The 285,089-nt window shown below is 40.2% G+C and overlaps 2 protein-coding genes and 1 long non-coding RNA gene across 8 annotated transcripts; 2 read left to right on the top strand and 1 right to left on the bottom strand.

Moving 5' to 3' along the window:
- The first annotated feature begins 45,672 nt into the window (after nt 1-45,672).
- Nucleotides 45,673-64,000, top strand: LOC123000934 (uncharacterized). Of its 2 annotated transcripts, XR_008960611.1 has the most exons (4): nt 45,673-46,453; nt 46,621-46,729; nt 56,563-56,731; nt 57,763-64,000. It is a non-coding gene; the product is annotated as an uncharacterized LOC123000934 (long non-coding RNA). The 2 variants fall into 2 exon arrangements; XR_008960612.1 differs by lacking the exons at nt 56,563-56,731; nt 57,763-64,000 and adding an exon at nt 47,345-53,006 and having other exon boundaries at nt 45,827-46,453.
- On the bottom strand, nt 59,988-283,809 carry VEPH1 (ventricular zone expressed PH domain containing 1). Of its 5 annotated transcripts, none has more exons than XM_057315872.1 (14): nt 283,674-283,809; nt 275,229-275,523; nt 259,568-259,783; nt 248,537-248,711; nt 224,149-224,315; nt 211,151-211,360; nt 182,609-182,829; nt 158,870-159,079; nt 157,461-157,858; nt 113,157-113,296; nt 110,023-110,157; nt 85,923-86,040; nt 65,803-65,939; nt 59,988-61,538 (listed from the first exon to the last, which is right to left on the bottom strand). In XM_057315872.1, the coding sequence occupies exons 2-14, from the start codon at nt 275,424-275,426 to the stop codon at nt 61,302-61,304; spliced, it is 2,562 nt and encodes an 853-aa protein (XP_057171855.1). In that variant the 5' UTR covers nt 275,427-275,523; nt 283,674-283,809; the 3' UTR covers nt 59,988-61,301. The 5 variants fall into 5 exon arrangements, with proteins under 5 accessions (XP_057171855.1, XP_048072049.1, XP_026353138.1 ...); XM_048216092.2 differs by lacking the exon at nt 283,674-283,809 and adding an exon at nt 283,461-283,627; XM_026497353.4 differs by lacking the exon at nt 283,674-283,809 and adding an exon at nt 279,341-279,710.
- On the top strand, nt 232,702-239,024 carry PTX3 (pentraxin 3). Its single transcript, XM_026497364.4, has 3 exons — nt 232,702-233,014; nt 233,464-233,865; nt 237,800-239,024. The coding sequence occupies exons 1-3, from the start codon at nt 232,882-232,884 to the stop codon at nt 238,411-238,413; spliced, it is 1,149 nt and encodes a 382-aa protein (XP_026353149.2). The 5' UTR covers nt 232,702-232,881; the 3' UTR covers nt 238,414-239,024.
- Nucleotides 283,810-285,089: the final 1,280 nt, after the last annotated feature.

Raw genomic sequence — 285,089 nt, 5'->3', positions numbered from 1 at the left:
GGTTCTAAATAAATCAGATGTGAGCTGAAACGGGCTACAGAACTTACATGCTATCTAGTGGCCAAGTGTCATTTTTAGTTCTCAATCAAAACAGTTCTGGTGCCTTCTAATATTTTTCTTAGGGCGATTAAATAATTTTGAGTCAAAGATATGATCGCTGTTTCTGCTCTTGGAGTGAAATGGAACCGGAATATTTCCACATCACAAAAAAAAAAAAGGTGTAACAGCTTGAAATGTGCGTAAGTCCCAACTCTCAGGCCAGCTGCGTCCGTTTGTATGGCTGCAAAACAGAGTTGTGGCTTGGTTTGGCTACTGTGTCATTAAATAGCAACTGTAGTTATAATTTATTACTTTGTAATTGAAAAAGAAAAAAGTATGTCAGTAATGTCAGGTAACTAATATAAGAACAAAATTCTAAATGTTGATGGCCAAAGAATTTAAAAGATCAATCTTCAGTCTCAGAAACTTGAAGAGCTTTGAGAGAGACACATCCTTTATTAATGAATGACTGTCATGGACATGCAAATTAGTGTGATAATCACCACAGCGGTGGTAGTAACAGCAGCTAACATGTACTGAATTGAACCCTTGCCTGCTAGACACCGTTCTGAGGGCTGTGCTTGGATTAACTAATTTGAGCTTCCCAACAACCTAATGAAGTAGATAGTATTTTAATACTCATTTTAGAGGCGAAATTGGGGCACAGAGTGGTTAAATCGCATACCCAGTAGTGAGAGGCTGACTAGGAATCAGAATATTTAGTGTGTCCTTTGTTCTCTCAGGTGGGTTGGACTTTGGTTAGTACTCTTTTGGTTGAAGCGTCCTTGGAGAAACGTGCAAGTCCCTTTAATAAAACCAGAGCACAATTAGCCCTTGATCATCTTGGGCTAGGGGTCCAGGTGGAGTTCCCGCAAGGATGAGGCTGAGCTCTGGGTTCCTGACTGCATCATCTTTGGGTACACCCACCTGCTCTTTGGGCTATGTGGGAGTTAACTGTCCCAGGAGAATGGACAGCAGAATTCACTTTTGTGTAAGTGTGGTCTGGAGTTATTTGTCGCCTTGTCCTCCAGCTCTGTAAGCCAGAGAGGAGAGAGTTGATTTATTTGAGTGCCCCCAACTAGCTGTGGTTATGCAAGAAATGGGACCTCATTAAGCACTTTTCTTCCTGTTGATCACAAATCTGGTTTTATTCTTTCACTTCAGGCATGTGACCATTTAAAACCTTAAAGATAACAAATGAGTTTAATACCTCACACAGTGCTTCCTGGATTTCAGTGAGCCTCACATAGTGTTTTTGAGGTTGATAACAATGAGTTTATTATCCTCAGTACACAGATAAGGAAACTAGGACTCAGATTAAGTGGCAAAATTCACATGACTACTGACCATAGAATTAAGACTAGAACACTTAGGCATTTCATTGCATTCATTCACACCCACACATGCATGGGTGCGCACGCACGTGTGCGCACACACACACACACACACACACACACACCCCTCACACTGCCAAGCATACACACTTTTCCAAGTATGTAGTATGATTTGTGTGCATGAACAAATGACCGTGCCAGCTGAATGTTAGGTAAGGTAGCCTAATGTAAAAATGAAGATTAGGCTATTTGTAAGTTTTTTAAAAAAAGATTTTATTTATTTATTTGACAGAGACAGCCAGCAAGAGAGGGAACACAAGCAGGGGGAGTGGGAGAGGAAGAAGCAGGCTCATAGCAGAGGAGCCTGATGTGGGGCTCGATCCCATAATGCTGGGATCACGCCCTGAGCCGAAGGCAGACACTTAACGACTAAGCCACCCAGGTGACCCTAGGCTATTTGTAAGTTTATCATCTATTTTGTCCTTTCTCAGTTACTGTTCAGAGATCTTTAAAGGAAAGTCATAACCAAATGAGCTATATAGGATAAGTTGTTTAGGTGTCTTACAGTCCCAAAGGTAAAATCTAGGTAATCTTTCAAGGTCTACTTAAGTCTTCTAATTTTATTTTTTTATTTTAAAAAGTAGCATTTTAATTCTTTAAAAGAATTTTTGTTCGTAAAATGGCACACCTCTATTAACAGTTTTACAAGCTTATCATGCCTAATACAATTTATCCAGAAGGAGGCAGCATTTTACTATTAAATTGATGCTTCTGCAAAGATTCTAACAAGTTTTTTTTCCCCCCTTTAAAAATGTAGGCTAGCTAATCACACATCCGAAAACCTTTCAGGGCGAAGATTCCTCGATATCACTAGAGGTTTGCATATTGAAATACTTATAAAACCCAAATCCTACTCAGATCAAATGCATCTAAAATTACAACTAGCATATATGGGGGCCGAATTAATTGGCAGGAACTGTTTTTGCAGTAAAGACACTGATCAAAACACAGAGTTGAAGAAAAGATGGGAGTAGAAAGAGGGTGAAATGAATGATTCAATTATTGCTAACTTGTAGAATATAAATATTGGGCCAACAAGAGATCAACCCTTAAATTCACTCAGAAATAAGGATAATGAAATAGTTTTAATTATCTGCCTAACTTCATAAATGTAACTTGCTTCTTCTTTCCTAGTTTTCATAGAGTCACAGGGTCTTTAGAAGGGACCTTGAAATATCGTGTAGCACAGTTTAGTGATTGCGGATCAGAACCCACTTCGTCCATCTAGGGAATTGAGTCTGCTTTCAAAGAATTAGGAAGAAAGGGAACCCAACATGATAGGGGAACTTCAATTATAAGAATGATGGGATGATACGGGGCTTTTCTGTTGTCCTGTGTTTGACAGAAGGACCCAGAACTAAAAGCAGTAATCAAGGTCTGACACTTTCTCCAAATTTTCCAAAGAGGCTGAAGAACTGGGTGTCAGCCCCTGCCTACACCCCTGCCTCTTAATACCCAGTTACTGGTCTATAAAAGAAGCAGGGAAGGAGTAGAGTGGGCAAATCTTCCCCTTCCCATTGGCAAGGGTCTTCTGACTGGCGTTGCCAAGTGAAGAAAGAGGCTCCAAGACAATGGCTTTTAGGAACCGCCTCTGGTGAGTTCTGCTTAGGCAGCAGACTTGTGGGGCTGCCCATTGCTCCCAGAGCAGAGAAAATGGAAGCTGGGGAGAGCTGGCTGGCAAGGTGGAAGAGGCGACAGTAGAAGAGTCAGCTTGCCCACCCATTATGTGTCACGGCTCGACTGCGAGAAATTCCTTAAGACAAGAGGACATATGGAAGGTAGCTATTCTTTAATCACCTTACTGTACAATTCCCTTCCCTACCACCCCCCTGCAGGACTGTGCACCATGACTTGGGGTATATTACTGAGATAGTTGAGGGGGTAGGTAGACGAAGTCCAGTCAAAGCTGAATCTCTCCTATGGGGTACGGTGTTGTGGGAAGACCTCTATAACTAAATTGCACATGTGCAACTGACCTCAAATACTGGCATGAACCCTCGGATTCACTGGAGAAGCAGAGCAGCCAACAGACAGAAGGTTACAGCTCTCCCCTTCCTTCCACTTCTTCCTGATTCCCATACTTGAGAGCAGCCAGGCCTGGGACAGGGAAGAAGGGGTGTTTCAGAGCCAAGACTCCTTCCAACCCCATCTCACTTCAAACACACAAGGTCCCAACTCATGCCTTCTCTGGAGCGGGGGAATATGGAGGAGGTGGAATTTACATAGAGCTTGAAAATGAAGTTTTAGATGATCTGTTTTTTAATAACCAAAAGTTAATAGAAAGTGATGCAATCTGCCCAGGATGCGATGGAGTGACAGGGAAGGAAAATGTACAGGTGAAGGCAGGAACAATTCTTTTTTTTTTTTTTTTTTTTTTTTTTTATTTGACAGAGATAGAGACAGCCAGCGAGAGAGGGAACACAAGCAGGGGGAGTGGGAGAGGAAGAAGCAGGCTCCCAGCAGAGGAGCCTGACGTGGGGCTCGAACCCATAACGCTGGGATCATGCCCTGAGCCGAAGGCAGACGCTTAACCACTGTGTCACCCAGGCGCCCCGGCAGGAACAATTCTGGTCACCAATTCCAACGTGTGGGTTTTTCCTCACACGGCCAGGCAATGCTCTGGACAGCAATCGCATGTCCTACAATTCAACCCAATTTTAACACTATCTACACAGAGATAACATCAGATTCCACAGACTCATTCCTATGAGACTATCCCCACTTCAGATGCTAATCATAAGTCCAGATTGTTCTCTGTGCTTCTGACCAACTGGCTATAAATCAGAGTTCTTCACAACCCCCTCCTTGGGTTCTATTAATGTGCTAGAGTGGATCACAGACTCAGGAAACCTGTTTGCTCACTAGGTTATTGCTCTATTACAAAGGATAGTAAAGCATATGACTTAACAGCTAGATGAAGAGATATATAGGGTGAGGTCCGAGACAAAGGAGCTTCGGTCCCTGTAGACTCTGGAGCCTAGTACAGTGCATGGAAGCCTTCTGGTTCACCAACCTGGAAGCTCTCTGGACCCCATTCTTTTGAGTTTTTATGGAGGCTTCCTACATAGGCGTAATTGATAAATCATTGGCCTTTGGGGATAGATTCAACCTCCAGTCCCTCTCCCCTCTCCGGAAGTGGGTGGGGGGGGGTACTGGAAGTTCTAATTCTAATCATGTGGTTGGTTCCCTTGGCAACTAGCCCCATCCAAAGGTGCTTTCCCAAAGTCACCAGTAATGTAATAAAAACACCTTCATGGCTTCCATCACTTAGGAAACTCCAAGGGTTTTAGGAACTCTATGCCAGGAATTAGACAAGACCAAATTATATATTTCTTATTATAAATCACAATATCACAGTAGGGATTAGGAAAAAGATTATTTCATATTTATGCCCCACTGAGTAGAGATAAATTGACCTCATAAGTCTGTAATTAATGGGAATGTTATTTAAAAACTGATATAATTTTAATTTTTCTACACTTCAACATTAAGGCTTATTTCTCAGGGAAGGAAAGGACAATGTCAAAGAAGTTCTGAAGGAAATTGTGATACTGTTTCCCACCCAATGGGAAGAGAAAGTAGATAATACTTCTAATTTCTAGGAAGCTGTGTGTGGTGGGGGGAGGGTTTGGGGACAGACAGACATATACTCACACACCCAAGACAAAGAGAGAAAGGAGAGGACAGGAGGAAGAAGGGAGATAAATGGTCAAATAAGTGGACTCTGATTTTCTCCTCATACCTTCATGGCCAAGGGAGAGAGGGAGTTAGAAATAACCCTACCTCTTTTATTGGGGTGTGGGGGGTGCTATTCTCAGAGCAAAGAGTTTTGTTCCCAGTTTCCTTGGATACAGACTGGGAAAATTTCAAGCCTTCTAAAAGAATCATAATATCCGACATGGAACCATCCAGACAGCAAAGTAGAAATGAAGATGGAGTATGTGAGCATAGAGACGGTGAAATATAGAATCCCTAAAATCCCTTGGTTTGTGTGTGATATGGAAAGATCCAGAAGTTCTTACATGCCTCGATGCAGCAATTAAAACCAGAGTCCTGCACTTACACAATTTACTATAACAAAAAAACCCAATCCAGTTAAAAAATGGCCAGAGGATCTGAATAGACATTTTTCTAAAGAAGACATACAGATGGATAAGAGGTACATGAAAAGATGCTTGACATCACTAATCATCCAGGAAAAGGAGACCAAACCACAATAAGATATTTCTCACACCTGTCAGAATAACTATTATCAAAAAGACAAAAACCAGTTATAAGTATTGGTAAAGAAGATGTAGAGAAAAGCGATCCCTCCTACACTGTTAGTGGGAATGTCAGTTGGTGCAGCCACTATGGAAAACAGTATGGAGGTTCCTCAAAAAGTTAAAAATAGAACTACCATACAATCCAACAATTCCACTTCTGGGTATTTATCCAAAGAAAATGGAAACACCAATTGAAAGAAATATATACACCGTAATGTTCATTGCAGCATTGCTTACAATAGCCAAGATATGGAAGCAACTTACGTGTCCATTGATAGAGGAACGGTTAAAGAAGATGTGATACATATAATGGGATATTATTCAGCCACAAAAAAGAATGAAGTCTTGCCATTTACGACAATATGGATGGACCTAAAGGGTATTAAACTAAGTGAAATAAGTCCAACAAAGACTAATACCATGTAATTTTACTGATATGTGGAATCTAAGAAACAAAATAAACGAGCAAACAAAATGAAACAGATAGAAACAGACTCATAGATTCAGGAAATCAGGTTGGTTACCAGAGGGAGGAGGGGCTGGAGGGGCAGGCAAATAGTGAAGGGGATAAAGAGGTACAAACTTCCAGTTATAAAATAAATAAGTCACGAGGATATAAAGTACAGCACAGGGAATGCTGTCAATCATATTGGAATAATGTTGCATGGCAAGCGATGACTACTAGACTTATCATGGGGATCATTTAGTAATGTACAAAAATATTGAATCACTATGATGTACACCGGAAACGAATCGGATATTGTATGTCAATTATACTTCAATTAAAAAACAAAAAAATGAAAGACAAAACCCCATAGGCCTGCTAGGGCTGGGGTAGCAAGAAGCGGGAGGACCCCCAGCGCAGGCTTCTCTCAGGTGCTGCCGGATGAGCAGAGGGAGACAGACTCAAGAGGATTTACAGGGCAGCCCGAGCTGAGGTGGAGCCAGTTAGCAGAAGAAAAGACCTCTGAGGCCTCTGCTTTGCCAGAAGAACTGATCATGAATGTCTCCAGCAGGGTATGACCAGGGGTTGCAGGGGACATCTCTGAGGAAGCCAGCCTTGGGCACACCATTCCCTCTCACTGTCCCCAGATATATATATAATCTTTGCCCTACCCTCAAGTCCCCATCTTGGGAGGGAAGTGGGAGGAGCAAGAGAGGAGGGACCGATCTTAGAGGGAGTTTGAACTTCAAACTGGCTGCATATTTCTCTGGAAGGGGCTGTTTAAAGCCAAGGAGCTGACTGATTCTTAACTGACAAATTTGTACCTCCCCTTATCCCACCTCAGCCTACAATGTCAAGAAGTGGGAATGAGATGTGTTAGTCAGGTCTGGCTGCCATACAAAATACCATAGACTAAGTGGCTTAAACAACAGAAATCTATTTTCTCACAATTCTGGAGATGGGAATTCCAAGATCAAGGAGCCAGTGGGCTTGGTTCCTGATGGGAACCCTCCTCTTGGCTTTAGACTGCCTCCTTTGACTACGTCTTCATATGACACAGAGAGAGAACTCTGGTGTTAATAAGGATACTTATAAACAGAGGAAGAGGTTTAGATGAGGTCATGAGAGTGGAGCCCATCATCCAGCATGAGGGGGCTTCACCCTCATGACCTCATCTAAACCCGATTACCTCCCAAAGGTCTCACCTCCAGATAAGCGTCACGTAGAGTATTAGGGCTTCAACATATGAAATTTGGGTAGGGAAACACAAGTCCAAAGCAGGGGGCTTGTGGGGAAGTTTATATCATTTATAGAAAAGCACGATGCCACAATCTTTTGGTGCGCCTAAGTTATGGTGTGTCATGAGAAAACAAATCCGACTACACGTATTTTCAGCTCCCCACCTCTCTAGCCATGGGAACAATGTGAGTGGGCAGAGAGAGAAACTGAGAGGGTATAGGGAAAGGGGGGAAGGAGGAAGTAAAAAGAGGCTTGAAGGAGAAAAAGAGAAAGAGAAAAATGAAGAGGGAGAGAGAGAGTACCCTGGAGAGGGCAGAGAGAAGGGAAGGAGGGAGGCGACAGGGACTCAGAGCCACTGGGGCAGTGGGGTTTGCCAGAAGGACTGGAAATTGGGCGGGGGGGTGAGGATTGGAATCAAGAGAGGATTCTCAGGTCGTCTTGTTCTGCAATGTCTGATATGACACCTTCGTAATCTCCGCAAGATACCTTCTGTAAGAAAACATTCCTTTTGCTCCCTGGCAGTTGCTTTCCTGTGTTCATTCTGGTGTCTCTGTGTGTTGGGACCTGGGGGCCTTGACGTCACATACTTTTGACACAGTGTTGGCCCAGGCTACAGTTTAACAGGCTCCCGTTATGACCAAGTCTGTCTTGTGTCTAATCTCTCATGTTGGCATTTATGACACCCCTTTCTGTTTTGTCCCTTGGAGAGCAGTCTGTCCCTGACCTGCTTGCAGTCATCATCAACTGAAGTCTAGTAGGGAACCAGCCTCCAGGTTTCTCTGGCTGTACTACCCCAGCTACTTTATTTGTTTCTCCCAGGTTGCTGTAGGCTTTCCTTCCGAGGCTTTGAAGCATCTTTAGCCTACTCTGGATTTGGCACTGCCTCTTCAGCTAACTAGCCTGGAGAAGGACTAGCAAACGCCACACACAGTGCTTGGCTCGGATACTTGGGAATCATGCCCTATCTCTTTCGATGACTTCCCATTTATTTCTTCAGACAATCTGCTTGGTTAAATAAAAGGTCAAATTTTAGTTATAATGGTTCCAGGGATTTCAAACTATCTGCTGCATAGTTTTGACTCCTTTAGACTTAAATCTCACTGCCTTTGGCAACAGCATTGCCTAGAGGACATTGGTGTTAGATGATTTTTTCCCCCATAGTCTATTTTCAGTGTAAAACTCTCAGTGAATACTGAGAAGTTTGGCTTATTAGAGTTTAGAGTGTGGGTTTACTTAAAACAAGAGAACTTTAAATCTATCATAAATGTCTATTTTGGTTGATTACTTGCCCAATGAGGCATAATATACAAAAATGCTGAACATTCCGTTCAACCACGTGGGACAAATGGGGAATTCTGAAGGATTAAATGTCAGCACAAGAAAATGGGAAAATTCCATACGGTTGAAAGGAGATGGGAAGAAAGAAACGGTAAATTTGTAGTTTCTGGGGGAAAGAAATTAAAGACAATTTTTTTTTTATTCTGTGTAAAAAAGTAGGAGAAAGAGTTCCAGAACTTATAAAATATCCTCTGCTATAATATTTTACATTTGTGTAACAGTTTTGGTCTAAGTATCTTAGAAAATTTTCAAGAAATAGCATTGTTATTATAGTCCTGTTTTTAATGTAAGTAGAAATAGTGAATTATAGGAATTAGAGTAATTTTCAAGAGCACTGTTGAGTACTAAGTGAGACTAGTAGTTGGCAAGAAATATAGAAATTAATGAAAAATGTATGTAAATAAAAAGATATTAACCAAGATAAGTAAATCTGGAAATGTGACTCCAACAAGTCTTTACCTTATTTCATTTTAGCCTCTTTTCCCTTCCTACCCGTTCGAAAATTGTTATTTTTTTATTTTATTTTATTTTTTATTATGTTACGTTAGTTACCATATTGTACTTCATTAGTTTTTAATGTAGTGTTCCATGCTTCATTGTTTGCGTATAACACCCAGTGCTCACTGTAATACGTGCCCTCCTTAATACCCATCATCATGCTAACTCCCCCCCTCCCCCGCCCCGAAACCCTCAGTTTGTTTCCCGGAGTCCACAGTCTCTCATGGTTCATCTCCACCTCTGATTCCCCCTCTTCATTTTTCCCTTCCTTCTCCTGATGTCCTTCATGCTATTCCTTGTGTTCCATCTATAAGTGAAACCATATGATAATTGTCTTTCTCTACTTGACTTATTTCACTTAGCATAATCCCCTCCAGTTCCATCCATGTCGGTGCAAATGGTAGGTATTCATCCTTTCTGATGGCTGAATAATATTCCATTGTATATATGGACCACATCTTCTTTATCCATTTGTCTGTTGAAGGGCATCTCAGCTCCTTCCACAGTTTGGCTATTGTGAACATTGCTGCTATGAACATTGAGGTGCATGTGCCCCTTCTTTTCACATCTGTATCTTTGGGGTAAATACCCAGTAGTGCAATTGCTGGGTCATAGAGTAGCTCTATTTTTAACTTTTTGAGGAAGCTCCACACTGCTTTCCAAAATGGCTGCACCAACTTGCATTCCCAACAACAGTGTAAGAGGGTTCCCTTTTCTCCACATCTTCTCCAACATTTGTTGTTTCCTGCCTTATTAATTTTTGCTGCTCTAACTAGTGTAAGGTGGTACCTCATTGTGGTTTTGATTTGAATTTCCCTGATGGCTAATGATGTTGAACATTTTTTCATGTGTCTGGTAGCCATTCATATGTCTTCTTTGGAGAAGTGTCTGTTCATGTCTTCTGCCCATTTTTTTTATTGATTATTTGTTTTTTGGATGTTGAGTTTGAGAAGTTCTTTATAGATCTTGGATACAAGCCCTTTATCTGTAGTGTCATTTCCAAATATCTTCTCCCATTCCATGGGTTCCCTTTTTCTTTTGTTGACCATTTCCTTTGCTGTGCAGAAGTTTTTATCTTGACGAAGTCCCAAAAGTTCACTTTTGCTTTTGTTTCCCTTGCCTCTGGGGACGTGTCTTGAAAGAAGTTGCTGTGGCCAAGGTCAAACAAGTTGTTGTCTGTGTTCTCCTCTAGAATTTTGATGGATTCCTGTCTCACATTGAGGTCTTTCATCCATTTTGAGTTTATCTTTGTGTATGGTGTGAGAGAATGGTCGAGTTTCATTCTTCTGTATATAGCTGTCCAATTTTCCCAGCACCATTTATTGAGGAGACTGTCTTTTTTCCATTGAATATTTTTTCCTGCTTTGTCAAAGATTAGTTGACTGTAGAGTTGAGAATCCATATGTGGGATCTCCATTCTGTTCCATTGATCTATGTGTTTGTTTTTGTGCCAGTACCATGCTGTCTTGGTGATCACAGCTTTGTAATATAACTTGAAATCAGGCAACATGATGTCCCCTAGCTTTGTTTTTCTTTTTCAACATTTTCTTGGTGATTTGGGGTCTTTTCTGTTTCTGTACAAATTTAAGGATTGTCTGTTCCAGCTCTTTGAAAAATGCCATTGGTATTTTGATTGGGATGGTGTTGAAAGTATAGATTGCTCTGGGCAGCACAGACATTTTAACAATGTTTACTTTTCCAATTCATGAGCATGGAATGTTTTTCCATCTTTTTGTGTCTTCTTCAACTTCTTTCATAAGTGTTCTGTAGTTTCTAGAGTATAGATCCTTTTCTGTTTAGTTAGGTTTATTCCAAGGTATCTTACGGTTTTTGGTGCTATTGTAAATGGAATCGATTCCCTAATTTCTCTTTCTACAGTTATAACTGATTTCTGTGCATTGATTTTGTATCCTTCCACATTACTGAATTGCTGTAAAAGTTCTAGTAATTTGGGGGTGGAGTCTTTTTGGATTTTCCACATTCATGTCATCTGCGAAGAGAGAGAGTTTGACTTCTTTGCCAATCTGAATACCTTTTATTTCTTTTTGTTGACTGATTGTTGATGCTAGGACTTCTAGTACTATGTTGAACAACAATGGCAAGAGTGGGCATCCTTGTCATGTTCCTGATCTTAAGGGAAAAACTCTCAGCTTTTCCCCATTGAGAATGGTATTCGCTGTGGTCTTTTCATAGATGGTTTTTATGAAATTGAGGAACGTTTCCTCTATCCTTACACTCTGAAGAGTTTTAATTAGGAAAGAATGCAGTATTTTGTCAAATGCTTTTTCTGCATCAATTGAGAGGATCATATGGTTCTTGTCTCTTCTGTTATTAATGTGTTCTATCACATCGATTGATTTGCTAATGTTGACCCACACTTGCATCCCAGGAATAAATCCCATCTGGTAATGGTTGATAATCCTTTTAATGTACTGTTGGATCTTATTGGCCAGGTAGGATCTTGTTGAGAATTTTGACATCCATATTCATCAGGGACATTAGTCTGTAATTCTTCTTTTCGATGGGGTCTTTGTCTGGTTTTGGGATCAAGGTAATGTTGGCCTCATAGAATGAGTTTGTAAGTTTTCCTTCTGTTTCTGTTTTTTTGAAAGAGCTTCAGGAGAGTAGGTATTATTTCTTCTTTGAATGTTTGGTAGAATTCCACTGGGAATCCATCAGGCCCAAGACGCTTGTTTTTTGGGAGGTTTTTGATCACCGCTTCAATTTTGTTACTGGTTATTGGTCTATTCAGATTGTCAATTTCTTCCTGTTTTAGTCTTGGTAGTTTGTAGGTTTCCAGAAAGGCATCCATTTCTTCCAGGTTGCTTAATTTATTGGCATATAGTTGCTGATAATAATTTCTAATAATTGTTTCTATTTCCATAGTGTTAGTCAAGATCTCTCCCCTTTCATTCATAATTTTATTAATTTGGGTCCTTTTTCTTTTCTTTTGGATAAGTCTGGCCAGTGGTTTATTAATCTTATTCTTTCAAAGAACCAGCTTCTAGTTTCGCTGCTCTGCTCTACTGTATTTCTGGTTTCTAGTTCATTGATCTCTGCTCTAATCTTTATTATTTCTCTTCTTCAGGTTGGTTTAGGATTTATTTGTTGTTCTTTCTACAGTTCCTTAAGGTGTAAGGTTGTTAGCTTGTAGTATTCAGGATTTTTCTGTTTTTTTGAGTGAGGCTTGAATGGCTAGGTATTTCCCCCTTAGGACCCCCTTTGCAGTGTCCCATAGGTTTTGGATCTGTGTTTTCGTTCTCATTGGTTTCCATGAATTGTTTAAGGTCTTCTTTAATTTCCCCAAACATTCTTAAGCAGGATGGTCTTTAGCTTCCAAGTGTTTGAATTCCTTCCAGATTTTTTCTTGTGATTGAGTTCCAGTTTCAAAGCACTGTGGTCTGAAAATATGGAGGGAATAATCTCAATCTTTTGGTATCAGTTGAGACCTGATTTGTGACCTGGTATGTGGTCTATTCTGGAGAAAGTCCCATGTGCATTTGAGAAGAATGAGTATTCTGTTGTTTTAGGGTGGGGTGTTCTGTATATATCTATGAAGTCCTTCTGGTGCAGTGTGTCATTCAAAGCTCTTGTTTCTTTGTTGATCTGCTTAGATGATCTATCTATTCCTGAGAGTGGAGTGTTGAGGTCTCCTACTATTAAAGTATTATTATAAATATGTTTCTTTATTTTGGCTAACAATTTGCATATGTAGTTGGCTGCTCCCCTGTCAGGGGCATAGATATTTATAATTGTTAGATCCTCTTGTTGGATACACCTTTTAAGAATGATATAGTATCCTTCTGTATCTCTTACTATAGCCTTTGCTTAAAATCTAATTTTTCTGTTATGAGAATTGCTACCCCAGCTTTCCCTTGAGGTCCATTGGCATGAAAAATGGTTCTCCATCCCCTCACTTTCAGTCTGGATATAGCTTTAGGTTCAAAATGAGTCTCTTGTAGATGGCATATGGATGGGTCATGTCTTTTTAACCGATCTACAACCCTGTGCTGTTTCATGGGAGCATTTAGGCCGTTCATGTTGAGAGTGATTATTGAAATATATGATTTTATTGCCGTCATGTTGCCTGTGAAGTCCTTGTTTCTATAGATCGTCTCTGTAAATTTGTGGTCTATATTACTCTAGTGGTCTTTCTTCTTCTATAGAACCCCCCTTAATATTTCTTGCAGGGCCGGCTTGGTGGTCACATGTTCTTTCAGTTTCTGCCGTTCTTGGAAGCTCCTTGTCTCTCCATCCATTCTGAATGACAGCCTTGCTGGATAAAGGATCCTTGGCTGCATGTTCTTCTCATTTGGTACCCTGAATATGTCTTGCCAGCCCTTTCTGGCTTGCCAGGTCTCTGTCTGACATTATTCTGATGTTCCTCACTCTGTACGTAAGAAATCCCTTCCCCCAGCTGCTTTCAAGATTGTTTCTTTGGATCTAAAAATTGTGAATTGTACTATTATATGTTGGGGCATCAGTCTGATCTCATTGATCTTGGGAGGGGTCCTCTCTGCCTCTTGGACATGAATGCTTGTTTCCTTCCCCAGATTAGGGAAGTTCTCAGCTACGATTTGCTCAAATATATCTCCTAAACCTTTCTCTCTCTTCACCCCCTCAGGGATCCCAATAATTCTGACAGTGGAACGTTTCATGGCATCATTAAACTCTCTCAGTCTGATCTCTTGGGCTTTAATCTGTTTTTCCCAGGCCTCCTTGGTTTCCTTTTTTTCTATCATCTTATCTTCTAGCTCACTAATTCATTCTTCTGCCTTGTTTATTCTGGCAGTCAGAGTATCCAGTTTGACTGCATTTCATTCATAGCATTTTTAAGTTTGGTCTGATTAGATATCATTTCTGCTCTTAGAGATTCTATATTGTTGCTAATATTTTTCTCAAGCCTAGATATCAACTTCATAATTGCTACTCTGAAGTCTATCTCTGATATCTTGCTTACATCCATATCCATTAGTTCTTTGGCAGAGGCCACAGTCTCTGATTCTTTTCTTTGTTGGGGGTTCCTCCTCTTAGTCATTCTGTTGGGGGGTGGTGGAGGGAATGTACAGAGTCCAAAGCATTAACCATGACCCAAGCAAGATGTACCTGTTTTATACGGACTCTAGGGTTGTCATCCTCTTGTTCTTCCAGCCTGTCTTCTGGGGGAGGAGCCTGCTGCACTGTTACTCAGGCAACCCTGGTTGGGCAGAGTTGCCCTGCCCCCTGTCAGGGGTGGGATGGGCTTAGTGAAAACCGGTTTCTTGTGCTTTTGTACTCTGGCGGCTTTCCCTGGCGGCTTTCCGTGACTGTTCCGACAGTCAGAGCAGAAGTGACCATATCCAAACCTCTCTCTCAGAACAGAGAAATCAGAGTCTGCTCTTCACTGAGCTCTCCAGGACTACACAGTCTCCATTTCTGTCTGAGCTACTAAAAACTGCAGCCTCCCTGGTGTGCACCCCACAGCAACATACCCCGAGGTGGATCCCAGGGCCGGGCACGTCTCTGCCCTTTGTGCTTGTAAAACCACGAGCTGAGCCCAGTTTGTGCCCTTGCACCCGCAGCTCCTGGATCCTGTCTGGAGGCTGGACTAAAGTCCTTTCCCCACTGCTACTGGTCTGCATATCTGTGCCCCATCCCCAGCGTGGGATGCTTTTGCACTCCAGTGTTATTTTACTTTCCCAGTGCCAGCTTATGGTGGCTCCCTCCCCCTCTGTTTATCTTCTGATACCTGCCTGCAGAATCACAGCTCTTGGCTTCATACCTAGAGACCAACCACCGGCAATATTTTGTTTGTAGAGAGCCAGATATATATTCTTACATCTCAGGCTGATTTCATGGGTGTTCAGAATGGTTTGGTAGATACCCAGCTAAATTCAGGGGACTGGTTGAAACAGGGTCCCCTACTCCTCTACCATCTTTCCTCACCACCAAAAATTTCGCATTTCTTTAAACCCATTCTTAAGAATGTTCTAGAATAAAATTTGTAAATTTTAGCCAGTATATTACCTTTTCCAGAGGTATTTGTATTTTAAGCCTTCCCTTTCTTTCTGTCCTTGGTAAAAGGCATTTCAAAGTCAAAAGAGGGTAAAAAAGAATTTTTTTTTTTTGGGAAATAGAGTCCTTTCTAGTACAATTCTGTTTGCTTCATCTGTAAGTATTGATGGTTTTTGTCTGTAAATATATCTTTACATAAGTCAGGCACAAAAAAAGCAAAGAGTTTCAGTTGAACAAGTGGAAATTCTCCCATTAACTCTGAGATGGCCAACTATTAATAGAATTTTTATTTGTTCTATGACGTAAGCCAAGAAGTCTTCACTAGCATGTTTTCTGGTAATATTGCAGAGAATACATTGCTGAATTAGTACACAACTCTTCCTCAGTATCTCCACCTCAAAAATATTGGGAGAAGCAATTAATTTAGGAAAAAAGTAGCAAATTTGGAAAATAGAATATACTAAATATCTGGACTAGTTAAGAACATTGTTTTAAAAGAACGAATGGCTCTATTATATCTGTGAAACATCACCCATATTCTTTGGTAAAATTAAAAAGGAAATACTTGGTTGAAGACAATAGCAAAGTTTATGTTTTCACCATCACATATCTCAAAATCAAAATATCAATTCATTAAATTTGTTTCAAGGATTTGTCGGTTTCCATATGATTTATGCTTGTTGACAAGGGCAAATATATTGAGTTAAAGTTTTGTATCAAACCTATGTCCTATAGGATTTAAAACAAACCAGTCTGGATGACACATGGGTATGATGCAGAAAGTCACTAATGAAACTAAGGCTGGATTCCAAGCGTGTCAGATGTCCATGTTTGTGTATGTTATATGTTAAAAAATGGGTTTGTGATTTCATAAGTCTAAGGCCTTGGCTTGGGTTTAAGATTTTGATATTTTAATTACCATCCAGACCTTTTCTTCATCATCCTTTGACTATTCCAAAGCGTCTACTCCACTTCTTCCAACTCTTGGTATGTTCATACCCTAGACCTGTCATCACCTGGAAATACTTCACCTCTGCATTTTTTTTTTTCCTTTGGCCACACAATCTTTTCTCCTTCAACGTCCCCCCTCCCCATTTCTCAACCCCTCTGAAATGGTTCTTTTTTCCATTCCATCCCTGGCACTTCTCTGTGTGGCCTGAGGAAAGTCTGTTCCAGCTTCTTCTCTCTCTCTCTCTCTCTCTCTCTGCTCACTTGGGGTCTGGAATCTAGTCTGGGCCAGACTTGGTCCTTGAGAATGTGAATTTAGAAAAATGAACAGCCTGGATCTCACTGTGATGTCCTTTCCTAATACCTCCCTCTTCTTCTAGTATGTTGGCCCACCATTTCCTTTGCTTCCAGCTGCATGTTTGAGAAAGAGAGAGCATGGGGAAGTTACATCAACTACTTAACCACCTCTGCTCGAGTGATTCACAAAAATTGCTCACATTCTACCGTCCAGTAGAGCTTCTAGGGAGGCAGGAAAATATAGAGGTACACAGAGATTTGATAAGCATTAACAGTTTCTTCAATATCTACCTTGTGAGATTATTTTGAGAATTAAACACAATAAAATTCGTAAAGCTTGGTAGATAGTTTCCTCAGTAATTAATTTGTATTCCAATTTGATTAAAGTTGTTTTTCTCATGGTCAGTTGATGAATTAGCATTCCACTTGATATTTAGGTATTTCTGTGAGTTTGGTTAATGCCAGCCAAAGTCAGAGAGGTCACCTCATACTCAGAGTAGTAATAAAACCACATTTCTGGGTCTGTACAAAGACTATCTAGAAACCACCTGGAAACATCACCTTATGGTATCATATGTTGGGGGCAGTCAGCTCTGAGGTGAAATTGCTCAGTTACAGTTGGTACCTTTTTTTAGAATTGCACCAAGTTCTATAATGTAATTTTTCTTTCTAACCTTAGCCGGGTTTTCAATACTAAGAGCCAAGGGACAGAGTATCTATCTATCTATCTATCTATCTATCTATCTATCTATCTATCTATATTTATTTTTAACATGTAAATGATTTTTTAATTTTAATTTTATTTTTATTTTTAAATTTTATTTATTTTTTTAAATTTTCATTCATATGTGGAACATAAGGAATAGCACAGAGGACCACAGGGGAAGGGAGGGAAACTGAATGGGAAGAAATCAGAGAGGGAGACAAACCATGAGAGACTCCAGACTCCAGGAAACAAACCGAGGGTTACAGAAACGAGGTGGGTGGGGGGATGGAGTGACTGGGTGACGGGTGGTAAGGAGGGCACGTGCTGTGACAAGCACTGGTGTTATACACAACACATGAATCACTGAACTTTACAACAAAAGCTTATGATGTACTACATGCTGGCTAACAGAGTATCCATTTCTATGGATTTTTCAAGTCATCCTTATTTACCCCTAGCAGGCTCTTTTGTCCTTGCCCTGCAGCAGTTCCCGAGCTTCTTGGAGGATGCCTGCCACAGAGCTTCCTTCTGGTGTAGCCAGTGGCATTGGCCTGGAGGTCCTGTACTTACTCCTTAACCACAAAGAGTCCCGCTGGCTTACCCTCTAATACTGACTCCGAATGTATCACCCTTTCTAATGATTCCATACTGTTATATCTTCTCATCTTTCTGCCACATGCTTCTCGGATCAGGGCACATCTACCCTCAGGAGAGGCATGGCAGGTCTGCCTCAACATCAATTTTACTTACTAGTAAGAAATAAAATCTGGGGCGTCTGGGTGGCTCAGTCAGTTAAGTGTCTGCCTTCAGCTCAGGTCATGTTCCCAGGGTCCTGGGACCGAGCCCCACATTGGGCTTCTTGCTCAGTGGGAAGCCTGCTTCTCCCTCTCCCCCTGCCTGCTGCTCCTTCTGCGTGTGCTCTCTCTCTCACAAATAAATAAATTAAAAAAATAAATTTCTTTACTTAGTTATTTAACAAACATACGTAGCAGTTACCAAGGGCAAGGCAATCTTCTAAATGATGAGCATATTTTATTTAAAAATTTGGTGATTGTGGTATAGTTAACACACAGTGTTATATTTGTGCACAGTATAGAGATTCGACAATTCCATACATTACTCAGTGCTCGTCGTGATAAGTGTACTCTTAATCCCCTTCACCTATTTCACCCATCCCCCACCCACCTCCCCTCTGGTAACCCCATTTGTTCTCTATAGTTAAGAGTCTTTTATTTGGTCTTTTCCCCCCTTTGTTTGTTTTGTGTCTTAAATTTCCCATATGAGTGAAATCATATGGTATTTGTCTTTCTCCAACTGCTTTATTTCACTTAGCATTATACTATCTTGATTCATCCATGTTGCTGCTAATGGCAAGATTTCATTATTTTTTATGGCTGAATAATATTCCATTTTATACATTTTATTACATTCCATTAATATATATATAATATATTGCATTAAGCGATACACGTATCACTTCTTTATTCATCTATTGATGGATACTTGGGCTGTTTCTATAATTTGACTACTATAACTAACGCTGCAAGAAGCATAGGGGTGCATCTAACCCTTAGAATTAGTATTTTCATATTCTTTGGGTCAATATCCAGTAGTGAGATTACTGGATCATATGATAGTTTGATTTTCAGTGTTTTGAGGAACCTCCATACGGTTTCCCACAGCAGCTGCACCAGTTTGCATTCCCACCAACGGTGCACGAGAGTTCCTTTGACTCAGCATCCTCACCAACATTTATTTCTTGTTTTTGATTTTAGCCATTCTGACAGGTATGAGGTGATATTTCATTGTGGTTTTATTTGCATTTCCCTGAGGATGAGTGATGTTGAGCATTTTTTCATGTGTCTGTTGGCCATCTGTATGTCTTCTTCGGAGAAATGGCTATTCACATATTCTGCCCATTTTTTAATTGGATTATTTGCTTTTTTGGTGTTGAATTATATAAGTTCTTTATATGTTTTGGTTACTAACCCTTTATTAGATGTCATTTGCAAATATTGTCTTCCATTCAGTAGGTTGTCTCTTAGTTTTGTTGATTGCTTCAAGCAACGAACATATTTTATTCTTACAACCAGCATGGGAGGAAATTATTAATGTGTGTGTGTGTGTAGCTGAATGTATGTGTGTGTGTGTGTGTGTGTGTGTAAAACACTGAGGCGCAGAAGTTAAATAACTTTTTCAAAGTCACACAGTCAATATAAGCCGTAAACCGGAGTCAGGATTTGAACTTGGTTATCTGACTTCTACATCTATACTCTTAGTCACTATGTTTGTCGTCTCTTGAATTAATTATTGGTTAACTTGTCCTTTTGTCTCTAGACTCTGAGGGCCTTGAGGATAGAGTTTTATTTAGCTCTGTGTCCCTCAAGCCTAGACAAGGGCCAGACACACAGTCACCGCACAGCAGATGTTAGCTGACGGAGCGGGTGGAGGGGCCTAGGAGTGCGTGCGAGGCCAGGCGATGCCGCATCTGATCACCCCGTCACCTTCTCTACGTACGCAGCCTGTGGCCGCGCATGGCTACCGGAAATCTAAACTCGTTTCATTCTGTACATAGTGGAACAAGTTGTGAAATTTTTGTGTAAGCTGTCTTTAGACATTTTCCTGGAATATTTTTAACATTTTCTTTGAAAGAGTGGGGCTTCTAGGATTTCAGTTTCCCTCTGCACCCTGTTTTTATGATTCTAGGAAATACGATGTCGTTGTGCCTCTTCAAGGTCTGCCTACTCACGCTAAGCTCTGAGATTCCAGTTTGCGCTACCTGTCCTAGAGTCCTGACATCCAGGGCAGATGCCACCCAAACACCAAAACAGAACAGGACAGCTTTCGAGGCTTTGGAAGTAGAAGCAAATACCACTACCTGCAACGTCAGCAGTTTCTCTTGGAATCTTTCCTCAGCCCCATCTCAGGAAGGTGGTTTAAGATCACAATTTTATATTCCCTGTGAGCTGAAGCATTTCAAAAACATTCATTTTAAGCGAAGACTGGTTAGAAATAAATCTACAGAGTGTTAGCTCCATGGAGGAGTCATCATCGGAGCTTAAAAAATCAAAACCATATTTTTTTTGGAAAACATTTTCCTCATAATACCAAGCTGGGGATCTTCCTTATTTTGTTTATAATCAAAAAAGGGCTTTGTGTTACAACAAGGTTTGAGTGTCTTGTGGTCCTCGTTTCCCCTGGCTGGTCCTGCCTTATTACACACACACACACACACACACACACACATACACATGCACACGCACACACACTTTTGTGTTGTTTGTTTCTGTTTGGAATATTTCAAGAAAATTCCGGTCTCCTGCGGTCAGTCCCATGTCAACACTTACTGACTCACTAATATGGTAAACATGCTTTGTCATTTTACTGTTACCTAATTTGCATCTGATTTTTTCAAAAACTGAGATTAATTATACATGTCTTTCTATGATTAGATAGAATTATATCAAAATTACTCTCTCTCTCCCTGTTTCCCTCCTGAGCTTGCCCCCGCTTTTCCCTCACTTCCAACTTTGGAAACAAACCATCGATGTTTTTACAGTCAGGGAGTACCCTGAGGGAGGAAATAGTTCTATTTCCACTTGAGGGCAATCTAGTAAATTCTGCTAACACACTAAGAGGTGTGAATCAGTACGGCAAGGCCAAAGGGATTTTACGGTTGAATTCAGATCTTGAAGCAGTTACTCTGATTATAAATGATTTTGCCACTAATTGTTTATGACATATTAAGGGCTATGGGTTACAAAGGAGATAAATAACAAGAATTTAGGGTAGTATATTTGAATTACTTGTTGAATATTATCTATGGTAGGTAGACACGGTGCGAAACACATGACCGATGCAGCCAAAGGTCAATGATTCACATATTCATAATTAAAACATGAATTAGAACATGCGCGTATATTTATTTATGGCCTTTCTTTTCCCAGAAAGGATTTCAGTGTCTCCAAAATATACACAACACAGAGAGATTAAAAAACAAACAAACTCAACAACAAAAAAACCAAAACAAGAAATGAAGGTACCGAGCCCCAACTGAGGGTAGGAACGATGCAGATCAAGATGGCCGTGGTCGGCATACGCAACGTGAGCTGTAATGATGGGTGTCTGTTCCTGTGGGGCTACAATTTCTGCTCTAAACTTCTCAGCCGCGAATAGAGAGTCATAGGGCTCACGCTGATTTAGCAAGAGAAAAACCACTCTTAATTCTAGGAACAGTGAGGCATTTCTCTTAAACAGGGTGTTGTAAAATATTAACAAAGTCCTCCGGACTATCTCCTGTGAAAGCACGGTGAGGAGTTTCCTGCGGTGTCCCACAGTCACGCGTGCCCTTTGTGGAGCTGTTGTCCATTTGTGGAGCTGCTTATAGTTTACCATGACTAGGGAATCTTGGAGGGAGGGAGGATGGCAACATACTGGCATTCTAGATTAAAATAGGCAGTAATACTTTGCCAGCTGAGGTATATAGCCAATGGCTAACCAGAAGAATTGCGTATATATTTTTAATCCCAGAAATAGACTTTTTCTTCACTTTACTGAGTAGTTATTTTTACTTGTCACTTGATGTTATTTGAATCTTCTTCTTTTTTTTTTTTTTTTTTAAGATTTTATTTATTTATGTGACAGAGAGACAGCCAGCGAGAGAGGGAACACAAGCAGGGGGAGTGGGAGAGGAAGAAGCAGGCTCCAAGCGGAGCAGCCTGATGTGGGGCTCGATCCTGGAACACCGGGATCACACCCTGAGCCGAAGGCAGACACGCTTAACGACTGCGCTACCCAGGCGCCCCTTGAATATTCTTCTTATACCATCTAGTATGTGTATAAAGGAAAGAGGGCAGAGATTAAAGTTTTTTAAACAATTTCTTTCCTGTGTTTGCTTTAGAATCTTAAAAAATTTATGAAAATGATCCACATTCAGTGCAGAAGATATAGAAAAGTCAGACAAATGGCCTCAAATCACCTAGCAATAACTTTGAAGTGCATACGTATATAGTAGATGTCTTTATGCCGTGTATATATTGGCCCGGTTTCTTAATTTTATGAAGGTCACCTAACCACAGCCATAGAAAGTAGCACCACAGTTTCTCTTTTTATGATTAAGTAAAACTATTAACTTTCTCTGAAATTAATTTACTTTGAATAAACAGAACTCTCCTAGGATACTGTGGAATGGAAAGGAAAACACGGAAACAAAGCTTTGCCTGTGAGGCCAGAGACTTGACCTTTACAACCGGCACTTCCTCCTTCCCCCTCTTAAAAATTAAATCCTTTTAGGTTTCAGTTTCCACAAAGTACAAATAGTACCAGAGCAACGGTGCTTCAGAAAGAGGGGTGCACCGTACAGATGTGGGTGCTACTGTCCTTGTTTGCTAAAACTTGGACAAGAGCCCAATGACCAGGGTCTTGACCATATACTCTTGACCCTTTAACACTGAGGGAAAATAGAAGGAAAAAAAGAGGAAAAATTAGGAGGAATGCTCCAAATTGGCAACAAGATATAGACATTATGAAGTCAAATCCATACTCCTCCAAGTGAGTCTTCTTTTCTATCCTTATCAGCATGTCCCTCCTCTTTCCTCTCCTCCACCTCCACTTTTCCTTTTCTTCCCCTTTTCTGTCTTTTCCTCTTCCTCATCTCTCTCCTTTCTTTCTTCCTCCTCTTCTCCTTCCTCCCTCTGCTCCTTCTCCTCTACCTTTATGTGCCCTACATTCTAGACATGTTAAAATGGGGGAAACAAAGGTAGGATACAGCCCTCCCTTGGAGTAGACTTTGAGTTCGGAATCCCAGTGAAAGACTTAGAATCTATGACAATTTTGGTATTAATCAGGGCCACAGCTAAAATTAAAAAAAAAAAACGGTGGTCCTTTTTTCTGGACACTTGTCTGTGAGATTTATGGGTGGGTGGGTGGTCTATAATTCCGTGTCACTGCTGAGGGTGGGAGGGTGGCCACCTCCATGATTGCTCTCGACTGGCCCTTTGTCCCCAGGCCTTGGCTGCTAAAAATGCTAAAAATTGCAACCTTGGAAAGTTGTCTGAATTTTATGAGTGGATTTTTTTCTCTCACGAACCTATTTTTGTATATATAGTCTTCCTGAGAGCAGGAAAGAAAATGGACTATCAAACATCCGTTATAAGTCTAATTATACCAACTTAAACACAATCTTCAAAGATGTATTTCTAATATATCATATATGTGCTCATATTTTTTTTTAAAAGATTTTATTTATTTATTTGACAGAGAGAGAGACAGCCAGCGAGAGAGGGAACACAGGCAGGGGGAGTGGGAGAGGAAGAAGCAGGCTCATAGCGGAGGAGCCTGATGTGGGGCTCGATCCCAGAACGCCGGAATCACGCCCTTTGCCGAAGGCAGACCCTTAACGACTGCGCCACCCAGGCGCCCCTGCGCTCAAATTTTTATCTTGTTTTCCTCATATAATAAAACACGCTGTTACCTGGGTTAGGTCCAATGAGCATCTGAATAAGGTTGAAATCTACAGCTTTTGGCATGTCCACTGATTTCCATCTTTGTCTCAATAGTATTATTTTTATGAAACCTATATTTTTTACTAACATCAACCATTCCATTTTCTCATTTTCCACTACTTTTTATAAAATACTAATAGCAAAATATAATAAAACGGTCAAACTCTTTTGTCAGCACTATCCACGGACAAACGCTGGCCAAAGTGAGTGGCTGACTGGCCTCAGGCAGCTCCCCGTATTATGGTTCAAAATGTTTGTCTGGAAGCCAAGAAAAAAATTCAGAATGTGGCCAACAATACTTAGTTTGAGGGCCCTAATGTATAATGTGTGTTAAAAAAATGTGAGTTACATGGAAGTTGAATTTAAGAACGTAGAGGACCACATGTACACGAAGATGGATTAGGGAGAACCATAAAAGCCTAAAGGTGAAATCTAACCCACCACAACACAATGATTAAGTTGTGAGTATAATAAAGACTTTTATTGTTTAGGATATGGGCTGCTATTACCTAATTTAATTTTATTTGGTGTATGAGACATCTATTGAGACAATAGGAGAAACGTGAGAAATAGTTCTCGGAACGTTGCCATTTTAATATATTTTTCTTGCAGCATCATTAAAGTTAACAGGAAAAAGCAACAACAATTGAAAGCATAAATAAAAGTGGTCAGTAGAGAGCTCTTCACTCTCAGTCCAGGCAACGTTATTGAGTGTCTACTACGTTCCGGATGCTTTGGGGGTGACGTTGACTGAGATGCAGTCTTTACCATTAAGTTCCAGGTGCATTGCGCATAATACTGAGTACAAAAATAAAAAGTGGGAACAGTCCAAACTGAATAATGAGATGTATTTTTAAAATAAATTTTTGATAAAATTTTATACATATTTTATTTAAAAATTGGGAGCAGTAAGAAAGAAACTTTCAAAAAAGTTGCAAGTGCAGTACAGGACACAAAATTCTTTGTTTTCCTGAATAATCTGAGAGGAAATTGCTGACCTGATGTTTCATTATCCCTAAATACTTTAATGTACATTTCCCTACAAGCGCATTTTGCTACATAACCACAAAATAACCATCGAAATCACGAAATCAATGTTAAGTCATTGCTAACTGCTAATCCCCGGGCCCCATGTAAGGTTTACCAGTTGTCCTAATGCTGTACTTTAGAGCCAAGTGTCTGTTCAGAATCCCACATTGTATTTAGCTGTCACGTTAGTCTCCTTCAGTCTTGACAAAGCCCTCGGTCTTTCTGTGTCTTCTGTAACATTGACACTTCAGGATCACAGGCTAATTATTTTCTAAAATGTCCCTTAATTTCATCTGATGTTTCTTCATGATTACACTCTGGTTCTGCGTCGTTGGTAGGAATATCACAGTGTTCTCTTCGCACCTTATCGGGTGATGTACAATTTAGATTTGTCTCATTACTGACGAATTTCACTTCGATCACCTGATTAAGATGGCACCTGCTGGGCTTTTCTGTTGAAAGTCACTCTTACTCCCTTTGGCACTTTGAAACTATGCTTCTCATCAGACTTTCAATTCATTCATTATTTAAATCTGTTTGGAGTCATGGTTTCCTATTTTATTCAATAGGTTATGGTTTTTTTATTCTGATGCTCAGATCATCCCTAATTTGGGCAGTGGCACCTTCTCCAGGCTGGCTTCTGTATCCTTTTGTCATTTCCCCATCATTCTCTGCACACTTCTTTGCTTTCTGATATAGTAAGGTGCTACAGGCTCACCATGTATTCTCCCTGCTCCAGCTCTAGAATCATCCATATCCCCAAGAAATCTAGGTTGCTGTTACTGGAGAATCATATTTATAACCCAAGATCTGGTTGCTGGGTGTGCTCATTGCTATTAGAATTTGGCTATTTCCCAGGCCCTCTCAGTAGACAGAGCTGGGGTATGTACGTGTGTGTGCGTGTGTATACACACATTTGAGCACAGACATGATACATTAGAAATACATCTTTCAGGATTGTGTTTCAGTTGGTATAATTAGACTTACATGTTTGATAAAGTATATATATAAAGTATAAAGATGTATGTAGACTCATTTGTATCTTTACATAAAGACACATTTGCATGCATTTATACCCATTCTGTATCTCTATACCCATATAAATATTGAAAATTATGAGTTCACACTGATTTCCTCCAATTCCAATCCAACACCTCGGGTTTCATTCTAGTTTTCTCCCTTCTCTGACAATGAGGAAGCTGACTCTTAATATCCTTAATTTATTTAACTATTCCATCAATCTCCTCATATGCTACCCCACTCCACTGCCATACTCTTGCTCGCAAGCGTGCTCACCTCACCCTGTGCTGGGCTGTCACCACCTCACGGACACCTGTTGGCCCTGCTTGGGCTTCGGCACTCCGTGTTGGGCAGCCCTCATGCCTGGGTGCCTTCTTCACCCCACTTGTGCTCTGACAGCCTACACCAGCCTGCCCCTTTTCTGCAGACACCCTCTTTACCCAGCTCTGACTCTGACACCCACGTGGGGCAGCCATCTTGTGTGGTCAGTCTCTTGTTTGGTTTGAGCTCTGGCACGCTGCTCTGGGGCACTGGGGTTCTCCTCGTCAGGGGCAGATGCCTACTTGACTCGGCCCCACTTCAAGGCTTCAGGACTGAATTGTCACGCAAGGGAAGGGGGGGTGGGGCAAGGAGGAAAAGGAAGAGTAAGTTCTTTTTTAAACTCTAAAATGTGAAGGAAATAAAACAACGAACACTATTTATTTGTTTCCCATGCCAAAAAGAAGTGAGGTTTTCTCTAGGTCTTCTAAAAAGACTAAAAAGATTAAAATGTTTTTAAGCTTTACATTTATTTTTTTCTGGGGACTCATGTAATGCTGGATAATTAGACTCATATAAATAAGGTTCCTTACTTATATTTTTACATGGGGCCAGAAGGGAAGTCTCTTTCAATATACAACCTTTCCTTTTTTAATATGCCCAGAAGGATTGGAAAATATTGGGAATTAACAATTATTGGTGAAGAGACTAGATTGTAAAGCTATTAGAGTTTAAAATAAGGGTCAGCACTGCTCCCTTTAACCGCTCCAGCAGTTTGCCCCAAAGGCATTTATCCTTGTCTTTATCCATTGAAATGCATTGTAAACCCTATTGATTTAATCCAGATGAAGTCGAACTGTTATTTCTGACTCCATTTTGCCGTTCTATTGAGGTAATTACTACCAAGTGATCCGTGATTGAGTCTGAAAAACTTCATTTAGTAATTATTAATTGAATAACCACTGTCCTAGGATATTATACTGGATATTAATTGAATAGGATATAAATATCTACCTTCAAGAAATTATATCTGGAGGGAGATAATAGAGGAGGAATAATCCTTCCCACTTAAGTAAAAAGACACTTAATAAGTGTTCATTATATAAAACGTTTTTCTAATATTTGGGAGCTAGGGTGCCTTAGGGGAAATAAATAACAATTTTATTTATGCAAATTCTTAATATGGCCAACATCTCAAATAAATTTTTAGAAAGTTGAAAAATCCAATGCCTTGTCTAAGAATTTTAATATCCAGCTAATAAGCTGGATTTTAGAATATGTTTCTGTATACCCAAGGTCTATTTTCATAGATAAAAAGTAGTAACAAGGTCAGATTAAATTAAGTTGAATACCCTCAAGTCAAAAGGCTTAAAAATGGCCACAAGCCCATTACTTTCTTTTTCTTTTAAAACTCAAGAAGCCCAACAATTTCTTAAATAATAGCATGGCAGAAAATACAGGCTTTCTAGGGGCGCCTGGGTGGCACAGCGGTTAAGCGTCTGCCTTCGGCTCAGGGCGTGATCCCAGCGTTATGGGATCGAGCCCCACATCAGGCTCCTCCGCTGGGAGCCTGCTTCTTCCTCTCCCACTCCCCCTGCTTGTGTTCCCTCTCTCACTGGCTCTTTCTATCTCTGTCAAATAAATAAATAAAATCTTAAAAAAAAAAAAAAAAGAAAATACAGGCTTTCTGAGAAACAAACTGAGAGCTTTAGAGGGGAGGGGGGGTGGAATGGGATAGACCGGTGATAGGTAGTAAGGAGGGCACGTATTGCATGGTGCACTGGGTGTTATACGCAACTAATGAATCATCGAAGTTTACATCAAAAACCAGGGATGTACTGTATGGTGACTAACATAATATTATAAAAAATATTATTAAATCAATCAATCAATCAATCAATCACATTTAGGGCATTGAGAAAAAAAAAAGAAAATACAGGCTTTCTGTTTCTGACTGGCTTAATCTTATAATGTTTTAGGATTCTGGCTCAGGATTCTTACTAACCATCACATGGAAGAATTGCAGGGCCTTAATGCAAGACATGATTCTGGAATTGTCTCATAAATTCACAGACCAAAAAAGAAGTGAGATGGTTTGCATTTGGTAACGCGACGAGAGAGGTGGAGGGTGTGCTTCTGCAGAAAACACAGCGTCCAGGAAGCTAAGACTTCTCACTGAAAAGGAAAGTGACCAAAATCCTGACAGTATGTTTAGTGATTCATCATCAAAATACATTTCACTTTTCTTTATATGAATGTGTGCATTTAAAAACATTAAACAGAGTCGGAATATAGTTTCAAGGACCCAACAATCCCTAAAGAGCATCAAATAATAGAATCAAAGGAAATAAAATGAATGAAACTATGCACAAGGATGAAAAGATCACGGTCTCTGGAAATAGTCAAGAAAAAAGGTTACTACCCCCTGAATGAGACCCCCATTTGAGTGCTGGGGACACAGAAAAGCAATAAAGTGATGAATGGATAGGAAGAGTTCTTTGCTAAGAGATGAGAATAACACCTTGGCTTGCAGAAGCAAACACCCCTGAGACTTCAAAGAAAGAAATTTTTCCTTCTTCCTCTTTCATTTCTTTTTGTTTAAATCTTTAAGAACCTGGTGTCAGAGCTGTATCTGACGATGGCTTCGTGGACTTTTGGAGCCACTGCCTCATGCTCGGGATTGTAAGTTGGTCATTTGCAACATTCCCTGTAAGTCCCTGTTCCCCCCACCCACCCACCGCCCCCATCACCTCCCCCCTCACCTCCTGGACCATTTCCAGGCAGACCCCATTCTGAAACTGTGTCTGAATTAAATGGTTGCCTGAGGAAACGGAGTTCTTTAAAATTTATAGAGCTTAAGGATCTTAAACAGGGACTGTTTCCCAGCACGAAACCAGATTTGGGAGGTGCCTGGGTGGCTCAGATGGTTGAGCACCTGCCTTCAGCTCAGGTCATGATGTCTGAGTCCTGGGATTGAGCCCCACATCAGGCTCCCTGCTCAGCAGGGAGTCTGCTTCTCCCTCTCCTTTTGCCTCTCCCCCTGCTCATGTTCTCTTTCTCTCTGTATCTCTCTGTCTCACATGAATAAATAAAATCTTAAAAAAAAAAAACCCAATTAGGAAGGAAGAAAAGGTTGCCTTTGTGAGGGCCAACTTTTGTTCAATTCACAAATATAGAACCACTGGGGCCCATTTGATATCTATTCAATACCAGTTTAGGAGGCTGAGAAAGGGATAGATGGGGGTTCGGACCACTAATCCTTCCGAACTCAGAATGAGACTTCAGATAGACTGTATCACAGATAATATCTGTGATTTTACATTCTCATAATATGAAACCCAAGTCATGTGCCTATGAAGTTTGTGGTTCCCAATGACAAGAAGTCATCGTATAAGCACTAATCAGGATTATTGTTCTCAGTTCTGCACTCTCTCCTATAGTAATATCTGTTATCTGCCATTGACATTTGAAATGCTTTCCTCAGATTATATTTTCACACGCTGTTAATGTTGGGATTGGCCATGTGACTTCCTTTGGCTGACAGAATGTGGGAGAAGTGAATGGATAAAGAAGATGTGGGAGATATATATATATATATATATATATATATATATATATATATATATATAATGGAATATTACTTAGTCATCAAAAAGAATGAAATCTTGCCATTTGCAATGACATGGATGGAACTAGAGGGTATTATGCTAAGCAAAATAAGTCAGTCAGAGAAAGACAAATACCATAGGATTTCACTCATATGTGGAATTTAAGAAACAAAACAGATGAACATAGGGGAAGGGAAGGAAAAATAAGATGAAAACAGAGAGGGAGGCAAACCATAAGAGACTCTTAAATATAGGGAACGATTGCTGGAGGGGTGGTGGGTGGGAGGATGGGGTAACTGGGTGATGGGCATTACTTGATGTAAGAGCAGTGGGTGTTGTATACAACTGATGGATCACTGAATTCTACCTCAAAACTAATAATATACTATATGTTAATTAAATTGGATTTAAATAAAAAATAAAAAAAGAATGTGGGAGGAGGTGACAATGTGCCAGTGTTAAGCCAAAGCTTTGAGGGGTAGTGCATGCTTCTGCACCCACCTCTTGTATTCTTACATTGCCATGAGAAAAACATGCCACGCATGGCAGCAGCCCCTTCAGGCTGAGAAAAAAGACCTGAGGAGCACACCTGAACCAACTGAAAGACCCCATTTCAATCTGCCCCCCCCCACTGCCTCCAAGCTCAGCCACCTTATGGACCAATGTAGGGATATATATAAGGGTTTGTTGCTAAGCCACTGACTAATAAATTATTTCATAAGCTTGTTTTCAAAAGTTACTTTTTAGGGAACACTTATTTTGATGAGCACCGATGTATGTAATAAATGGAATTGTTGAATCACTTATACCGCACACCTGAAACAGGTATAACACTGTACGATAACTACGCTGGAATTTAAAGAAGTTTAAAAATTTAAAAATTTACTTCTTCATATAAATCTTAAAAATCAAATGACATAACAATGACATCATCAACCCCACATATTTTTAAAGTTCTTTCAAAATAAATTGGCTCAAAGCCTCCAAATATAAACTTATAATTGAGTTCTAGATTAAGTTATGCTTAACATCACTTAAACATTTCAGTTCGCTTTCTTATTATGATGGATAAATAAACCATAACTGGACTCCCGAAGTCAAAGCTTGAAATCATTTTACACAAGAAAGTAGACTTTCATGCAGCCATTATAAAGGGAAACTCAAAACCCTGGGGCAACTCATTTCTCTCCCTTGACCACACCTGCTCCTGAGCCGCTGAGCGTGGAGAGAGGGAACAAGTGGAGAACTTGCACTCTGCTGGCTGGCCTCGCTCAGGATTTATTGTTACCACAGTCAGACCGTCATACCACACTAGTCTGGTAAGTTATGTTTTCTTCTGTCCAGGAGGGACCATTTCACGTATTCTCCTCTCCTCTTAGACCTCCAACACCTTCTCCCCAGCCTCGTTCTCACCTGTTGATGTTCTTTCTTTCCTTTTTTTTTTTTATAATTTTTATTGTTATATTAGTCACCATACAGTACATCCCCAGTTTTTGATGCAATGTTCATGATTATTTGCATATAACACCCAGTGCACCATGCAATACGTGCCCTCCTTACTACCCATCACCGGCCTATCCCATCCCCCACCCCCTCCCCTCTGAAGCCCTCAGTTTGTTTCCCAGAGTCCACAGTCTCTCATGGTTCATTCCCCCTTCTGTTTCTTAGCATATTGAACAAGTAGAGGCAGACAGGAGAGATCCAACTTCTCTTCCCACCTCCAACTCTACCTACTTCTATGTCTATACCACCTTTCCTTTGTCCCATCTTTCCAGTAGGCTCTGTGCCTGTGTGGACAACCTTTCCACTGTGTAGAGAGTCACTGTCCTGCCCCCTTGACAACTTGGCCTCTGCACTCATGTCCTCTCCTTTCCACACTATCAATTTTCACCTCCTCAACAGATCATTCCCATCAGCATACAACTGTGTGATCTCTCATGCTAAGAAACCTTTTCTCCTTCCAAGTTCTCCTCCATTAGCGTTCTTCGTGGTAAAACTTCTTTAAAACAGTTGCCTGTAGCTGCTGTCCTCACCTCCTCACCTCCCAGTCTCCCTAGAACTCACTCCAATCTGGCTTTCATCCCCTCTGCTTCCATGAACATGTTCTCATCAGGGTCACTGGACCTCACCAGGTCACTTGTCCGCTGCTGACTACTCCTTTCTCCTTGAAATACTCTCTTCACTGGATTCCAGATCACTGTTCTCTTCCAGCTTCTTCCCACTTTACTGGACACTTCCCCATGTCTACTGGTTCCATCTGATCTCCTGGATTTTTTTCTAAACATTGGAGGACCCTAGGGACAGCATCCTTGATTTCTTTATCTGTCATACCTTTCTAAACAATCTTAACCAATCCCATGGTCATCTGTTTGCAGATTAATCCCAAGTTTATATATTTTCTAAGCTCTGAACTCCTACACCTATCTGCCTCTTAGCCATCTCCACTATACATCTAATAGGCATCTCAAATCAGACATGTCCAAAACCAAACTTTTAACTTCCATAATCTGCTTCTTCCCCAGCTCTTCTCATCTCAACAGTAGTATCTTATTCAATCAGTAGCTTGGGCCAAAAACCTTAGTGTCACCTCTAGTACTTTTATTTCCTCACTCCCCATATCCAACCAGCAAAGCCTATTGGCTCTACCTTCAAATTATCTGAAGTTGGATTACTGCTCAGCATTTCCCATGCTCTCTGGGTTCCTTCTGGGTTGGCAAATGGGTGGCCCCAGGAGGATGGCAGTGAATGGGAACAGAGAAAGGCCAGGGTATTTCTTCCCCACTCTCCCTTTGCTTCAGTCCTGTATCTCTAGCAGTAGCTGTATCCTCCCAACTCCAGAGGCCCCTCCTCCATGCCCCAGTTGCACTGGACTCTCCTGTGACTCTGTTCCTTCCTTTTCTTGTCCCTTAAGCTCTTGGGATAGTGTCATCTTCCCTCTTTTGTCTTGTATTCCTCTTCATGCCTCTGTACACAGCCCCTTTGTCAGTCAAAGTCTCTATTTGAACCATCTGAGGGTGAGATTCTTTTTCCTGCTGGCATGCTGATCAACACACTACCCTGTCTAAAACACCATTCGTCTCCACTTTTTATCCCTTTAACTATTTTTTAGTAATACATACTATTAACTGGAAGTTATTATTATTACTATTATTTTGCTTTAAATTTTCTGCCCCCTCCTCCAAAAACTATACTTTTCAATGGCTCTCCTTTTTACTTTCACTTTTATATCTCTAGTCCCTAGAAGAATGCCTGGTATAGAGTTTCATGTAAACATGTTTCTAGGGAAGATGTTCCTGACGTATTATTTTTTTTTAAAAGTAAGTTGAAGGAGACTATTTTGGTATGGTTCTCTTAAAAAAAATCTACCTATTCAAATATAATAATTGAGTAGTAAAAAGAAGATCTGGAGGCATATACACAAAAATATTAATAGGGGTTACTTCCTGGGGACTGGAGGATAGGATTTGGTTTTCTGCTTTATGTGTCTCTGTGTAGGTTGAATCTGTGGAAGAAGCAAGCCTTTATGGAGTTTTGTATAATTATAGTGCCTGTATAGTTTCAGGCACTTTGATAATAAGTATTAGTTAAATGAATTGAACGGAGAATGAATTTAACATTCAATCAACAAATGCCTATAATTGTGGGAGCGCATCAGCTATTTTAGCTCAGCTCAGCAAACATTTATTGACTGGGACTGTGATTTACATGGGGGATACAAAGATGAATCAGGCATACCTTCTAACCTGGAGGATTCCGTTGGAAGGCAAAACTGGAAAGGTTGATTATTGTTGCGTGTAGAGGACTTTGAATTAAAGACTAAAGAATTTTATTTCATCTTGTAGACAACGTTGTGGGGGGAAGAGTGTCAGTGGATTTTGAATAGGGGAGGATTATTATTAAATTGTCATTTCAGGAGAATTAATGTGTTGATGGTGGAAGCTGACCATCTGGAAGGCTAGCTCAGTAATCGGAGTGTGAGATTAGGCCCGAGTGCTGGTCACTGGCAAGAGAAGGCATAACCAGAAATAAGAGAGATTAGAAAATAAAAACAGGAGATTGTGTATGTGAAGGGCAGGGAGTTGGGGAAGAAGAATGATTTAAAAATGGCTCTGAGATCCCACATCTTGAGGCCCCTGGTGGAGGTCAGAGGAGGTGGAAGATAAGATCCTGTTGTCATGAGTTGAATTTGAGGGAGGACAGCTCATTCAGGGAGGAACGTGCTTAAGGGCAGTCTGTGACGTGGGATCGGGTGCAGCTTGGCAGAGAAGTCGTGTCCGCACTAGAAGGTTGTAGTGTAGCGCTCACACTGGAAACAGTGAGGAGATGGGGTATCCAAGGGAGAGCTTGTAGAGACGGCAGCACAAAGCTTTGGGAGAAATCCACATTTAGGGACAGAGAGATGAAGAGGAGGCAGCAAGGAAACTAGGGAGTCGTCAGAAAGATGGGGTAAAGTAGTAGAGGCAATTTTTATTGAGTGCTTCCTGTATACTGAAAATTTTACATGTATTTCTTTTTTTTAAAGATTTTATTTATTTATTTGAGAGACAGCCAGCAAGAGAGGGAACACAAGCAGGGGGAGTGGGAGAGGAAGAAGCAGGCTCCCAGCGGAGGAGCCCAATATGGGGCTCGATCCCAGAACTCCGGGATCACGCCCTGAGCTGAAGGCAGACGCTTAACTGCTGTGCCACCCAGGCACCCCTACATGTATTTTCTTATTTAATCCTCATACCTTACCTAGGACGATGAGTTATCTAATTTTACAGACGAACAAACTGAGACAGAGAAATTTAAGAATTTCCTCCAATGGTGAAAGAGCTACAAAATGGTGACGCTAGGTCTCCCTGACAACAGAATCTATGTTCTTAACCATTGCAAAAACTCACATGATCTGTTTTACAGCAATTTATGCATGGTAGTTTGTTACTGAGGAAGGGCTGGCCAGATGGTAAAGAGTTCAAGAGGAATGGTGTTTGAGAAAAGCCCATTGATCTGATGAACAGATTCGTGAGCACAATGGCGGACAGGAGCTTTGCAGCAGGAGGTAAGGGCCTGAGTGCATGGCACCGACAGGACAGGAACTGGTGGGACAGCCAATCAAGAAATGTTTGGTGAAAGGAACAAGAGAAAGGAATAGATCCCAGAGGGATCGCAAGGCCACATTAACAAGTGTATTTATTTCCAAGTCAGAAAGACCACTTACAGACAAAATTAAAGGATTCCGTAGAGCCGGAAAATGAAGGTGCCACAAAGAGGTGCCGATGGGGTTGGTAATGTTTTGAGGAGGATGGAAAGACTGGATCTAAACTCGGGGATCTGAAGGCCCAGCTCCAAAAGGGAGGACAACTGCTTACTTCCAGACCAGAAAGAGCAGCTGAGTTAAGGCATTATACAATGTATTTGAACTTACTGAAGTTTCCTTTATTATGTTGATACCAAATAAAGCCAATTCTAAATTAGATTAGCTCAGAAATTTTCTAGTTATTAAAATATCTGACAGTTTGTGAACATGTGAGGACTGCTCCTTATAAAATCGGATTTATAAAACAAAATTATAAAAGTTCTCCAAGTTATGCTCTCAAGTCCTTAGTACTTTATTTCAGGAAACAACTATTCCTTCACCTGCTGAGCCTGGTTTCACTTCTAGTGCCTGCTTTGCATTCTGACTTTAAAAACATACTATGTAATAAAATACCTATTTTGGATACATCTTATGCAGCTGTTTTTAAAAACATTCTTTATTAAAAACATCTTTGCATCTTAAGTTTGTTTTGGCAACTTTAAGTCACAATATACAGGTTTTAATTGTTTTTGTAATAACTCATTGGTTTCTTTTTTTTTTTTTTTTTAAGATTTTATTTATTTATTTGGCAGAGATAGAGACAGCCAGCGAGAGAGGGAACTCAAGCAGGGGGAGTGGGAGAGGAAGAAGCAGGCTCCCAGCAGAGGAGCCTGATGTGGGGCTTGATCCCAGATCGCCAGGATCACGCCCTGAGCCGAAGGCAGACGCTTAACCACTGTGCCACCCAGGCGCCCCAACTCATTGGTTTCTTATATAAATTCCAAGGCATGTCTACGAGTCTGTCATTGCAATCTAAATCATTTTTTTTTCTGAGCAAATAATCATAAGCGGCTTAGGATTAATTACATGCTTAAACATTTAGTAACACCTCCCCCCCCCCCAATCAGTGAAGTGAAATGTCTAGAAATCGTCCCCTAGGTGCTCTAACCAAAGCCAGCCTTGAGGAATGTCCTTGGCTTTGTCAGGTTTTAAGGAGCATAGAGATTGCTGGGAAATTCTTAGAAGATTTTAAAAAGAACAGGAACATTATGCTATAAAACCTGGGAAAGAAACTCAATATGTTTGTCAGAAGCAAGTTTTCTCATATGGAAAAAGAAATGTAATTCGATTTGCATGACTTTCTGTTGACTCTGGTGTATTTTGTTGCTTTTGTTTATTTGCTTGGAAGGGTTTGGCTGTTGGGGCCTTGGACAAAGGCCTGAAGAACTGTGAGCTCCACTGCCCTTGACTTGCCAAGGGGTGTAAGGAAATTGCATCTTTTTATATTTGTGAATCCTGGGACAAAGGGGATTACAACACTTGTTTTTTAGAAAATGAGAGTTTTTATATAAAAAGCTGAACAATACAGTAGTCCCCCTCATCTGCCTAGGAAACATTCCAAGACCCCCAGTGGAGGTCTTGGAAATTATAGACAGCACTGAACTTTGTATATACTATGTACTATGTCTTCTTCCTATGCACCCATGATAAAGTTTAATTTATAAATGAGGCACAATAAGATATTAACAACAATTAGTAATAAAATAGAACAATCACAACAACGTACTGTAATGAAAGTTACGTGGATGTGGTCTCTCTCTCTCTCAAAAGATCTTATTGTTCTGTACTCACCCCACTTCCTGTGATACGGAGAGATGACAAAATGCCCACGTGGCGAGAGGAAATGGGGTGAAGGACGGAGGCCGCGTCCTGCGGCATTAGAGGACACGTCAGAAGGAGGATTATCTGCTTCCAGACCTCAGAAAGCGAAACTGGATAAGCAGGGGCTGCTGTACTTTGAACTTCAGAGAGCAGCTGGAGAGAATCCGAGTGGGGCTGGGGGCAGCTGGCACAGCTGAACTTCTGGGGGGTTCTGCACGCAGCACCCTGCAGTTTGGCATTCATGGCTGCCTCGACCTGTGGCTTCCAGAGCACTACTTTTTCTCTAGGGACGCTGACCGTTCCTCCTCCAATCCCTTTGCTGACTCCCCTTCCTTGACCCAGCCCTGAAAGGCAGGTTTTCTCCAAAGTTCTACCTCCACTCTCTTCTCCTGTTGCTCGTGGAGCAGTCTCTCACTCAAGAGGTTCCAACCTTATTTTCCAAACATCACTCAGACTTCTGTACCTGGGCACCTCATAGATACGTCGAACTCAACACCTCCCAAATTTAGTGTGTTTTCCAGCCCTCAACCAAAATGCCTTCCTTCCCAGGCTCCTTTATGCTCTTTAACCAGATCGACTTTTCCTAATCTACGAAATTAGAAACGCTTTCACCTCCTTTGCCTCCCACCTCCAATCAACAACCAGGTTCTGTCAATGCTATCTCAATGACTTCACGGCCTCCACTTGCCACATCTGATAAGTAGCCATCTTGTGTCTATACCATCTCTAAATTGTTTCCAACCCTCTCAACCTTCTCCATTCTAACTGCTATTGACCTTGTTCTGACCTCATGACCTATTGCATCAACCGGCTAATTAGCTTCCTCGCCTCTTTCCCTCTTCATTCCACCCTGCATTTGGCTGCCAGAGTTGTTTTGCAAAAAACACAAATGTAATAATAACGATCTTTTGCTGATAGAGCTATGGCTCCTGCCGCACAGTCTGGCCGCAGGCTTATTTCTAACTATACTCCTCGTCTTCCCAAACTATAATTCAGATGACCCCATTTTGTCAAGCACATCATAAACTTCCATGGCCCCACGTTATTTTCCCCTTCTAGAATGACCTGCCTGTAGTTTTCTGCTTGTTCAGATTATACCAATCCCTCAAGCTCCAGATGGACATAATAAAATATATGTAGAACATAGTAGGACTCTAATAAATATTTTTAGGGCTGAATTAAGTAAAGAAGAAAACACAAAACCTCATGGTACAAATAAAAGATGGCGGATCATTCCATTAGCTGAGAAATAGAACTGACTTTGACTCTGATGTGAGTCAAGTTTACTGTCCCTGACCCCTCTCTCCCCACAAGACTCCTGCAATGGCATGGTCTGTCTTAAGCAATCCCTTCCCTAGATCCCCCCTTAAAGAGAATTTCCTTTCTGTTTTTTTTTTTTTAACTAAAAACAACACTGCAATGAACATATTTTGTGAATTTTTCAATGAACATATTTTGTGAATTTTTCAATTTCAAGAAATTTTTCAATTTTCTGTAGTATAATTTCCTAGAACTGAAATTGCTGAGTAAAAAGGAATGGGGATTAAGTTATTTGATACGTGTTGACAAATCATAGCATCTACTCTTATACCAAAGGTGTAGGAAGGTGTGTGGTGTCCATGGCCTTAGCAAAAGTATTATCAAGCTTGGATCTTTGCCAATTTCATAGATTAAAAAATGTTATTTTGGCTCACTAGAATTAAGGATTTTTTTCTGTATGTCTTTCAGAAGGAAATATCCATGACCTAGGAGCAAGACTCTGATAATTTGCATAGACACACAAAAGAGGTATTCCTGAAAGAACTGCTGATTTAGTGTTTGATCGCATCAAAATCAAAGAGCATTGCGTTGACTTCTTCTAATAACATTGTGCAATTCATAGTAAGCGGATTATTTTTAAATATGAATTCATTCATAATATGCTTTTTGAAAATGTAGTGTAACCCCATTTTGTCAAGAACTGTGAGAAATTGTCTTTAATTTGAAGATTTGTAAATCTTTTCTTAGTTTTTACAATCCTTTGCGTTTGTCCCCTTGCTTAGAGTGTTACAGTTATAAAAATTAGCAATAAAAACTTCTTTTTTTTTAAAGATTTTATTTATTTATTCGACAGAGATAGAGACAGCCAGCGAGAGAGGGAACACAAGCAGGGGGAGTGGGAGAGGAAGAAGCAGGCTCATAGCGGAAGAGCCTGATGTGGGGCTCGATCCCACAACGCCGGGATCACGCCCTGAGCCGAAGGCAGACGCCCAACCGCTGTGCCACCCAGGCGCCCCAAGCAATAAAAACTTCTGATGTCTCCATTTCCTCTCAAGTGTCATCATGTACACACGAATACTCATTTGTGCCTACAAATAATAAAATGATCACTGTTGGGGAAAACTGTTATTTTGGTTTACGTTTCCTTACTCATTAATGAAGAGGGGCATCTTCTCATCCATGCATGAGCCATTTGTAACTTTTTCTGTCTTCCTGTTCATGCCCTTTGTTTAATGCTCTGTTGCGTGGGTCATCTTTTTCTTAACTGATTATACCTGCTCTTTGTAAATTTAGGAAATTAGCCCTGCAATATGGGTTGTAAATATTATCCCACATTTACCAATTGTCTTTTGATTTTGTTCATTATTTTTCATTGTACAGAAATTAAAAAAATTTTTTGTAGTCAAATTTATCAATCTTCTTTATACTTCTAAGTTTTGTGTCATTCTCAGAAAAGTCTTCCCCATTCTAATATTATAAATAAATAAACCCAGTTTTCAAGTGTTACTATAGTTTTGTGTAGGTAATTCGTGTGTTTGTTTTTTGTTTGCAGAGTTTAAATCGTTGATCTTCATGAAATTTACTTTGGTATAAAGAACAAGATGGAGATTTTTCCTTAATTATTTTCCAAATGGTTTCTAGTTATGCCAATTCCACTTACTGAGTAATCTTTTCCTCACTGGTCTGAAGTGTAGCTTTTATGTGAAATTCTGGTGTGTGGTTAGGTGTATGTCCGACCTCTGTACGATTTCATTAGAGACAACGGGTAGCTCCCTAAACACCCGTTCAGGAGATCCAGCGTTAGATCCATGTTACTCTGGATCTGGATCTTGTAACAGGTATAAATACCACAGTCACAAAACTCAGGTGGGCAAAGATGTACTTTTATTTCTCTACAACTGAATCTAGGTTAGCCCTTGAGCGCCGTGTCCATCCTGTGGCAGAACACCGGACTCTGCCAATTCAAGCTCTCCCGCAGGCAATCTAAGCTCTGAGCGTTGGGGTGACGACAGCTTCTCTTTGACCCCAGCTCTGGTGAAGGGAGTGAATTTTCTGATAGCAGTCTTCTTCATCTGTCTTCTGCTGGCATCTACAAGATACAATTCAATCGGCCTGGTCCTTATTGGCAGCTGCTTATGATCTTGCCACGGGCCTTCATCTGCTCTGTGTCTCTGGGCTATTGCCTGCCAAGTGAGGCAGAAGCTTCTTGTGCTCTCAGGTCCTCCTAAAAACCCACCTGGGATTCGTCTTAGAGGTCCCGACTCCAGCACCATGGATTTGATCCTGGGATATGCAGGATATGGAGGCCCCTTTCTCAGGAATTCATATCTATTACTCATGTCTTGCTGTCTTTCTCCAAGTATCTTCTTTCCTCCAACCTGTGAGATTTTCCACTGGTCTTGGGGGTGGGGGCAATGGCTGCAGTGAGAGGAGGAAAATGGCTTACTCACCATCCTGCAATCTCTCCAGCTCTGTTGTTTATAGTACAAACTTTGACTATAGTATAAACTTTTTGTTCAGACCATTGGATCCTGATATTCAAAGCCACGCTTTTGGAACCAAAACAATCTTTTGTCTCTCAAAAGTCCAATACATACAAGTAAAAATATTTTGGCTTTTAATAAGATCATTTCTGCCATGAATTTTAAGAGCCTATTTTTTTAAAAGATTTTATTTATTTATTTATTTATTTATTTATTTGACAGAGAGAGAGAGAGAGCAAGTGAGCATGAGCCAGGGGGAGAGACAGAAGGAGAGGGAGAAGCAGACTCCTTGCTGAGCAGGGAGCCCTATGTGGGGCTTGATCCAGGAACCCTGTGATCAAAACCTGAGCTGAAGGCAGATGCTTAACCAACTGAGACACCCAGGCGTCCCTTAAGAGCCTATTTTGGAACTCACGGACAAGAATTTGATTCTTTGTTCTTGCTGAATCATAGAGAGTAATGGGCAGAAAGAAGCCCTGGGGAAGGGTGCTTGGGAGCCTTTGTCAATATCTCAAAGTTACATGCAACACTGAATCCTTGATCCGGCATCAAGACTGCTGTCTCCATCCTTGTATCACTCCACTGCTTAAGGGATCTATTTCAATTAACTGCCTTCTGGTCCTCCCAGTTCCTTTCCTCTGCTCTTGCTTCATCCCTACTGTTTTCTGAACTGGGGTTCTGCCAGGCTTCCCTCACCACCAGTCCTCCCAGGGAGCAGAGTCTCATATCTACTGTCTTTGGCTTTTTGATTGCAGAGCTGTCTACCTTTCACATGTTTGCCTACTCTCTGTTCTGGGAGCCTCCTGATAAAGTTCTCCATCTGCTTCCTGTTGGAGCTGCTGGATCTTCCCAGATTACCTCCACGCATCACCCAGCCCCTCTGCCCAGCAGGAGGGCAGACAGAGTGTTCTAGTGCAGGAGGCAGGCATGTGGGCTGGGATGGGTGGGTGGGGGCGGGAAGTAGTATGTGAGGAGGGCACCAAGGAGAATTACTGCAAGAAAGGCTGCATGGGCAGCGGTGATTACCAAGAACAAAGCATTGTAACGTTGCCCGGTTGAGCCCAGGGTAGTGTATGATTCCTTACGGACTATTGCTCTGATGTAGTCTGTAGTTAGGGGCTCTTTTTCAGGACATTACTCGATTTCCTCCTATTTCATCTCCTACGCCTGAATATTCTTCAGGTCTAACTTGGTATTTCGTCATCGTACGATCTTCCTTCTTGTGACAGTAAGTAGCCACTGTCACAGGTTTTTGTTGTTTTTGTGCCCTGAATAGCTTGATCTTCTTCTCTAGACCTGCGTAAATGAGACTTTTAAACACCATTCTTCTCTGACCACTTGTTTTTATGCTTGTTCTCTTATTTGCCATTTCATAAAAGGCCTTTAACACAGAAGTTTTGATTTTGAAACAATAATTAGGAAAGAAAACATGTCATGTGGGGGTGGGAGATTATAGGGAAATGGCACAGTCTCCCTCCTCAGAGCAATACATGTTGCAAACGATCGAGTCCAACAGGACACACTTTCTCCGAAATAACAACATTCTCTTTCCCAAATTCTGTCTCATGAGATCTACTAGGAAAATTCTGTCTTTTTTGGTAAGTCTAAGAGTTAATCTTTTCTCCTTTTTCTCTTTGGCTCAGCTGCTTCTTTGACCCAAAACAAAACAAACATGGAGTATAATCTTTAAGTGAGTTGTTCTTACATTGAAAGAACATGGAACTTGCTTGAGACCTGGGATCACTTCAAATGGCTCCATTTTTTGCTGTTCTCAATTAAACTTCCTGGAATGTTCCCACAGGATGCTTTCCATATTTAACAACTTTGTCAGTAATCCAGGAACCCTTCGAATATGATAAAATAAAGGAATTAGGCAGGAGCTTCTCAGATATGAGGAAGATGTATGTCCCTTTTATCTGGATAGTGTCCCTTTCCTAATCACAAAGCCGTTGATTTCTGACTTGGAGAAATAATGATGGTCATTACTCATTGCATTGATGACTTTGGTGGGAGGAAACAACAGCTTCTGGACTTCTGTTTCTGTCATCATAACAGACTAGGTACCCCGAAGAACCTCTCAATACAATATACCTAGAAATGACGGATCAAATGTAACAGATAATCTTTAAAATACCAAACTCTCAAATAATACACTATATGTTAACTAACTTAAATTTAAATAAAAACAATTATCAAGCTCTCAAGAAAACAGGAGAAACTTCCAGACACCAAAAGTGGTGAGGTGGTGCTAATTCTAGCCCCAACTCTGTTTGGGGGACATTTGGTGATCTTGGCAATCAAGAGGTTTGGGTTTCTGACATGTGGGGACAAAAGCCAAAGCCTTGAACCATGTTGGGGAGGTAGAAGTGAGGCTCTAAATAATTGGTAGGACACCCAAAGATCTATTGTACCGGAAAAAAAGATGTCCAGGCAAAATGAAATAACAAGAAAATGTGTCTGCTTCATCTGGGCTCTGGATTAAAAAAAAAAAATTCAGGTATGCCTATACATGGTTTTGAGATTTGAATTTATACACCCTGAGTGGTCAGAAATCCCGAGATAAGGTGTTAAAATGAAGTGGTTCTTGTTTGTTAGCTCCTCTGCCAATAGGTAGAACTTGAAAGTGAAAAAAATTTCTTCTGGCAGCCATTCATGCTCGCCAAGTGTTCCCTGCCCTGCTCGCCCCCAAAACTCCCCCATAAGGCTATTCTGGTTGCCTCTCACCCTGGGGCAGCCTCATGAAGGCTGGAGTGTGGTGAGCCCATGTTGTGGATAGAGAGGAAGGGGAGAAGGAGCGCACATGGACTTCTCATCCCCAAGCTCAAATCTAGGGGCACTTCCATCCTCAAAAAATGCCAGATCCCAGGCTTCCCTTCTCTCAGCAAAGAAATCTCTCAGGTCCTCAGGGAATCCAGGTTAGGGCAGATTCCCAGTGTTCAGAATGAGGGTCAGCTAGTAAGATGGTTACTAGCATTGTCAAAATGACAGTTTGGTTTCCCCACTGTCCCCCTTTCCCTGCCTACCAGGCACAAAGCTTCCAGGATGGAGGGAATCTAAGAAATCCTGCCTGTTGCTCAGATTGAGTCCTTCCTGTGGCAGGTGCCAGGCCTCACTCTGTATCTCCAGTTCCAGAATGGGGTGGGAAAACAGTAAATTTAAAAAAAAAATGTAGATAGATAGATACGTATACACATACACACACACACATGTGTATACATGACCACAATAACAGCATAAATCCCACAGATAAACTTTACTAACATGAACTTATAAACCATGAGGAAATAACCTACTAAGACTGAGAATTAATAGGAACAGTAACAACATGATGAGAGCTCCCCCAAATCAGAAAATGAAAATATTGAGTACGGATATTTTATGTTAGATAATTAAGGTAGTAAAATATGGACTAAACAGTAAGAGAACGGAATAAGATACTACCTAAAAATACCTACAGGTTTCAAAAAAGAAAGTGAAATCCTGGAAATGAAAATAAAATCATTGAAACGAAAACTTGGTATATGCAATAAGCAGCCAGGAGATAAATCTAAAGAGCGTATATATAACAGAACAAAGAGATGGAAAAAAAAAGAAAAATTAAAACATATGGAAGATAACATTTGTAGGTCAAACATACATTTAGAAGGTGTTTCATTCCATTCCTTGGTGTTTTACTGAAAAAGCATGAAAACATGTTACAAAAAAAACCTAAACCGAAATAAAACAAAATTGTACGAGAATGTTCATGGCAGATTTACTTGCAAAAGCCCAAGACGGGAAGCAACTCAAATGTGTATCTGCTGGATAATGGATGGACAAAGTTTGGTATGTTTATACAATAGAACTGTGTTCAGCAGTCGCAAGGAATGAACTACCGACACACATAAGCACATGGATGAGCGTCAGAACATGTTGAGCGAAAGAAGCCAGACACAAAGGAACACGTGCGGATATGATCCTATTTATTCGAAGTTAGAGAAAAGACTAAGCTAATCCATGGTTGCCTCTGCAGAGAAGCATGAGGAAGTTTCTGGAAAGAGAGTAATATTCTGTGTCTTATGTTGGGTGTTGATAACACGGGCTTACATAGTCGTCAAAGCTCATGAACTCAACTCTTACTACATTTGACTGCATGTAATTTATATCTCAATAAAAAATTAAAAACTTAAAGGTGAAAAAAGGAGAGAAACCAGCTAGGATACATGTCTGGAAAACGTGATTTTTTTTTCAAAAATTAAAGTGAAAAGACAATTCAATAGAGGAATGTACAAAAAAAAAATAAGCAGGATTTTCGAAGAAGAGAAAATCCGTAGAGACAATAAATACACAGAAAATGCATCATCTCACCAATAACTGGAGAAATACGAATTAAAACAACACTTTGACACCTATTAGGTATAAAAAGACTTAAGCCTGACCGAATTCCAAAATGCTGGTAAGGATGTAAACAACAGGTACCCCCATATAGTGCAAGTAGGAATTTAGATGCAATAATTTTGAAGAATAATTTGGAAATACTTAGCAGAGATAAATTACAACCCAGCAATTCCACTCTTCAGTATATCCTACATCATCAGTTCTTAAGCATTCTGGTCTCAGGACCCTTAAACCTTTAAGAATTATTGAGGATGCTGAAGAGCTTTCATTTATTTCAGTTGTATCTATCAATATTTACTATATTAGAAAATAAAATTGAAATTAAAAATATACTTATTAAATCATTTAAAAGCAATATAAGCCTATCACATGTTAACAGCAGTAACATACTTTTATAAAATAATTATATTTTCCCAAACAAAAATTTTAGTGAGAAAAGTGGCATTATTTTCTATTTCTGCAAATACCTTTATGGCTAGCTTAACAGAAGACAGCTAGAGTCTGTTTCTGCATTCAGTCTATTGTGGTGTATTGATTTGATTGAAGTGCGTGAAGGAAATAGACACGCAGATATGGAATCAAAGAAGGGAGTAGTATTTCAATAGCCTTTTCTAACTTTCTTTGATACTATACCCAAAACTCAACAAGTAGTAGTTTTGTTTTGTTTTAAAGATTTTCTTTATTTATTTGAGATAGAGATAGAGACAGCCAGCGAGAGAGGGAACACAAGCAAGGGGAGTGGGAGTGGAAGAAGCAGGCTCATAGCGGAGGAGCCTGATGTGGGGCTCGATCCCAGGAGCTTGAGATCACGCCCTGAGCCGAAGGCAGACGCTTAAGGACTGAGCCACCCAGGCGCCCCTTGTTTTGTTTTTTTAAGATTTATTTATTTCAGAGAGAGAGTGTGCGTGAGCAGGGAGGGGCAGAGGGAGAGGGAGAAGCTGACTCCCCGCTGAGCAGGGAGCCCTATGTGGGGCCTGATTCCAGGATGCTGAGATCATGACCTGAGCCAAAATCAAGAGTTGTAGGCTTAACTGACTGAGCCACCCAGGCGCCCTAACAAGTAGTAGTTTCGTAAAGGTTAGTTGAACTGGAATTTGAAATCACGTCAATGAACTTTTCATACTCTGTTAAAGTAAAATCTATCATCTATCTTGCACTTTGAATGGATCTTTGTACTCATGCATCATTTTGTAACATTTTGAAGTGGAAACTTAGAAAATATTGGTTTACTGAGTTATGCAGATTTTCTAAATGTTGGTATGTTTAACTACATTACACAACATCAGAAAATCACCACCATCTCTTTAGAGAAATTTTGAAATATTGAAAAGCTGTCAAGCTCACATTCGGATTCAAGTTTTCAAAAGACTCGAATTTTCGCTTCAAAGCTCATGTCATCAATTTTTTGAGAAAATGTCTGCCGGATACCCGAGGCTGAAAGAATCGTAGTTTGTCTGCCAGTCGTTCTTCCAAATGAAAATGCTGTTCCATGACAAAACGGTAGTTCTTCTTGCAACTCGAACAACAGCGGTGCTCTGTGAGCCACGAATGTGTGTCGGCACGCAACAGGAGGACTTTGTGCTTACTCCCCATTCTGACATACGGAATATTAAATAGAGGAGTATGGAAGCGTTGAATTTTAATAAAATTAATATTCTTAAGTGACTTATTAACCCCCCAGTGCTCAGTGGTAAAGAATACAACGACTACGAGCACGGCTTGCTGCAGTTGTCTGGACTCGTGTAAGGCGCCAGCAGCTCTGCTCACCGTTGCTTCGTTATCATCAGTGCGACTGACAACACAATGAAAGCGGTAAACATGTCTTTGTGTTGTTAGGAAAAGGGTTTTGACCTCATGGATTGCCTGGGGGGTAAGCGGTCTGGGCCCATCAGGGGTCTTTGGATCACACTTTGAGAATCACTGGCCAAAGAAATATTTGACTTTGCACACAAAGAACTGGTATTTTCATGTATTTTCAGTCGTTGCAAGGACCGGAGACAGCCACCACCCAGAAAATGAAACCGAAGTGGAATGGTATGCGGACTAAGGTACAGCACTGAAAAATCAGCTAGCGATATATCGGGAGAGGTATGTCTCACACACATGAGGCTTAAAAATAGAGCAAGTTTCGTGCAATATGACGCTATTTATATAAAGTCTAAATATGTATAAAACCACACCATGTATTTTTTAGAAATGTACATCTATGTAGTAAACTTGTATAGAAATGCACTGGAATGATAATTACCAAATTCAAGACAGTCCTTACAGGCGAGGTAGGGAAGGAATTGCATTTAGGGAGGAGGGACGCAGAGGGCTTCCAAAGCGTTTTCAGTGCTTTTTTTTTTCCCCTGAAGCTGAGTGGTGGTTATAAGGAATTTATTGTATAATTCTTTATAGCTCTTTCTATTTTGAAGAATTTCATAATAAATAACAGGCTGTTCTTTCTTGCTGTGGAGGTAAGTGACCACATGGGTCAATTACAACTGAAACGTCAGCAAGCAGATAGAAGTCGGGCGAACTCCACAGCAACAATGTAATTCTCTGTAACCGCACCTTCCCCCACAAAATACTCAACTATGTGGCTTTGCTTGTTGTCCTGAGATAATGACTAGCCAACCTCATTCTTTAGTTTAAGATTACCCTCAAGGCCTCCACTCTCATCCACAGAAAGCATCTCTTTACCTCTCGGTTTGGTTACAGGTATAAGCCTACTGGGTCTGCTCCCACCGTGTTCCAGAACACCAATTCATGCCCTTGAAGTTTTCAGCATTCTCAGCAGACAGCTCTGTGTACATCTGCTATTTTAATTCCATCTTCAGGGGGCCCCCTGCCCTCTTGAACTTCGCTCTGTTAACATCAGCATAACCTCGGCAGCTCTGGACTTTCACCCACCACGGCCCCGCCCCCCACAGCCTGTCCTCTCCCGTGGTTTGAAATGTAAAACAAACTGGCTGGGCTTAGTTAGTGGAGGCGGAGACCAAAATAAACAAACTTTTCATGCTGACTTTTTCATTTGGGGGGACAACCTCACGTTTCTCTCAGGGGTTTTTATTTAAAGCAACAAAGACAAACCTTTACAACTCCTCGCTGTTTTGAAGCAGATATCCTAAATATGGAAATATTGTATAAATAAATAATAGAGAATTCTCACTATGGATGGTCCTTGTGAAAGGTTGCTTGAAGTTGCACAGTCTGTCCATTCCTCTTTTCAAAAACGTATTTCTGCCTTAATTATGGCTTACAGATGCTGTCTGTCTGGGTCACATAGTGCTGAGCCCACACCCAAATTACTTTGATCTGTTCCATATACTAAGTGTGGTGCTATTGGTTTTCTCTGCAGAATGTTATTTGTTTTAAAATGGTAACAATCTATTAACTCATATGCTTTAAGAAATCCCTTGTTATCCATTTTGTCTCCTGTAGACCATTTTGTCGTGCTTTCTGTCACCCCTACCCCCTCATTCACACTAGACAGGAGGCATCCAGTGACTCAGAAGAGGGAAGCTGAAAACGAGTTAGAGAGAAGTAACAGTGAATTGTCAGCTTTTGAATTTCAGAATAGAATTCTGAGACTCACGAGCAAGGTAATACTTGGAGAAAACAGGATTTTGTCTCAGAAGGAAATATTTTGAGGTTAAAAAAATTCATGACCCTGAAGAACCAGGATATAAACCTTGTTGTGTAAATAATACATTTGGAGAATAATACATTCAGAGAAGGGAGATAAGGAAAAACCTGAATAAACAGAGAATCTTCCAAGTTGCCTGATTTCCCCCTGAACTGACGAAGATTACATTTTTGCCACCAGGTGAAATGGGATCCAGGGCTCAAGACAGGAAGTAAGTTCAAATACGAAGAAATAAGGACGGTTATGTAATTTACTGTTTAAATTGAAGTGCTGGTGTTTGTACCTTACACATCTTTATAGAACATGCTGTTGTCATTATCAGGGAGATATCAAGGCCATTGCTTTTTGGGGTTTTTAAAAAACATTTTATTTAAATTCAATTTAATCAACATACAGTGTATAATTAGTTTCAGGCGTAGAATTCAGGGATTCATCGGTTGCACAGAACACCCAGTGCTCATTACATCAAGTGCCCTCCTTAATGCCCATCACCTTATTACCCCATCCCCCCCCCAACCTCGCCCTCCAGCAGCCCTCAATCTGTTCCCTATAGTTAAGAGTGTCTTATGGTTTGCCTCCCTCTCTGTTTTCATCTTATTTTATTTTTCTTTCCCTTCCCCTATGTTCATCTATTTTGTTTCTTAAATTTCACATCTAAGTGAAATCATGGTATTTGTCTTTCTCAGACTGACTTCTGTCTCTTCGCATAATACCCTCTAGTTCCATCCCTGTTGTTGCAATGGTAAGATTTCATTCTTTTTGAGGCTGAGTAATATTCCATTGCATATATATATATACACCACTTCTTTATCCATTCATCTGTTGATGGGCATCCGGGCTCTTTCCACAGTTTGGCTATTGTGGACACTGCTGCTATAAACATTGGGGTGCAGGTGCCCCTTTGAACCACTATGTTTGTATCCCGTGGATAAATACCTCGTAGTGCAATTGTTGGGTCGTAGGGTAGTTCTATTTTAACTTTTTGAGGGACCTCCACACTGTTTTCCAGAGTGGCTGCACCGGTTTGCATTCCCACCAACAGTGTAGGAGGGCTCCCCGTTCTCTGCATCCTCGCCAACATCTGTTGTTTCCTGAGTTGTTCATTTTAGCCATTCTGACTGGCCTGAGGTGGTATTCCATTGTGATTCTGATTTTATTCCTCGATGATGAGTGATGTTGAACATGGTTTCATGTGTCTGTTAGCCATTCGTATGTCTTCTTTGGAGAAATGTCCGTTCATGTCTTCTGCCTGTTTCTTGACTGGTTTTTTTTGTTTTTTTGGGTGTTGAGTTTGATAAGTTCTTTATAGATTTTGGGTACTAGCCCTTTATCTGATATGTCAATTGCAAATATCTCCTCCCATTCTGTAGGTTCCCTTTTAGTTTTGTTGATTGTTTCCTTTGCTGTGCGTAAGCTTTGTATTCTGATGAGGTCCCAATAGTTCATTTTTGCTTTTGTTTCCCTTGCACTTGGAGACGCGTCTAGCAAGAAGTTGCTGTGGAGGCCATGGTTGATATATTAGAGTGTTCTCTTTGTGAGGCCCTATGGGAAAAATTTCTGGATATCAGTTTGGGGAGCATTTTCTTCCTCTGGGTAACTGGTTTATATTTAGTCTGGGAAACCACAACTCATGAATCTGTCTGAACATCTCTCTTAAATTTGCTTGCATGAAAGCTTGGAGTCAGCTTTGCACGTTACCTACCTTTTGCTAGTGAGTAGAACCGCATGGCGTGTATTTCACCTACTTCCCTCGTTCCGGTGACATTCTTCCTGTCTTGTTTTCCTTTTGCCCTATGCCTTTGCTTACTTTCCATATGGTTGGACTTTCTGGGAAGCAGACTCTGAGACAGAATTTAAGGTGCAGAACGTTTCTTAAGGAGTCCCTTTAAAATCAACACCTATGGAAGGGAGTGAAGAGGAATCAAGATTGGGGAGGGGAAGAAGTCGGACTTTGAAGCAGTTGAAGCCTTAGTTGACCTCAAAGGGAGCTCTGGAGCTAGAATGGCCCCTCAAGGTTGTCCTAAGTTGAGCATGAATAGCCAGGTGTTTATACTCCAGCAACCATTCATTAGATGTCAAATGCTCTGGGAAGAGTTGTGACATTGGCCATGCTGAGGCAATCCTTAAAGGGAATGACAGCGAAAGGGTATTTACCAAAAGTACTCCTTGCAGCTAGAACATCAAATTCTTCATTGGAGGGGGGCTTGATGATACGTCAGTGCTATAGACTGAATGTTTGTTTCTCCCAAAATTTACATGTTGAAACCCAGTCTCCAAAGTAATGGTATTTGGAGGTGAGGCCTTTGGGAGGTGATTAGGTCATGAGGGCAGAGCCTTCACGAATTGGATTAGTCTCTTCATATAAGAGACCCCAGAGAGCTTCATCCCTTCTGTCATGTGAGGACACAGCAAGAAGACAGCCATCTCTGAACCAGGAAGCAGGCTTTTACCAACACCAAATTTGCTGGCGCCTCGATTTTGGACTTGCTAGCCTCCAGGACTATGAGAAAGAAATGTCTGCCATTTACGAGCCACCCATTCTGGAGTAAGTTGTTATAGCAGCCTGCATGGATTAAGATACTTACTTATTTTTTAAATCTAGTATATATTTAAAAGAATGATAGATAATTTTTGAAACTGGGCACAAATAAAATAAATAGCTAAAAATGAGTGACCCTGGTTCTCATCCTCACCCATTTATGTTGTCTCTTATCTTAACTTCCATCCTGAATCTTTGCCTATGCTGTTCCCTAAGACTAGAATGCCCTTCCCCTTCTTTGAGAAAGTGTGAAAGCATGAAAGAAGAAAAGTGGATTTCTTCTTCAAGGCCCAGAATATCATCACCTCTTCAGTGGAGGGTTTGCTCACTCCCTCTGGGCAGGGTCATCTGCTTCCTGTTCTGTCTCTGCCGCGGCCCCACATCACAGTGCTGTGATGCCGTCTCCACTGACAAGCTTACCCCTCAAGCCTTACCCTCTTTGGTGTTCTCGTCATCATGAACAATGCCGCTACTGACCCACTGGTACAAGAACCCTGAGGATGAGTTCCCATCCATCACCAAGTCCTGCAATGTTTTTTTCCAAAATAGCTCTCTAGCCTTCCATTTCTGTCCAGGCCTGGTGCCACTCCCTCCGTTCAAGCTCTCAGTATATCTCTTGCTTTTTCTATCTTAATAGCCTCTTATTTTTTCTTAGTTTCTATTCTTGCTTTCCCAACAACCCATTTTCGACACAGCAGCTACAGTGCTCTTACTAAAATGAAATAAAGAGGATTAAGAGGTATAAATTCCCAGTTATAAAATAAACAAACCACAGAGATGAAAATTACAGCATAGAAAATTACACAGAGTTAATAATACTGTAGTAACATTGCACGGCGACAGATGGTGACTACACATACCATGGTGAACAATGAGGAATGTAAAGAATTGTTGAAATCACTATGTTATAAACTCAAAACTAATATAACATTGCACGTCAGTTATAGTCCAGTAATAATAATAATAATAATAATAATAATAATAATAATAAATACAATCGAATTTGTTTTAATTGTTTCAAATCTGTTTTAAGCCTGTCCATAGCTCTCCCTCTGGGCCTGCATGACTTACCCACTTTCCCAGCCTCACTACCCTCATCGGTTTTCCTCTCTCTGCTGCTGTCTTCTGGACACAGTGTCTGTTTTGATTTCTCTGATAGGCTGTGCATCTTTTCTCCCTGGGATCTTCTCTCATTGTGTTCTTTCTTGTCTGCTTTTCCTCCACCTCTCCCCCAGATCAGAAACTCCTATTCATCTTTCAGATCTCAGGTCAGCCATCCCTAACTTCCTGACTAGACCGCTTGTCTCATTTCACGGATCTCTATCCATTGTGCTTCTTCGTAGTACTGGTCACATGGCAGTTTCATAGTCGATTAAGAAAAGACTTTAGCGCCTTTTTCTTCTACTAGAATATAAATTCCTCAAAGGTAGGGACACCTGGTCACTTCAGCATTCCTAATCCCTAGTCCAGGACATAGGAGGTGCTTTATGTTTTGATTTACTTACTGCATAAATGTGTATTTATTTACTGAGTTTCTTAAAGGCATGGACAATTTATTAGTCATCTTTGAGCCCTGATGCCCTAGCATAGTATCTGGCGTATGTTGAATGTTCTAAGTATTTGTTAAATGAATGCCTGAATCTATCTAATTATTTGAAGGGTTGTCGGGGCGGGGGGAGATTTTGTGTGGCTGCAGGGGAAAGAACTAGGACTTAAGGTTAAAAATTAGAAAAGGCAGATTTTTTTCCAAAAACTAATAATAAAAAACTAATAAAAGTAACCTAATAGGAATCACATCTGAACACTTCTATTGAATGTGTTTGGGTTCTGGGATTATGGGTAATTATTACTATATTTGAGTAGTCTTTTGTGCTTTCTAAATTTTTCTACAATATTATATTGTTTTTCTATACAGTAAATAAGTAAATTCAATAACTAAATCAGACAAAAATTATTTTAAAAAGATATGAACAGGTGACAAGGTAATGGGCTTTCTGTCCCTAGGAGTAGTTTGAGTAGCCAGGAATGACACCTGCCAATGATGACAAGGAAGGGACTTCTCCATTGGGAAGGGGGAGATTGGAGCTCACCTGTTCTAAGATTCCTCTGACTCCAATAGCCCATGGTACTGTTTTGTCTTTTTTTCCCCCAAAGCTTTTATTTATTTGAGAGAGAGAGAGCGAGTGCAAGCAGGGGGAGGGGCAGAAGGGGAGGGAGAGGGTGAGAATCTCAAGCAGAATCGGAGCTGAGCATGGAGCCTGACTTGGGGCTCAATCTCAGGAGGCAGAAACCAAGAGTCACGGAAGCTTAACCAACTGAGCTACCCAGGTGTCCCTAGAGGCTGAGTCCCCTTCCTTGGAAGAACTTGGTCTAGTGTGCTTGGTGCCTTACATGCTTCCAGTGTCTTCCTTGCATTGGAATCTCACCGTGACAGGATTCGCTGCAGTGGAATTCAATTTGTATTCAGCTGAGGCTGCTATACAGCAGGATTTAGTGATGCCAAGAGCATGAAGGTGAGGGGTGTTTGTGTGGAGACACAGTAGGTATCTGTCTGAATTGTTTGAGCGAATCCTGATTAAAATGTTCTCGAATCAGCACTTGAATCACACATACCTGACGTATTTTATTTAAAGGTTAATTTTTTAAAAATAGACATTTCCAAACGGTGGTTTTGGTTAAATTAAAAAGATGGGCTCCACTCTGATTTTTGGGTTTATAGGCTAGTTTGGCAAACAGGACCATTGTTTTTCTCTCTCAAGAGAAAGGGCATTTAGACCATTTCCTCCATATTACAATAATTCAGAATTAAAAGGGAACAGAATACTCCCAGAGGAAATCTGGTGTGTAGAAGTGAATCTCTGTCCAGAAAACACATGAAGTTCTTCTAATTACATGAAATCCCAGCCGAGATAGACAAACAGAGAGACAGAAATTTGAGATAATGAAATGGTAAGATCGATTTCTATAACACATGTGTGAAAACCATTGTGCTATTGTCATCACACCTGTGTAAAAGAAATTGCGTGTGTCTGTGTGTATCAGTGTGTACCAGGGACATCACTGATGTGAGTGGACTGGCAGTCAAGGAATAAAACAAGGCAAAGAGGAATTCAGAGGGGAAAAATGAGAAGTCATTGTTATTACCGCCCCTCCCCCTCCCTAGTTTCCAGTGAGATCTTGAGGAGCACTGTTATTCCAATGAACAGAGGAGTCTGTCACTTGTGTGGGTGTTGTGTATTTTTACATTACTCGACTGCTTTATAACTCTTCCAGGTTCTCAGTACCAAAGTGAATTCTAATCGTTTTATTGATCGAAAGAGGAAATGCATTTTCTTTCTATTGGTTGCAAGCTTTTAAAAAGGTTAAAAAATCAAAAAAAGAAAAAGAAAAAAAGAAGGGGGAATGAAGCATGAGAGACTATGGACTCTGAGAAACAAACTGAGGACCTCAGAGGGGAGGGGGGTGGGGGAATGGGATAGGCCGGTGATGGGTAGTAAGGAGGGCACGTATTGCATGTTGCACTGGGTGTTATACACAACTAATGAATCATCGAGCCTTACATCGGAAACCAGGGATGTACTGTATGGTGACTAACATAGTATAATAAAAAAACATTAAAAAAAAAAAAGGTTTGCCCACAAAGCCATAAGGAACCATGTAAACACAATGTGTCTGATTATCATCTTACAGAAGAATGTACAAGAAAGTTTCAGGATTTCCAGCTCCCCCTCCTCATACCCTCAGAAAGTTTTTCTTTGAAGTAGACAAATTCAATATGTACTGGGTTGGGGGTATAGAATGAGAAGAATGTCCATATGGAAAGTTCTCTGCAAGGCTGGAATCTCATGGTGGGACCCACGCTCCCTAAGGCCTCTGGGGGAACTGGTCACCTGTTCTGCCAAGTACATGGCTATAGGGCCTTACATAACCTGGTAATAGAAAAACACCCATGAGGAGGTAGAGACCTGTCTCATCAAAGCACATTGAATAGAACCGTCCTCGCCGGGGCAAGTACCTGAGAACAGCCAGCCCTGGGAATTAGCGTGCTCCCTTAAAGGTCCTACAGATCTCATCGGTTCTACCTGCTCTGCCCTGTGCCTCCCTTTGCTCTTCCCTGGTTCCCCAGCTTCTTACTTGGCTTGAGACCCTGCCTCCCTCATTTTGTCTCTGGTACGGTTGACCTTGAGGACCTCTTCTGGAAATGCGCCTCCTACTTGGTCTGGAATTCCTCCTTAGACACCATGCTAATTTCACCTTCAGGCTCTCCAATCTGTGACTATGGGTAAAGGACATACCAGTGCCCCCCACCCTCACTCCTGCCACCTTGGCCCATTCCCTATTAGCTTCCCTGCCAAGAAAGAGAACTTGGATAGAGGAGAACACAGGAAGGCAGACAGAGAGACATCAGGAACATGGCTTGTGTACGGCTATTAACCACCTCTATTCTATCAAAAGAGAGGGTGTGATGGTTAATTTTATGTGTCAACTTGACTGGCCTAAGGGATGCCCAGATAGCTGGTAAAACATTATTTCTGGGTGTGTCTGTGAGGATGTTTCTGGAAGAGATTAGTATTTTGAATCATTGGACTGAGTAAAGAGATCCAGCCTCACCAATGTGGGTGGGCAACATCCAATCCACTGGGGGCCTGAATGGAGCAAAATGTCAAAGGAAGGGAAGATTCCTTCTCTCTTCTTGAGCTGGGATGTCCATCTTCTTCTGCCTTTGGACATCAGAACTCCTGGTTCTTGGGACTTCAGACTTTAGGACTACCACCAGTGGCTCCCTGGCTCCCAGGCTTTCAACTTGGACTGAATTACACCACTGGCTTTCCTGGGTCTCCAGCTTGCAGATGGCAGATTGTGGGCTTCTCACCCTCTGTAACCACATGAGACAATTCCTATAATCAATCTCCTCTTACATATCTATCTCTATATATCCTGCTGGTTCTGTTTCTCTGGAGAGCCCTGGTAATACAGAAGGTAAGCAATCACAGAAATGGTTGATCCTACACCTTTGAGAATGGATGCATTGGGCACATTTTAACCATTTTACAAGATTTAAAAATTTCTTACATTTGCAATATGCTTTATTGTTCACAAAAATGTTTACATATGGGTTTGATTACTACAAAACAAATCCATGTAGAACTCTTAAATTAATATTTACTTTTTCTCATTTACTTACATTTTTTTCTCCCATATTTTCAGTTCTGAAACTGGGAGGTGTCTTATAATCAGTGGTGTTTGGCAGTTGTCGTCTACCAGGAATGACTGTGACCAGGTGTCACTCAAACTTGGTCCCAGTTCTTCGTGTTATCAATTCAACTGAGTTAGCTGCATGGTTGATACTATATGTGTTAATTGCTGTTTAGCATATATTAAAAATTATAATATGATTTGACTTTGAGACAAAAAGTTATCATGTACACAGAGAGGCAGAGAAAGAGTGGGATGAAATGTGACATTCGGGAACCAAAGAACCATCCCTGGAGGAATGACTGCAGGTTCATATGTCTTGAAAAGTAGCCACCAAATGTTTAACCTAATGAAGGAAGATGTCAACCTGTAGAGAAAGCTGGGTTTCATTTTGTTGCTGAAATAGATACAAAAGGATTACCTATCACACATCACTCAAGGTACCCAAAGTCAGAAGAAACTGCCCAAACTCTCAGAATCAATAAAAGACATTTGGAAGTAAAACACCACTGATTAGACTATTATTAAGACATGGCATCATAATTTCATTTGTAGGAGTTCTTCCTCCCTCTGCGGTGTGTACGAAATGGCGTGCCATTAAGGACCTATTCAATTAAAGGTTCTCTGTGGGATGCTGTTACTTGACATTGAAGCCTCACACCAGTGCTGCTCCATCAACATCATTATCCCCAACCAAGATATGAGAGCTGAGTCACTTGCTCAGGTTGGTCATTTAGTTTTGGTTGAGCTAGGACTTGAATCCTCACGTGTCCATGACCAGAACTTGCACCGCCTTCTCCAGCCTTCACTGCCTTGGTAGAAAGCACCCTGATTTTCCAACTCCTCTGTCCTTCAGAAGTGCCTTTGTGAGGGGAATGGCCCCAAGAGGCCTATAAACGAGCTATTCCAGAACAAGATGACCTTTTGGGTTTTTCTTGGTTTTTCATCTAAAAATTTAGATTTTGGGACTGGAAATCCTGGCTTAGGCTTTTAAGCTTAGCATTTAAAGTCTTGACTAGGGTACTTCTGGCATTGACTTCTCTGCAATGCACCACAAATTCCCCTCACATATTCTCCTACTTCATCTTGCAGTAGTTTCCTAAAGGTAATTTGTAAATGTAAATTTACCTTTAAATTGAAAGATAAATCTCTCAAAGGTAATTTTTCAACTAGGTACTCTTTATTTATGCTGGAGAATGAAGTTACAATAATAGGCCCCAAAGTGCCTATAGAAAATAGGTGAATTGAAGATAACCCAGTAAATGTCTCTCAACATCACCAGCCAAGGATTTTCCAGAAAGCTCATGTTAGAAAAGTATTGAACATTTATTTTTACCAAATTCCATGTTCTCACGAAATAACCAGATGAGAGTCTCACATATAAACGTTTGTTTCTACAGCTATCTGAGAGGGAAAAGAGAACCAAAATAAAATAAAAATGAAAACCACTTGAATTTCTAACCATGATTATAATTGTATTCAATCAACATTTTTAAAGGTTTCAACATGTTTAGAAAAGTGGTTTCTTCTTAGATCAGGATCAGGAACCGCGGCCCTCTTGGGAAAGGCCAGTCTGTGGTAAGCTAGCTGGCAACAAGGGTGAAAGTGCCAGAAATATCAGTGGGAAGCGGACGAGTCTGAGATTCTTGTGTGATTCTAAGCCCAGGAGAATTTGCTTGCATTTGGAATCACTACTGCCTCGCGGAATGAAACCAGAAAGGTCGTTATTCACACTACACATTTATTTCTTTATAGATTCGGTTCAAAGGCTCTGAGAGTTGCGTTCTAAACTAGAGGCATCCAGTGAATGAAATCACGAAGACTTTGTAACAAGTACCAAAAATAATTCATTTCTTCCAAATTGAGCTGGTAAGGCCATTCTCTTCCTTCTTGGGACAAGCATTCGGTGAAAACAGAATCAGGATACAACCCCGCTGAGTTTTACTATAATCTCTCTGCTATGAAAGGTCTGAGCACATTGCTAGCATTTCCATTATTAATAACTAATGCAGTGTCACTTAATATTCTCTTTGTTACCAGTTTTTTCTAATTAACAGCTAGGGTTACCCAAGTGACTCTTAAGAATGGGCTGCTAGATTTCAAAATAATATTTAGAGACTCATTTACAACTGTACCTATTCTTGCCTTTTCCTGTCTGACTTCACAGGGGGCGATGTCTCTCTAGTCCAATATGAATCACCAATCTATACTCTAAATGTATACATTGAAATTGAATTTACCATTTGGCTCGCTTCTTAAACTGTTGCTTTGGAATTTTCTCTCTCAGTAAATGCTACCATCATGCATCCATTTTCCCAAGAAAGTACCCGGGGATCATCAGAGACACTTTCCTTCCCATTCTTATACCTAGGCTCCATCCAATCCACCAGTATCCAATCCAGTTTACTAATTCAATATTTTTCCTGCATTTCCATTCCCCTCTATCTCCTCTGCTACTAGTAGATCTCACCACTTCCAAGAAACACCCAAATGATCTCCGATACAATTTTTTGTTTCCCTACAATTCATTCTCTATACCACTATCAAAATTATTTCTCTAAATGCCAATCTGAAAATGTTTTAATGGTGCTTCATCATCTTAAGAAAAAATTTCAAGATCCTTAGCATGGAACCAAGCCCTTTATGCTATGGCCCCGTAAGCCTCTCCAGCATCATTCTGCACCATTCCTCAACAGTCCCCCTTATGTTCCAATCCTACATACGGACTTGCTGTTTTGCAAATGGACTATGTTTTGTTCCCTTTCCCTTCTGCGCTTTTGCAGCATGGTTCCCTCGACAGGCCATCTTCTCATCTGCCCACGACCCTCTTTGCTTAATTCTTTAGGACAAGTTCCTTCTCTAACAGCTCTGGGAAACAGTGAGGGAGGCCATGCTTTGAGTTCAAAGTCACTTATATTGGTGCCTTGTGCATTTCCACGGGACCCCGGGCGAACCTCTATCAAGGCACTTGCCCCTTAGCATTTCAGTTTTTATAGTACACGATCACCTCTTCCACCACACTGCAAACTCTTTGAAGGGAGGAGCCAGGTCTTTTATTTTTGTATCTCCAGGCCAAACATGGTACTTGTTGCTTATTAGCTGTTCCATAAATTGCTATGGCATGAATTTTAATCCTTTTCCATCACTTCTAGAAACTTTGCTCAAGCAAAGTTATTTTTCTTCTTTCTTTCTGTGTGTTAGACTCTTCCCCCTTAAGTCTAATACATCTTTAAAACAAACAACAAAACACTTCCTGTATCTCTGCCCCAATTTGTTGAAAATACTGTCCAATTATTGCTTTAAACTCCTAATCTCCTGCTGATCCTTCAACCCACTGAAATTTGACTTTTATTTCATCAGTCCGATGAAATTGTTCCTACCAATGATACAGATTGCTTCCTAACTGCAAAAGTCATTCTTTATCTTAAGTGATTACTGCAGGATTTTACATTGTTAATCTCTCCCTTCTTCCTGAAACCTTATTTTTGGTGTTTGTGACATTGTTTCCCCTGGTCTATAACATCCCTGAAACTGACCGGCCAATCCAGCGGCCCTTCGTTTAAATGTTGGGTATTCCAAGCAAGCCCTTGTTCTTTTGTCTTATTCTCCCTGAGTAACTTCAGTTAGTTCCACATCTTCAGTGACCATCCACATATCCAGTGAGGCAAAATCTTGCCGTGCAGAACGCTTTCCAACTTGTAATAACTTCTGTGACTCACAATACCCTCGAACGTCACATGTTAAAATTTAATTGTTTCTCTCCTCAAACTTGGCCTCTTATACATTTCCTATCCCAGTGAGTTGGCAGTAGAGTCAAGGTAGAAGTAAGAATATTGACTACTTAGATTTTTTTTTTCCAGGTTTCTATACTAGACTATATGGTCAAGAAAATTTAAAGAAAAAAATGACCCCTTATATGTAGTCCAAGTTAGTGTTTGTATTAATTATCTATCGCCATGGAACAAATTTTCACACACTTAGCGGCTTTGAACAGCATGTATTTATTATCTCAAAGTTCCCCTGGGTCAGATGTCCAAGCACAGCTCGGCCGGGTCCTCTGCCCAGGGTTTTGCAAAGCTTCAATCAAGGTGTCGGCTGGGGCTGGGATCTTCTTCCAAGCTCACTGGTTGTTGGAAAAATTCATTCCCTTGAAGCGCTAGAACTCGTGGCAGCTTGCTTATTCAAGGCCAGTGGAAGAGAGAGTCTCTGACTTGTTCGATCTTTTTTAAAGGGCTTATCTGATGAGGTCAGGCCCACCCAGGGCCATATATTTTTGACTTGCTCAAAGTCACCTGATTAAGAACCAAAAATCTCTTCACCTTTGCCATGTAATGTAACATAATCATGGGAGAGACTATCCTATTCCTTCTGCTATATTCTATTAGTTAGACCCACACTCAAGGGGAGGGTCAGGGTGCAGACCGTTGGGAATCATTCTGCAATTCTGCCCGTCACAGCTTATTTATTTATTTTTTTAATATGAGAGATGGGAAAAACCATTAAATGTAATTTTGAGATATTAGAAGATGGACTATAAAGAAGAAAGGTATAGAACGTTAACATCTCGACGTTTAATGGAAATGGCCCATATTTTGAGGGTGGTGAAAATGGTTTTCTATGCCTGTCCTAGCTTACGCTTACTGCCTTGGGCAGGAGATTTAACCAAGAACCTACACTTAAGATCATATTATATGAACCTAAACGGAATAATCATATAAGTTGTTCTGAAAAACAGACATCTAATTACAGAACTGTCTTCACTTGAGTACCATTTTACATGTGTTAGCCTCATTTGCATTAGAGAGAAAAAAACACAATTGTACGTCTATACGTAAGTTATATGTTTTCCCCTCGGGGTCCATTATTTTGACTTTTCCCAGTAGAGCTTTTTTTTCCTTCTGATTCTTTGGGCAGACTGCGGTTTTCATCAGAAGTGCTTAATCTTTCCTCAGGACAGGTATTTCAGGTATCTTGTGAAGTCGTGTTCTTACGACGCACCGTGGCATATCTACAGACGTTCCTAGATCCCCGACTGTCCCCTTTCCGCCCCACACCTTCTGCAGCTCCTTCTTCTGTACGCATCGCACAGGTGTTCTGGAGTTAACTCAGGCGCCGTTAGAACAGGAGATGCGTAAGAATCCTGCCACTTTTAGGTCCTGCTTCTTAGGGACAACAGTTCCACTGGTACTTAGAAAAACACAACGTGACTCGGTGAATTTATCTTTTTCTTGACATTGGCAACGATAATGCAGTGCCCAGTGTACACAGTCGGCGTGCGGTCGGCTTGCAGATCCCTACAGATATGTGGTTACTTCTCTACTTTCCCTCTCTTTTGCTTGGGCAACTGCCACATTGATGCACTGGAGCCACTCTTCTGCATTCTTCTCATCCTTGGCCTTGAAAACATAGGTTTTATTGTCTGTGAAGATCTCAAAAGCTCGAGGGAGGGAGCGGTCCCTGCGTTTCCTGGCCACAGCTTTCACACTCTGTACTTTGCTGAGTTCTATTGGGGAGCCGTCAGGATCCTCTTTCTGAAATGCATATGGGAAGGAGAGAACATGAGCTGGCTCCCAGAGTATGGAAAGATCTCTGGCAACTGGAGAATTCTCCAAGAGGATCAGAATCCTTTCATTGCATATGGTTCATAACCTTTGTTATTTTGAATGCTAAGGCCTCGGTGAGTCATTCATTAGAACAATGGAGGGAGTGAGCAATTGGCCCTGGGTTACTGTATATCAACTTGGCACAAGATGGCCAGTTTTTAAGAAACTATTATTCGGTGGGATTTGGGAAAATGTTGAATTCCTCTTTCTCTGATTTTATGTCATTGATTGAGATCAACACTGTATCAATAGAGCAAAATGCAATAGTACAACTGGAGTACTATTAACTCAGAATCTGAAATAATCTGGGAAGCATGAATTTGGATTTTCCTTTGTGTTATCTCTGGGAAAGTTGTATTGATTGAATAAACAGGGTCCTAATGGTTTTGAAACACACTGGAGCTTTGGAAGTATGATTTGTCTACCAACATTAAGTGAAAGAATACTTAACGATTTACATTTTTCTGGCATCAACACAGAGGCTTACAGATCACTGCTACAACCTGAGGGTCATCCCAATGGGCTAGTATGAACAGTTTTTATATGTCTTTACAGCAATTTCTTTAACAGCCCTGAATACATTTGTCAACCGGAGGATGTGCCTGAGCTTGAGATCTTGCCACCTCTCCTTCCCCCCCTCCCCTACACAACCCGCCCTTCTTTCACTCTGCAATGGAAAGGCACCCTTCTCTCTCATCCCAAAGTTACCATGGTATATCGTCCAACTTGGAAAAATCTCAGGAGGATCAAACAAATGAAAAAAGCAACTCAAAATATTGATGCTACGGAAGGTCCTTCAACAAAGCAACATAATCACTCCCCAGCGATTTCATTAAGAGATGCATTTCTAATAGCATTTCACTTCTTAATGCTTAGCAACTATTTACTACATTTGGTGTTCTACTTATGACTGGTCATTAATGATATAATTTTAAAAATATAATAATAAAAAATCTTAACATTTAGAGACTGATAGTCACAAGATATTTAAATAATTAAATTTCAGTTTATATACAAATTTTTTTGCAGTGAAAAATGATTAGGTGATCAGGATAAAATGCTGTGCGACCAGTAGAAAACAATATGATTTCAGAGAAAAATGATATCATGTAAACATTGCGATTAATGATGCTAATTTATGTATTTTTTTAATGGATGGCGTTAGGTGTCAAATTACTACGGTATCTTATTCCAATGGTTACGCTTAAAGGAGAGGTGTGAACTATTCATTTTAAAATGATAATATTTTCAATTCAATAGAAATTACAGTTTGTGCAACTGTTTAAACTTATGATAAACTTAAAATGCTGCAAAGTATTACACAGATTTTCAAAATTCTTTTAGGGAATGGACAGAATAAAGTCTGAAGATGCCTGCATTAGACAGTACTTTGTTAGCTTAATTTGGTTTATGGTAAATATCGGACAGTAATAAGACTGTATTTCTTTGAATTAGTCTATAGAATAGAAATTGATACATGGGGGAACTGATCAAGAAAACAAAAAGTTATCGTAGTTCTCTAAAGAGGGACTGTGAATTATCCAAGAGAAATGGGCGGGAAGTCAAAGGGCACCATTGCCTAGCTGGTTGGTGGAGATCAAGACCTTAAGAATGCAAAAGTAAAAAGTAACACTATAGTCTTTCAGTCTTTATTAAAAATGCACATTTTTCTCATTTACAAGAAAGGTCCTTTCTCGTGGGGCTGAAGCTTCAGCTGGCCTGGTGACCCCTGCTAGGGTACCGTGTCCCTGGGGATGAGAAGGACTCTGCTGTGGGCCTTATAGTCCATTATATGATTTCCCAATATTTGAGCCACATGTTCTGTCAGATTTCTGAAATGTCAAACCATTATTTCCCTATAAAGATGTCAAACAAGTTAGCCAATTATAAAATAGCTTATTCTCTAAGCTTTATTAAAAAGCTCTGAATCAAGAAGTATAAAGGTCATTATTTGAGTTTGGGAAAAATATTCTTATGCACTAACTCTGCTCTGTCTCAAGGGATCTGAGAAATCACTGCATCTTAACTTCTATTTCTGATTTCTTTAATAAAAACAGGAAATTCAGATGGTCACTTCAAACACTTTAAAAATACTTCAATGTGGAGTTATGCTAAGGAAATTTCTTTAAACCTCCAATAACCGTCTGAATTGAGCACACCATTATACTTCCCTTTCAAAAAGACCTTCAGCACAGAAAACTCCATCTGTATATTTAATAATACACACAGATGAAGAAAGTAACATGAGCTCAGGGTTTTTTTTTTTTTTTCATTCTAAAAGTTAACATGAAGTTTTATTTTAAAAGCGTTCATCAAAATTTGTCATAATTTGGATATACCATACTTTATTCCTGTTGAGTAAAAAGTTCAAATAAATTTTATAACGAGCACTCTAGAGTTATAGTGCATATGTTCTCAGTGAATCATAATTTTTAAATAATTTAAAATCTTTCATTAATTAATTCAAACACAGTTTGATTTCCACTGGCTCCGTATGTTAAGTGTTCACGGGAAGCAGGACAGTACACTCACTTAACAGCAAGCTTTGATGTCACACTGCCTGTGCCTGACTCCAGTTTTATCCCTTTTTACCTTACTGGCTCTATCTTTGGTCAAGCCAATCAGAGTCTGTGTCTCTCTGTCTCTGTCTCTCTCTCTCACAAGGGGAAGGCAGTGTGGCAGGGTCTGATGTTACATGAGGTCAAAGAACCATATGGTGGAACAAGTTTGAGATACACTAGTTAAACAAAATTAAGTGGGCTCTTTCCTGCAGGACTTGTCAGAGCCTTTAGCTCCTTTGTATTTCCCAGATATCTTTGATTAGGACCAAGGCCAACTCCTGGTAATGACTGACAGACCCTGGTAATGATTGACAGGTCCCAAAGTCCTTGAATGAGGCATGATGGGTATAGAGCTATCAGCAGGGTGTTGTATGCCTGTTCTCTGAGCATCTTTGTGCAGGAGTGGATGACCATGTGTACATATGCACGTTTTCCCCATCGCTCTGTTCTGAGGCCCGAATAATACCTGTAAGAGTGGGACAAGACAGAAATCCAAAGGCCAGGGTCTTGCCCTTTCTGGCTTGCCTGGCAGCAAGATAAAGACCAAAAGTGCCTCCAGTGCCCATTCAAGTCAGATTCCACAAGGCTTTCTTGGTGTCAGACCCAACCAGGTGCCTGCCCATCCTGGGAAAGACACAGGCTCTCAGGGCCTGTGCACTGTACAGAAGGCCACCGGGATCACCCAGCCCAGAGGAATATGCTTCCAGCTGCCGGCAGGGAGGGAGGGAGGGAGGGAAAGGCACCCCAGATTTACCCGTCTGTAACGTGGCAATAACAATAGTGCTGACCTCAGAGGACTGCTTTGAGGATTCTTTAAGGCAGTCCAGGGTGGCATGTGATAAGCTATTATTATTATATTCAAAATATCCAAGAAATAGGTCAAGATTTCTTTCTTCCTGATCCTGAATGAATAGAATTTAATGATAACTAAAACTGACTTGAAAAGAAGGGAATAACTTTGCATTGCTGATTGGAATAAAATGCTATTTCAGAAGTTTCCCACTGAAAATTCAGAGTACAGATATTTACTGAGCACCCTAGTTCAGACTGAAAATTATATTACATGAATATTTATTAATTCTTTTTAGAATCTTATTCTATTTATTAACTGAGTATTAAATAACTGCTAGATGATAATGGTTTTCCCAAACGAGAACTGAACTTAGTTGACAACAAAAAGTACTTTAAATGAATCAGCCTTTGTTTCTTCCCCCCAGCCTGCTGTCCCTCTTCCCTGGGTCCCTGCCTCCAAATATAACCTTCAGTTATAAAGGAAGTCAGGGTCAATATCATAAGCTATTAATTTATGTAGGTGATCTATAAGGAAACAAAAGGCACACTGTTCAAGTCAAGCTCACTGGGTAGTCCTTTGGCAATTCATCTTCTAAAACTTAAGTCAACCTTTAAAAAGATCTTCCATAATAAACCAAAGAGAGACAGTGAACCAACTAACGTAGGACTCAACAGAATAGACAGTCCAGGGGACATACGGGAAAAAACAAAAGGCACTGTATAATTATAAATGGAAAAGGACAAATTATTGGTGTTTTAACTCAGAACAAAGTGCCCAGCTGGTTGTTGGAGATCAAGGCCCTAAAAATACAAGCTTAAAAGACAAGGCGGGAACTTACAGACTTTCCTTTTTGAAACAGAAGTTGATTTCCAGCCAGCGTAAAGTAACGAGTTTTCCACCTTTTGATGAACTTCCATCTGACTTGCTTCTCTTTAAGTTTTCCTTCTATGAGAGGCTGGCCATCTTGATTTACAACTGTTGAAGGTAAGAGAATGATCAAGCCATTTATTTTCCATTATTTATTTGGCAAGTGATCAAAAGTCAGAATTGTACAACGAACCCGGACCCAGTAGGCATATTTGGAAAGTGTGCTAGTAAATTACGAATATGGTTAACCTTTCCCCCTTTGTCCCTAAAGGAATGCACAATTTAGATAAGATAATGGGAACCTGTTGAAAGCCCTCATTGAGATTTTCAAAAGGAATACAGTTCACAAAAAGAGCATCTGGTCAACAGTTTTTAAGGTGTATCCAGATATCTGGCTTTCTGTGCTTCTTAACTCTTTTGTTTCATGATATTCTGTTTGTATGAACTGCTTAGAAGTACAGCTTTATAACTAATCACAAACCAAGTATATTTTGCTATTTGGCAGCAAAAGCCAAAGCAGTGCCCCCAAAGATGCGTTTTTCCTGAAGACACCACATCGCAAAGGCAAGCCCAATTCTTTCGAACATGGTGTTTCCACTCTGGAACACACACACTCCCTCTCCATTCTGCATATGCCCATCTCTGCCCGATCAACAAGTAATCATTCCATGAGTCAATTCAAATGTTGCTTCTTTTGGGGGAACTTCCCCAAACTCAGACCAGAGTGGATTCACCTGCCATATGTTCTCATAGCACGTTTCTTTTACACCAAGCATCATTGGTGGATAGTTATTGGTGTTCATCTGATTCATGTCTGTCTTTCCCATTGAACTGGAAGCTCCATGAGGGCAGGGTATTTGCTCTGTTCACCGGTGTGTCACCAGGCATCTAATACGGTGCCTGGCAAATACAGGGAATCTGTAAGTATTTGTTGAGTGAGAAGGTTAATTTTACAGTGAGGTGGAGTGTGTATGATTACACATAATCATAGGGTTAGAAGATCTGCTACAATGTCAAAAGTCAGAAGTTACAATGTTGAACTGAAGAATTTCATTTATTTTGCCAACTACGTAGGTTTCACTCTCCAAATGCATAGGTAAGCATCTGATTTCTGGGGATTATGACAATATTTACTTACATAGATTATGTTCAAATTTTCATAGCACTTTGAAAGTAATGAAATGTGTTCCATCATTTGGAAATTTAGACAGTGCCTGTTTGACCATATAAACACAATCTTTTCTTCCTATCCTACCATTTCTTTTTTCTAATATAGGTCAAACAACTACTTTAGACAAGGAGGATTTGTCTGCCTTGACAGCATTTTCAGGATAAGAATGATGAAATGTATGAAATGTATAGTTCTCATAAACGAAGTTCTACTAAAGCTCGTTTGGCCTTTTCCCCACCAGTCTGATGACTATTCAATTGAATGTTCTATTGTCAATCCCAAATTAAAGCTAAAAACTGAAACCACTATCAAATACATCGTTAGATAGTGACGGGGCTATGATGAAAATGAAGTAGAGAGTGACCTGGGGGCTGGTGCACAGGCATGTAAGCGGTTAGGAAAGAACTTGGACACTTGAAGGGACCTTTGATCTGAGACTTCAGTGTTGAGAAGTGTCTCCCATCTGTGGAGAAGCGTCATGGTGGCTAGTATTGTGCATAGCAGAGCATAGGAAAACTAGGAACGCAAGAAGTATTGACTATCAATTTCAAGAAAATGATTTCGGTGCCCTGGTGTTACTAGGAATAATCTGATTTAGACTATTAAAGACTGTAATGCTCTTTGCAAATTTATTTGTCCCATAAGCATGGTACATGCTTCCTTTGAGCAGCCTCTGCCCTCCGCAGTTACCTCGGAGAAAGCACCTAGGACAGACGCTCTGTCTTTCCTGTGCTGTATGTCCTGGAGAGCCAGAACAGCCTCACAGTGTGGGTCTGGACCATGGCTTCAGTGTTTACTAACAGCGGGCTCTTAAGTCACGAAGGGGGCAGTGGCGTGTCTGAGAGGAGGAACAGAAAGTCCAAAAGGAGATCCAAATAGAAAATAAACTCTACACAAACAACGAAAGACCCAGGCTGAGATTTACATGAAAATCTTTCCTAAAACATACATTTCCTATGCTTTCAAATTAGAAAAAATTGCTAATTATGATGTTTGAGGATTTTTTTAATAAGAATTCAGAAGAGTTAGATTTGAATCCTTTCAACTTCGGTTTTCTTTCTTTCTTTTTTTTTTTTTTTTTAAAGATTTTATTTATTTATTTGACACAGAGACAGCCAGCGAGAGAGGGAACACAGGCAGGGGAGGGGGAGAGGAAGAAGCAGGCTCCCAGTGGAGGAGCCTGATGCGGGGCTCGATCCCAGAATGCCGGGATCACGCCCTGAGCCGAAGGCAGACGCTTAACGACTGAGCCACCCAGGCGCCCCAACAACGACGGTTTTCTGATCAGCAAGATCCCACCTGCTTTACAAAGATGATGAGATCAAGTGTTGTGATGAACACGGGGTGTTATGTGCAGCTAATGAATCATTGAACATGACATCAAAAATGAACGATGTACTATATGTTGGCTAACTGAACATAATAAAAAGATAATAAAAAAATAATAAAACCTAAACAACAACAAAAACCAAAGATGATGAGATCAAAAGTCAAAATTAAAAAACTTATGTGAGGACACTAGGTAAGTAAGCACTATGGCCCCCTCCATCTTCTACTTTTATTAGACTTTCCTTCATAGTTTGTAATCACATTGCTTTCTTGCCATGGTTTTAATGGTAAGGTGATTTAATGTAATGGCTTCATAACAGTACATTTTTCTAGTCTCGGTCTTCTATATTTACTCAAAGAACCATTTGAAATAGTCATGATACCTGAGCTGATTAGAAATCATGGTTGATTTAGGTAATATTTAAGCCCATGGATCCTTCTGAATCTGACATAGGGAATTAGCTTCAAGTATTTCTCCTCAGGGCAGATTCAAATGTTTCACTTGGGTGCCTGACTCAATTGGTTAAGCATCCAACTCTTGATTTTGGCTCAGGTCATGATCTCAGGGTCATGAGATCCAGCCCCGCATTGGGTGTCATGCACTGAGTGTGAAGCCTGCTTGAGAGTCTCCGTCTCCCTCTTCCTCTGCCCCTCCCGCAATCACCTGCATTCTCTCTCTCTCTCTCTCTCTCTCTCTCAAAAAAAAAAAAAGACCTTACGAACGTTGCACTTGAAGAATATGTGACAAAAGTTTGCAAGGAGCACTTGGCAAAATAGTTGAAGGAATTGTTTGAGACCCAGAGTGGATAAGATATCATACCCACAGACCTACATAATGACCATATGACCATAATGACCATGAAGACTCAAGACAAAATGACGGGCTTACTGGAGCACAAAAGATGAAGGACTGCCGAGAAATGCTGCTAAGCAGAGGCCTTTTCACTGTATGGCCCAGCCAAAATTACCCCAGGGAAAAAGTCCATGGAAAGAGTTGTAGGGAGGAAATATTAGCAGAACTTTATGAAGTAGCTGCGTGTAAGGGCCCTAATTTAGGCATCAGAGTCGAATTCCGATAATTTTGTAAAAGCCAGGCTATTTGTAGCTGCAGGATTAATTTAAAAATAATTTCAAAAGGCAAAAAAAAAAAAAAAAAAAAAAAGACTTAAAAATTTTCTACCTACTATCCCATGTCTTAATTTTTTCTCTGAGATTATATCTAGCACATGCACAAGAGACAATGTGTCATTTTAATAGGTCTATTGCCCATATCATGTCCTTGTAAGCAATAATTCTCATGGTAACACTGTCTTCTTGATCAAAACAGGGAACTAATTCTTTCTAAGAATGATCATATTCTGTTTGAAAAAATAACACGTGGAATGAGACTGAGAGAATGATCCTGTGTCTGAAACTATCTTGTTAGTACATAACACATGCAGGAAATCTGAATATTTTCTGACTTGCCAGTTCATGCATTAGGTCATTTAAAGTGCCACAATTTGGCTAAGACATTCTCTCAACCAACCTGGATCTGTCCTTCTCTTTGTCAGTTGGCTAAAAAGCTATGGAATATTAAACTGAATTCTCTCATGCAATTGGAGCCCAAACTGTTACTGTTTACCAACTTAACAGTCTTTCTGAGTGTCAATACAGATGTGTATACATTAATTGTATTTCTTTTGTGCACCAAGAGTTGAAGATATTTATGTTGATAAGAAATGAATTTTGAAGGTATTCATCTTTATCAGCATGAAGTTGATGAATAAGAGTGAAGTAATACCTTTTCATCTGTCAGCCATCTAGCCACTTCACATGTACTTTTGAGCGCAGGTAAGCTGTAAGGCACTGTGTTTGGATCTGAGGGGTTTATAATGCCCCGTTCAAAGGGAGCTTGGATTTATCATCTTGTAGGTGAGGTAAAGCATATTACAAATGATACAGTTCAATGTGGAGTTTGGCCAGCGCCACTGGAGAAGGAAAAGCCAAGCACTATGACACTCAAAGAAAGAAAATTCTACCTCTGGCTGGAAGGAGGTGACGGGGGACATGGGAGCTGGGCTTGTGCAAGACAAGGGCAATGGTATTTAAGAAGAGGGCAGAAAAGGGCAGAGGTAAAAGAGGGATGTGTAAGGGAGAGCACATGAAAAGAAAAGAACCTAAAGAATCTGGAAGGTTGGGGCGCCTGGGTGGCACAGCGGTTAAGCGTCTGCCTTCGGCTCAGGGCGTGATCCCGGTGTTATGGGATCGAGCCCCACATCAGGCTCCTCTGCTATGAGCCTGCTTCTTCCTCTCCCACTCCCCCTGCTTGTGTTCCCTCTCTCGCTGGCTGTCTCTATCTCTGTCGAATAAATAAATAAAATCTTTAAAAAAAAAAAAGAATCTGGAAGGATCCATGAACTCAAAAGCGGTTGCTCTGGGACAAAGCCATGGGGGGAGGCTGAGAGTGTGAAGGCAATGCAAGATTTTCTAGGTGTAAGATCCAGGAAAGAGACTGGGTAAAGTGAGGTCATGTTGGACTGTAACTGAAGGGTCTTTTGAAGACTCATTAGAAAGGACTTTGCTTTTCTTAAGGACTAAGCAGCAGCCTAGAGCCTGTGAAGGTCCAGTCTGTGCAGGCATGAAGCCCCCGAGCCCCAGATGGGATCAGTTATGTATCACAGAGAGTCTCCGCAGGAAACAGAGGACACCCCAAGCTGGGTAATTGAGGGGAGTTAATAAAGGGACTATTTACACAGATGTGAGCAAGGTGTAGGAAAATCACCATAGTACTCTGGGGCCAGGAACCATGGGGAGGCATAACATGCCTCTGTGTGAAGAGGAAAGGGGAGAGAACAGTTAGGACTCAGAGGGAAACCTGTATGGAGAACACTGACTGACAGGAGCTGTGGCCTTGGGCATAGGACACAGTCAACCTACAGTGACCAAGCAGAGGGGATGCTGGGAATAAATAACCCACCTCACTCTGCTCCCTCCCTCTGATCTTCTGCCTTTGTCCCTAGTGGTCACTTGTAACTGAAAGCCAGAGATAAGGGAGACTGGAACACACTGGAGAGGCACCTCTTCTTAAACGGGCAGAGGAAGCAAGAAAGCTTCCTGCAGCAAATGTGTCTGAGCTAAATTCTGAAGAACAAATAACAGTGATGAAGGTGAAGAGAGAAGAGGTATATTGAAAAAACAAAGACAAAAACAAACAAACAAACAAACAGGCAAAAGGCCAAGGCTTAGAGAAGGGTTGTGCAATGCCTTCTAGCAACTAACTCATTCTATGTGATGGGAGCCTGGTGGGACTTGGAGGGACAGAGATGGTGTGAAAATCAAGGAGAGACCAATCCGAAAGATCCTTGGACATTGTGCAAAGTAGAATCTAAGGCTTTGTAATGCACCATAATGAAAAATAATAATTTCTGTAGTCACACAACTCTTTTTTATCTCAAGAGCACTAGAGTTCAATGATTCAAGGTCTCCATCCTGTTTTAGGGTTTCTTGCAATTCTGAATGTGTCTTTAGCCATTTATAACTTATTTAAACAGTACGCTGAATGCCATGCTTACTCACCACTATAGTAGACCACCCAGGGCTATTCCAAAAACTTTCTCGGGGACACGCGTACAGTTTATGGGGTAAGGGCAGTGACTCCGGAGCCAGGGCTCAGCAGAAGTCCAGAATCTGCTACTAAACACCAGACTGGTCTAATGCAAGTTACTTCACTGAGCTTCAGCTTTATCCTCTCTAGAGTTGTCTTGCTTAACAACAGGGCCACCATGGATGGCTGTGCAGGTTGTTCACTGCACAGGAGCATGCAGCCAAGGTGGTGAGGAGAGGCTGAAATTCAGCTTTTCTTTTGCTCTTCAAGCCATACACCCCCAAGTGGATTTCATCCACCATAAATAAAGTGCCATTAAGGTTAACAGTGGCCTTGCTTAACCAAATGCCTGGTATATTGTAAGGGATCAATAAATAGTAGCTACTATCATCGTGGTCATGATATCATCATCATCAACAAAATAAAAGGATCATCATCATCCTTTTATTGTGATGATGAACAGATGGTTTTTATAAATACCATATCCTAATGGCTTCAGGATAAAACCTGCCTTCCTCCCTCAAATCAAGACTGAGTGAAATCTACAAGAAGGTGTTAGGAAAGGAGAGAATTCAAGTGAGACAGGAAACACTTTTAAGATTCAAGGTCTTCAGGCTTTGAAGTTAAGGTTTGATAGGCAATTCAAAGAGTCCTAAAAGGGAGGTGAATTCTTCTGCTTTTGTGTAACTAATTCATGTATTCACCAGGACTGCCATTTTCAAGCCAATCCAGTATGGACTGGGCTGCACTGGGAGTGTTTTCCACATCATCTGCAGTTGCTCCCTTTTCTTACAAACTTCCTGCTTGTTCTTATGACAGTGGATGGTAACCTCCATATAAACTACTATCCACATTGCATAGTGACTTCCATCTAGATTTGGAAATCCCTTAAACTGTGTGCTTTTTTGGTTTCTATAACTTTTGTCTTGAAAGCATTGCCCGGTGCATGAAAAAGCCATAATTGGACTGTCATGAATTTCATTTGCGATATTTGAATTCTTAGATATTATTTCCTGATCATTAATGATAAATACCTTCAAAAGAAGACATATTCTGGAAGAAAAAAATATAAATCTCAAATACTTAGTTTTTCAATACAAACAGAGAAAAAGTATTTTTTAAAAAATTTCCCTTGAAATTACTTCTTCTGGAAATTACAACTCCTATACAGTCTGTGGGGAATTTCTTTGTATGCATAGAAAGTCTCAGATTTACTTGAATTCCTTTCCATGGTTTTACTGATTTTTTGTATCGCATGCCAGTTCTAATAAAGCCAATTCTAATTATAGAGGAAATGCTTAAGGAGGGATAGAAGCATTACATGAGGAGGGCATAGAAGCCACATTTAGTAAACCGAGTGTCTGTGGTTTTAGAAATCACTAAGGATCATAACAAATGTCATGTTTCTAATGGGTATCTAGGCAGTGTTTTAAGGTGCCTTATTTCTGTATCAGTAGTGAATGAATGAGGACGCATAATCCAGCATAGATTTTGCAACATTCTACAAGATGCTGTGGGGTTCAGAATAGGACAGACAAACTCAATTTGACAGCAGCCCGCTGAGGACACTTTCACATGTAACTGAATGGCTTCCTTCCTCAATAACGTTATACCTATCAAAGTGTAGTATACCAAACAAACATGGCGTGCCTGGGTGGCTCAGTCTGTTGAGCATCTCCTTTCCGCTCGGGCTGCGATCCCAGAGTTCCGGGATCGGGCCCCACATTGGGCCCCACATTGGGCTTCCTGCTCAGTGGGGAGTCTGCTTCTCCGCCTGTCCCTCACCCACTCGTGCTCTCTCCCTCTCTCTCTCAAATAAATAAATAAAATCTTTTTAATAAAACAAAGCAAAACAAAAAACGTAGTATGCTTTTTAGGCTCTCCGTCTGTCACTGAAATGTTGATCTAAAGAAGCCTCAGAACTACTATTTTATAAGCTTATGGAGCAATGTCTTCCTCACTGTATTCTGAGGGCCACCTACTTTGGAGTTACTTGCTGGTTTGTTAAACTGCATATTCCAACGTACCGTCCAAACCTATTGAATCATAATTTTGGGGTGGGGTGAGGGACCTTACATTTTTTTTTTTTAAAGATTTTATTTATTTATTCGACAGAGATAGAGACAGCCAGCGAGAGAGGGAACACAAGCAGGGGGAGTGGGAGAGGAAGAAGCAGGCTCATAGCGGAGGAGCCTGATGTGGGGCTCGATCCCATAACGCCGGGATCACGCCCTGAGCCGAAGGCAGGCGCTTAACCGCTGTGCCACCCAGGCGCCCCAAGGGGGACCTTACATTTTTAACAAGATCCCTAGGTAATTCTCATGTAGCTGGAGAACTTCTAGGAAATGAAAGCAGCCTCATGGCAGATGAAAGTAATAGGTCACGTAATACACAAAATAGTTAAACTGCAAAACCAATAATGGGAAGAAAATTGTTATGACCTTTCCATGAAATTGAAAAACAGGATAGCGGTATAAGATAATACGCATGTCCTTGGCTTAAATCAGTAGAGTTACAGGAAAAATGCTCGGAATCAATTTTCATGGAATTTGGCTCATTGTATCATCAGTGAAACAAAAATTCTAAAGCCTCTTGCTAAGAAGGTAATCTGTTCAATAGTTCTGTGCAGCAGGCATGATCACCTTTGTGTCTTTATGGGCAGCTAACAGTGAAGGCTGGCCCAGCCGTAACCAGTATGACTGAGAGGGACCAATGGGAAAAGATCAGGGAGAGTGGAAGTGAATGAAGACAATGGCTCAATTTGAGGATGGAACTTTGAATGAGAAAGGGTTCCACACACATTTCTTATGTTGGGTCTACACTGCCATTCCATTAATTTAGATCTCATGGATAGGTCTTGTTGGGAAAACTGGCCATAGGATTTAGACAGTTGTAAATGTGGAGTGCTTTCCCACACTGCCTGTGTACCCTGCTCTCCTCGAGCAGGGAAAGAGAGAGCTGACATACTTACTTGTCAGCTTGTTTGGGTCGTGCAAGTCGAGCACATCCTAGCCATTGACCCAGCCCCCTGTACATTCATGGTATATTAGAACATCTTAAGGTGTTGTCTACCATGCTTCTGTAGAATGATTTAACACAGTTCCATCAGTTGTGGTTCAAACCTTTTGGCAATAAATAGAAATCTTACAATATCTGCATTGGAAGCTGTGTGTGAGATAGATATATATAAGTTTATATCTCACTTTCTGTTAAACAAAATAATTTCCCATATTACTTTTGAAAAGAACTTATTTAAGAAGATGCTATCTATTCAAAGAATACATTTGGCACAAAAATTACACTGGAAATGTTATCCTATGAATACCTTTGTCTCTTAAAATGAATCACTGTGAATTCATTAATTTGTTTTGTGTCACCATTTGCCTGAGAAAAATTTTACTAAAAATTTTCTGAGATGATACAAACTTCGGACGTTCACTTATTTGGTAAATATTTACTGAGCACTGTGTGCTAGGGGCTGACGATGGATGGATGAGGAGAGTTCCCTTCATAGAATTTACTGTTTACCGGAGGAAATAGACATTAATAAAATAACTACATATAAAAAACAAAACAAAACAAAACAAAACAAGACAGCAGGTGTAACAATTCTCATGAGAAGAAGTCTGAAGGGCTTTGAGGACCTGAGAGGCCACAGAAGGCTTCCCTGTGGCAGTGAATTTGAATTGTAATGGGAAGGCTAAGATCTCTATTAACCAGATGAGGAGGGGAGAAAGGGCACTCCATACAAAAGCCCAGAAGCAGGAAGAAGTATGGCGTGTATGAGAAACTGAAAGAAGATCCTTCTAGTCCGAGCAGAGAGAGAATAGATGACATAGGGGACAAGATGAGGCTGCAGAGGACGAGAGAGACCATTGCATGTGAGGCTGTGAGGGGCGTATTATAGAGTCTGGTCTTTAAGCTAAGAGCTGTGCGAAGCTGTTGTAAGGTTTCACGCAGCGGGGGTGGAACCATCAGAGTTGCGCTTTGATGAGACCATTCTGGCTGCAGCATGCGAGGCCAATGGAAGCGTCCAGAGTAGCTTAGTTAGGAGGCTATGTCCATTATTTTAGGTAAGAGGTGATAGTGTCTTTGTTCTATGTGATGGAGAGAAGCAGACAGAGTTGAGAGCCATTGAGAAGGTCAAACCCACAGTGCGGGGTGAGGGACAGGGTGGAGGTAGGGAGAGGGCAGCAGGTCTCTGACTGGTGCTGTGGAATGACCGTTGTTATACTTACTCACATAGAGAATGCTGGAAGAGAACAGCCTTTTTCAGGGGCAAAGGTGGGACCACCATGAGTTTAATTTAAATGAAACGAGTATGAGATGCATTTGAAGCAGCCCAGTAGGCGATGGAAGGTGTAAGTCCAGAGGCGGGAGGAGAGGCCAGCAGTGCAGACATACATGCGGAAGTGGTCTCAGAGAAGCGGCTGCCGAAGCTGCAGACCCCGGGAAGGCTCACCGTGGAGACAGTGTACGGTGAGGAGGACAGGGCTCTCCGCCATGAATATCTGGATGGGGGAAGGCGGCCCAGAAAGGGGGCTGAGAAGGAATATCTGGAGAGTAGGAGGGAAACCAGAGCGCTGCATCACACAGCTAAGGGGAGAGAATGTTGGAAGGAGGAGGAAGGGGTCAGCAGACCTGAGCGCTGCTCAAAGTCAGTAATGCAAGGACTGAGGCACACACAGTGCATGAGAGGGCGGCCTGAACCTGGCTGACTCCGAATCTGGCTAGATTAGAGAGGGTTGGGTCAGGAGGGGAAAGTGGCAAAGGAATGCAGAGAGAGCACTGACACCTCTTTAGTCTTAGAGGAGGTGAGCGGTGGGGAAATAGGTGGAGGGAAAGGAGAAGATAAGCCACAGTGCACGTATAAAAGTCGGTGGGCGTCATCTGGACCTGGACTCTTGTTTGTTGGGAGTTTTTTGATTCCTGCAATTCCCTTCCCAGGGGAATTCTACCAAACATTGAAAGAAGAATTAGTACCTATTCTTCTGAAGCTGTTTCAAAAAATAGAAACAGAAGGAAAACGTCCAAACTCCTTCTATGAGGCCAGCATTACCTTGATCCTAAAACCAGACAAAGACCTCATCAAAAGGGAGAATTACAGACCAATATCCCTGAGGAACATGGATGCAAAAATTCTCACCAAGATCCTGGCCAATAGGATCCGACAGTACATTAAAACGCTTGTTCGCCACAACCAAGTGGGATTTACTCCTGGGCTGCAAGGATGGTTCAACATCCACAAATCAATCAGTGTGATAAACCACATTAATAGAAGAAAGGACAAGAACCATATGATCCTCTCAATTAATACAGAAAAAGCACTTGACAAAACACAGCATCCTTCTTGGATTAAAACTCTCCACAGTGTAGGGAGAGAGGGTACATACCTCAATATCATAAAATTCATCTATGAAAAGCCCCCAGCGAATGTCGTTCTCAATGGGGAAAAACAGAGCTTTTCCCCTAAGGTCAGGAACACGACAGGATGCCTAATCTCACCATTATTGTTTAACATAGTACTAGAAGTCCTAGCCTCAACAATAAGACAACAAAAAGAAATAAAAGGCGTTCAAATTGGCAAAAAGGAAGTCAAACTCCCACGCTTCGCAGATGACATGGTATTTTATGTGGAAAAGCCAAAAGACTCCACCCAAAAATTGCTAGATCTCATACAGAAATTCAGCAGTGTGGTAGGATATAAACTCAATGCACAGAAATCAGGTTGCATTTCTACACACTAACAATGAGACAAAAGAAAGAGAAATTAAGGAATCAATCCCATTTAGTATTGCACCAAAAACCATAAGATACCTAGGAATAAGCCTAACCAAAGAGGTAAAGGATCTGTACTCTGAAAACTATAGAACACTTATGAAAGAAATTGAGGAAGACACAAAGAAATGGAAAAACATTCCATGCTCATGGGTTAGAAGAATAAATATTGTTAAAATGTCTATGCTGCCCAGAGCAATCTACATATTCAATGTAATCCCTATCAACATTTTTCACAGAGCTGGAACAAATAGTCCTAAAATTTGTATGCAACCAGAAAAGACCCCAAATAGCCATAGGAATGTTGAAAAAGAAAACCAAAGCTGGTAGCATCACAATTCCAGGCTTCAAGTTCTATTACAAAGCTATAATCATCAAGATAATATGTTACTAGCACAAAAACAGACACATAGATCTATGGAAACGAATAGAGAACCCAGAAATGGACGCTCAACTCTATGGTCAACTAATTTTCAACAAAGCAAGAAAGAATATCCAACGGGAAAAGGACAGTCTCTTCAACAAACGGTGTTGGGAAAATTGGACAGCCACATGTAGAAGAATAAAACTGGACCATTTCCTTATACCATACAAAGATAAACTCAAAATGGATGAAAGACCTAAATGTGAGGTAGGAATCCATCAAAACCCTAGAAGAGAACACAGGCAGCAACTTTTTGACCTCAGCTGCAGCAACTTCTTGCTGGACACATCTCCAAAGGCAAGGGAAACAAAAGAAAAAATGAACTCAAGACTTCATCAAGATAAAAAGCTTTTGCACAGCAAAGGAAACAGTTGACAAAACCAAAACACAACCTAAAGAATGGGAGAAGCTTTTTAGAAATGTCTTAGCAGATAAAGGGTTAGTACCCAAGATCTATAAAGAACTTATCAAACTCAACACCTAAAAAGCAAAAAATCCAGTCAAGAAATGGGCAGAAGACATGAACAGACATTTCTCCAAAGAAGACATACAAATGGCTGACAGACACATGAAAAAATACTCACCATCCCTCAGCATCGGGGAAATACAAATCAAAACCACAATGAGATACCACCTCACACCAGTCAGAATGACTAAAATTAAGCTAGAAAACAACAGATGTTGGTGAGGATGCAGAGAAAGGGGAGCCCTCCTACACTGTTGGTGGAAATGTAAGCTGGTATAGCCACTCTAGAAAACAGGATGGAGATTCCTCAAGAAGTAAAAAATAGAGCTCCCCTATGACTCAGCTATTGCACTATGAGGTATTTACCCAAAGGATACAAATGTGATTTGAAGGGTCACCTGCACCCCAATGTTTATAGCAGCAATGTCCACAATAGCCAAACTATGGAAAGAGCCCAGATGTCCATCGACAGATGAATAGATAAAGCAGTGGTGTACACACACACACACACACACACACACACACACACACACAGGAATATTACTCAGCCATCAGAAAGGATGAAATCTTACCATTTACAAAGAAGTGGATGGAACTGGAGGGTATTATGCTAAGCCAAATAAGCCAATCAGAGAAAGACAATATCATATAGTTTTACTCATATGTGGAATTTAAGAAACAAAACAGGATCGTACGGGAAGTGAGGGAAAAATGAAATAAGACAAAATCAGAGAGGGAGGCAAAGCATAAGAGACTCTTAACTCTAAGAAACAAATAGGGTTGCTTGAGGGGAGGTGGGTAGGGGGATGTGGTAACTGGGTGATGGGCATTAAGGAGGGCATGTGATGTAATGAACACTGGGTGTTACATGCAATGGATGAATAACTGAACTCTACATTTGAAACTAATGATACACTATACGGTAACTAATTGAGTTTAAATAAAACAAGTTTTTAAAAAAGCCAATGGGAGGATTCAGTTGGGAGGAAGAAACAGAATAGGTAAGAAAGTGTCATGTATAGGAGAAGGTGGGAAGGATGAGATCCTACACAGAATATTACCACCCTCTTGAGTATTTGATGACTTTATTTTCTGTGGCTGCTAAAAGCACCTGCATGTCATTTATAAAGGTGAGTTTGTGGCTGAAAAACAAATTTGTTTCCTAATGTGTTTATATAGGTAAATAAAAAGTTAGGGTTATTCTGAAAGGTGATGACTAGAGTTCTTTTGAAATATATTAAGTGCTTTGGGGTGTCTGGGTGGTTCAGTCAGTTAAGCGTCTGCCTTCGGCTCAGGTCACGATCCCCGGGTCCTGGGATCGAGCCCCGCATCGGTCTCCCTGCTCAGCGGGGAGTCTGCTCCTCCCTCTCCCTCTGCCTGCCTCTCCCCCTGCTTGTGCTCTTTCTCTCTATCAAATAAATAAATAAAATCTTAAAAAAAAAAGAAATATATTAAGTGCTTTATTTAGGAGCTACATAAAAATTCTTTAAATCAATGTTATCTTAAGCCGGTATAGTGATAAGAGATTAGTTTACTCACTCCAGTCTGCCTTTTGAAGGCATGCTTCTCCTCCCCCATAGATTGGCTGGACTCAAAGCATTCTCCAAGTGGAAAAGGACACATTTCCATGCACGATGATTTATTTGTGGAGAACCATGGGGTGACTAATGCTTGGCTGCCAGTATAAGCCTATCAGACAGTTTTATCCTATTTCAAGATAAGATTGTTGACCCCATATGAAAAGGCAGAAGGATTAGGAAAATGACAGGACACGAAGAATAGAAATTAGCCCCTGAAGGGCGCTAATCTTAGGTTATTTCCCATTGAGGCTCACGTGTTACTAGCAAGTTTACTATGGACTCTGTGTGTATTGAGACCTTTTAGTAAAATATTAGAATTGGGTAGGTTAAAATCCTGTGCACGGCAACATTTTCTTCTTATAAACATTAATTTTTCAAAAGTTGCTACTTTAAGGTTTCAGTTCAGTGTTTATTTAATCTTGAGAAAGTATTAGATTTTAAAGTTACATTTTAAAACAAAGCCTGTATTTTCCATAGTCATCCTATCACTTACATTATTATCTGCGAATTACTCAATAGTCCACCCATATGCCAAATACTTGTTGACCACTACTGTATGCTGGGTACTGGGTGAACAAACCATAGCTCCTCTCCTCTCGTTCAATGTCTAGTGGGGGAGATTGATAACGACATGCTGTGGCCATTGCAGAAGTGTGGGCCGAGAACAGAAAGAACAGAGGAGAGGACTTTATTATCTGGGGGGGGGGGGGATGGTGTGTCAGTGTATACCACTGTGTGTGCCCACATGCAAGCATGTGTGTGTTGTGAGAGAGAGGTGTGAGTGTGTGGGAAGGTTTAAAAAGGAGAGGCATGCCCATGCCAGAAAGGCATAAAACAGGAAAATGGGAAGAAGGGGATAAGGAAAATGACTTCAGGATAATGATTTATCTGAGTCAATATGAGGGTCTTCATTTTGTCATTAATAGAAAGTATCTTTGCACAACAAGCTGGGGTTCAATTTTACGTAGGGAAGGCATACTCAGTAGTCACTGACAGTATATAGACAAGAACACAGCACCACATCACTTTTAGAGCTCTACCAACACTGAGCACGTAAGACCATGTTCTCACACAGGTAGCAGGAGGGAAGGCCTCACCTGACAAACCTAGCCACCACGCAAATCCAACACGAGGTTTTCTTTTTGTCACCTCCAAAATACTGTGAAAGTCGACAATGAAATTCAATGGAAAAGGTTCATATTAATGGATTCACAAAGCTATTTGCGGCCTCTGGCTTGGGTCCTCGGAGGTCATTGAGCCCATTCTCACATTGGCATCTGGAGTGGAGAATTATCCAGCCCACGCTGAAGGTGTCCAGCAAAGGAAAGCCACAACTGCCATTACCAGTTAGCTAGCAGTGTGTGAAGAAAATCTTACAAGAGGCCTTTCTTTACTTGATATCATTTTGAAACCATCGCTATCTGCCCGTGTGATCAAACGGATAGCATGCATTTATAGCATAAATATTTGAAATCAAGTTCTAAAGAGGAATCCTGATAGAAGGTCTTCTGAAAAAAAAAGCTTTCATTTTCTTTCAGAGGCTAAGGAGACCTCCTACGGACCAGCACAGTCAACAATTAAATAGCTGGTGACTAAGAGCTTAATCACACGGGGGCGTGCTCCAATTTACAGAGGAGGACACCGGGGCCAAAACTGAGATGACTCTAAGTTATTTTTTGTAGGGTGTAAGAACAAAGGCGTCCCATGTGTCTCAAGAAAGAAGAAAGTCACGACCTAGTTCTTCCTCCTCCTTCTGACAAATGTGATGGAACAGAGAGCCAGATGTGTTCCAGGACAGTCAAGCTGACTCACTGTTACTGCTAACAGGCACTCGCAGTTCCAATGCATGAGGGCAACTGATAAAGGGGATTTGCTAGGTTTTCCAGAAGGAAGTTCTGTTCTGTTCTACTCACTTGCTCAATCTCTATTCTCTCATTCATGTGGAGTAATGGGATTGGCAATAAACACCACCAGGCAAATCTCAGAGGATTCTTGAGTTATTTCAGTGATTTGCTAATTCTCTACTCTGTACTTTTATAAAGTGATTATTGGAAACTGAATCAGCAGTTGGAGGGATTGGAAATAGCTTTCACTGCAACCATTTCCCTCACGTAATCATTTCCCACACACGATCATACCAAAGTCCCTGTTCTTCTTTAAGGGCAATAGGTCAGTAGGGAGGTAGATATTATAACATCGTGGAATAATTGGTCTTGGAATTTCAAATAGTCCATGTCCTTAACTTGGATTTGCCCAAGAGGTGGAAATTTCAGGTTCAGCAATTAATCTGCGTTAAATCTTGTTTCGACCCCTTGGTAGTTATGTGACCTTGGGAAAATTACTTAACCTCTTTGTGTTTCAGTTTCCTTCTCTGTAAAATGGAGTCAATAATAATGAGAAAAATGCTTAGCTTATAGTTAGCATGATAAATGACAGCAATTATAATACTTTTAGGACCCTTAGACTATTCTAGCATTCATTTTCCTCTGAGTTCATCTGTACCTAACTGGATTCAAAGTGTATTTTACTGACTACCAGATATTACATGCCTGTGAATTTCTGTATGTTGATAGGGGTGTTAGTGGGTGATAAGACTTTGATCTGAAGCAGGGAATGTACTTAAGTGACTGTGTAATGCTGTCAATTTCTGAACAAGTCCCATAGTTTAGGGTATACGCTGTTAAGAAAGATTTATATTTTAGGGTGTCTTTCCTGATGTCTAATTGAAATTTTCTAAAAGCCTCATGTTTTATTCCTCATTCATGGAGATGTCGAAGCATCTTTTATTTTACACTGGAACAATGAATACTTGACAGCAATTGTTGTATCATTTGTCAGTACTTAAAAAAAACCCATCCAAATCCATTTTTTTAAATTTCTTTTGTCTTAGACTTCAATCCTACTTCTTTAAACCCCTCCTCTCTGAGGCTAAACCCTGGGAGGGGCATCTGGATCCTGTGGGGGCACTGATTAAAACCCGGAACGGTAACAAGACTCAGGCACAGTATGTCAGGTGCTAAGTTAGGGAAGTCGGCCATTTGTTTTATATATAGTGACTTCTCTCAAGGTGGAAAGAAGCACCAACCTTCATTTACCAGATTCACGATGCACTGGGTTGGGTATAGTGATATATTTGATTCGATTAACACATAATCACAGTCTTGAAACATCTTACTTTAAGATTTGAGGCGTATTTGATTTTGCCATTCCCCAATATTATTCATTCATTCACTCACTCAGCAAGTATCCATTGCCTGCCATAAACATACAAGGGTGTGTGCTAGACTTTTCCATATATGCTGTCTGGCCCTAACTGGATTATGAATCCTTTCAGAGCAGAGATCTTGCACCTTACTCATATTTTATCCCAAGCCTCAGAAGACATTCAACCAATGCAACAAACGTACTTTACGTAAATGAACAGTGGGATGCAGGTACGACGCTTGCTGTGCAGAACCAAATAATAAAATAGTTATTCTTATTTATTTCTCAATCATATTTAAATTCAAAATTTAAGAACATGAATGCAGACATGGTCTCCATGAATAATATGTGTCAGCAGTATTATGTTAGACCTTTCACTTATATGAAATGTGTAATCTATATGCTTATATAAAAACAAGATGAGATCAACAACCTACATAAATTTTTCAGGGAGTCAAGAGTTTGTGGTGAAAAGAGTGGCGCCTGGGTGGCACAGCGGTTAAGCGTCTGCCTTCGGTCCAGGGCGTGATCCCAGCATTATGGGATCGAGCCCCACATCAGGCTCCTCCACTGTGAGCCTGCTTCTTCCTCTCCCACTCCCCCTGCTTGTGTTCCCTCTCTCGCTGGCTGTCTCTATCCTGTCGAATAAATAAATAAAATCTTTAAAAAAAAAAAAAGAGTTTGTGGTGAAAAGAATAGTTTAAAATAGGATTTCTTGCAGGCTTGCGTCCCCTTTCATGTAGCAAAAGGAAATGAGCAAAGAAATCTAAGCACACTGAAGGCTTCAGGGCCAAGCATTTTGATTCAATATGTTCTGCTATAAAATTGTTGGCCTTGTTTGAGTCTTTATTGCTGTATGTTCTCAGTCTATATTTAACTGTGAGAAACACAAGTAAGAAAGAGTAAATTGCAAAATGTTCTTTTCAAGTGTATGGCAGCGAATTTGCGAAAACATATATTAAAGGAACACTTTGTGTTTTTAACTCCCAGCCCTTTTTCTGAGGCCTCCATTGGCCAGAAACGATGAAATATTTATTGAACTAAGGACTCAGCTGACTTGGAATGAGAATTCCTAAGGGTCTCTCAGAGCCCCCTAAGATAAGTGCCTTACTTCTCCATGCTCTCCAATAAAGTTTCTTTCGCGCTCTGTCTTTTTCAACAGTGAAATAAGGTCTAATTAGACAGTTTTATAATGGAGACTTTCAACTCCCCAATTCCTTATTTGCTCAAATTAACTTTTTAAAATTGGGGTGTTCACTCTGGCATCCGCTCAACAAGGATTGTAATCAGCCAACAATCTGCCTCACATAGGCCGTCCTCCTTCGCTGCCAGTATCCTCCAGCCATACCTTTTCCGTGGGGGAATACATTTTTATTGGTGCCTCTCTGTGAGTCCCCCTCAGCTCCATCTGGCCAAATAAACACACTTTTTTTTTTGTTTCCATTCAGCCTTACCTTCTCGGCAGTTAGCAAGAGAATAGACTTGCCACAATGGGTAATCTTGAAGAGGCCCCCAAATCCTAACAGGAAAGGAACAGGTATGGGGGTGTCATCTGCGGCTCTCTAAAGAACAGCTCACCTACAAAGTGGCTTTGGGCTCAACAGGGTTTGAACACTGTTCTCTTGGTTGAAAGTGCAGTTCCTGAGCAGGGTCTGTGTTGAGAACTCTGGGTCCTCTCAGAAGGCAAATGAGTGATGAAATATTCCATTTCCAAAGACAGCATAACTTTCTGAAGACAGACTCATCAACCGAATTCCACTGGTCAGATTGGGACAAGTGTAACCAGGAGGCAGAGTGGTGGGATGGTTATGAGCATGGGCCCTGGAGTCAGTTGGGTTCAAATCCTGCTGCTCTTAATTTATTACCTGTGTGACCTCAGTTAATCAAATTGCTCTGTGCCTCAGTTTCCCCATCAGTAAAGTGGAGATAATATTAGTACCAACCTGATAAGATCATTGTAAGGGTTAATGAGCTATATCTCATATGTTTAGCATAGGGTGTGGCTCATATTCACTAATAATTATTATTTTTAGGCAAGGTCAGTAGACCAAATTCCTTGGGCAGCAGAAAGGGCGGGAGAGGGCGACTAACAGCTAGGAGGGAACTCTTCAAATAGTTCCTCACTCTTTAAATGTTTCACTTTTTACGTAGCGCCGCCATGGAGCAGGAGTGTGCGGGATGACCACGAGATGACAGGGCTCGCGCATGCGTTCACCCTTCAGTCCGGTCTCCTTCCTTTGGGGCTTTTGAGAGCATGCTTGTCTTTCTCTAAGCCTCAGGGTCATCTGGGGTAGGGAAGGTGTTGCTTCTCTGGCTCATTTCTGGTTTATGTTTCTCTCTCTCTCTCCACCTCTTCCCTTTCTCTCAGTCCCACTTTGGTGGGACACCTTTCTCAGCGTGAGGCAGAGGTGATCCGGCACCCCCCTGTGCATTACTACAACTCAGGAGGAAGGACGAAGGCCAGCCAGAATGGCAGGGCTCATAGGGCCCTGTGGATCCCAGGGGCGCGAGCGATTCTGGGCAGCAAGAGGAAGGGAGGGAGGGCTCTCTCACCGGTCGCTTTCTCAGGATTGTTGCACATGAAGCATTGCCACGCTCCTGCTGCTTCGCTGAAGCCAAAGACATCAAAGAATCTCACTTCTTCCAGATGGAGCTGTACCTGGTCCAGATCCTGTTCCGGGAACACAGAGCACAAAGAACTCATAAGCTGATGTGGGACTGAAAGAAGGGGTACAGGAGCAGGGTGGCCGGTGCTCTGACACAGAGCTAAGGACAAGGAGGGAGCGGTGAGAAGACCTCTCTTGGCCCATCCTGCACGACAGCAGCCACCTCAAACCCTTCCAAGGGAGTTCTCTTAAATATGGAAGGCAGTGAGCATGGGCCCCAGGGTTGGGCACCAACACCTGGGGTGAGGCCTGACGTGGCCTAGCATTTTCTTGCATCTAATGGCAGCTCTGGAATTTCTAAAAAGGAGGGGCAGCCACGTGGCAGTGTGGTTGAAAGGAATGTTGCAGGGGAGTTTGTCTTTTATTCACACTTGGCATAAAATTGAGAATCGACTATCCATATCAAAAACTTATTTTTGTTAGGTTGGTTTTGCAGGGGGCTGATGGGAAATATATGGGAGAGGGCTTAATCCCTCAGCTCTCGGCTCTGGCACTGTGTTAGCTCTACCTTTTATCTTAAAAGTATCTACAGATCTTGCCTTATATTCTATGATATGGCTGGATTGGTTTTAATGGAAAAAATGTCTTACATTACTTATCAGTAAATTAATTAATTTCCTCCCTCCCAATAGCTGAGTTGAATTGACGGACCAAGAAGACCATCTCTGTCTTGTGTGTCCTGTGGCATCGTGCCAATGTGTTCCTGTTTAGGAGGCAGTGGAGAGAGGCTCCATTACACTGGAAATGGATGGAAGACGATTAGCCTAACCAAATTAAACAGCTCTACCGTCCTCCTGAGGCTTTCCTATTATGTAAATGACTTGTAGCCTCTGCTACAGGGTGGTCAGAGCCGCACTCTTAAAAGCATGCTTTCCTAAGAGGGATTTAATGTCTTTGCCAGGTAGCCTTCCACGTGCCTGGCTGACTGACGTGTTTGTCCTCTGTTGAGTTGTGACTTTCTTCCCCTTCCTCTGGTCCACACACTCTGATCTTCTACGCAGAGTAACGGCACTTAGTAAGCCCAAGAGCCCAGGGATGCGGGCACTGCGTGTGTGCTGCTGACGGTGGATCCGAAGTAGAGAATGGGCAAGTGGCTCCCTAGTTCCTACTCCAAAGTTCCTGTTTCCCAGCTCTGCATTTCTTGACGGAGGTGAGAAACACGCCAAACTCTAAGCTCCTTGAGAGAATAAACATCTACGTTGTTCACAGTTGTAGCCCCAGAATCTAGTCCAACATCAGGAATGGATTAACGGCATCGGCTTGCAAGCCCAGTGCAAAGTTTTCCAATGAACTATATGAAAGTATTATGAACATTTAAAGGGGATTCTTTTAAGAGAACATTTACACTCACTGGAACATAAACACGATGAAGGCAGGGATTTTCTCTGTTAGATCGGCTGCTGTGATCTCAGCACTAAAAATGCCTCTCACATAAGCAAGCATTAAATAAATATTTGTGGAATAATGAAAGGCATAAACTTGGACTAGAAATACATACTTTTCAGCACTCTTTATTAAGACCATTACGGCTTGTGTTCTGGAATTGGACAGGCTCAACATGCTGAATACGACATTTTGAGTTGCTAACGTTTAATACCATTTTTTTTTTTAAAGCAAGTTCCCAAGATAAGACTGAAGAAGCACCTGGGAGTTTTGCAGGTTTCAAAGGATGAAATCTATATTAAAATGTGTGGGGAAAAAGCAGATGTTCATAAATACCGGTTTCAAAACTGCTATGTCTCTGAAGTCTATGCCTGGTCATTGGCATGCTCATCACTTCTCTATTTCTCACACAACTAAGGATCAATTTTTCATTCACCACAAACACTGCTGACAAACAAAGTACTTAAAATAATACGTAAGGGTTCCTTTATTTTTCCTGTTCTGAGACCAGAAATGTCCCAGGTTGTTGCCTATAATCCACATTTGTCTTGGCAAAAAGTTTCTTGAAAAGTTTAGGACAGATGGCAAGCTACATCCCGGTATTCAAGCTCTGAAGTCAAAAGCAGGCTTACTTCTTCAGAGGGTTTAGGTGTTGTGCAGAGGGAACTGACTGGAGAAGATGAACGGTAATTCTATAAACAGTTGAAATCAGCAATAACAGTCAAATTTGAATACAGACAGATGAAACACATGTAGCTCTAAATATTGTTGGAAGATCAAGACAAAATCAATCACAAGATAAGCAAACAAAACCCATCAACTAGTCACACCTAATTTTGGAATTTTGGTTTCCTGTTTGTGCTTGAGGTCATCATTTCTCTTTCCTACTTATCTTCTTTACCCTTCTGGGTCCTATAGCTTCCCAGGCCTTGCCCAAGATTGCTTATATGGCTTTTTTTTTCTTTAATGCAAGAGAACTAAAACTGATTTGTTTAGAGAATTACAAGCTTCTTTTAAAACAATAGACTCCAGGAGAATAACAAAAAGCATGCATATCTAAGTACAGTCCCTCTCTGAGTACTTTAGTTCAATGAGATTATGGCAGACAGACCCTAGGGTGACGCCCCAATAATTCCCATCTCCTGGTATTCCGTCTGCTCATGTAATCCCTTTCCCTTGAGTGTAGGAGAGACCCGTGACGTGCTTCTGAGAAAATGGCCAAAATGGTAAGATATCAATCCCATGTTTACGTTATTATGTATACACACACACACACACACACACACACACACACCACATACACACTACTCACATACACACACACACACACACACACACACACACACACAGACCTATCTTGTTAGCAGATGCACAGGGAGATTTTCCCGCTGGCCTTGAAGAAGCAAGCTGCCATGTTATGAAGTCCCCATGGAGAGTTACACATGGCAGGTAACTGTGGGTGGCCTCTAGGACCTAAGAGCAGCGTTCAACCAATACCCGGTACAAGTTCCAGGTCTTTAGTCCTACCACCTAAATCAATGATATCTGCCAACAACCTAAGCACTTTTGGAAGCAGACCCTTCCCATTCAAACATCCAAATGATACCACAGCCCAACCAATATCTTGATTTTGCAGCCTTGGGAGACCTTGAGCAGAAGACCCGGCTAAGTCGCAGACTCCTGACCCAAGGAAACTGTGAGATAACAGATGTTGTTTTAAGCTGCTAGGTTTTGGTAATTTGTTATGCAGCACTAAGACTCAATACTGACTTGTGCCATGAAGAAGGGAAGTGACAGATACCCTATTGGCCAATTCTCAATGAAAATGATGATTCTACTTAGAAGGGTCACATTCTTCTGAGAACACTCCAAATCGGGCCTCAATAAAACCAGAAGAACATAAAGAGAAAGATACATAAGCATAGTAAGAATATACTGAAAAAGATTTTCCGGATAAACACCATCTAATTTAAAAGGGATAGAAACCCCTGGAGGAAAAATGATTTTTTAAGCAGCTGATTAAATGAATGTTTCTCTAGTTTTGTTTTGTTTTGTTTTTAATCATTAATGGGAGTAGGAATTTGCAGAACTATATAAAAAGTCTCTTGCAAAGCCTCTTAGGGGAAAAATAAGCCAGATAGCATGGAAAGATGAGAGGATATTTACAACATTATTTTGATGACAGTGACAGCATGAGTCAATGCTATGGATTCCGTAAAAGAGCAAAGTGGCCTCTGGATCTTATAAAGTGGTTGATGTACTGTGAGAGGGTACGGGGAAGCAATTTTCCAGAAATCAGTGAAAGCATACATCTGGAAGAACTTTGGGTTCTGGTACATTTAAATTCTGTTTAAAGCTATTTTTGCACAGATACAAAACATAGGATTGCCTCATGTGCTCTGTTGCCTATGGTTAATAGGATCAACTCTAGGCACATACTTCAAGTATGTTTCAAGAAATGTAAACAAGAGGTTTTTTTTCCTTTTTTAACGATCTCCAATATTTTCACATAATAAGAGGGCTTTATGTCTTTATGGTTATTTCTAGTGCACAAATTCTAACTCTATGGAGTCCAGGGTGTGCAATAAACTTATCGAAGGAAAAAAATTAATGAAGCATCCTTATACCATTTATCTCTATATTATTTATAATGTCCTACATTGTGCAAGCATAGTGTCTTGTGAGAAACATACTCCATGCTGAATAAACTAGCAAAAGAAACTCTAAAGAATATTTATGCTATAATTTAATTTTTAAATTTATTTCAACTTCTGAAATTTGTAAGTTAATTTTTGTAAGTAAATCCTTGCAAGTAAATTCTTGAATTTAACTTCTAGCAATTAGTATTTATAGCACCTAGCGTCAGGAAGCAAGGCTAAATGGAGGGAGGAGACACCATCCTATATTCCAGGATGTGAGACACTAATGCACTGGGTCCATAGTACTCCTCACAGAGGAAAGCTGGAATACATCTTTGTGTTTAGTTGTGGTCTTCTGGTGTGACTCTTTTGGCTATCAACTGGATTAAAGCCCTTCGGCAAGAAGACTAATTTACTTATTATTTTGTAGCTTCTGAAAATACTAAGTATAGCACTTTGCCCATAAGAGATGTTCAATGAATCTTTTTAAATTTTTGCTAATTGAGACACACAGATTTAACTGTAATTTATATCAAGAGTAGCATTTAGGTTTGGTTTGGTTTGGTTTTGAAGTAGGCTCCATGCCCAGTGTAGAGCCCAATGTGGGGTTTGAACTCATGACTCCGAGATTAAGACCTGAGCTGAAATTAAGAATTGGATGCTAAACGGACTGAGCCACCTAGGCACGCTGGCATTTAGGTTTTTAGTTTTCACATCAATTATGCCCGCTAAGCCCATTCAGAACATTTTTATTTTTACAAAATACACCTACATTTCTATGTGTGTTATAGGAATTCATTTTATTTAATTTTATAAAACAAGTTTCTAGAATAAAATGTTAGAATTGAAGAATGCTTGTCTAAATCCTTTAAAATGGGTTGACTGCTTGTTCTCAGCTTTTCCAAATCACCAGTTCTCGGGAGGTGATGGCATCTGGAATCCCAGGGAAACTTGTTACAAACATCAAACACAGGTTCCATCCCTGGAAGCCTAACCCAATCAGTCTGTGTTTGTGCCCAGGAATTTGCATTTCTAAACAAATCCCCAGGTTATGCTGATGTGCAATGATTGGCAATTAATCCTACATCCTTGGAAACAGATAGGGTGACTGCTTGTTTCCATTAATTGGTATTTGAGGAATTTTTCAATTCTCATGTGCATATGTTCATACTTCTGCACAATAGCTTGGTTTCAAATGACAAAATATACAATCTGGTTGCAAGCACAAAAATTCCATTCTTGAAGATCAGAGACATTATTATTCTAAATTGTGCAACTTGGAAGGAAGAGAAGAGGTGTGAAAATTGAAGTTGTTGGAGCTCATTTGAAAGTTGGCAGAAGGCTGGGATGTGTGGGGAAGGGGTGGGCAACAGGTGGGAGACAGACTCTGAGCAGAGGCGGTGAGGGGTGCCGCCCCAGAGGCGCTCACAATGTGATCCAGTGTTCAGTGTGGATGTCGTGCATGAGCTCTGTTCCACTGTCTCTCCTTTTCCTATCCCAGATTAATAAGGGAACTCTAGGTACACACGAGTAGTTGAGGTCAGTGTGGCCAGCTTCTTACTGTCACTATAGATCACGAAATAAACCTGACTTTCTTCCTATCCTTTGAGTCCCATGTGTTGGGAAGAACTGAATTGCTTCTTGGCAAGTCATGGCGATTCTAACCATGGGTCCGGCTCCAAGTGTCTGGAAGAAAGCATGTTTGATTCATCTCACAGAGAAATTCTGACCTCTTTCATGTAAGAACCAACAAATATGATAGAATATTTGATTTGATTCAAAAAGTCAAGTTTTCACACTTGCCTAAGGATCATGAAAAAATAATGTGATTATAAAATGTTGGCAGTAAACATTACAAGTGTTTAAATAAAGCAGTTTATGCCACAGCTAATGTAAGTGCATGGGTTGAGTGGAAAATAAAGGTGGAAAATTGGGTGAAGCTTTATAAATGTTCGATAAACTCATAATGACTTTTTGTTTTTTTAAAAGATTTTAGGTATTTATTTGAGAGAGAGAGAGAGAGCACAAGCAGGCAGAGAGGCAGAGGGAGAGGGAGAAGCAGACTCCCCGCTGAGCAGGGAGCAGAACTCAGAGCTCAAACCCAGGAGCCTGAGATCATGACCTGAGCCGAAGGCAGACGCCTAACTGACTGTGCCACCCAGGCTTCCCTCGATGATTTTCTTTGTGAACCAAATTTCTTTTAAAATTGAGCCCACTAAAGCCAGCAAAGTAGGTTTTTTTTTTTTTAAAGATTTTATTTATTTATTTGACAGAGATAGAGACAGCCAGCGAGAGAGGGAACACAAGCAGGGGGAGTGGGAGAGGAAGAAGCAGGCTCATAGCGGAGGAGCCTGATGTGGGGCTCGATCCCATGACGCCAGGATCACGCCCTGAGCCGAAGGCAGACGCTTAACGACTGCGCCACCCAGGCGCCCCCAGCAAAGTAGTTTTAGTCAGAGCGGAAGTAAGGGTATAAGATCACCAGTGTTCAAAACGTCAAGAAAATTTGACACTTCTACAGTGGTGGCAGCAGTAAAATGTAGCCACTGGAACTGTTGGCGTGACAGCCAGCATTCACATGGGATCTCCTTTCATATTGGAAAGCAAAGAATTGCAGTGTTTTTTTTTTTCCCCTGACGGTTGTCACCTGCATACAACAACTATATATTGAGCACCTCGCACCACCATGTCCAGTAGTCCCCCCTTATCTGTGGTTCCACTCTCCACAGCCGCAGGTCCCCACCGTCAACCCCAGTCCGGAAGCTGACGATCCTCCTTCTGATGTATCATCAGAGGTCAGTCGTAGCCCGATGCTACTCCGTCACACCGCGTGTGCCCTTCACCTCCCTTCGTCTCATCACTAGGGGCTTCAGCATCTCACATTATCATCAGAAGAATTGTGAGTACAGTACGATAAGATATTCTGAGACTTCATGTAAGTTTTATCATAGTACATCATTATATTATTCTATTTCATGATTAGTTATTACTGTTAATCTCTTCCTGTGCCTAAAGGTATGTATGTATAGGGAAAAACCATAGTCTATATTTGGTTCAGTACTACCCATGGTTTCAGGCGTCCACTGGGGGTCTTGGAACGTGTCCCTGAGGATGCAGCGGGCTGGGGGACTGCTGTACTACTAGCTGGTACTAGACCACAGAGGGTGCTGATAGGAAACACGCTCAGCGAAGGGGCTTTCTTTTTCTCCTTTGGAAATCAATTAGTGAGATAACCATACTCTTCAGCCACGTAGGTTATTTTGTTGGGGGTCCTTCTCTTATTTTTCCGCAGTTATCCCTGATACCACTCATTCCCAGACACTCCTCCTACCTCCCCTTCATGTAAGTTCTCATTCTTTTGGGTCTGATCTATTTCTTTGAACGTGTCTGGATTTTTGAAAAATACGGAGCAAGGTTTAGTGTATTTTTCATTTGCATAAATGATGTTCTGCCATGGACCATGTTCTATTCCTTGCCTGTGTCTGAAGCTCCGCACGTGCAATTGTGCGTGCAGCGTGTGGCCATCTCTGCTACGAAGTGATTTCAGAGCGCACATCTGCCCCCCCCCTTTTACTCAGCCCCCCGAGCCCCCATCTGTGCACTCACGTGAACACGCAGCAATGAATATCTTCATACATGTCCCCTGCGGATGTGAGTAAGAATTTTTCTGGGATGATCATTCAGAAGTGGAATCGCTGGATCACAAAGTGTGTTTAAGACTGAAGAGAAAGTATTTTTTTATGTTTCTGCAAAGGCTTTCCGAACAAATTTTACTAAAACTTGGGACTTGGGCTAAAAGAACAAGCTTGAGAAGTTAATTTACGACTAATTAGAAAGTAAGAGACCATCTAGAGAGATTTATCTTCCCAGAAGTATGTGTTTACATCGCAAGGTGGGGATGAGACCCAGGATTTGGAGACATCTTTAAGCTGTCAGGCTGGAGACGCTAGTCTTATCCTTCCCTTGGAGAGATTTATTTATATCTCACAAGGTAGAAGAAATCAGAATCCTTCCCAAGGACCAAAAGTTTTTCTCCCCCTCTCTCAGATGAGTGGGGGTGCTGGCCCTCCTCTGTATAAATATCCAGATCCATATTCTCAGGGTTCCTTTACCTACAGTACAGACCCTAGTATGTGTAGGATGACACCGGTCTCTCATTGTATGTCCCGGGGTTAATAACTGAGGCAAAGGGGAGTTGGTGAGGTTATTTGCTGTAAGTCATCTGCTCTGCTCCAGAAATCTTGTTTGCACAAGGCATTAAAAATGTAACATTATGCATATCCCTACCTTCACTGAGTTCTATTAAATTGTTTCCTGAATGATCCAATTTACCTTCCCGCCAGCACAATATGAAGAATTCCTTTTCTGCATCGCAATGGGAGGCCTTTCTGGGCTCTGAAATTTCTGGAAGGATTACTAACAGTCCTTTCCTATATCTGAACTAGGCCATGTTTTTGGTGACCACAGTCATATTGGTCTGATTGCATTGGGGGTTGGCAGTAGTCTCCAGTGACTCCTTAAACCACTGCTTCTTAAACCGGGGGGTAGGGGAGGAATCAACCACATTTCTGTGGCAAGCATTGCATTTTTCTTCATCTTTATTGCCTTTTGTTATCATAAGAAGCATTCCAGGTTCTGGGAATCAGACCACCCTTTTTAGGTACAATTATTTTAATACACTAGTACATATCAACATTTGGCCAGGGTCTAGTTTTATTTAAGAACTATCATTTTGTTGGTGTGTTTACTACTTGGAGCGGTTACAAAGGGGCTAAAACTGACTCTGCCATGGATGTATGGAGAAGGCATTGCTTCCCGTGATGTGAGAATTTCAAACGTCTCCACTTAGTTATTCAAGGGGCAGAGCATAGCATTAAGCACTGATGACGTAATCAGAGATCAAGGCAGATGTGGTGTTGAACTATCCCTCACAGAGAAATGGATAAAGTAAACTTGGGTCTATTTACACAATGGAAAACGTTATAGATACTAAAATGAATGAGCTAGCTCCACATGTATGAACAGACAGATATATTTTTAAAGCATAACGGTACGCAGACAAAGGATATTGCAAAAGATATGCGCAATATGAAAACACATATAAAAGTTTAAAACAACAGTACAAAAATAGCCACGGAAATAATACACACCAACCTCAAGATCTTTCTTTTTGTCAAGGGGAATATTTGAAGTAAATATGGAAGAAATGTAAACATCTCTTCTTTTTTTTTTTTTTTTTAAGATTTTTATTTATTTATTTGATAGAGAAAGAGACAGCCAGCAAGAGAGGGAACACAAGCAGGGGGAGTGGGAGAGGAAGACGCAGGCTCCCAGCAGAGGAGCCTGATGTGGGGCTCGATCCGAGGACTCTGGGATCACACCCTGAGCTGAAGGCAGACCCTTAAGGACTGAGCCACCCAGGCACCCCACATCTCTTCTATCTTGTGGTGGGAATGCACTTTTCTGAATTTATGAGCTATTTCATAATTTAATAAAAATTAAAAGTGAGGCAGAGGACACAGTTTGATGAAGCAGAGATGGGCCAGGGTTAGGATCCGCGAGTAAGAAAGGTTCTGCATGGCAGGAAGGCTTCCTTGGTACCCCTCAGTTCCCTTGTGGGGAAGTCCCCTGATTTTGCCTGTGTGAGGCTGGCCTTGGTGGTGAAGGTCAGTAAAGGACCATCTCTTTCTCCTGATTTTTGCATTTTATTCTATGTGCATTTATTCTTGTTGGGGGAGAGGCTCCACATTAAAGCTTCTTTTAATCTAGCTCTTCGAACTCAGAGATAAAGAGATAAACAGTAAATGCAAAGAGCGACTTCAAAGTGTTGATATTACATTGCTTTGTTTTAGAAAACAAAGCAAAGCAAACCTAAAGCATGCTAACACCAACTTTTGTCATAGGGAAGTGTTATGGAATGGCTCAAATGACGCAAGTGATACGTAGAAATAAGGTTTGTTTCTTTTTTGTGTGTGTGTTTATTTTGTTTTGTTTTTTGTTTTTGTTTTTTTGGAGAGTGGTATGGCGGAAAGAAGGTAGGTTTTGGAACCAGAAAATGTGAGTTTGAGCCCTGCCACTGCCATTCACTAGCAGTTCTTGGGAAATAACTTAATTTCTTAGTGCTTTCAATGGAATTCTCAATCTGTGAAATAACTGTGATCCCTAAGCTTTCTCCTTCAGAGACTCACAGCCACAAATACATTCATGGATAATTGCACCGCTTTGTAAACTGTAGAGAAATAATACAAAGTAGTGATAATGATGATGATTTGAACAAAACAAGATAAGAAGCTCTTTTTTATGCATATAAAATATAGGGTTTTTCGTCTCTTAGCTAGATAAATATGTAAATCTTTCCAAAATGAATGACTTGTTTAAGAAACACTGATGTTAGGCGCCTGAGAAACATATCTTGTTTTCTAAAAGCAAGTAACATACTTATCTGTCTTTGTTAGTTTGTTGTCAAACCTCAGAATATTGGACGTAATGAGATGCAAACATAGAAGGATGTAATGCAACACGAACACTTGAAAGGGGAGTAATGCCATGTGCATGTTTGACGGGGCCATAATGAGATGTACAAAGAGAAATGCACATAGAAATGTGCATGGGCAACAGTGTAATGAGATGCGTAAATGGGTGGCCGTAATGATAAAAGCATTTAGGGGAGATGTAATGTGATTTATAAATGGAAGCATTAAATGGGAAGGGTGGAAAGGGCAGGTCGTGGTAAGAAGCAGAGAGAAAGAATGCAGCGCTATGCATGAATGGAGGAGCTAATAATATGTGCGCGATGAGGATGTAACGAGATAAAAATGGGATGGCATAATGAGGTTCACAGATGGAGGGATGTAATGAGCTGTGCAGAAAGGAAGGAATCGTGACACACATAAAAGGAAGGATTTACTACTACGAATAAAGAAATGGGCATAAGAAGATGTGAGCACTGAAAGGAAGAGCAAAAAAAAGGCTCATTGGTGTGGGGATGGGAAATAACAAGGTGGGCAAATGGAGCACGCTAACGAGATGCTGAAATTAAAGGGTGCAACGAGGTGTGCCCGTTTGGGGAATGATTAGACACATATATGGGCCTCTAATGAGGTACCTGGGCCCTGATCAGACACAGGCCACAGCATTCAGTTCTTACGACGTAGGTGAAAATGGAAAAAAGTCAGAGCAGGGCCATAAAGATATCTAAATTGTTACAAATCCCGAAAAAAGAAAACGAAACAGGTGATTTCACCACAGCCTCAAAGTTTATGAAGCAATGGTTTTATAGTTGCTGTTTATGGGGCACTCACTCTGTGCCAGCTGCTCTTCCGGGGGGTTAACGAAATGCATCATCTCATACTGCCTTCCTAGCAACTATCGGCCAGCTGGACCTGTTCCTAGCCTATAGGTGAGGAAGTTAAGTTTCAGTAAGGTTAACCAACTTGCGCGGGTTCCCGGACCGTGTCGCTGGTAGAGATGTGACTCAAGCCAAATGAGTTGGATTCCAGTTGCCTTTGCCCCTCTTTTGGTATTTCACAAGAGTAGTCAGTGGGACCTCCTGCCACACCACCTGGATCGTGTGTGTGTGTGTGTGTGTGTGTGTGTGTGTGTGTGCATGTGTCAGAGTCGCAGGCCCACCCCCAAGCTTACCATTTGCAAAATCCACAGAGGTCCCGGGACTTTGCATTTAAACAAGGTCTCCTGGGGCTCCCGCATGTGCTAAGGTCTACTCTGCAGCCCTAGAGTCAGGTTATAACGCTTCGCATCAGTTCTTGTAAAAGATCATGAAGAAAGGGGCTTTCGCTCAGCACAAGCAATTTGGGTTGGCTACAAGGGAGATTCCAGAAGGAATTATCGGACCCTGGAATGAGGCACCAAATGATTCTGTTGACTGTATTTAGCAAAAGATTTTTTAAAAAGGCCTCTTCTCCTAGGAATGGTCTTCAAAAGGAACCCCAAATTGTAGTGAAGATAGTAGAACAATGCAACAATGTATTGAAAATAAGTAGCCTTTAGGAAATATTTGTACACAGAATTTAAAAAAATAAAGGTTATTCTATAATCCCTAAAGGAGAGGGTAATGTGGTAATGTGTCCCCAGAACCAAAAGTTTGCTAATCTACATGCAACATACAGGATCTTTTAAAAAAAAGGCAAATAGTGCTACTGACTGTTCTCTTTCTTGATATGTCTAGTATCGAGAGATCTAAATTGCTATGATTTTTTAGATTAATACAACCAGAATCTGTATTTTGAAATGAGTGTTAAACCTGGGTGACTACTCACACTTTAGTGACACAGTCTCTGCTCAAAACATTTTTAGAAGTCCCTCCCAGAACTGTTCTGTAGAGTATATGCATTCGTGAGCCACTAACGAAAAACTTTCATTAATTTAGTGAAACCCAGCTTTTAACTATTATTCAGGTTGAGTCGTCTCCTTTTATAACAGACCTGGGCCGACATAAGTTTTTTGGCTATTGTGAAAATCGATCTCATTCTCAAAAGAGGAAACCTTTGTCATTCATTTTGTTGAAGGGGTCTTGCTGAGGAAGCACAATAAAATACTAGTTACCACTGACTGAGCTCTTAACTGTGTTCCAATCACTGGTTCAAGGATTTTCCATGCATTATGGCTTCTAAATCTCCCAGCATCCTTGTGAAGTGTTAACTGCACTTCACGGGTACGGAAGAGGAAGCACAGAGGACTGCAGTCAAAGAACCAGGAAGTGCTGGTCAGCATTCAAACCCAGAGCCCGCGCTTCTAACGACCACACTTCCACTTGGCTTGAAATAAAGTGCTGTTTATTCTAATAGTTTAGTGCCCAGGATTTGTAGGCATTCACACAATATCCCTGAAAGCACTGAGGGGGAAAAGTATACTATTTTACTCATGCACTGATTGTTTAAGAAAAGAACCCAAGCCACTATTGGATTGGAATAGACATTTCGGAGGAACGACGTACCTCTGTTCCCCCCGGAATAGAGTTATTTTGTTAACTATTTTCTAACGTGTGTGCTTTTTTTTTTTTTGTAATTTCCTTGACTGATGCAGAACGTCTGGCTGACTGTGAAGGAATGCTCACTACAGTAGTAAAACTGACGTGCTTCATTACAGGACAGTCTGGCTTGTGAAAAACGAAGGAAATACAATACATGTGATCAACCAGGTTTTAAGCTAAACCGAGAAAATATCTCTTCTGCCAATTTTAATTTCTTTAAAATAGCTATGTACAACATAAGTATAATGTATGTGGATGGTGGTTAGGGAGATACTAAGAGTGTGTATTAATTAGCCAAGGGTAAGGATAACAATTTTCTAGTTTTTAAAGGGTGACTCAAACAGTCACTTAGGTCAATGTGTTTGCGAAGTCATGTGCAATCACTTAGTATGAGCTGCGTGTATGGAATTGTTTAAATGAGGGGTCTTCTAGAATGTTATAATGTATAGCTGTTAAGGGAGAAAAAAAGAATCAGAGCAAAGGTAGAGACAGTATTTAGGGAGGCACACTTGAGAATCTGGCTGGACTTCCAAACTCTCTGGTCCTAACGCATCAATAAAAGTTCTGCTTGTACAAGTCTCCAGAGGATGTGTCTGTTCTCAAGGACTCGTCTCACCTTGGAGCCCATCCTCTTATGTTAAGCACGTTAATCCCTGATGAGCTATAATGTGGCTCTGGTGGAGGAGTGCGAGTCCACTGATAGCCCGTAAACTATCGTAAAAGTCATCTTGTGCTGAAGCTAGTACTCTCCCAGTGCTCCCTAGCATTGCAAGTCTCACACACGCAGCAGGGTACACCCTCGGCCCCAGTCACGGCTGGCCTCATCTTGCCTGGTGGCCACGGGCTGTCTGCTTAGCCTTGGTCAGCAGCGTGATGAAGGAGCTTGTACCCTTTGTCCAAGGTGAGTAGTAGAGCGGGGGTTGGGGCTGAGAGGAGAAGCCGAGGGTTCTTGTGTAGAAAAGCTCAACACAAACCCATCCTTTTCTTCATTCAGAAAATAACTGTTTTTTTGTTTTTGTTTTTGTTTTTCTGGGCTCTAAAGACCATCTTTCTGTTTCTCAAATTGGGTTTCCTGTGTTTTCTTTTGGTCTTTCGTGTCTTTTCTTTTAGTCTGCGCCTTACCCTCTACCTTCTTAAACACAGGTCTCCCCTACCTTGAAATTGTTCACCATTTAAATACCACCCTTTCACCACTTAATTTTTCACCATTTAATTACCAAAAGACAAAAGTTCAAGCTTGCATGCATTCCATTGTAGCGCCTAAAGCTCTGACCACTACTGGAGAAAAATCGTATTTCCATTTTACTTTAAGTCTGTTCTCTCGGATTCCAAATGGATGTTTCTCATTGCTCGAGAGTCCTGCTATATTCCTCTCGTAAGCACATAGTTCCTTTGTCTAAGAATTTCATGTTAGACTTTCTTTCCTCAAACCTCCTACATTCCGTCCTTCCTCCCCCATCACATTTTCAGCTGGTGGCCTCACCTCTTATTTCACTGAAAAAGATGAAAAGCCACGAAACAGAACTCATTCATCTTTCCCCCATCACCTCGACTTCTTGATATGGGTCTGTGTGCAATCGCTTGTTCTCATCTGCTCCCCACCCCCACCCTCTCTGTTGTGTCGTCCCCACACTTGCAAACATGCGCCGAGGGCTCCCATTCTAAAGCATCTCCGTACTTCCTCCGTTACGAACCCATTCAGCACCAGCCCCTGCAACGGCTCGCTCCAGATGCGGTCTCCTTCCTCATTCTCTCATTTCTTCGCCCACTCCATCTTGAACCTTGCCTTTAAAACGCCACTAAAACTGCCTTTTCCCAGTTGCCCAATCGGATGAGCACCTTTCTGTACTTTGCAGCCTTGACCAGGCTGCCAAATCCCATTCACTTCCGTTTGCTCTCTTTCTTGGACTGTCTTGAGACGTGTGACCTCTGTGCTTTCTGGGTTCCTTTTGTCTTTTGGCTGCTCTCTGGACTCAAGCCTGTACTGGGTCCTTTGGCTCTTTAGACTGTCTTCTCAGATTGCTTTCATCTTCCCTGGTTTTCGCCACCTCTGTGCCGAGAGTGCTCTCGTCTGTGGCCTAAACCACAAATTTGCCTACTAGACAATTACGCGGCGGCATCTCACGGACATTTTAAATTTAAGATATTCAAAATTCTCCCTCACCCTTACACGCTCCCATTAGCTTGCTATGTCCCTTTTACCTCCAAAATTTATATTGAATGTGTCATTCATTTTTATTCCTACCAGGACCATCCCAGCTCAGACTACCTTCTTCTCTCATCTGGGTGAGCAATAGTCTTCATGGTCTCTCTGATTCCACTTTTGCCCCTTTCTGATCTAGCCTCCACATAGCATACCGAGCAATCGTTTCAAAATTGGCTGGGTAATCATGTCTGCTGCTCAAAACTCTTCAGTGACCTTCCCATAGACTGCAAGAAAATCTAAGCTCCTTGCCATGGCTTACAAGGCAGAGGTAAATTACCCCAGACCGACTCTCCCTGTGGTTCACTGGGCTCCACCCTGATTCTGCCACTTCTTGGAACACTGTGGAAGGAGAGAGAGTTCATTCCTGGGGTGGGCATGACCATCCCCAGTGTCGTAGGAGGAAGAAAATAATAGAACTCTCACTTTTGTTTACTTTTCATCTCATCCTTCAAGATTTCTATTTTTGAATATTTTTATAATAAAAATGATGAGTGTAATAATACATGTATATTATTTATAAGTAAATAAATATATACGTGGAGGGTTTTTCAAAACTTTTTTTCCGATGGGATGTGTGATTTAAATTTGGAAGAGAATGCTCTAATGCACCAAGGTTTTGCCTTTCTCTTCTCATTGTTCTTTTTTTTTTTTAAATTATCTGTTACTTTTGTTTTTGTTATATGGTCTCAAGGCCTTTGTGCAAATTATTCTTTGCCAGGAAAACTCATCTGACACCAGGTCAGAGAAGGCCCTGACCACCCAACAAACACTGCTGTTCTTCATCGCTTCCTCCAGGCATTTTATTTTGTCACATGTCTTTCAGTGCGGCATTGCGCATCTCTGTACTTGTAGATTGCTTGTCTCCTTGGGGCACAGCGGGATTATTTACATCTGGTCTCTGCACAGAGCGTGGCATAGAGCAGGCATTCGCCGAAAGTATTTGTGACTTAATGAATGAACTTAGAGTTCCATTCACCAGGACTTCGCTGTGATTTTTTGTTGTTGTTTCCTCCATGTTACTGCTCATATCATCCTCCTTACATGAAGCCCTGTCCCTCTTTCATTTAAAAGCCCAGACTCTATTTTAATGTCCACCCTTCTCCCAGCCAGTTCTCTCTCTGAGCCAGGGTGTCCCAGACGCTTGCTTCTGCATCTACGTTCCACCCTCGGTCTGCCCTTTCCACCCCCTTGCCTTCAGCTTCCTATTATGGAAGATATTCTCATGGAGTTTACCTCTTAACCACTAGATTTTATTCAGACCTTCTTTTTATCTCTTGACCCCACCTTTCCTTTTTAGATAGCGCCGATCAGATTTTCCTGGTTCTCAGTTTACAGCCTAAAAGTCCTCCCTAATCTAGACTTTGGAAATCAACAGACCCAATTCCCATTTACCCCATTCTCATCTAGCTTGCTCTGAAAGGGGGGGGGGGGCTCAACAAAACTAATCTCTCTCTGACACCGTGATTCACGCCGCTCTCCCTGGATGCTGACCTACATCACTTGTCACTTACATCACACATGGAGACTTACATTTCTCTTAAGAATGTCAGTAGGTACAGCCTGTATATAATAAACCGATTCCTTCCTTATGCATTTATACACTCGAGCACGATATTAACACTGCAACTCATTACATCTAAGTCTTGGGGAACATCAGAAGGTCTCCTTTTTGTTATACCCAGAATTAATGCTTCAGTTTTATTTATGCTTTGACACCACAGCCAATTACCCTGGGAACTGACAAGTGTGTGTGTAGCAATGTGGACTGAAAACAAATCTCCAAATGTTAGCCAGATGGGGCACATTTTATTTCAGCAGTAAATTTAAATTTTTTTTTTTTGTTTCTATAATGGGCAGTTTTGAGACCTCATTTCTATGGCATATGGAATTTCTCCATGCTTTCGGAACTGGAACATGTGTGTCAATAAAGGAGATTTCTCTCTCAAATTCCAGTCCTTTAGCAATCCCCAATCAACTTTATCAACTGTCTGTTCCTCTGATAATCAGAGCGCCACTCCCTTTGAAGGGCTGGGCCGCACATGCACTGGAATGAAATTATTAATGGTATCTCTAGTTGCTCCCAGAGGCCATCCTCCTCATCTCCTAAGTAGATTAATGGATTTTCTGCCCTTTCTCTAAAATCTTTATTTTAGAATGAAAATCGATGAACTTAAAATGGATTTTTCTTTAAGTAAACTGCTCATTCACATTTACTTACGTAAAGCAATGTAATTGAAAGTAGTACTTCTGTAATAGCTGTTATTCCTTGATTATAAAAGAAACCATATTTCTAACAGAAAATTTCAAAAATGCTAATTCCATCAACCAGAGCTAACCATTGCTAACATTTCAGTATATTTCTGTTTGGTTGCTTTAATGGACTCGTCCAAATAATCCTCTTTATACAAATAATTTTGTATCTTGCAATGTGGCATTTGACATAGCATTGTTTCGTGTCACTAAACATTTCTTATAAACATGATTTTGCATGTTTTCTTAATAGTCTTCCATATGGATGGAAAGTATATATGTGTATACTTCCATTCTCCCATCTTGAGACATTTGGGCTAGTTATAAATAACACAATATTTTTTTGGTGTGCATATCTTAAGTTTTGTACACATTTCAAATTATTTCTTTAGAATAGATTCCTAGAAATGGAATCGCTGTGTTAAAGGTTGTGAACATTTTTAAGACTCTTGACCTGCATTGCTAAATTGTTTTTTAGAAGTGTTGAAATAATTTACACTTCAACTAAAAATGTGTGAGAGTATCTAAACTCCCTTGCTGTAGCCAGAACTGATTATTATCCTTCTAAAAATGGATTAAAAGGGATAATGGTAATGTTATTTTAATTTCAGTTTTTATATCTCTGACTATTAATGAAGCAGAATACTTTTTCTGAACTCAGTCTCCTTTATTTGCTCATGTCCTTGGCCCATTGATTATTGATTTAAATGAACTTATGGTATCTTAAGGATATTATATTAAGCTTTGTCTTTCATAATTGTTACACATATTTTCATTTTAAGTTATTGTGCATGACAGGTTTTATTTTTTTATAAGCTTTATATTTTTATATAGTCAAATCTATCAACACTCTACTCTTAGATATTAGTTATAGGTTTAATTTTTTAAAAAGAAAGAAAAGCATATACAAATGATAATGTAAGAAATACCCATATGCTCACCATATTAATAAATACTAATATTTTGCTTCTGATTTTTTTAAAAAGATTTATTTATTTTAGAGGGAGAGAGCACAACCATGGGGCAGAGGGAGAAGGAGAGGATCTCAAGCAGACTCCACGCTGAGTGCTGAGCCTGACATGAGGCTTGATTTTACCATCCTGGGATCACAGCCTGAGCCGAAACCAGGAGTGGGATGCTTAACTGACTGTGCCGCGAAGACACCCCTGATTCTGATTTTTTTTTTTTAAATTACAGATGAACTTGAGATCTCCTTAATTCTCTTTCCAGTAACATTTCCCTCTCTCCTTTACACTTGTTTGTTATCCAGAGGCAAGCCTATCAGGGATTTTGGTGTGATTCCAAATATGGTATTGTATTTTTACCACAGGTATATGTACCCATAAGCATTCACAATACTGCTTAGAGTGTTATAAAAACTTATGTAAGTTACCATACTCTATGTTATACTTTTGCAACTTGCTTATTAAAGCTTAATATCCTGGCGCGCCTGGGTGGCTCAGTCATTAAGCGTCTGCCTTCGGCTCAGGGCGTGATCCCGGTGTTCTGGGATCGAGCCCCACATCAGGCTCCTCCGCTGGGAGCCTGCTTCTTCCTCTCCCACTCCCCCTGCTTGTGTTCCCTCTCTCGCTGGCTCTCTCTCTCTCTCTGTCAAATAAATAAAATCTTAAAAAAAAAAAAATAAAGCTTAATATCCTGTTTTCAAGACTGACTCCATGTTATTACACATAGGGCTAATTAATTCACTTTCACTGTGTGCATAGCACGATTATACCACGACAATTTCTTCATTTCTCTACTGATGAACATTTGCATTGCTCCTGATGTTTTGGTGTAAATAATATTCAGCTGACATCTGTGCTTGTCTTCTGGTGCGGGTATGTGAGAGTTTCACTTAGAAATGGAAATGCGAGATAACAGGGTGTAGGAATTTATTATAACACCAGCTATTCCCAGATTGTTCTTTTTAAAATGTTATAAAGAAAAATTTGTCTTAAACTTTGTCTAGGACAGAAGATTTTTGTATGTTATAATACAAAACCTCTTTGTGGTAAAAAAAAAAAAATAAGCATTTGTGATAAAATGCTTAAGCATTTTTCTGATAAGCTTTAAGTGGAATTAAGATTCTGGAAAGCTAGTTACCCACCCACCTCAATTGTCAGCTAGCCATCATTTATGAATCTAATTAATGATTATATATTTTTTATTAAGTACTTTTTTCTTTTTTAAGTTAATCTTTTATATTCTTACGTGTAGTATATGAACACTCTCATTTTTTCCACATCTTTGCCAAGACTTGTATTGTCACAATTTTTTTATCCTTGCCAGTCTGATCATTGTAAAAAGATATATAATTTTTAAATATTTAAATCAATTATTTCACTGATTTTTAGTGAGACTAAACATCTTTTCTTATGTTTATTGGCCATTTGAGTTTCCTGTTCAGCGAATTTTCTGTTCACATTCTTTGCCCAGTTTTGTCTTGGGTTGTTTGTCTCTTCCTTGTTGATTTAGGAGATTTTTGTGTTAATTACACATATTTCAAATACCTTCTCACAACTTGTGCTTGTCTTTTAACTTTGTTGTAGTGTATTTTGCAATACAGAAATTTCAACATTTATGTAGTGAAAAATATTTATTTTTTTCATGATTTCTGCTTACATATATTAAGAAATTCTTTCTTGGGGTGCCTGGGTGGCTCAGTTGATTAAGCATCTGCCTTCAGCTCAGGTCATGATCCCAGGGTCCTGGGATCGAGCCCCACATCCAGCTCTCTGCTTGGTGGGGGGCTGCTTCTCCCTCTCCCTCTGCCTGCTGCTCTGCCTACTGGTGCTCTCTCTCTCTCTCTGTCAAATAAATAAATAAAATCTTTTTAAAAAATTAAAAAAATTATTATCCTGAGGTCATAAAGACAACTTTTCATATTTTCTTCTAATTATAAGCTTTCTTTGATGACATGTAGGCCTTTAATCCACCGGAGTTATGTTATCTATATAGTGTCTTTGTTATTCTTGAAAGAAAGTGAGAGCGAAATGTTGGCCAGAAATCGGAATATTAGCTAACCTTTATTGAGAAGTCACAATGGCAACCACTGTTCTGAGAACTATGTATTAACTTATTCAATCCTCAAACAGCTCTAGGAAGTAGGAACAGATATTATTGCCGTTGTATAGATAAAGAAACTGGAGCTCAGAGCCAAAGGCTTCAGAACTGGAAAATGCAATGCCTCACAGCCACGCTTATCTACTCTGGTAGGTGTATGAGTCAAGACAGGAAGGTTATGCTGCTGTAATACCAAAACCTTAGTTCTTAACAAAATAAAAGATTGTTTCTTCTTTGTGGGAAGTGTATAGTGGGCCTGGGTGGCTCTCCAGAGCAATCCTCTGTGTGGTGGCTCAGAATTCCGTTCTTATCTGCTGGCAACTTAATATCAACATTGGCTTCTACAGTCACTATGGTAGGTGAAGAGAGGGAACATGGAGAATTACAGTTGTTTTTAAAAGCTTCTGCTGGAGGGACACATATCCCTTCTCATGTTTCATTGGCTGAAGCAAGTCACATGGCCAAGCCTTACTTCAAGAGGCAGGGAATGCAATCTTCTTACGTGCCCAGAGTAGAGAGGAATGAGATACATCAGTGACAGCCGTGGTGTCACCATGGCATGTGCTTACGTTCTAGCACTGCCATTGACTAGCCATGGGACTTTCAACAGGTCCCTTTGTTTCTAATTTTAATATCTGGACAACAACAGGATTCACTTATTTATTCAGTTGGTACTCATTGTTTATTGAGAGTCCAGTGTATGCCAGCCACCGTGTGACCCTGCAAATGCAATGATAAATAGGGTGCGACATCTGCCCTCAAGCAGCTGGCAATTTCATAGCTATCTTACAGTTGATTTTCAGTTCTAAAATGCCAAGACTGTTAAAAGCAATCACAAGAATAAACCTTCCAGAACACTACATTCTAGAGACTCAGGCATTTTCTTAAGAGTTTCTTCCTTTTTGGAAAATAAAGCAGACTTTGGATTATTCTCACAGCTATTTTGAATTTGGTGGGCAGAACACTTCATTGAAAAAACAGAAGAAAATCAATTTGATTGAGAAATATCTGGGCAGATAACTTTGCTGCATAATGTACATTCCAGATATCAGAGTGTTTTTTTAATTACTTACACTTATGAATAAATAAAATTATAAAGCCAAAGATTTCAAAACCATCTGATGTCAGTTAATTTTTCCCGAAAGGAATATTTATTGGTATGGAATAGAAGAAATATGAAGAAGCATATTTGTGAGCATGCACAATACTGGTTTGCCAATTTTTAAATAAAAATGTCTCAGGACTTGAAGCAGCCTGCCAACTGTTAACTTACTAGTTGCTTGTAGTTAAAATACAGCTCACGTGAAAAATTTATAAGAATTTGAGTCATTGTCTTTAATCAGATACAACAGTTTAGAATTTGAATGAAATACGCAGAAAAAAATCCATTCTACTTAACATTGATGCAATTATGGCATTTCCTTTATTCATGATACGGCAAGTTTAATTCTTAAACCAAAGCCAACAAATAGTGATGCAATAATTGGATGCATCTTCAGACCACTCTAAATAAATTTCGGGTTAATCACACCCATTTGTCATCCTTCTTACAATCTTTTAGCGCTTAAGAGGTAGTGAGTTGTTTCACAATATAACAGTTTTTGATTAATTTGCTACTTGTTTGTACTTTGAATTTATTTAATATTGGTATGCTTGTTACCGTTCTAATAGTAAAACAGGGACAGAGACCATGATTGTATACTCTCAGAACCTTTGGTTTGCCCAGTAAGCATCCAGTACTTATTATTGGGCTTTCTTGAAGGCAAAATAAGAATAATCAGAATCTTTGAGTATGGGAAGGGCTTAGAGAAGTTGGTTATATTTACTAAGGAGAGATCAGTGACCATTCTCTATTCTCATTATACATATTCTCCCTGAGTGATCCGATCTGTTGCCATGACATCAAGTGCTACCTTATGCCTTCTAAATCCACGTCTCCAATAATGGCTTTCTTCCTGAGGTCCACACAGGCATTTCAACCACCATCACCACCTGGTTATCTCCACAGATAACTCAGATTCAAAATACATAAACAAGAATGCTTTATCTTCTTCCTCCACCTCAGCTCCCTTTGTGGTCTCTTTTTCTGAAGGGTGCCACCATCCACTCAGCCATGTGACGCCCGTGGAGTTATCCTTGGCTCTTCCATTTTCTTTATCAAGAACCAAGTCCTGTTGGTTCTACTTCTTTAATAGCTCTTGAATCCATCCTCTCCCTTCAACTTCCAACTTCAATTCCGACCTTCATTTCCTACCTGATTCTAGTAATAGCTTCCTAAGTAGCCTTCCTATCTCCAGCCAGGTTTACTTAGATTGTTTTCTCCATATCCAGGCCTCAGTTATGTCCTGAGAGTGTTGTCCCTGTTTCCACACTCCTAAAATGCTGTGTCTCAAGTCATATTTGCCTGTCTCAATAGAGCTCTTTCTCACCCCAGCCATGCTCCCTCTCTTCTGCTCACCTCATTTTCATTTTTTTTACTTTGTGGGAATTGCTAAGGACAAAGGGATGAAGGGAAGTATGGAGGGAAGAAATCACAAGGACCAAAGAACTGGAGCCCAATTTCCTGATGCTCTTTCCTTTTCAATCCTAGAGTCCATGGTCGGCTTTTGTAAAATGTTTTCTATTCTACACCATGTGTGTAGTTTTTGTGTGTCTCTGAGTGGGCTGTGTTATGTCAGTCTGCGAACCTCAGACAGCACTGTTGAGAATTTGGTTAAGCTACTCCATAGTATTGCTGCCTCAGGATCCATTGTGTTTGGCCAACTGGGCTGCAGAGGCCTTAAACTGACACTAATCCCTTCGTGCGCACTCATGCCCTAGATAGCAGCCTGCAGAGTCACAAGCAAATACACATTCCTAATATGACACCTCTAATGGCTCTTGTGACCAACAGTTTCCCCTGCTTCTGAGGGCCTTCTCCTGGTGTGCCCTTTAGCTAGACACTGCAGAGGCTTACAGAAAACTGCTCTTTTTGGTTTGAATTGACCGATCTGGCCTTAGCCTGGGAACTTCCCAAAGCCCTCCACCCGCAGCTGCATAAAGGCATGTGTCCCAGGTCCTCCCTCTCTCTCTCTGCCTGCACCTTGACTTGACCTTCCCCTCTGGTCCCTGGAGGTATGCTGTGTACTTCCTCCAGGACCTGAGAGTAATAAATTTCTCTATTTCAATTTCTCTTGTGGTGTTTGGTTGAACTGGGACTCACCATCTGGCACCCTGTGCTCCGTTCAACAAATATTAATTTAACAGTCATAACAGGCAATGACCCTATCTACCAATATCCCTCTGTCCTTTCAATGATTACCACATGAAAATCATTAATTAATCAGTGTGTTTGATAACGATGAAAGAAGGTAAAGGCAAGAAAAAAAACATTGAACCATTAAGAAAAAGGCAAACTGTTTCAAGGTAATCTTGAATATTGGTTTAAAATAGCATGTCCAAGGAAAGACACACTTACCTTCTGCTGTGGAAACATGGACTCCATCATGGCTGTTTCAAAGCTATGAGCGCCGTCTGCCTGGGTCTTCTCCCACAGAGCTCTGAGAAACTGTACAGAGTGACTCTGTATGGACAGGGGCTCGGGAAACAGGCTCTGAAAGGGCATTAATGAGAAAGTCATAACATTATCTCTTGTCCTGGCAATACTTTTTGATCCACTACAAGGTACTATTTGGGTTGAAATTCAACGTGGTTTAAATTTAAATAAAACAACAAAGAAATTTATCTTGAAGATCAAACATTATCTTGAAGATCAAACATATGATACATTTTAGGCTTTTCATTTTTTAATAGAAAAGTAAAATTATGGAATAGGATTTCAAGGCAGTTGATAGTGATCTCTAAATATGCCTAACCTTTGTAATTTAACATTTACCTTGATCATTTCCCAAGCATGATACTTAATTGGAAAATGGTTAATATAAATATTCATATTTATTTGTTCAAAGATCTGAGAATTATGGTATAAAATTAAAACTAGAGAACAAATATCAAGTCTGTTTATACAGAGTAGCTGATGAAGGCTAGAAATTAAAAAACTAAGAGTTCACTATGCAACAACTCAAATATGAACAGTGTGAATGGATGGTGGGAAAACAAAAACATTTTTAATCCTGAAATGTATAAATGATGATTCCCAGAGCTAATACTCAAGTTTTGGATAATAAGATTATTCATGTAAAGAAAATCACATTTACACATACTTCATTCAATTCAAAGACAATAAAATTTTCAAAGGAAGATTTTTTTTTTTTTAAAGATTTTATTTATTGGACAGAGAGAGACACAGCGAGAGAAGGAACGCCAGCAGGGGGAGTGGGAGAGGGAGACGTTGAGCAGGGAGCTGGATGCGGGGCTCAATCCCAGGACCCTGGGATCATGACCTGAGCCGAAGGCAGATGCTTAACAACTGAGCCACCCGGGTGCCCCTCAAAGGAAGATTTAAGTTGTGTTTCTGTATTTACTAATCAATCATGGGTTTAACAGTCAAACATTGTGATATGATATCTATAAAGTGAGAAGTATTTTAATTCAAGGGAACAATTTTATAAAAACATAGAACATAATATAGGACATAAAATATTATTTACATACATATAGTACCATACATATTATGCTTTATGTCTGAGGTATGATAAAATAATGATATTGGCTTGCAAAATTTTATTTTTTGTGTCAATGACTGTCAAAGCATTAGTTTATGAGAATTTAGGTGGTTTGTGCATATAAAGTATCTATTTAGCAAATGAAAACTAATAACTTTTTTCCAGAAAAATTTAATTATTATCATCATCAAGATAAACTGTTTCTTACACTGAGTGGAGAAATGTGGAGAATCTTATACCCCAAGTAAGTGGTCCACAGATTACAAAAGGCTAAGAGCCAGTACCAGATAGATTGATTTTACGACCCATAATGTGGACATATCTGGGAATTTCTTGATATTATTATCAGAAACTTATACAACATATGATTTTTCACTTAAAGAAGAACAGGACCTGATTTAACTAATCACCATTCCAAAGAGAACCAGTTAGACTGGAATCTGTGAATTTGAGAATTCCATGAATGTGTTAACTTGACAGAGAAAGCAAAGAGTCTGCCCCAGCATACAAGGCTAGTGCTGGGTTTGTAACGATCAAGTCAAAGATTTGATTTTTCTCCATCAGGACTCACCCAGACTACACTATATCGAGGGTGTAGAAAAAGGAAGGAAACATAGTAAAATGAACAAAGAAGAAAAGCATCATAAACAGATGCTTTCGGGTGATTTTACATAAAAAGAAAAACAAAGAATCAGACTAAGTCAATAAAATAAGACTGAAGGGACAAAAATAAATCAACTTTTTTGGTTTATTTTCAGAAAACTGACAAGTAGAGAACAAAGTCAATCATGAAAACAAATACAAACTCACTGATGGAAACTATTTGAAAAACAAGTAAAGTAGAAGAAAAATAAGGTCATTTTAAGAAAAGGAAAAAAATTAATGCTGGTTTTTATACTCACATACAATTTGATTCACATCAAAATGTGAGTTGTTCTCTATGAGATATTATTAAGCGTTCTTAAAAAGACTTCCTATGGGAAAAGATGGTTTTCTTAAGGCACATTTAAGCGGTCTCTTTTCTTAATTACTATAGTTCCATTTTATGATTATGATCTATTCAGCATTAAGATGCTTTTCTTAATAAGCTTACCTTTTCTTTATAATGAATGTAATTGTCTGGTGGTAGGTGCTCTTATAGAAATATTTCATTAATAGAAATAAACTGTACTATCACTTGTCCTAATTTTTATCTATTTTAGAACATTCATATTCTGTTTTTTCTGCCTCGGCCCTCTCTGCTTCTGCCTGAAACCCTTCATTTCATTTTTTAACACGTGTGTTACTAGGAAAAGATCACTAAATCAGGGGGCAGGTGGTCTGTGTTCTTCCTTTAATTTTCTTATCTGTAAAAATTATGTCCAATATTCCTTCTATTACTAACATTTTATAATCTGTATTCAACTTTTATGTGAAAGTTTAATGTATTCAAAATAAGCATTTCCAAATATTCAAGAATCTCTTCTGATGCTAAAATCTTTACATCAAGTTTTTCATTAAAATGGAAGTTCCTCTTTATGTATCTTTACCTATATACATAAATTCTATGGGAAAAAAATGGCATTCCAGTATCTTAATGATGTCAAAAAAGGATATGCTGACACTAAAATTAATTGGAGATCGTAAGGCTGTAGAGAAATAAAGACAAACCCTACATAAGGAGAGCTATTCCTCCAAATAAGCTGTTTTTGTTGTCATTTAATTAAAAAAAATGTTTTTTTTCTTAAAGAGAAGAACCTTCTCTTCTTTTTTAAAGCTAAGAACATTCAAGATATTACTAGGTCTGGCCTCCTTAATACTAATCAAAGGTCTTTTATAAAGAAACTACCGTAAAATATGGAAAACCCATGTTAAAAATTATTAATGAAATGTATATGTATTGCTGTTATTTACATAAGAACTCTAATCAAAGAATAATTTACAAATGATTATGAACTCATGCCCCACCAACTCACTGAGGAGCCATGACAAACAAGCATACACACACCTGCTGAAAAAGGAACATGATCTGGATCCATGGCTGAGGTTCTTGGCTGATGAGAATAAAACTGGATTTACTGTAGAGGCAGTAGTGACCCTTCAGGGAGCAGGTAAAGAACAACTTTGCTACACAACTTCTAACAGAATCTAGAAATGAATATACATATCATTAGACATAGATTCTTCCAGAGTTACACTCTATACTTCAACACAGAAACACCTTTAGAAATACATTCTTCAGTTTCAGTCTGCAAACCAGTAACTCCAAACAACTGTGTATTGGGAGTGGATCCATTTCATGGAATGTAGATTTATCTAAAGACGTCTTCAACGAGTTATATTCTTTCTATCCATCTTTCCCTTGTTTTCATTAATAATGCATTAGGAATCTCCAAGCAACTCACCTGGAAGAAAGAAAACCTCTCACCAATAAAAAGGGAGATGCAGTGTTATTACTATCTGATTGGACACTTTGAAATGATAACGTGGGAAGGATAAGCAAATGCATAGAGGAAAACCAGGCATTTTCTGGGCAGTGGATAGTATGTCATGAACCAGTAACACTGTTCTCTTGGTTGTGCAGGGGCCACAAAGACAGCCTCCAGAATAACTCCGCCAGCGGTGTGGCTTCCTGTGAGCTGGCCTGGTCTGGTTTGAAGAGCTTATCTCATATTGAAGAGGTTCAGCAGGGAAACTTAATGAGATCATTTTTTAAGAATAAGAAAGTTGGGGAGGGTGGTGGTGGTGGCATGGAGGCAGAGGTGGCAAGAAGCCGTAAGTAGGAGGAGTCATTTAATTTTTACACCCTACAAGATGGGTGTTATTACCTCTATCTTAAAAATGAGGAAACTTACCACGTTAGCGGGGCAGTTTAGTGAACCACTGTGAATGCCTTGTTCACCATCATGACTTTGGCATGGGGCACACAATAGATGCTCAAGAGAGCATGTGGACAGATGAATGATGCTCAGGGATCCAGAAAAACTCAAGTCTGCCCAATCTGTGGCAGAGCCAGGATTTGAACTCAGCCGAGTTGATGACTCATTAAGATGCTTTAGGCTCTACCATAGTGGGGATCTTTAGATCTGTCATATTGATAACGCATGGGGTATTTATTCTTTCAGAATTAAGCTGATATTGTAAATGAAAGATTTTGGAAATTAATAGATTTTAGTATGTACTACTTTTAAAAATGGAAATATGAGTTACAGTTTATTAAAAAGTTAATGGGGACCCTAATAAGTTAGCAGTCAGTCCACACCTTAGAGAGTGCCCTGGGCTCCCCAGAGAACTGGGGAGGCCTATCTGCGTACCATAAGGACTCAGGTGTGAAGGCATAACAGGCTTTTCAGGAAGAGCTTAGAAAAATCAAGGAAGAGTGACCAATGACACATTAGAGGAAAAGGCATTGGAAATAAAATAAAGCCATCCATCAATTTAGAAATATATACAGAAATCTTAACAATTAACAACTTTCTATGATTCTGAAACACTGGTATGGAAGAGGATGTTTTTGTGAAGTTAATTGTTTTGGGGAATGAAAAAAAATGGGGTTGAGCATTCAATATCCTTTTATAAAATCAGAAATCATTTCTGTATTCTATGGGTGAATGGATTATGAGATGTAAAGAGTGACTGAAAGTTCAGTGGAAAAGACCGGGAGTCCCTGCACTGAGAAAGACTACAATATTGGCTTAAAATTGCCCAATCAGAAATTATTTGAAATGGTAACTAAAAATACTTTTTTGGTATAGATGTTCTGAAAAATTGGTTTTAAATTAATCAATACTAGAGAAACAGGAAACCAAGTATTTCATAATGACACACACACAAAAATGGTATTTGAAATAAAGCTAGCTGTAATGTATACGCTGAGACAGCAGTATGTTTTGCTTTAATAGAAGGGTTCAAAAGAGAACAAGTTCTTTTCTAAGAACCTATGCAGTAGCTTGACAGTCACAAGGTGGACTTCAGACCTCCGCCATGAAAAAAATTTTTGTCTTTTTCCTTTCCTTATTCTCACTGCTCATTCATGTTTGCTTTTGCACAGTAACATTGATTAGATTTATTTTACTTACCCGAGTCTACCAGTTTTCTATACATAAATCACAGGGTCCCAGATCACACAAAATGGGCAAAGCACTAGAAGATAGAGGTCTTTAACTTAGAAGCATATATCCTGGCTATAAAAATAAGTCAGTTCTGTGACACCTTCTGTTAATGCTTTCCATAACCTGATCTGTAGTAATATTTTTTTCCTCATTTTTTTCAGAGCTTTCCTAACTTGGAAAAATTTCCCAACAACATTAACATTTAATTGCTGATTTTTCTCTGCAATTTTTTCCCCTCATGTTCAGTCTGTGGTACTGAATGGTAGGCATGCAGTAAATGGTTGTTGGATGAACGAATGAATGTCAAACACTATGTGGAGAGCAAGAAGGGCCAGGACATTGACCCTGCTGTTAAGAAGCTTATAGCCAAATGGGAAAAACATCTATAAACCAAACATAAATTGTTTTAAGTCCATGGGATAATGGAGGGACACACAATTCTGACTGCTCAGAGAAACGAGCAGCTATTTTAATAGGGGAACAAGGGGAATCTTCATGGAAGAGGAAATAATTGAGGTCACTTTGAAAGATAACCATGATCTTGAACTTAGAAAAAGTTGGGAGGAGAAAAGCATTTTAAGTGTATGGAATATCCAGAAAAAAATCATATAAGGCGTGAAGTTTAAGGTAACTCCAGGTAGTAAGGTTAGTGTATCTGAGCCAGTATGATATTTTTTGCTTATACAATTGATGTCGAAAGGGTTATTTATTTTTATCGAGTAAATGTTGAAGGTCATGCTTTGGTAAATACAGAATGCTTTGCATATTTCAACAAATCTGATTATTTCTTTCTTTTGGTATATAACAGCCTATCTTTGTAAAAATCATAGGATTTGTTGTGGTCTTTATAAATACTGAAGTTAACATGAACATCAATAATTGTATAATATAATGTATTATAAGTTGAAATATCCAAAATATATAATCACACATGGGTAGACTTAAAGGTGTGATATGTGATACAAGAATAGGTTCCAGTTCAAGAGGGCAACATAAGAAAGCCCTGAACTCACTGATAAGCACTATGCTTGATAAAGAATTTAAAGTAATGATCTCAAAAATATACATTGGGCCAGAGAAAAGAATGGAAGAACTCAAGTGAGACCTTCAATAAAGAGATAGAAAATATTTAAAAGAACCAATCAGAATTGACGAATACAATAACTGAAACAAAAAACACACTAAAGGGACTCAACAGTAGATTAGAAGATGCAGAAGAACGTATCAGCAATCTGGAAGACAGGGTAATAGCGCACAGGGTAATAGCACACAAGCTCAACAGCACAAAGAGAAAAGGATTTTTTAGAACTGAAGATTAAGGGATCTTTTGGACAATGTCAAGCCAACAAACATTCACATTGTAGGGGGTCCCTGAAGAAGAATGGAGAGAGAGGTGTAGGAAACTTATGTTAAGAAATAATAACTGAAAACTTCCTTAACTTAGGGAGGGAAATAGACATTTAAGTCCAAGAAGCACAGAGAGTTCCAAAGAAGAGGAACTCAAGGAATTCTACACCATGGTACATAATAATTAAAATGTCAAAGGTTAAAGATAAAGAAGGAATCATAAAAGCAGCAAGAGAGAAACAAGAAGTCACCTTATGGGAAAACCTATAAGACTATTATAAGATGATTTTTCAGCAGAAACTTTGCAACTCTCAGAAGAGAGTGGCATAATATATTCAAAGTGCTGAAAGTAAAAAACCTACAACTAGGAATACTCTACCTGGCAAGTTTAACATTCAGATTTGAAAGTGAGATAAAGACAAACAAAAGATAAAGAAATTTATCACCACTAAATCAGCCTTACAAGAAATGTTAAGGGGATTTCTTTAAGTGGAAAAGAATTGGCCATAATTAGACATAATAAAAAGATGTAAAATATGACAGCATATATACATAAAATGCGGAGAAGAGAGTAAAAAAGGAAGAGAAGGTAAAAAAAATAATTATTTTTTCTGTTTCCTTTTTTTTTTTCTTAAATGTCTTTGAACTTAAATGATCATTAAATGAATATGGACTGCTATTTAACTTAGAATGTTATATATGAACCTTATGGTAACCACAAACCCAAAACCTATGACAAATACATAAAAAATAAAGAAAAAGAAAGGCAAATAAAACAACTGTAGATATTCTGATCACAAAGAGAGAGAGCAAAATAAGAATATAGGAACAAAAAAGAACTATAAAAGTAACCAGAAGATAAAATTTTTAAAATGATAATAAGTACATACCTATCAATAATTACTTAAATGTAAATGGCCTAAATGCTCCAATCAAAAGACATACAGTGGTGGAATTGATATAATAAATAAATAAAAATAAGACCCATCTATATGCTGCCTACAAGAGACTAACCTCAGACCTAAAGATGTATACAGACTGAAAGTAAAGGGATGGAAGCACATTCAACTTGCAAATGAAAGCAAAAAATAATAATAATAAAAGCTGGGGTTGCAATACTTATATCATACAAAATATACTTTAAAACAAAGGATGTAACAAAAGATAAAGAAGGGCATCAATCCAATGAAAGAATATAACAATTATAAATATCTACACACCCAACACTGCAGCACCTACATATATAAGGCAAATATTAAGAGACATAAAGAGAGAAATTGATGGTAATACAATAACAGTAAGGGACATTAACAGTCCACTTATATCAATGGATAGATCATCCACACAGAAAATCCGTAAGGAAACCATGTCTTCGAATGGTACATTGGACCAGATAGACATAAAAGATATATGGAACATTCTATCCAAAAACAACAGAATACACACTGTTTTCAAGTTCACATGGAACATCCTTCAGAATAGATCACATATTAGGCCACAAAAAAACCTTGTAAATTGAAGAAGATTGATAAAACTGGAAAAGACATAAACACGTGTAGACTAAACAACGTGATAATAAACCAATGAGTCAATGAAGCAATCAAAGAAGAAATCGAAAAATGCATGGAGACAAATGAAAGTGAAAACACAAGGGTCCAAAATCTCTGGGACACGGTAAAAGCAGTTCTAAGTGGAAAGTATATAGCAATGCAGACCTACCTTGAGAAACAAGAAAAAAACTCAAATAAACAATCTAACCTTATGCCTAAGGGAACTAGAAAAAGAAAAACAAACAAAGCCCAAGGTGAGTAGAAGACAGGAAATAATAAATGATGTAAGAGTGGAAATAAATGATGTAGAAACTAAAAAAATAGTAGAAAATGTCAATGAAACTAAGAGCTGGTTCTTTGAAAATATAAACAAAATTGATAAACCCTTAAGCAGACTCATCAAGAAAAAAAGAGAAAGGACTCAAATAAATAAAACCAAAAATGAAAGGGGAGAAGTAACAACTGACACCACAGAAATACAAAGGATTACAAGAGAATATTACAAAAAGTTATATGCTAGCAACCTACAAGTGGATAAATTTCTAGGAACATACAATCTTCCAAAACTGAAGCAGGAAGAAATAGAAAATCTCACAGATGAATTAAAGTAATGAAATTTAACTGGTAATAAAAAAAAAAACTACCAAAAAATAAAAGTCCAGGACCAAATGGATTTACAGCTGAATTCTACCAGAGATCTAAAGAAGAGTTAATACCTATTGTCCTCAAACTATTCCAAAAAATAGAAGAGAAAGGGAAGCTTCCAATACATTCTGTAAGTCCAGCATTAATTACCCCGATACCAAAACCAGACAAAGACACCACACAAAAAAAGAGAAAACTACAGGCCAATATTCCTGATGAACATAAATGCAAAAATCCTCAACAAAATATTAGCAAGCTGCATACAATAATACATTAAAAAGATTATTCACCACAATTAGGTGGGATTTATTCCTGGGATGCAAGGATGGTTCAATAGTCAGAAAGCAATCAAAGTCATACACCACATCAACAAAACAGTGCTAAGGGGCACTGGGTGGCTCAGTCAGTTAAGCGTCTGGCTTTGGCTTGGGTAGTGATCCCAGGGTTCTGGGATCGAGCCCCTCATTGGGCTCCCTGCCCAGCAGGGGAGTCTGCTTCTCCCTCTCCTTCTGCCCCTCCCCCACTTATGTGTGCACGCTCTCCCTCTCTCAAATAAATAAATAAATAAATAAATAAAATCTTTAAAAAAAAACCAAAAACGAAGGATAAAAATCATATGGTCATTTTAACAGATGCAGAAAAAAGTATTTGACAACACGCAACATCCATTCGTGATGAAAACTCTCAACGAAATGAGGTTAGAGGAAACATACCTCAACATAGTAAAGGCATATATGGAAAATCCACTGCTAACATCATCCTTAATGGTGAAAACTGAGAGCTTTCCCTTAAGGTCAGGAACAAGACAAGGATGTCCACTTTCACCAATTTCATTCAACCTGTTACTAGAAGTCTTAGCCATAGCAATCAGACAAGAAAAAGAAATAAGAGGGGTGCCTGGGTGGCACAGCGGTTGAGCGTCTGCCTTCGGCTCAGGGCGTGATCCCGGCGTTACGGGATCAAGCCCCATATCAGGCTCCTCCACTATGAGCCTGATTCTTCCTCTCCCACTCCCCCTGCTTGTGTTCCCTCTCTCGCTGGCTGTCTCTCTCTGTCAAATAAATAAATAAAATCTTAAAAGAAAAAGAAAAAGAAATAAGAGGCATCCATTTTGGTATAGAAGAAGTAAAACTTTCACTATTTGCAGATGACATGATACTATATAGAGAAGATCCTAAAGATTCCACCAAAAAACTACTAGAAGTAATACATAAATTCACTGAAGTGGCAGAATACAAAATTAATACACAGAAATCAGTAGCGTTTCTATACACTAACAGCGAAGTCACAGAAAGGAAAATTTAAAAAGTAACACCATTTACAATTGTACCAAAAAGAATAAAGTACCTAGGAATAAACTTAAGCAAAGAACTGAAAGACCTGAACTCTGAAAACTATAAAACACTGATGAAAGAAATTGAAGATGACACAAACAAATGGAAAGATATTCCATGCTCATGAACCAGTTTTGATACACTGTTACAAACTTCAGTCCATAGTTTATTCAGATTTCCTTAGTTTATTCTTAGGGTCCTTTTTCTGTTCCAGGATCCCATTCAAGACACTGTGTGACATTTATTCAATATGCATCTTCAGGCTTTTCTTGGCTGTGGCAAGTTCTCAGACTTCTCTTGTTTTTGAACTTATTGACTGTTTTGAGGAGTGTTTTTGGTATGCATTTTGTGGGATGTCCCTCAGATGGCGTTTGTCTGTTTTTCTCTTACAATTAGACTGAGATTTTGAGTTCTGGGGAAGATAACCACAAACGTAAACTGCTATTTTCCTCATATCATATCAAGAGTACATTTGATCAGCATGACTTAATAAATATTGATGTTGACCTTGATCGCCTGGCTGAGGTAGGGTTTATCAGGTTTCTCTACCTTAAAGTTATTCTTTTTTTCCACTTTCCACATTATGCTCTTTGAAAGGAAGTCATTATGTGTAGCACACACTTAAGGAGTGGGGAGTCAACTCCACCTCCTTGTGGGCAGAATAGCTACATAATTTATGTAGGACTCTGCACAAATTTTTCTCTTCCTCCTTCAGTTACTTCATTCAAATGACTTAGTAAATTATTCTATCAGTATATACTCATGGATATTTATTTTCTGTTTCAGTACTATTTTATTTATTTTGTTGCTCTAATTGTTTCAGCCTTGGCCATTGGGAGCTCTTTCAGTTGGGTCCTGTGTTCATTTGATGTGCCCCCATCATTGTGTGTGTGGTTTTGTTTTGTTTTGTTTTTGAACACTTCCTTACTTTCTGGCATTAAAAGATGCTCCAGACTCATCATGATTGTTTTCTGCCCTGTTATAGAATCAGCTCTTTCTCTAAGGAGTTCTTTTAATTGGAGAATAGTGTTAGAAACCAAGATCTGGGTACTAGGACATTTGTTGCTACTGGGATGTCATTGCTCCTTTGCCCCCTCAGCTGACAAAACAAGGAAATTATGTGTGTACACTAACCTGGGTATGTATACATGTCTATAGTATTTCCATATATAGCCATCTGCATCTATGTTAAGCTAAACATGGGTTCATACCAATGACTTCAGACCATTACCATATGGATCATTTTTCCTCCTCCCCTTGCTTATCTGAAAATTCTCACTTCAACAGTGAGGAGCCTGGCTGTCACTCTGATAGTATTTTTATCTGTCTCCTATAGAAGGTAGAGTTCTTTCCGTCTCCCTTTCTCTCCCTCCCTTACCCTCCTCCTTTCTGGATATCTACTATAGCGCCTGATATAGACAGGTTTATCTCAAAACATAACAATGATAATTTATTACACTCTATCTATTCCTTCTGGAACAACAAAGATAAAACCAGTAGGATAACCCCATCAACATAATGAGACATTATAACAGTAATAATACAATATTAACTTCTATGTTGAAATTTTATTTCAATTTAAACAATCCACAATGTCATATCTAACATGAGAGATACATTTGTTAAGGTGAACATTCTACCTTAGTTTAGCTGCTTGTATTTTAGCTGTGTTCCAGATGCCAGTATCTTATGTTATGATCTTGCTAAATAAATACTTCTTTGATTCATGGTTGTAAAATGCTAAAAAAAAAAAAAATCTAAAAAGCATACCAATTAACATTTTGGAAAACATAAAATTGGAAGTGGTCCTAAATGACATCCTGAAATTTTGGAAAGGAGTCATAATTTTATAGTAATATTTTAAAAGTTTAGTGGAAATTCTAAATCAAGCAAAACTATAATCAAAAATAAAAATTAGATTTTAGTTTGCATGTATATGAGTGTATGGAATTACTTGAAATATTAGAGTAAGTTAATGTGTGAAATAACTAATATTAGTATTTACTCTTGTATCCAGTACTTTGTTAGATGTTTTATATAATTCAATCAACCATTCAATCCTTGTAATTATCTACGATTATCTCTTTTCACTTAAGAGATTAAAGGGTCAGAGAGTTAAGTGACTTAATCAAGTAAGATGTGGAACTATGATTTGGACCCAAATTTATTAAAATGCCAAATCCATGCTTTGTTCATAAAGACATACTACCTCCTTCGAAGTCACATTGTCTAAATACTTGAATCTGCCTCCCCAGTTGAGCTATCTATAATTTTTGCAGGGATGGGATGAAGAATCCAAAATAAATTGCCAGTATCTTTAACAAGACCATATAATTTGTCCAGTTCTAGAAGTGTAACCTAGGGCTTTAATTTTTATGCAATTACTATATAGTCAACATAGTTGTCTAACCTGGGAGTAGTACAAATCTTCATAAATCTAAAGAGCTGTGGCAAATCTATTAAGAGAAGTTCTTTGCAGGCCTGTGTAATATGGGGAATAATTGGTCTCTTTTATCTTCAAATGTGCTAAGAAGAGGTAGGAGATGTTCTAAACCCCACAGGAATCATCAAAATGACTATGCTTAGAGTTCCTTGAGGTGGGCAAAGCTGTGGAATCAGGTAAAGGAGGACTGTGATGGTAACTTTAATGCCCCATGACACTCTGCTAGCAGCTGACCAGTGTGACTTTTTTCTAAATATCTATATTGGATCTGAGAAACACATCATTCTTCTTGGGAGACTAGATACTTACAACGCATCACCCAGGGTGGTTCTTATATATAATCTATGCCATTATATACTTTTTATTTAGAGATAAATGCCTTTTAAGAATAAATAGAGAATACAGCTTTGACTTTTTTTTATATAGCTAGTAGAAATATCAAAGAGTTGGCTTTATTTTTCGGAAAAAAGAATAAGTTAGACCTTGTTTTGAATTCTTTTCTGAACTTACACTTTGAAACTTCTCTCCCAGCTAAATAAGGATCAAATCAATGTATCTGGCTCATTTCCCAGGTTTTAGTTGAGCCATTTGTCTCCATATCCAAACTATAGTTCTAGAACGACTTATAAAAACTCAAATACAGGAATATATTTGCTGAAATTGGTAGACTGAAAGTATTCACACATTGAGTATAACATACATGTGCAACAAATTCAGAGAAGGCATTTTGACAGATTAGCAGCAAGGGAGCTAATTTTCATTGACTCCTTACTTTGTACATAGGTGTAAATGTAACAAATCGAACCTTTATGAAGTAGATCTTGTTATCCCCATTTTACAGAGAAGGAAATTTCAAGCTCAAATTTCCAGGAAGTAACTGACCTGAAATTTGAACCCAGGTTCCAAAGCCTTTCTCTTTCCAGTGTATTATTGAATGGTTCAGATAAAAAAGGGGTAATAGAAGTACCTCCAAAAGAAGTATGGTTCAACAGAAAGATCATTGGCCCAGAAGACAGACCACTAGGGTCTTATTGGGTAGCCTCCTGTTATCATTTCTCTCTGTCCTCTGCCTTCTTATCTGTAAAATGGGGGCTAACCAAAAGCTGATCCAGAAAGTACTTTTAAAATTTTACATTTTTATTTGCTTATTATCTTTCTCTCTCCTAGACTGTAAACTCCATGAGGGTAAGGATTATTTTATTGTGGTAAAATATATATAACATGAAATGGACCATTTTAACCATTTTTTGGCATACAGTTGGTATACAGTTCAATGGCAGTAAGTACATTCATATTGTTGTACACTCATCGCCACTATCCAACTCCAGAGCTTTTCCACCTTCCCCAACTGACACTCTGTACCCCTTAAACTGTAACTCCCCATTTCCCTCTTCCCCTAGCCCCTGGCAACCACCATTCTACTTTATGTCTTTATGGATTTGACTACTCCAGGTATCTCGTGTGGAATCATACAATATTTATCCTTTTGTGCCTGGCTTATTTCATTTAGCATAATGTCTTCAAGGTTCATTTATGTTCTAGGATATATCAGAATTTCATTCCTCTTCAAGGCTGAATAATTTTCTTTGTGTGTATATACCACACTTTGTTTATCCATTCATCCACAATTGGATTGTTTCCACTTTTTGACTATTGTGAATAGCGCTGCTATGAACATGGGTGTACAAATATCTCTTTTAGACTTTGATTTCAATTCTTTTTGAGTACAAACCCAGAAGTGGGGTTGCCAGATCACATGGTAATTCTATGTTTAATTTTTGGGGAACTGCCATACTAGAATGTACCTTTTAGCTCTGAAATGCTATGATTCAGTGAAGGGCTACAGAAGCCCATGAAGGTATCTGTCATGACTTCCCAAATTAAGGCTGGATATTTGCTCACGGCTATCAGGACTTGTTCTCAGTATTCAATACAGGTCAGATGGCAACAGGGTGTCTGAGAGGTTTCCTCCTCCTACCTGATACTAGACAGACAGGAACCACTGATGCCATTTCTTCCATCTCCCCTATAATTCTCCTCTGATGTATTTCAAAGACATGAAATTCAAAATACTAAGTCCGAATTAATAAATAATGTTGTCATTTCACTGTTTAAATATCCTAAATCAGACAGAAAAAAAGTAGGAGGAAATGAAACTGGTAATTTGCCTCATGGGAGCTTTTCCAAAGCAGGCAAAATAAAGCATGTTTTTGAAGTTCACCATAAATTACAATTTAGGGGAAAATGTAGAACATGCTTATTACTTTAAATTACTTTTGCTTTTGAGGTACCTGGGTGGCTCAGTCGGTTAAAGGTCCGACTCTTGATTTCAGCTCAGGTCATGAGCTCAGGGTCAGGAAGCTGAGCCCTGTGTTGGGCTCCACACTCAGCAGGGAGTCTGCTTGAGAGTCTCTCCTTCTCCCTCTGACCCTCCCCCTGCTTGTACGTTCCCTCATTCTCTCTCTTTAAAATAAATAAAGAAAATCTTTAGAAAAAAAATACTTTTGCTTTTGCTTGAAAACGGTGGAAGAAGGCATCACAAGCCAGTATGGACCCCTTATTAAACTTTAATTCCATATGATTTGCAAATACATATATTTATTTTAATCTAAAATTATACTCTCTGTCACTCCCAAATGAAAATTTAGATGTTTTGGACAGAATAACCATTATGTTATAACTTTGATATAGGAAATAGAAGAAAAGATATTCCAAAGTCATAATAAATGATATTATTATATGTCATATCATATATATTTATTATATTTATATATAAATAATAAAAAATTAGACTGAAAACCAAAGATGAATTTCTGAAATGACTTTGAAATGATATCAAATAATACTTTAAGCGTAGACATTGCTTTAATCATTGTGGTATTTCCAGGGCTTGGTTCTTCCACAGGTGCTCAGAAGTGTGAGTTGTTGAACTGATGTGTGCTTAAGGAAAAATCCCCAAATTTCTCAGCTGATGGAGAATCTAGGGCAGGAAAGTGATGGGAAAGGAGACTGTGTCTCATTTTCACTAAGTTCTACTTACAACATTGTTGGTTGAGAAATACATAGTCTCTTCTCAGCAGCTAGCTGGCTGGCCACCAGCCATATCACATGCACATGCGTGTGACATCCCCACCCACAGCCAAAGTACAAGGCTCATTTTCCTGCTTATGGCAAAAATTCTAGCCAGTTGCCAAACAAGAATGACAGATGTTTTTATGTGGAATCTTCCAAAAAATGAAATAAAGTTATTTTGCAAGTGATTGCTTTATTAATACAAATAAAATTCAGAGCAGCACAGGGAAATTTGGCAATTGCACATTCAGAAATGTACAAGCCATGGGTGTACAAAGTCCTATTCTTTGACCCTGGTTTTGGAAAAAAAAGTTAAAATTATATATTCATATATGAACATATATATTTATATAAATGCATGGGAGAGAGATGTGTAAGGCTACAGATCAATCATCGATAGTGATTATTCTGGGTTGAGAAGTGGGATTGGGCATGGGGAGCATACACTTTTTATTCCATATACTTCTATTATTGTAATTGTCTCTTCATGGATTTATATTCATGTGTACCTACATAATTTAAAAAGAAAAAAAATACACAGTGAAAAAGTAGATATTGACTAAATAAGTTGATTTTAATAATATCTCACTAAATTACCATGCAATGGAGCCAATATTTGTAGTTTTAAAAATATTTTTCTCTTGGGGCGCCTGGGTGGCACAGCGGTTAAGCATCTGCCTTCGGCTCAGGGCGTGATCCCGGTGTTATGGGATCGAGCCCCACATCAGGCTCCTCTGCTATGAGCCTGCTTCTTCCTCTCCCACTCCCCCTGCTTGTGTTCCCTCTCTCGCTGGCTGTGTCTATCTCTGTCAGATAAATAAATAAAATCTTTAAAAAAATTTTTTTTTCTCTTATGCCGTCCTGAGTTCATCACCTTTGTCCTCATCCATGCGAACCTACAGGTACTTGTCAGTCAGATGGGGCGTGAGAACGGTGGTGGGGTAGACATTAGATAGCGATAGGAGTGAAAAGAGAAAGATCAAGGTAAAATAGAATTTGGTTGCCAAAACTGGATTATGTAGCATGACAATAGCCTTGCTAGCAAAACTTTTGTCTTGACGAAGGACTTGAATTTATTTATCTCCCTTTAGTCTATCAACCCCTGAGCCTGGAGGACTTGCATTATAGATTGGTGGTATGGAGCAAATGGCAGCTAGGTTAGTTTTATGGCTGGTAGGGAGAACATAACATAGAAGAAGTGAAAGAGAAGGCTTTTCAGTTCTGGAAGGGGAGATTGTGCAGAAAAGGAGAGAGATAAGTGTGAAACCTTCAGACGCAGGTCCTGACTTCCCAATCTTTGGGCTTCAGCCTGGGGAAAAGGGAATATATTAGATAAGTTATGGTAACACCGGGGGCAATGGTGACCTTTATCAAGGAAATCTATTCCCAGGTGTCACTCACCACCAATATAGGGCAGCCAACTTAGTTACAAGCACAGCTCACGGAGCTAAGCAAAGAAGGCCTGAGGTTCAGCTCTCATGGGCCACGCCTGCCTCTGTTATTGAGTGGACAGGAGGAAGAAGGAGCTGAGACTGTTACTGGACAGCTTTTCAGAGAAATCACTACAATGTGTGTGGGGGTGGAAAGCTCTGCATGATGGACTGCAGGGAGAACTGTCCAGGGCAGACCTTGGAGAGGCCACAGCATCAGGGAGTGCTGAGATGGGGTCAGAGAGGCTAGGCAGAGCTATGGGCCTGTCCTTGTGCAGTTTCTAGATGATGTTACACCACTCTAAACTTAAGCTGGGAGAGGGTGATCAGGCAAACAAAGGACACTATCCTTTAGGCAAGAAGACACTCTTTCTCCACCCCCCACTCCCAGGTCCAGTGCTTTCCCACCACCACACAGAAAGAGCATTCCCAGATGCCACTTTAGGGAAATAAGCATGGGAGGGGGTAAGAGAAAGAACATTTTCAACCAAATGAGAGATTGTTTCCTAAATGTTTTATTCAAATGATCCCAACAGGACTCGGTTAATTTCCCCCCTCACTAGCCAGTGGTTAGTTACTTCTTGTGAGTTCTGGGCAAAATGATAGTATATCTTCTCTGCAAGTATGAGTTATACTGTGAAATTCTGTAACATCACAATTGAAAAGTAATGATAGAGAATGAAAGTACACTGAATAAGAAAACTCAGGTGGTGAAAGAAATCTTGTCCTAATAGAAAGTCAGAAAGTCTTATTAAGAGTCCCACAGCAAAGGATAGAGGGTAGGGAGTCAGCTTAAGGAAGGATATTGGATATTTGGCACATGAGGGCTGAAATCCAGTCACGCTCAGTGGAATGCAGTTAATGTCTCTGCTGCATATATGCTTGCAAATTTCTTACGTGGAAACTGTTCAGAAATTATACCAGCTTACTATTTCATGTCACTATTAAAGAACAGAATGAGACCTGCCCATTAACTTTCAGGTGATAGAGAACCTTACATGCTCGCATACAACCAATCTTTCTGCCCTGACACAGGGAGGAAAAGCCCCTCTCAGAAGCCATTCTAGGGCCAATTTCTCCGACCCCTCATCCAAAGTCCAGTCCTTCTCCAGGGTGGTGGTTAAGAACAAAGATTCTGAGCTAGACTTTCCTACTTATGAGCTTTATGTCCTTGGGATAGTTACATAACCTCTCTGTGACTTAATTGGGAATATGAACACCTAATTCTAAGGGCTGTTTAGGGTGATCAACCCTCCTGGTTTGCCGGGAACTCGGGTGGCTGCTGGGACTTGAGACTTTCTATGCTAAAACTGGGAAAGTCCTGGACAAACGAAGAGGTGTTGGTCACCCTGGTTAATATGAGCACAAAAGGAGTTAAGCCACATGAAGTTCTCTGACAGAAGTGCACTTGGCACAGAGCAAGTGCTTAGTAATGGTAGTTATCATTATCATGATCACTATTACAACCAGTACTATTGAATATAATAAAAGGATTTCTCTGCCAAGTGGACTATTTCAATGTTGCCATAATGCTGTTGGGATTAAAGGGGCTGAATAATGACCCCTGGAATCTTCAGGTCTCTTAAGTGTCCTGAAATTTTTGCCTAATCGTTTATTTAAAAAGAACTTAATACAGAGCTAATACTGAAGTGAGTGCTGAAATAAAATTCTATGCAACTGAAATAAACTTCTCGGGAGACATGACAGATGAAGATCTAGCAAGAAGGAAGATCTAGCAAGAGTGCTTGAAGTCATCCCCTGGGGTCTCTCCGAAATCCTCCAAAGTTCTAGTACTCCAGACAGGAGCAAGTGAGGCTGTTATGCTAATGCTATTTTGAGGCTCAGAAGCACAGAAATGTGGCAAGAATGGCACCAGAAAGCTCTGAGAAAAGGTTTGATGTTTGCTGTATGCAAAGCAAAATGAGTAAGAGGAGGACTTTCTTGCAGCAGAATGAGGAAAAAATAGCTAACATTAATTAGTTGGTTTTTGTATGTTGGACACTGTTCTTATTTTTTTAAAGATTTTTTTATTCATTTATTTGAAAGAGAGAGAGCAGAGCAAGTGAGAACAGGAGTGTGGGGAGGAGGGGCAGAGGGAGGGGGAGAAGGAGGCTCCCCGCTGAGCAGGGAGGGTTGGGCACTGTTCTAAGAGCTTTATGTGTGTATTCCCACTTAACGTTCACAGCAATCCTGTCATTCCATTTTAGAGAAAGAAGCTGAGGCTCAAAGATACTAAGTAACTTATTATGTTTAGATTAAGCAGCAATTAACAACAGTTGAAGTCAAAGAGGGATTTAATTTATATCTAGACATTTTTAATTATGTAAATCCTATTATAAATTGTGTATCACTTTCATTTACACAGTATTTAGAGATTTGTTGATAGTCAGTTTTGGTTTTGACTGCAGTTTGGATCTTTGGAGTATAATTAGATGAGTTACGGGGTACCTTCCCATTCGTGCTCACACCCCTCTTGAAGGATGCACACGTGATTGACCCATGAAATCCCTGCTCAAGATATTACTGTTCCCCAATGGGAACCACCTGAACTGGAAGCATAACAATCAAAGAAATAAGTCAAGGAGATAAATTGCCTCTGTCAAGTTAGCTTTGGAAACTAGAAAGCTTACGGTAGAAACAAAAGTCATAATCATAAAATTATTTTTCTATAAATCAATGTTACACATGACAGAGGTCAATATATCTTTGAAAGCCTTAGTTTCCTCTATTGTTTCTTTCAAGTTGTATTTTAAGTGTAACTTGATCGATTCTTAGGTAACCTACAACCCAGGGATGATGACATTAATCATCATAATTAACATTAATGAGAGTCAACTTTTTTACTCTTTCTGGTAAATTATTTCTATCTTCATTTTCTTATTGCTGCCTAGAGAGAAAGTTATATCATAAAAGAAAGTAGCAATATTATTCAGCTTCCAGAAACTCAACCTTCTAGTTGTAAATGTGGAACAGCTGGTTATATATTTTGTTCCATAGAGGAAGACAGAAAGATCTATTGAAGAACTAAAGTGAAAGTGAATAGAGTTGAATTATCCCTGCCTCGACTGGCTAGTTTTCAGTGGTCCATGGGGTAGCATAAACTTTGAGGTGAGAGGACAACCAGCATGCACTCAACAGACTGCAGGAGTGGCCTATTGCCCCCAGAAACTATGGCATGTCAAATATTTGTCTTGTGTGGGAAATCTGATCAAGTCCCAGAGCTGTAGTTTTCTCTCTTACAAGATAGGATTGCAAAGGAACCAGCTCAGAAAACTATTCTTTTCTTTAAAATCTTGAGATTCAAACACACTTGAAAGCATGGCAAAGCTCACAATTCAATTTTCCCCATGCATTTAGATCATAATGGCTTAATTTTGAAATTAAATGTTTCTACATTGGCAAGGCCTCTATAGTCAAATTTTTTTTCTTCATTCAAAGCCCTGTGTTGTAAAGGGGAATCTGAGAATCAGAAAGCAAGATGGGAGGTATTTGAAAACAGTTGAGATATTTAAAACCTATCTATATTGTGTGATAGCATCTTTCTCCAATGAAATCTCTTAGTAGAGAACTATTGGGCTGGTGCCACCAAGAGAGGACTTTTCACATTCATGAATTCACAATCACCTGAGCAACCATACAGTGTCTGGTATTATTCTGTATGGAAAATTCCATAAGGAAACATTTCATTATTGTTGAGTGCTGGGCTGGTCTCCTGAATTGAGAGAAGCAGGACAAAAAGAGCAGGTGGGATAAATGACGAAGGGTCTTTTCCAGGATTTGGGTGGCAAGAAGGCAAGAAGTGGCAAATGTGCTGTTTCTGATTGCACTTACGAGGAGCCTGAAATGGCCACAGTGTACCAGTGTTCCTGGTACAAATATCACAGAACTTGCCCTTGCCTACGCCGGCCCTGGCCCACCTATCAAGAGCAACAGTCTCCAATGGCAGGCTTTGCCTAAGCCACTTTCAGAACCAAGGGAGGCAGACCTGGTGGTTAACTGGTAGGCTCTGTCACGACTAATGCTACTGGGCTGGGAAGAGTCTAGGTTGGGATGAACAAAGATAGGGAAACACGAACAGTAAGCCATGGGTCATCACTTTCTCCCCACTGCTGGGACCCATCTCATCTCCTCAATGAAATGGGAGGTGACCTTGAATCTTGCTTAACTACTGCTAGTGCCGTCCCACCCGGAGATTGGCCCTGTTCGTGGCTTTCCTTTGTCCACTTGAATAGACTATGCTGGAACCATGCCTTTGGCATTCATTTGTTGCCAAGAACTGCATCTGTCCAAGAGTTCTGATTGTCCTGCTAACTTCAGCCTTTTAGATATGACTCTAGGCCTTATCTGCAGGGCCACTGCTTATAGTCACACAGGCTTTCTCTACTGCCTGAGTCCAGGGGGTGTCATTCTCATAGGCTATGGTGTAAATGGTTCCTTTCTGGAGTTGGCCAATGCAGAGAACCTTCTGGAGTGAGCCACACTCCTTGGACAGCATCATTTGGGGTGGTCTGGAGATCCCTGGAGGAGGCCGACATTCTATTTTAAGTTTTTTCTCACTCATGTCTTCTGACTCCCATTCTTTGTGCTTACGATATTCTTTACTTCTTTCAACCTCCTGCATGCTTTGTGGCCAAACCCTTTTTTTTTTTTTTAATGATTCAATTAAACCTAACTTAACTTACTAAGGAATGAAAGACAGGAAGAGAGAAATATATTTGAAAAATTGTATATATCTCTTCTTCCAACAGAAGAAGACTGTGAAAGGCCATAGGATACCTCTGACCACAGCAAATCGCCTTACAGAGCATAGCGAATTTGCATTGAAAAGGAATTTTACTTATAGTTGTTTCATGGCATGTGTGTGTATGTCTAATGGTAATTAGGCAAGTAAATAGTAAAGCCAATAGAAATATCCTTGTAGTTCGCAGATTCAAATAAAAATAGTGTGTTTGCTAAGAACTGAAATTTCATGAGCATTGTTCTGAGAACCTGAGAACTTGCTGCCATAAGCACATTAGCTTTATTACCGCAGGACAAGATCAGCTCAGCCTAACAGCACAGCAGCTAACAGCACAGATTCTGCAGCGAGGCAACCTGGGATCAATCTCAGGTCTACCATCTATCTGCCAGTTATGCGATATGGGGCAAATTTTGTTTTCCCTTTTATATTTCAGTTTCTGCATTTTTAATTCAGGAATAATAATACTTTACTCAGCAATAAAACCATTATATTAATTGTGAAGGAGATGTAGCTGGATAGTGACATCTGCAGTCACTTTCCTGGTCCCCTGATTGAACAGACAAATGAGCAGCAACTCTTACAAATAGTCCTCAAATTGGGATTATTTCTGGTCAGGTGACTGAATGCTTATCATTACAGAAAAAGTTATTGTAGTAACATTACTCATATTTTTGTATTAATTTCAATATTGTTTCTAATATTTCCAGGAATTTAACCAATACTTCTCCCAAAATAGAAATAATGAAATTGAAAATTATGAAACTAATTTGAAATTGAGCTTACCTTTAAATGACTGTATTGATACTTTTATTACTTCTCCAATGAACTTTTGGTTGCCGCTAGAGAGAATGCACCCTCTAACGACAAGGATGAGTTTGACTCAGCTCTGGGAGAAGGAAACTGAGCACTTATACATCACAAACCCTCCAGGGGGAAGTTCATTAGGATGGGCTCAACTGCTTCCTACCACGCACCCTTGACAGTCGCCAAATACAATTTGCATGTCCAAACAGTTAAGAATACAAGATCTACAAAGAACTTCTCAAACTCAATACACAAGAAACGAATAAACAAATCATAAAATGGACGGAAGATATGAACAGACACTTTTCCATGTAGACATACAAATGGCTAACAGACACATGTAAAAGTGTTCAAAATCATTAGTCATCAGGGAAATTCAAATCAAAACCATATATACAATGGAATATTACTCAGCCATCAGAAAGAACGATTACACAACATTTGCAGCAACGTGGACGGGACTGGAGGAGATTATGCTAAGTGAAATAAGTCAAGCAGAGAAAGACAATTATATGGTTTCACTCATTTATGGAACATGAGAGATAGGAGAATCGGTGGGAGAGGGAGGGGAGGAATGAAGGGGGTGGTAAACAGAAGGGGGAATGAACCACGAGAGACTGTGGGCTCTGGGAAACAAACTGAGGGCTTCAGAGGGGAGGGGGGTGGGGGATTGGGATAGGCCGGTGATGGGTATCAAGGAGGGCACATATTGCATGGTGCACTGAGTGTTATATGCAAGTAATGAGTCATGGAACATTGCATCAAGAACTGGGGATGTACTGTATGGTGACTAATATAACAAAATAAATATTATTAAAAAAAACACACTGAGATACCACCTTACGCCAGTTAGAATGGCAAGAACTGACAAGGCAAGAAACAACAATTGTTGGAGAGGATGTGGAGAAAGGGGATCCCTCCTACATTGTTGGTGGGAATGCAAGTTGGTACAGCCACTCTGGAAAACAGTGTGGAGGTCCCTTAAAAAGTTAAAAATTTGAGCTACCCTATGATCCAGCCATTGCACTACTGGGTATTTACCCCAAAGATATAGACGTAGTGAAGAAAAGGGCCATATGCACCCCAATGTTCATAGTAGCAGGAGATGCCCTTCAACAGATGACTGGATTAAGAAGATGTGGTCCATATATACAATGGAATATTACTCAGCTATCAAAAAGAACGATTTCTTAACACTGGCTGCATCATGGACGGCACTGGAGGAGATAACGCTAAGTGAAACAAGTCAAGCAGAGAAAGACAATTATATGGTTTCTCTCATCTATGGAACATAAGAACTAGGAAGATCGGTAGAAGAAAGGGATAAAGAAAGGGGGGGTAATCAGAAGGGGGAATGAAGCATGAAAGACTATGGACTCTGAGTAACAAACTGAGGGCTTCAGAGGGGAGGGGTGGGGGAATGGGATAGGCTGGTGATGGATAGTAAGGAGGGCACGTATTGCATGGTGCATTGAATGTTACACGCAACTAATGAATCATCGAAATTTACATCAAAAACCAGGGATGTACTGTATGGTGACTAACATAATATAATAAAAAAAGTATTATTATAAAAAAAAGAATACAAAGTAGTCAACATCAATACGGTCAGAAATAAATCTGGGATAGTTCCATAGAAGCTAGAACAATTTGCAGAAGTGAAAGTAATTTTGGAATTTATATGAATTTTAAATCAAATACATACATATCTCTCTATTTTCTCATGATGCTGATGTAGTTGATTTCTGGCAATGATACAGAGTCACTTTGTGGTCACACTGAGTCGGTGGAAGCCCATGTGTTATAAATAAGCATTTGGCTCTACCAAGCAGAGATTTATCAAAAGTTGTGCAGAGGCAAACAAGGCAGGCAAGCCTTGATCCCCTGCAGGTACCACTCCATGTGCGACCAATTACTTTACGATTCCGCAAAATATATAACAGCAACCAGATTTAGGGCGCAGAAAATTTTAGGAAATTTTATTATTAAACTCCACTAAAATGAGTCTGTTTACATGTTTTCTCCCCGAGGAAAGGAGGACAAGCCTAAGATCGTCCACATGCGAGTCATCCGTCTTAACTGCTCTCCAGCTGGCAGCTCTGAGCTAGGACCTTCGGGCCTAGCCACCACCCATCTGCCTCATGACAACATCCTGGGAGAGTGATACGTATTTTCTAAGAGGTTTGATGATGTCGGATAGGTTAGTGCAAAAGCTGTATGGTACCTCTACAGAGTATGTATCGCCTGCCTCAGACTCTTCGAAGCTCTTGCAAGAAGAGGCCTTTAGCAACTCCTAGCCAAGCCTGGCTTTCCAAGGATGTCCACGGGGATTTATTCTAAGTTGACTTCATAATCATGTGTCTGACATGGGAAAATTACGGAGGATTTTGTTTCATTAACTGCTGCTAAATGAGGACTCACTAAATAGAAAGCAGCTAATTTGGGGCAACCAGTTCTGGGAATATACCATGAATTTGGAGGCTTATTTTATTTTATTATTATTATTTTTTTAAGATTTTATTTATTTATTTGACAGAGATAGAGACAGCCAGCGAGAGAGGGAACACAAGCAGGGGGAGTGGGAGAGGAAGAAGCAGGCTCATAGCGGAGGAGCCTGATGTGGGGCTCGATCCCATAACGCCGGGATCACGCCCTGAGCCAAAGGCAGATGCTTAACCGCTGTGCCACCCAGGCGCCCCATTGGAGGCTTATTTTAGAACATAATTCTAATCCTCAGGGAAACTCAATACTGCAGTCTATAAGTATGACTGAAAGCATTTGAGGAAGGCATCTTCATATGAACTATACTCCTAGAGCATAAATTCTGAAACATGTTACAGATTACCTTTCACTGGTGCAGTTGCTGTAACAATACAGATTCCTATTAAGGTTGAAGAAGGTTGATTTCATTTGTTATCCTGTACAAGGGAAATACCTAGCACCATCATCATCATTAACAAATATTTTGGCAATTTATCAAGTATGGAGCATTGATCTAGGTATTGAAAGTATAAAAAACTTGTTGACAATGGCTGTTTACTTCCCTCTAAACTTGCGGATGCAGCCTTTCCCCAAATACAAGTATCACTTAACATAAATCCAAAGGGAAACAACTACAGGTTGCCTGTGGATGTCCTTACGTAGGGTCCTGGCTATGTGGATGCCTCAGGTATCCACAATAATGGAAAATCCAGGAGGCTGGGGAACCAGATGCCACCATGAGCGCACAGAATCTGGCAGGAAGTGATGACAGACACAGTGCTCCACGATCAGGAAAGATACATGGTTCCTTGGATTTCATGACTTTCCTAATCTATGTGGGAATTGTAGAGCCGCTAAATTTTATTTGATTTTATTTTTGCCTCTATCAAAACTGAAAATCGTAAGCAGCCCACTCTCCTAATCACCTTCATCAATATTAGGGTGCTCTGTGCTCAGTGCAATGCTCTCTGAAAAGCTGCCATTGGAAAGCCTGAAGTTTGTGTGTATGGGGTATGAGGGATATTTTTTCTTTGACGTTCTCAAAGCGAGTAGACCAACCTAAAGAGTGAAAGGAATGAGCGTGGAATAAGGAAATGCAAAGACAATGAACTGAGATGGAGATGAGAACATCAAAGAGGGAGAAGACAGGAAGATTTATTATGAGGAAAGGAAATCAAAGGAAAGGAAAGACAATAACGTGATGGTGGCAGTAATAACCCAAGAAGTCCGATCTTTTCTCTCTGAATAGAGCAAACAAGACCTGAATATAACTAGTGTCTGCTTTGGGACAAAAGGGAGAACAGAACACAAAAAGTGTCTGTCTCAAAAAAACAAAACAAAACAAAACCCAAAAAACCCAATTCAGTCAGCTGTGCATGGCTTTTTTTCTCATCAATTCTCCAAATACACTGCTGGGAAAAGGAGATGGGAGCTATTGGCTCAGAGTTAGCGAGGCCTATTATATTTGACCCCAGTCACCCTTGAAGTTTGCATCTGTCACAACACAGCACACAGCTTCCTTGTACATGGCCTTTGTCTGCTGGGCTCATGCGGGGCTGTGGAGTGAGACACCCGAATAGCCCACCAGCACCATAGCTACCAGCCTGCTTCTGTCTGTGTTTCCTTCTGCAGACAGAGACCCAGACATGCAAATCAGCATCCCAAACCAGAAGCCTCCTCTCTGCACTCCTTATCTTCCAATTTTCTGTCCTATGCTTCCTCACATGATGGTATCTTGTCAATGGGTACTAGGAGTGACTCTGAAAATATAAGCAAATAGTGCCCTTGGGTCTTAGAAAGAAGGCTGGAGACAAAGGTTTCAAAATAGTTTCACAGCAGTACAAGCATGACTAGTCAAGCTGCTCGTTCTTGTTGCACCTTTCTTCTCATTCCAAAAGCCCACTGAATGCCAGAACGTTTACAGTTGAAGTCAAGACCTCCACTCTCACCCCACATCAGTTACTCTGTTTTACAAATACGCTAAGTGTGGCAGCTCGGACAGTGACTGCACCAGGGTAGGCCCAGTTTCCTGAGAAACGGTTTGCTGGACCTCCAACACTAGATCACCGGGAGATCTCAGCAGAACTGTACAAAATCCCCGTCATGTGGCGATTCTCCTGGACCTCTAGCCTACCACTGTTTAGGGACAACTTTGCATCTCCTTTACCCTGCCAGACACTTTGTTGACATGACATCCTTTGTCTGCTGTTTTCACCTCCATTTTCCTGAGCTTACACCTCTTAATTCCTTTAATGTTATTTAAGTGGCATTTTAGTGACAGTGGAGATAAACATGTGTTCAACCAGCTATGTTTACTGGAAGTCCTGTGTGCGTGTATGTATGTGTGGGGGGAGGTGTGGCTGGGGGGGGGGGGTCAGAAACCCTTAAACGCCATCTAATATAAATATCCAGGTGAATGCAGCAGCTAGTAAAAACCGACTCTCTAGAATCAGAATTGATAAAACTGTATCTGTGGGCCAAGTCTGCCTCTGCTTGTTTGCGTAAATAAAGTTTAATTGGAACACAGTCCTGCCCATCCATTTATGTATTGTTTACGGATGATTTTACACTACAATGGCAGAGTTGAATAGTTGCAGTGGAGACCAAATGGTTTGTCTCTGACCAAAAAAATTTACTTTCTGGCCATTTACAGAAAAAGTTCGCCAAGTTCTGGCCTATAATGCAGGCTGATAATAACGCTTAATATTGCTTAATTGCTTCATATTGCTTAATAAGGCGATGTAAACAGTTTTCTTTATTTCAAACTTGTTTGACGAATGTTAAAATTTTTGGAATTATTACATTTAATTTTAGTGTCAAAGTGAATGCCACAGGTGGGAAGGAGATGTTTTCTACTAAGGTATGGTGAAAGAATATCTTTTTAAAGAAAAGTACTAATCTAGGTTCAATATCTTGTATCTGCTATAGCTGTGAGATAATGTTACTTATAGAGGGAAACCTGGCAACTCTTTACATATTAAATTAAAGAAATGTTAGTTGACTAGCAGGCCTATTGTTTCTAGTCCTTCAAGGAAAAGTATTCCATTTAGAAGATCATCCTGCTAAAATTTTGTAACAAACGGTAGCTATAATTGCACATTGCTGGCTTAGATATTTAAATTGTACTTGTAAACTAGTCCACATTTTTCACATCCAAATTTTCACCATTATGATTAAAAAGTGAAGCATCTTCACTTTTAAAAAGTGATAGCCCTTTAAAAAATGATAGCCCTTCCCTGAAAGGTCGAAAGACTTCAACATAGTCCTGGAAGAAAATACATAACATTTCTAACAGTAGTAACAATGGTAAGATTAAGGATAATTTTCTTTGCCCCTTTCTCTGTTTTCCGAAGTTTTACAGTGGACATTACACTTTTATAATGAGAAAAAAAATTCACAAGGAGTTTTTTTCTACTAGGAAATGGATTAGAATTGGGTTGTGCTGTTAGTTGATAAATTCGATTTATCTGTCAGCTGTCACAAAGTTATTATCACAGGGGCTAGCCTTCTCAGGGATAAATGATGAACTAAGTCTGTTTTGTAGATAAAGCAATTTCAGGCAATACCAGTCTCAGAGGTGCAAAATACTCAGAGGCTAAGAATTGTGTATGAAAACCACTGGACACAAATGAACTGGCAGTTAGTTTTGTTTTTTCCAGCTCACATGTCCCAGTTTTAGTTTGGAGAATTGCATCATCCTCTCCACAGGTAACACAGCCTCAGGAACTGCTCTGGAGAATAAAAGTCTGCCTTATCCACTGCTCAGCCCATGCCTGTCCCGGATACGGGGGGGTGGGGGGAGGTTGCGGACAGGGGCACTGTGTCCTCATTCCCCACCCCATATTTCCCTACAGATAAAGTCCATATGTCATTACTGTCCATGATAGCTGGAGCCTGCAATGTGAATACTGACTGCTGTTCAGGTAAAAATACTAAGAGCTTTGAGCAGTAATGATTTTTGGATGCTTATCTCACTTAACCCTCAATACGTGACGCACCGGGCCATTACTGTAGAAGAGAGACTGAAGAAGAGATCCCGCTCTGGCTGCCGAAGCCCATGCTCCTCACCACTCCACCCAACTGCCTTACTCTTGAACTTCTCCTCTGAGCTTATAAATAACTAGAATGAAGCTCATTTATTAAAAGAACTAACAGTTATCAATTTCTACTAATTCGGCATTTTCCTCAATATATTGAGTTTTGAAAAATGTATGCACATAATCCCAGCAAACAACTAATCACTTTGCCTCTTTTTAAAAGCTGAGTTTGAGATATAATTTCTTTATTTGTGGAAGTCTCTGCTTTCAACCTTTTGTGTTGCACAGGACAATTAACTTTTCTTTTCCTAATTAAATAAAGGCTACCAACCCAACCAACCAGAAGTGGAAAGTCACGTGCAATGTTAAAATCCACTGGACAAAGAGACTGATTCAGTTGCACATTGATGGTACACGCACTGTCTACTAGGTCAGGTTCTGGGCAAGCCTATTCCCTGTCCTCCATTTGTTGGTTCATTTGTTCATTCCTTCATTCATTCAATTGTGTATGTTGAACACTTGTTCTGCACTATGCTAGGCACTGGGGATAGAGAAGGTCTAGAACCTGAAGGGATGTCACAGGGATATAGACTCAAACCCACAGTGCTGACAGCTTCTCATTCTAGTTGCTGAGTTTGAGGGCATCTCACTCTACCTCTCCATGTCAGGGACTCCAAACCCTGACACTCTCAGCAGGTATCTCACAACGTGTGCAAGTGTACAGAATCGTAGATAACTGGGTTATTTAAGCCAGAGCCCTAAAAGCCAAGTTATTAGAAACCTTAAACAAAAGGCACTCTGCATCCTACTCCAGGGCCCAGGGAATCTCTTCAGGTTCCGAGTACTACTCTTGTCCCACCTTGGGCCTGGCGGAGGGCCCGAGGGCCCGAGAAGACCATGTCTGGTGCCCTGGGCTTCTACTTGCTCGTGCAAGTGTAGTGAAAGACTCCAGCACACAAGCAAGTATTTTGGGAAGGTCATCTATCTGATAAAGGCAGTGATTTGTGACCTGAGAAGGCCTACAATGGCCACAAAGGCTGACTTTGGTGAGACTCATTTCTGTGTGGATTTCTCTGTCCTAGTAAGCTGCCCACCAAAGATGTCAACCCTGCTTTTCCTCCTGGGCTGGTGTGGTCAAGCACTGAGTGAGCAGATGCAAAGGCAACTGAGGGCTCCAACTGTTCTTATCATACTGGTCCATTCACTCAGGACACCTCACCCCCACATTCTCCCTTTTAGGTTCCTGCGTCTCCAGTCCCTCATCTGCCTGGAGAATGTGAGCTGACTTTGTCTGGAGGAAAGGGACAAAGGGCGATCACACAAAGAAATGCATCGCTAATAGAAATTATTTGAGGCATCTGCCTAAGAAAGTGGTGGTAGTATAGACATTGATTGAAAAAGAGAAGAGAAATTCTTCTCAGGCCCTCTAGCTGAAATACTGTATCTAACTTTCATCATTGCCTTACTGTAAGGGTAGTTCCAAGCTCAACCTTGCTTAACATGAATGGGCAAAGTAGCCCATCCATATTCTCCCTGTATAAACCCTGCCCACAACTAGTTGATTCCACAATTCCATGTTAAGATATGTGGATTTGTTTGAGTAAGAAGCGTGACCAAAACTAGAAAAAAAATTTTTTTTCAAAAGTCACTGGGGTCATTATTAAGGCAGTTTGTGTATAGGTCTCTTCCTAAAATGAGCAAAGGTCACTTTTTGATGATATTTTTATCAGTAAAACACCTTATAAGGATCAGAAGAGTTTACCAAACCATATCTTGATGGATAAAGTAAAAATAAATTTGAAACACATGGATTACATTTCCCTAAAATGTGCCTGAGTTCAAACGTTAACAATAATAGTGCTTGACTAAAAGCATTTGGAAATTTCTTAAGCCTCAAGAGTTTGAAAAATCAGTTTCTAGGTTGAACTTAGATGGGTCCCCTTACACATTAAGACACTATAATTTACATAAAGGTATTCACAGATAACACATCAACAAACCAAGGACGGCAATACGCTATTGTTTTATCTTTTGCTTTGGAAATTTCCTTATATTTCAGTACTTTAAAATAAACCCTTTAATTTATAAGTTACTGAATTACTTTATGAAAACAGAATTCTTCTTGCCACTGCACATATATTAAAAATACACAATAGTAAATGCAAAGTTAAACATAATAAAATTTCTGAAAACATTAAAAACATCTCAAATGTTCAGTGTACATTTGACACTGGAATTATGGAAAGATTATAAAATTTCAGTGTTAAAATATAACACTATAAGAATATAAAGATTTGTCTTAATTTTTTTTTTACTGTAGATTCAATTGTTTAGAAGAGTTCAAAGGGTTTGTTAAAAGAATAAACAAGCAAACAGAAAACACCTGGGTGTAACTGGCGTGACTGAAAAACAAAAATTCAGAAGACATGATAGGGATGTAGGAATGTCCTAACTGTCTATGTTTACTAGAAAAGATAGCTTTTTAAAAAAATATTTTCAAGATTCCTTTTAGAAGAAGTTAGAAAAAAGTCAGGTAGATTCCGTAGAGAAAAGATGGTCCAAAGTACAATTACATCATTTCCCATTACAAAGACTCAAGGCCAATGGGATTAATCTGTAAATATCAATGAAAGATAAGTTCACATGTAGATACTTGTCTCAACCCACTTTTCAATGTTTTGGGTTTAAGAAAGCATATTTTGCCTCTAGCACACTTTTGCTTAATTTAAATTCTCTCCATATTTTAAGGGAAACGATTCCATATGTTTCTAATTCATGTATACAACTCTACTAATCATCATTGAAGATATATCTGTTACCCAAGATATTTTGAAGCTATTAAAACTACCTTCCATGAGGAACTAAATTCCATGTTCATAAAAAGTCAGAAGGTCAAACACACTACAAATTCAAATACATAGCATGGAGTAGAGTTTCCTGGCTTACAAGCCTATTCATCTTTTCTTTAACCCTATACCCTGTGAGAAAGATGAAGGGACAACTGGAACCACAAATTCAATGAATAGTTCAGATATCTGAGCCCTGTAACCTTGAGTGTCCTTGAGAAGAACAGTGATCTCCTTAATTAAGAGGTGATTATTAAATGAAGTTAGTTAATTAAATCACAAATCCACTGTAAGGAATAAATTTATTTTCCCTACTATGGGATCCACTGGAATTTTTCATTCCTGCTGTAGCAGTGCTTCTTAAATTTTAATGTGCATATGAATCATTTGTGGGATTTTGTTAAACTATAGATACTGATTCAGCAGGTCTCGGATGGGCCTGAGAATCTGAATTTCTAACAAGTACCCAGGTAATGTCAATGTTGCTAGTCCGTGGACCACACTTTGAGAGGCAAGGGTCTGTTGCAGGGTTTCTTGATCACCACTGATATTTCAGGCTGGATAATTCTTTGTTTTGGCAGGGGGCTGTCCTGTCCAGTGTAGAATGGTTAACCTCATCCCTGGCCTCTGCCCACTAGATGACAATAGCACCTGCTTCCGCTCCTTCGGTCATGACAACCAAAAATGTCTCCAGACATTACCAAAAGTCCCAAAGCTGGGCATAAAATTGCTTCCAGTTGGGAACCAGTGCTCTATTTCTATGTTTAGTGGTTAAATGTTGTTGCATAATATAAACACCTCTTTTGATGAACTAGCTTCAGTGAATACAGCATCATTAACCAAATAAATAAACAGCTTTCCCCCCCTCTAAGCAATTATAATACTCCTATTTATGGACATTTTAGATTTTTCATTTATTTTATTTCCTTCCTTACTGGCCACCAGGGTGCTCAGAAGTAAATTTGCAAACCACATTTAGCAATTGTGAAAATTTACAGGGATAAATTTTTAAAAAATTACTCAACTGCTAGATTTATTTTATTTCTTCCCCCCCATATTGAGTAAATCACCTCTTTTATTTTATATTTTCATAGGTTCCTTCATATACAATTTGAAATAAGATTGGTTTCCTGTAAATAAGGCAAACCAAACAATTTCAATAAAAATAGACCAGCCAGGGGACTTCTGGGGAAGATGGCAGGGTAGGAGGACCCTAAACTCTCTTTGTCCCACAGATACAACTAGATAAAATTTTGCACCAGAGCAAACAATCCAGAAGAGTACCCAAAAACTGGCTCAACAAACTCCACAACTAAATGTACAGAAGAGGCCACATCGAAAAGGGTAGGAAGGACAAGGACTTGAGGACTTGGTAGGAACCTAAACCCTACAGGTCTGCTTCTGAAGGGAAAGAGCCACAGGCATGGAGAAGGGCAAGAAACAGACTAGCACACCAGCGATCCTAAAAGGGGAAGAGAAAACCTTATAGCTTTTGGCTTTGAAATTAGAGGAGCTGAATTTTGTGAGTGCTTACAACCAGTGGGACTTAAAGCCTGGAACTTTAAAATTCAGCAGGCTCAGCTCTGAGGGAGCCCAGAGGGTGATAGGAAACTGAGCTCCTGTCCTTACAAAGACAACACAGCAAACTGCCCATGGAGATACAGTTTGGAAGCAGCAGTTTGAAAGGCACCTGGGACTTACAGGAGGAAGAGTTAGTTACTAATCTCAGAGTTCACTAAGGGACTTCTCCAGGAATAAAGAAGCCGGCAGGTGCCATCTCCCCTCCCCACCCCTCGTCATAAACACAGGGCCACCTGTGGGAACCAGCATGGCACCTGTACTCACTACCTTACTCACTTATATCACACACCCCCTCCAGCCAGACCTGCCACAGTCCCAGTACCAGAGATCCCCTCCCCCAGAAGACCTGTATAAACCTTGCCAACACTGTCTCCTGACCTTCCACTGAGGATATGTGCACTTGTTAAAACTGCACCTCCCTCCCATGTTTTGCAGAGTAGTCCTGGCTGGCCTGGACTCCACTGTGGCTGCACATTCCCTGTGGAGGAGGACCAGTGCCACCTAGTTAAAGGTTCATGTCCTGCCCACTACTTTCAAGGACTTTCCTAACTTTCAGAGCAAGCCGACTTTCCTACACATAGAAACAGACACAGAGAGTTAGGCAAAATGAGGAGACAGAAGAATATGTCACAAATGAAAGAAGACAAAACCACAGGAAGAGACCTAAGCAAAATGGATATAAGTAACATGCCTGAGAGATCATTTAAAATAATGATCATAAAGATACTCACTGGACAAGAGTAAAGAGTGGAGGACATCAGTGAAGACGCTAAGACAGAGATAAAAAAGAACCCACAGAGATGAAGAACACAATAGATGAAATTAATAATACACTTGATGGAATAAACAGCAGGCTGGAAGAAGCAGAAGAACAAATTGATAACTAGAAGGCAGTAATTGAAAGTAATCAAGTTGAACAAATGAGAGAAAAAAGATTTATGTAAAATGAGAGTAAACTTAGGGAACTCAGTGACTCTATCAAGTGTAATAACATTTGCACATAGGGATCCCAGAAGGAGAAGAGAAAGAAAAGGGGCCAGAACATTTTTTTGAAGAAATAACAGCCGAGATTTTCACAAATTTGGGGACGGAAACAGGCATCCAAATCTAGGAGGCACTGAGAGCCCCCAACAAAATCAACCAAAGGAGGTTCACACCAACACACATAATAACCCAAACAGCCAAAAGTAATGATAAAGAAAAATTCCTAAAAACAGCAAGAGAAAAAAAGATAGTTACATAAAACAGAAACCTCATAGGGCTATTAGCAGATTTTTCAGCAGAAACTTTGTAAGCCAGTGGCACGATATATTCAAAGTGTTAAAAGGGAAAAATCTATAGCCAAGAATACTCTATCCACCGAAGCTGTCATTCAGAATAGAAGAAGAAGTAAACAGTTTCTCAGACTAACAAAAAATAAAGGAATTCATGGCCACTAAACCAGGCCTACAAGAAATATTAAAGGGGACTCTCAGTGGAAAGGAAAGACCATAAGTGAGAGAATGAAACTTAGGAACCACAAGAGAAGTAAAAATAAGTATTTCTGTAAAAAAAAAATCAGTCAAGGGATTCACAAAATAAAAGGATGTAAAATATGACACCATAAGCCTCAAACATGAGAGGGGGGAGGAGTAAAGGATGGTTTGGGGGGCACCTAGGTGGCAGTCGGTTAAGCAGCCGACGCTTGATTTTGTCTCAGGTCATGATCTCAGGGTCATGAGATAAAGTCTGGTGTCAGGCTTCACACTGGGTGTAGAACCTGCTTGGGATTCTCTCTCTCTCTCTCCCTCTGCCCTTCCCCATCCCCACTCACTTTCTCTTTCTCTCAAAAAAAAAAAAAAAAAAGAATGGGTTTGAACTTCAGCAATAATCAACTTAATATAGACTACTATATGCAGAAGATGCTATCTACAAACCTAACAGTAACCACAAATAAAAAAAATAACAGATATTCAAAGAATACAGAGAAAAGAATCCAAGTATCTCACTAAAAAACCCCCCAGCAAACCACAAAAGAGAGAAAGAGAAGAAAGGATCAGAGAACAACTACAAAAACAACCTTAAAGCAAATAACAAAATGGCAATAAGTATATTCCTATCAATAATTACTTTGAATGTAAAGGGACTAAGTCCAATAAAAAGCCAGGGTGATGGAGTGGATAAAAAAGCAAGACCTATCCACATGCCGACTCCAAGAGACTAATTTCAGACCGAAAAACACTTGCAGATTGAAAGTGAAGGGATAAAGAAATATTTATGTTGCAAATGGAAGTGAAAAGAGGGCCAGAGTAGCAATACGTATATCAGAAAAAATAAAAAGACTTTAAAACAAAGACTAGAATAAGAGACAAAGGAGCACACTATATAATCATAGGGAACAATCCAACAAGAAGATACAATAATTGTAAGTATTTATGCACCCAACATGGGAGCACCCAAATACAAAAAAGCAGCTAATAACAAACATAAAAGATATCATCAATAGTAATACAATAATAGTAGGGGACTTTAAGACTCCGTGTACATCAATGGACAGGTCATCCAACAGAAAATCTACAAGGAAACAGTGGCTTTGAATGACACGTTGCACCAGATGGATCTAGCAGAAATATTCAGAACATTGAATCCTGAACCACCAGAATACACATTCTTTTCAAGTGCACAGGGAACATTCTCCAGAACAGATCACATAGTAGGCCATAAAAGAAGCCTCAACAAATTCAAAAAGACTGAAGTCATACCGCATCTTTTCTGACCACAATGCTGTGAAACTAGAAATCGATGACAAGAAAAATCTGGAAAGAACACAAATACATGGAGGTTAAATAACATGTTCCTAAACAATGAATGGGTCAAACAAGAATTCAACAAGAAAATTTAAAAAAATATGTGGAGAGAGATGAAAATGAAAACACAACAGTCCAAAATCTTTGGGATTCAGCAAAAGCTGTTCCAAGAGGAAAGTTTATAGCAATACAGGCCCACCTCATGAAGCAAGAAAAATCTCAAATGAACAACCTAATCTTACACCTAAAGGAGCTAGAAAAAAAAGAACAAACAAAACCCAAAACCAGTAGAAGGAAGAAAATGATAAAGATTAGAGCAGAAATAAATGATGTAGAAACAAAAAAAATAATAGAACACATCAATGAAACAGGAGCTGGGTCTTTGAAAAGATCAACAGAATTGATAAACTTTTAGCCAGACTCATCTCACATACACACACACACACACACACACACACACACGGGGGGGGGGGGCAGAGGACTCAAAATCACAAATGAAAGAAGAGAAATAACAACCAACACACCTCAGAAATACAAATAACTGAAGAGAATATCATGAAAAACTATATGCCAACAAATTAGACAACCTAGAAGAAATTCCTAGATAAATTCCTAGAAACATAGAGCCTACCAAAATTAAAGCAGGAAGAAATAAAAAAACTTGAACAGACTGATTACCAGGAAGGAGATTGAAACAGTAATAATAATAATAAAAAAACCCAAAAAACAAAAAACCTCCCAAAAAACAAAAGCTTAGGACCAGACCACTTCACAGGTGAATTCTACCAAACATTTAAAGAAGAGTTAATATCTATTCTTCTCAAACTATTCCAAAAAATAGAAAGAGGAAATTTTCTAAATTCATTCCAGGAGGTCATCATCACCCTGTTTCCAAAACCAGATAAAGACACCACAAAAAAAGAGAACTGTAGGCAAATATCTCTCATAAATGTGGATGCAAAAATCCTCAACAAAATACTAGCAAACCGAATCCAACAATTCATTAAAAAAAATCATTCATCATGATCAAGTGGGATTATTCCCAGTATGAAAGGGTGGCTCCATATTTGCAAATCAATCAATGTGATATGTCAACATTAATAAGAGAATGGATAAAAACCATATGATCATTTCAATAGATTCAGAAAAAATATTTCACAAAGTATGATATTCATTCATGGTGATAGCTCTCAACAAAGTAGGTTTAGAGTGAACATATCTCAAAATAACAAAGGCTATCTATGAAAACCCCCCAGCAAATATCATATCCAATGGGAAAAAACCGAGAGCTTTTCCCCTAAGATCAGGAATAAGATGAGAATGTCCACTCTCACTACTTTTATTCAACATAGTACTGGAAGTCCTAGCCAGTCAGACAACAAAAAGAAGTAAAAGTCATCCAAATTGGTAAGAAAGAAATAAAACATGCAGTATTTGCAGATGAAATGATACTACATATTGAAAACCCAAAATATTCCACCAAAAAACTACTAGAACTGATAAATGAATTCAGTAAAGTTGTAGGATACAAAATCAATGGGCAGAAATCTATTGCATTTCTATACACTACTAATGCAGCAACAGAAAGAGAAATTAAGAAAACAATCCCATTTACAATTGCACCAAAAATAATAAGATACCTATGAATAAACCTAACCAAAGAGGTGAAAGACCTGTACTCTGAAAGCCACAAAACATTGATGAAAGAAATCAAAGATGACACAAAGAAATGGAAAGGCATTCTATGCTCATGGATTGGAAAAACAAATATTGTTTAAAAGTCTATACTACCCAAAATAATCTACACATTTAATGCAATCCCTACCAAAATACCAACAGCATTTTTCACAGAACTAGAACAAACAATCCTAAAATTGGTGTGGAACCGCAAAAGACCCTGAATAGCAAAAGCAAAATTTTGAAAAAGAAAAGCAAAACTGGGGTAACACAATTCCAGATTTCAAGTTATATTACAAAGCTGTAGTAATCAAAACAGTATGATAGTGGCACAAAAATAGACACATAGATCAACAGAACAGAATAGAAAACCCAGAAATAAACCTACAATTATATAATCAATTAATCTTTGACAAAGTAGAAAAGAATATCCAATGGGAAAAAGACAGTCTCTTCAACAAATGGTGTTGGGAAAACTGGACAGCTACCTGGAAAAGAAAGAAACTGGACCACTTTCTTCCACCATTCACAAAAATAAACTCAAAATGGATTAAAAACCTAAATGTGGGACCTGACGCCATAAAAATCCTAGAAGAGAATACAAGCAATAATATCTTTGACATTGGCTGTAGCAGCATTTTTTTAGATATGCCTCCTGAGGCAAGGGAAACGAAAGCAAAAATTAACTATTGGGACTACATCAAAATAAAAAGCTTCTTCACAGCAAAGGAAACAATCAACAAAGGTAAAAGACACCTTACTGAATGGGAGAAGATATTTGCAAATGACAAATCTGATAAAGGGTTAGTATCAAGAATATATACAACTCAATACTCCCAAAACAAATAATCCAATTAAAAAATGGACAGAATACATGAATAGACATTTTTCCAAAGAAGACATCCAGATGGCCAACAGACACAAGAAAAGATGCTCAACATCGCTCATCATCAGGGAAATGCAAATCAAAACTACAATGAGATATCACCTCACACCTGTCAGAATGGCTAAAATAAAAAACACTGGAAACAACAAATGTTGGCAAGGATGTGGAGAAAAAGGAACCCTCTTGCACTGTTGGTGGGAATGCAAACTGTGCAGCCACTGTGGAAAACAGTATGGAGGCTTCTCAAAACGTTAAAGACAGAACTACCCTATGATTCAGCAATGGCTACTGTGCATTTTCCCCCAAAATACAAAAATACTCATTAAAAGGGATAAATGCACCCCTATGACTATAGCAGCATTATTTACAATAGCCACATTATGGAAGCAACCCAAGTGTTCATCCACAGATGAATGGATAAAGAAGTGGTATGTGTGTGCATGTGTGTGTGTGTGTGTATGTGTGTGTATACTATTCAGCCATAAAAAGAATGAAATCTTACCATTTGCTACAACATGGATGGAGCTACAGAATATATTGCTAAGCAGATTAAGCCAGTCAGAGAAAGACAAATACCATATGATTTCACTCATATGTGGAATTTAAGAAACAAAACAAATGAGCAAAGGGAAAAAAGAAAGAGAGAGACAAGCCAAGGAACAGACTCTTAACTATGGAGAACAAACTGATGGTTACTAGAGGGGAGGTGGACAGGGAGATGGGTGAAATAGGTGATGGGAATTAAGGAGTGCAATTGTGATGAGCACAGGGTGATGTATGTAAGTACTGAATCAGTGTTGCACACCTGAAACTAATATAACACTATATGTTAACTATATTGGAATTAAAATAGAAAACAATATAGACTGGTTAGTATAGGCACAATGCATTAATTTGCTAATCGTAGTTTGCTCTTTGATAGATATCAATAAATCCAGGCAGACAGTGAGATAAACTTCAAATGTTTCGAACTATCTGGCCTATTTTCTCCCAACAAACTATTGTAAATTGATGAATGCAGATGTCTGGAGAAAGGACAGGAAATTAACATGAAAGAGAAGTATTTTTTTAAACTTTACATTAGTGATATAAAATTAGCAATAAAATTGAGGCTGATGAAAAACTTGGCCAAATAACAAACATATACATTTTTCCAGCTCTGACATAATACACTTAGAATTAATTTAGAGCCTAAAAGACTCTTTTAATGGACCTGAAAAATGATCCAGCTGAGTGCTTTTCAAGTTTCCTTAAACTGTGGAGTTCTTGGTTTAAATATCTATCAGGAAGGCCACTGAGTAACACCAGCTATATCACAGTTGCTCTGTTTGTAGGGTAAGGAAAGGAGGAAAGAGGGGGATCTGGGTCCCTTTGAAAGGGACCCCTGACGGTTTTTTAGTGAGCACAGGTTAAGAACCCATGACCCCGCAATATACTCTTGGAATAAGGGTGAGGAAGTGGTGGTACATGCAGATGATACACCCTGTTTGAGGAACTGAAACTGTCCAATAGCAGGGTTGGGACTGAAACTCAGTTCCATAAACTCTGGTTCAGCCAGATGCTGGGGATCTGGAATCATCACCCAGGTCCAAATCACCAGCATCTCTCTTTATTACTGAAATTAACCACTGTTGTTGCAAAATTCCAAGCCTTGCAGAAATGTGTAATTTAAAAATGTGCAAGTTTCACCTTCACCCTCCACTTCTCCTCCACCTCCATCCCCGATCTGACTCTTCAGAGAAAACTAGTGGTGATAGTTTGATATGAGTCCTTCTAGAACTACCCCCTTTTGTATATACATCAATCTTTTCTGTCCTGGTTCTTCTTAGCCGGCTCTATATTTTCTTTTCGTAGCACTTAACACTTTCTAACACCCTATTATTTATTTGTCATTTCTATTATTTATTGTATGTTTTTCACTACTAGAATCATTTCTGTGAATCCAAGGATATGTGCCTGTTTTGTTCACTGACATTTCTGAAGTTCCTAGAAGAATGCTGGCATGAGTGGGCACTCAGAAATACTCGTAGAATTAATGAAGAATTAATTCAGGATGAATATACAGAGCACAAAGGATTTTTAGGGCAGTGAAACTATTATCTGTGATTTTACAATGATAGATACATCCAAACAATGGAATATTATTTATGCAAAGAAGAAATGAGCTATCAAACCACAAAAAGATGTAAAGGAAGCTTAAATGCAAGAAGCCAATCTGAAAAGGCTACTTAGAAATCAGGAGGTTTGGGGCACCTAGGTGGCTCAGCCCATTACTCATCAGACTCTTGACTGTGGCTCAGGTCATGACCTCAGGGTCATGAGATCGAGCCCCATGACGAGCCTCACGATGAGCCCCATGCCAGCTCTGCTTGGGATTCTCTCTCTCCCTCTCCCTCTGCCACTCCCCCTCTTGTGCTCTCTCTATCTCTCTTTAAAATATATAAATAAAGCTTTAAAAAAATAAATTAGGATGCTTACTATGAGAAGCAGAATCATACTCAGATTTCTGAAATGGCATTATGTTTCTCACATTTGTGGCTTGTTTTAATGGTGACATAATATTTTAATGGCTGTTGGATAATTGACGTGAATATTTCATATGAAAAATGATGAGTTTCCCATAAAGCAACTTATTTTTAAAAGTCCACTGAATCTTTTTTTAAAAAAAGAAAAAATTTTCATTTTATAATTTCTTACTGGTCTCTAATATGGATAGGGCAAAAATACGAACAGAGGAAACACAGGAATTTGGTGTTCTTTAGTTGGCTCTTTTTCTCTCACTCCAAATGGATCTGCCAACTTATGACATGTGACTCTGGCTCCTTTAGACAGACTTTTTTTTTTTTTTTAAAGATTTTATTTATTTATTTGACAGAGATAGAGACAGCCAGCGAGAGAGGGAACACAAGCAGGGGGAGTGGGAGAGGAAGAAGCAGGCTCATAGCGGAGGAGCCTGATGTGGGGCTCGATCCCATAATGCCAGGATCACGCCCTGAGCTGAAGGCAGACGCTTAACCGCTGTGCCACCCAGGCGCCCCTAGACAGACTTCTCTGCTGTTTGCAAACATACAACTTTATGCAAATTGACTATAACACAAATAAATACCTTCCAAATTATCAATACCTGAACTCCTGTCAATTATGTAATTGCCTGTGTTTTTGGAAAAACACTTTAAAATCCTCCATCATCTCAGGGTCTGATGGTTGTTGTGGACCAAACAAAAGAAAATTACTTTTTTTTGCCTTTTCCTACATTATATCAAACTCTTCAGCAGCCATATAATTTCTTTTCAGTTTCCTTGGCTACTAGCTCTTCATCAGAAATATGGATTTGCTCAGTTTTTAAATGAGATTTGATGATATCCAAGGACCGTTTTGTTTCCCTACAGGGCATATACTGCCAGTTTCATAATGGAAGCAAATGGAAAAATAACATTCACTTCCTGAAATTTGGTTTGTGGCAAGCTGGATTGGAATATACTCTTGTGCTGGTGACCATCCATGGCCCAGGACCATCTCGTACAGCACTGCACGCTTTGGAGTAAAAACAAGCCCCAAACAAAAATAAGGGATGATGAATAATAATCTCCAAGTATGAGCTGCACTAAAAAAAGATTTAAAAAATACTAACTACAGATATAAGAACATAATGCCATATCTTTCTATTTTAAAAATAATACATTTAGAAGAATATATTTAAGAATATGAAATCTGCCACAGCAAACTACTTCTGCTTCTAAGTGTCTCCCCTCCTCCTTCTTTTCATGTGGCTGCCTTTGGGGCAGGGTACGCCAAAATGAACTCGTGCATATTTGCTCTACTGCGTACTTGCTTTTACTTTTCTTTATTAACAATGTCTCTTTAAGCCTATCCAAAGTGGGCACTGTATTAGGGGGACTGACCATTTCAAGGGTTTAGATGACTCATTTGATTTACAGGCAGATATCACACCTGGATTTCTATACAGAATGGCCTGCGTGTACATGTGCTCACCAATTTTACTTTGTATTGTTCCCTAGTTGGATGAATATACTTCTCATTCATAGATAGACATCAGATAAGCCAATATGCAGATAATCCAATATGATAAGCCAATCAGATAAGCCAATATGCAGATAATCAGCACACTCTTTTGCTCTTTTTTCAATAGCGCGGTTAGGGCATTTTTCCTTCTCTATTTGAATATTCAAAGAAAATCAACCTTTTTCTTTTCCTTCTTTTCTTTTGTTTTTTAGAAGTAGCTTTTGAGAATATAATTAATGAGAAATAAAGTTATCTGATGTCCTCCAGTGGAACTCTGCAAACAGTTAAGCTGTGTGTTTAAATGCATAACATCTTTACCAGTGATGTGGTTGCTCGCTGGGCCTGCACCTACTCTGCTGGGGATGAAATGGGCAGTGATCTGATGTTAACTCAACAGTAGAGTTTGGAAAGGATCTTTCCGAAAGGGTTCGCAGGTCTTCCTTTTACTTATTTAAATGTTTCATAATTAATTATTAGTTAAATGTTTCTCATGGGACACTGAGGATGACTGGAACCAGGATACGAGTGGCAGGATAAGGTTTAGGGGAGAAACTGGCCACCATTACATCTCTCTTCTTTTGACTAAAACCCACCCGGGAGAAATGGGAGCTGGCAGATAGGTAATCCATGATAAATTCTAAAGCACCAAGAAAAATTCTCTAGAAAAGTTTTCCCTAACAAGGGTTCTTCAGACAGGAGCCCAGGGGACCATATCAATGAAATGAGGCACCAAGGAATTTGTAATATCTTCCTATTTGCTGTTTTTCCTTCTGAAATTTTGGGGGAAAGCTTGAAGATTTGTCTCTGTCTCAAAATCTTACAATTCTCCTCAAGGATAAAAGATCCTAATCCAACAATTAAAACAATCTATTTTGAAAAAGGAGGACACTTCCTCCAGAAGCACTCAGTGACTGTTATCACCACTCTCCAGATTAGACCAACCGAGAAGACAGAGGTAAGGACTGTGCTGGCTTTGCCTCCTTGATCGTCCCAGCATGAGGCTGGACTTGACTGCATACAAAATTTCAACAAGAAAACTTTATTTGTAGTTAATTGTGAAACAGCACCTGCTTCTTGATACTTATAATGAACTTTTATGTTTGTATATTTTTATACGTGTTCAAGTTGAAAAATCACCACATGTCAGTCTATTACAGAAAGGACGACATTACTAGCTTTAAAATTAGCTTTCTCCAAGTCAGGCTTGCTGATGTGCTCTCCAGATGGGATGTATTTTCACCCAATCAGGGAATACTTCAAAGTGAACCAAAGCCGCATTGATGGGCTCTTGTAAGCTTTTATATCATGCTTTATAGAACACCAGTGATGGGCCAGATTTTCAAGGATTTATTTCAATATCATGCGTTTTTAGACTTTTTTTAACCTCTAGTTATTTTTGTTCACATAAAGAAATTCCAGTGTTTCGGGTATTTAAAATGCCCTTTAGCTGATGAACTAAATTCCTTCAGTCTTGTACGTAAATAAAATCAGGCAGTGATGTCAGAGCATCACTCTGAATATGAATACCTAACTTCCCACGGTTGGCTAACCTGCACCCACACCAGAGGCTTAGAAGGCTCAGGAGAGAATTACTGACTTGGGAATAACAGGCTCTTTCACACCCGAAATGACATTGCTGACCCAACCTCAATAAGACCTGGGGTTTGACAATTTTTCCAGACATGATGATAGATTTGGGCTGCTGTATTTATACTCCATTACCTGCCCCCTCTGTGATCAATATCACACAATCGTAAGATAGCTGACTGAGGATCAGAATCATATTTGTGACCTTGATTCACCTTTTACTGAATTCTGCTGGGCTATGACTCGTGAGGTTCCTGTTCTTTCAACATAGTTTATTACTGAAGTATTAGGTTGAACCCTATGAAAGTGATGTTTTTGTAGGTCAAAGTAAGGGAGTCAGACATCAGTTTTTTTCATACGATTCAAAATATTATCAAAAGAACTTCTTTAAAGGGTTGTTTTATCATTTTCCTATGGTATAGACATTCTGACATTAGTCTAAAACTATTCTTAACGCTTTGCTGCTGTTGTTCTTGTTTCCTGCTGGCTATTTGTCTTTGGAACTCTGACTGTTGTGGAAGTGGTTTTTATGCTTCTTCCCTTTGTTTCTTGATCACTTTGCATAATTCAGCAAGAAAGGCCAAATGTGCCTTTTTTTTTACACCAACAACACATTAAATATAACGCAGTTTCTAAGTTTAAATCTTTCTTCAATAAATTTTTAAGGAAAGAAATGTGATATTGTTGAGCTGAGTGATCTCGGGACAGCAAGCAAAACTGTGTCAGCCAGATGAATGCTGGCATTCTCCTGAATGGTTTCCACAATCTAGGGAATAATAACGACATGTCCCCTGCACTCAGCACAAGTACTTTCTCAGTGGATGTATTTACAATGAGTCATATAAATTTTCAATCCCTCACATATCTCTGTGCAAGGAATTTTCCAGGAACTTCCAGGAAATTACAAAAATGTGAATAAATTCCAAAATGTCAACTTATAAAAATATATACTCAGTTCTAGGCCACTCACGGTAGGAAACATCAAAAGAAAATACCTTTTGATTTTTGTTTGTTTTTAGCCAAGATGATGGATTCATTCAATATATTGGAGGAAAAAAACCCAAGTCACTCTCAAACTCCCCAAATAATTCAAGGCAATAAGAAATATCATGTGTTCTTGACAACTAGATACTTGAAGATAACTGCAGGACTTCCACACATTTTCGTAAGATTAAAAATCACTACATAGCACAGCTTCAATGCTTTAAGCTAAACTTAAAGAACAAAACTATTCTAGCAGATGGAAATATGTCTAACTTTATATTTGCTACAAATTTCCTCTCTTAAGTTGGGAAATTCACTTAACCTCTTTTTACATTAAGTTCTCCAACCTGTGCATTAAATACATAGAGGATTAGAGAAATGGGAAATTGTAAAGAGTTTGTGTTGAGTTTTATTGATTTTAGCTATTCCCAAGTCTTGCTATACTTAATTATCCAAAACTTATATTGAATATGAACAATATCACTTTTATTGTCACCATTAAAAAAGAGTGTTAAGAATCCTAATCAATAAATTAATGTAAACACCTCTGAAAATGTCAGATTCTACAGACATGCAGACAATGTTTGTCATTGCCAAATGCTTGAATTCCCCTTTCCCTTTGCTAGCATGAGAATACATTCTTTCCTCTGATTTGGAGTGGGAGAAAGGGTAGTAAGTGGAGTATGGAAAATGGACCTCCTAGCACCATCCACTAAGGGGGATGACAGTCAGTGCATGGGTGAATGTGAACTGGGTTCACTATCCTTCCGCTGTGTTACTTTCTGGAAGATGCGCTGTCTAGCTTTTTCTATGTGGGTGTAGCCTGTGAAAAGTTGTCAGGGCCAACACGAGGGCTAGGACCTTCATCTTAATCTCAAGGGAATAACATGGTTGCTCACTGAGAAAGACTGCAAGAAAAGCTAATTAGTCGACAGTGCCTTCGAAACATCCAAATCTGTTCAACCCACTACTAGAAGGATGAGCTTGCCCCGGGCACTCTTCCATTTAATATCTGTGCCTCAAACCTATCATCTTTTCCAGGAACAGGGCACAAAATTTAAGAAGCACGAGAAAATTTAGTAGTCGAAATAAATAATATTTTTAAAAAATCAAAATTAACACAAAAAGTTCATGATGAACCAAAGATCAAAATTATAAATGGAAACATGATCAATATTACCTCTTGGCTCCTTCTGCCTCTGCTCCAGTATGGCTTGGCAAGACATACGGGTCCTGTCTTTACTTAGAATTTTACTAAGGTTTTTTGGAGCCCCTTTAAATTGTGCACCGGAGGGAAGTCCTGGTTCCTGACATCTTTTCCTTTGTTCTCTGTTTTCTGACTAGCTCACGCTTTCACTGGTTCCTGACATAGATCACCTCCTGCCTATGGTTTCACTCTTTTCTTTCTCTAGTCTCCAAGAGGCCAGGGATTGTGTCTGTTTGGGTCATAGCTGAATCTCCACAAAGCTGAATTTTTAACACAGTGCCCAGCACACAGTAGTTGCTTCATACATGCTGTTGAATGATTGGGAGAAAAATCTCTTGGAGTTCAATGCTGTGCATGGCTTCCTTGCATGTTTATGTAGTTGGAAAGATGTCTCTCACTGAACCCCTACCCCAGATCCTGCTTTAGGGAACACAGACACCTTCCAGGATTTTCCTAAACAATGGGGACAGAGAACCAAGAACAATATATCTTGAAGTTTGGAAAAAATCAGTCGGTGAACTTAAGTGCACCTAAGTAGATTCAAATGGAAATCAAAAAGATGATTGACCTTATTAGGGAGGAAAAGAGCAATTAAAATACTGTGAGGGTGTTTTCAAACGATCTATTTTGCAAAAAAAAAAAAAAAAAAAAAATCTAGGGTATGGTCATTTTTATTCAAGCCCTTTCCCCCCCAACAATGTCTGAAATTTCTCAAATTTAGGTTGTTCAGAGCACATACCTTCAATGGTACACTGATCGGGGACTGGAATCTTCTTTCCGATTTCCGTAGCGTACGCTTTTACTTTGCTGAAATTTTCCTTTAAGTGCAAGTAGAGCTTATCTTGGTATTCTATAGGACTTGCCGTTGTTTCTGGAGTTTCTTCCTGGAAGTTTTCTTTAACTGTTTCTGGCAAATTCTCTGATTCTGTATGTATAATATTTGGGTGTGAAACTGAAGAATTTCCCAGCTGTGATCTGGCAGAGTTTGCCTTAAAGGGCAACTTGTCATTTCCTTGGCTAAGTGGGTCCGTTTCTGAAAGAAAGACACTGGCTGGCGTGTCTTCACTCTCGGCGACTTCCCCACCATCGGAGCTCATGCTCTTTGTTAGCACTGCGTGCAAAGCCAAACTCTTTGACCTGCAATACCAACAAAAAGCCGAGACAGGTAAAGAAGGTGAGCTAGCATCCACTGAGAAGGAAAAGAAAGAATAATAACAGTGGGGAAAAAGGACTTCCTCTAGAGTGTGAAACCGAAAATTGCTGCTATTAACAGATTTGATAAAAACATAAACCAGCAACAAGTTATGTAATAAGCAAATCTTTGAAGATCCAGGCCACTTCGAAACACAGAGATTTAAAAATCAATTTCATGGCAAAACTAACTGGAAAATAGTAGACTTATATACTTATATTCTTTTTCTTCTACTTTTGTTTCTGCTTTTTCATCAGAAAATGAGAGAGGCTTTTCACAGTCATTCTCAATACAGCACATCTATAGGGACTCCTGGGTGGCTCAGTAGGTTAAGCGTCTGCCTTTGGCTCAGGTCATGATCCCAGGGTGCTGGGATGGAGCCCCACATCAGGCTCCCTGCTCTGAGGGGAGCTTGCTTCTCCCTCTCCCTCTGCCTGCTGCTCTGCCTACCTGTGCTCTCTCTCTTTCTCTCTCAAATAAATACACAAATAAAATCTTTAAAAATATCTTTAAAAATATATATAACACATCTATATTTAAAGTATTTTTAAAAAATCAGCCATCGGTTTGTTTTCCATTTGTATTCTCCTTTTAATACAGCAAGGTTCTTCGGATAATGGAAGCATGGTGAATGCCATTTCATTCATGAAAAGATGGGACTTTGGGTGCTACAGGTGAAAGATATTTAAAAACTGAGGGCTTCAGAGGGGAGGGGGGTGGTGGGATAGGCTGGTGATGGGTAGTAAGGAGGGCACGTATTACATGGTGCACTGGGTGTTATACACAACTAATGAATCATCGAACTTTACATCAGAAACCAGGGATGTACTGTATGGTGACTAACATAACGTAATAAAAAAAATTAAAAAAAAAACCCACCCCATAACAGTGTGATAACAAAATTAACAGCAAACATGAAGTGCATACTTTAAAAACCAGCCAAGCAAAATTTATACCTGTTAAATCTAATGTCTTTTCTTTCTTCCTTAGAAAATTGGCCCAAACTATATCTTCTGATGGAGTTAGGAGTACTGTTCCCAGCATTTATTTTGTCTTCAAAAGCCTGTATTTTAACTTGCAGCTTTTCATGGTCTTCTTTTTCAGCCAAAGTGAGCTTGATTTCTTCCAGCTTCTCAGTGAATTCAACCTCAGTGCTAGTTTTTTTCCTAAAGGGATAAAAATAATTGCATTAGATGGTGGTCACATATACCCTCAGGACAGCGTTACTCTCTGTTTAACTGCTTCTTATTCAAAACAGAAAAATTTATCTCATAAATTTTTTATTAGTCATTTAGCAAATGTTTACTGAATAACTACAATGAACATAGGTTTTTGGTTTTTTTTTAAGATTTTATGTTTAAGTAATCTCTACACCCAACATGGGACTTGAACTCACAACCCCAAGATCAAGAATCACATGCTCCACCCACTGAGCCAGGTACCCCCATTTTTTTTTTTTTAAAGAAAACTGTATTTGTTCTAGTTTCTGTCATCTACATCATTTCTGTGGTAGGAAACGTGCTCATTGTAGTCACCATCACTGCCAGCCCATAACTGGGGTTTCCCATTTACCATTTTTCTGGCCTATCTCTTCTTTATTAATGCCTGCTATTCCTCCATAAATACCCTTAAACTGATTGTAGATTTACTCTATGAAAGACCATCCTATTCAACGGGTGTATGACCTAAATCTTTGGAGAACATTTCTTTGGAGCTGCTGAGGTCATCCTACTTAATGTGATGGCCTACGACTGTTATGTGGCCATTTGCAAGCCCTTGCATTATACAACCATCATGAACTGGCAGATGTGTGGCCTGCTAGTGGGAGTGGTGTGGGAGGGAGACTTTCTTCATGCAGCCACACAGATCGTCTTCAGCTTCCAATTAGCCCTAACATCACAGATCACTCTAAGTATGATCTGAATCTTTTGCTCAATCTTGCCTGCACTGATACCCACACTCTAGGGCTCTTTGTTGCAGCCAATAGTGGATTGATCTGTGTGCTAAATTTCCTTCTCTTTTTAAAAATATTTTTATTTGAGTATAGTTGACACAAAATATTACAGTAGTTTCAGGTGAACAATGGACATAGATCCTTGAAATTGTTTCTACAGCTTCTTCTGCCAGAAGTTTATAAATACTGGTGTGCGTGCCGACTTTACAGTAGAAGGAGTTTTTGAAGAATTCAGAGACTAAAAAGCAGTTTTTATGGTTACCTACCATATTCTTATCCAGTTCTACAAAAGCATGGCTTTCACATGAAATTCATGCCAGACATTTTTTGGAAAATTGTTAAGAGTGATTTGTTTGTGCTGAAATGGATAGAATAAGAACATTTCAAATGGACTGTGTAAACTCATGGTTTTGTTAATTTTACGGCAATCAGTGTGACTCTTTTATATTATGAAAAAAGAAAAATCTTTCTGAATTTTAATATGTTGGAGGAAAGAGATTTTCCATGAATGATATAAATAGCTCTAACTATCTTTTTTTACAGCAGAATTTATAAAGCACTCTGCGAGTCATTAAAATTACCTCCTTTAAGGCAGGGGTTATATGTAGAATAACTTTGGAACCCCTCTAAAGACTCACATAGTGCCTTAGGTAGAGTAAGCGCCTACAGATAAGCTGCAGAAATAGTTCACTTGATGCTCACTAAGGTGCTGAATGATACAGAAAAGTAGTGTGTATTTATCTTCCCTTTACCTGCCTGAGCCGGCCTAGAACTACTTTAATTTTTATTAAACAATCACTATCAATATCATCTGGGATTATTAATTCTTTCTTTATAAATATAAGGGTTAATAATCCCTAGAAATCCATTCATCAAGATGGCCTAATGATTCTGTTAGCTTGTCTGTGTGTATTTACCTGGCCCTTTTTATCATTTTTTTCCTAGAGGTTGATGAAAAGGGCCTCCAGCATACAAAAGAATCCTGGCTTCTTCAAACATATGACTATTTTCCCATAAGGGCCAAGGTAAACCTGGCATAGTACATAGGTGAGAGTGAGAAAATACAATTTCAGTTTTCCTAATGGCACTGCTTTTTAGGGAAAACCAACATGAAAGTGCTGGTGACAGTTTTTTTTCAATTACATTCTACCCATTCTGGGGCCATGTGTGGGGTGGGCACTGGGAAAGGTTGGTTGGCAGCTTTCCTGGCTGGCCCAGAGAAGGGTACTGGCTTTGAGGGAGGGTTCATAGTTTTTGGGGCCCTCAGTTTTTTAAATTCCCATTAGTCCAGCCCAGGGACAGATGCAAATGGTGCCACTGGGAAAGCAAGTAGATCATCGCTTAAGTAACCAGGATATTGTTTATTGTCTAATAAGCTATTGCTGAGAAAACTTAAATACGTATTTATATAATTTTTATAGGCTTCCTATAGTTTTGCATACATAATGCAAAACTTATTATCTATACCATGCTTCACTGAAATACACATGAGTAAATTTCAAGAATCACTACATGGGAATAAAGGCTAATTATGAACATGTTTCCCTTTTTGATACATGTGATACTGGCTGCCCACAAACAGATGAGAGGTTTTGACATCTTCCAGCCTGATGATTCTAAAAGCTGAACTTTTACTCCTATTACAAATGAAACAAAGATAGTACTATCACTGGATGCTATTTTACAAACCATGATGGGTATCGAGGTTAATTTTAAAAGATCCAAGGGACTTCTGGGGAAGATGGTGGAATAGAAAAATCCTAAACTCACCTTGTACCAAGGATACAACTAGGTAATACCCACATCAATGTAAATAACCCAGAAAAATGACCTGAAGATTGGCAGAATAGACTCTCCATATCTAAATGTAAAGACAAGGCCACACTGAAGAGGGTAAGAAGGGTAGAAACATGGTGGAAGCTAAATGGACCCATGGGACTGTCCACGAAGGGAGGACACCATGGGCATGAAGAGAGGAAACAGACCCTCACACCAAGCACCCCAGGCATGGGAAACCCACACAAGTAAGATGAATACCCCATAACATTTGGCTTTGGAAACCACAGAGGACTAATTTTGTGAGTTCTTACAATTGGGACTTAACGCCTGGAACTTTAAAAATCAGCGCTCCACTCTGGAAGAGCCAGAGGGCAAGAGGAAACTGAATCCCTGCCATTAAAGAGACTACACAACAAACAGCTCTGCAGAGCTACAGCCTAGAAGTAGCAGTTTGGAAAACGTTTGGGGTAGGAGAGAAGATTTACTTACTAATCTCAGAGCATGTGCTGGGAGGGGCAGACATCTTTAGGAGACTTCTCCAAGAACAAAAGAGCTGATAAGCACCATTTCCCTCCTCTGCCCCCCAGCCTAGACACATGGACATCTGTGGGAACCAGCACAGCACAAACACTCTCCCCCTAATTTGCTAACAGCATGCCCCACCCCTATGTTCTCCTGTAGACATGCCCCCTCTAGTCCTACTGCAGTTTTCTAAAGTAACGCAAGGTCTACTCCCACAACACTCCTGCATGAAACATGCTAATACCACAAGTTCCGTCCCCATATTCTCCTGCAGACCTATTCCCAGTGGGCTGGGGGCAGACATCTGGTCTGAATGCAGAACTTAGTCACCATTATGCCTTCTCAGGGGACAACACAGGGAAGGCACACTGCTGATTAGTTCTACCGGCAAATTCCTGGTCTGACTGAACTCAAGACCAAGGCAGACCCAAACTGACCCAATAACAACACAGGGTCCAAAACCTGCCAACAACAGGCAAAGAGACAGGGCTGAAAGCAAAAGTGACTCAGCCGAAATAGTGGGGCACAAACAACACACATAGGAGACACTCCTGAAGTAACAGATTCTGGTGAACAGGGGACATTGTACTGCAGGGCACTATAGGACTTCTTCTTTATAAGGCCACTACTTTCAAGAGCAGGAAATGAAGCTGACTATCCTAACACATAGAAAGAGGGGCACCTGGGTGGCTCAGTCAGTTCATCCAACTCTTGATTTTGGCTTAGGCCATTATCTCATGGGTCATGGGATCAAGCCCCACGTTGGGCTCCATGCTCAGCTGGAAGTCTGCTTGAAAGATTCTCACCCTCTGCCCATTCCCTTTCTCTTTCATAAAGAAATCTTAAAAAATAAAATAAAATAAAAAAGAGCACAGAGTTAGACAAAATGAGGAGACAGGTAAATATGTTCCCAATGAAGAACGGGACAAAGTGACAGCAAGAGAGCTAAATGAAACAGAGATGAGTAATATGCCTGATAGAGAATTTGAAGTAATGATCATAAAGAAAGAAAACAGTAGAGGACTTCAGTGAAATTCTTAACAAAGAGATAGGAAAACATAAGAAAGAGCCAATCAGAGATGAAGAACTCAATAACTGAAAGTAAAAATACACTAGAGAGGATAAATAGTAGACTAGAAGAAGCAGAAGAACAGATCAGCAACCTGGAGGACAGAGTAATAGAAAGAAATCAAGCTGAAGAAGAGAGGGGAGAAATAATAAGAATAAGAATAATAAATGAAAAAAGACTTAGAGAACTCTGGAACACCATCAAGCATAGTAACATTTACATTATAGGGATACCAGAAGGAGAAGAGAAAGAAAACGGGGCAGAAATTTTATTTGAAGAAATAATAGCCAAAAATTTCCCAATCTGGGGAAGGAAACAGAAATCCAGAACAAGTAGGCACAGAGAACTCCCAACAAAATCAACCCAAGGAGTTCCACACAAAGACACATAGTAATTTAAATGGAAAAAAGTAGTGATAAAGAGAATTTTAAAAGCAACAAGAGGAAAGAAAACACTACAAACAAGGAAAACTCTATAAGGCTATCAGCAGATTTTTTCTTTTTTAAGATTTTATTTATTTATTTGACAGAGAGAGACAGCAAGAGAGGGAACACAAGCAGGGGGAGTGGGAGAGGGAGAAGCAGGCTTCCAGCTGAGCAGGGAGCCTGATGCGGGGCTCAATCCCAGGACCCTGGGATCATGAACTGAGCTGAAGGCAGATGCTTAATGACTGAGCCACCCAGGCGCCCCTATCAGCAGATTTTCCAACAAAACTTTGAGGGCTGGAAGAAAGTGGCATAATATATTCAAAGTGCTGAAAGGAAAAAAATCTGCAACGGAGAATATTCTTCTATCCAGCAAAGCTATCATTCAGACTAGAAGAAGGCATGTGTTGTGATGAGCACTGGGTGTTATACTCAACTAATGAATTGTTGAACACTATTATGTTGTACTATATACTGGCTAACTGAACATAATTAAAAAGAAGAAGAAGAAGAAGAAGAAGAAGAAGAAGAAGAAGAAGAAGAAGAAGAAGAAGAAGAAGAAGAAGAAGAATGAGAGATAAAGAGTTTCCCAAAGAAAAGTTAAAGGAATTTATGACCACTAAACCAGCCTGACAAGAAATGTTAAAGGGGAATCTTTGCATGGAAAGGAAAAGACATAAGTAGGAGTAAGAAAAATAGGAAGCACAAAAGCAGTAAAATTCATTTTGTCTATAAAAATCAGTCAAGCAACTCACAAAATAAAATGGTGTAAAATTAGACACTGTATACCTGAAACGTGCGGATAGAGGAGTAAAAATTGAGTTCAAACTTGTAGGGCCATCAACTTAATATAGACTGCTATATGCATAAGATGGTATATACAAACCCAATGATAACCACAAATCAAAAATCAGTAACATATAATCAAAAATCAGTAACATATATGCAAAAAAAAGAGCAAGGAATCCTAGTGTATTACTGAAGAAACTACAAAAACAACCATAGAACAAGTAACAAAATGACAATAAGTACATTCCTATCAATAATTACTTTAAATATAAATGGACTAAACACCCCAATCAAAAGACATAGAATGATGGAGTGGATAAAGAAATAAGACCCATCTATATGCTGCCTACAAGAAGAGACTTAGTTCACATGTAAAGACATATGCAGATTGAATGAAAAAGCATTTATCATGCAAATAGAAGTTGAAACAAAGCTAGAGTAACAATACTTACATAAAATAGACCTTAAAACAAAGACTATAACAAGAGGCAAAAAGCACACTATATAATCATAGGGAACAGTTCAACAAGAAGATGTAACACTTGTAAATATTTATGCACCTAACATGGGAGCACCCAAATACAAAAAAAAAAAAAAAAGCAGCTAATAACAAACATAAAAGATGTCATTGATAGTAATACGATAATAACAAGGGACTTTAACACTCCACATACGTCAATGGACAGGTCATCCAATAGAAAATCAACAAGGAAACAGTGGCTTTGAATGACACGTTGCACCAGAAGGATCTAGCAGATATATTCAGAACATTGCATCCTGAAGCAGCAGAATACACATTCTTTTCAAGTGCACAGGGAACGGCCTCCAGAATAGATCATATATTAGGCTACAAAAGAAGCCTCAACAAATTCAAAAAGATTGAAGTCATACCATGTATCTTTTCTGACCACAACACTATGGAACTAGAAATCAATGGTAAGAAAAATCTGGAAAAACACAAATACATGGAGGTTAAATAACATGTTCCTAAACAATGAATGGGTCAAACAAGAATTCAACAAGAAAATTAAAAAAAAAAAAAATATATATATATATATATATAGAGAGAGAGAGAGAGAGAGAAAGAGAGAGACAGAGAGACAGAGAGACAGAGAGAAAAGAAAATGAAAACACAATCGTCCAAAATCTTTGGGATGCAGCAAAAGCTGTTCCAAGAAGAAAGTTTATAGCAATACAGGCCTACCTCAAGAAGCAAGAAACATCTCAAATGAACAGCTAAAGCTTACATCTGAAAGAGTTAGGAAAGAAGAACAAACAAAACCCAAAACTAGTAGAAGGAAGGAAAGGATAAGGATTAGAGTAGAAATAAATGAAATACAAACTGAAAAAAGAAGAAAAAAGCAATAGAACAGATCAATGAAACCAGGACTGGTTCTTTGAAAGGACCAACAAAATTAATAAACCTTTAGCCAGACTCATAAAGAGAGAGAGAGAGAGAAATGGGGAGAGAGAGAGAGAGACAACTACAATCAAAATGAAAGAGGAGAAATAACAAGTGATACCGCAAAAATCCAAAGGATTGTAAGAGTATACTATGAAAACTTTATGCCAACAAATTGGACAACCTAGAAAAAATAGATAAATTCCTAGAAACATAAAGTCTTCCAAAACTGAGCCAGGGAGAAATAGAAAATGTGAGCAGTTCCATTACTAGCAATGAAATTGAATTAGTAATCAAAGAACTCCCAACAAATAAAAGTCCAGGAGCAGAGAGCTTCAAAGGTAGTTCTACCAAACATTTGAAGAGAGTTAATACCTATTCTTCTCAAACTATTCCAGAAAAACAGAAAAGCAAGGAAAGTTTCCAAATTCAATCTATGATGCCAGCATTACCCTGATTCCAAAACCAGATAAAGACACTACAAAAAAAGAGAACAACAATTATCTCTGATGAATACAAAAGTAAAAATCCTCAACAAAATACTAGGAAGCTGAATCCAATAATATATTAATAAAATCATGCACCATGATCAAATGGTATTTATTCATGGGATGCAAGGGTGGTTCAATATTCAGAAATCAATCAATGTGATACTCACATCATCATGAGAAAGAATAAAAACTATACAATTATTTAAATAGATACAGAAAAGACATTTGACAAAATATAACAACTGTGCATGATAAAAACCCTTCACAAAGTAGGTTTAGAGGGAATATACCTCAACATAATAGAGGCCATATATGAAAAAACCACAGCAAACATCACACTCAATGGTAAAACACTGAGAGCTTTTCCCCTAGGATCAGGAATAAGACAAGGATGGTCCACTCCCATTACTTTTATTCAACATAGTACTGGAAGTTCCAGCCACAGCAATCAGACAAGAAAAAGAAATAAAAGGTATCCAAATTGGTAAAGAAGAAGTAAAGCATTCACCATTTGCAGATGACATGATACTATATATAAAAAAGTCTAACAATGCCATCAAAAAAACCCTATTAGTACTGATAAATGAATTCAATAAAGTCATAGGATACAAAATCAATATACAGAAATCAGTTGCTTTTCTATACAACAATAATGAAGTAGAAGAAAGAGAAAGTAAGAAAACAATCCCATTTACAATTACACAAAACAATATAATATGTAGGAATAAACTAAGCCAAGAAGGTGAAAGACCTGTACGCTGAAAACTATGAAACACTGATGAAGCAAATTGAAGATGACAAAAATAAATGGAAAGATATTCCATACTCATGGATTGGAAGAATAAATATTGTTAAGATATCCATACTACCCAAAGCAATCTACAGATTTAATGCCATCACTACCAAAATATCAATAGCATTTTTCACAGAACTAGAACAAATAATCCTAAAATTGGTATGGAACCACAAAAGACCTGGAGCAGTCGAAGCAATCTTGAAAAATAACAAAACTGGTGGTATCACAATCCCAGTTTTCAAGATATACAGCAAAGCTGTAGTAATCAAAACGGCATGATATTGATGCAAAAATAGATAGATAGATCAAAGGAACAGAATAGAGCCCAGAAGGAAACCCACAATTATATGGTCAATTAATCTTTGACAGAGGAGGAAGAAGATGCAATAGGAAAGTCTCTTGAACAAACTGGACAGCCACATGCAAAAGAATGAATCTGGACCACTTTCTCACATCATACACAATAAACTCAAAATGAATTAAAGACTTAAACATGAGACCTAAAACCATAAAAGCCCTAGAAGATAGCACAGGCAGTATTTTCTCTCATATCAGCCATAGCAATATTTTTCTAGATGGGTCTCCTCAGGCAAGAGAAACAAAAACAAAAATAAACTATTGGGACTACATCAAAATAAAAAGCTGCTGCACAGCCAAAGAAACAATCAACAAAACTAAAAGGCAACCTGCTGAATTGGAGAAGATATTTATAAATGACATATCCAGTAAAGGGTTAGTATCCAAAACATATAAAGAACTTGTACAACTCAACACCCCAAAACCAAATACTCCAATAAAAAATAGGCAGAAGACATGAGCAGACATTTCTCCAAAGGCACTGGCGCCTCACGGGCATGTGGTAGAACTCAGGAGGGTTCGGGCAGGGCACAGGGAGTAGGCACAGAGAGTGTCTGAGTTCATTTATTCCACAAACACTTCAGGTACCTGTGTGTGTCAAGCACTGTGCCAGATACAAGAAAACAAAGATAAACAGTACAGGTCCCTGCCCACGGAGCAGCAGGGATTTACCCCAGAATAGGGTTGCCAGATTTAACAAATAGAGGTACAGGACACCTAGTTGAATTTCAGATCAAGAACAAATAATTTTTTAGTATAATCAGTATAGTATAATACACTTTTATTATTATACTAATAATAGAATATATCCCACTGGGGGTATACTTATACTAAAAAAATTATTTCTTGTTGATCCGAAATTCAAATTTTGGTGAGTATCCTGTATTTTATCAGGCAACCCTACCTTAAAGGCACCTACCTGACTTGCCCCTCTTAGGGTCAGTGGATGTGTAGGGATAAACCATAACTTTTCTCTTGCCCGAAGTCCCCTCTGAGGGATGTTACAAGGCAATCTGAGAATTAAAGAAGACATTCTTCCAGCTACTAGAGGTCTGACTCACTCAGTCCATGGCTTCATAGCCAACACCCAGTAACTAGAGACAGGAGCAGGGAAAGGGAACTGAGTGTCCTCTCCTAAAGTCTGATGCCATGGCATTCTCCAGGGGACATTATTTCCCTCCAGGATATGGAATATTGGTCTGCCTGTGTCTAGACCACTGATGTGTTCTCTATATATTAATATAAGACAGGGCTGATGAAGTTTCCAAAGGAATAATAATAATAATGATAATAATATAAATGCTATAAATTATAATAATAATACTAATAATAGAATCTAACGTCTGTTGAGCAGTGTGTTATCTGTTAGGAGCAGTGCTTCACACCGATTCTGTCATCTCATCTTTGCAACAACACTATGAGTTAAGCACAGTTGTCTTCCCTATTATATAGATAGGGAAATTGATATAAAGAGTACAAAAAATAAAATAAAGATCTCTGTAAGTAGAAAATATATATATATATATATTTTTTAAAAAGCCAGAAACTGATCCAATAAAATTATCCAGGAAGACTTATTATAATCACATGAAATTTGAAGTTTTTTGGAAGAAAATGTAACCCAGAGCTTTATGTAGGAAGAAAAAAAAAACTAGTGAATTTGTGAGAAAGTCTTCCTCTAAAAAGTCATGTTTTCATATTTAAAAATCTGCATAATGCTCAATATCTGATATATGCATATTGGGTAATTTTTAAGTTTTAATAATTCCAGCTATAGAAATTTCTGAAATAAAGTTCAAAAACTTGAAGTGAGTAATATTCTATTATATATATATGTATTTATATCTTCTCTATCTACTCATTTATGGATGGGTACTTGGGCTGCTTCCATAATTTGGTTATTATAAATAATGCTGCAATAAACATAGGGGTGCACGTATCTTTGGATCCATGTTTTCTTAATCTTTGGGCAAATACCCAATAGTGAAACTACTGGATCACATGGTGGTTTTGTTTTTAATTTTTTGAGGAAACTCCAAACTATTTTCTACAGTGGCTGCACCAGTTTGCATTCCTACAACAGTACACAAGGGTTCCTTTTCTACCCCCTCTTTGCCTATAGGGGGTAAAGGGTGTCATTTGGTAAAAATCAAATGTAGGGAAGCAGGGAGTAAGAGAAGGAGTAAAATGAGGGATTTACCAAAAGCCAAATAAGAAGAGTGAAGAAATGACAATAAAATATCCGGGCCAGAGAAGTGATCTCTACATATGAGGTTGATGAGTATTACTGATAAGCAGAATTCTCACCACAAAGACTTTCTCTTAAATGACACAATCTTCCTTGTTCTTATGATTTGGAGACTTGTTAACACGGAAGTCAGGGGACAGGGGTGGTAATGAAGAGTCACCAAGGCAGCTAGAGCCTCAAGATGGACCAAAGAGAACTTTCTGTCACTGGTTATTGATCCACCTGGGTTTTGTTGCAGAATTTTGCTGACAGGGAGTTAGGACACATTTTGGTTCCACGTTTAGGTTGGAAGGTCAGGAAATGGTAGAGAGAAGTTTGAGTTTATAATAAACACTCATGTTCCTTCTCTTCTCCTAGTTTTTAAATTTGGTCTAAAAAGACAGGAGATTTGAATTTCCCTGGTGGCTAATGATTTTGAACATTTTTTCATGTGTCTGTTAGCCATTTCTATGTCTTCATTGGAAAACTGCCTGTTCATACCTTCTGCCCATTTTTTGATTTGATTATTTGTTTCTCATGTATTGAGTTTGAGAAGTTCTTTATGGATCTTGGATACCAGCCTTTTATCTGTAGTGTCATTTGCAAGTATCTTCTCCCATTCCGTGGGCTGCCTCTTAGTTTTTTTTGTTTTTGTTTTTGTTTTTGTTTTTTTTAAGATTATTTATTTATTTGACAGAGAGACAGCCAGCCAGATACGGAACACAAGTAGGGGGAGTGGAAGAGGAAGAAGCAGGCTCCCAGCGGAGGAGCCCGATGTGGGGCTCGATCCCATAACACCAGGATCACGCCCGGAGCCGAAGGCAGACGTTTAACGACTCTGCTACCCAGGCACCCCTGCCTCTTAGTTTTTTTGACTGTTTCCTTTGCTATGCAGAAGGTTTCTATCTTGATGAAGTCCCACAAGTTCATTTTTTCTTTTGTTTCTCCTGCCTTTGGAGAGACCACCTTACGCCAGTTAGAATGGCAAAAATGGACAGGGCAAGAAACAACAAATGTTGGAGAGGATGTGGAGAAAGGGGAACCCTCTTACACTGTTGGTGGGAATGCAAGTTAGTACAGCCACTTTCGAAAACAGTGTGGAGGTCCCTCAAAAAGTTAAAATAGAGCTATCCTATGACCCAGCAATTCCACTACTGGGTATTTACCCCAAAGATACAGATGTAGTGAAGAGAAGGGCCATATGCACCCCAATGTTCATAGCAGCATTATCCACAATAGCTAAATTGTGGAAAGAGCCGAGATGCCCTTCAACAGATGACTGGATTAGGAAGATGTGGTCCATATATACAATGGAATATTACTCAGCCATCAGAAAGAATGATTACCCAACATTTGCAGCAACATGGACGGGACTGGAGGAGATTATGTTAAGTGAAATAAGCCAAGCAGAGAAAGACAACTATCATTATGGTTTCACTCATCTATGGAACATAAGAAATAGGAAGATTGGTAGGAGAAGGAAGGGAAGAATGAAGGGGGTGTAAACAGAAGGGGGAATGAACCACGAGAGACTATGGACTCTGGGAAACAAACTGAGGGCTTAGGGGGTGGGGGGATTGGGATAGGCCAGTGATGGGTATTAAGGAAGGCACGTATTGCATGGAGCACTAGGCGTTATATGCAAACAATGAATCATGGAACACTACATCAAAAACTAAGGATGTACTGTATGGTCACTAACATATCATAATAAAAAACTAAAAAAATATATAAATAAAAAAATAAAAAATAAAAAGACAGGAGAGCATTTGTTCAGAGCCAAAATGTTTTCTGGAGATAAACTCTCTTTTCCTTGGAGAGCAAGGACATGCCTCACAAATGCAGAAGCACTGGTGGAGACATTGGTCCTGTGTGTGTTTACTTGTGGGGGGTAGGGGTGGGGGCCGGTGGGCTGGGCTCATGCAGGGGGTTGGTATTTCTCTTCCATTTGTCACTTTTAACTCCAGAGGCAATTTTGCAGAAATCTTTGTCAGCGTTCTATAATCTCCTAAATATTAATTTGGCTTTAACTCAACACGCCACATTTAAGAGGCTCAGATGATTTCCAGTCTGAACAGTTTCTGGTCTTGTTGCCAAAGTAAAGTTTTTAAAAGTACCTCTAGGGATGCTCAGGGGGAGGCTTAATTACCTCCCTCTTGTGTGAGCAGGACTCCCCTCGGAAACAAATTAGCCCTTGGGCAGCTAGCTCACTGCTCTCACTAAGCCTGAAGATGAGACTACGAAGCTGGCAGGGGTGGAGAGACTGGCAGCCTCTCTTCCCGGCTCCTTAAGTAAAAAAAAATAATAACATTAAAGTTTGACGATCTTGGCTTATGATCCCCTGTCCAGAATGTGTACTCCTGCAAAAGCGTGTTAGGAGAGAAGTAGGAGAACATGATGGATCAAATCCACATTGGAGTCCTAAATTCTTAAGATGCTATGTTCCTTCCTCTTCAGAATTTCTTGGCTCCTCAGTCATCATCAGAATGACAGTGGATCCCCCAGCCCCACAGTGCTGTCATCTGTTTTGGGACTGTAATAAGTAAATAGTGCTGGGACAGCCACACTCAAATACTAAGGGAAAGGACAATGAGAAGTCTGGGTCTTGGTGCTCTAGTCTGCCTCTGACCTGCTTCCTGGGCAAGAGCAGGGACCAGTAGCTGCCCAGTTGTATGGGGACCAGTCATGCCACTGGAACAACTTTGCCTAAAATCAAACGACTCTATGAGTTATTTCATTCACACAAGATTTTTTTTAAAGGGTTCTCAAAAAGAGATGGTTGTGGGGACCTGAACCGAACATAACCGTACAGGGAAGGTCTGTGACTCCAATTTCCTGTTTATTCATGATGTGGTAAATCTCTTTATAAATCTAAGCCTCGTTTTTGTCATATAAAAATGGGATTAATGATTGAGCATCATCAGATTGCTGAAAGCATCGTGTAATAGATTTGACAGTGTACCCCATACAGAATGGGCATGAAAAGTCAAATGGTAAAGCCGTGGGTGGCTGCTGCCCCATGCGGACACGTGACACCAAAAGAAGGCAGCTTGTGTAGGCGATAGCAAACCTGGAAGATGAGCTTCTCTTGCTCAGAGCCTGGGGGACTATACGATGCTCTCGCCCCCGCAGCATCCTCAAGAGTGTGGATAGTGACCCTTGATACCAGCATGCACAAATAGTTCGTTAAAAACAACAACAACAACTCTGTACTGTAAGCATAAATTCTGAGCAATTGTAAATAAAAAGAATTCCCTGCAATCAGAATAAAAGTTAAAAGCCCTGATACGAGGAAGTGACCGCTCTAACACAGATGCTCAGTCATTTGCTTGCTTTCATTCAGCCGGCATGAGAGAGAACGGGATATGGAGAAAGGACGAGCAAAAAGTGCAAAGCCCCGGCCCTCAAAGTGCACTCACGGGGCCAGCAGTATCAGTATCACCTTGCAAGTTGTGGAGAGGCAGAAGTTCAAGATCCACCCCGGACCGACCAAATCAGAATGTGCATTTTAACGCAATCCCCAAGTGCCCCCCTGGCACATTCAAGTTTGAGAAGCACATGGCTCAGACCATGGAAGAACGGAATCTGAATCAGACCAGGCCCCCGGCATTCCCCTTGAAAAGGCTGCGACGGGTTTCACTGATTCTGCAGTGAGGTGAGACAATCCGTGCATTACTTGGAGTTGGCGCGTGGTAAACTGTGTGTGCTCCCCATCTCGTAGCTTTGTCATCCGCAAGCCACTGGAGGTCTTTATCGACTCCGAGGTAAAGGCACCTTGTCAGTTTTGCCATTGACCGGTGGTCCAGATGTGCCCCGAGTCTTTACTTAGGATTCCTGAGACGCGAGTGGGCAGGCCAGGTGAGCAGCAGCCTTAACAGAAGGCTGCTGGATCGCAGCAGATTGTCACCTGGATGTGGCACAAGTTGCAAAAGCGCTTTGTAAACTATCAAGGAGTATGAAGATGTAAAGTAGTGATGTCATTAGAAAAGCGCTTGGTAAACTATCGAGGAGTATGAAGATGTAAAGTAGTGATGTCATTAGGACAGAGTGCGGAGACGAACCACGAGAGACTATGGACTCTGGGAAACAAACTGAGGGTGTCAGAGGGGAGGGGCTGGGGGATGGGCTAGCCCAGGGAAGGGTAGTAAGGAGGGCACGTATTACACGGAGCACTGGGTGTTACACGCAACAATGAATCATGGAACACTACATCAAAAACTAAGGATGTACTGTATGGTGACTGACATAATAAAAAAATTTTTTAAAAAAGAACACTTTAAATCAGGGGTAAGAACTATAAAAACAACATGCTCCTCTTTTTCCAGGCTAATATTACTGTCTGGGGACGTGAGTGGGGAGTGGGGTTAGTGAGGGTACCCACCACGAAAATGCAATCACGGGGCCTGGAGAGGAAAAAAGTGGAGACACTGTCCCTTGCCAGCTTTTGACGCTGGAAGGACAGAAAAATGGCTAAGTTTTCCTTTTTGGTACACCCTCTCATAGTTTCCACCTCAAGTATGATCTCTTACCTCATTTTTAATTGGTTGACACATAGAGCTACCTAGAAATGGGGAGATATAGTCAGTCAAAACACACCAATGACTGAGCGGGGGATACAACACTACATAAAATGCTGTAGTTCACTCCCTGTCAGCCCAGAAGTCAGCATTTGCCTGTAGCAAGTCTAGCCAACAGCCTTCAGCCTAATATAAAGCCTACCTTCTGCCTGATGGTGAACCTGAACACCATCAACGACTGCTTCTCCCACAACAGCTGCTCTCAGTCACGGCCGAAGTGTTGTGGTCATTCTCTCTCGTTTATTAAATCTCTTTCTTTAGGTCCCAAAGGAACGTTTGGAGAGCAAAATATTAGTTACTAAAGAGCGTTCTGAGCTTTGCCTGGGTTCAGCAGCGTTGAGGATCTAGTGCAATGCTTCTCAATCTACGGGTGGTACAGAACCAGCTGTTTGATTTTTTTTAATTTTCGTATGTCACAGACCAATATTTTTGTGAAATACAATAAAAATAAATTACCAGAGAAATAAAATGAATAGAACAAAGACAAGAGTATAAGCCCACTGATCACTCATCTGATGTTGCAGCCATGTCAAATTGCTATAAGAGTTCTAAACTCTTATTTTCACAATCCCTATAATAACCTTGTCACAGGCCAGTAAGAAATAGTTTGCAGACTGGTGTTGGTTCACAAGCTATGCTTTCAGTAGCTCTGGTATAATGGACATGCTAAGTGAAAGCACCTACTAGCATGCCCACCTGGAACAGAGTACTAATACTTAATACTTACTGAGGGCTTTCTATGCACGAGCTACTCACCGTTCAAGTTCGCTACATGTATTACTTCTTACATCAGCCAGCGGGGCAAGTCCTGTTACTATCCCCATTTACAAACGGAGAGGCTTAGGCACAGAGAAGTTCAGTTACGTACTGAAGGTCGACAAGTAAACCCAGCATGAAGTGCCTGCCTCCAGAGCACACCCACGTCACATCGCTTTCCGACTGCCTCTCTTTAGGTGTTTGGTTCAGGTTGCATCTGAATCTACCCCAGGAATAAGTAATACAGATAATGGCGTTGGTGATAATGCAGTGAACTACAAGAATCATTGTACCCTCATATCTCTGAGTAACATCCTAGGGGAACAGACACCAATAGAGTTGACATATATCATTGAACAACCGTTCACAGGGATCTGAAAAATGAATTTTGGCATCCTCTTTAACCAAAACTGAAAAGGTGTTCAAAACTCAGGAAATGTCATGCAAATAGCAAACTCAGAGCTCAATTATGGTTGATTCCAAAAAGGAACCGGGGAGTGTTACCTCTCCTGCAAGAGGCTATAAAGGGTCAAGTCCCTCTCACCTCTTCTTCCACAAGCGCACCTCTTCCTTTTCTCCAGGATAAAGCTTTGGTGTTTCCTGTCTTGTTTCCAATAGGAAGCCAAGCCATAGGATCTTGATGAAAAGGTCTTTTCTTTTTTGGTGTGTCTTGGGTTTTTAAACACTTCTGTGTTACAGGCCGGGAGCCTGGATCCCCTGGCTAAGCTGCAATTGCACGGCTCACGCTCCTTGGCAGGGCTGCCCTATCTCCCACCTCCACTGCTCTTTGTCCACACTCGCAGAGCCAGCCCCTCTGGGGTCTCACACTCCCTGGGCTTGCTTCATTGTCTCGGAAGCTGATGATGATGTCTCCCACCTACATCTCTTGCTGATAAACGAATTCCTGAAATACCTTTACAGACCTTCACATCACCATAAATGCTGCTTTAAGGAAGGACAAATGGTGGAGTAAATGAACAACACATGGAGCATAAATGGTACCACATGTCAGACTTCATCTCCTTAGTAAGAAGAGGGGAAAAAACCCAAAGCCCGCCCTTCCTTATGCATGGAGTGACAACAGCCACAGCTACTGCCACAAATAGCTGTTACAATTCACTTTCTAAACAATGACCAGCGTAGAACTCTCTAGATTGAAAAGATATACTTGTTTTTTATTAAAACTCTGGTTACCTTGGTGGGGCAAAATTACATACAGCTTTTCCTAAGCAGGGGGCCATGCTGACCAGAATATCACATGTTTTTAATTATGATCCTGAACCTCCTCATATTCCCTGAGCCAACAGTTGCTCTCAAAGAATCAATTTCTCTTTGTATAAACATGTCTTGCCTAAAAGAAGTGGGAACTCTTATAAGCATTTTAAGACTCTATTTTCCTTCCACAGAGCACAGGCTGTGAATATTAGCTCTCTCAAGTTTGGGGGAGACAAGAGGGGCCCACAGAAAGATAGCTAACACTTCAGGGCAGGACTGTGGGTACAGAGGAGTGGAATGGCAGTATGAACTGTGGTGGCTCAGAGGAGAGAAGGTCACAGTGGGCAGGGATGGATGGGGAACACCCATCTTTGGGAAGTGGTACCAAAATGGAGTCTTATAGAAGGGAAGCTTTCAAAGGGAAAAGAGGGAAGAAGAGGGCATTTTAGAAGATAATGATAAAGGTTAGGGAGGTAACGCTTTGGGGAGGAATAGGCAAAAGTCACCCTTGACATTCCTTTAACATTCTTTGAATTATCCATGAAGTACTGTGAGCACTGTAAAAGCTACTGGACTAGACCAAAGGAAGAAATGACAGGAAATTCTAGGAGCCGATGTCTGGGCATTTGCACTATTGCCCCTACAAGAACTACCATGGATGTAGAGGGGAGTAAGGATAGATAGAGAATGCTCCTTTATTCTCACCTTCCCACAAGGTTTACTTCACTACACTTTAATGTGAAGGCCCTGTAGTCTTAATACATATTGAAAGACTTGATTGTTGTCAGGATTAAACAATATAATGTAGTCGAAAGCGCTTGGCACAAAATCTATCATGTGGTAGGAGCTAGTTAAAGGCACGGTCAGACCTACAGGCAACAGCCTGTCTTGCAAAGTCGTAAAGAACTTGGCCCCCTGCAATTTCTGTTGTGGACCCAGGAAAAAGCCATCACTCTCAACCTCTTGGGCTATGCCTTCAGGGACTGTGTAGTACACCAGGGGTAGGTTCTGATGTGATCCCAGGGTATCAAGATGGGAACTCTGGAACACAGGTGGCAAAAGGTCTCACAGTTTGGGAAGGGTCTTTGCAGGCCATGTTGCTTGGCTACACATTAGGGCCATATGTCGACTCAGATCCCTGTTTCTCCCCTATAATCCATTTCTTTGATGTTTATTGCATGAAATTTAGGATAAACCAAAACTCTGGGGCCACTCCAAGAAGGATAGATTCCCTGGAGTCATTCCTTACGAACATCCATCTCCTTATTCTGTTTTCCCTTCATTCTCCCTGACACACTGTTGTTTTGTTGCCTACCCTCCATTGTGTCATCTCTTTCCATTTATACCAAAATCAGACTTATACCTACCCATTTTGTTTTGACCATAATTTACCGTTCATTCCCCCTCCTCTCCACCCCCAGGCTTGATTCTTAAAAACAAAGAATAAACACAAAATCTCACCACTACTGCCACCACTACCACCAAAGCAACAAAAGAACCTACCACCCACTTAACCACGCCAGAGGGTTGGGAAAGCTTTAAGCACATGCTTTGTGTTAAAACTTTTCTTATAAGCAACTTTTTTCCCCCATGACTTGATGGCTTTTGCTAGGGTTTGAAAGCTGGATTGGAGGGAATTGTAAACCCCCTGACACAGGCAAACACCCCACCCAGGCCTGGGATTGGGGGCTGTGTGCGGGTGTCCTTCCTCCTTCACCTCTGTTTTCCCTAGGCCTTTTCCCAACGCCAGCCTTTCATCCTGTCTTTTCTCATTTCTCTTATTGACCCCCCCACACAACTCCTGTTTCTTTTCACAATTCCCTCAAAGTTTCCATCCCCAACTGGGGCCTGAGCCTAACCACCTACTAAGACGACCTGTGACAAACTGTCCCCAAATCTGATGGTGCCTGATTAGAGCCGTCTCCCTGGGACCACATGCCCTGGGCAAAGGGGTCTTCTAGTCGAATGACCACTTGACTGCCCAGCCAGCACACAGGAGCCCGGAGCCCACCCTCTCCTTCTGCAGATTCCCCTGGGTCCTGGCTGGCATATGGGTTAACGGTGAATGGCCGCCTAAAAGGCTACTTAGGGCTCCCACAATTCTGAAAGGTATAATCTTTTCCCTTATCTTGTCACCTTCCTTTTTAATCCATAATTGCCGTTACCTCATTTTGCTTCCCCAGAATTAGTTTCAAAATCTAAATGCTTTGCTTGGCTGTCCTGTTATTTAGCTCCTGGTGGTTTATTGTTTAGATATAAATGTTCTTTCTAAAACACAGGAACAAGAAAAGCGCAAGTGTGTTACCTGGTGCATCTAACAGAGCTCACCCAATTAACTCCGAATGACTTGGCACAAAGAAGGCTCCCGTCTGCTTCAGTTTTCACTCTCTCTAGGATGCTAATTGTTTTTCTTCTGAGAATCTTGTATTTTTGGCCTGAAGTCTAAAATCGGGCCTGCTGGGCTAAGTGTCCGATTTCTAAAGTAGATGACATCTGTTTTGAATTTTATCATCTTTAATTTTCTTTCAAACTCTCTTCACTTATTCATTTCCCCTTTAATTGTAAGGATCACACTTTGCTGGGTGCTTTAGACAAAAGTGTAGACCTTCCTTCTTTGGGGGACGCAGATTAAAATTACTGAAGCTAAGTGGTCACAATGAAAGCTATTCGGGGAAAAAGATGTTGGGAGAGAAGCCTTAGCAACCGTCCCAGAGAGGATGAGCGGCTAATACAAAAGGCTGGCTGTCCACACCAGCGTTCTGAGGTTCCCACTGAATAATTACAATCGATTAGAAGGAGATTGACAGTGAGTGTTGAACACTGGCAGAGTGAGTATTTTGAATTGAGAAAGGTTGAGGTAGTGGGGATGGTGGTGGTGGCACGTGAGGTGAGTGGTGACATTTTTATTTCTTTACATTTACGTGTAATTTTCATGTTTTAATAGTAAAATCTTATTTTTTCCTCCTATGTACATATCTCCTAAATTCTTCTTTTCATGGGGAAATTGTTTATTGCTAACTGGGTTGGGCCTACTCATTAAAGATCAATTTTCTTGTTAGAATGCCCAGGGTAACACCCTTTTGTAACATGTTTTTCCTTTATGTAAATATTTTTCACACACTTACTCTTGCAGATGCCAACCGGCCTCTTGCAACTTTGGTTTGTAGAGGCAAGAGAGAGCGTGTAGAACACGGGCCAGAACAGGTGCCTAAGCCTTCACACCTGATACACATGTCGCTCATCACTGGAAGAAGAAATAAGCAGGCTGGCTGTGCACAGAATACAAAATGGCTCCCCCAAACACCTGCTGTAGGGGCTCTAAACCAAATTTCTAAAACCACATCATCATGAAAATCGGCCAACAGTGACTTTGTGCTTGCATACAAATGACAAATCACCCCTTCATGATGCTGGCCTTGGATTCCTTGGATACCGCTGTGTTTAGGCTGTTGCTAAGCAGGTCATGGGTCTGTAAAAATACCATTTTGGACAGAGTATGTATATAGGAGTAGTTCTCAACTGTAAGTGATTTTTCTCTCTCAGGGGACATTTAGCAATGTCTGGATACATTTTTGGTTGCCACAACTGAGGGGGAGGACTGCTACCAGCATCTACTGGGTAGAGTCCAGGGATGCTGGCAAATATTCCACAAGGCACAGGTCAGCCCTATAACCAAGGATTAATGAGCCTAAATTTCAATAGTACCAAAATTAGAAACCCTAGTTTGTAGGCATTTCTATATGGAAGCAGCCAACAATAGATCCAACTATGGTGTTGAGAGCAAAAGCGCCCTTGCAAGTAGTCTTCTTTGGATGAATAGCTATTGTTGACTTTGATGACCCTATTGGCCAGATAATATTCTCTGCGTATAGTGGACTAAGAGATCGTGCCATTTGGGCTCCCCTCCTGTCCCTCTTTTCATGGTTATTAGCATCATCTTCCATGACTATGCAGTCACTCAAACTAGGTGTCTCCGGGTTTTATCCACAATCCTCCCCTTCTCCTCACCCTACCTCCCATTGGTAATCAGTTCCTCATAATTCTGTGCTCTCCTCATTATAATCATATTCCTTGACTTCTTAGGTCCTCCACTACTGGTTTAGTTCAGGCCTCCCTCACTGCTGAAAGAGCCTGTTTATTGAGGTTCCAGTGATACCATCCTGGTCACTCTCTTGCCATCCTGCTGCTCCGGCCAAATCCAGTCAGTGCTCCACATCCTTAGCCACTTCCTCATCTACCTGGTCCTTCAGTGAAGAAACATTTCTCGAGCGCCTACCTGCTAATTACTCTGCTAGGAACTGTGATCATGCCCCGGATTAAAATCTTTCCAAGCCTCCATATTGCTTACGGGACGAGCCCCTCACTTCCTGACACCACATATAAAAGCCTCTGACCTAACATTGCAGCTTACTCTCCCACCCCGCCCTGATCTACTGGCTCCAACCACAATGAACCAACCGCTTTTCCTTAGTTTGGGTCACACACTCAAGCCCCTGTAACTTTGCACATGCTATGCTCTGTGTTTTGAAGTCTCCTTTCTGCCCTTATCTGAAGAACTCTCATTCATCCTGTGCAACTTAATCTAGTACCTAGAGAAATGCCTGGCCCATGAAGCTACTCAATAAATATGGGATGAGCTTAAATTTCACCTTCTCTGTAAAACATTCTGTAATTTCCTGGCTGTTGGTCAGTACATCTCTCATGCACTTCTACCAAAGTCCCTTCACATACCTGACTGCGAATCCACTGAGGGCAGGGATGGTGTTTTATATCTCTTGGAACCTCCAGACTCTGAGCCAGACTATACAGAAAGTGGACCCTGATGATTAAATGCTCACTATTTTGTCAAGATGGCTTCTTACATTTTTGGAATCTTTAATTCACACTGGAAATGGTATGCATCATTTGATATCCCCAAAACTCAAAAAATTTGACACTGGTCTCAAATGGGCCCTTCTCCTTCTCTAGAACTGAATATCCTCCAGTGCATGGTGTGAAGATAAGGTCTGAGTCCATATCCTATCACCTAGTCACTGTTTAACCTTGGGAAGACATTTAACTCACCTCTCACCTCAAAAATAGAAGTATTTTTTCTTTTGTAAAATAGGAATGATGATATCTGCCTTTCTTACCTTGAGGGGCGATTATGAGGACCAAATGAGAGTACATCTTGGAAGCCATTTTTTTTAACTTCTAAGTGTTATAAAACTTTCCAAGTGCTTCCCTATTCAAAATATAGCTAAATAAAATACAACCCTCCCTTAATCTTACATGATCTTTTTTTTTCCAAGAACTTTTTTCATAAACTTTGGCCAGCTTGATACATTTTATCCACTCTCTCCCTTCAACCCCAAGTATTCTGTTTTCTTTCCACCCATACCACTAGTGGTTCATTCACCACAATTTTCAATAATTTCTTTATGGCTAATACCCATGGACACTCTTCCGTCCTTCCCTCACTGAACTTGATTTCAGTCTTCCTCTTCCTGAGACATTCTCTTCACCGGAATCAGAGTGAGCTTCCTGAAACATGGGTCTGACAATATCCTGCCCTGTACAAAACCCCACAATGATTCTTCATAGCCTACAGAGTAAAATTCAAACTCCTTAGGAAGGTGTCAAGCCCACCATCATGTGGTCCTTGCCTACCACTTCATTGGCATTATTTAATGTTGCTCTCCTTCTAACACACGCCCTACCCATACAAAATGACTTCTGTTTCTAGAAAGTGTGCTCTTTCACATGCTGCCCAAAAGATAGCCTGGTACAGTCTGGTCATCTTTTAGGACTTGGTTCAAAATATCATCTCTTCTGGGAAGCCTTCCCTGATCTAAGCTTCCTATTCCTCTTCATGCCATGCAGAAGTAGATATCCCTATCTGTGTGTCCCCATACTCCTTGACCGCATCTTGATTAAGCATGACCTTCCCGCTGTTCTCTAATTACCCACTTAAATATTTATTTCCTCTACTAGATAGTGAGCTCTTTGGGGACAAGGAATATGTTTTATCTCGCTATGTCTAGCTTCTAGCAGAGTTCCTGGTAAGAGTAAGCAATTACTAAATGCTTCTTGACTTAAGAAAGAGATACAAGCATTATTTGTATTACATTCTTATTCCTTTGCCACATTTTGTGCACTTTTTAGAATTTTTTTTGTTACATTCTGGTTTTCACAGATTTAGAAAAAATTCTGGCAAATGCCATGATTTATTCAGAAGTTACTCTGCACTGAGATAGTGGTTTTGGTTTTCTTTGGGAAGTTGAGTCACTAACTGGCTGTGCTACACCTCTGTGGGTTTATGCCACGTCCCTGAGGTACACAGGGACTGCTGCTCACCTGCTGCTTCTGGCCTTGGCAGTTTCCAGTTGTTGGGTAAGGAGCTTGGCAATGGTGGTGAAGCTGTTGCTCATGCGGAAGATATCTCTGCTCTGAGGCCCCAGGATGGAGGAGAAAGCATCAGTGATGCTCTTAATCTCCAGCAGGAGAATATGATGAAACGAATGCTCCATGTTGGCCAACTGACTCACCAGGAATGGCAGGCAGCTCCTGGCTCTCTCCTGCCAAGAACAATGAAGAACAGTGTGCACTGTTGGTGGGAAAGTAAATTGGTGCAGCCACAATGAAAAACAGTATAGAGGTTCCTCAAGAAATGAAAACTATAACTACCATATGGCCAGCAATCCTAGTTCTAGGTATTTCTCCAAAGGAAACAAAATCATTATCCCAAAGAGATTTCTGCACTCCCGTGTTCATAGCAGCATTATTCATAATAGCCAAGACATGGAAACCACCAATGTGTCCATAAAAGGATGAATGGACAAAGACAATGTGGTCTATATACACAATGGAATACTATTCATCCATAATCATGTCATAAAAAAAAAGAAGGAAATCCCGCCATTTGCAGCAACATGGATGAACTTGGAGGGCATTATGCTAAGTGAAATAAGCCAGACAGAAAAAGACAAATACCATGTGGTATCAACTATATGTGGAAACAAACAAACAAAAATGTTAAAGTTGAACTCATAGAAACAGGGACTGGGGGGGACTGGGCCTGGTGGGAGAACTAAGAAGAGGTTGTTCAAAGGGTACAAGCTTACTTTCAGCTCTAAGTTGAATAAGGTCATGTATAACATGGTGACTACAGTTGATAACATGGTATTGTGTAATTGAAATTTGCTAAGAGAGTAGAACTTAAATGTTCTCATTTACCTTCCAAAAAAGGTAAATATGTGTGGTGATGGATGCATCAATTAACTCGATGTAGGGGAACCATCTCATAATGAATAAGTATATCAAATCATCACATTGTACTTTTTAAATACCTTACAATTGTACCAGTCAATTATACACCAACTAAGGCTGGTGGGGAACAAAAGAACAATGAAAACCAAAAATTTATATTTTGAAAGGAAAACATAGTCCCTGACTAGCAGATGACAATTCTATGGGGAGTTGAGAGAGCTAGCTAAAGCTAAGTAATGTCTCGTTCGCAGTGCCTCCGAATTGCCTTCTTTGAGATTTTAACTTTTTTTCTGATTTTCAGGACAAATTCTTTTAAATTAAAACTTTTCCGTGTTATTCTTTCTTAAACATACACGAATAGTCTCATTTGCCTATCTTGTCAGGTCAAAACCTCTCAACTACCATTAAAGATCTGACGCCACACACCCACTCTTCCCTCTTTGTGTCCTCCTCAGGCCAGTCTCCATGTCTGTGCCTCAATAACTCTGCCTGCGAGGGGGAGGCTGATCAGTGGCACCCTTGATCCATCCTTCTGTCAGACGGTGCCAGAGTGTGCAAGGTTTACCTCCTCTCCACAGGGTGTTCTCACTCATTTGTTCATTTTAAGCATCTTTCGACATGTTACGGATAATATATGCCTGGCCGAGTGAGCAGATCATATTATCTACCTTTAATCAAGTTAATGCTCACAAGTAAGTTAAACAGGTTCCTTCAGAGAAACGGAAGATGAAGGACAATATGAATAATGCAGGCATGAGTGAGTAACAAGCAAATGTCTTAGCCAATAGGCCTCCTATATCTATCTCTTCATGAACCATAAGGCGCCATGATTTAATGCAACATGACTGGAAGTTAGCCAAAAAACCTGAAAATTATCAAGGGATAATTGAACCGTAGATTTGTATCCAATATAAATGATGATATACAATTAATAAAAATAATTTAAAATGTGGCCTATTTCATCTTAATTCCCCCTTTAAAATACTATTTTTTAAATGTATTAAAAAACTGTTCACTATGTTAATGCAATAGAATATACATATAATTATAAATAAATATATGCTGGAAGTTGATGTTCAAAATCCTTGTGACTGAGAGGTGTATAGGTCCAAATTACTTTTCTAGCTAGATATTCCCTTCTACCCTTTGTTCTAGCACTTGAAGCCTTAATTTCTTTCCCGACGTTAACTCCTACCCTATCTCTTTCATGAAGCCATTCCTAGTGATCTTTTCTGTCTAAATTTTCACTGTGTTACAGACTTTTAAAAAGTCTTGTTAGTATTTGATTGCATTTGATCATTTGTGTGTTCATGCTCTAAGTTAATCACCATGCAGGTATTGCATGCCTATAATATGCTTGCGCTAGAGTCTGGATGACAAAGGTGAATAAGAGGTGGACTCTGCCTTGGAGGGACTTGCAATTCCCCCTTCCCTTTATAATTCACTAATGGTTATATATACCAATCAAGTCTCCCAAGGGGGCTATTTCTCAACATCAATCATCAGCCTGGCACAGAATTGAGTCTGTAAGGTCTACACCCAGTGGATAAGTCTTGATTCACTCATTTAAGCAAAACTTATATGCCAAAATATGACTTTACTAACAAAACATGTAATTGCAAAGGAATTTTGTGCTTTACAAGAAATACTTATTACAGAACAGATTTAAGTAGTGAAGTTCCTAGTCTTTAATACTTAATTAGGTTTTCAAAGATTTCATGTAAAATGGCACTGGAACACATCTCTTAGGGATGTGGAGTACAGCTGCCATCGATCCCTTAATTATTTCTTGAGAACCATTAAGTCACAGTGCTCCTTCTGGGTGTATGGAAAGGGGCTCACACTTCATGAGCTGGACATCTAATTAAAGAGACATTTATTCATTAAAGGATAAAATATTATATGACTAAAAAATAGAGACCATTGGAACAAGTTCCTGACAGCCCATTTTATACCTTGGCTCATAGAATTGCCAGGTTGCAGAATGACAGTTAAATGCTCTTGAGTCTAATAGGTTATTTTGCAAAACATAGATGCTTTCATTCATGCAAGGTCTCCATATGTGAATTGACAGTATGCAATGCATCACGGGGACATTTTCCATTCCCTATTGAAAGGCAAAAGCTGAATGTGGGGGTCCCTACCATGTGCCAGGCTCGGTTTCCAGAGCTAGGAATACATTACTGAAGAAAAAGGATAAAAACCCCTGCCATCACAATGAGGCAGGCAGATAATAAACAAAATACTTAAGTAAAATATATCATGTTTTGGATGAAGAAATATGCCTCAAAGAAAAATGAAGCAGGATGGGAAGTTGCAGGGAGGGGAGTCAATGTTAAATAGTGTAGGGTGGTCAGATCTTACAGTGAGGGTGACATTTGGATTTAACTGGGTTTTAGAAACCCAATATTCTCAGTAGCCACAGAAAACAACTACAGTAAAACTTGCCCTACTTGATACAGGGAGGTTAGGAAGATACGAGAACATGGGAGATGGGGCACTTCACTGCTGAGAATGTAATTTCAGATTTCAAATAACTTCCTTCCTCACCTTCAGAATCAGACTCTTCTTCAGCATTTTTAAAGCCATGCCACAAACGTTTCATGTGCATATCTAAGAAATGTCCTTATGGTTTTATTAAGGATTATTCTCACCAGAAAAATTAGCAAGCCCTTTATTTTTTTTTAAAGATACTATTTATTTATTTATTTATTTGTCAGAGAGAGAAAGAGAGCACATGCAGGGGGAGCAGCAGGGAAAAGCAGACTCCCCACCGAGAAAGGAACCTGACACGGGGCTGGATCCCAGGACCCTGGGATCATGACCAGAGGAGCCAAAGGCAGATGCTTAACCAACTGTGCCACCCAGGTGTCCCTAGCAAGGCCCTTCTTTAAAGCATGTGTCTTTCTAGAGGTGAAAGGGACTCTGTGGGTATTTGCTGAAACCAACATAATTCTGGCTGATCTTCTGGCAGCCAAATTGAGCTGAAGGGAAAATTAATCACAGTGCAGGAACAAGAAAAATTACAACTGCTCTGAAACTAACATATGAAACCAAGCCAACCTCACATCGTTTGTTTTGAAACCTTGGAGAATGTCCATGTACCTTACAGGGGTAACAGATGTGATTTTGGATTAGAAAGTGTGGTGTTAGGATAGGAAGGGGGTTCGGAGATTCTGATTTCTTTCTCAGCTCCATGATATTTTATCTCTGGGGAGCCAGTGACTTCATTTTTTCTGCTTTCAGTCATTCCGCCAGGGGTAAGGTCAGCAGCACCTGTATGCCTTAATTGCAGGCCTGACCTCATCCATTCTGACAAACTATTATAAAAATAAAAAGAGCTGACCCACAGGGTACACTTAATCTAAGTGCCAAGCCTATTTGGCGCACTTTTTACGTGTTTATTCATGGAATTCTCCCAATAATACTCTGAGGTAAGTACTGTGATCATTGTCATTTTATAAGGAGGAAACTGAGGCACAAAGAGAAGACTGCCTTGCTCAAGGTCACGTATGCCTTCTCTGTCTCTAAAGCTGTGTCCTCACTGGCAGTCCCCGCAGTCCCTCCCGTCAAAAAACCCCAACCCACCCACACACATATTTTTCTACTTCTTGTTTCTACATCTTCTTCATCATCAGTTACATGGTCCTTTTCCTTTCATTATTTTTGATTTAGTGATATAGACATCATAAATACACTGTGAGTACAAAATAGAGCCGCAGATCTCAAAGGTTTTGGTCTCTGAACCTCCTTACTCTGTTAAAAATGATAGGAGACCCCAAAGAGTTTTTGTTTATCTGAGTTCTATCTATTCCTATTTGCCCTCTATTGTCACATGTATTAAGTTAAAACTGAGAAATTAAAACAACAACAACAACAACAACAACCATGTCTGGCGATACTTTGGGTTGTCAGAGCTGGGGAGTGGGAGGAAGGGTGGTAGCCTGTAGTGGGCGAAGGCTGGAGGTGCTGATAAGCATCCCACATCACACAGGACAGCCCCTCACCACCAAGAATTATCTGGCTCAAAATGTCAACAGTGCCAAAGCTAAGAAACCCTGAGTTAAGTGAAACTGGCTTTTTGTTTGCTTTCTCCTGCAGGTGTGTGCTGGCAAAGAACATAGAGTGCATTTCGGTGCCCTTGTCTGGATTGGCGCTAAGGCATCAGCAGTTCTACCTGCCATTACTGTTGTCTTTCCAGCACAAATGTCAACACAGCATGAACGGTCAGTGATGTATGAGTGTTATTGTGAAAATAACTTTGACCTCACGGATCCCCTGAAGGGGTCTCGGGGGTCCAGGAACCACACTGAGAATTGATGAACTAGAATCAAGGGTCAGCAAACTTTTTCTGTAAAGGACCTGATAGTAAATATTTTTGACCTTAATGGCTGTATGATCTCTGTTGTGGGAAAGCAGCTACAGACAATAAGTAAATGAATGGGTATGGTTAGATTCGGCCCACAGGCAGCGATTTGCTGACCCCTGAACTAGATTATGCGCTTACAAAATTGCCTTGGCCATACCGTTCCTTTTTATCGGTGTTATTCATTTTGTTTTTAAAATACCGCTACTCCCACCTCATATAGCTCCTCTGGTCTTTGTCAGGATCGCAGAATGCCGCTCAGAAAGTGGCCAAAAATGAGAGTGTGGGTGCCTGTAAGGATGAGGATAGTTTCTCTTTATGAAGCATCCACCATGTACCAGGTATGTGCTGCCTCAATCCTCACAACAAGCCTTGCAAAATGGCTATCGGGAGAAGGATACTGATGACAAGGGGGTTCATCACTAGACCCATGTTACACAGGTAAGAGAGTCATAAAAGCAGAGCCAAGAGAGAACAAGAGCAGACTGATTCCAGAGTTTGAATGTTTCCACTTCTCCTGGACTGAAGAAGATGGTTTGTTGTGCAGCCCCATGTGCTGTAACCTTCCCTGTCTTCTACCCACAGCAGGCATCACCCGCTGATTACAGTGCTCTTCTCTGCTGAACCTAGAAGCTTCCTGAGACCTTTTCTCAACGCCGTCTTCCCTGTGAGTGCTTCTTAGCTCAGGGTGCACATTAGAGTACCTGAGAAGCTTTTAGAACAATTCTAATGCCCAGTAACACCTCCACCCCCCATTCTAGTTTAATTTCATTGTAATGGGTGGAGTCCAGGCATAGGACTTTTTCAAACCTCCCAGATAATTCTCATGTGCCGTCAGGGTTGAGAATGACCAGTCTGTATAGAGCCACAAATCTCTGAAAAGTTGAGGATTTGTTGATTTAGGAAATTTGGATTAAATCCTAAAATTCACACTTTCTCTCCTCTGTCATTTATCAATGTACAGAAAGTAATGGAAAAGAGTTTATTTCGCTGCCTGAGGGAAAATATTTAATTTCTTGGGCATCTGCTATTTTTGCTTTTTTATTGGGTCATTTTATTTCTTCACAGCTCAACTCTGAAGTCTCTACACACCAACAAGACACAAGGGCCATTAGAAATGCAAATCGAATGAACTTACTGTTAATGCTTTCTCAATAAAGTTTTGCCAGAGAGCCCTCAGGTTTTGCTCATGAACACTTAGAAGCATGAGTGGGGTCAGGGGTGCTTAATGGCTTGGGGTATATTTATTTCATGAGTCTCTTTCCTAATGATGGTGGGGTTACTAGTTCCAGAGCAAGATTTGAAGGGTTTGTATGGGCCCCACCACCACCCTACTTCTTTGGCTTCGAGAAATTCTAGAGTAGGGGGCTAACTCTTTCCAGTTTGTCCTGAGATTTTCCCAGCTCTAACCCTTGAAAATCCCTCATCCTGGGAAACCCCTCAATCGAGAGCAAATGAGCAAATTGAGACAGTTGTCACCTTATTCTGCAGTCTGTGAGAAGGCAGGAAATTACTTCAACTCATTCTCCCCCATAGACTCCCATTGTTGGTGATATATCACTGTATATACCTCTGTGTGTGTGTGTATCTGCGTGTGTCTGTGTATATACACAAATTCAGTTATCATTATTCACGGTAGTTATATTCTATAAAGTCAGTGTGAGCACTGAATTAGCAAATACAGAAACACTGTTTCTAGGGGAACTACTGGGTTTGGTTCTCACAAACCTCTGGGACGTAGCCTTGTTTTACATGTGGTAAAGACATCTTAATATATATTGTTAATTCATTTAAATTGACCTCACAGCCAGCAGCACTTAACTCAGGCCTGGACGAAGCTTTTTGTAGCACATGCATTTTCTCCATAAGGCACATCGCAGCCTTCTGATACTTGGGAACGTGAGACAGCACTTTAGCACTACACTTGGGCTCAAACTCAAAGATGAGAAGAATGTGGCACTAAATAGACGATGGAAAGAACAGACGTTTGTTTACAATATGAAAGCTGAAACAAGGAGGCAGAACAGCACCTTGTTCCACCTCAGCTGGGAACCTGTGTGTCTGGTGACTCAAACTTTTTGCTCTTCTGTGCATGTCTGTGGATGACCTCAGAAGCACTCCAGTATCGATCTGGGGTTACAGACACATTTTACTGGTGGGTGAATTCACAAATTTGAAATCAATGAGGAAGACAGATGAAAGGTAGGAAGGAAAGAGAAGGAAGGAAGGAAGGAAGGAAGGAAGGAAGGAAGGAAGGAAGGAAGGGGAGGAAGATGGGTCGGTAGATTGGTAGGAAGACTGATCAATTTATCTCAGATCTTTGTGGATCTACTATAAAAGGAAATATCTACTTTTACCTTGGTTGGTCAGAGTTGAAAGACATTCTAAACTGTTACCACATGACTTTCCATAAGCCTTTGCAATCATGCCCAGAGAAATGCTAGTCCACCTTTACTAAGGTCAGATGGAGTTTGGTCTCCAGCATATCTCCTTTCCTTGTTCTTTCCATCATTGGCCGCTTCTCTTATTGCCTTTAAACTAATTGAAATTTTCTTTAAGTAGCAAGTTCCTACACATCCAAATCCATTTGAACTGCATCTGTCACCACATATTAATTCTTCTCCCCATTACAGGTTGTTTTGTGTATGTCACTCAACTCAGATGTGCGGATTGAAGACTGGAGATAGCCATTTGCTTTTTGTTTACAACTCGGTTATTTATAGAAGATGAAAATATGGGTAACATTGACATATTCTGAAATTCTTTTCTCTTTCTTTCTTGGTTCTCCACGTAAAAAGGGAAAAAAAGATGTTAGAAAAATGCCATTAAAAGAGGATCCATTTGGTTTGGGATACCACTCTATGTAGCCCTCCTTGAGTGAGAATTGTAACTCATTTATGAGAAAAAATTTTGGTCAGTGGGAATCACTTTGGAGCAGGTAAAGTTGCACTTGCTGAGGTGTATGGTTCTTTCTCCTAGTAGACTAGAAGATTCTTGATATCTTCTATTTTTATTCAGAATTTGAGGTATTAACCTTTAAGATAAAATTCCAAATATTCTATTCACTGATGAGTTTATAATCACCCTTTTTAGAAAATCCCAAATGGTGACTGAGTCCAAGTCATAAAAGATTTATTTGCGTTACTTTTCTGTTGGATTGAGCTGGTCTGCCCGAAAAATGTGTTAGATTTCTCCATTCCAGCCACTTCTCAGGCCCCTCCTAGAGATTCATAGTTCTTTCTGAGATACCTGTGAGCAACAACCTAAATTGTTCCGCTGCATAAAATCTCTTGAAAAAAGGACTCATTAAGTATTTGGCTTTCCAGAAGCTTTCTTTCCTTCATGTAAAATAGAAATGATAAGTAAGAGACTAGCAAGGCGAGTAAGAAGAGTATTGGCTGTTCAAATTGTCAATAAATGTGAAAGATTTCCTTTGGATAAATATTCACAGAGAAAATCCCACCCTCAGGGAACAGACTGGTGGCAATACCATGTAAAGCGCACACAGTGATGCCTCATTCGTCTGAGCAGGCACGGGTGGTAGCGTGGTGGCCACAAAGTGGGCTCAGAGGCTCCTACCTGAGTTTTGGCACTGTGATGGCCAGTCATGGTCCTCGGGCAAGTTACTTAACGCTGCATGGCTTGGTTCATAAAACATTAATAAGCAGTGCCTGCCCCACCCAGCGGCTATTAGAATTCAGTCAGTTAAAAACAAAGCATTCAGAACAATGCTTGGCAGGTGGAATGCTAAATAAATGTTAGCTATTATTGCTTCAGTGACAAAAACTGTAAATGCAAATGCAGGCATATTTGAATCATCACAAAAACCAAAGCAAGCTGTCTCAGAAGCAATGTATCTCCTCAAATTTTCCCGGTTATTTTGTGACTTGACAAAGGTCTGGAGGTTCTAGAAATGTCCAAAACCCCAATATCAGCTCAGTATCAGCAACTATGGGCCATCAGTAACCCACAAAAAAAGTTTACCTAGAAGTGAAATATGCTCTACATTTTACTGACAAAGTCTCTTTGCCTTTTTAAAAATGTTACATGATTAAATAAAAACACTGTACAATTTAAGATTTTCTTAGTGATTTGAGCCATATTTTAGCTCATTATCTATAGTTATCTAGATCTTTTTCTCTTCGCAATTATTCCCCAGTCTTTTTCAATATTTTCCTGTGTCTAAAGTAAAAATATTCTACTATTTTAACATTTCCAAACACTCAAAAATTTCCTGTTATTGAAGTAGGGAAGGCAGTAATGGTCAAGCTATCCAGTAATCTATAAATGCCAAGATAACAGTACAACTAATAAATTTTACTCTTCAAAAGTTGTGTTACCCAAAGATATGCTCTTCTAGCCTGAAAAATTAGCATAAAATATATGCAAAATGCTTGCACAGTAAGTAGGCATCACATGTCGTTAGTTCATAAATATCAAAAGTTAAGATTCAATAAATTTTTAACAGAACATTGAGAGGGCAAGCTGCCTGAAATCTTTTGTGGAACAAAGTTGGGAATAAATAAGTAAAAACATTGTTAATGTTCTGTTAGGCTGATAATCCTCCAATTTTGAGCTGGTTGTTTTTTTGTTTTTTTTTTTAAGATTTTATTTATTTATTTGACAGAGAGAGACAGCCAGCGAGAAAGGGAACACAAGCAGGGGGAGTGGGAGAGGAAGAAGCAGGCTCCCAGCGGAGGAGCCTGATGTGGGGCTTGATCCCAGAACGCCGGGATCACGCCCTGAGCCAAAGGCAGACGCTTAACGACTGTGCCACCCAGGCGCCCCTTGAGCTGGTTTTTTAAACAGCATCCCAAAAATTCATGTTCTTCAAGTTTTCCTTTTGTCCTCTGATCATGCTTCAATTTTTCTGTATATCAGCTTGGAGTAATTGAACATATTTTTGTTCCCGTTGATAAATAAAAACTCTATTACAATGTAAATGTATTCACATATTCTAAACGATTATTTAATCCAATATAAATGAAGTAAGTTCCCATCTTTTTCTTCCTATTTTTGATTCAGTTTGCATTATTTCAGGAACACATAGTTTCTGTGGGCACATGGGAGAGTAATAAATCATCCCTAGTAAAACAATGCCATCTAGGCAAAACAATTTTAAAAAATAAGTCCCAGTAATAAAAGTCAAGAAACAGCTGATGAAAACAGATGTATCCTTTGTTTTGAATGAACCTCAAATTTTGTAACATGGCAAAAATTAAGGACCGACTGGACTCAGTTCAACTGCATGCATTTGGCACAGAATGCTAAAGTAAACCTCACCCTTGTTTAAAAAAAAAGTAAGATTTTTGTATTTATAAACTGATTATGGCTTTTATTTAAATGTGGAACTAGCTATGTCTTCCTTAGAAAGACTTAGGATTTAAAATAGAAATCAGAGAATGTGAAAGGTAGCTTACCTTAATGCCTTGCTTTTTGAGACAATAATATAGCCAAATAAATTATGTTTTTAGTATGATTGATTTTTTTTTAAAGGGCAAAAAACTGGACATGATCTGCTGTCAAATAATTTAAAAATAAATTTATTTTTCCCAAAATAACATTCAGTGTGGCCACAATTATATTTGAAAACCCAAATCAGTCTCTGTTTGTCCTAAGGGTTTATTTTCCAGCATCTTTTCTTTGCATTGACCCCCAAATACAGATGTTAAAGCTTGCAGAAGTCCTTCTAATTTGAGCTTCTAACATAGTGTTATTTTGTGGGTTGATAAAAGATTTAGAGGTTCTATAGTTTGGACTTACTCTCTAAAAACCGGGGGCTTGGGAACTTAGCCTCTTAAAGGTAAATCTTTTGTGTGGACTCAAGGGACCCAGAATGAATTATACTGAGCCAGGATTTCTTCTCTCACTACACCATGGTCCCTTCACGTAAATGACCTTTCACTGATTATCCTGAACAATGGTTCCACTATTTCTTTTGCTTCAATTAAGCAAACATTTTGAAAGACCACTGGGGCCTTTAGCATTGAAACATTCCTAGAGAACTCAAGAAGCTGCCCATCTTTAACTACACAGTATCTGTTTAGCAAATGTAGTATTATCACAAAATGATAGAAAAAGTAACCACAGACCTTCTAGCCCAATCATGGAAACCATTTTGAAGAAAGATGCTTATTATGGGCCTGAAAAGAAAAGAAAAAAAAAGAAAAAAGAAAAAGAAGAGAAGAGGAGAGGAGAGGAGAGGAGAGGAGAAAAGGAAAGAAAAGGAAAAGAAAAAAAGAGAGAGAGAAATTGTGTTTGAGGCTTTTGCCAGGAAAAAAAATGGTTTTGTTCATTAGAAAAGGAACAATATGGTAAGATTTAACTCAGTTGAACTACACATCAGCTACAATTGAACTTTCCATAATTTACTCATTACATTACATAATTTACTCATTACATTACATAATTTACTCATTATATAATTAAACACTAGATGCATATCTTTCTTTGCACCTACTTATTTTCATAAGAAATATCCAGGATGTTTTATTCATGGTAACTGAGATTTAACTCCTAAAATACAGGTTAGACAGAAATATTTGGATATTATTTCACTACTTATGGCAGAGAATAAATGGAAAAATGCAGCTTGGAAAAGTGTAAATCTTGCCTGAGATTGGCTAGGAGAGTTTGGTATCGTTTTTCTGGTACCCTGCCCCCCACCCTCCCAATGCTTACCTCTCAGTTACTGGATTTTGCCTTGGGTTAATTATTTTTGGTCACATAGCAACTATGTTTTCATAGCTCTCATTGTGAACGGCCTTAACTTCTTGCTGCCATAAATAAATTTATTTAACTTAATTTATTTAAACTTAACTGGCATAAATAAACAAGTAAATAAAAATATGCAAAGAAATTGCAGCGAATAGGATGGGGTTTTAAAAGTATGTCTGACTATGGTGTGCTCAAAGTTTGAAATACACTGACCTAAAGAAAAGGATTACTTTCCAAATTGCTTTCCACTTATTTGTGAACTGACGTCTAGTAATGGTGGCAAAAGACTACAATGGCCTTTTAGGATTTTTAGATGGGGTTGTGTTGGGATCTTGAATGGACTCATCTTTTGTCTTAATCCATTCGGGCTGCTGTAACAAGACATCACATACTGGGTGGCTTATAAACCACAAATATTTATTTTTCACAGTTCTGCAGGCTAGCAAGCCCAAGATCATGGTGCTGGTAGAGGTGGTATTTGGTTCCATGGAGGATGGGGGCAAGAGAGCTCTCTTGGGCCTCTTTTATAGGGGAACTAATCCCATTCATGAAGTCTCCATCCTCATGATCTAATCACCTTCCCAAGGCTCTATCTCCTAATACCATCACTTTGGGGGTTAGGTTTCAACATGTGAATTGGGTGGGGTGGGAAGGTGCCCATTCAGATCATAGCATGGTTTAATCTTGCCATTTCTCAACAGCAGAACGGAAGAGTCAACTCACGGTATCTACTGTGTCCATTTTATCTTCAATATGGGATACTAAAATCCACGCATCTTGCCTTCAAGGTTATTCTCACTCTACAACGTGACGGAAGGTAGAATATTGCCTTCAGAAAATCTTTGTAACTTCTACTATTTCCTTTCATCACCCTGCTTCCCTGCCAACTGAATGTATACCTACAAGACACGAAGGAGAGAGAGTTTGTAACCAAATAGTGCTTCAGGAATGTAGAGCTGTCGTAGAGAAGGTGGGCTCCGGGAAGAGTCTGGAAGGAAGAAAGGGACTTTTGAATGAGATAGGGACCCTCATCACAAAGAATGCTACCTGCAGCTGAAGGAAGTTTGCCCTCCAAAGCAGAAGTCAGTACAAGAAGTAGTCGGAGAGAATGGAGAGTGCAGTAGGAGGTTAGCATAATTCTGGGATTTCTAAATTCAACCGTACTTAGTAAATAAAGATTTCAGTGATGTGAGATAGTTAGGAAAGTTTGTCTTCCACTTTTCTGAGTGAACTGCCAGATATCTGAAACTCTATGGGACCTACATAGCCTTGATGGTTGATCATTTCCGTTTAATCATGTTCTGGGAACATTTATTTTCCAGTCATCTCAAAGGTACTAGTCTTAACTAGCAACAACCGTGTCTTTATCTACTTTAGATTTATTTATTACTTAACAAGAAATAAACTGATGTCAAGACACCCTTCTCAGCGTCATTTCTTATATGTTATCCTCACGTACTCATGTATTCATGTAGGTAACAAGTATCACTCTGGTTAAGGCTAGGAACTCTAACAGGAACATTTCAGTGTGATAGTCCATTGATCAGTCAGCTGTCAGGTGTATCTTTTCTCAGGGGCTTTAGCTCAGTCCATATGAACCAATGTCAAGCTCCCGACTCCTATTCCCTACAAAATAAATCTAGGCTTACATTTTTTGATAAATAAATCTCTGTGGGATTCTACAGCAGATAAATCCCACAGGGCCTGGCTCCTTGAGACCAGTGCGTCTTACACTTTCACGTGCGTACACATTAACTGGGTATCTTATTTAACTGTGGATTCTGATTGCTAGGTGATGCCCAATGCTCCTAGCCTAGGGACCACATTTGGCCACCACACAAGAAGCAGACCGACAGGTTCTGAAAACCAGGAGCCACCGGCCATGACAGAAATCCAATGCCTATAGATCTCCTGGCCCCCCTTAAACACAACCAGCCATGTCATAGGCTGCCATTTACTAGTACAAGATGCTGATGCTTAGTTAAGTTCCAGTCTAAATGAATGAAAAGCAAATGCAACCAGAAGAAAAGCAAATGCTAACCTCCACGATACAGATGTGTTCAGAGCAGGGAGATGACAATGGCCTGGGGAGGCATGGAAATGCCTTTTCCTTGGATCGGGATCCCTGAGATGATCGAAGTGCCAATCAACTACTCGGAAACTGCTGATCAGCAGGGGAGTAAAAGCAAGTGCAGAAGGGATGTAGCTCACAAAAGGGTACCTGGGAATTCTGGGGAAAGGGAACCTCATTTGAGGCATTTAACTCAACTCCCACCATTGGTTGAGGGCTGCTGGGGGAGTGTTGATTCCTCACATCTCTATTCTGTCATGCATATTAGCACTGGGGCTTGGGAAGGTGAGGAGAGCCTTAGGCAAAGAAATGCAGGTGCTGCAGGTGAAGTAGCCAGCTTCAGCTGAAGTGATTCAAGTCTGAGGGGAAATGGACGGGGTCAGGACGCTGCTGCTGCCTTCTTAAAAGAGCGGCAGGATTGGAGCTGGAATTAACAACTACTTCATCCTCTCAACCCCCTGCTGCCTAGGCTCCGTTGTCCTTCTGGTGAACCCGGGGTTCTATCACTTCTTGGGTTCAAGGCTACAGGGAGAGTCACTGAGTGGGAGATTTCTACTTTCCTGGGGCAAATACACTCACCTAATTCCTCACAAACGGCCCCCCTGGGAAGAAAGGAGATCAGATCGGTGGGGACTGGGCTGCCATTCCTGGGGTTCAATCCGAAGGTACCTTCTGGGTATTGCTGCTGCATCATAGGGTTTGTCAAGCTGCCCTGCTCACAGAGGAACTGAGGGCCCTTTGTGGATTTGGTCAGTTGGCCTAAATTACAGTTGATAATTACAGGACATTGTTGAAAATTGTTGCAACATGTAACTTTTGTAACCATTATTTACTACTCTGCGTTTGCAACTATTTGTGGGGACTGTTTGTCCTTTTACCAGGCTCTCTGGTTTCTTGGGAACTCTAAGGTACACTATTCATTTACTTGTCGGGAATATGAAGGGAAACAAAAGACGGTTCCGAGGTCATCTGAGCACCAGGGATGAATACCTTTGGAGAGACAAGGCAGAAGACAGGAACTATCCGTTAATCAATGAGTTTCCACAATCTGGCCGCAGCCTACCTTCCAGCCTCATCCTCTCCTCCATTAGTCATTCAATGCTCCAGGCGCTCGAAATTCTTCATGTTTTCCAAGAAACTCAAGGTCTCTCCTCAGCTGCTTGCTATTGTATGTGCTGTGCCTTCCCGTGGCTACCTTCCTCTTCCTCCCATGACATGATCCTATCATCTGACAAATCAAGCTTCTATAACACTCTCCCAGACACCCCCATGCAGGTACTTGCTTCCTTCTTGATCCAGTTCAGAATGAAGTAACACACACCAAACTAAATTCAAATAGTCTGTTCCCTTGGCCCATATTCGCTGAGAGCCCCTCTAGGGCAAGGGCCACATTTTTTTTCTTCTAGGTGTCCCCATCATCAGCACTGGGGCTTGTACCCAGAAAGAATCAGCATCTCAAACCTGTATCACGGAGGGAGGAAGGATGCGGAATATCCGCACCATTATTTGAAAGCATATTTCGTAGATACTCAAAGTTTCTTTGGTTTTGTTTTCCTTACACTCTGGAAGAGGTTTATTATTGATACTATTTACAATTAGCCTGTAATCTTTTCACAGCATGATAAACAATAAATCTGTTTGCATTTTTGGGGGGAAAATGTCTTCCCCAGTTGATGACAACTCTGTAGTATTCGGCAGCAGCTGGCTGGCACCAACCAAGGCTTGAGAAAATGAATCTCCAAAGTTACTGAGAATACCAGAGTTTTAACTAAATTCTCCATCTTTGGGGAAAGTGTAGGTTTAAGTCACAGGTTCTTCCTCTTGGAGAGTGGCCAGGCAGATCCTTTAGTCTTGATTTGCAAGTTCAAGGAGCAAACATCCATCCAGCTCCAATTTCCCTGGATGTTATGTTTTTCCACAGTCAGGATGAGGACAGTAATGGGGTTGTCAGTCGCCTTTGTCATTCTTTTCCTTTTCCTCCTGAAAGTGTTTTTGTGGAAACCCTGCCGGATGTCACAGAAATGCAACCTGGGCAAGATGTGTGTCACTTCTTTACTTGAAAAGTGTCCAGGACTCTGAGCCCAGAGAGGATGTAATAAACACTGTGGTGCTTGGCCAGCATATTCCAGCCAGTTAGAAAAACAAGGCAGAAGACACAGGATTTAACACCCACCACGGCTGTGCTGGGAGGGCATGCCATTTGATTCTTCGCAGGTGTGGGCTGTCGGTCTGTGGTCTCGAGCTAAGGAAAACAACTGGTCATAGCATCCCTCCATGCGCTCGATCATTTTAAAGAGCATTTTAAAGCATCCTGTCTCTGTTTCCACCACATCGGTCTGCTGCCTTGTGGGTCTGGCATAGGGAAAAAAACATGGCTATGGAGTGTGTGCTGTATACCAGTGTGCCTTCCATGAGGCTGGGTCCCCATCAGAATTTGACTATTAAACTAAATTTGTTTTCAGTTTGTTTACTTGAGCCTGAAGGAAATAGACAGAACACATGAATCCAGTTCAGTTTCTCAAAAAAATAAATAAATGAAGCCATTCCTAGCGGAGTCTCTTTTCCATGTTGACCCACGTTAGGAAAGAGGTCTATAATAACTGCTGTATGCAACCCAATGGGCCAAGGCCATTGGCAAGGCCGACACAGTCCAATGAGTCAAGAAAATGATGGAAAAAATAAAAGCCTCTAGAACTGAAACATTCTATTTCAGTTCTCCACGGACCCCCCACCCCCCCCCCAAAAAAGTGAATGTGGCCTGGGTTTAATTTAAACAACTTCATATTTAGTTAATAAGAGCTTTCTTAAAAAAAAAAAAGGCTGCAAAATTATTTTCACTGTTTTTATAGGTGAGGAGCTGGGGATGACGTGCCCTTTATGGAAAGCAGTGTACTTCCAGTGCCCTCAAGAATACAAGGCCTATCTTAAATTGTAAAATTTTTACAGAATGTGGTTTTATTATTGTTTTTGCTACTCTTATTCCCCTCAGGAATAATTGTCCGCAAAATAAATATAAAGCAGATATACATTCTGCTCAGAAAAAAAAAAATCTACATAGACCAGTTATTCTCTAAAAAACAAAAAAGATACAGTCAATTCTGCTTTGCCCCTTTCAGATATGTGCAGTTACCTATGGTACCTCATTCTTTTCCTGTCTGTCCTTATTTGGACTTCTCCCATGGATATGCATCCATTCAGCCTCTTTCATTGGAGAAGCACGGAAGAGGCAAGCCATTTCCCTGGTGGCTGTCTTCCCTAATTTCAATCTGCTAGGCTTAAGCTTCAGTCTATCTCCCAATAAATGCAATGAGAAAGGCCTGAGCAACATTGAGGAAGTAATAAATTAATAAGATTGCTTGTACTTATTGACTGTTCACCATTTGCCAGACACTGTTCCATACAGTATAATTCATTAAATCCTCACAAAAACCTATGCGATGAATAATATTGCTATTCCCATTTTACAGATGAGGAAACTGAGCCCAGAGAGGTGATATAACTATCATCGAGCACCTACTATATGCCAGGCACTGTGCTAAAGGTTTTATATGAATTATCTGGGTGTGTGTTTGCAGATAGACTTTTTAATTTTATTTTAATTCCAGTGTAGTTAACATACAGTGTTATATTAGCTTCAGGTGTACCATATAGTGATTCAATAATTCTATACACTACTCAGGGCTCTTCACGGTAAGTGTACTCTTTAGTCCCCGGCATGGTTATGTGCTAGGAACACTGCTTCACACTGATTCCGTCCTCTCACCTTTACAACAACACTATGAGTTAAGTACAGTGACTCCCCCCATTTTATAGATAGGGAAATTGGTACAAAGAGTACAAAAAATAGGGGCGCCTGGGTGGCACAGCGGTTAAGCGCCTGCCTTCGGCTCAGGGCGTGATCCCGGCATTATGGGATCGAGCCCCACATCAGGCTCCTCCGCTATGAGCCTGCTTCTTCCTCTCCCATTCCCCCTGCTTGTGTTCCCTCTCTCACTGGCTGTCTCTATCTCTGTCAAATAAATAAAATCTTTAAAAAAAAAAAAAAAGAGTACAAAAAATAAAGGTATCTGTAAGTCAAAAAAAATTATTTAAAAATTCAGAAACCGACCCAATAAAACTATCTAGGGAGATGTACTATAATCATATGAAATTTGAAGTTTGGGGAAGAAAATGCTATTATTTTGGGGCGCCTGGGTGGCTCAGTCGGTTAAGCATCTGCCATCGGCTCAGGTCATGATCTCAGGGTGCTGGGACTGAGTCCTGCCTCAGGCTCCCTGCTCAATGGGGAGTTGGCCTCTCCCTCTGCTGCTGCCCCTGCTCGTGCTCTCTCTCTCAAATAAAGGAAAAAATCTTTAAAAAATGCTATTACTTTAACTTTTGTTATAGCCAGAACTTTATGTAGGAAGAAAAAAAACTAGGGAAATTGTGAGACATTATTCATCTAACAGTCTTATGTTTGAAATTTAAAAATCTGTGTAATGCTCCATGTCTGATAAATGCATATTGGGATGTATTCTTTGCCTTAACCATTTTTAAGTTTCAATAATCCCAGCTATAGAAATTTCTGAAATAAAGTTCAAAAGTAAAGGTGTCTTTCATTTTTGAAATGTGAGTAGGTTCCAGGGAATCAGAGAAATACTTGTTTGGTGACTATATGGACCAACATGGATAGAAAATAAACACCCACCCACAAAGTTTCTCATCTTGAGAGGGTTCACTGGCCCGTTTATTTAGTTATTTTTAGACAGAAAAATTTTATATATTTTGATTTTATTATTAAATTTTAATTCCAGTGTAGTGAACATACAGTGTTATATTAGTTTCAGGTGTACAGTATAGTGATTCAACAATTCCACATATTACTCGGTGCTCATCAAGATAAGTATACTGTTAATCCCCATCACCTATTCCACCCAACCCCCCACCCACCTCCCCTCTGGTAACCATCAGTTTGTTCTCTATAGTTAAGAGTCTGTTTCTTGGTTTGTTCCCTTTTTCCTTTCTTCACTGGTTTTGTTTCTTAAATTCACTGTATAGGTGAAATCATATGGAATTTGTCTTTCTCTGACTGACTTATTTCATTTAGCATTCTACTCTTTAGATCCATCTGTGTTGCTGCAAGTCACAAGATTTCATCTTTTTTATGGCAGAGTACTATTCTATTCTATCTATATATCCTATTTCTTCTCTATCCACTCATCTATGGATGGGTACTTGGGCTGCTTCCATAATTTGGTTATTATAAATAATGCTGCAATAAACATAGGGGTGCATATATCTTTGAATCCATGTTTTCTTATTCTTTGGGTAAATACCCAGTAGTGGAATTACTGGATCACATGGTAGTTCTGTTTTTAATTTTTTGAGGAAACTCCAAACTGTTTTCCACAGTGGCTGTACCAATTTCCATTCCTACAACAGTACACAAGGGTTCCTTTTCCTCCACGTCTTGGCCAACACTTGTTTCTTGGGTTATTGATTTTAGCCATGCCGTTAGGTGTGAAGTGATATCTCATTGTGGTTTTGATTTGCATTTGCCTAATAATGAGTGATGTTGAGCATCTTTTCATGTGTCTGTTGGCCATCTGGGGGTCTTTGAAGAAATGTCTGCTCATGTCTTCTGCCCATTTTTTATTGGATTATTTGGTTTGGGGGAGTTGAGTTGTACACGTTCTTTATATATTTTGGATACTAAGTTTTTATCAAATACATCATTTGCAAATATCTTCTTCGATTCAGTAGGTTGCCTTTTAGTTTTGTTAATGGTTTCCTTGGCTGTGTAGAAGCTTTTATATTTTGATGTAGTCCCAATAGTTTATTTTTGCTTTTGTTTCCCTTGCCTCAGGAAACATACCTAGAAAACTGTTGCTACAGACAATGTCAAAGAAATTACTGCCTGTGCTCTTTTTTCCTAGGATTTTTATAATTTCAGGTCTCACGTTCAGGTCCTTAATACATTTTGAATTTATTTTTGTGTATGGTGTAAGAAAGTGGTCCAATTTCATTCTTTTCCATGTAGATGTCCAGTTTTCCCAATACCATTTATTGATGACACTGTCTTTTTTCCATTGCATCTTCTTGCCTCCTTTGTCAAAGATCAATTGACCATGTAAATGTAGGTTTCTGTCTGGGCTCTGTATTCTGTTCTATTGATCTACGTATCCATTTTTGTGCCAGTACCATACTGTTTTGATTACTACAGCTTTGTTTGTACCTTGAAGCTTGGGATTGTGATACCTCCAGTTTTGTTCTTTTTGAAGATTGCTTTGTCTATTCAGGGTCTTTTGTGGTTCCATACCAATTTTAGGATTATTTGTTCTAGTTCTGTGAAAAATGCTATTGATATTTTGATAGGGATTGCATTAAATCTGTAGACTGCTTTGGGTAGTATGGTGTTTTTAACAATATTTGTTTTTCTAATCCACGAGTATGGAATATCTTTCCATGTCTTTGTGTCATCTTCAATTTCTTTCATCAGTGTTTCATAGTTTTCAGAGTACTGGTTTTTCACCTCCTTGGTTAAGTTTATTCCCAGGTATTTTATTATTTTTCAAACAACTGTAAATGGGATTGTTTTTGCAATTTCTCTACCACTTCATTGTTAGTGTACAGAAATGCAACAGGTTTCTGAACATTGATTTTGTATCCTACAACTTTACTGAATGAACGCATTTATCAGTTCTAGTATTTTTTTGTGGAGTTTTTATGGTTTTTTATATATAGTATCATGTCAGCTGCAATAGTGAAAGTTTTACTTCTTTTTTTACTAAATTGGAGTCTTTTCTTTTTCTTTTTTAAGATTTACTTATTTGTTTTAGAGAGGGGGAGGGGCAGAGGGAGAGAGAGAATCTCAGGCAGACTCCCCATTGATCATGAAGTCTAATGCAGGGCTTGATCTCACAATCCTGAGAACATGACCTGAGTTGAAACTAAAAGTCAAATGCTCAGCCAACTGAGCCACTGAGGCGCCCCATTTTATTTCTTTTCCTTGTCTGATTGCTGTAGCTATAACTTCCAGCACTGTGTTGAATAAGGGTGGTGGGAGAGGACATTCTTGTCTTGTTCCTGATCTTAGGGGAAAAGCTCTCAGTGTTTCACCATTGAGTATGTTTACTATGGATTTTTCATACATGGACTTTATTATGTTGAGGTACGTTTCCTCAACCTACTTGACTGAGTTTTTATCGTGAATGGATGTTGTAATTTGTCAAATGTTTTTCTGCATTTATTGAAATGATCATATAGTTTTTATTCTTTCTCTTGATGATGTGATGTACCACTTTGATTGATTTATGAATACTGAACCACATTTGCATCCCAAGAATAAATCCCACTTGATGGTGGTGCATTATTATTATTTTTTAAATCTACTGTTGGATTCAGTTTGCTAGTATTTTGTTGAGGATTTTGCATCTATATTCAGAGATATTGGCCTGTTGTTCTCTTTCTTTGTAGTGCCTTTCTCTGGGTTTGGTACCAGGGTAATGCTGGTCTCATAAAATGAATTTGAAAGCTCTTCATTGAAAGCCACTGTTTCCTTGCTGATTTTCTGTTTGGATGATCTGTCCATTGATGTAAGTGTGGTGTTAAAGTCCCCTACTATTATTGTGTTATTATTATTTCCTTCATATTTGTTAATAGCTGCTTTATGTACTTGGGTCCTCCCAAGTAGGTTGAATATTTATAATTGTTACATCTTCTTGTTGGAATGTTCCATTTATGATTTTACAGCATCTTTCTTCATCTTTTGTTACAATCTTTGTCTTAAGGTCTATTTTTTCCAATATAAGTATTGCTACCCTGGCTTTTAAAAAAAAAAAAAGTCCATTTGCATGATAAATTTTTTCCATCCCTTCACTTTCAATCTGCTTGTGTCTCTAGTTCTGAAATGAGTCTCCTGTAGGCAGCATATAGATGAGTCTTGCTTTTTTAATACATTCCATCGCCCTAAGTCTTTTGATTGGAGTGTTTAGTCCATTTATACTCTAAGTAATTATTGATAAGTATGTTTTTACTGCCATTTTGTTACTCGCTTTGTGGTCGTTTTTGTAGTTCTTCTCTGTTCCTTTCTTCTCTTGCTCTCTTCTCTCATGATTTGCTGGCTTCCTTTAGTGATATATTTGGGTTCCTTGCTCTTTATTTTTTGCATATCTATTACTGGTTTTTTTATTTGAGGTTACCATTATGTTTGTATATAACATCTTCTGCATATAGCAGTCCTATATTAACTTGATGGTCATTTAAGTTTGAACTCATTCTTTACTCCCCTCCCCCTCTCCAACATTTTAGGTATCCAGTATCATACTGTACATTCTTTTATTTTGTGAATCCCTTGACTGATTTTTATAGATATACTTAATTTTATTGCTTTTGTATTTTCTACTTTTCTTACTCTTGCTTACGGTCTTTCCTTTCCACTCAAAGAGTGCATTTTAACATTTCCGTAGGGCTGGTTTAGTAGTCATGAATTCCTTTAACCTTGTTTATCTGGGAAACTCTTTATCTCTTCCTCTATTCCAAATGATACACTTGCTGAATAAAGTACTCTTGGCTGCATATTTTTCCCCTTCAGCACTTTGAATATATCATGCCACTTCCTCCTGGCCTGCAGAGTTTCTGCTAAAAAATCTGTTGATAGCTTTATGGGGTTTCCCTTTATGTAACTGTTTTATCTTCTCTTGTTACTTTTAAGATTTTCTCTTTATAACTACTTTTTTTTTAACCATTTTAATTAGTTACTATGTGTCTTGCTGTGGGTGTCCTTGGGTTGATTTTTGTTAGGGGCTCTCTGTGCTTCTTGGATCTGGATTCTGTTCTCTAGATTCAGGAAGTTGTCAGCTATTATTTTCTCAAATAAGTATTCTGCCCTTTTTTCTCTCTCTTCTCCTTCTGGGATCTTTATAATGTGACTGTTATTATGCCTGATGCTGACACTGAGTTCCCTAAGTCTATTTTCATTCTGTATTATTTTTTTCTCTCTCCTGTTCAGCTTGATTGCTTTCCATTACTCTGTCCTCCAGGTTGCTGATCCACTCCTCTGCTTCTTCTAGTTTACTATTTATTTCCTCTTGTATTTTTAAAAATTTCAGTTATTGAGTACTTCATCTGTGATTGGTTCTTTTTTATGTATTGTATCTCTCTGTTAAGCATCTCAGTGAGGTCCTCCACTCTTTTCTCAAGTCCAATGAGTATTGTTATGACCATTACTTTAAATTCTTTCTCATGCATATTGCTTATCTCTGTTTCATTTAGCTCTCTTGCTGTGATTTTGTCCTGTTCTTTCATTTGAGACATATTCCTCTGTCTCTTCATTTTGTCTAACTCTTTGCGTCTGCTTCTGTGTGTTAGGAAAGTCACCAAGGTCTCATATTCTTGGAAGTAGTGGCCTTATGAAGAAGAGGTTCTGTAGTGCACTGCACTGCACTGTCCCCTGTTCACCAGAATCTGGTGCTTGAGGTGCGTCACCTGTATGTGCCGTGTGTGCCTTACTGTTGTGCCTGTGCCACCTTTGCCTTCAGTCCAGTGATCTGCAATGGCTCTCTTTCCCTGTTGTTGGCAGCGTTTGGTCCCTGTGTGGTTATTGGGCCAGGCTGGGGTCGCCTTGGGCTTGGGTTGAGTCAGACCAAGCGTTTGTGGTGGCACCAAACTGCTAGGCACTTTGGGGATGGTTTCTTAGGAGCTGCTATTGTCTCCTAAGGTCTCCCATGCCGTCTTCTCATTGGACAAAGACAAAAGGACCTGTGCGTTTTTGCCAATGTGAGGACACATTTAATATAGTTGTGTTTCTTATTTGTGCATCTGCTTTAACCGAGCATCTTACATAAGTGGGGTGAATCCTGGTATGATGGAGACCATTTGTGTCCTTTACTTGATAGTGCCAAGAAAGGTGCACCTCGGGGACAATAATGCATCAGTTGCCCCAGAAGCATGTTTCTCTGGCCTATGGTCCTTCCTTTTTATTCTACATCCAGTAGATGAGTTTTTATGTCAGCATAAACCTGAAAATGGCTCTACTGCCTCCTATCGTGACACAAGCACCATACAGCTACTGAGTATGATTTTGTTTAAATTTGGGTGAAAAAAAAAAAAAGATCCCTGAGGTAATTTGGGAGATAAAGAGAATAAGGATCTATAGGGTTTTAGTTTTTGGTTTATATACACAACTCTCCTCTGCTATGTGCAGTGCAGATGGAAACACTGTGACACTGCTCTCAAGCTGCTGAAAGCAGTGTGCCCACCCACATGGGCCCTGATATGAAAGACAGGTACATCCAGTCTGGTTCCCTGTAGCCAGGCCTTGTAGTTCTCACACCTGGCCTCATGCAAACACAGAAGTTCAGGCATAAGTTGATTAATAACTCATGCAATTGATTCCAGGCTGGCTCTACTCCAAGGTTATCCCTGGTCTGATGACTGCATACTCTCAGGAGACTTGCTTTTTCCTCTTAAGGATCTAACAATTCGGTTTTCTGGAGGCCAGGCAACAAGGGAGGAATGGAACCCTAGGCTCCAATTAGTCACAGATTGTGCATTTTAATAGTTGGAGTGAGATTCTCAAAGTTGGATTGGCTTTTCTGGATTTCTAAAATCATGTAAATCCTAGCAATGCCATCATCTGATACTTGAAAACCCTGACTACATCCAAAAACCCTACTTTGGTGCAAAGAGAAAAATTTCTAAATGAAGTTAATTTTTAGACAGGACAGGATGAGAGAGGATGCTAGGGCCTGAGGTCAGTAGGGTCCCATGGCTGTCTTATCATTAACACCCTAACTATTTCCATGTCTCATATAGTTCCATGTCTCTTTGTCTCACCATAGACCAAGTTCTTCACACAGAAAATGGTGGGTTTTTTTCAGGGCAAAGTTCCTGCTGCTCCCTCTGTACTGCAATTCCCTCCTCCGTAGGTGTCCAGGACCCTAACTTCTGCCCTCCGGCCCACCTGGCAACGTACTTCAGTAACTTCATGTTTCCTTTTAGAATGAGGCTGGGTAGAAATACACGATAGATAGATAGATAGATAGATAGATAGATAGATAGATAGATAGATCGATCTTCCCTGCTGGTTTTGATCTTTGGGAAATGGTTCCAAAAGATATTTAGAAAGTTGAACAAGTTCACTCAAATGAACCCATCAAGAGCTGCTTAGACTACTACACTTATTCTTCGGACATCTGAACTTTATCATTCTTTAAAGCTAAAAGAAATTCACTCTTTCCTTCTTTCCTTCCTTCCTTCCTTCCTTCCTTCCTTCCTTCCTTCCTTCTTTCCTTCCTTCCTTCCTTCTAAAGATTTTATTTATTTATTTGACAGAGAGAGCAAGAGAGCACAACCAGGGGGAGTAGTAGAAGAAGAGGGAGAAGCAGGCTCCCTGCTGGAGCCCAATGCGGGACTCGATCCCAGGACTGTGGGATCATGACCTGAGCCAAAGGCAGATGCTTAACCATCTGAACCACCCAGGCACCCTAAAGAAAGACTTTCTAATGGTGATATTTTAGGTGTTAGAAAAAAATAAGAAGAGCATTATTTCTCAGGAAAGAAGCCTGACTGATGTTTATAGGTGATTTGGTCAGGCTGATCTTAAATGAAATAGAATAATGAAATCAAGACTATCAGAGCAGAAGGGAGGTAAACCTGTGCAAGGATGCTATTTTTGAGGAGAGAAAACAGACCCAGAGAAATGAAATGACTTAACAAGCTGCAACAGAGGCATTCTTTGCCTTCCATCATTACTTCTGCCCTTCTCTCTTGCTATGTAAGCAGCTGAATCCAGACTACATGTTCCAGCCTCCCTTGCAGCTAGGTATGGCCATACACAGCTTTGTTCTATGTAGCCAATGGGATATGAATAGTAGGTTGTGTTTCGACTATCTGAAGAGTTCTTTCCTTCCACCTTCCTGCTGGTTGAAATACTGACTTGATGGGTAGAGATAAGTAACCACCTTGGACTGTGAAACAGAACTTATGTGTTCTCTGGTGTGCTCAAGGATGGGTCTCTGGGTCTCTGAAACATGGATTTCTAGACTGATTGCTTTCTAGACTTCTTTATGTGTGAGAGAAATAAATGACTGTCCTTGTTTAAGCCACTATTGTGTTGAATTTTTGTATTACTCTCAACTCTACCTAACCTAAACTGCTGTATCAGTAGTCTGGAAAAGTTTTAATTGATTGACATGGCTTGATGGAGGAAGGCAGAAAGAGTGATGGACAAGACCCGATTCTAAGTCTAAGATAGAAAATGCTTTAAATACTTTACATAAGGGATCTCAAATACCGATCCACTAATAGCTGCATCAGAATTACCTGGCACAGGGTCCCACAAATCCAGATTCCGGGGTCCCTTTCCTGGAGATTCTGATTTAGTAGATTTTCTTTCTTTTTTTAAAATTTTTTATTATATTATGTTAGTCACCATACAGTACATCATTAGTTTTTGATGTAAAGTTCCATGATTCATTACTTGCGTATAACACCCAGTGCTCCATGCAATACGTGCCCTCCTTAATACCCATCACCGGTCTAGCCCATTTCCCCACCCCCTCCCCTCTGAAGCCCTCAGTTGGTTTCCCAGAGTCCATAGTCTCTCATGGTTCATTTAGTAGATTTTCTATGAGTCTCATACACTTACATTATTTAAAAAGCTCCTCATGTAATCCTAATATCCAGGTACATTTGGAAGGTATTTGATCTAGAATTGTTCTTTGCTGGGATGGTGAGTCAGAGCCACCAGAAAAAATTTTTCTCCCCCAAACACAGATGCCTTCATGGACACATGAGAATGCGAGATTGGGGGGAGGGGGAGGGACAAATATTTTGATATCCTGAATTCTGAAATAAGTGATTCCTCAGGCTCTTTGGATCCCCACTCCATTCTCTGCACCCACCCAGAGTCACACAAATGTCACCCTCACAGGCCACTCTCTGTCAGGTTAGCCTTAGTTCAGGTGAACCTACAGTGACATAATTGTATGTAGCTAGTGTGGTTTTTTTTCTTTTTTTTTTTAACAGATTACATTTTCTATGGGAAGTTTATTCACTTCCAGTGTGCATTACAACACATTAGTGAATCATAAGTGTATTTGTGATGAAAAAAAACTACCACTGAAGTGCAGGAAGAGTTTTAAAGATTCCAGGGCCTCACACAACAGAGGCTGGATTTTTGGTACCTACAAAAATCTGCAAGGTCATCAGATTCAGTCAAACAGCTGTCAGCTGAAGTTGTTCTAAAAGCACTCGGGCACACCAGCAGGTTCTCCCGGCAGCAAAGGTGACAGGCACTGCAAAGTGTTACCAGAAGGCGGATTGTGGCAGGCTTGAGACGTTCCCAACAGCAGTGGATAGAACGGGATTATGTTAAGCAGCATGTCCACACCAAAGTAATCCTTTTACAAGATCCCCCCCCCCCTCATGTTGACAGTTACAGGCTGCTAGGCAGCTCCGCTCTCCCACCTTCTTCTGGGAAGCTAGAGAAAGGCCCTCCACCGGAGGGAAGCCTCCCATTCACCAGACCATCTGCAAATCTAGCAGAAATAAAATAAAACAGAACCAAAGATCCATTCTAAGACAAACTTTGAAAAGAGTGCCAAGGATAACAAAGATCTAACTCCAGCTGGGTCACCTACTAACACCGTCTCAGTCTGGGTAAGTCACTCAACTTTTCTAGTTTTTAGAATCAAGGGGTTGAACTTGACAAACAGTGAACTCCCTTTTAAGAGTTGTACAATTTTATACTTATCTTATAGGAAACTGTATTATATGTTAAGTGGACAAAAGTAAAAGCTCCCTTCTATCAACTATGTATTTGCTTTTATTTTAAAAAGATAAAAATCCTAAATCCCAATGTAAAATCATCAGACAGATTATGCATGTATGCACACCCTTTAGAACCTGAATTTCTGGAAATGGTTTCTTGGTCGCCTAATCCCCACAAACTGATGGCATCCTGTTGTTCCTGCCAAAAGATTCTATTGTTCCAATATTTAGGCTAGGCCTTTTAAACATGCACAAACATTTATTTCACTCTTCCAAGTAACACCATCCAGAGGGCTCAAAAAATACTGAATCCAGGCGTTTATTGAGAGCATAGCTATGGGATCTTATTAATAGGTTCATCTGAGACCTAACTCTATGCTTCCTGATGGTTTCCTCAGTTGAGCAGAACTGCAAGCAGAAATGAAACGAAACACTTTCATTGGTTATCACTATCACAAAGTGGTCTTGAATCTGTCGTAGTGTTCCCACCATTTTAATCCTTCCCCTTCCTCAAGCGACACTCCAGCAATGAGACCCTTACTTCCTGAAACCTTCCACCTAGCCCTGCTATAATGAGCCCTTGATCCAAAGGCCACTGTCCAAGGTTTTAAAAGAGAAATGGGAACTCTCAGAAGTTCTGGGACAAAGTTGGAGGTCAGAGAGTCCCAATGGATGAAGCGCCAATGGGATTTAGGGAAACAGAGAGAAAAAAAGCTGAACTTACTTCATCCACGTGCCCCACAGCTCCATAGATTCTTGCCATTTGTCCGATGAGGTAGGGGAATCTCTCACCAATCTCTTTCAGCATTGGAAGAAAACTGCTCAAAGCCACAGGTTCATAGCCTGCTATCTCTATGAGGATGTTTAGGATGACATCATTATAGGCTGAGTCTTTCAAATGCCTGATTAGGAAAGGAATACACTTCTGAGCCACCTACAAAAAGAAAAGAGAGGAGAAGAGAAGAAAGAGAAACAAGGAGGAAAATTAATTAAATCAGAATCAATCTAATATATTTTGCATGAAATCTAAAGTCAACACATTCTGGGATTATTGCCTTTGTTGGAACTCAAGCATATCCCCTAAGTCTGGAATTTAAAATTTATAATAAAGTTTCAGAGGATTCAGTTTCTTTTCATCCGTGCTCTGCTATTGAAGAGTAAAGTTTATAAAAATGTTTAGATACTGCTATTCATAAATCAAGTTTTGATGTGTTACGTCCTCAGCAGGAATATTACATTTCCTCCAACCCACCATGAGAGCTATAATTTAAAGGGCAATATGATATAAGTATGTCAAAATTCTTGATGACTTTAATGAAAGCCTTCAAGTCAGAGAATGAAACATGAGAGACTATGGACTATGAGAAACAAACTGAGGGCTACAGAGGGGAGGGGGGTGGGGGAATGGGATAGGCCGGTGATGGGTAGAAAGGAGGGCACGTATTCCATGGTGCACTGGGTGTTATACACAACTAATGAATCATCGAGCCTTACATCGAAAACCGGGGATGTACTGTATGGTGACTAACATAATATAATAAAAAATCATTATAAAAAAAAAAAAGAAGTATGCCTTGAAAATATTTAATAATAAAAATAAGAAAGCAGGAAAGAGCTTGAACATTTTCTTCAATTTTCCATTTTGATCACAAAAATGTACTAAGATAAAAAAGAGTACCAAAGTAAAATAATTTCTACCATATTCCTTACACCCTAATGTTGCTTTCTTGACTTGGAATGCTTTTGTGAACATAAAGATGCAATAATTCATATTAAAGAAAATGTGACCTTTTGTGGAATAAAGTCACTATGTTAATACACAGACATGTTGCACGTTGACAATTTAATGAATTGTTTTGTCTGCTAAGATAAAATAATTAGGAAGGGTGACCCACGGAAAACTGAACAGTAAAGTAAAAACAATTTGCCCATCCACATTCCTACTATGCTGATTTCTTTTGTTCGATTTGGTTTGCTCTTTTGGTTTGTTACTTTTTTGGTAAGGTCGACTTGAAATGTCGCTTCCAGTAGTAAAACAGAATCTGATACTCAGCTCGACCTGCTAAATTTATAATCCACCCCCTGCCAAAAACCTACTTCTCCCACTTCCCTCTCTAGCCTCAAGTATCTCTTTTCTCCACAAATGGCACCATAATCCGCCGGCTACTCGAGCCAGAAACCTGGGAGTCACTCTTGACTGCTCTTCTCCCTTTGCAGCAGCCTCATCTGAGCAACCACCAAGCCCTTTTGATTCCGCCCCCAAGTACCCCGCAGATCTCTCTACTTCCCTTCGTTTTCACTCACTTCTCCACTCACTCATTCACAAATATTTATTGAATCCTCCCTATTTGCAAGGGAGTGTTCTAGGTGCCAGTGTTACAGCTGCTAATAAGTCTGACAGGTCCCTGCCTTTGTGGAACACTTCACTGTCTAGTAAAGGAGACATTCAGTGAAACCATTAATTACAAAGGAAATGCATCATCATAAATTCTAATAGGTGCCATACAGGGGAAATACAAGGTGCTGTGAGAGACTGTCCTGGGGCCCTAATTTAGGCTGGGGTTAAGGATGTACTCTCAGCAGGCACATCTAAGCAGAGACCACTGATCCCATCATCCTGAACTTGCGTTATTCCAACAGCTTTCTAACTATTCTCTCTGCCTTCAGTCTTGTTCATCCAATCCCTTTTCTGCTTTGTGGCCACTATGGTGACCCTTCTCCTGCTTAACATACTTCACTAATTTGCCATTGCTCTCCAAATAGAGGCTTAACATACCTCTTCTGAACTGACTCCTATCCATCTTTCTAGACTTATCTTACCTATTCTACCCTCCCCCCATCTAGACCCTGTCACATATCATACTTCAACCATGTTGATTTTTTTTTAAAATTTTTCTTGACCTGGTAAGTTTTCTCTTGCATCTAGTATTTTACTCACGTGATCCACTCTGCCTATAATTCTTATTGCCCCTATATTGCTGGACACTCCTCATTCTCGAGGCCTCGGATTAGCTGCTGTTTCCTTTAACAGCCTTTTTCCACTCCCTTCTCTTCCCACTCAGTCCAGTGTCCTGGCTGAAGCCCCTATCATACCCTAAATGGCTCCCAGCAAACCCTTCTGACGCTTTCTTCATATTGCTGGTCTAGATGTCTGTTCTGCGGGCTGGATTAAAAACTTTACAAGGTCAAGACTCAATTCTAATTTGTACTCTATTGTATACCCAAAGCCTAGCACAGAGCCTGGCCAGAAAAATGAGTCAATAAATATTTGAAGAACAATAAAGGAAGACAAGTCTAAGTAATTGTATAGGGTAGCATTTGAATAACCTCCACACGCCACCCCACAGTGCTGAATAGTTGTACAGAATGTTTAGACATACATATTGTCACATATCATATACAACATAACAGGGACATAAAAAAGACATTTTCAGATGACTAAAATTATCCTACATATAAATTTAAACTTGATATTCCTATCCAGTACTTGTGACGGAAGGGCCAGGGCTAGTTTCTGGTATGTGGCACGTATGAATAGACAGCTCCATAAATGCTGCCTGTGCATTTGGGAGCGGTTGTATGTCCTTCAGGAGAAACCACGAGAGTTCCCTGGCACATAAGGCAGACGTGTCAGCCAGCTGCTCTGGGTCAGGGCAGCACACCTAACCTGAGCCTTTTAGGAATGGAAAATGCTTACACACTTCCTGCCCCATTCTATAAAATTCCATTTCCTAGTCCTCACTCTTCATGTCCTATTCCTGGAACATGAAGGTCTCTGTGACATGTGCTTCCAGTCTTGCCAATTTATTTCAACTCCAGCCATACATCCCAAGCCATGCAAGAGAATACTGTATCCACTGTCCCATAAAGGAAAAGACAAAAGAAAAAACAAGCCAGCTGGCTGGCTAAAGGCTAATGCATATGCTTTGGCAGAGCTGAATCCATAGAAGCAAAGAGAAGAGAAGCCTTGAACAGTGTAAACAAAGTGATTTTGCCAATTAAAAAAACTTGATTATTTTGCGACTTCCTCATAGCCCAAAGCTTATTATGATGGTGATAGAAAGGACAGATATTTCTTGAAGTGTATCATGCACATGAAAGGCAAGTGGTGCTTTGGACTTTAGATAGATTATTCTTGGATAAGAAGGAATTTTATTTTCTAAACACAGGCTGCTCTCTTCCATGCTGCTTCATTGGGAGCTGCTTCATGTCTCAGAGAAATCCTTGCCATCACTGAGGGCAGAGTAGCCACTCAGGCGGCATCCATGGCTGGCAGAGACCAAGTGGACATGGCTTTTGTTCAGGCCATAAGCCTCACGGCACAGACCTCTGAAAGAACTTCCCAACTGGCCTCCTGGCCTCAAGTGTCTCTTCCTTCGATTCTGCTGTCACTGTCCTAAAACCCCATATAATCATGTCAAGACTTCAAAGATTTCTCATGGCCTACAGCTGGAATCCCAATGCCATGGCATTCACGGACGGGCATATCTGCTGCCTCTTCCACCATGAACTCTGACCCAGGGACATGCCACAGGTCACCCACAGTGGTTTGAGCACAGAGAGAACACTCATGCTTTCAAAGCCCATTTCAAGTAGTTCTACTTCTAGGAAGGCTTCCCCATAGCTCACTCTAACACACGCAGAACCAGGGGCTAGAGGACAAATAAAGGTCGCCACACCACATGCTCAAATACTCAGCAGCTACTCCTCTACCTGACGCAAATACCTTTATAACAATCTAGGAGGCCTGATTTGAATTTGGAATTTTTGGCCTGTGTAGAGGGAACAGAGAGAAATGACCCCCAGACTCCATTTCTTGCCCTTCTTTTCTCTTTCTACCCCTGGATTTGCCCAGCGAGGAGTCTCGTATGCATGTATGTGAATACCCCAGCCCACATATGCAAGCTCATCCGGGACACCCCGCAGGCCTGCGGGGTCGTACTGTCAGCATGGCCTGACCCTGGGAGAACAGATCTAGGGACCAGGCCTGTTGAAGCCCTGGAAGCAGGAAGGAGATACATAGGAGAAGAATTTCAAGGTCCCAGTTACCTGGTCTACATTTAGTAGGTGACGGAATGTGTGGCAACTGGGGGAACATGAGGATGGGCCAGACCAGGATCCTCTAAAGTAGCCCAGGGAAGGTACCTATCTCTGGCTTCTCCGTTTCTTCCAGAGCAGAATTAATCACTGCCTTTTTTGTGCCCCCAGAGCAGTCGGCTGCCAGCTTTAGCATCATGTCATTGACCTGCAGTTTTGTCGATACATCTCATCACCCCAGGCCACGGGGACCTTCAGGGTAGGGCTGTCTGAACACATAGGACCATGACTTAACTGGCAGCAAATAACACTTCAGTTCTCATGCACAGAATAAACGGTAGAGCTATTGTGTGTGTGCACATGTGTGTACGTGTGTGGTTATGTACCCCCTCTTAAATTAGTCCTCGGGTTCAGTTTTTACCTCTTATTAATTTAGCCAGCATTAACAATCTTTATTAATCTCCAAAACTCTGTAATAAATGTCACTCTTCATTTGCTAATTACTCCCACCATACTGACAAAATATATATTCTGAAAACCATGGTTCTGCTCCAAAGACCATTGTACAACAGTCTATATATTCCATCACTCCATCTCCTTAATGTTCTGCAAATGGCTTCTTATTTTAAATAAATACCAAAAGTGACCTCTGAGTCTTGTCAGCCAGATGATTCTGGGTCAGGTGCAGCAGAATTAGGTATGTGAATAGGAATGCTCTAAGCTGCTGAGAGAAGATCCAAGAAAATGACTCTCTCCTCTAGGGACCAGACCACAAAAGCAGTTCCTCTGGGTTTGGACATTAATCAACAGAGGGCTGACATTGCTATTTTCTGCCACTCATCTCTGTATGATTGGGGCTAGAGGCCCAAATCTTGGGGATAATAACAGACGGGCTCTTATGTGTTACTAAATTCTGTTTCTTTTGTTGGCTAGATTACAGCATGGCTTATGGCAGCCAAGAATACAGACTTAGCCCCAAAAGGCCGCTTGGAAAATTGACCACCCAGCCTTTTCCTATAAATGGACCCTGAGGATTCTCTGGAGGTTCCAGCCTGAATCACTAGCCAGGAATTACCTCCCTCCAGCTAGGAAGCATGGTTTCCTGAAAGAGGGATACCCAGAGGGCAGTGATGGGGACCCACTTGCCTGGCCAGCCACAACACCCCCGTCCCCGCTTCCTTTTTGCCCACTGTCTAATTAAGGGATGTGAGAGAGAGGAGGTGAATCCAGCATTCCTCTGGCTCACTGCCTGCACACCTCAGTAATCAAGTGTGAGTTCACAAAGAGCTGCAGGAGAAGCCATAGGAGGCAGGTGGAGGGCTTAACATGAAGGGGAGTGCTGATGGGGAACAAAGGTTCGAGTCATTCCCGTGCTGTAACTTCTTCCCCCATTAGGGCCCTGGCACAGGTAGGGTCCATTCGCATCACGGTGGCTGTTTCCTAAACCTTTGCTTCTTCATTCTGGGATACACATTCAGCACCCACAATACCTATGGGACTCTGCTTTCACTCTCTCCTCCTCATTCAGTCCTCCTCATTCCTACTTCTATCCAGCTCACCTTTCTGACTGTCACTGTCTACTGCGCCCTCTGGAACTCCCATCTGCTTCACAAGCCACAGCCTTACAGCCTCAATTTTTCAGGGTGTTGAGACCAAAAGATCTCAATGGTTGGAATTAGACTGGGTTGACGATGTAGCCCAGCCTTATTTGTATGACTTTAGGAAAGCTACGTAACCAGTGACAGCCCCAGATTTTCTGTAAGTGGCAGTCTTAGGGAGGGCAATGTGACTGTTATGACTGGTAGGAGACACAGACATTACCCATATGAAAATTAGAAGGCTGGCAGAGACCGAAGAGAGTGTGTAAAGCCACCTCACTGTCACTCCTTTGTACCACCACAGTTGTGAACCCTCCAAACTTGGACTTTTTTGTCTACCAAAGGAAAGGTTATTGTGGGGAATAAGTGAGACAATGTTGTAAAACACCCACACAGTGTCGGGAACTTGGCATTAATTCAACCACTATTAGTGCCCCTTATTTACCCTCCTGTGCTTCCTGTAACCAGCTGAGAACGTGACAGGAGTACCTTGGAGAGGTTCCAGACCACCACAATAACGTGAATGGCACGATAAAGAGATTCGAATGAATTCTTTGGTTTCCCAGGGCATATAAAAGTTATGTTTATACTTTACTATAGTCTATTAAATGTGCAATAGGATTATGTCTAAAAAAATGTATATACCTTAGTTAAAATACATTCTTATTAAAAAATGCTAACCATCATCTGAGCTTTCAATGAGTTGCAGTCTTTTTGCTGGCAGAGGGTCTTGTCTTCATGTCAATGGTACTGACCCATCAGGGTGATGGCTACTGAAAGCTGGGGTCCTGCGACAATTTCTTAAAATAAGACAGCAATGAAATTTGCCACATAGATTGACTCTTCCTTTCACACATGTTTTCTCTGTAGCATGCAATACTATTTGATAGCATTTTACCCAGAGTAGAACTGCTTTCAAAATTGGAGTCAATCCTCCCAAACCTTGTTGCTGCTTTATCAGGTAAGTTTATATAAAATTCTAAATCCTTCGTTGTCATTTCACAATCTTCACAGTGTCTTCACCAGGAGTAGATTCTCTTTCAAGAAACCACTTGCTTTGCTCCTCCAAAAGAAGCAAGTCTTCATATCCTAAAGTTTTATCATGAAGTTGTATTAATTCAGTCCCATCTTCAGGTTCCACTTTCAATTCTAGTTCTCATGCTATTTCTGCCATATCCGCAGTTACTTCTTCCGGTGAAGTTGTGAACCCCTCAAAGTCATCCACAAAGGTTGGACTCAATTTCTTCCAAACTCCTGTTCATGTTGATATTTTGACCTCTTCCCATGAATCATGAATGCTCTTACTGATGTCTACAATGGTAACTCTTTTCCAGAAGGCTTTCAGTTTACTTTGCCCAGATCCATCAGAGGAATCACTATCTATGGCAGCTAAAGTCTAATGAAATGTATTTCTTAAGAAATTCTTCAAAGTTCAAATCACTCATTGATTCATAGGCTGCAGAATGGATGTTGTGTTAGCAGGCATGAAAACATTAATTTTGTTGTATATCTCCATCAGAGCTCTTGGGTGACCAGGTAGATTGTCAATGAGCAGTCATATTTTGAAAGGAATCTCTCTTTCTCTCTCTCTCCCATTCTCTCTCTCTTTTTCTGAGCTGAAAGTCTCAAGAGTGGGCTTAAAATATTTAGTAAGCCATGTTGTAAACAGATGTGCTGTCAACCAGGCTTTGTTGTTCCATTTCCAGAGCACAAGCAGAGTGCATTTAGCAGAATTCTTAAGGGCTCTAGAATTTTCAAAATGGTCAGTGAGCATTGGCTTTAAAGTCACCAGCTGCATCAACCCCTAACAAAAGAGAAGCCTGTCCTGTGAAGTTTTAAAGGCAAGCATTGATTTCTTCTCTCTAGCAATGAAATTCCTAGATGGCATCTTTTTCTAAGAGAAGGCTGTTTTATTAATGCTGAAAATCTGTTGTTTGGTGTAGACACTTTCATGAAATTTCTTAGCTCGATCTTCTGCATAACTTGCTACAGCTTCAACATGAAACTTTTCTTCTGCAGCTTCCTCACCTCTCTCAGTTTTTGAAGAACTGAAGAGAGCTAGGGCCTTGGTCTGGATTAGGCTTTGGCTTAAGAAAATGTCACGGCTGGTTTGATCTTTTATCCAGACCACTTAGACTTTCTCCACAACAGCAATAAGGCTGTTTTGCTTTCTTATCACTCTTGTGTTCATTGGAACAGCACTTTTAATTTTCTTCAAGAACTTTTTCTTTATGTTTACAACTTAGCTAAGAGGCCAATATTTGGCACAAGAGGCCTAGCTTTTGACCTGTCTCAGCTTTTGACATGCCTTCCTCACTAAGCTTAATCATGTCTGGTTTTTGATTTAAAGTGAGAGAGCTGCTACTCCTCCTTTCACCTGAACACTTAGAGACTTTTCTAGGGTTCTTAGGTGGCCTAATCTCAATTGTGTTGTATCTTAGGGAATAGGGGGGCCCTGGGAGAGGGAGATAGATGGGGAATGGAGGGTCGATGGGGCAGTGAAAACACACACATTTATCTGTTAAGCTTGTATCTTATATGGGTGCAGTTTGGGGTACCCCAAAACAATTACAATAGTATCATTAAAGATCACTGATCACAGATCACCATAACAAATATAATAATAATGAAAATGTTTGAGTTATTGCAAGAATTATGAAAATATGACACAGAGACACAAAGTAAGCAAGTGCTATTGAAAAAATAGTGCCCATAGCCTTGCTTGGTGCAGGGTGGCCACAAACCTTTAATTTGTAAAAAATACAGTATCTGCAAAGTGCAATGAAGTGAAGCATAATAAAACAAGGTATGTGTGGTTACTGGTTATTTACCCAGGACAAGGACAGAGAAGAGGGATGGGGGTCAGAGTCCTGAACCTGTGTGATGGGGACAAGTTAACCTCCTGTGTGATGGGGGCAAGTTAACCTCCCAGAACATCCATTTTGAGTAGTGTAAAACAGAGAAAAGAATAACACATTGCAGAGTTATTGGTAAGAGTAAACTAAATTGGTAGGATTAGATGCTAAAAAAAAGACGTCCTTTATGAATGCAAAGTCCTCCGCAAATGGAGGCACTAATACTAACTTATCTGTGTTAAGAAATATTCATGAAGTGGGACCCCTGTGTACCAGATATTACGCAAGGCATCAGGGACACAGCAGTGAACCAGGTGGTCTTCATGTCTCCAGCATTTGCATCACAGCCAAGGTGGCCCAGAGAGAAAGAGAGACCAGTAGAGACAGATTCATTACAATGTGAAATTTGCTAGGGCAGAGATGGTGGAAAGGAAGGAGTCAGAGAAGATTCCTGGCAAGAAACTGACGTCAAAGTAATTGTCTAAGGAGCAGGAATAGTTAGCCCAGAAAGAGTAGTAGTGGTGAGGGAAGAAACATTGCACATATGTAAAAACTCGGTGCACCAAGAGAAGAGTGTCCATCTATGGGTGTTCAGGACCATATAATTGTTCAAGGTGTTGGAGTTAAAGAGACCCTATGAGAACAGACAGCAGTCAGGGGCCCAATTATAAATGTCCTCTCCTGAGTCTCTGGGCAGCCACAGAGGGGCTATAACCAGGTGTCTGATGGGATCTCTTTGAATGTCATACACGGTGCCACCCTCACTCTTGGACCCCATCTTTTTAGGTGGGGAGACCCCAAGTCTTTTCCCTCCCCCTTCCTACAAGTGAGCCTCCTGCTGGTCTCATTTACCCTTATTCCAGCCTTTAGCCCATGGGAAATAAATTGAATTAAGTTACTCTCCCTAGATCCCCCTTGAAATTTTATTGAACCTCCCTTTCCAAAAACTATGTTTTGCTCTTGCTTGCGGGCTGCAGATAAAATGGCATGCCAGCTGCCTCCTTTATGAAACCAAGTTTGGCCGTTTGGTCGCCCCTCCTTATTCTCCATATCATCTGGTCCCCAGGCTCTATCCATGGTAGGCAGAATAATGACTCCCCAAAGATGTATATACATCCTAATCCCCAGAACCCATCATGACGTTGCCTTGAGTGGCAAAAGGGACTTTGCAGGTTAAGTTAAAGGTCTTGAGATGGAGAGATAATCCTGGATTATCTAGGTGGCACTAAGGTGATTACACAGGCCCTTAGAAGAGAGGGGGAGGAGGCTCAGAGTTAGAGAAGGAGATGTGATGAGAAAAGCAGAGGTGAGAGGGAGGCAGAACAGGAACTGAACAGTGCAGGCAGCCTTCAGAAGCTGGAAAAGGGCAAGGAAACAGATTTCTCCCTTAGCACCTCTGGAAGGAATGCAGCCCTGCTGACCCATTTTGCACTTCTGATCTCAAGAACTGGAGGATAAAAAATTTGTGCTGTCATAAACCAAGTTTGTGGTCATATGTTTCAGCAGGGATGGGAAACAAATACCCCACCCCTTCTGTGCCCTTCACTCCGAGTCTCCGCTTAGGTGATCCAGTGATCCCTCAACTCTACTCCTTGCCCCAAGTCTACTACAGTTTTGCTCCAACTTTCTGTCCTTAATTTTTCCCCAGACTGATTCTTCTGCTTAGGCTCTGGTGTTCATTCTCTAACTTCCTCTAGCACCTGATTCTAGCTAGTACTTTGTTCCACACCTTCAATCTCTTCATTGTTACTGGATTTTATTTTAGTTCTCCTTATTTCCTCTAAACTTCTACACTCGTGTGGTCAGTTCCTAACCGTCCCTCCGCACACAGTCCATAATAGATGACCACCACTCCTCGCCCCACCCACACAAGCAGTGCCCTGGGGAGTCCCCGGTTGCCAAATCTAAGTTTGGTTCCCCTCTCCAGGCCCCTTTACTTTTCTAGATCTTGATCCTGTTGAGCCACCCTACACCCTTTGAAGGCCGCAAGATCCTTTCCCTGGTTCTCCATGATCTCCAATCTCTTTGGTCTCTTCTGGTCATTTATTTATTTCTAAATTCAACACCCTTTTATTGAAATCCTACTGTGTGTGCAGCACTATGCTAGGGAGTGCATGTAAATATGCAGACATAGGTCCTATGTCCCTCAAGGAGTTTAGAGTGCACTGGGAAAGACAGTCATGCAAAAATAATGACAATATATTGCTCTAAGGGCAAAAGCAAAAATGCACACCAGGTAACATAGATGATGTCCCCAGTCCTCTGCCCAACCTCCCACCTAGCTACTCAAAGTGTGGTGTGAAGCAGTGGGAAAAGCATCACCTGAGAACTTGGAAAAAGGCAGGATCCAGGGCGCCTTCCCAAACCTACTGAATTGAAATCTCTAGGGGTAGGGCCCAAGCCTGCACTCCACTGTCCAGGACTCCCAGCCCTGTCTCCACCTCCTCAAGGCCCTTTGCCTCTCTGCTCTACCTGGACCAAAACCTACCATTCTTCAACACCTAGCCCCGATGCCACTCCCTTCGTGAATCTTCATGTCACCTATTTCTCCCTAAGGCAGATTCATTGCCCCTCCTGTTCATATCATCTGCAGAACATTTATCACCCTGTTTTATTCTGTTTGCTTTTGTGAATGTTTACTGAGTGCCATCAGATACTATGCCAAAGTCTGGGATACAGAAGAAAAGAAGAAATCATTCCTTACCACCAGGCACTTGCAGCCTATTGTGATTAATTATGCATATGACCATTCTTGCCTGCTTTTCTTTGAACGATTTGAATGTTGACTTCAAATGTTCCAATATTCACCTTAATGTTCACTGATTTTTTTAAATGGAAGGTATTGACATTATCAGGAAATGAAACAGTTGCAACCATAATTGATAAAACCTTCAGTTGACTTAATCTTCACTTGTGCACATGGTTGGGTACCTTTCATAATCCATTTCTACTTTCCCCTTCCTGGCAGTCTGGTGTCTCTCTGAGTATCCTTGAGGGTCAGCAGAAGCACCAGGGATACAGTGTGTGTCCTAAACAGAGAATATCAGGACTTTTGTTTGGATGTTGGTGGTCAGGGGGGAGGTAGAAGAAGCATGGTGCCTAGAGAGCCCCTTGGACCTGTGTGGAACCCACAAGGAGAAGCCTGCTGAAAATGGAAGGCAAAACCAGAAATCAAATCTGAGAAATAGAGAATAGGAAAACTGTTCTGTTTGTATTATTTGAATTCCTGGATCGACCATCTCATCGGAAGGTATTCTTCCCCATCCCGTTAGCTAATAAATTCCTTTTATTATTTAAACCAGCATGGGTTGGGTGTTCTGTGACTGATAATCACAATCTTCCTAATTATTACAATCTTTTCTTTGATTCCAAAAACCCAGCAACTAACTTGCTATCTAGAAAATGAGCCTTTGCTCTCACTCCAGGCTAATTTCCCCACGTGCAGGTCATTTCCTCCACCCTCTCTGAGAAACCACAGATTCCTGGGACTTCATGGCCACACTCAACTTCAATTCAAGCTTTTCTGCCATTGTGACAGGTTTTACCTCTGTTCTGTTTTTAGTACCGTGCCTGTTATGGTTAATTTATGTGTCAACTTCATCGGGTCATCGAGTGCACACACGTTTGCTTGAATATTATTCTGAGTGTGTTTGTGAGAGTGTTTCCAGATGAGACTGGCATTTAAATCGCTAGAATGAGTAAGGCAGATTGCCCTCCCCAATGTGGGTGGGCCTCCTCGGAAATGCTGAGGGCCTGATTATGAGTGGTTGAGCTAGGACACTGGTCTTCTCCTGCCCTTGGACTGTGGCTTTACACCATCAGCCATCTGGTTCTGAAGCTTTCAGACTTGGACCAATGCTCACACCATTGATTCTCCCGCTCCTCAGGCCTTTGGATGCAGATTGGAACTACGCCACTCGTTCTCTTGGGTCCTCAGCTTACAAATGGCGTACTGCCGCACTCCTTAGTCTCATAGTCATGTAAGCCAACTCCAATTGCTCACGATATATGTATCCTATTGGTTCTCTTTCTCTGGGGAACCATAACACAGTACCCAACCTCTGCCGTCACACCCTCACTTTCACCGTTCTAGAACAAGTGAATGAGTGCTTTCATTTAAAGATGGGTGTGTTTGGGCGCATGAGGGAGGAGACCTGCAGCACACACCTTGTTCTCATACCCAGAAACATGCCTGGTTGTGTGGACCATAGTATATGTGATATACTTTTTACCTCTGGTTGCTTTCTCTTCGCAGCTACATGCAAAAGCCGGAGAAGATGGTACTGTTCTGGTTGTTCCAGCTGAGACATCAAGGCCAGGAGTTCTGTCAGGTGTCTGTTGATTGGCTGAGGCTGCTTTTCATACACAGCGGGCAACACCCTCAATAACATGGCATTACCTGTTGAGGGAAAAATACCGGGAATGGTGAGTATTAGCTCACAAGCTGTACAGACACACTTATTGTCAGTGCAATCACCTTTGCACTTACTAATTACATAGTGTGGAGTGATGGCCAAGTCTTCTGCTAAAGAGAACACAGCATCTTATTCTGAAAAATCACTAACGCATGACTTAAACAGATTCCATAAAAGGGAATGTTTTATTTACATATTATCTAATGAAAAAGTTTTCCTGAGTAATGCACTGTGGGGAAAGAGGAAAATTTGACAGTAACCAGACCACACCCTGAAGAAGGAAACAGTTCTGATAAAGAATTCCTGACGAGAAACAACATTTGGATCCTGTTTAAATGAAAACTAAGCAGTGCCATAAGCATGAAACTGAACCAAAAAAAAAAAAAAAACACACAAAACCAAAAAACAAAAAAACACAGAGGAATGTATTCACGTTCCTGAGAGATATGGAGGCGTGATTTAGACAACTGACATATGGAAATGCTGCCTTAGTTTTATGAATAGTTAGAAAAGTAGCAATGCAAATTTAAATCCCCAATTTCTCTACTATTTCAAGGGAAGTTTAGACTCAGCTTGTTTGTCACACATGATTTGCCTCAAAGACATGTATGGACAACTGGATTTAAAATGGCAAAATCTCAAGAAAAGATATTGCATAAGCTACAGGGACTTATCTGCAAACAACATATGGGAAACATCTGCTTAACACTTTATGGTACGGATTTTTTCTCAAAATCCTCTCAAGTACTTCAATGTCTCAGGAAAACTGGTTTCTAGGGATTTCTTGAACAAAAAAATTTTTTGTCTATTTACTTTAAATTTTGCTTTGTATATAGAAGAAAGACACAGAAGGACTCAAATAAGCCGCAGTTATTACACATATGTAGACCTTTCTCAAACAGAAGAGACCTGTCCACGTATAAAGGACAGTTAGATATGAGAATAGGACAAAAGGCTATCGTTTCAGAATATCAGTGACTAAAAATAATAGAAGCGTGATTCTGGATCAGACTGAATGTATACAGGTGATAATAAATAATGAGAATTGCTTTTCCCACATGCGGTTCATAGAATTACTCTCCAGCAGATTTCGGTCATATGCCCACTGAGTGCAAAGTATTAGAAATATTCAGGGTTTTCTTTTTAAAAAATGCCATGCCCATCACAACACATTGCTTTATTTATTTATTTATTTATTTATTTATTTGTTTGTTTGTTTGTTTTCTGTCTCTTTTAACCAAGAGCTACTCCTTAAAAGATCAGGAATTTTAAATGTAATGCCCAATCTGTACAGGGTACAATAGATCCCAGAACTTAATTATGTACTGATCAACCTCTAAAAAAATTTCATGATAAATCTCACTCTCTTTGGAATTGAAGACAGGAAATTGGTGTAAGGCTTTTGGTACAACGCTCTTTAAACACCCTGAGAGTCTTGAAGGGAAAAACTCCAGATTAGTCATTTCCAGCTGACTTGAATTTCGATCAAATGATGCAAAAATAAATGCGTAAAATTTTTTTCTAAGTTAGAAACTGATGAAGACACTTTGATGTAGAAACCCTATAAATTCAAGAAAGAAAAGAGAAATCCTGTAAATTCCATTTTTAAACTAATATTCATTTAAATTATGGAATATTTGAAGCCATTAGACAAATGAGGCAATAATATAAAGAATAAGGTTGTGCCCACCAGCCAGCTTTGTCAAAACAACCTTATGCCAAAATCGCTTCCTATCCCACTCATTTCCTTTTCTTCCCAAGGGCAACCACCATCCTAAAGTTGGTATTTATCATCTTCATGAATGTTTTTCCGTTTTAGTTGCATGTGTCTATACCAACAAACATTTTACAGTGTTGTTTTGCATGCTTTAAAATTTTATATCAATAGTATTCATACTGTACAAATCTCTTTGCAACTTTTAATTTTTTTTATATTTAACATTGTTTTGAAGTTTTAGCTCCAAGAAGCTCTCCTTCACTTATTCTCACAGTTGTATGGCATTACATTGTATAAATAGGCAACAATTCATTCATATACTCTATGGTTGAAAGACATTACTATGACGATGATGATGTTTTTTACCAATAGTGCTGCAATTTTTATACCTATTTCTTTGTTCATAAATGGAAGATCTTCCCTAGGGTACTGCCTCTGGGCTTAATGTGCTTAGAAATCTTGGCTATCTTGTTAAACCATAGATATTGATTTAGCAGGTTCGGGGTTTGGGCTTGAGAATCTCCATTTCTAACAAGCTCTCAGGTGATGCTGATGGTCCCTGGACCACATAATTAAGTAGCAAAGCAGTGGTTATGTCCCTGGGAGTTAAGTTTCTAGATCTTCCAAAATTTCCTTGCAGTGTGATGGCATTAGTTTTCTATAGCTGCCATAAGAAATTACCAAAAACTTAGTGGCCCCAAATAACACAATTTCTTATTGTAGATTTCTATAGTTCAGAAGTCCACTGTGAGTCTCACCGGGCTAAAATCCAGGCTTTTGAAGGGCTGAGTTCCTTCTTGGAGGTTGTAGAAGGGAATTGGTTTCCTTGACTTTTCTAGTTTCTAGAGACCACCAGCATTCCTTGGAGTTCCCTTCCTCCATCTTCAAAGTCAGCAACAGAGCGAGAACCTCTCTGACTCTGCTGCCATCATCATATCTCTTCCTCTGATTCTCCCTTCTGCCTCTCTCTTCCACTTTTAAGAACCCTTGTGATTACACTGGGCCCATGTGTATCATCTAGGATTATCTCCATATTTTATGTAGCAACCTTAATTGCATTTTCGATGCAGTGAAACATAACATGCCCACAGGTTGTGGGGATGAAGACGTGAACATTTGGGGAACATTATTCTGCCTACCGTCGTGACTATAATGATCTACACACCCACCAGCAGCATGACTGTTTGCTCCATAGCTTTGCCAACATTTGGTCTTTTTTTTTTTTATTATTATGTTCAGTTAGTCACTGTATAGTATAGCAGTACATCATTAGTTTTTGACTCATTAGTTATGTATAACACCCAGTGCACATCACAACACGTGCCCTCCTTAATACCCATCACCCTGTTATACCTTCCACCCCACTCCCCTCACCTCTGAAACCCTCAGTTTGTTTCTCAGGCTCCATAGTCTCTCATGGTTCATCTCCCTCTCTGATTTCCCCCCCTTCAGATTTTCCTCCCTTCCCCTATGGACCTCTGTGCTATTGCTTATGTTCCACATATGAGTGAAACCATATAATAATTGTCTTTCGCTGCTGGACTTACTTTACTTAGCATAATCTCCTCCAGTCCCATCCCTGTCGGTGCAAATGTTGGATATTCATCCTTTCTGATGGCTGAATAATATTCCATTGTATATATGGACCACACCTTCCTTATCCATTCGTCTGTTGAAGGGCATTTCAGCTCCTTCCACAGTTAGGCTATTGTGGACATTGCTGCTATGAACATTGGGGTACATGTGCCCCTTCTTTTCAATACATCTGTATCTTTGGGGTAAATACCTAGTAGTGCAATTGCTGGGTTGTAGGGTAGCTCTATTTTTAACATCTTGAGGAGCCTCCATACTGTTTTCCAGAGTGGCTGTACCAGCTTGCATTCCCACTAACAGTGTAAGAGTGTTCCCCTTTCTCCACAACTAATCTTTGACAAATTAGGAAAAAATATCCAATGGAAAAAAGACAGTCTCTTCAATAAATAGTGCTGGGAAAATTGGACAGCTACATATAGAAGAATGAAACTGGACCATTCCCTTACACCATACACAAAGATAAACTCAAAACGGATGAAAGATCTAAATGTGAGACAAGAATCCATCAAAACCCTAGAGGAGAACATAGGCAGTAACCTCTTCAACATTGGCCACAGTAACTTCTTTCAAGACATGTCTCCAAAGGCAAGGGAAACAAAAGCAAAAATGAACTTTTGGGACTTCATCAAGATAAAAACTTCTGCACAGCAAAGGAAATAGTCAACAAAAGAAAAAGGGAACCCATGGAATGGGAGAAGATATTTGGAAATGACACTACAGATAAAGGGCTTGTATCCAAGATCTATAAAGAACTTCTCAAACTCAACACTCAAAAAACAAATAATCCAGTCAAAAAATGGGCAGAAGATATGAACAGACACTTCTCCAAAGAAGACATACAAATGGCAAACAGACACATGAAAAAAAATGTTCAACATTGTTAGCCATAAGGGAAATACAAATCAAAACCACAATGAGGTACCACCTTACACCAATTAGAATGGCAAAAATTAACAAAACAGGAAACAACATTTGGTCTTGACAGACATTGGTTTTTGCCCGTCTGATGGAGTGTGAGATGGTTATCTCATTTTTTTGTTGTTGTTTTCATCTGCATTTCCTTAATTGCTTGGCAACTAAACACCCTTTTAATATGCTTCCAGGTCATTTCCCCTCCCACGATTTGACCATTCTTATCCTTTGCCTATTTTCAATTGGGATGTTTGTGTTTTCTTCTTGATTTGTGGAAGCTATTTATTCCAGACACTAGTTTTTTTTTTATCACTTATAAAGTTGCAATGTCAATGTAGTTGATTTTTAAAATTTTTTTATAGTTTATAATTTTTTGTTATTCAGTTATCTTTCTATGCTAGGTTTATAAAAATTTTCTCCTAAAAGCATTATGGTTTTGTGTTTCATATTTGTCTTTAATCCATCTGGGATTTACTTTTGTACACGAGGAACGGATTTTTTTGTGTGTATATAAACAATTGTCCTAGTATTTATCAAGTTGTCAGTTGCTTCCCTTCTGATTTTTTAATACCATTTTCATGTATAAGATTTCTCATTTGTCTGGGTCTGTTTCTTGATATTTATCATACCTTTACCAATTATACATTTTGTTAATTACAATAACTTTATAATAAATCATTATATCTCATGGGACAAATTATCTTCTACTTCAAATTCCTCTTGGTTCCTTCATATAAATTTTACCATTAGTTTGTCTGCTACCTTGAAAAACTAGGTTATTTTTTCCCCCATACTGAATGTACAGACGAATTTGGGATAATTGACATCTTTGTGAAATTGAGTCTTCCCATTCAAAACATATGTCCTTCCATCTATGCAGGGTTTTAAAAATGTTTTTCAATGAAGTTTTGTGATATTAGCTCTGTCTTATACATCTCTTAATTAAATTGATTCCTAGGTATCTCATTTTCATTGTTGCTATTGTAAATGGAAACTTTTTTTAAAAAGTCTTATCAATTGTCTGCTAGTATTAAGATAGCAACTGATTTTTATGTTGATCTTTCAGACAGCAAAACTTGCTCAATTCTCTTATTAACAATCTGTCTTCAGAGTCTCTTAGATTTTCTGTATATAGGTCATCAACTCATAATAATTGAGACAGTTTTGTTTCTTTTTTTCTGTTCTTATATCTTATGCTTCTTTTTTTTTTTGTCCTACTTTACTGGCTAGAACCTCCAATACTTCAATGAATAGAACCAGCGTCCAAGGTATCCTTTTGTTTTTCTATTTTTAAGAAGTATGTTTCTAAAGACTCATCATTAAGTATGTATATGTTTCTATCAATTTTGGTACTTCTGTTTTATCAGTTTAAGTTTCTGTTTCCTAGTTTGGACATAAATAAGTGTTCAATTTTATTAAATGATTTTCAGCATCTATTGACATGATTATATGATTTCTCCTTTAAACTGTTAATGTAATAAATTAATAGATAGTTCTAATGTTTAACCAATCTTGCAGTATTGGAATAAACTTGGTTATAATATATTTTTATGCATATATTGCTGAGTTTGTTTGCCTAATATTTTATTTAGAGCTTTTGCATGTATGTTCTTGAATGAGGCTGGCCTCCTTTTGTTGTACTGTCCTTGTCTCTTTTTAGTATCATAGTTACTACACATATAGAAAGTATTTAGCACATTCCTGCACACTTTATTCTCAGAAGCAGTTTGTATAATGTGAGGATTGTATATTCCTTGAATGTTTGGTAGAGCCTGCTTATCAAAGTTTCGGGACAGTGCTCTGTATATTTCATTATTTCTAACTTTATGAAGTTTAAGTTTCTGTATCCTTTAGCAGGTTTTTTGGAATTTGAGTGGTCATTTATGACAGGAGTGGACTTAGTTATGAGAGAGGTATATTAAAATCTCCCTCCATGATTATGGATTTGTCAGTTTCCTCTTATAATTCCGTCAGTCTTTAGCAGATATTTTTGAAACTATGTTACTAAATAATTCTAATAAAGTGTTTATCCTACTTTATTCTCTTTTCTCTTAAAGTTATTCCAATTGTAGAAATATAGCTATCCTAGCTTTTGTGAATTACACTTGTTTGGTATATTCTCCCCCTGCTCTTTTCAAGTTTTTTACTTTGAACATTTCTAGATTCTTATGTTTTATGTGTGGCTTTTGTAGGTGTCCAATAGCTGGGGATTTTAAAAATATTCCTACTTGACATCTTGTGTCTCTTAACTGGAAAGTTTGTTTTATTAATATTTATGATGATTATTGGTATACTTGGATTTATTTTTACTACATTGTGTTATGTTTTTTATTCATCTTGCTTTTGTCTATGTTCTTCCCCCCCCTTCTTTATTGCTTTCAATTGAACAAGGTTTGTTTGCTTGTTTGTTTAATTGTGTTTCTTCCATTTGACCATTCTATTTCTTTTTGGTTTTCATGGCTGTCTTTGAAAAGATAAACATTCTGGAACTAACAAAGCAAAATTAATTTCTCTATCATCTTCCTGAACAATGAAAGGACTTGAGAATACTTTACTGAACTTAAAGAGTACATTCTGGACGATTTTCTCAGATCCTTCTTCCAGTTCTTTAATATTCTCTTCAGCTTTGCCTATTTGCCATTTAACCCATTCCATGAGGTTCTAAAGTTATCAATTTTTTTTATTTGTAGAGGTTACATATGGTTCTTTAAAAAAAATCTGCCTAGTCTTTTTCTTTTGACAATATATTTTTCTTTGTCCGTGTTTCCAACTCCTTGTGGATCTAAAATAATTTTAAACACACTCATTTTCTAGTTCCTAGCTGATATTTTAAATAAATGAAGTTCTTGGGGGAGGGGTACCTAACCTTTTTTTTTAATCTGCTGATTCTCATTTGTGGTAGGTTGTTTCCTCATATGTTTAAATATTTTTATTGTGAATTTGTTTTTACTGTGGCAGATACTATACATTTGAATCTTGAACATGTGTGAGGGCAGACCCATCGTCACAAACTCTTAGGGACCCCGTAGAGTTCAGTCAAAGAGAGACATGCTTATTCTCAGTTATTTGTGTTAGGACAGAGGGTGGGGTTGTATCCACTGAAACCCAATATGTAACTCTTTGAGGATCTGGTCTGGCTTTAGGTGAGGCTCTCACTTCCAACTCCCACTCTGGCCTAAGCTTTGCTCCCACGTGATCATTAACATTTGGTTGTTACAGAACTGATCACCCTTACTTCCCTCTATGTCCCTGGGGGGGGGGGGCACTACATCAGCTCTCACAAGCTTGGCTTTGGTTCCCCCCTCTACTGCTGGCCCCTGGATACTTCCCTTACTTTAGTGGTAGTTCATTTGTACACATAAAGTTATTATTATAATGTAAACCCATTTCTAGGTGTTTTGTGCAGGAGAGTTTTCATCTTATATTGGCCTTCGTATTTTGAAGGAAGCAGAAATCCCTAAATTTACTTTAAAAACATGATCTTTGACTAGAAGCCTAGTGAAATAATACGATTTCCACATAATACCAGTTTACGAAAAGAAACATTCCTAAAATCAGCTTATTCTTCTCCCCCAGCTCTTTCTTAAGTTAGATTTACCAGTTTTGCTTTGTTGTCTGTCATTTTAAAAGTGTGTTTATGAAAGTATAGTTGCAACTCCAGAAGGATTAAATTAGGAGTGGACTTGGCTTCAAGAGCAATCAAAATTCTTACTCTAAGTTGGTTTATCTTGGAATCAGGGGGGTAACTTTCACAACTTAGACCTATAAAACTGTGTACAAAGACAAGTGGGGAAAGTTTTCTATACGTAAAGGGCTGTGGAACTGTAAGGCACCACACAAAATGCTGAAATGATGATCTTGCTTTCCTGCCTCTATGCCTGCTGACTTATTTCTCCCCCTACCTCCCCTCCCCTCCCCTCCCTTTCATCCCTCAGTGCTACCAATTCGAGTTACAACAGCTAATCCTCAGGGGGACAGTCTTAGCACTGTTTCCCCACCTCTTTCCCCTCTGACCCTCCTCCAATTAATCTGACTGCAGTGTAAACCTTTGCGGTCTATTATTGTGCAACGTCCACGTTTCCCTCGCCCTCCCACCCAGCCCCCTCCCCTCCAAATTCAGGGGGAACTCCCGTTACGGCGGTGCCACCGGCATTACTCATTCATCTCCATTCAGGCTTCCCCCAGCATTTATTAAGGGCTCTGTTCTCCTGCCTCTCACTCTCACTCTCCTCTGCTCAAACACTGCTCACTTGAGAGCTTCTCGCCTCGTCCCCTCGGGCCAACTCTGGAAAGTGGCAGAAGAAAGAACTTTGCCTCTCTCTCCAGCAATGCATCTCCCTGTGATTCTGTTCTGCGCTGCCCTCTGGTCTGCGGTGTCGGCGGAGACCTCGGATGATTATGAACTCATGTATGTGAATTTGGACAACGAAATAGACAATGGACTCCATCCCACTGAGGACCGTAAGTTCATTTTAACTGTTTCGCTGCTCACCCTAACTACATACCCACCTCTTCGGGTCTAAATATTATACATATACTTTGTAGCCAAGGAAATGTGCTAAAAATTATAGTTTGTTTTACAAAAAAAGAAGCACTTTAGGAAAGGGGGAGGTTTCAAAAAGTTATTTCTGTCACGTACGTAACGGCTTGAACCGCATGAAATCGCCGATGTTTGCCTGTTTTGAGCCGCATGAACGGCTAATTTCACAGAGTTCCACTTACTATATACCTGCATGAATGGTTCCTGTCATGGTCGGGATACTCACACGCTGTTTTTCCGAGCTGTCCTTAAAGGGAAGGGGGTGCTGGGACGGGCAGGAACTTGGGGCCACCGAGGGAGGTCAATTTTGTACAAAGCGCACCCAAGGAAGGCCTGGGCGGATCGGTAACGTGCGTGTCCCTTGCTCCAGCCACGCCATGTGACTGCCGTCGGGAGCACACCGAGTGGGACAAGCTCTTCATCATGCTGGAGGACTCGCAGATGAGAGAGGGCATGCTGCTGCAGGCCACCGACGACGTCCTCCGGGGCGAGCTGCAGAGGCTGCGGGCGGAGCTGGGCCGCCTGGCGGGCAGCGTGGGGAGACCGTGCGCGCCGCCGGCCCCCGCGGAGGCCCGGCTGGCCCGGGCGCTGGACGAGCTGCTGCAGGCGAGCCGCGACGCGGGCCGCAGGCTGACGCGCCTGGAGAGCGCCGCGACGCCGCGCCCGGAGGAGGCGGGGCGCGCCCTGGACGCCGTGCTCGAGGAGCTGCGGCGCACGCGAGCCGACCTCCGCGCCGTGCAGGGCTGGGCGGCCGGGCGCTGGCTGCCGGCAGGTAAGGACGCCGGGCGGAGCGGCTCCCCCCCCCCCCCGCCGCCCCCACACACTCTGCGTCTTTGTCCTCGGAGGCGCGTGGCGGGAAGCCTGGTGGCAGCCCTCTAGGGGCAGCTTCAGTGGGGACACACACACCTCCGCTTCTCCATGCACGCTCACGGGCTCACACACACCATACAAGGCGAGCAAACGGGCTTTAAAAAGTATTCTCCAACCCCGAGGAGCCCAGAAGAGAGAGTCTTGAAAACAGAGTCTTGAAATAGATGTCGGGGCCCCCTGACTGACACCGGATCCGACCAGGCGGCGCAGGAGCTCTATTGGCCGGTTATAACCGTGACCTTTCTAGCTGTCCGGCTTCCCTCCGTTAGGGATTTCCACTTCTTCTAATTTTAGCCTGTCTCTCTCTTTAGGGGAGCTCTGGTTCCCCGCGCTATTTAAGGGCCCAGCCTAATTTTTAGGGACGCGTTCCAATCCTGGGCCGGCCCCTCCTCCCCGCTGGTTCTGAGCAAGAGACTGGCGTCTGAACCTCATCTCCTGAAAGATTAGTGGAATTCCTGAGGCCCCGGGGTCTGTGGAATGAGCCCGCTAGAGGGGAGGTCTGAGTATGTGAGGTTTGGGATAAACCTACTGGGCGGGATCCACAGTGAAATGGTCTCCTGTAGGAGCAAACTGGTAACCCTTCTCCGCAGGGACTTAGGGGGTCAGCACCAAACAGGAGAGAGGCGGTTCAAACCAGATACAATTTACTGAAGTCCCCTGTAATATGAATGAATCTCCAAACACAAATGGGCCGGAAATAATACATTTGAAAAATACATTCGAAAGATGGTTAAACGAAATGAGACGATTTGGAGCCAAACAACCCTCCTTCATAAGTCAAAGTTTCTAAGAGGTAGTAGTGCAGAAATCTTCTGTGGGTTATAGTAGAAAATCAGTGATTTAGTTAGAAAATACAACTTACACTGTTCCTGAGAATCTCATGAACAGAGAACAATTACAAACAGTGCCATCCCTCATTATATTTACAATAAAGCAACTCATTTGTTGGGGTAGGAGGAAGAATCATAAGTATGTGTGAGAGCATGTTTCATTTAAAATTACAGAAACCATACCAGAGTATTAGTCTTTCCTAAATAGTTGAGGACTGTTTATCAGTGCTGAGCCTATTTTCTTGAATATTCAGTACGGTTGCAGAGACTGAAAAAGCATAAAATCAAATACACAATAGATCTTCAATGTAAGTGGCAAAGAGACAAATTATAATTCTGTGGCTATTTTAATGGATGAAATTTCTTGTCTTTGGCAAACGGTGTAAAATGATTGTACAGCTAGTGTACCCCCAAAACTGAAGAACTAATGCTAATTTTCACTCTCACCTCTGTATACTAGTTAGAGCAGAGAGGGATGTATTTCTGAGTTCTAAAAAATGTTAATTTCTTATTATATCCAATAGTACTTTTACCCACATGATTTGAGTTCTCCTTTCTTGGCCTCCTGCCAGCTTGGTTCCTAAGGGATTCCTAATTAATCTGTTGTCGGCCTCCTAAGAACCTGGTTTTAATTTTGTTTGGTCTTTGATAATATAATCAGAAAAACCTATTAATTAAGAGCCATTTCATGAGAGAGTTTCTGACATTTTAAAGAGATATCAAGTCCCCACCAAAAAAGCCACAAAAAACCCGTGAACACGAAATTCCACTCCATGGACTCACATAGCCAGTGCAGGCTGCAGGGGAAGCTGGGTCTCTGCGAGGCAATCAAGGAATGCTTTGGAATGCAGTCCTGACTGCCTGGGTTCATTTAAACAGGAAATCAGTTAATTGAACTGCAGTAGGCCGCCTCTTGAACACTGCTTTACTGGGACAGTACAGACGATCTCAAATGGTCCTGCATATGGTGATCTTTTGTTCCATGATCTTTGTTTGACTTCATTAACACAGCTAGAAAAAAAAAATGTATCTACCAATTTCATTAAGAATGAATCTTAAAAGTCTTCAAAAATTCAAATTATTCAGTGAAAAAGCAAATACCAAAATGTGACAGGACCAATTAGCGGTACTATTGCAGTTACTTTTATACGATTTTCTGAATCTCAGTATTTCTTTGACTATTTCTAGGTCCACATCTGTTTAATTTTTTAGGATAGAGCCTAGCCCCCGATTACTTGCAGGTATTTAGTTTAGTTTAACACACTTTGCATGGACGTTTGCTGCCTACAAGTTCCCTATATTCACCAGTTAATCTTTAAATGTTCTGGAAGCTTGCTTGTCAGAACTATTTTATGATGAAGCTTTAGTTTGTTATAAAGTGAATACCTAGCCCTCATTTAGATTAAAAAAAAAAAAATTCTTTTCCTGGTCTCTTACACACATTTCCCACAAACACCTAGAAGGTCTTCACTTCAGCATTTCTAGCTCCCAGACCAAACATGTGACCTGGAGATGAACTGAGTGGAAGTTTCCTATGCTCCCACTGCAGTGTCTGAATGTCTCCTTCTAAGTGCTCTTTAGCAGAAATATGTTCTCCACCAGGCCCCTTTAACTTCCTTAAAGTTTTTCTATTGCTGCCTGAATAGTATTTATAAGCATGTGGACAAAATAAGAGTTTTTAAGAATATCTTTGGTCTACGCAGTTCTTCTTGAGTACTATATACTTGTTGCTTACAGATTTGCAGAATATTAGAAGGAGAATGGAAGGGGCTTTTATAGATAACAAGAAAGGTTGGAGAGATTAAGGGGCTCGTCAAAAACTGCATGCTTGCTAATAGTAAAACAAACTGAATTCCACCTCTCCTAGCCAAATCGAGGGGTTCTTTTCCCATTAAGAAGCAACGCAGTGGGGGGCGCCTGGGTGGCACAGCGGTTAAGCGTCTGCCTTCGGCTCAGGGCGTGATCCCGGCGTTATGGGATCCAGCCCCACGTCAGGCTCTTCCGCTATGAGCCTGCTTCTTCTCCCACTCCCCCTGCTTGTGTTCCCTCTCTCGCTGGCTGTCTCTATCTCTGTCAAATAAATAAAATCTTTAAACAAAAAAAAAGAAGCAATGCAGTGGGGTAGGTAAGGGTGTGGCCTGTGCAGCCACAGTGCCCAAGCTCAAACCCCAGTTTTACCACTTACCAGTTAGTAAGCAGAACCAAGTTACTTAGTGCCCTATGCCTCAGTTCTCTCATCTGTAGAATGGGAATATTAAGATTATCTTTTAGGGTTGACAAGTAGGATTAAAACGATACAGAGTGATGAGAAGTGTATCTGGTACACAGTGAGTACCCAATAAGAGTGAGTCATCATTATTATACATTGTTGCCTTCCAAAGGTAGTTTTCTACAAACTTTGCAAAGTTTACAAATATCTGGAACATGTGTAAACTTTCAGCAGCAATATGACTGTCCCAGAGTTTCATTTAAAAACATATGTTGACAATGGGTAAATGGGTGAGCTAGGTCCATTGAATTTCATAGGTTGTTTTTTGTTTTGTTTTGTTTTGTTTCCTGGATGTTTGGTGAAGTCAAGAAGAGGGAAACAAGTCTGGCTCTAAGTTCTCAGAAATTACAGCGTCATTGTTGGAAATTAACGTGTAGTGACTCAACATTTTTATTAAAAAAAAAGTAGTAACAGAAAATAAGCTAATTGTGAGGGGAAGTAGTTATTAAAATACGGTTTCCATTATTTTCTGAGTTTGGACAATTTGGCTACTCTGCCTGCCTTCTTCTCCACTGAGATACATCATTGAGTAAGCCTGACAATTGACTTTATTCCTGTTTTCTTTGCTCTACCGCGATCACACTTGAAGTTCCTCAAGTCATAATGTGATACAGCACAGAATTTTCAGTTGTGGTCGTTAAAGTGCCTATGCTAAAATGCCTACGCTAAGACTGGAATCATTTCTGAATGAATTTTATATTTTCTCTCATATCCTTCTCACTTTCTTGCTCCTCTAGGTTGTGAAACAGCAATCTTATTCCCAATGCGTTCCAAGAAGATTTTTGGAAGTGTGCATCCAGTGACACCAATGAAGCTTGAGTCTTTTAGTGCCTGCATTTGGGTCAAAGCCACAGATGCATTAAACAAAACCATCCTGTTTTCCTATGGCACAAAGAGAAATCCATATGAGATCCAGCTGTACCTCAGCTATCAGTCCATAGTGCTTGTGGTGGGTGGAGAGGAGAGCAAACTGATTGCCAATACTGGGATTTCCCTGGGAAAGTGGACCCATCTGTGCAGCACCTGGAATTCTGAGAAAGGACGCGCGTCCTTGTGGGTAAACGGTGAACTGACGGCGACCACAGTCGAGATGGCCGCAGGTCACATTGTTCCTGACGGAGGAATCCTGCAGGTTGGCCAAGAAAAGAACGGCTGCTGTGTGGGTGGTGGCTTTGATGAAACACTAGCCTTTTCTGGAAGACTCACAGGCTTCAATATCTGGGATCGTGTTCTCAGCAACGAAGAGATAAGAGAAACTGGCGGAGCAGAGTCTTGTCACATCCGGGGAAATGTTGTTGGGTGGGGAGTCACAGAGATTCAGCCACACGGAGGAGCTCAGTATGTTTCATAAGCGTTGTGAAACTCTACTTGAAGCCAAAGAAAGAAACTCACATTTTAAACATATGCCAGTTGGGACGGTCTAAAAACCTCAGTGCATATTAAGAACACTTGAGACTAATGATGGGGAGAGTTGAGATCAATCTTTATTTATCTTGGCAAAATACCGAATAAACAGTTGAAGAGAAGACATTGGAGAATGCTTTTGGGGATATTGTTACTAGACTTTATGCCATGGTGCTTTGAGATTAATGCTGTCTCTTTGTCAGATAAACTCTCATATAATTAAAAAGGACTGTATTATTGAACAGAAGGACAATTGTTTTACTTTTCTTTGGTTAATTTTGTTTTGGCCAGAGATGACTTTTACATTGGAAGAAAAATAAAGTAACATTTGCTGTCCATTGTTCATTGTTATTGGTATGTACCTTATTATTAAAAAATGATGATAAAACATATTTAAACTACAATGTGACTTAACAAATGCAAATGTAGTTTATGTGTTATAATCGAATGTCACTTTTTTGAGAAGATAGTTATATAAGTTATAAAGTGGTTTTGTATTAATTTTATTAAGACTATTTTTGTAAAGCTCTACTGTAAATAAAATATTTTATAAAACTATCCCATGTCATCTAATTACAAATTTAAAAGATGTTTTGGAGCAAATCTACATTCTTAAAGTAGGAAATAGTTTTCAGATGCTATTCTGTTGTGTAAATAGTATTAGTTAGTGTTGTTAGAAACAAGCCATAGGGTTGTTTTAAGCTTTGGCTTCCTATAAAAAGCAAGAAATCTGATCTTGGCTAAGTCAATTCGTCTCTCTGGGTTTTAGGTTTCTCAACTGAGAAATCAAGGAATTGAGGAAATATTGATCGCTAAGTCCCAGTTTGATGATTCTATAACCATATACAATGTTCTGTCATACGTAACACAGAAACAAACTATCAGAGTTCCCCAAATATACGTGATGAGGGGGAGATCTCAGAATCTGGAAGAAACGACGACTCCTGCCCTTAAAATATATCCCATGCTCTTACTCATGCATGAAGGAGAGGACAGTCAAGGTCCTTCACCCTGCAGGTGGAGAGGTACCTCCCAGCCACACTAGTGTCCTCCTGTAAAGGCTGTGCGGGGCTAAGAGAAGACCATCCGCAAAGCTGTTTCCGGATGTCAGCAGCAAATGTGGTAGGGCCACAGTGAGGACGTGTCCGCCTAAAGACAGGGCCAGGTCATCTCTGATTTGTGAGGTAGTTATCAAACCATGTTTTATAACTAGTTGAGTGTCCTTAGATAAGTTACTTCACTCCTCTGGGTCTTCTGAGTAGAAGAAGAGACTTCCTTTAGCAATAAAATCTCCTGAATCTAGGAATCTTTGAGGGCGCTCGTATACCTTCATCCCATTTTTGAGATCCAGAAAATCAGGCTGAAGGATCTCTAAGAAGAGTGTTCACAGTCATGAGGTCATAGGCCAGTCGCAGACCCTTGGAGATTACATGATTCAAGGTTGCCCTTGAAGGGCCATAGGTAAGTCCTTCTTTAGCCATTATCTCTATGACCTGAATGTTAAACTGGAAGACGAAACGCTAGACCCAATATAAGCAGAGAGTTAGGCATGCTTTCAATCTCCACATCTCAGCATCAATCAGATCTGTTCAAAAGATCCAACATGATGCAGTTCAAAATACATCCAGACTCATATGCTGACAGTTAAATATAAGGGCCTTTTAAATTTTTCCATGGGAATTCTACGTTGAGGGTAAAGAAGAAACAAGTAGAAGAAAAACAAGTAATTCTTGGGTTATGAAAGTAGAAATTTCATCTGGTACAGCAGTAAATCCAGATAAGCGTTTCAAGGGACTTTGATTGTTTCCTCATACCTATTTTTCCTCTTTTCCAAAGGAACAGAATTCCAGTTTCAGTGGTAGGTATGCCCACTCAGAGCAAAGTCTATATTTTCCAGCATCAGTTGCAGCTATGTGTGGCCAGATGACTAACTGCTGGCTGATGTTGAAATACTGAACGTGATTCTCTTTCCCTTCCTCCTTCCACTTGATTGGAATACGGCTGTGATGGCAGGAGTTTCAGCAACCACCTTAGCTCATGACATTTGGTGTAACAATATAGAAGAAGCTTGGGTCTCCCGTGCTGTGAAGCGGCCTTGCCAGTCCTGGGCTGCCTGTTTCTTCACTTCTCTAACATGGAGAAAACCACACTTCTGTCATTTTAAATCCACTACTGTTTGAGCACCTAATCTGATCCAGTAGAACAATTTTTTTAAAAAATTGAAAAGACCACACACACTTTATTTCCTCAAAACATTCATAGACTATACTTAGAAAATATATTTTCCAAATTCTCAGAGAGTTGGCTCTCTGGCTTTCTTTCTTTCTTTTTTTTTTTTTTTCTAATAGGATTTAACGAGTTTCAGAATACATAGTGTCAGCAAAAGGAAGAAGTTAGAAATATGTAAAACTGAGATAAAATTTCTTTAAAAAAATATCAATTTGCTGGCTTACTTTGGCAGATTGACAAGGAGTTTCGTTCACCAGAATGGCTATTAAGGGCATCACTGTATCATGGCATTATAAAATAATTGTGCAAGATGACTGAAGTTATTAGGAGGAAAAAATGCACTATATATATAAAATATAAAATACTAGGTATGTGTGTGCTAGAGTGACAAACTGTTCCGGTTTGCCTGGGATTGTCCCAGCTTTAGCACTGAGAGTCCTGTGTCTCAGAAATCCCTTCCGTTCTAGCCAAATTGTGACAGTTTGTCACTTTGTCACTCTAGTATGTATGTCTGTATGTCACTAGAACAATATTTTTGCAGAGGTATATATGAATATAGGAACAAAATAGAGTTGATATATTTTCCTTGTCTATTACAATGTAAATTGGCTTTTAGTGAAATGTTTATTCCTTTAAAATATATTCAGAACATTTTACTACTAAATATATATTGTAGAATTTTAAAGTTTGGTATTTATAATTACTTAGTTAACTTCACTTTGAACAATTACATTTGCAAACAGAAGAAATCATCGATTTTTATTTTTTTAAATTAAATTTTATATTAGGAAGCTCTTCTTTGAGAAGCTTACTAAGGCCAAATGTTTCCAGAACTCTCTTTTAGCCACTTGATAAATAGCACTCATATGGTTAAAAATCTTGGTCAGAGTAATTATAAACGTTCACATCTATATTCATGGATTCAGTGAGCTGGAAAACTGAGATTACTGATGCTTGCATTCAGTTTTATAAATCTGGACTGTGGAAGAAAGCACGCTGGCCTTGGGCTCAGAAATTCACCATTTGAGGGGCGCCTGGGTGGCACAGCCATTAAGCGTCTGCCTTTGGCTCAGGGCGTGATCCCGGCGTTATGGGATCGAGCCCCACATCAGGCTCCTCTGCTGGGAGCCTGCTTCTTCCTCTCCCACTCCCCCTCTTGTGTTCCCTCTCTCACTGGCTGTCTCTGTCAAATAAACAAAATCTTAAAAAAAAAAAAAAAAGAAAGAAAGAAAAAGAAATTCACCATTCGAATCCTAGAGCACCATCACCTACCAACTAGAAGTTGGACCTGCCAACTAATCGTTATGGGTCTCACATTAGCCCAGAAGTTAGAGATAACAGGACTTGCCTCCCTGGCTGAAGGATTATTATGAAAATAACAAAAACTGATAATATATCTAAATGTACTTTCTCAACCATAAAAAAATATTTGAAATACACATTGTCTTAAAAAAAAGTTTTTCCAAGTTGTTCCCAGTGCATTAAATAAAAAAGCAGCAAACATGCAAAAATACAAACAAACAAGCAAATGTGCAGATTCCCTTATATGGTGGGTGAGAGATTCTCCGAAGCCAGCCCGGGACGGTCCTCTCTGCGCAGGCCTTCTTTTACTTCACAGCAACACCTGCTGGTGGAGTCAAGAAGGTGCAAACTCCGGAGCGCAACCGGTCCCAACGTAGTTAACAATTCAGAAGAGGTCCTCTTTGTTTCAAGGTGTGTCTCAATTTCTTGATCCACATTTGGGTTGGCTTTTTAGAGCATCATTTTAAATATTTCCCTATGTGTATTATTATTCAGTTTGAATATTCTTAATAAGATTGCTTAGTAGCCTGTTTCCTAGCAATTGGATTAATAAATTCTTTCTGAACAACTTGTAATACAGTGAGCTTAAAACTTTGTTCTTTAAGAATAATTGTGTCATGAATCTTTAATGGCTAAGTATCTCCCCAAGGAGTATAAAACTCCACAAATGAATCTGGTTCTGTCTTTAATATTTTAATATGGGCCTGGTACATGGCAGATGCTCAATTAGAGATGACAATGACCATGACGTTGATTATGAAAATGATGATAAGAAGAATCATCGTAACCATTGATGAACTACGTGCCTGGCATTGTGCAAAGTAGAACTGCTTTATCTGCTTAAGCCCCATCTCACCCTATGTGGTACATATTATTACTACCATAATAAATGAGAGGTTCATTTTCTATCTCTATTTTCTGAGACAGCTCACCCATCAGTGGTTTGAATTTTGTCTCACATAGAGAAAGAAATGAGGTGAATTTATCATAATTAGCTAGACAGTCTCTTCTAGACTTTTGCCAGTAAGTCAGAAAGGAATTTGGACTCTTGCTGAGACAATATTACATTTTCTTTCCAAAGACTCTCTACTTAAGTTTCCAATCATTTGAGGTCATCTCGTGATCTGTGCCAGAAGACCATATAAAAGGCATACTGACAGAGAGGCGTATTTCCTTACTATGACCACGGATTCGGAAACACCGGGGAGGAGACATCAGTGCTTTTACTTTTGATAGGAGTTATGTACATTGCATCACAGAGTTCCGAATCAAAATTTGGAAAGGGTTTCCCTGTAAGTCCTCAAATAATCCCTTATAGTCAGAGATATCCTCATTTTCAGGATCTCTGATAACATTGTCAGCTTCCTGGGTAAAAGACATGCTAAATTATGCTGTATTAAGCACTGGTTGTGCTTTTATATGCCAACACCAGGCAGGTTTTACAAAGCATCTACGTGGAAAAGAACAAGTTTGGAGAATTATTCAGGAATACTGAAAAATGACTCCCACTCTGAAAAGGTGGTGATATCACAAAATATTAAATTACTTCTGGTATTATTTAAGCAGAAAACAAATTTATTACCTAATAAATTTTTTAATTCAAGGGGAAGAATTTAATATTTCCCATTAAGTACAATTTTAGTCGTAGGTTTCTGTAGATATCCTTCATTAGATTAAGGATGTTCCCTTCTATCGCTAGTTTGCATAGAGATTTTTTTTTGTCATGAACAGACTTTGAATTTTATAAAAGAAGAGGATATATATATGCATATAGGTGTGTATATATATATATATATATAATATTCTCGTGATTATATATAATTTTACAGACACACATATATACATACATACACAATATCCCCTTAATGAGTTTCAGGAAGTTCTCCAAAATTCCTAGTTCTCAAAGAACTTTTTTCTTTTTAAAGATTTTATTTATTTCTTTGAGAGAGAGAGAGAGCAGAGAAAGAGAAAGAGAGCTGGGGGAGGGGCAGACAGAGAGGGAGAGCAGACTCCCCATGGGAGCACGGAGCCCCATGCCAGGCTCGATCTCAGGGCCCTGGGATCATGACCTGAGCCAAAGGCAGATACTTAACCGACTGAGCCACCCAGGTGCCCCAACAAAAAACTTTTTTCATGCATGGGTACTGAATTTATGTGATGCTCTTACTAATCAGATGACTTTTTGACCTTTTAGTCTTTTACTGGGGGGAATTACATTTTGAATATTAAGACATTCTTTCATTCCTAGGATAAACTTAACTGAATCATTACGGATTTTATAAAAGGAGGATAACAATAGTTCGTCCATCATAAAATATGGGGAGAATTACATGACTAAGAAGACCAGAAAATGGTACACAGGAAGTGCTCAGCAAATATGAACTATTACTTTCCTTAAGCATTGCTGGAGTCATTCTGATTTCTGATTTGTGATTTGTGCTTCTATGCTCATAATTAAGATGGGCCTGATTTTCCTTTCTTATGTTGCCCTGTTCTGGTTTTGATATCACGTATATCAAGCCTCACAGAATTAGTTGGAGAATGTTTTTTAATTATCTGAAGAAGTTTAGCCAAGCCTGTAATTATTATTTGCATATTTGTTCTAATTGGTCTATAACACTAAATGGGACAGATGGGTTTTTCTTTTTCTTTTGTGGGGGCGGGGGTGATTTAAAAATATGGATATAACTGTCTTATTTGTTATAGGGATATTCAGGTTTTCTAACCCCTTAGCTCTCAAGCATGCACCAAGGCAATAATGCTCATACCTTTCATCTTTCCTTCAAATGGAAGGACTTTTCACAGTTTCCTTCTCACTGAGAGAACTTGGAGAATACAAAACAGACAAATTGGAGTCTAAGCAATTTAAATAAAAATCAATTTCTATTTACATAGAAAGTCAACATTATTACTTATATATGATTATTAATAATGAAAAGTAGTAAATATTGGCTTGGAATTATTGAAATATTTGCCTTCAAGGATACTTGCCAGTCTCTAATGATTGACTTACAAGCATAAAGGAGACATTTCGTTTGGAATCAGGGACAGACATATATATAAAACGACCGAAAAATATGATCAATGGAGTAACATCAACCAAGCACAAGGAGCAGTCCCCACTGGTATACCACAAGTCTTGCCTGGCCCCATCTGATCTACTTTTTCATTAGTTTTGAAATGAAGGGAGAGTGGTTCTATTCTTAAAATTTACAGATGCCAAGAACCTGGGAAGAACTGCAGATACACCGAGAGGGAAGAATCATTATCCAATAGGGTCTTGTTATGCCAAAGCAATGGGCTGAATCTCTAGTATAAAAGTATAAAAGTAAATACATAAAGCTGTTTGCTGGTACCCAGTATTCATTTTAGCCATTGCTGGCAACAGCCCTGGATTTGGTTAGGGGGTGATCTGCACCCCATTCATGTGGTTCTACTGTAGTTGTCCCCCATCTCTTGCTTTGATGGTGGTTCACTACTCAAGCCTGGTCAACTGAAATACTGTATTCCCTGACAACAATGATGGATTGGTTCAGAAATGGGTGTGTGACCCATGTCGGGTCAAACAGAGACAACGAGACCGAATATGGAGTTTCTTTTGTTTAATTGTATTCATGATGATATGAGTTGGAAGCTGCAGAGGGCTATAATATGGAATATGAAAATCCAATTCAAAGGAAGAAGAGCTGAGTAATGACTTTTGGGACTGCCACTGAGCCCTGAATCAAGCCATATGGGAAGTCTGATATACTTATGCACTTTTCAGTCCTATGTTCTGATAAGAAGTTCTTCCTCCTTAACCTCCTCTTTCTCCTCCTTTCCTCTTCCTCTTCCCCTCTTCCTCCTCTTACTTTTTCTCTCATTCCTCTTCTTCACAATCACCATCATTGTCATCATCATCAAGTTATTTTTACCTGGAGTTTCAATTACTTAAAATACTACTAATTGGTAACATGGGATAATAATAGGACTTTTGTTATGGAATTTTTGTGAGGATTAAATGATATAATCCTATAATCTGTATAAAGTGCTTAATACAGTATTTGACATAAAGAGAGCGTGAAATAAATTTTAGCCATTGTAGTTAGAATTGTTTTTATGATCATTATTGGTATCAATGAGAGGATGACCATTTGGTGGGGATTTAAGCATTGCCTGGGTAATTGAGCTAAATGACGTTTAATGTCCCAACATAAGATTCCATAATTTTTTAATTCTAGTTGTGTAAAAAAAAATAGATCAAATCAAGAAACTGTAATACTTTAGCATTTTCTGTAGAAGTAGAAAAATGGGAGAATGCAGATTAAGATAATATAAGTCAAGGAGGAAGATCTAAAGTGGAGAAACTGTAGGTAAAGAAAAACAGAAATCCTAATGATGGTTCCTAAAGCTGATTGCAGGGAATACATGACAAAGATTTGCAGAGCAGAAAACTTACTGAGAGACAGTAAGATCCCCTCTACTTTGTAGGTCTAAGTTTGATGGGCTCGTGTGAATGATTGGAGAGTTTCACAGACACATTCGTCTCAAAAATCTAAGCCCTGAAATATGTAGCCCCAACTTCTTTTAGTCAAATTATCATTTCTTTTATGGTAATTTTTATAGTGCCAGATCAAATAAACCAAATCATTTGTTTATTTCAAGTGCTTGTAGTGAATTCAGAAAGTGCATTTTGTGTTTCAAAAGACTTCTTTGTCATTGAAAGTGCATTTCAAAAAAGGAAAAAAAACACAAATACATGAGCTCAGTTCTTGGCAGCTGCGAAGAAACAATTCATTTTTGTGGTTTTTTTTTTCCAATAAATCTTGTTACTTGCAAGTCTATCATGGTTTTAAAATGTGTGGTATGTATACGTGTTTATAATATCATATAAAATCTGTTCCAAATATGTAGCCAAGGTGATGAAAAAAGTGTAACTGCTTTTCTGGACTTTTAGAAAATTTAGTATCATGATTAAAAGTTAAGTGAGGAATTCAATCCTGTAGCCAAAGAAAATGAGAAATGAATGATACCGACTAGTAAGATCAGTGACAGATCTTTAGAGAGGAACACGGGTAGAGTGATGAATTTCCACTGTCATGGCTGGGGTTCAGACATATCTGGGCATCTGGCGGACCACTGGGGTGGCTGGTCAGATGTTCTGGAAGGGGAGTGCTAAGAACTCTTCTTGGGAATGTCTGGCATAATGAAAAAAAACCTTAGTCCTTGGTGGGCCATAGTCATTTTGAGAACTGGATGACTGATTTCTTGCTAGTTTGACTCTTGGCTAGATAGCTAAGCCCAAGAAAGAGAGAGAGAATATTTCAGACAGAACAGAAGGCTACATTTTCCTGCAAACCTGGGAACAGGTTGGTATTGGGAGCTAAGTAACCCCATTCTGGGGCCTCTCTACCAAAGTGTAACACCAAGGAGAAAGATGGGTGTTCCCCGCAACATCCTGCCACGGGTGGCCACATGAGATTAGTGTGCTGAGGACTGGTGGCTCCTGAAGCTTCGGGGGTAGTAGCACAAAGGGACAGAGGCTGCCATCCCTGGCAAGGCGGTGTGCAGTGAAATCCATTCCTGGGCCCTCCAGGGAAGCAGCCACAGTTTGCTGGGCTTAGGGTGGTGGAAGTGGACACCAGCACAGCGTGCTGCGCCAGGAGGCATGGAGACAATAAGGGCATGGACTTATGGACTGGTCTGCATACCCAGAAAGTGAGCATTTGTGGGGCACCCTTGGGGACTCTAAGAAATACTTGGTCAAGGGCTGATGTTCAACTTGAGCATGTGGGGTACGTGGCAGTAAAATGTGGGCCAAGATATTCGTGGACCTCATACATTTTTATTAATGAGAACTGGGGACATTGGGTGCATATCACATAATACCATATACTGTTCTCTGATCCCAAATTAAAAAACAAAAAACCATGGCTTCTGATAGATCTGGAGCCAAAGGAAAAAACATAAGACAAAAGAGAATATTTCGATTGGACTAATCCGATCTCTTTCATGCAAATGTGAAACAATTAACAGAGATGTCCTGATTGATTTTTTTATGGTAGTATTTAACACAAACAAATTAGTCCCAAATCATGTTCACGTTTAAGAAGTCGTCACATGCTCTCTGGCGTGCTTTATCTAACATTCCTTGTGTTGGGGAACCAAAGGCAGAAACGGTTTTCCACGTACCGCTGAGAGCAGTGGGACGTGCTCCACTCAGTGCGGACAGGTAGGTTCTCTACAATTGGTAGCTGGACAAGGTGACCAGAAGCGTGGAAAACACCATTCTCCAAACTGAGAGATGTAGAGTTGGAAGAGAGAGAGCTTACAGCTCCCCTATCAGTCCAAATAATTCATCTGCCCAGTGAAGAGACATGGACTCAGCCAGCCCAAGACACCTCACCCCTGTTCACCAGCCAACTAGTGGCAAAGCAGAGAATCTAACATACCTCGCAACCCTCTAGGTCTCCCTTTCCACAAACCATTAAAATGGGTCATGAAAATACTTTAAAACCATTCCTGAAAAAACATGCCCAAGCTCAGCCGTTGCACCATACCTTGGAGTATGCTCTTTACTATAACGTCTGTGTGATCAGCCAGGAGATCTGCCTTGGTGATCGCAGCCAGGGACAGGTAGTTGGACATATCCCTGCACAGTTCCTTGTTGCTTCTGTGGAGGAATTTCACCGCGATGGGGATGGCTAAGGCCATCACACGGGGCCGGTTGTAATTCTGAGGAAACACAAGAAAGCAACAAATAAGTGGCTCATTATTCATTCATGTATTCATTCATCCAAAAAATATTTATTGAGCTAATCTCCAGAGTGCAGCTGTGAAAACACAGGCCCCGCCCTGTCTTCATTGTATCTGGGCCTCTGGGAATTCTTGCTTTTGTTGGGCAGCCTTGGAGGCAAACAGGAGGCCAAGAGCCTAGGCTGCTGAGGGCACGGGCGGCAAAGTGCACGGTGCTGAGGCAACGAAGGAGGAACACCTAACCCAGCCCTGGAGGGTGTCAAGAAAGACTTTCTAGAGGGAGTGATGTCTTAGCTGGACCTGGTGGATGACCAGGAGACGGCTGTGTGATGGCAAGGAAAGGGGTGGACGGGAGGAAAAGCACGTGTGGAGGCACAGACGTGACGGAGAGCGTGCACCATTGGAACTGTGACTAGTTCAGCACAGTGGGAGGGTGCTACCCGTGGGAACGCTGGGGTAGGGAGGTGGGCACAGGGACCGAGAAGTAAAAAGGGCAAGATTATGAAAGATCTGGCATTCTACGCCAAGGAGCTTGGAACTGATATTTAGGGTGATCGGGAGTCACTGATGACAAAAATAACTCATCAGATTTACACTAAACACCCAAAAGAATGTTGAACAAGGTGTTTTGTGACTATATCTTTTTTTTTTTAAAAAGATTTTATTTATTTATTTATTTGACAGAGATAGAGACAGCCAGTGAGAGAGGGAACACAAGCAGGGGGAGTGGGAGAGGAAGAAGCAGGCCCATAGCATAGGAGCCTGATGTGGGGCTCGATCCCATAACGACGGGATCACGCCCTGAGCCGAAGGCAGACGCTTAACCGCTGTGCCACCCAGGCGCCCCGTGACTATATCTTAAAAACTAAAGTTTCAGCCAGTGAGATTCAGAAGGAAAAGGTGAATGAACATGACTAAAAACTACAGAAATTCTGGGTCCTGAAATAATTCTCTTTGTGATTAGCCATCGATATCCTTATATATAAAATAGTGCCATCAGCATTTAATTGCCTAATTAGGGAATAGTTAAAAATACAAATTATTTTCTTAAAAATGAATGGTTTGGGATGCCTAGATAGCTCAGTGGGTTAAGCGTCTGCCTTTGGCTCAGGTCATGATCTCGGGGTCCTCGGATCGAGTCCCACATCAGGCTCCTCGCTCAGCAGGAAGCCTGCTTCTCTCTCTGCCTGCCTCTCTACCTGCTTGTGCTCTCTCTCTCTCTGACAATTAAATAAATAAAATGTTTTTTTAAAAAAGATTCACTACCATCAACTATTTTGACCATCAACTCCATCCTTTAGCCTAACTATAAGGCAAAGGTGGCACACTGCACACTATGTTTGACTTCATATTATTATAACAGAAATAAAAGGTAGTTGTTTTTCTATAACCATTCATGTGAAAAATGCTTATATCTTTCCACCTGTGGATTACTCCCTCGAACACCTCCCACAATTCTGGGTTTGGGGTAGGTGTTCAATAAGCATCTGAGAAACTGAATAACTAATGAAGAAAATGTAAATCCATTGTGATAGCTGTCATCAGGAACAAAATGTGACGGTAAGGGAAGCACGGAGGTGGGGGGGTCCATTTGCTCCCATGTCTCTTGCTCATGTTGCTGTTCGTGATGGCTGAGTATGGGTCTGAACCTCCAACGCCAACCATTTTCTGAACTAGGTGATTGGGCAGGGGAGTTGTTACACACTCGTTAGCAGACTCCTACTTCTATGGCCAAGGTGCCATGATACTTCTTTCTCATGGGGGCATTTGCACCCTTGACTTTAAGAGTCATCAAATGAGTCAGACATTGACCAATCAGAGAATCACATTTCTTTGGTGCAAATGATAGGTTCCAGAATGGGCAAGTTACCCAATTACAGGTGAAGAGTAATTAAAGGGCTCTGTGAAAGAGATCCTCTCTTCTACTGAATCCAAAATATTGAGGATGGAAGACCAAGAGTAGCTGCTGCCAGACTGTGACCTCAGTAGGAGAGAATCTGAATGACATTCAAGGCCACATACATCTATTTGAGAGAAGTTGAGAGAAAATAGGTTCTGGTAACATCATTTGTACCCCATGCATTAGGCTGTGCTTGAGGCCAATACTAGCCCCCAATTTTTCTAAGGTGAGTAAATTAACTCTTTTGTCCCTCCTAGGCCCTAGAAACAAAAATAGACCTATAAAGCCTTAATCCATTTCTGTAGTTCCACCCATTTTCCAGATTCAAGGATGAATCTGACTCCTGAGCAGAGAAAGTAAGTATTCAAAAACCTAACCTGATATCCCACAGTTAAGTCAGCCATATTGAAAGTCTGACTCTAGCCCTTTGTGACAAGTCCTGTGCTTCTATAGCAGTTCCACTCACTAGGCTTCTGTCCCATCCTTCACAGAGTTCCTAACACCGTCTAACTATTGGGACCATGGCTTGCAGCCAGACTTCTCTGATACCAGGCTTTGACTTTATCTAGAGTATTTCCTCTCCTGGTGAATTTAATTGGGCCTGATTGGACTGGGCCATTACTGATGTGATGAGCTGTGAGGCCTCCCTGGGAGGCTGACTGCTCCCTGCCTTTCAGCTTTAGAAGTCTGAGTGTGTGCTTACTCAGGCCAGACAGAATTGTTTGGATCCACTGATGCTAACTCACACCAAGGGATTTCCAAAAGCCAGTGCATAATCAGGCATGCCAGTTTACTCGTCTACAGGGAGGGTCTTTCCTAGGTCAGACTCTTTCACATTATCAGGATATCAGGAACCAGATTACTAACCAGAATGTTCACTGATGGGCACAAAATCAGATAAGAGCAGAGAGAGAGCCTGAGGATTACGTCATCCAGGCCATAGTGAAACCCGACTCAAATAACAATCCTATCCCATAACCAAATCCCCATCTCTAGGACTGACTGGAACTTTCCTGTCCATAAGATTCGGTCTCTACCCAGTGCCCCCGCCCCCCAACACACACACACAAAACAGTGCTGGGTAATTGTGCTAATTGTGCCATAATAATGACCCCCCCCCCCCACTGAGCATCCTCCTTTTTGTTGACATATTCTTCAGAGTATGTTTAGGAAGTAGTATTGTTTAGCAAGGCCGATTGATTTGTCCATTTTCTCTATTATAATCTTATTCTATCCCTGCCCCCCTGAGGTTATAGTCAAGTTACCTCAATTACAGCATTTTGATATTTCCCAAACCCCTCAGTCTCACCTATTCAATTTTTTAGATTGCCGCTACAGACAGCCAATATTTCCATTAGGCGTAGACTTTTGCTAGTTTAACTCTTAGATGACACATCTTTATCCCTATCATGGCTGATCAAATCCCTAGTTTTGAGAGTGGAACACAATCACACAATTCTTCTCAGAGCTTTCCAACAAAGAACTTTGTGGAAAGGTTTACCTATTCTGAGTCTTTAGCCAAGAACAACTTGCAGCTGGAGAAGTACACGTCTTCCATTGGAGGAATACATGTCCAAGCACATTTACCTGTAACTTGCTTAGAAACCACAGATGGTAGCATTGGAAGTACAACTCATGTTCCTAATTGTGAACACAGACAGTGAAAGATCAGTGAAAATCAGTATTCGTAGCAACTGATATTTTTTAATCTTAGGGGTGAGCTAATGTTTGCCAGCAACCATGAAAGAACACACTGTCTTAACCAATTCCCTCATTTTCTTCTTACAACAATTCTAGATGTTCTAGAAAAAAAATAGTAGGCGGCTATTAAAGTCTTTGAAGTGTGATTCTAAATGAAATGTGTAAAATTTTTTAAAAACTATAATGTCACTGTTTTTTAATAATGACAGTATACTTTTAAAAATGCAAAAGATTGAAACTGGACCATTTCCTCACACCGTACACCAAGATAAACTCAAAATGGATGAAAGACCTAAATGTCGACAGGAATCCATCAAAATCCTTGAGGAGAACACAGGCAGCAACCTCTTCGACCTCAGCTTTAGCAACTTCTTGCTAGACGTATCTCCAAAGGCAAGGGAAACAAAGGCAAAAATGAACTATTGGGCCTTCATCAAGATAAAAAGCTTCTTCACAGCAAAGGAAACAGTCAACAAAACTAAAAGGCAACCTACAGAATGGGAGAAGATATTTGGACATGTTTTATCAGATAAAGGGCTAGTATCCAAAATCTATAAAGAACTTATCAAATTCAACACCCAAAAACCCAAAAAATCCAGTCAAGAAATGGGCAGAAGACATGAACAAACAGTTCTCCAAAGAAGACATCAAAACCACAATGAGATACCACCTCGCACCCATCAGAATGGCTAAAACGAACTCAGGAAACAACAGATGTTGGCGAGGATGCAGAGAAAGGGGAACCCTCTTACAGTGTTGGTGGGAATGCAAACTGGTGCAGTCACTCTAGAAAACAGTATGGAGTTTCCTCAAAAAGTTAAAAATGGAGCTACCCTCTGACCCAGCAATTGGACTACCAGGTATTTATCCAAAGGATACAAACACAGTGATTTGAAGGGGCACCTGCACCCTGATGTTTATGGCAGCAATGTCCACAATAGCCAGAATATGGAAAGCACCCAGATGTCCATCGACAGATGAATGGATAAAGAAGAAGTGGTATGTAATACATATATAATGGAATATGATTCAGCCGTCAAAAAGGATGAAATCTTACCATTTCCAATGACATGGATGGAACTGGAGGGTATTATGCTAAGGGAAATAAGTCAGTCAGAGAAAGACAAATACTACATGATTTCACTCATATGTGGAATTTAAGAAACAAAATATATGAACATAGGGGAAAGAAAGGAAAAATAAAATGAAAATAGGGAGGCAAACCATAAGAGATGGTGAACTCTAGGAAACAAACCGAAGGTTGCTGGAGGGGAGGTGGGTGGGGGGATGGGGTAACTGGGGGATGGGCATTAAGGAGGGCACTTGATGTAATGAGCGTTGGGTATTATATGCAACTACTAAATTCAACCTCTGAAACTAATAAAACGAAATAAATACAAAATAAAAGTCAAATATAAAATGAAAATATAATGTCATTATTGAAAACCAAAACAAAACTTCAACACGCTCAACTTTTCTATTTTCCTCCCATAAATGTCATCTGGAAATCTCTCACATGACAGGAGGAGTAAAACATTGAGCAAATAGCAAATCATTTGTATAAACACCAAGGAATTATTACCAAAGACTTTCAATCTCTAACTAGTGTCTAGGCCATTTCTAGTGTATCAAGAAGCCATGGGCACTGATGACAGAAACAGGATACGAGTGAGGGCCTGGGAGGCCAAGAGGAGGCTAGAAAGACACAGGTCCCATGGACCTAACAGGTACCATACAACCTCCTTCTAACGGCTGAGCTTCACTCTCAAGTAAAGCAAAAGGAGTTACTAACCCAGTAGATCTCAGGCCCACGAATTTATGTTATCTTTAGGATTATTTAGATCGCAGGAATGCTATGGTACACACTCAAAGAAAGCCCAATGATCACTTGTACAAATAAACCACGTTAACAGCAGCTGTTAATGCTGGAGCTTACGATGGCCCTTGCCCCTTGGTGCAGACGTGAGCGTGTTGGTATGCATATCCTCTTACACACAATTTAGTGCCTGGTACTCAGCGAACACATTCAGTGAGGTACAGGGTAGATATAAAGACCTGCTCATAGGGACAGTTATTTTTAGCTCTAGAAGCAGAACAAAAGCTCTTTGTTCCACGGATGCCAAGAATTATATTTCTTAACTAGATTAGCACCAATTTGAGCTTTTGGTGGAGGTTTTCCCTTTGAAAACATGCGCTTCGGGAACATTTCCCAGAGTTTTAAAATTGAAAAGAATAAAGCGAAGTAAAAGAGATATGTATCTGAGATGATAGCAAAAGAGCTCTTGGGTTTAAATGCAACTAAAAGCCATAAGAGCGTAATCTCAAGAAATATTCAGTGTCATTTATTAAGATCACTGTTTTACCCTACATCACTGATCAGATAAACAAGCAAATTTTGGATTTATATATAAAAGGCTTGGTTCTTAGCAGCATGGGTATAAATAAAATCTAAAACGGCACATACACCTACCCAGTGTATTTTTAGACAGATAATAAGGGAATGGGTCTCAGTAACCTGGGAGGTTGTGCCCCAGTCTCCTCCCTTCTTTTCCTTCTTTCTTTCTTTCTTTCTTTCTTTCTTTCTTTCTTTCTTTCTTTCTTTCTTTCTTTCTTTTTTTTTGTGCCATTGTCTTGTGTGGCATTAACTGACAAATAAGTACTGGGATCCATTCTAGAGAGAAACATAGCTGTTCTGCAAAATCCAGAGGGCAGCCACATCTCCTGATCTATTCAGCCCTTCCTTCCTTCCTTCCTTCCTTCCTTCAATAAATATTATTTTGAGCACTTACTATGTGCCATTCACTATTCTAGGTGCTGGGACTACATCAATAAAACAGACCTTCTATTTTGGGGAGAGGGAGACAAGCGTCGAACAGTGGCTAAAAGAAATAAATGAATAGCTTGTTAGAAAGTATTGAGTGCTATTTTCGAGTTTTCTGCAGAGGAAGGTAATGCCAACCAGAATGAGTACTCGTGCATCCTGTGTCCCAAGTAGTTTGTGTCTATAATCCAATGACTATGGAATCCTCACAACGAACTCACGAGACGGCTGCGGCATTGTACAGATGAGGACATTAAGGCACAGAAAGACAGACTTGCCCAAGAGCGCAGTGCTGCTGAACAGTAGCGCTGGGATCGCCCACTGAGTCAGCTTCTGCACCGAGCTAACCGATTCTGCGCCTAAGAGCTGCGAGGGAAATGCTCCCAAAATGTCCAAGGCACTTCGCATGTGATGCCAGCCAGGGACAGACTTCGAATCTTCACATAGCATTAACTGAGGAGGAAATAAGAAAACTGAAGTGTGGAATCAAGGTGAATGGACAGTTGGTCCATCTACAAAAAAGAAAAATAAATACTTTCTGGTTTCCAACCGTGAATCTGAGGACTATTGCTCTTCCTCCCTCCTGCCCCCAGACGACCCCCTTTAGCGATCCCCTTCTTCATTCAGTCATCAACATGAGCAGAGATGGACAAAGAGATAAAATGCTGAGCTTCCCTGGCAACAGCTCTGTAAGGAGTTTGGTTGGTAAAGACGTTCTTACTGCCTCAGCTCGTAAAACCGGGCATTGACTCTCAACATCATAATGGTTGGCCTGTCCATTCAAGCTAGAATTTCATTTTAGTACCTCAGCTATGTCAATAATTACAACCTCCCTGAGGTACATTTTTATTTTCTTCAACCCTCTCGAGGTTTGAATTTATCCTAGAATGTATTGTGCCTTATAGGGAGTATCTTCCTTTTCAGGATTTTTCTAGAGGCAAAGAAATAGGCATTGAACTCCTCATAGCAATCTGGTCAGAGGAAGCTGTGGTGGGAGATAGGAACTTCTGGAGAGTGGCTAGACCACAAATGGAGATTGCTTTTATAATAAAAGATGGTTCTCGTGAGCAGCACATATTGTTATGCCCATTTTACACATGGCAGAACAGAGGGATAAAATCACTTGCCAAGCTCTCATTTATATAAGACCAAGAGCATTTGACTCGAAGGCCCTCAAGCTCCAAAGCTCTTTCGGCGTCTCCTACAGGAGTCAGAATTTTAGACCGGAAGGTGAGCTGGGAGATCACCTGGTTCATCCTCTGTTTTACAAAGGACAGATTGTGAGACTTGTTCAAGGACATGGGCCAGGTTTGTAAAAGCATGTCACCCAAGGCAAAAGAAACCACAACTCACAAGGACACGTCACACAGGTACTGATTTTGGACTGAGGAATGCAGAGAAAGTGAATACTGGAATTTTAAAAACTGCTTTAAGGTAAATGTGGCAAATTCATACATGGAGGGGCCAAGAAAAGAAAGAATGAAATATATAATTACTAATTAAAAGTGGAAAAGGAAGGAGTCACCTGGGGTAGGTTTGGAGTGTAGGTTAAAAAATCAATTTGGGAAAAAAAGACAGAAGGTTTCTGTGCATGTGAACATATTTAGCTTGAAACGACAGTGAAATGGCCAGAAAAAAAATATCGAGTAAAATGGCCAAGAATGTGGGAAGAACGGGTAGGTCCGTGCCGGATAGTGTGATGCTGGCATTGTTTATCTGGGGAGGTAGAAGGGTGGAGAAAGAATCACTCTTCCTTTGTTGTCTTGTTGTTTTTATGGTTTTTGTGCAAGCTCAAAACGCTAAGGGGTTGGCTTTAAAGTTGATCTACTATTTTATTTTGCTGAAAAAACAGAACAGAAGATGAGTCATCTGGATTTCTACATGGTTCCCACAAGAGCCTAAATTACGTGTAGTACAAAATCGTGTTTTCAATATTTACCAGAGGCCAAAAATTTTCCCTTAAAATTTGATCAAAGCTAAGCAGCAAAGCTGCAACCACAGCCTTGCCTTTGGTTCCTGGGGCTGCCTTTCTGGAACCACATCCCCAGGGGTGGCCTGCACAAATCACCAAACTTTGCCAAAAAGCAAGTTCGCCTTTAGGGCTCCCTGACTCCCATTTTAATACCTTCTGCCTCCTTGGAGGGCACAGCGAACAGCCTGTGACCACACGGGCCCTTCAGGCTCGAGGCGCCCCTTTCTGTGACTCACTTGTCCCTCTCAACCGAGGGGCTTATCCCATAGCCCCGTTCTCTGTCCCTTCCCAAAGCATCAGTGCCTGTGCTTAGTAAGGCCCTGCTTTCAACGGTCTTACAGATTCATTTCCTTGGAGTCACGTCTCTACCATTTAGCAAACCATTAAGTTTACTGTTTTTGTTTGCTCCCCACCTCCAACCCCCTTTTTAAGTAGGAAACCTAATGTCTTTGCCCAGAATGAAACATCCCCTTTATGTTTAAATTTGGGGCAGTTTGAAGGGCAGCCTGCTTAAAATTCTTTGACCTTGATCTCAGCTGACAAATCTGGACTTCTGCACAAGCTTGGAATGTTCTGCCTGCTTGAAATGTCCTCTTGCTCCACCTTTCCTACCTGGTGAAATTGCCGCTCATTGCTCATAAATTTTGCAAATGTGGTTTCCATCCAGGAAGATTTCCTGAATCTCTAGAACTGTGCTGACACAGAAGCCACGGCCCATGGGAAGGAACTGAGCACCTGAACTGTGAACCGGCGAAGTAACACACCAGATTTCTAAGGTTGATATACAACAAAAGTATAACATCTCCTTTTTATATTGATTATGTGTTGAAATAATATTTTGGATATATTGGGTTAAGGAAAATATATTATCAGATGAATTTCATCTGTTCCCTTTCTCTTCTTTTTCATGTGGCTACTAGAAAATTTGAAATTACATATGTGGCTTATGTTTGTAGCTTACGTTCCATTTCTATTGGATAGCACCGCTCTAGAGTCCAGACCAATGGCTCTGAATTGCAGTGGGAGCTGGGGAGTATGGATGATTTGTGAATTTCTGTCTGACGTTTGTGGAACGGCACTTTGGAGTAAGATAATCTGTTTTTGATGAATGTCAATAACATATTGTTGTTATATCCACGCAGCATTAATCTTTCACTAATTTTGCTGAAATCCCCATTTCCTCCCTTCTTATCCCTAACCCCGGGCACAAAGGAAAAACAGTGTGACAGGGTGTATAGAGTCTTTTGTTCAGTTGACCAGTGTCTGGTCTAGACAGACAAAATAGAATATGGTCCACTTAAATATGTGGAGAAGAGCAGAAGGCAGTGGAGGAAAAAGAGGAGGAGGAGGGGGAAGATGAAGAGGAAGAAGGCAAAGAAGAAAGGAGGTTAATGTTAGACATCACACATAGTGCTAAACACTTCCACAGAACCAGAATTTCCAGAACTGTGCTCAGAAATCACAGTTCTGAAAGATATTCATAACTGTTGTGTTGTGGGTAGGGAGGGGAAAGGAAGTTTCATGGGCACATCAGAATCAAAAACACTGTACTAAACAAAATTAACCAGCTTTCTTAATTGCAGGACTTTTCAGAGCCTTTAATATGCTATGAAACATATGACAGCCCAAAAGGGAAAAATTGAATTTAGTGTTTCCAAACTTATTTGAACGCAGAAGTCTCTTTTGAGAAACACCTATCAACATCACCAACATTTACTGGTTGGTAAAATTTGTCCTAGACGATGTCATTTCATCTGTATTCTATACACAAGAAACTGTGACTTAGGAAGTCAAGTGACTTTCCTACCATTTCAATCTTACGTAATTGGTTTGTGGCTGAGCCCAAATTCCAAATTCATGTTTACACCAGAAGACGGATTTTTTTTTTTTTTTAAGTAGGCCCCATGCCCAACATGGGGCTTGAACTCATGACCCTGAGATCAAGAGTGGCATGTTCTACCCTGAGCCCCCCAGGCACAGTTAGAATAGGCATGTATTATTATCATGGAAAATTCACTATATATATATAGAAGTACATGTAAAAATGACTTAGTCACTTCTCTCCACATAGTCCAAGCTCATGGTCTCAGACTCCACCCCCTCTTTGGTCTCCATGGATAAAAGAGGTCTTTTTTTCCCTGAATTTTCCAGCATTCATCATTGGATCTTGGCATACATTAACGCTAGGTTTTGATACGTCCACGCCTTAGCTCTCTGAATAGACTGGAGCTTGCTGAGGTATTGCTTTGGATTCCCCAAGTGTGTCCCGCAGCCAGTAGAGGCTCTCTAGAACCTCGTGGGGCTCAGCTGTTGATGGCTTGTGGTATCTTTTTACAGCATCGAAAGGCTAGAGAAACATTAGCTCTTGGTTCAGAGACACCATGTGTTCCCCGAAGTCGCACAGCCCGCGTCAAACAGCATGATGATGAACGCTGACATACCTGTAAAATGCAACTCATGATATCAGAAGCAATTTTTGCGTGGGGGGCGTCTTCGTCTTTCCCAGAGGGTCTTAGGCTGTGCTCCAGGCAGGAGTCCCAGAGCCCCACAAGGGCCTTGGCGTGCTCCTCAATGGACGCCGTCTCTCTGATGGCTGTCGTGATTCTCGTGATACAGATTTCAACCACGGCCTGGTCATTGTTATTGGTCTGGTAATCCTAGTTGAAAGAAAACCTTCACGTTAAATAACACTCCGGAAAGTGATCTTTCAAAGGACCGACAACATACCAACTTATTCGCTTAGCCAATGGGTGTGCCGTACCACGTGCTAAGGGGTGAGGTTGTAAAGGCCGCGTGCAAGGAGGGCCTTCTTCCTGGGAGCTGAGAATCGGGTGGACAAGGCGGTGTGCAAATGCGCTAAACCGGAGCGGGTTCCTGCTATCGCAGACCCACAGCCAGCGAGCAGGGAGGGTCCAAAGAAGCCTAATTATTCACTTGCCAAGTGGGCTTAATTTTCAGGCTGTTTTGGTTTCTAAGTCCGTTACGGGTCAGGGTTGATTTTTTTTTTTTTCCTCTGACATTTCAGTGATGTTTGTGAAATGTTTCAAATCACCCTCCCATTCCCCCTCATAAACATTCCTTCTCTTTCTCTACACAACAGAACACATCATTTCAGCTCTCTTTTCAGTTCAAGTAACTACCAAATCCACGTTAGCTTTCCCCAACCAAATTTCCCTTCATGCAACTATTTAACTCTCCTTCAAATATCTGATCATCTTCATTGGGAGGTAATATGACCCACCAAAACATCTAAATGTGAAAAAAAGGCCCATCACTTTAATTCGGAAAATTGGTCTGTCGTGGCCTGGAGGACTGAGAAAAATGAAAATAGAATGGAGCCGTGAAGCAATTTGATCCACACACCGTCATGTGCTGTTAGAGACGGGACGTGAAGGGCTTCTCTGTCCTACTGCGGTCTCCGGCTCTGAGAATCTGGTTTAGCTATTCTATCTAATGCTGCAGTGAACATCTCAGGCATGAAGCCCTCTTCATACTTAGATTATTTATGGTCTAGATTCTCCGGAAGTGGAAATTTCTGAGACAAAGGACAGGAACATTTTTTAGGGCTCATGATCCATACTGCCAAACTTGTTCCAGAAAGGTCTTACCAACGTATATTCCCATCAGTTGGGTGAAAGTATGCTTTCTTTCCTCGTTGCACATTTGCAAACACAGTATTATTAATTTGTGCTAATTTGATCAGTGAAAAACAGTTATCTCATTGCTGTTTTACTTGGAATTTTCTTGATCAGAAGTGAGGTTGAGTATTTTCACATGCTTACCGGCCATCTGTATTTCTTCCTTTGGGAATTGCCCCCTGTATCCTGTGTCACTCTTAGATGACTTCAAGTTTTGGGATCCTCCTTTGATATCTTTTTCTACCAAGGATATTAAGTCAACATTTGGCATATTGGTTGTGACTATGTCTCCATGTTTCATTATTTTTAGTTTCTTTGCTGTTACCTATTGACGTGCTAAGTTTTTAAGGAGCCAAATCTGTCAACCTTTTGGGATTTCATTGTTTTTTCTTTTTTAAACTGGAAATTTGAGATGTTGTGGTTTGTTTGGTTTTCTTTCTTTTTTTGAAAAAGGAATACATGAACACAGTACAAAAAAAACAAAAGCTATAAAGGAAGGTTTACAGTGAAAAGTTAGTCTCCCTTTCACCCTGGTTCCCTGCCCTGGGGAAACCATGTTCACAGTTTCTATGTATTTGGCAGAGAGACTCTAAGCGTGTAAATATCCCCCGAAACGTACTCCTTGCGTTCCCGCGATTCCTTTAGTGGCTTTGTTTTTTAACTTCAAACTTTCCTCATCCAAAGGTTTAATAAAAATTCTCTTGTATTTTTTCTAGATTAGAAAATACAAACTTAAAACATTTAACATTTGGTACTTTAGAAATTAATCTTGTAACCATTCATTTAGCTCTTAAATCTATCTGTTGTGTATAGAAGTAAAGATGAACATTTTCTACTAAACAGCTAATCAATTTTCCTACCATGATTTATTGAGTAATTCCATTCCAGTAATTGTTTCATAACACATCAGTTTCTATTTCAGAGTTGTCTTTTCTGTTTGCTTTTCCCATTTTCCAATTCTTTCACAATACCAATTTTGCCATTTTCTTCCTATAAACTCCACAAACTTCCAAAGATGTTTCCCAGTGTTTATGTCTCTGTTGTAGCTGTTAACAAAATCTGTGTTTTTCCTCATTAAAACTTTTAATTAGTTATTGCCGATTAAGTCAAACTGCATTTTTTTGTATTCATTTTGTATTCGGCTGTTTAGCTCAATTCTTCTTAACTACGATCATTTTTTCAAATCATTGTCTTGGATGTTCTGGTAACATCTCTGTATTAGATCCATACCTTTTATATATTCCATGGCTCATTGTGTCGGCTTAGAATTTCCTAAGCTATTTTACATAAAAGTGATAAAAGCAAGAATGCTGGTTTAGTTCTTTGTTTCAGTTCTTGACTTTTGATTTAAAATTTTATGGTCAAAAGCAAGAAAATGCTATAGATATTTTAAATTCATATAGGCTGCATCACTTGCTTCCTATGTTTATATATTGGTTTTAATTTTTTACCTGTCTTATTAGCATCTATGGAGATAACCAAGCATGTTTCCTTAGCCAGCATACATATGTGAGTGTTATATGAACATAGAGTATGAAATTTCCCGATATTAATCCATCCCCACATTCCCGGAATGAACACCACTTGGTCTGGCAGACTATTTTAGAATATTTTCTTTTACCTTTCTCCTTTGTTGGTGACTGTACTCTTTATTTAAAGCAGAATTATTACTTATGCCAGAACAGAATCCTGCTATGAAGTAAACAGGTTCTTATGGAGCCAAGTCATAGAGACAAAACAGAATTTGAATGAGCAAAAAATGGTTCTAACTTTTCCAAAAAATCTCTGTAGCAACAGAAAAGCCAAAGCCATTCTCAGGGTGGAAAATAACAGAGAATACTCTTGAGTTAAAATCACTTATCTTGGCCACAATTGCCCTTGTAAATAGCATTACTTTTAATGGCATTATCTTCAAATATCAAGCAGCATCATGTGTAATAAAGAGAATTTTATGTAATATGTAATGAAGAAAATATATATGTAATAAAGTGAATATATACATAAGGGTAGATTGAACAGAGAACCAATGCCATTGACAAAAGGAAGTCTGTATGCTAAATGACATGAGCCCAGCCTTTGTTATAGCCACCTCGATGGGATCCAATAGGCGAACAAATGGAATGATCTTGGTGCGAGGAACAAGAGCTATGCATCGCCCAGCAGCATACGCTCCCATTCACCGAGGTGATCTCATTAATGTTGCGAGAATCTAAACATGCCGTTTGCTAGCAGCAGAGGTCAATGCTGAGCCACCAGAATGGCACTATCCCTCAAGGACACCAATCAATCATTTGGTGCAAGTTATTTACATGACAGACACCTTTTCCACCTTGGAAGGGACATCAATTACATTGAGGGGAATTGACGTGTGATCCAGGTTTGGGTTTGAATTTCTTGCCCACAGGGCCTAAGCCTGAGCTACCATCTGAAGGATCACAGAGTATCTGGTGTGCTGACACAAGATCCTACATAATATTGTATCAGACTACAGAACCACTTTATAGCAAAGGAGATACAGCAGTGGGCACCTGATCATGGATGTAGTAGTCCTATCAAATACAATAACCTCTCTTTCCCTTGCCCTGAAACTGCTGGACTAATAGATCAATGGAACAGGTCTTCAAAGAAGTAACTCAGCCTAATATCTTATGAGGATGAGGCACTGCCCTCTAAAAGGCAATCTACATACTATAACAATGACTATTACAGGGTGTCAAATTCCCTATGGGTAGAATACTAAACCTGGGAACTCAGTCACTTCGAGCTCCTGCATCAAGAGACCAGCAAAAAAAAAAAAAAAGAGTCACTATCTTGGCCAGGGTAATTGACCATATCATCTGGAGAAGGTGGGGCTGCTATTAAGTCATGGGGGCATCTCTAGGCACTCCCTGCTCAGTTTTGGCGGTAAACGGACAAGGGAGCCATCGCAATCTGAGAGAGGCATGGAAACCAGGGACTCAGATCCCTCGGGAAAATGCATATGAGTCACCCAACTAGGAAGCAGCCTAAATCAGCACAGGTGCTAGCCGAGGGTATAGGAATTAGAATAGGTGGTAGAGGAGGGCCACTGTATTAGCTTTCTTGTTGCTGCTACTAACTTATTATCACATGCTTAATGGCTCAAGAATTTGTGTTGATAAATTTATTTACCTACAGTTCCAGAGATCAAAAATTGAAAATTAGTCTCACTGGGCAAAAGTCAGGGTGTCAGCATGGCTGGTTCCTCTGGAGGCTCTGAGGGGAGAATACATTTCCACAGCTTTCCCAGCTTCTAGAGGTTCCCTTCTTTCCTTGGCTCATGACTTCCAGGAGCCTCCATCTTCAAAGTGCACACTCAAATCTCTGCTCTCATCAGCCCACCTCCTTCTTCTTCAAAGAAGGCCTTTGACCTTCTTGCTCCCTTGTAATTACATTGGGCTCACCCAGATAGTATAGGATAATCTCCCCATCCAAGATCCTTAACTGTGTTATATCTGAAAAATCCCTTTTGCTATGCAAAATAAAATTCACAGGTGGACATCTTTGGCAGGGGGCATCATTCAGCCTAGCACAGAGTACCAATTGCAGCCTTGATAGCAATTGGTATGGTAGAGATGACAGATCCTCTCACTAAGCTTCTTCTTGTAAATTTTGTCAGGAAAAGCATCTCTGAGAGGCTGTTTCCATATGGAATGAAATTATTATACAAAGCAGGTAGATCTGAATGGTGAGAGGGGTAGACTGTAGTAGATACTATGGTCCATCGCCCATAGACCCCGTTAGGACAAAGGCACTCATTTTCTCAGCTGCCAGTCCAGACCCAAGTCTGCCTGCAGAAACTGTTCTTTGTCAAAGGAAATGGCCTCTCTCAGAGTTTCGTTCCTCCCTTGGAACAGCCATTTTGGAATCTGTTTTCCTGGGAACCCAATTACAACAGAGCTTATATAGATGACTCTGGGAAACATAATAAACCATGTCTAAACAATAGTTTAACAATAAATAGCAAAGAGATTTCCATTTGGATGAAATAACCCTCAGTAAAAGTGGAAGGTGCAACTCAGGGAAAAGTACATGACATACATAAGTGTTTTGGTTCATGAACACCAAGATTCCAGTTTCCTGCTAAAAGAGAACCAATTTGATGGAGAATTCGGAAGGGAGCGCTCTGGGATGAAGCTGGAGTATACAGGATAATGATTAGTGGGTCAGCAAGATTGTTTAACAAAAGGCATGTGTTCTGATTCTAAGATTTCTAACTAGAGGAGTTAAGCAGCTGTCCATAAGGATAAATCGGGGCAAACTGTTCACAATTTTAGTGAACATATTAATATATCAGGCAAAGTGCATCAGTTATGAAATTTGATACTACTGTGAATCTCTCGTAGCTAAGAATTGCCTGTGACATACCACTTTACTGAGAAGAAAAGATTTTTTTTACCTTGAAAAAATGTATAAATTTAAATTCCTCCATATGACGTGAAGAAAAGCATTCTCCAAAGAGGAAGTTTCCTCCAAAAAAAGTTGAAAACCTGAAAAGCTGTTAACTGCTTCCTTCAACGAATATTCAAAAAGACAAAAGAAATTAAAAAAAAATTTTAATGATGTAGTCAAATAGTCTAAAGCTTTTTGGCGTGAGATCAGCTTTGCAATTAGGGTTTTCCTGACTCACATTCCACCCTGTTCTCATGAAATATATATGTGTGCATACATACATGTTTATGTGTGAGTTCAACACCGAATCAGTACCTGTGTGTATTAAAAGCAATAATTTCTAAGAACCAGAATTTTTAATATCAAACTGGGTTTAGCGATTCATTCTCACAGTAGCCTGGTCATTGTTAATTTTTAAGTAACTTACCCTAAAGCAGTAGGGAGGGTGGGACAATGAAAAATCAACACATTGCGCTGCTCCCAGTCTAGTTACCAGGATGGGTCACCCCCACCCAGCCACAGACACCACAGCCCCACATCAACATCCATAAACCGTAAGCCAGTCACACGTCTTTATGCTGTAAACAGTCTTCGGGGGACGGCCTGCTGGCTAAAGGGAATGTGGAACGTCTGAAATCAAGTATTTAGTGGTGGGAATGGCGGAGGAGTGGAAGTTGGAAAAGAAGAGGGAAAACAGCTTGAGGATCATTTCTCCCTCCCTTCCTTGAGAGACGGCAGAGCATAGCAGGTGGAAGCAGGGACTCTGGGGTCAGACCGCCTGGGCTCAAAGCCATATTCTGCTCTGCCAGCTCTGCCACCTTGAGCGTTCACTTAGCTCTGTACCTCAGTAGCTTAGTCCTTAAAATCGGGGTATTATTAATATCTATCGCCTACTCCTGTGAGAATTAAATTGGTTAATGTAGGGAAAGGATTTACAACAGTGTCTGGCACATAATAAGTGCAGATGAATGTTATAACAGACAGTGAGTTACAAATATTTCCTTATGTGGCTACAATGTTTTTATACATTCATTTCACAACCACTTCATAATGTACGGCACAAAAAGATCGTATACTTACTCTCCTCTTACTGTCACATTCTACATGGCATCCATACTCATATTTATATGTGTATCATTTTTTCTGCTTTCAAGAGTTATGTATACATAGCTTACTTATTCTATCCTTCTGAGAATCTCCAAGGTGGAGACACTAACACCACCACCCGCAGCACCAATGATCCCAGAGCTGATATTGTCACTGGGGCTCCCAGCAGAAGCAAACATAAAACTACTTTGAGGGGTGGAACACTCAGCTAAAACCATCCAGTACTCACATGAGTAAGATTCTATTTAAACCAAATTTAAAAATCCGAACTTACAAAACATTGGAACCAAGCCAATATGAGCACGTGTCAGCATGTACAACTTGGGGTATATTAGACAGTCAAAAACCAGATAATGGAATTATCGACCTCAAATTATGCAATTACATGTTGAAAATGATTCAATGTATCAAGGAAAATTCTTCTTATGAACAAAGACTAAGTCTCTTTTAAGAGGAACAGAAAGATGTTAAAGAGAAACAAATGAAACTTCTAGAAATGAGAAACTTAGTGAATAAATGAAATAGTGGATAAGATACAGCTAAAAAAAAGACTCAGTGGATGGGAATATAGAGCCGAGGAAATGAAAACCTGGTGTATCGCATAGAGATGAAAAATACAAGAGGTCAAGAGGCATGGAGGATAAAATCAGATAAAACGAAGGATGTGAGGGCAGTGTTTTTTGTCTGCTTTGTTTATGATTATAGTCCCATGTCTAGAAGATAATAGGTACTCAAAAAAATACTTGTGGAATGCATAAATGAGTGAAAAAATAGAATTTCTAGAAGGAAAAATGAGATGGAAAAGAATACTTGATATAATATTTCTTAAATTTCCAAAATTGACAAAAAGCATGAACCTCAAACTCACAAAACACAATGAGGATTGAGTAAGGATATACAAATAAAACCACATCTGGACACATAATAGCGAAACCACACAACACACCGAAGACCGAGAAAATATTAAAGCGTAGAAAAAGTAGATTGGGTATAAAGAATGACAAACTGACAAAAGATTTTATAACAGCAATGATAGGAGTTACTGAGAAATAAAAAGACTGCCCAGCTAGAAATCCATGCCCAGGTAATCATCATTCAAAGTTAAGGGCAAAACAAGGAGCTTTTCAGAAAACACAAATATCGAGAGGGTTTATCACTACTAGATCCCCACTGAAGGGACTTTTATTTTTTATTTTTTTTTTTTAAGATTTTATTTATTTATTCGACAGAGAGAGAGACAGCCAGTGAGAGAGGGAACACAAGCAGGGGGAGTGGGAGAGGAAGAAGCAGGCTTCCAGCAGAGGAGCCCGACGTGGGGCTCGATCCCACAACGCCGAGATCACGCCCTGAGCCAAAGGCAGACGCCTAACCGCTGTGCCACCCAGGCGCCCCTGAAGGGACTTTTAATATGTGTATACTTCAGAAAGTGGAACCTTGGATGCAGAAGAAAAAAGAGAAGACAATGGGGAAAAAAGAATAGTGAGGAAAAAATGGGGAACTGTTAGGTGCTTGAAACAAACATTGGGTGAATTTTCTTAAATGTCAGTAATTTTAAAGAATAGTTTCAAGGGTATTAAGGTGAAATAAAAAATGCTGCTTAACACCAACATATAAGAGGGACATGAAAATATCACAAGGTCCTGATGGTAATAGGAGAAGAGAGCTATTGAATAATTTTAGACATCATTGTAATCCAACAAATGTAAGATGGTGTCAATTATAAGATCTTCCATTATGAAGAAAGAGAGAAGACTGCCAATTAAAATGTGGGTTATATCAGGTCTTAAAGAGAATTCTATGCAAAACATAAATGGATGGTACTGGATCATCTCCTATTTCTTTGAAATTTCTTTCATGTCTTCCAAGAGAATTGCCTGTTTCTCCTGCTTTCAGTTGTATTAATTATTGTGGTATAATAGACAATATTTTACCAATATCCCAGTAACAAAAAAGTATATCCTTTTTTTAGGTTCCATAAACACTCAGCTATTATTTTGCCAGACAATGTGGAATTCCTATCATTCCTGCAATGATGAATGTTTTGTTCACTAATATAAAATTTATACTCTGGTACTCTCTTCCATGCCTTCCTGCATCCCCAATAAGTGTTTGTTTCTGTACCACATTATAGACTAGAAGCTTTGGAAGCATCTTAAGTGGACATTTAATGCAACGCTGGTAGTAACAATACTGCACCTACTTCAGATGGAATGTTGACAATATGAAAAGCTATCGAGAATTTATGAACATGTAGGCAAGGGCAACTTTATTATGCTTAATAGCTGGCCAACAGGGATTGTAAGATTGGAATCAATTACAAAATACATACTTATTTCAGAGTTATAAATAGGTGAAAACTGGCTGCCTTGGAATTAATAATATATGGCGACAATGTTTGCTAAAATTTGTAAGGTAGCTACTAAAAAAATGAAAAGAGAATGTAACTTTCAAACCAACAGAGCCAATAGAGGTAGAAAATGAAAGGATAAAATGTCATTCGACTAAAAAAATGAGAAAAGCAGATAAAGAGAAATTTAGAAAATCAGGAAATGTAACTCAAAATAAAATGCAGAAATATATCCAAATATATAATTTAACATGATAAATATAAATCGACTAAATTTACCAATAAAAGACAGATTTTCGATTTGAATTATTTTTTAAAAATCTACTTAGATGGTGTTTACAAATTATATTTAAGTCATAAGGACATGGGGAGGTAAAAAGTAAAAAGACAGAAAGAGAAAACAGGCAACTACCCCAAAGAAAACAAGCAAAATTTATCAGAATAAAGTTGCAAAATATGTAATAATAAGAGGAAAATTTCTCCAAGGACTAAAGAACAATTCTAAACTTATTAATACATAATAAAACACACACACACACACTGGAATACTACTCAACCATAAAGAAGAATGAGATCTTGTCATTTGAGACAACATGGATGGACCTAGAGAGTATTATACTAAGTGAAATAAGCCAGAGAAAGACAAACACCATGAGTGAACTAAACAAATGAACACAAACAAAAAAACACTCTTAAATACTGAGAACTAGTGGTTGCTAGAGAGGAGCTGGGTGGGAGGGTAGGTGAAATAAGGGGATTTAAGAGATACAAACTTCCAGTGTTAAAATAAATGTCATAGAGATGAAAAGTGCAACTAAGGGAATATAGTTATAATATTATAATTATAATAATAATATTATTATTATAATTATAATAACTTTGTATGGCGACAGATGATAACCTCACTGTGGGGAGCACTGAGTAATGTATAAAATCATTGAATCAATATGTTGTGTACTGAACCTAATATAACATTATATGTTAATTATACTTCAATTTTTAAAAAAGCTCTCAAATTTATAAAGCAATCTTGACAAAATTACAAGGAGAAATCAACAAATCCAAAATTATAGTGGGAAATTTTTCAACACCTCTCTTAGCACTTGGCTGTCTAAGCAAACACAAATTTAGTGAGGATATAGAGAACTTCAACAATACAATCAAAAAGAGTTCTTTCATCAACTTACTTAATACATTATACTCACTAATTCGAGAATACACATGCCTCTCGGGCACAAATCAAACATCTAAAGAGTCAGGACAGTGTGGAGGCTAAGAGGCTTCTGAATCCAAATTGTCTGGGCTTGATTCTCGGCTCGATTATTCGCTAGCTATATAATCTCGGACGAGTTCAACTATTAAGCTCTCTGTGCTTCAGTTTCCTTATCTATATAATGGAGATACTATTAGTACACTTATCTCGGAAGTTTACTGAAAGGACTAAATGTATTAACATGCGATAAGCTCTTAGGAAAATTCCTGGAACATAGTAAGTGCTACGTTAGTACTTACACAGATTCGCCATAAACTGTGCTATAGGGCAAGTCTCAACCTCTCCTAAGAAGAGGCTGGCCAATCACGTTGGCCAACTACGATGCAGCTACATTTTAACTTCACAACAAAAAGATTACAAAAATTCTTCGGGAAATTAAAGCACAAACTTCTAAGTCTCTTCTGAGTCCAAGAGGAAATCACAATCAAAATAAGAAAGTATTTAGAATTTGTAATGAAAATACTCTACCTCAAAACCTGCGGGATGATGCTAAGTGGTACCCGGCAAGAAATTTAGGGTCTCAACTGCTTGTGTCGAAAAATAAGAAAGTAAAAGAAACAAACGACGACAGCAATAAACAATCAGCTAATCACACAGCTGAGGGGATTAGAAAAAGAATAGTAGGAAACAACCAGAAAAAGAGCAACACGTGTAGCTGCTATGCACGTGCAGCAAAGAAATAAAAACATTCATGGATAAATACCATCATCAGGATATTGGTCACTTTGGGAGGAAAGGGAAGACTTTGAGGCAGAGAGAAACAGGTGATTTCAGTTTTATCTAATTTTTAAAATTGGGCAATTTGTATATGCCAAACATTCTGTACTGGTTTAAAAAAAAAAAGTTAAAGAGAACTGGAAGGTGGGTGTCTGGGTTAGGCAAGGCAACATAGTGGGTAAGGGGGAATGGGAGTAGGAAAAGAGGATGAGCAGACAGGGATGAAGTAGTCTGGGAGGAGAGCCAAGGTAGTAGAAGAAATGATTATGAGATGAAAGTAGTCCAGAAAGGACTTGCAATGAAAAGACGAAACTTAAAGGCACATTGGGGAACTTGGGGAGAATTTTGAGTGAGCAGTCACATTTTCAAAGCAAAGCGTAAGGACAAACTATCTCCCAGCAGTGTTTTGGACTAACTAGTGGAAAAGAGGGCACGGACTGTAAAATGGAATCTAGGAAGGTTGAGTGATTGTGTGAGTGACTTTAGGAAAAGGATCGAAGACTTGCTTACCAAATTTTCAGATTCTACAAAGATGGGAATGAGAACTAATATATTGGACAGAATCATAATTTTTAAAAAGTATGAATATCCTGGAATGAGGGCCTGAAGACAAGAATATTATTTACTGGTTTAAAATGTGACACAATACACTTACAATTTTTTTCAAGTTCTCTAATTACAAGCCTTGATTCAAGCTGAGGGTTCTGGTACATGGCAGGATAAATGTGGCCAATTGTGTGATGTTACTGTCGAAAAGAAATTTTAGAAACGGAGTATCTGACTATTATCAGCAATTGTTCCAACCAATTGGTTTAAGTACTTGGCATTGATAAATTAGGATAACAAATTAGGAAGATTCCAGGGGAAAGAAACCAGAATGTTGAGAATGTGGGCAGTACTTGGGAGCTACAATGGGGCGTCCTCCAAGAATATGGAAACAAGATTGCCCTTTGAGGATTAAGTGAAAAAAATCCACTTGCATGAGTGGAATTAACCTGCTCCTGGGCTAACCCAACAAGCTATCTGTACATGAATGACTACAGGTAAGTTAAATATAGGGAGCTAGGACTGGACAGGATTCTAATGGAGGAGGAGGAAACTTAATCAATGATAATACCCATTGTCTAGAGAAAGACTGGGTACACACTTGGTGAGGACCGCATGGAAGCACACAAATTCTGACTGATGTGAATTATAATTTTCATTGTAAATTGGTAAATCGGCATTCTAATTTGTACCTCTGAGTCTTGCATTTGGATAGCATGATTTGGATAGCATTTGTCATGTACTGACAAAATTGAGCTTCCAGACCTACGTCTGGAAATGTGAGGTGCTGTAACCTTTCTCTGCCATAGGCTCCTTCTTTGTCATGGAAAAACTTAGGGACACTTGGACACCAAGGATGTGTAGCTGAGAAGAGAGAAGCTAGAGGTGATCCCTGATACCTACTTCATAAGCTTAAAGTTCTTGTAGGAACAGAGTTACGCTCCTTTGATTGTTGGGGCAATGAACAGACCAAAGAACAATGTATAGAAAACACAAAGAGTAAGATTTCATCTGGCCAACAGGAGGAACACACTAACAATTTAAAATTCTGACGGTGGAACAGCTGTCTAAAGCTTTGTAGGTTAGGACTGGCCATAAGCCACAAAGTAAGTTTGGATAACCATGACAAAGGACTATCCCTTTGGAGCACCATCCTCATGACAAATCACCCTCTGCTGACTTCTTTCCTAGAACTACAGGAAAGAAGTTCTGGTTGGCATAGTCAGGTGTCCCCACTTCCCTCTCTGCTCTCCTGGCAAGGGCAAGGCAGAAAACTGACTGAAGGGTCCATTGAGGCTTCATGCAATGGCAAAGGGAAATTTATGAAAGGAAAAAGTTAGGAGCATGAAAAAAAAAATCAGAAACTTACTATGTTCTCATCATTGCAAGTGTAGAAGGAGAGGCCTCCTATTTGTCAGGAATCCTAAAGAAGGGATTTCTGTGCTGGAAAGAAGTTGGAAAAGATGATTTAGAAGATCCCTTCCAGTTCTTTGTTTGTAAAGAGGAGTTGAGAAGTAGAATTGGTGACCGAGATCCAGGGTCCTTAGGGAAGCCCTAATAAGGAAAGATGGGGTACAGCTAACAGGGAGGTGAGCCATAGAGTAGACATGGTCGTTCAGTGGACTCATCACTGGCATTGGTCATTGAATGTCATGGGCATTGAGGCATCATGGAAAGGTTTTGAACAATGGGGTACAAGCAATAAAAACTTGTTTGGGAAGTTTAATTGGGTAGCTGTTAGTACATTGAACTGGACAACAGTAAGACCAAAGGCAAGAAGATCAACTGTTTTGAAGGCCTGAGCCAGGGTGATAGCAGCAGGAAGGGAAAAGAAGGAGCTGGCGAAGAGGCATTTCTCAGGTAGTGTCCACAGAACAACAGGGAAAGGAGACAGTGAAAGAGAAAGGTCAAGAGTGACTCCAGGTTGCAAACCTGGAGATCTAAACAAGTGATACTATGGCTGGAAGAAAGATGATAACTTCTAATTCAGATAGATAGAGTTTGAGATGATGGATATCAACACAGACGGGCTTGAGGCGGAGGGAGAGATAGCAAGACTGAAAACACAGATCTGGGATTCCCTAGTGCAGAAGTTGCCATGTAGGAGGTCATATGAATGGCTGGTTTTCTATAAGAACAGAGTATAATGCCAAAGGACAACTATGTATTTATAGAAAGGAGTAATCACTAAGCACTAGAACCACTAGAAGCCATTTCGGGAATACTGAAACTTGAGCTGGCTTTGAAAGGAATGGAGCGGGAGAAGGAATTCCACACTGAGACACACTTATAACTAGGATTGAGTAACAGAAAAATGGATGGATCTGCGCAATCCCTCTAAAAACGAACTCTTTTTATTCTGCCACCCATCTGCTCATGCCACTGTTACAGACAGAGAAATGGAAGAAGTGAGAGGTGAATGAAGTTAGCAGGTGAAGACCACAGGAGAACTACTGGCTCTCCAGCCCCACTGGTCTGGTGGAATGCTGATCGGGGGGCTTAAAGGACACACGGTGCTGCTGGTGACAAGGGACATGCCTGCCTTGATGGTTAAGAGTGGGGATATATAACAGAACTCACCGGTCCTAAGGTTCGGAATTTGACATCTATTAAAATAAGCAATTGATGAAGAAGACCAAACAAATCTCTGACAGTAGTGACCCCTAGTGGAAATAGGCTTCAGGAAACGTATATATATGTGTATATATACATATATATACACATACATGTATATATATATTTTTTTTCCTATTAGATTAGATGAAAATCAGTGGCATATTCAGCCAATTCGTTTCCACAGGAGTGTGAAGGAAGGGGCTGCTGGAAAGAGCACACAAATCCTGCCCAGAAAGTGGAAATGTACCAGGAATACTTTGTGTTTTTGAGTCAGACTAAGTTGATTAAAGTTCTGGGGGAAAAAAAATGTGGACACATAATTGCTGTCAAAGACATTAAGCTGAGACAAGAGTGTTTGGGCAATGACTTCATTGGCCACAGGAGGGACTTGGTGTGTTCACGGCAGCCAATAAGCGAGCAGGCTGACAGTCTTGGGGAGGAAGCCGCCCTGGTTGCTGGTATGCCTTTTAAACATCTCTTCATTAAAACATGGAGGAAAGCTGTGATCCGTGAAATGTGCACACATTTGGTAATTCAGCATTTTATGGCTCAAGTCCTGTCTATTTCCTCTGCCCGGGGGCTGTTTGTGCCAAGTATTAGCAAATGCTATTGAGCTGGGAGAACGCAAGAGATGCTCGGGAGAGTTGGCCTTTGAAATGGGACTAATCTCATGGAGGGTCCGAGCACAATGAAGAAGGGCAACAGCAAACCACCCTGGGCACTCCACATCCACCCCCTTCTGGGAAATGCTTTCAGAATATATAATCTTGACATTGAGGAGAAACAAAGGAATGGGAGGGCTGTTGGGGATTTTAAATTTGTCTGATCACACTGGGGGCTAATGATGGGTGAGTTGAATTAAATGGGTGGGTATAGAAAAAGGAATAAAACGAGAGATTTTTTTTTTTTAATGGAGATTATGTAGAAATACATGGAATCAGTGTTATCAAGCCCTGGGCAACTGTCACTTCTGGCAACAGAGTGATCCTTGTCCTTGTCTCATGTTACCTGTGTGGCAGGAGGTGTCATCCTGCCTTCGTTCATTATTCATCCTCCTCCACACACCCAGCTTCGTTATGCTGCTACTGTATAGCCTGGCTTGTTTGTTTTTCCCGGGACTTGTTCCCTCTTCTCTCCGTGTTATTTCAAGGATAGAAAAACAGCCCTTAGATAAGTCTCTTGTGATAACTCCACTCTGGTCTGCAATCTCCAGAGTTCTGGTCTCCAGGAGTGGGCAGAAGGCAGCCTCACTGCCCCCCTAAGTCAATGACTGCCCTGGTGTTATTCCTTAGACGCCAAACTAAACCACAGAGCAGACTTAAAAGGAAAAACCATTAAGAGGTCCTTCCTCATTCCCCTGCAAAGATCCTTTCCCCCACCATATGTGCATTCATTCGGCTCTGAAATAGGTCATTTCAGGTGTCTAGTTTAAAAACTAGTTTACTTACCGAAGATGAGCTAATTATTTTAATTTGCTCCAAAGCTTCTGTCAGGCTGTCTTCAATCTCAGAGTCATCTAAGGAGAAGAGGTCCCCGGCTCGTGAAAGATCTTTTTGTCCTAAAACCAGTCTGAACAGTTGATGCATGATGAAGAGTTTGATAATCAATGGACTTTCTGCAGGCCCAGGGCCATATGTTTCAGTCATCAGAGGTTAGTAAGACAAAAACATGCGGCAGGAAGTATACTCTGTATTCCTTGAAAGGTCATTTTTCTCCAGAATTTAAGGTCTTCTTTGACTCTCTCTGGAAAAGAAACAAATGATACAATATAACTGTCAGTAGAATGGCATGAGCTCCCAATATAACCTTGGTGCCCAGCAGGGAGGGGGGAAAAAGACATTTGGAAATGTGCAGAGAGTAACAGATCCAGACCTGATGACCTTCAAATGAGCTCTTCCCTTGTTTTCTTCCCCCCTCCCCTCCCCAGAAGATCTCGTTAAAAATTATTAGGTTTCTCTAGAATTTACTGTGAATCTTAAAAAGCTGCTTAACCCTCACACTTACTTTTCTCCTTTCTATATCCTTCTCCTTCTCTCTATGCCACGAGGAAACAAGTGGACAAGCAACTGATACGCCCAACATTTGCCAGATTCCCCCCAAACAGATTCCCATGGAAACCAAACAGAAAAGGGCGATGAAAGGGAAGAGGGAACACAGAAGACATCTCTTAGAACCACTGCCTGGTTTTCTCTTTTTTTCCTGGACAGGGAGACCAGTGCTTGCCTTCTTGGCTGGGTTTCTTTCCTATACTGACAACAGAAGTTCCCCCAACCCTACGTCCAATAGGTGGTCTCAATACTTGCCTTATTCATATGTACTCTCTAAACAAGTAGCAATGAAAGAAAGGATTCTGCCTGGGACTACGAGACTACATAGACCTCTGCTGAATATGAGTGTGAATTTGAACTTGAACACTAAACTCGAAAGTGATTGCATAGCGATGCAGGCTAAAGAAGGAAGACACTGGGATCAGGCAATCTTCCCTCTATTCCCACGGTTGAAATAATAAAGTCCCACTGTACTTCTTACTCAATTTACAGTCCACAGAGAGAAGGCCAATGGCACAAATTAAATATCTGATTTTTCTCATCAGCTCCCTTATGAGACCATTTGCACTGGTAGAGACCTTAGCCATCATTTATTTAATGATTCCCGAAGGCTCCGTAGTAACTACAGCAGTGCTCTGCTCCTGATTTCAGGCCAGTGGGCTTCCCCCATGGTTTACAATGAAGTGGAGTCAGCGCATGAAACTTACAAATGCAGACCCACGTTCAGAGCGTGAGAGCTGAGGGTGATTTATTTAATATAAGAATATAAGCAATAGGCAGGTCTGCCCAGCATTTCACTTGGAATGTGGTCCCCAGAATGAGTGTGAAAGGGAGAGGGGAGTCTGCTGCTCCCTTGGGGGATCTCAGACCTCCCCTCTGAGCTGTCACTGTGCAGGCACCTCTGTGTGCTGAATGCAATGTTAAAGTTTAAAGATACATGCTCTCCACGCAATATGGTCTCTAAACACAAGCCCAATCCTTCACCAGGTGCGCAGTTAAATAAACTGTATCAGTGCAGTTTGTAGTCCACTGAAGGGGAGTCAAGGGCAATATTACCTACATGCAACTTTTGCGCTATCTACCAGCTCCAGAAAAACGACACCCGATACTGACATATGCTTGCCTTCATGCCAGGCACTGATCCAGGTGCTTTGCAAACATTAACTCACTTAACCCTCATAATAACTATAGGAGGATATTTTATCCCCATTTTACTGGTGAGGAACCGAGGCAGTAATAACTTGCCCCAGGCGCACAGCTACAAAACTGGAGAGCTGGGATTTGGACCCAGAGATTCCAGGGCTAGGCTCCAAGTTCATGACCATTACGGTATGTTGATTCCACGTAGGGCTCCATGCGAAGCTACTGTTAGGGGTAAAAGCTCTCGGAGCATTATTAACATTTGAAGATGAAGATATGGGTGGGGTCATAAAGCATGAAAATGAATTTCTCTTCCCTCCTACACTGAGGAAAGGAAGGACCCTGTATGCTTGCCCATCTATGCCCTGGGATTTAGGTCAACCAGACAGCAGGAAAGTCACAACGAAGAGAAGCTTAGAGAAAGAGAAAAGTAGGAGAGTTGGTTGGGAATGGAGGGAGGAGGAGAGTTTTGGGGGGTGGGGAGAGGGCAGAGTGAGAGCCCTACAAAGTAGAATGCACCCTTGCAAAGGCAGAAGGGTGGAATACAGCATCTACAGGAAAAACAGGACAGCGTTTTCCTGAATTTTCCCCTGAACACATTTCCCGCCCCCCCCCCCCCCGCCAGCCTCAGACATTTGCAGTGACAGGGTCTCAGTGAAATAACATTCAGGAAAATAAGACATTGGATGGACATTGGAAATGATTGCACCTTGACCAGCCAGCTTGTTGGTCAATATCTCGTCATTCCTGAAGCAGAGTCAGCTGCCCGAGACATAGCGCAGCTGGAGCTCTGAGAAGGAGCAGAAACCCATGCTGGTAAGAGGAGCACCCCAGGCTTTCCCTAGGCTCCTTCTTTGCTCTCCACACTTACAGTGACCCCTGGTACGGAGCCCTACAGTCATGCTGGTACTCTTGAGTGTCCATCATGTACAAAACAGTACTGTTCAAAACACCGCCGTCCATGAGAACTTACACACAACCAAGGGTGGGGTAGGGAGAGGTGAGACTTACACCAAACATTCACAACACGAGGATGATCCAGAGAAAAGTCTCCTCTGTCCTATAAAAGGAAGTTTGAGGAAGTACAAGGGAGAGAGCGATGTCTCCTAGGGGAAGATGCTAAGGAATGGCTTTGTGAAGGAAATGGTGTTGGGGCCAAACACTTTAGGATAGGTTTCATTCAATGCACATGGCTGAGGATACGCTAAGTCAACTGCTTGTCTGCAGACTGAGGTTCAAGTCCTAGCCTGGCCACTCAATGGTTGTTGGACCTTTGGTTCTTGCTTTTCCCTTCTTTGAGCCTCAGTTTCTTTATCTGCAAAATGGGGCTAATGCATGCCTCGTCTATCCACTAGGTTGTTTGGAAGATCAAAGTTAATAACACATAAAAGGGTCCTTTGTCAAATCATGACACCAACGGCTAATGTTTAGCAGGTGTTTACCATGTGGCAGGCACTACAACGCGTGTTTCCCGAGGACTGAGTCACTTAATTCTCACGACAATTCCATGTGATGAGAAACTGATGTTGGGAGAGGAAAGCAACCGGCCCAGGAACACCCAGAGAGTAAGCTGCAGGGTCAGAACTGAGGCAGTCGGTCTCCCGGAACAAAGCCCTGTCGGCCGCACACATGAGCATGTGCGATAGTGATTGAGCTGCCTTGCTTCCATCGGTCTTCATGTAAAGAGCACCCCACATGGTACGTTACACCGCCCTGCCTGGGGCAGGGTCAGCAAGGCACGTTATTTATTTGTCAGCAGCTCTGGTCAATGTTTTGCTCAGGTGTCCGGCTTCCCGGGCTGATCTCTCTGCAATAGCAGAGAAGGTCAGAGACAGATCAAATTCAAGTTGATCCTCGCAGAAACTTCCTGGCCTCGTGAATGCCACATAGACAGATACGCCCACCGACTACACACAAGCACACACATGTGCACACGAATGCACATATGTGTGCACCTCAGATGCTTTCTATGCACCAAGCTCTTTGCTAGATACTTTCTTCTCCACTCTCCCATCAACCCAGCAGGCAGATACTATTACCAAAGGGGAAGCAGGACGGGTGAGGCATCGCGCTGAAGGTTACACACAGAGCCAAGATTCACAACCAAGTAGGTCAGCCTCAAATCTCGCACTCTTGGAATTACAAAAACTGGCTTCTAAAATTCCTTCTTACTCCCAGCTTTTGCTCTCCTAATCTCCTTCCCTAATCCTTAAGGGACCCTAACCTGAAGCCCACTTTCTCCTTATTTAGTATCTATTTTTTAAGCAGGTCAAGTTTCTGTAAAGAGAAGCAGACACCACACACAAAAATGATTATGCGCCACGCGTGACACAGTTCAGGGAGTCCCGGCTGTCCCCACAAACTGGCTTTACCTGCGTGCTACTCTTCAAAGGCGGGCAGCTTGCTGTTAGTGCGCTGTATGTTTGAGACGGGGCGGGAGATTGGAGCACGGACGCCGAGGGCACGGCGAGTGGAATCCACTCAGCTCAGGGAACCTGAAGTTGCTCATTGCGGTGCTGCTGGTGCCGCTGGAAGAATGCAAGGAATGCAGCCTGATGCCACCACCGGCAGCTCCAGAGCCGGTCAGGTGACAGGCTGCACCTCGCCCAGTGGAGAGTTGCCTCGGAGAGAAATGCTCTGTTTCCGGGGGTGAAACACAAAGCCTGCCCCAGTAAAGTAAAGTTGTTTTTAACAAAGAACACAAAACCCTCTGTGTTCGTGAAAATCTATACTTTCCCCGGGAAGAACGGGGGTGAGAAGGGGGGGATAGAAAAAGCCACACAGGAACAGTTTCAACAGAAACTCCAGCAGGTGAATGGAATGGCTATTGGAGCCATTTCACAAAACCTGGGGAAGAGAGGACTGCAGCTTCACGAACACCTCCCTCCCTCTCAAGATTTCACACCCAGAGTTTGAAACGCTGAGCATTTGTCTTGTAAGAGTCACAGCTCCTAAAGCAGTGATCCTCTTGTTCTGCCTCTGGATTAATATTGCAAATTTAAGGATGCAGGAAGTTGCTGCTGAAAACGAATGAGTCACTAAACAAAAATGCATACCCTCTTTTTTCCTCCCACTCTTTACTGGGAGGTTCTTCCTAAAAATCCACTTGGATTTGCACTTTAAGTCAGATTTGTACTTTAAATACTGCAGTGACATTCAGAGAAAATGTTTATCTTGCTTAATCTTACTCTCTACAGGAGAAAAAGATCCTGGAACTCTCAACACTTAAAGGTTTCAACGCTTAATGGTGCATTAAGAAAACATGTTTTTAGGGGCACCTGGGGGGGTGCAGTTGGTCAAGCGTGGGACTCTCGGTTTCAGCTCAGGTCGTGATCTCAGGGTCATGATCTGGCTTGAGGGGCTCCGTGCTCAGCGTGGAGTCTGCTTGAGATTCTCTCTGCCCTTCCCACCGGCACTCTCTCTCTCAAATAAATAAATAAATCTTAAAGAAAACACGTTTTTCCATTGTATTATTCTCTACCTCTCATTTGTCCTTATAGCGGGTCTACTGGCCATCAAATCACCTATCTGCTGGCAAAACGTACGGGAAGCTCCACTGCAGACCAATTCATTTGTGTGATCACGACGATGAGACTCCCAGGAGGGCTTCCCGGCAAAGGCGTGTGGTCCGAATGACGACACACCTGCCATTGAACCAGGTCATATGTTCCAGGGGAATGGCCTTTCTAGACATTTGGTGATCAATCACATTTTTATGCCATCCACATATGGAGAATTCCTTTGAAGAGTTTGCTTTATAAAAACGGAGAATCCAGTCATCCATGAGTAGGTGTAGCCTTTCATTGGTAATCTTCTGGCTTACAGATAGTGACGCAGTTTCCTCTTTTAAAGGAACAGACTCTATTTCTTTAGCCTTCCCTCTTCTTCATTCTCTAATCATTATTAATGGTTCTTATTGCTAGATTTTATCCAATATTCTTACATGTTTAAAGGAGTATAGGGTCCAGAATTGGACATTTTCTAGGAATCCAGTAAGAAGAGCAGAGTGGTGAGAGTGTGGGAACCCAGACCCAACTGGGCTCCTCTACGCCATTACCTGCCGGGTAAATCGGGACTGATTAACTAAACTCCTTGAGCCTCAGGTTCCTTATTTGTACCTGAGGATTGTGATATGGGTTGTTGGGAGATTTAATGAGATTCTGTAAAGCATTCAACATAGAACCCAGCGTATAGCAATCACACAAGAATAACAGCAATCATATCCCTAATGATGTCATTATTTTTGTGGTCGTTTTCCTTAGGCCATCCGTTTCCAGAGCTAACACACCGCTATACTGCGGTCCAGCTCTGAGTTCACATGTTAAAGATGTGTAGGTCTCTTCCATCTGGGTCATATCTATCTCCTAGCCGTACTCTCCCCAAACCTAAATCTGGGTAGTTTATGCACTATCTTGAAAGGGTCCCTGTTGATTTTTCTGGCAGTCTTGTTCCCTGGAGAGAGAGCCTTACCCCCTACAGCAGGCTTACCCCCAACCATGGCTAAACAGTAACTGGACGTTTTTTAGAGTGGAAATGGACTGAAATACAACGCGTCTCAGACATTTTGTGGCTGGATACTCCAAATACCTGAGCCTTCTATGTAAGTGGAGTGCTCACTCCCACATTTATTCGTGAGAATGAAGTGTATAATTCCCTCCAGGGCACCAGAGGGAAAAGTTCTTTATGACTCTTCAAGGTGACCTGCACTCAATGAGCACTAATAAAACATTGCTGGTTTACTCTATTATTCATCAGTAGATCAATGAGATAAAAATGCACATGAACCGGTGGACTTGATTGCCCCACTATTAGGCTATACCACCTGTGGAAAAAGCTGAAGCTGTTTGGGGGAATTTCAATAACCATAATTAACTCAGGAAGCCAACTTATTCTGAGAAAATTAGCCCCTAGCTTCCAGCTTGGGGTTAGGGTATTCTCTGGTTTCTTCACTTTAGAAAATTCTAGAATAGCAATATTTATTTACAGTATGCTTTGGACAACAGTACTGCACATCAAAATCTTCTCATTTTATTCACCTGTATTATAAATGCCCACTGACTAACTTAGACCTGGTTGGGTTCTAGAAACTTTCAATAAAGTTCTCAGATAGATTTTCCCTTGAAAGAAAGGATTAAAGATTCTTTTCAAGGAGCATCTTTTTCACACAGTGTGAAAGAGCTACAGGCGTTCCCATGGGAATTGGCCGCATACATTTCAGCCCTTCCCACAAGATGTCTATTGTTCCCTGTGCGTCTCCTGGTTTCCTCTGCAGTGACATGTTGCTTCATTCACTTCTACTGAAAGCCTCCAAGGCTGGGTTATTCCAAAGGATGCAAAAGGACTCAGCCCTTGGTCTTTTTCTAGAACTCATACAGTCCAACTTTGTAGCAGGCTAATTATAAATAAGCACATACAAAAACTAGGTTTGGTGACCTATTTAGGCAAGAGCTCAAGAAACATTTAATTTTTAATACAAATTGCAATTTATTGAAACACAGATAGGAAATATTTTCTTTCTTCGGGAATGAGGGAAACATCTTCAAGTCTAACAAACTTTCTACACAAAGAATTTGTGATCTGTAATAATGATTTCACAGTGTATCTATTTTCATAAATTTTGACCTTGCAGGTCACATTTTCTTAATTGATATAAATCTAGGTATGAATTGAATAAATCTTATATCAATAAAAATATCAATAATTAACATATCTTGCTATAATTTTTTAATTCCAATTTTGTAGGTTTCTTTTTCCAGAAAATATACCCAAACTGTCAAACTACAAAGAAAATTCAATGTTAAACGTGTTTTTATTTACATTTAAATTCCATATATTAAACACCTGCATTGACCAATTCAAATAATGCCTTAAGTATTTTTTCTGTTCCTTAAATTGAAAAACCTCCATGTTTCAATTTAACATGTCATGGAATCCGGTGGTTTATCACTATAGCAACTTAGATATGTATTTGAAAGAGCAAAAAACTAGTTTGACTCAATTACGATTTATAAGATAACTAAAATATCAGAAGGAAAAATGAGAGCAACAATAGACAGTAATGGTGCCCGCTCAGCCCACTGATGCTGCTGACTTTTCTTTGAAAATCACAGTCAAGGCCACTTTCTTTGCAGGTTGCAAGATGTTTCTTGAGGTAAACAAGAGTGTGAGATAGAAATGAGCCCAGATAGTTTTGGAGTAAAACAAAAATGCACATACTATGAATCTAGAAGCACAATCTTCTGCTCCTGAGGCCTAGAGACATGTTTTAATAACCCACAGAGAGGTGGCTTTCTTAGCCTAATAACCGAAAAGCACGCATACAGGGCTAGACACACAACTCCCAAATGTGCTTTATCTGCATAATCAGCCAGGCCCTGGAAGTTTCTGTGCCCCACTCCCTCAGCCCACGCCTTCATCACTGCAGCTTCTGACATTTACTCTAATTAGCTTTTGTTTTGCTGAACAAAAGGACAGGGAAAAAGACAGCCATACCTCTGGGCACAGGAAACTCTGGCCGTCATAGGAAATAGAAGGCAAAATGCTTGATTTTTAGAGTCATTCGGCTGGCACCCATGATCACTCAGAGGCAGCCCGGTAGCCCCTTCCTGCCCCGTCCTGCCCCGTCCTGTCCCGTCGGCAGCTGCCCCGCTTCCCTGCGCTGCTCGGCAAACCGGCTATACACTTGATTCCCTCCCCTGGACTCACCGCGTGGAATCAGGCAAATGAGTAACTTCTCCTCTCGCTCCCAACCTTCTGCTTAGCGCTAACAATTGGCACAAAGCTTCACTTCTACAGTAGATTTAGAGGAGCTTCTCTGAGCAGATCCGTAGTTCGCAAGAATTGGGAGATTTGCCTAACAACCAGTAACTTAGCTTCTGTTAATGAATAACTCACTTTAAGGAATCAAGGAAGTTTTAGGTTAATATCAGATGTGGAGCCTTTTATCAGGCAGGCATCAGGGAAAGGCTCGGTGAGGAATGGAAAGAGGGAAGCCGTGGATGAGATAGTATTTAAAGCAAACACATGGAAGAAAACACCAGGAGAGAAACAGAATGGCTAAAGTGTTAGTGAAACACTGAACGACTGAATGAAGCATCCCAACCAGCACTGGGGATTTCTCCAAGCCGGCACTGTTCTTTCTTGCGCCAATCCAAATTGCTAATTCACTTCCTTTCACCATCCAAATATAGAACTTCTCTTCTCAGGCCTAATACACTGGGGATCCCTTATGAGCTGTCTTACATCTCTCTCTCTTTTAAAGAGAATGCTCTCCAAACCTCTAATGCATAAATTAATTGGTAGTACCCAGTGGATTGTTCTATCTGGAGGCTCTCCTCTCCCCTTTTATGTGTATGGCATGGGCTTTCTCCCTTATTGATCCGAGGTTTCGCCTACACGTAAAGCAACAGAATATTTCTGAGACTCTTCTCACTAGTTTTCAGTCAAACTAAGTGTGTGTGCGGCAGTGTGGTGGGGAAGAGTAAGGTTTGTAAGGTGTACACCTGGAAATATCAGTATTTCTATGTCGTTGGCAATTGTGCTGCCATGTAAATAAATTGCTGGCTCAATTAAAAGGCATTCTCCTGGGGAGAAGGGGACTTGCTCCCGTATTTACCACCCAACATCCACTTATCCCACTTCTGGTAAAAACTGTACCCAAATTTCTCTTCGGAGGCAACGTTCTTTGGGCAGAGTTCACTCACATGAATACATTAGGTCTTAGCCAATCAGAAAGATCGCGTTCTCCTGACCATAGTGATTGATTTAGAGAATGAGGGATGACCCTTTCCAGGCCAGTGAGAGTCATGAGAAAGAGGAATGTTTGGCTTTGAGGGGACAGAGTCTTTCCTGTTAGACTTGATGACAAGAAGATAGAAGGTCTGGTTGACGTTGCCACATTGCCACCAAGAAACCAAACTTCAGTGACTTTGCTTGACTCACTTAAACCAGCTGCCCCTGGTGTTGACATGAACCACCCTTCCCTGTAAGCCAATTCCTTAATAGCTTAACTGATTTTACGCTGGGTTTTCTGCCATTTGCCATTGAAAAAGTTCTGTTTGGCTAAATTGGCCGAATCCCAGTTTGTGAGATCCCAGTCTCCCCAGCGCAGTTCCTTACAAA

The sequence above is a fragment of the Ursus arctos genome, unplaced genomic scaffold (genome assembly GCF_023065955.2).
Source record: "Ursus arctos isolate Adak ecotype North America unplaced genomic scaffold, UrsArc2.0 scaffold_20, whole genome shotgun sequence".
Classification (NCBI taxonomy): domain Eukaryota; kingdom Metazoa; phylum Chordata; class Mammalia; order Carnivora; family Ursidae; genus Ursus; species Ursus arctos.
This window is presented reverse-complemented; position numbering and strand designations above follow the sequence as displayed.

What these genes read in the sequence shown, in the direction of transcription:
- VEPH1 (XM_057315872.1), bottom strand. Translation starts at nt 275,426, where the DNA reads ATGACTGAAACATATGGCCCTGGGCCTGCAGAAAGTCCATTGATTATC. An exon ending in CGAAGAGAAAGCAACCAGAG is followed by an intron (nt 211,361 to 224,148) that starts GTAAAAAGTATA and finishes TTCTTTTTGTAG; the next exon opens with GTGGCTCAGAAGTGTATTCC. An exon ending in TCATGTTCCTTTTTCAGCAG is followed by an intron (nt 110,158 to 113,156) that starts GTGTGTGTATGC and finishes ATGCCCTTTCAG; the next exon opens with AGCCTGTTTCCCGAGCCCCT.
- PTX3 (XM_026497364.4), top strand. Translation starts at nt 232,882, where the DNA reads ATGCATCTCCCTGTGATTCTGTTCTGCGCTGCCCTCTGGTCTGCGGTG. An exon ending in ACTCCATCCCACTGAGGACC is followed by an intron (nt 233,015 to 233,463) that starts GTAAGTTCATTT and finishes CCCTTGCTCCAG; the next exon opens with CCACGCCATGTGACTGCCGT. An exon ending in CGGGCGCTGGCTGCCGGCAG is followed by an intron (nt 233,866 to 237,799) that starts GTAAGGACGCCG and finishes TTGCTCCTCTAG; the next exon opens with GTTGTGAAACAGCAATCTTA.